This window comes from Eumetopias jubatus, unplaced genomic scaffold (genome assembly GCF_037043125.1).
Source record: "Eumetopias jubatus isolate StellerSeaLion01/CBP00866 unplaced genomic scaffold, mEumJub1_p1.0 scaffold_8, whole genome shotgun sequence".
NCBI classification, from domain to species: Eukaryota; Metazoa; Chordata; class Mammalia; order Carnivora; family Otariidae; genus Eumetopias; species Eumetopias jubatus.
This window is the reverse complement of record NW_028274814.1, coordinates 38,676,906-38,891,119: the sequence shown is the minus strand read 5'-3', so window position 1 is coordinate 38,891,119 and position 214,214 is coordinate 38,676,906. Positions and strand designations below refer to the sequence as shown.

Genomic DNA, 214,214 nt, shown 5'->3' with positions numbered 1-214,214 from the left:
TGTTTTTACCTGAAAGCACTTCTATTAATTAAAATGTACAAAATTACTAGGTGGATCTAGTGGTTAATTTATCCCTGGTACTGAAGAAGGAGGATCTGACAGCAGTTTTGAGTTCTTGGTCATTTAAGAAAAGAGATTTAAAGATTCTAACAATCTTGTCATTTATTAAATGGCTTTGGTTTTAACTTTGTTCATCCGAGATCAGTGATGGCTCTTTAGCTTGAGTGAGGTTGCCACCTGCTGTCCGTTAATGGTTCTGTTAAGAAGACTACTTGTTCGGATCTCCGAAGCTCACAAGAATCTTCCCGTTCACCCAGGTGAGGAGCAAGGTTAGTTTATCAGAAAGGTTAGTTTACTCCTTCTATTGGTTCTAAAAGTGATTTCCCAATTTTACAGTCTCCTCCTGGCCATCCAGAGACATGGGGATGAAGTAGACAAAACAAGGCCAGGAGCTGCCCTGCACTTCCTAATCTTGGATTTTAAATGACATAGCCAAGATAGTTGATAAATTTGCCTGAAAATGCTCTCCGTGGGTGGGCAGGGAAGACAGGCCTTTCAAAAGACAGGGTTGCTGTCCTAGACAGAAAGACTAGCACTGTGTCTGGGAGTTGGTAGAGGTCAGATGCTATTGGAGCCCAGAACATTTATTGATGCCAAACCAAGGCAGAGGGGTGGCCGTGGGCCCTGGGTGCTGTTGTTGGTGGAGGTGTTCATGCTGCCATGCCTGTCACGGTAAGGTGTTCTTGACAGGATGGTGGGGAAGCTCCGAGCTGTGGCATCTGAGGGGGCTGGAGAAAGGGTTCCCTGCTGCATTCTCACCCACCTGTGCCAGATGGACACCTGTGATCTTTGCCTGTTGTTCTTGGCATCCACATTGTCATTTCTTGGTCCACTCTCCCCTTCCCCCCAAACGAGGTAATAGACTAATAGTAGGTAACGTGTAATTTGTGCTTAACTATATGCCGGGCACACCGCATGAGTATCACATTCGAACTTCACAGAGCTCTTTCAATAATTTGCAGCCAATTTTCAAGTCTATGCTTCAGTTTCCTGGTCTATAATATGGGACTAATAACAGTACCTACTTCAGAGGATTGTTGCGAGATTAAATGAGTTAATACCTGTTACCATGCTAGCCATTCCTAGCATTATTTTGCCATGTAAACTGGCTGAGCAAGTGAGCTTGAGTCACTCTCTTCTCTGAGGCTCCACTTCTTCAGCTATAAATGGGGCTGTTAATGCCTACCTCACAGACTTGTTGTGAGACTAAATGGTGAAAGTGACGTCATATAATCAGTAATGTAAGGCATTTTACAAATACTGCAATGAATGCATTATTCAAACTTGGCCCACTCTACAGGGAAATGGGACCATTTGTTGGTGGGAAGCTTGTACTCTGAATTGTGGAGGGCTGGGAAGAAGGGTCTCCCGAGGCCCTGGACGCTGTCCATGCTTATCTTGGGGCTTGGCTGGACCTCCTCATTGGAGGTTAGTTGAATTTAAAGTCCTGAGGCCACCTCAGAATGTCTACATGGTTCTGCCTTTTAGTGTTGCTCTCACAGTGGGAGCTGCTATCTCTCAGGAGCCAGGTCTGCGGGGGAGGGAGGAGGAAGCTTCAGGGCCTTGAGACCCTGGGGGAGGTGTGCATGTGGAGAGTAAGTTCCCAGATAGAGCTCCCCTCCTGGTGGACTCTGCTGTGGGTGGTGGAATGTTCCTCGAAATGCCAACGCCAGGGATAGAGTCAGGTAGTCTTTTTATTTTTTAAAGATTTTATTTTATTTATTCATTTGAGAGAGACAGAGCACAAGCAGGGGGAAAGGCAGAGGCAGAGGGAGAGGGAGAAGCAGGCTCCCCGCTGAGCTGGGAACCTGACATGGGGCTCCATCCCAGGACATGGAGATCAAGGTAGTCTCTTTTATAAAGATAAGTGGCTAGAAAAAGACCACTATGGGATGTGGACCTCCTGGGGAGGCTGGAGCTAGCCTTCAGGAGACCCCTCACCATGCCACTGTGAAGGACTGTGCTTTTTCCTGCAACTTCTGCTTGGCTGCGACTATGCCTCCACCTCCTGTGTTCTTCTCTCACCTTTCAGGGCAGCAACTGCATATTTTACCCTCTTGGCTTTTTCTTAGATGCAAAAGTTTCTGTGCATTAGCATTTGGTAAAGACATTTTTTTTTAAGTTTTTAATAGCCATAGTTTGTAGACAAGCCACAGTAATATGAAAGGATTTAATACCTGTTCCTGTTCTGGGTTTTTCCCACTACTAGTTACTTCATTGCCCCCTCCCAACCAGTCCCCATACACACACACACACACACACGCCCGTGAGCGCACACACACACATTTTTTTGAGGGGCAGCTAGGAAATTGACCTACCCCCACCATGCATCTCATTTTGAGAAAGTTCTATTTCAGGTGGGGGCATGTTCTTCATCTCATTTCTGCTGTTGGCCTCATTCTGCCCCTCTTTCTCAGTAGCTTTAAGTTCTTGGATTCTACTGAAGACCAACCAGGTTCATTAGAAACAGCTGACCCTTGGCTGGGTCTGGACTTCTGGAGAATAGATGCAATTAAATTCTTTTGTTTTGGTCCAAGATGAGCTCACGCAGGACTCCTGAAGAGGAGGTAAGAAGGATGGTACTAGGCACCCCGCAAGGTCTTTGAGAAGTGGTTTCAGGTTCCATCCGGCAATCTCAGGAGGCAGGGACCATTAGCCCAAGATTAAGATGAACAACCCAGGTGTAGTGAGGTGGATCCCACGGCAGGTGCTGACTTTAGAATGTCTCTGGAAGGATTATCTTGTCAAAACAAAGGTGAGAGTGGGTGGGTGTCACCCCAGCAGCTGGGGTGGTAGCACCCAGGCGCACAGAGGCAGCAGGAGCATGGGGAGCAGGGCTGAGGTGTCCGAGGTGCCACCACACTCCTGGGCATTTTCCTGTGAACCCAGAACAGAGATGAAAGGGTAGCATTCAAGATGAGGCAAGGAATAGGGAGGAGGGTCTCTGGGACTAATAGCCAAAAACCTGGAAAGAGGGAAATCCAGAAAATGGAAGAGACACTGCCACTGCCATCTTTTTTAGACTGCCTATTTTGTAGGGGAAAGTAGAGGCTATGCACTCAGTCCAGAACCAGGCTCAAGCCTCTGCTTGTCCCTAGTCTTACAGTGGCCGTGGAGCCATCCTCTTAGAATGACTTTGGGGAAGCCATCAACTCTAGAAGCTCCTTTGATGTGGATTATTTGTGACAGTCATATCCAGCAAAGACAATACCATGTATAAGGCACCCAGCTTGAGGCCTTAAGCTAAAAGCACCCTACATAGTGGGTACTCAATTTATGTCGGTCACCATTAGAATTTTGCATACAACGATTTCCTCCTATTTGCTCAGATCATTCGGAGCTAAGTACAGTAGTAATGAAGGCAATATGGGGAAGCTGTGTCTTAAATCACTGAGGGTCCAAACCCTAGGAAATTTGGCCCTCAGCTCCTGGTTGACTCGGTATGTAACTGCCCCGGGGGCCTAAATGTCAATGCACACGCATGAATGTATTCCACGGAGGTGCACAAGCACAAGTGTGTTCCTAAGTGTCCGCTCAGACCAGCAAGTGCACCGGCACCGCCCCGGAGCTCGGGGTTTGAGAATGAAGTTCAAGCCCTCCCTTCCCCCACCTCCAGCCCTCACCTCTGAATGGAAGGCATGGCAGGAACCTGGTCTCCGGCGAAGCTTCTGGGAGCGCATCCTGTCACACTTGACAGAGGCATTATGTGCAGAATTCACTGTTAAGGCGAACACCTCATGACAGGAGTGGATTCTGGAGATTCTAGAGACTAAGTTTGGGAAGAACCTACCTTTGGTGGGACCAGCTGTCTTGCAGAAGATGGCACCCAGGGGTGGGGGAGGGAAGGGTTGGGGAATAAATCACAATGCCCTGGGGGCAAGGGTGGGATGCTGGTGGTGGGGGAGGCTGGCCTCGCCTCTCGGCATCTGAGCCCCTCAAGGACATCTACACCACCATCCCTCCCTCAGCCCACATATCCTGGAGGTTGGAAGGATATATTTGACTTCTGTAGCCTCCTGCAGGACTAGTGGGAAGATGCTACAGTCACAAGTGGGGTCTGTCACCAGGAGGAGAAGGTTACTACTGGGAATCTGTTGCATCACAAATATCCTGTGGCAAAGAGACAAGCGGGTCGCGGAACTTCTCTATGGCAGGCCGACTTGGAGCTTCTAGGGAATTTCTGGAGACTTATAGTGTGGAGTTGGGGTGGCAGGGGAAGGAACAGAACCATGAGGCCGGTCAGATTAGGAGCAGCTGCAGGGACAGTCCTAGGCAATGAACTCAGGCCTCTGGGCTTATTTTACCCATAAACCTTTGCAGTTGTACTGCTTCCTAGCCGATTGGAGGTGAGGACGTCCAAACTGGGATAATTCTTGAGAGGGAAAGGACTTACATAAATCAAGACTGTCCCAAGCAGATAGGGATGTGTGGCTGTCCTGGCTTTGGGGGACTGTGGCGGGGGCCCGCCGTGCGGGAAGATGCAGTGCTCGGGCTTGGCCACAAGGTGGCACAGCGCGCCCGCACACGGCCCTGGAGGCCGGGCAGAGGGAGCGAGGAAAGGGTTAGGGAAAGCCTGTTCCGCCCAGTACGTTACATAAGAGCGGCTGCCACTTCCTGAGCATTTCCTATGGGGTGGAAGATTTCTCTCTCTCACACACACACGTAACCTTCGCCACTCCGAAGGAGGTTGTATTGTTCATGTTTCGCAGAGGAGAACACAGAGGCTAGAAGAGGTGAGGTAACTTGCCCAAGGTTACAGGGCTAGGAAGCAGCAGAACCAGTTTCTGAATCTGTCTACTCTCAAGTCTGTGCCTCACACCAGACCATTTACTTTATCCTCACGACAAGGCTTTGAGATAAACGAGTCACAGTAGTTCCCAGAAAACCACTCTGGTGAGGTTAACATCCACCCGACATCACGTACTAGTATGACAGTCCCATGCCCCAGTCTGAGGCCTTACACTAGAAAATAATTCCCTTGAGGTCTGGGGAGCCTCAGGGACATCCTGAGAAGCCCCTGGTGAATGGCAAAGCTGGCTGAGTGGACACCCTAGAGGAGGCCCCAGGACAGAGTTTCACAAGTTGGTAGGTCCCCGAGGTCGGGGTGGGAGTCAGCAGGAGAGAAGTTTCTGTCAGGTGTCCCTGCCCTCCCGGGCCAGGGCCTGGCAGAACCAGTCGGATCTAGCTCGGATGTAGCTCAGCTCGAGCAGCCTGCACACAGGAGAAGGCCTGAGTCTAGGCGGGGCCCGCACGTGGGCTCCAGGCCTGGGAGTGGAGAGGCCAAGTGTGATCTGACAGCGCTAGAAGCCTCCTCCAGCCCCCCGCACTTCTGAGAAGGTCCTCAGGCTTGCCCATTTCTCTGCACAGACAGGTTTCGGGGGGAGAGCCGACTGGTTTCTTTCCTCAAAGCTACCCTCGCCTACCCATGCCTTCCCAGGGCTTGCACATGCTGCTGAGCTTGCATGGCCTTGACACTGAACTGCTGTGGGCTAAGCAGGTGTGTGTGAGACCCACACCGAAAGGGTCACCGAGAGAGGCTGTGCGAGCCTTTCTTCTGGGCGGGATGGCTTTGGAGCCTGAGGTGGGGTGGGTGGGTCTAGATCTGGCCTCGGGACCACCTTTCCCCAGTTCCCTTAAGATAGCATACCAAACTGTCCAGCGCCCGCAGCCGGCCTACCCTCTGCCTCAGCCTGGGCTTCCCTCACTGAGGAAAAGGAGAAGCAAAGACCCTGGGAGGCCAGCCGGGGACAGGCAGAGCTGCCCTGGGGCCTTACTTCTGGCAGGCTCCACACTCAATGATCCCGTTGGTCTCCCGGATGGCTGTCTGGTGCACAAACACAGGGTACTCCGTGTCGCAGGGCTGCAGCACGTCCTGTTTCTTGTGCTTGTGGGCTGCAGGCAGACAGAGTCACAGAGGGGAAAAGAGCAAATGAGGAGGGCCTGAGGAAGCCATGCCTGTGGGTGTCTCGGCGGCAGCACTGCCGAGGCAGGTGCCGGCACCATGCAACAGAACAGCCCTTTGTCCGCGTGCATGCGGAGGGCTCCCTTGTTGACGAGCTCTCGGGGCTTGTTGGGGAGAGGTGGGGTGGAAGGAAGACAGGGAAGGAAAAGGAATGGAGTGAAGAAGTGGACGGTAGCACGGTGGAAAGGGCAGCAGACAGGGCCCGGGGCCTTGGCTCTCGGTTGTGCGTGATTAGCACACTAGACCCGTGACCTTGGGAAAGCCACCTCCTCTCTTTGGAAGGCTGATCCTCAATGTAAGCTGGCTGGTTGGGAGAGGGGTGGACGTGGACCTCTTGAAAGCTCCAGTCAGCACTGATATCCAGGGTGTGAGAGGAGAGCAGAGGCAGGAGGAGTGCCAAGGGGCGGTTTGGGGAGACTTTGGTCCCTTAATCCTATGACACCTCCCCCCTTCATTGTATACAGGTGACATTCCTGAGGTCTAGCTACAGTGCTCTGCACATGCAGCTCCCGGACAAGCCCTAGCTGCTCCCTAAGCCCCGCGGCCAGTGATGAGCAGAGCAGGAAGGGCTGAGTGCTTGACTGCCAGGGTCTGGGAGACACAGCTCCCAGCCTTTCCGGCTCCTCAGTGGTGCCCCGAGTCCACTCAGGGTCAAAGGATGGAGTGAACAGGACTCGGCAAAAGGAAAAGCTGAGGCTCTCGCAGCCCTGTCCTGGAGGACGCACATTTGTGCCTGAGGTGAGCAAAAAGCAAACCAGGGCTGGTTCAGGGGCTGAACGACATTATTTTTGTTCAAAATAGCAGCACTGTTTTGTTAACACAGCACTTCTGTTTCTTCCAGGCACTTCTCATGCATTTCCTGTGCTCTCGGGGCCTATCTGCAGAATAGGGAGGGTGGGTAGAATCACTCCCATTTCATAGACCCCCATCTCAGGGTCACGTAGGGCTTAGTAGGAGAGCTCCCAGACCCAGAAACTTCCCACTAGACCTTGAAGGCAAGAGGGGAGGCCAGTCTGCGGGCAGAGAAGTGCTGACTGAGAGGAAGAACCGGTGTTCAGTCGGGGGCTCTGCACACTTGGTCAGGTACCACCAGACCTTCCAGGGCTGCTGCTGGGCACTTGGCTGTCTAGGCCCCTCGGAATCTGGGAGTGGGCACTCTGGCTAAAGACTGCAGAAGCCTGGGGGCTGGCTTCGCTCCTTCCCGGGCCCCGTTACACTGGCCTCGTCCCCAGTGGGGGCTGGCTCAGGGCTGGGCCTGTCACCTGGGCCTGTCACACTTTGTGTGGGTAGGTTATCTCCGTGACAGCAATAGTAACAATGCCAACAATGACAGGGTGGAGTAGGCTTCCACACAGCTGGGAAAGGGCCTCGGGGCCTCCCTCAGTCCATGTCCTTGGACTCCAAGTCCAGCGCTGTGCACTGAGGACAGGGATGGGTGGCTGGACCAGGCCTCCCAGGCAGGAGGGAGGAGCTCCTGGGGCAGCTGCCCTGAAGGTGAGAGATTCTGAACAAGCAGATTGAGGGAGATCATGCTCAGTGTTTGCAAAATGCAGCTGCTAGCAGAGAGAGAACACGACAAGGAGGGGAGCCATGTCCCCCCAGCCTGTGTTCCCATGCAAAAGGGAGGCGGGGCCTATTTCTAAATGGGCTGTGACACGTGGTTCCTGGTTCCTGTCACAGACACCATCAGGAAGCCAAACTCTTAACAAAAGTGGGGTGGGGAGTATAGCCCAAGCAGTGGAGATGTTCCAGAACCCCATGGCAAAGGCTCTATTGACACGGAGGGGTTGAAAGGAACTGGTTAAAGGGAGACAGTCTGTGTGGTAGGGAGCTCCCAGCTACCCAGAGAGTGGAAGTCACTGACTTCCTTTTGCATTTAAAGATCAAGTGGCCTCACTCTCCCGGGGTGCAGTCTGGAGTCAGGGCTGGCTGAGAGTGAGGACATTTCTTTGGTTTGTGGTCAGGCCTGTGTAAGGCACTGTCCTCAGACATAAGGTCACAGGAGATAAATTATCCCCAGAGTGCCCCAGTCACCAGACCAAGGCCTTCACCTGCCCACTCCCCCAAGCCCTGAGCACTGCTGAGGGCTTGGAGGACATGTGAGCTGGAGGCACCCTTGTTTCCTGCTCCATGAGGAGACCTGGCAGCTGCTTACCTGCTCGTGGTCACCGCCACTGGGCCACATCACTCTCTTTCCCCTTGGGAATCATAAGTGATCTTACCCAAGGAGATGGCTAGAGGGTTTTGTTTGCCCTGGGGGAGGACTGTACTTGTGTGGGATGAGATCTGGGCAACATCCCCACCCCTTAAGGAATGGGGCTTTCAGTTGGGAGAGGCCCTCTGAGTTAGGGGTGTCCCCGGATGAAGAGAGCTCAGCCTCCCTTGGATGCCCGCCTAGGATGGAGAGCCGAGGACAGGCCCCTTTTGCAGTCCCTCCCCACACCCCCTGAATCCTCAGTGAAGGCTACTCACAGTGATGGAAGACAGCTTTGGCTATCCAGGACATGAGTGAGGCCCAGCACAGGGTGGGCATGATGTCAAACGAAGGGCAGGATGGCACGGGGTGGCGATGTCGCATGGGATGATGAATGATGACACATGGAACAGTGGTGTCCCGAGATGGTGGAGTGATGTGACACAGAGAGGTGAGGGGAGCCAGGAGTGAGGGGGGAGGCCATAAGAGAGGGCCCAGCAGGGGAAGATGGGAGCCATGGGCTCTTAGGAGTCCCCATCCCGCCTGTCATCCGCCCAGAGGTGACAGGTTCCTACTGAAATGGCTCTGCTAGGAAACACTCCCTTTTGCAGTCCTGTGTACTCACCCTCAGCCCCTTGGTCTGCACGCTGGGAGCCCCAGGCGCTCCACTCCAGCAGCAGCCTGTCAGACGCAGAGCTGAATCTCCGAAGACCGGCATGCCCTCCCCACCTGGGCCAAGGCGGCTGGAGCACCGGCGCTCCCTGATGGCCCCTGGTCCGGCCCTGCTCCTCCAGGCCACCCTCTCCCCTACTTGGGGCTCCTGGGTGAGCAGAGTGTGTAGGGGGGCAGGCGCCAGACACCCGGGGTTCCGGGGACCTCTTGCAGCTCGTGCTCAAAGGGCTCCCTCATGCGGCACACCTGCATCAGGTCCCCCCCAGCCCCACCCCCATCCCAGACACAGACCCCACTCACAGCAAGAGTTCATTCACCAGCAACCGGGTAGCAGTCAGGAGGGCAGAGATGGGCTGGGAAGGAGGGGGGACACACAGTTAAGCCCAAGCCCGGGGCAGGGATGCTCCCCTGGGCACCGCCGTTGAAGACCACACCTGGGGGTGGGGGGAGGGGCTGCCGCCACCACCCATCCCTTCCCAGCAGAGGGGGCCTTTACGACCGAGTTATCTGATAAAGTCCTACTGTACGGGGGCGGGGCACTGTATGCCCATCAAGAAGACTAGTCGAGTTCTCTTCCTGAGGAGCCACTTGGGGATGTTTCTGGGATCCTTTACGATGTGTGTGAAAGCCCGAGCAAGTGAGGGTAGGAACAAAGCAACGCAGGGACTATGGTCTGCTCTCTCTGCCAGAGGCCCATTAGCTCAGGCCTGGGGTGGGGGCAGGCTGAGGGCAGGGAGCAGGGGTGCGGAGGAGGCGGGGAGGAGGTGCGACAGGACTTTCTGGTCTGAGTCCAAAGTGGGGTCCTGGGGCTAGCGGGTGGGAAGAAAAGTCTGGGGTGACACTCACGCTGATCAGGGGCCGGGCGGCACTGGGGTGGTGACTCAGGGGTCTGCACATGGCCTGGTAGTCATACATGGTCACTCTGAAAATTAGAAACAGGATCTGGGGAGTCAGACCTTCCCCCATCCTTTCCCACCCAGGGGGGTTTGTGGCAGGGTTCCCATTCACGGGGTTCCTGAGGGTGCGGGAGTGAGGATGGGCCAATCAGACAATTTCATCTCTGCACTTTGACTGCTTTAAAGACATCGAACAGCAAATTCGGTTTTCCCTCTAAGGGCTCATATGACCTTATACCCCTCTCCACCTCATGTCTAGTCTCCGGCTTCAGAAATGTTGCTTTGGGAGCTCTTTGGGGCTTTCACCATGGGTTTTTGAGGTCAGGATCCTGATATCTGTCGGGACCAGTTAGCATCAGCTCTTGCCTTTTCTGTGTGTATTCAGTCCGGGCAGAAGCATGTCCCACTTACTGGCTGAACACCCTCATGCTGAGCAGCTGGGTCATGAGAGCGCCATCCACCTCCCCCAGGAATCTTCCCATCTGTGAGGGAGAGAGAGAGAGAGAGACAGAGAGAGAGAGAGATGGATAGGGAGGGAGGGATGGGGAGGGAGTGTGGGAGAGACAGGAGGGAGAGAGGGGGAGGGGGAAAGGGGGGCACAGAGGAGGAGGGGGAGGAAGAAAGAGAGGGGGGAGGGAAAGGGGGAGGAGGGGGGAAAGAGGGGGAGGGAGGGGGAGGGAGAGAGATGGAACGGCCAGGGCTCACGGCTGAGCTCCTGACTTCAGGGGTGGGTTGGGTCTCCCCTATAGATACCTTTCAACAGAATCAGAACTGTACCCATTCACTGGCTCCCTCCCCCTTTAACAAGCTCCCCTGCCGTATTCTCTATCATAGTGCTTTTCACTTAGTTGGCCATGAAATCAATCTAGGGGTTACAGTTGGATCTTTTCTTTCTTTTTTTTTTTTTTAGAAGGCACAGAATTCCTTTGAACAGTTTGGTGTGAATTGTGTGTAGTCAGGTTAAACAGGGTTTTGTGAAATTTGATTTGTATGGTGTGTGTCTATGTCCTGGATCAGATGTAACATGTATCTCTTTCTGTGAGTCATGGTCAAAGAAGGTTCAAAAGCAGCCCTCTGCTCTGTCACACTGGCATCCTTATCACCCAGCCAAATACATTTTGAGAGTTCTGGAGCTGCCTTTGATTTCCCTCCCCCCCCCCCCCCCCAGTTAATCAATGTGCCCTGCGCGTTTGTCATTCACCTTCGGACTCCTGGACAGTGACTTAACCCAGACCTTTGTCCTCCCAGCCACCCACTCCACCCTCCTAACGGGGCTCTCTCCCAGTCCCCAGCCCTGCTGCCAACACAGTTGGGATTTGGTTTCTCTCTCTCTCTTTTTTGTTCCCTAAAGAACAAAAGAGGATCCTCCTTCCCCCTCGTCCCTCCTTCATGACCCAACCAACCAGCACTGGTGAGCACCCACCACTCTGTGCCAGGCCAGGCCTATCCTCCAAGCCCACAAAGTCCCCCAAGTCGGTTGACCCTCAAGCCTGCTGCTATGCTCTGGCTTCAGGCTGCCCTCCAGCCTCAGCCCTACGCTGACCTCCCTGCCTGCCCTGGCCTCTCACTTCTGCTGGTTTCTCAGCATGGCAGAGTGGAAAGAGCCTGGACTTTGGTATCGGATTTTGATTCAGATCCTGGCTCTAGCACTGCCCACTGCGTGGCCATGGCTTGGGTAGGGGATAGCGTGTGCCAAGCATCTGGAACCCAGCGAGTGCTCCGTATGTGGTGGCCATGTGATAAAGAGCTGCTCTGGGCCTTGGCTCTTCTCTCTCCTTTGAGAACCCTTCCCCAGTCCTCACTCCAAGGAGCTTTCCTTGTTGTCCTCCTTCAAGAAGTCTTTCTTTTTTCACCTTTCCAGCTGGACTTAATTAAGGCTGCTCTCCTCTGCACTCGGAAACTGAGAGGCTAAAGACAAAGTCAGGAGGGGGTAGCCCAGAGAGAGCTGAATAGGATGTGCAGGCTTCTCTGAGCTTTGTGTGCTCTTTGGCCAGAAGGCCCCTCTGTTCTGAGGCCCGAGAGGCTTCTTGGAGCAGGGCAATGGACAGAGCAGAGGATAGCACGGAGGAGTCGAGGGCATTTAAGGGAAAGAATAGCAAGTGGAAAGGTGTGAGGGATCCAGCCCTGCTGTTCTCCAAAGTGCAGCCCTGAAGCCACGTGAAGTTCATTCAGCTCAAGTGATCACTCTCCATCAGCTGCTTTTTGCTGTTCCAGTGACCAGGTATGTGTGCGTTCCTGCCTTACCAGACAGCGAGATCCTACAGGGCAGACATCTACCTCCCTGCTTCCCACACACCACACGGTGTCTTGTTCGTGGTTACCATTCAGTGCATCTTTGCTGAAGGAATGTGTGAGTGAATGGACAGGGGAATGAATGAGTGATCTGAGTATTCTCCCTGGGAAAGTGCAGTGGGGTGGAAATGAGGCTCCTGATGAGGCTGGCCCAAATTTCCACAAGGCTGTCCCCTTCTCTTTCCAAACTCTAGGCTTATTTACCAACAACCCTGTGTTTCAGACACTCGATTCTGAGAAGACAAGCTCCTGTACACTGGAAAAAAATGTACCCTCCTCTGTACATAGACAACGTGACTCTCTAGGATATGTCACCCTGATAGAGCATATCCATCCTCCCCTTCTTCAGGTAAGGCAGTCCTGACTTGAATTATGGAAGCCGTGTGTTTGTCTAAAAGACTACATTTCCCAGACTCCCCTGTGGCTACGGCTGGCCAATGAAATGTGAGCAAACTTGCCCGGTGGGACATCCGGGAATCTGTTTAAAGGGAGAAGACTCTGTAGGAGGAGCACCTCATTCATGGCTGTTGTCCTCCCCTTCTTGTCTGGAAAATGGACAAGAAGACAGGAACTCCTATAGCCATGTTGTGAGCTTGAGGATGGGGATGCCTGGCAACCAGGCCGTAGCAGGCCTGGTCTACCTTCATGTACTCTTTTATGTGAAAGAATAAACTTTTAATTTGGTTAAAACTCTATTGTGGGGGCTCTGTTCCTGACAGCAGAACACTATTCCTAGCTGCTGGTTTCATTTGAACTTCATCAGAATGAATCAGTGCCTCAAATAGGTAGACTGACTTAGTTCCTGACTCTGCAAAGCCAAAGTCCAAACACTCAAACTGGAGTACCCTTGTCAGTTTAGGGTGCCCAGACTGACTGGGGGGGTCTGTAGCCTCTTTCCAGCCACAGCGCTATACAAGGGCTCTGGAAGCTCCAGGTTCCTGCGCCCCAAAGTGCTACCTGCCTTTTAGGTTTGCTCACAGCGGGGCAGGGCTCCAATCCACCAATAAGCAATGGTCCTTTGGATCTGCCTGAGCTCTGGGGCTACACCAAAAGGGCCTGGGGCTGCCTGTGTTTCCTGTCTGTAATGAGGCAGGAGTGTGTGCGGGGAGCAGATGGGGCAGGTGGCGGCAGAGAATGCAGAACTGATGAGTACTCCTGCTGGCTGGGCAGCAGCCCTGGGCATAGGCTAATCTGCATGCCCGTGTGAAGCTACGGTCCCCAGGGGAAAAGGGGACCGGAGGGTGGGTGGGAGGGCCCTTGACTCTCGGATGGAGCAGATGTCTCACAGCCTCTTACCCAGGGACAGCCTCAGTTTCTTCTCTAAAAACTTAAGGGGTGTGAAGATTAAATGAGTTACCAGAGTGGCTCCTTGGGAGGACCAATTTCCTTTTGTCCCTTTCTCATGTATCGCCCCCCCGCCCCCCCCCCCCAGCCAGCTCCCCTGAGCTGCTCAGTCTCTTGACAAGTGCCTTTGGCCCCACAGAGGGGGGCTGGGCATTTAGGACCGTGCTCCAGACAGAGCCGCCCAGGGGGCTTCTGCCATGATGGGCCGGCTCTGGGCAGGTGGCCAGCTGCATTTTTCTTGGGAGGCACCCAGCCTGAGCTGCCCTGTCCCCAGGAAGGCTCTGCTACCAGGGCCTGGGGGAGCCAGCAGATGTGCTGAGGCAGGCCATGAGGAGGTGGGGGGCTGGAGGGGCATGGGAGAATGGGGAGCTGAGGAAAACAGGAACTGAGGCTCAAGACACACACATCAGAGGCCCTGTGAGGGCAGAAAGGGTCGCCCTGGTTTGAAGACAAGGTCAGCATTTTGGGCTGGGGGCAGGGAGGGAGAGGGTGCTGTGCCCTCTGAGAGATTCAACTCCTCAGGGAAAGACACCATGATGGGGCATCTGATTTTCTAGCTTTGCTGCCCCTGTGAGGTCCATTCTGAAGCTCTCCTGTGTAGGTGCTATCCACAGGCAAGTGATAGCACTTGGGGTCCCCAAATCCGGGGTGACAGATCCACTGTAAACATTACAAAGATCCACAGAGCTGTTGTCACTCTCTTGGCCCCAGCTGTCTGCTTCTCTTTCTAGGCCCCAGTAGAGGGCTGTAACCCTGTCATCTGTAGTTCTTTATTATAAGAATGAGCCCTGAGCTGGAAGAGAGGCCCAGGGGGACAAAATGTCTAATCAGTAGGCCTGGAACACCACCAGGGCCAGGAGAGATCCAAGCCGGCCCTCCCTCTGGCAGACCGCAGATGGTGCCCTGGGGCTTCTGCACTCACCCTGTTTGCTGGGCAGGAGGGCCTCAGTGAGGAAGGACTGGGGAGGACTTGGGGAAGAATCTCTGCATCTGGAACAGGGACAGTCTTCTCCCCCCAGGCCCCTGGACGGACCTCGGCAAGGACAAAGAGTAGCCTGGACTTTCTGGCACACTAGCCCAGCTGGGAAAGTGCATCCAGATCAAGAGCAGCGGACACGAAAGCCTCGAGTTCGTCACACACCAGAATCATCAGAGGGCTTGTCACAGCGCAGTTGGCGGGCCCCATCCCAGAGTTTCCGATCCCCTCAGTCTGGGTAGGGCCCAAGAACTCTCATTTCTATCAAGCTCCCAGCTGTTACTGCTGTTGCCAGGCCCCCCCCACCCCCACTTTGAGGCTAAGGGATGAGAGGGAGGCAGGGAGCAATGCATGAGTTGGAGGGGGGCCAGCACTCGGGTGTGTTTGGGGAGGAGGAGGGGCTTTTGGTAGGGTGATTCTGAAACGACTCACAATGGCCCCAGCCTCTGGGTAGGCTGGACCTAGTAACTCGCTTCTCGTGAGTAAAATACAGTAAAAGTGATGGGATGTCACGTCTGAAATTAGGTTCCAAAAGATGGTGACTTCCATCTTGTTGTCACTCTCTGTCTCTGGCTCTTCTTGGCTTACTCACTCTGATGAAGCAAGCTGCCACGTTGTGAGCTGCCCTACGGAGAGGCCCACGTGGGAACCGACCATGCCAGTGAGCTTGGACGCTGACCCTTCTCTAATCAAGCCTTGGCATGACTGCAGCCCTGGCTGACACCTCACTTTCAGCCTTAGGACAGACCCTGAGCCAGAATCAGCCCGCGAAGCCATACCCGGGAACTGTGGACAGTCAGGCAGGTGGCTTTAAGCCACTACAGGTTGGGATAGATTGTTACACAGCAAATAGATAACTGTTACAGAGTTGCTGAATGAATGAGTTAAAGCAAAAAGCCAAACTGGATGAACAGACTGATGATCTATAGCATCAGCCCCTGGCTTTCCACCATGGGACTTCCACTCGCCTTCCAGTCCGGCCCCTGCCACTGCCAGACACAGCCTCTAAGTGTCGCTGAGTACCGGGCATCGTCCAGGTGCTGCTGCACCACTGGCGTCTCTGGCCTGGGTATCACTCCCTTGGTGCCCTCTCAGACACAGCTCAGGTGGCCGGGTCAGACTTGTCCAGGGTGAGGAAAGAGGGACCCTGTCAAGATACTGCTCCCAGAGCCCTGGCACCAGCCTTGGAGTTTCATCCAGGGGTCGGGATGCCGGGTCTTGGCGTTCAGGGTCCTAAAGGCATCGTTCCTCATTCCAGAAGATGCAGCCAAGTGCAGCAAAGTGAATGAACTCTGCCCCAGCAGTAAGAGAGTGGCCTGGGGGAGGGGCTGGGCAGGAGAGTGACTACCCAGGAGACTGGGACTTGCAGCCTGCCTCACCCTCAAGAGAAGGCCATTCTCCCTGCCCCACAAATTCTCCAATTCCATCAAAACCTATGCTCCCCTAGCTTGGTTTCCCTCACCACGAGTCTTTTCTACAACCTTTGTCCCCTCACCATCAATGCTTTTCACTTGTATTTCTAAGCTCAAAGTCTGGCTTTTCTGTAGCTGTTAGTTTTCAGGTTACTAACCTCACCTTGCCGCTCAATTTTAACTCCAGGATAAAATGAGATGATGGTGGTGGTTGTGTGTTGGGGGGTGTCCTTCCTGGGGCCTCGAAGTGGTGGGGGAGGAGGGGAAGCAATGTGGTGTCAGAAGCCAGGGTAACCAAGCACAGTGGGAGCTTGGGGCTCTGGGGGAGCTTCTGGAAAGTCCCAACTCTATTAAGAAGATTAAATTTCATTTCGTTTATACCCTGCTTCATTCTACAAAGGATGGCTTTTAAAACTACACACAATGTTATAATAGCTGAGAAAATAGGGGTAAATAAGCTAAGTAAACATATACTTTATAAAATAGAAGTCTCTAAAATAACCGTTACCAAAGTTGTACCCAGTGATATTATGATTTGTGAAGACGTGAGCAAACGTGATCTGGGTAGAACAGGACCCAAGGGGCCCAATGGGTTATGCAAAGAGCCCCTTGGGGGTTGTCTGTCATTAAGATGGCCCTGCCCGCTTTTCCTGTGCTGGGTTGGTTTCTTTCCTGGCCTCCCTCCCTGCAAGGACGTCTTGGCTGCCTCTTGAGCAGGGTCAGCAAATGATGGTCGATGGGCCAAATCTGGCTCACTACCTCTTTATGTCAGCCCTTGAGCTAAGAATGTTTTTGTATTTTCAAATGGTTGGACAAAAAAAATAAAAAAAATTAATATTTTATGACATGTAGAAATGATATAAAATTCCAATTTCAGCGTCCATAATTAAGTTTTACGGGGATAAAGCCACGCCCATCGTTCACATGCGGTCTATAGCTGCTTCTGCACTACCGTAGCAGAGCAGGGGGTTGTGAGGCCTAAATCCCCACTCTCTGGCCCTTTCCAGGAAACGTCTGCTGGCGCTGGCCCTGGAGCACGGGAGCCCGGCGTGGCTGTCTCCTCTGCAGCTGCCAGCCTTCCACACTCTCTCTGAAACTCTGGCCCAGGAAAGCCAACAGCCCAGGCTCCTGAAGACAGGGCGGTCTCGGCTCCCCAGGGCAGCAGGGGTCAGCCCAGGCATGATGGGCAGCATCAGATCGTCCGGCGGCCTTATCCCAGCCGCTGGTGGCGCTGGCCTTTGTCATCACCCATATCCCCCCCAAGCAATGGCCACATGCCGAAATGCACTGGTGCTCTGTCCAGGGGAGAGTGGCACGGCCAAAGGTGGCATGAGAGGGACAGAGAGGAAAGGCAGAGCCATCCAGGGACTGCAGTGAATGATGAGCAGTGCAGAGACGACAGGATGGCCAGCCCACCCCCGACTCCCCGGGTGAAACCACCTTTCTCTTCCCGAGCGCTGCCGAGTAAGGCTCTCCTCAGGGAATCAGATTCCGTCACCCACTCGTGTCTCTTCCTCAGTTGCTCTTTTTCCCACATCTCCTTCCTGGTTCCTGCCCCAGTTCCTGCCATATCCCCCTGGCTTCTTTGGACCCTAAGCCCTGCTCTGGAGAGGCCAGAGTGCCGGCTGTGGCCAGTGTGGAGACATGACCTCGTCCTGTGGCTCTGCCAACGCCCCAGCCCTGGGAATCTCGGGTCGAGGAGGAGCTGAGAAATCATGTAGTGCAGTCCCCTTATTTCAGAGAGGAGGAAACTGAGGCACAGACCGTGGAGCTCCTCCAACAAATACATATCCAATTAGTTCAAGGCTCGCACTGGGGCAGATACCATATCCCTTCCCTTGAGGCTCAGGCTGGAGGCCATTTTAGTGCTTCTGGCTTGTTTCAAGGAAGTACTTTAGGGGAATATATTGGAGTTCGGTTCAGGTTTGAACAGCCTTCTTTTTTAGTTTGAGTCTTGGCTAAATAAGGCATTAATTTGGGGGCCCAGTTTGGGGCTGAGCAAATACAAAATTAGGATTATACTTTCTCTTCTGCCTTTCTGAGCACGTGCGGAGCCAGGGAGACACCCAGGTGCCCGGGGCAAGTCTCTGTGTGCAGCCAGGCTAACAGACGGAAGAGGATTGCCTCCATTCCTTTGTGTCCCCCCAACAAACTGAGGGTCAGGCTCCATGGGTTAGAATAGAATTTTCCTCAAGGGAGGTCTAGAGAGGAAGGGAGCTCAAAGTGGGAAGGGCTTGGCGCTTCTGGGCCCCATGAAGATAGAAGGGGAGGCTGCTATGGTCTGAATGTGTCCCCCCAAATTCACATGTTGAAACCTAACCCCAAGGTGAAGGTAGAAGGCGGGGTCTTTGCGAGGTGATAAGATCACGAGGGCGAGGCCCTTAGGGACCGGATCAGTGTCCGTATCATCGAGACCCCCGAGAGCTCCCTTGCCTCTTGCACCACATGAGGACGCAACGAGGAGTCTGTGGCCCGGAAGAGGGCCCTCACCCAACCACACTGGCACCCTGCTCTGTGGATGAGCCACCCAGTGGGCGGCCCGAATGGACTAAGGAGGCGGGAATGTGATGGGGGGGTGGTGTGGGACGATGAGTCTGAGGGTGTTTGTGCTCTGGGAGGAGGCTTCCTATGGCCAGGCCGGTCAGCGGCATGTCTAGAGCACAGACCCCGCGGGGCCCTGCGGTGTAGCCTGGCTGAGCCTCTCCTCGTCATGTGGACAGTTTCCCTACCAACCGTGGGATGAGGTCGGATTAGGTAGAGACAAAATAAAGAAGTAACATTTTCTCTGACCATCTGAGTGGAAAATGTCTGCAGTTTGTGATCTCCCTACACTGACTTGGTTTCAAGAAGACTCTGCTTCTTCAGACTGTTCACTCTAATCTGTCCTAAGCCACCATTACTTCCTGGTGCCCTAAGCTGCCATTAGTAACCACCATTAGCCCTTTTCTTGACTGGCCTGGCTGCGGGATGACCTGACTCCCCTCTCCTTCCGCTTCCCGACACCTTACCTCCTGGGACCTCTCCGAGATCAGGATGAACCCGTTGTTGTCGATGACGAAGCAGTCCAGCTCCTGGGGAGAAACCAGGAAGGAGGTCATGGCCAGGCTCTGACTGCTGGTCCTGGCCTGGCGTGTGGGGAGCCCTCCATGTCTAGTGCGAAGGCACCTTCTGTGGCCCAGCACGGCAGGGGAAGTAGGGGAGCTGGCCCGTTAGGAGGATGTGGTTGAGGGGCCCATGATTCCCACTCCCCCGCCCTTCCCCCTGGGGGAGAACTTACACTGTCCTGGCAGCTCTCCGGGCAGGGTCCGTCCACAGTGCTGCACTGGAAGAAAGAGAAACTGTGCATGGTGTGTGCCTCTGCATACATGTGTGTTGACGCGGGGGACATGCAGTGTGTGAGCATGCCTGTGTTGTGTGTGTGTTACATTCGTGTGGTGTGGGGAATGGTGGATGTGTGTTTATGGCATACTGACGTGTGTGCGTGCGCGTACACTGTGTGTGCTGGGTGTATGGTACGTGTGGTGTGAGTGTGATGTGTGTCGTACGTGCTGGGTGTATGGTACATGTGGTGTGAGTGTGGTGTGTGTCGTATGTGCTGGGTGTATGGTACGTGTGTGTGAGTGTGGTGTGTGTCATACGTGCTGGGTGTATGGTACGTGTGGTGTGAGTGCGGTGTGTATGGTACGTGTGGTGTGAGTGCGGTGTGTGTCTTATGTGCTGGGTGTATGTGTGCTTGGTGTATGTGCGTGTGTACGGTACAGACGTGTGCTGTGTATGCATGTGTGAAGCTGTGTGTCTGTGGCTCAGGGTGCCGAGAAGCAGGCCCCCCGGTTGTCAGCAGCCCCCGTACAGGGGTTTGGCCATACCCGAGGGAGCCGCGGCCCCAGCAGCCCATGTGTGAGGGTTGGCGGTCAGCCGCATGGCACCTGAAGCCTTCTGGGGTGGCTTCAGAGGCTCCCGTACTTTGTGATCCTATATGGTGGGGAGGGTGACCCTAGGTTAAGGGGCCGGTGCCCCTTCCCAGCCCATCCCCTCCATCTTTATGCTGTGGTTTCCCAAACCTGCTCAAAGTGAGGAGGCAGCAAAAAGCAGATGGGGCCATGGACCAGAGGGGCAGATTCTGGTGGAGGAGCTTGAGGGGGACAGCGAAGAGACCCGGGGAGCGCAGAGGGCTCTGGGGAGCGGAGAGCAGAGGCGGGGAAGGAACGGGTTGGGTGGGAAGCCCTGTGGATGGACAGCAGTCCAGGCTTGGGTCCTGGCTAGAGGGACCCAGGGCCCACTCTCCTACTCTGCCCGGTGGGGCAGGGCGGGTGGGAATACCAAGTCCTGCCCGTTCCCGGGGCTGAGCGGAGGAGAGCCCCTGGTGAGGCAGGCCAGGAGCAGAGATGAGGCCACAGGCAGAGGTATGGGGAGCTGAGATAGGCAGAGAAGGAAGGGATCCGGGAGAGCTGAGCTAGGGCCCCGAAGGGGGCCGAGAGGCAGTGGGGCAGCCGGAGGAGACAGCCCTCCTCACTGCGGACCTGTCAGACCGGTCCCCTGACCCTGATCTGGCACCATCACACCCACCTGCCGGGTCGCTGCCCAGAATGTGCGTTGCAGGAACTCCAGCCTCATTTGGACGCCCACCGCTACAAGGAAGTGGGAAGAGGGTGGCCAAGACCATGGGTGTGTTTTTGGGGAGGGGGTGGTGGAAAGGAAGAGACAACGAGAGAAGAAAGTAGATTGAGGTTAGAGAGAAGAGGTGCATCAGCAGGAACCGAGGGGAGAGGTAGCACCGGTCAGCTGGGTCAGATGGCAGCCTGTGAGAGCCGAGCCGAGGCTCCTGGGGGAGTGGGGGAGGGGGAGAAATGCAGACAGACTGGTGGCTTCTGTCTCTTCACAGCAGATAATACTAGAAAATACCTCCAGAGAAAGATGAGGCCCAGGTTCTAGAGAACAATAAGATGGCACTCATCCTCTGATCTTTGGAAACTCAAGGCAGGTGGACTGGGCACGTCATTGTCCTTTTTCCCAAGGATGGAAAGACAGAGGTAGAGAGACTGAGCCATCTGTTAAGGTCTCGGGACCAAAAGTGGCGGGCTGAGACTGGAATTCAGGGCCCCTCACAGGGCTTTCTAGATCTCAAGCCTGACACAACAGCCTCTCTTGTACCTAATCCCTGCTCGGGGTCTCCCCCACTTGGTAAGAAGTCTCTTTCCTTGCTGAAAGTTGTGATCAGCTTTACCCAGGTTTGCAGGTAGGTTCCAGAAAACCAGAGATGCTACCAATTGGCAAAAACTACCCTTTGGTGACGCCACTTACAAGGGGCTATCCATGCCTCTTTGGTTCCCAAATAGGCTTGGAGGACGCAAGCTGGAGCTCACGTGCTAAGAGAACTCTGAGCTCAGAGAACACAAAGCAAAGGCAGGTTATATTGAAAAAAAGAATAGAAAAACTAGGTCGACTTCCTACTGTCTGGTATAATAACATCGAAAATTTTGAGTACCAGGCACCTTCACATCCATGGGCTTATTTCATCCACACAGCAGAGCAGTTCTATTCTTATTGGGGCTTCACAGAGGAGGAAATGGAGGCTTGCAGAGATTACCGGCTTGCCTCAGTCACCCGGCCCCGAAAGATGGAACCAGGACGCAGCCGGAGTCTGTCTCTAAGGCTCTTAACCTCTCTGTTCTGCAGGCCTGACTTGGGTTGCAGCGGCCAGGAAGGAGCTGGTGGATAAGAGTGAGCAGTCTCCCATCTGGGCCGCGGCTCCCTCGTCCATACAGTGGGAGTGGAGCTGGGTTCCCCACTGCTCTGCCACATTCACAACACATTCTAATCATCCCGGTGGCCACTCAGTGGAGAGATTTTCCATCACGATCATTCTCACTTCCCAAAACTCAGCAGCTGGCTCTTCTAAATGGACTGGAGTTCCGGCACAGAGATATAGAATTGTAGCCTTTTGTTTTTTTTCAATGATCTAGGAATGATCCTAGACAAGTTTGATGAAAAAAAATGAGACCAAGGAAGGGTCAAGGGGCCAGAGTTCTGGCCCTGGGTTAGACAGAGCTGTGATCTTTGAATTTGTTTCTTTGGTTATAAAATGAGTCATGATTATACTTGCCCCAGGAAGGCTGAATGGGTAAAAGATTGTGGAGGCTCAAATGGACAGTGGGAGAGAATATTATTCTACACTAGAGCTTTGGTTCTCAAACTTGGCATGTGTTAGAATCATCTGGAATGGGGCGCCTGGGTGGCTCAGTTGGTTAAGTGTCTGCCTTCGGCTCAGGTCATGATCCCAGGGTCCTGGGATTGAGCCCCGCATCAGGCTCCCTGCTCAGAGGGAAGCCTGCTTCTCCCTTTCCCTCTGCCCCTTCCCGTTGCTTGTGCGCTCTCTCTCTCTCCAATAAATAAATAAAATCTTAAAAAAAAAAAAGAATTATCTGGAAGGTTTGTCCCCATCCCCAGAGTCTCTTATTTAGCATGTCTGGGGTGGGGCCTGAGAATTCGCATTTCTAAAGTACTCCCAAATGGTGTTGATGCTACTGGTCCAGGAACCATAGTTTGGGAACCACTATTGTAAAGCAATGCTGTCTGATTGAACTTTCCGAAACGATGGGGCTGTTCTAGCTCTGCACTGTCTCATACAGTAGCCACTAGTCACGTGTGGCTATTGAGCCCTTGAAATGTGGCTGTTATGACTGAGGACCTGAATTTTAGAATTTTATTTAATTTTAATTAATTTTAAATTTAAACAGCTACATGTGGCTGGTGGTCACCATGTTGGATAATGCAATTCTAGAACTCATGCAGTTACAGATGATAGAACCGGGGCCCTGAGAGGCCCCTTCTCCCCCCCACCCAGGGAGTCTCATGACAGTTCTGTGGCTGAAAGTATGGCTAGCTTTCTTGAGCAGGTCTTATAATGTGGGAACATTTGAGTTCCCTGCGCACTCCTTTGTTGCTTCAAGGTCTGCAGGCTGAAAGGAGTGGGTGGGAAGGGCACAGGTACATGGACTTCTTGGTCATGACAGAAACAAAAGACACACAGACAGCACATAATCCACACACAAGGCTTGTGCTGGAGGGCGCAGTGCTGGTTGTCACATATCCTCCACCCGCTCACGGTTCCCTCCATCCCTGCAGGGGACTCCTCAGTCTCTCCCTCTTATTCTTCCTTTTAAGACCACCCTTGATATTCATTTGAGACAATTTCTTTCACCTGTAGAAAAAGGCTGAGTGAAAGAAGAGGAACCTTCTAAAAATTGTCAGAGAGCCATCACACTAATGCTTAGAATGATCAAATCTTTGGGATTTAGGAAAGCTTATTTACCCCTGTCCTTGGCTTCCTTGGTCAAAGAGCTTTCAGCCTATTCCTAGAGGGAGACTCTGCCTCTCTACCTGCTTGCTCAGAGCCAAGGTGCATAGAATCATGACATTCCCGAGCTAGAAGAAATTCTATGATTCTATCACAGAGTCTTGAGAGAGTGGGGGCTTGTTTTCCCCTAAGGAAACAGGTTTTTGAAAAAAAAAAAAAGAAAGGAAACAGGTTTTTGAGACTCTTGTGTAGAAATGGGAGGGGAACAAAGCAGACTGTCTCCCCCTAGGTTCGGTCCCACAGCTGGTGCATAAGCTCCTCTAAGACAAGCTCTGGGTCCTTCGTATCTGGGATCCTTCGCAGAACTGAGGACATTCCAACTGCTTACTACATCTCCATATCTGAGTCACCAAGAGCATTTCAAACTTCACATGTTCAAAACCGAGCCTGGGCTTTTCCTCCCCAAAATGTGACCCTCATTGAGACTTCCCCATTTGGGGCATATTCCACTTAATTGTAATCATTTTCCCTTATCCCGTCCAAGTTCTGCAGACCTTATTCCAAAACACAGTAAGTCTGTCTGCTCCACCCTGGGCCAAACCAGCATCTCTCACTTGGATTAATGTGCTGGATCTTCTGTGATGTGCAGCCCCTCTGTGATCCGTTCTCCAAGAGCCATGACAGTGATCTTTCTGAAGATCAAATCACATCACTCCCTCACTTAAAACCTTCCAATGCCTTTCCACTGCTCTTGGAGCAAAATCTAAACTCCTCTGTAATATAGCCTCAAAACCCCATAAGGAGCCGGCCCTGCCGTTCTCTCTGATTTCAACCTGAATCATCTTCTCCCTCAAACATGCTAGTCTCATTCCCACCTAGGGCTTTTGCATCAGCTGTCCTTCCGCCCTGGGATGCTCCTCCCTTAGAATTTTACATGGCTGGCTCCTTCTCATCATCGGATCTCAGCCCAAACATCACCTCCTACGGAGGATTTTTCCCTGACCTCTCCAGATAGAGCAGCCCACCTCTTCACCTTTCATTCTCATTTCATCACTTTTTAATTTCTCAGGAACATGATTTATTTATTTTGTCCTCACTTATTGCCTGTCTCACCTTAGTGGCATGGGGGCTAATAGTAGGCAAGGGGGAGTGAGTTCTGATCCCCAGCACCTAGCATCGTATCTAACATATTGTGCAGCTCCAAAAATATTTTTTGAATGAAATAAGTAAATATTTGTGAATTCCACAGAGCCAGCCACTTGATGGGGAAATGAATTCTATAAGATCTCTCAGTCTCATCCCTTACCTTTAGGGTTCAGCACTGTGCTGAACTCCTTCCTCCCGTCTGGAGCCTCGCCCTCTTACAGATTCAGACTTGGGACCCTAGAGATGGAGCTGTGCTCTGATTCCTTTGAAGGCCTAGGAGGGAACCCGCTAAGGGATGGGGACTTCAGGTGAGACAAAGAGAACTTCCTCAGGGCAGGAAGCACTAGATCCTGACGGTGGTTGTGGTGGGAGGGGGGTGGGGAGGACAGAATGGGGGAGGGAGGGAGGGGCATGGGAGCCTGCTCAGCAACTAACTGTCTGTTCTACCTAATGGCTTTCATCATTTCAAGTCCTGTTCAACTCCTGCCTTACAACCCAAACTGCGTTTTTCCACCCCAGACACTGAGGGAGCCCAGCCTTCTTCTCTCCTGGGAGACCTGCCAGGGTGACCGTTGGGTCCTGTTCTGCTTGCTCAGGTGGTCAGCCATTGTCAGAACCTCATTGGTCCCCCATGTCAGGGGAGCACCAGGCTGGCCAGCCTCCCTCGCAGTACCTCCTATCAGCCTGCTGTGTGCAGGAGACAATACCTCATGGTACTGTGTTTGCAGACAGGCTCAGACCTCTTGGTGCAGAGAAATCCAAGCAAAGGGGTGGAGGGAATCTGAGGCACCTGGCCTTTCTGGGCTGCTCCCCCTGTGGGTTATTAAAAGACCTCCCCCTCTCATCTGGGCATGATTGGTCCTTGTTTCAGAGCCTGACCTTTGTCCCCCAGGTCCTACTACAATTTGATAGAGGTGGAAAAATGACATCCCCTTCCTCCTGCCCGTAGCCGGGCCTGTCCTTCTTCCTCCCCTGGGCTTCCTCTTGCCCTTCTCGCTCCCCTGCCTCTGCACAAAGATCTCTGCCTCTGCACAATGATCTCTGCCTCTGCACAATGATCTCTGCCTCTGCACAAAGATCTCTGCCTCTGCACAAAGATCTCTGACTCTGCACAATGATCTCTGCCTCTCCACAATGATCTCTGCCTCTGCACAAAGATCTCTGCCTCTGCACAATGATCTCTGCCTCTGCACAAAGATCTCTGCCTCTCCACAATGATCGCGTGCTTTCCTCCAAAGCAGCTTTTCTTTACGATCTTCTTGGCCGTCAGACAACCTAACAAAGAGCCTCAATAAGGCCACAGGCAGCAGACGGCTTATCAAGATGTACCTCTTTTGCTCTGAGTCCTGGCTGTCACCTCAGTGCTGCTTTGTCATCACAGACGGCAAAGCAAAACGGCTGTGCGCGCGCACACACACACACACACACACACACACACACAGAGGGAAGTGATCCCTGTCAGGAGCCGTGCTCCCAGGGGTCAGCACCTCCACATTTTACCCCCTCGCTCTCATATCTCCTTTGTCCTTCCCCTTTCTCAGCCCAGAGACTGTTTAACTGATCAAGAGCTGTGAGGCTAGGAGTGGCCCATTTTTTATACCTACAGGCCGGGTTGCCAGCAAATGCTCAAGGTCATGGAGTGCCAGTAACAGAAGGGAGACTGAAGATCTCAATCATTCTAACTCCTCATTCTACAGAGCAGGAAACCACGGCCCAGGGCTGTCAGGTTCATTAACTAACTAATAGCTAGTTAATGAGCAACAGAGTCTAGACTCTGGGTCCTCTGATACCTAGGCTTGGGCTCTTCCCTTGTATCCCTTGTTCAGCTGACAAGAAGGCACTGGGGCGTGGGAGAGGCACAGTCCGTCTTCCGGAACAGCTCATAGTATATGAAAGAAGATAAACCACATCACAGAAAGCTACTATACATTTTCTGCTGTAAGAATCACAAGGATGACCCAAAGAAAGGCTATAGATTGGAGGTCAAGTCTGTGGGCTAGCCCAGGGAAACTTCATAAAGGAGGTGACTTTCTGGTTGGGTTTTTAAGACAGGGGAGGCTACCCATGGGGAAGGAGAGTGTTCCAGACTCAGGGAAGGAGCTGGAGAAGCAGAGTCTGTTCAGAGGCAAGTGGGTGCAGTTAGCTTGAAGGTAGGATGCACGTGACAGCTGGGTAGGTGAGAGGCAGGGAATTCCCAGGAGGTCGAAGATGCTCTCTCTCTCCTCCTGGGACAGCAGTCTGAGCCCTCGCTGCTGTGTTGTACAGCAGAGCAGACAGAAAGGAGGTGCAGGACCATCTGCCAGAGGCATCCTGAGTCAAGGGAGTTTCTTGACCCGCTTCCCGCCCCCACCCATGGTGAACCCCCCCCGCCCCTCCTCGAGGAACGAGGAACACAGGTGAAACGGAAGAGGGACGCTGGGATATCCCTGACATATTGGCTACACACCGTGCCACATTCTGGTGAGGCAGATTTTTAAGAGATTCAAAGAAGGGTCACTTCAGGGTCTGTGCTCCCGTCTGTGCTCTTCCTTTGGCTTAGTCCCTGGCTTCCTTTGCCTTTGGATCAGACGCTTGCCATCTCCTGGAATATCAATTTCCCCAACTTCTTTGTCCTGATTGGTTAGTAACGAGGCTTCTGAATTCTTGAATACCAGCTTTTTTCCCTTCCATGCCTACCCCATCTAGATAAGAGCAAGGAGCCTAGAAAACCCAAGCATGGTGGGGCGGGGCTGCATTTACCCGGGGTTCCTCCGGAGGCCCCCCCCCCCCGGGCCCTACCGACAACCTGTCAGCCAGCTGCAGCAGGCCCCTGAGCGGCAGCCTGCCTGCTCCAGTACTGGGCATTGTACTCCCCTAAGTAGCCCTGGGCTGGGGTCACTGAGGCTCAGTGACCTGTGTGTGACCATGTGACACCAGCTATGTGTGGCTCAGGGCCCTCTCTGGAGGACTGCCAGGCAGATGGGCTGCCCTGTGCACCCCTCCAGTTACCCTCTCTGGAAAAAATCACCTTTTGACTGGGAAGAGGGTTCAGTTTTTCCTTCTCCACAAGCAGGATGGAAGACACTGCCCCGCATGGCTCTGAACGGGAGACCGAGGCTGCTTCCTAGGGGCCTCCTGCCGCCTGGGTCCTGCCCCTCTTCACCAAAGGGAACGGGGCGGGGGGTGGGGGAGAGGGGAGAGACCCAGAGGGGGGCGGGTCAGGGCAGGGAGAGCTTGGAGGAGCATGGGGAAGAAAGATGGAGGTCCGCGGGAAAACAGCTTTCAACAGCTTTCCTCCTCTCCAGTGGGAAGCGATTAATCCGTAGGTGCCTTTTTTCTCACATTTCAAGGGTGAGCGCTGCCCTCTGGCCGTGAGCTCCTCTGGTGAGTGTGTGCGTGCGCCTTCGCCTGTGTGTGCTGCTGTCGCTGTCATCACAGATGCACCCCAGCTGTCACTCCATTGCTCCGTCTCCTTGCTTGCACACGCGCGCTCCTCTCTTTTCTTCCCCGCTATCTGTCTCCCTCCGTCCCTCCCTCTTCCCTTCTCAGTTTGTTGTTGACCCAGCAGCCCCGTCCCCTTGGCAGCGGCGGCAGCAGGCATTCCTTCTCCCTGGAGCTGTGTGCTGCGCGCCAGGTCCCCGCTCCTGGTGGACTGGGGACTCAGTGCCCACTGCGCTCTGCTTGGCAGTGCTGTCTGGATTTCTCCAGGAATCCCGGGAGGGTCTCACTGGACGGTTTAGAGCTACTTGATTTAAGGAGCCTGCGGTCAGGGTGAAGAAAGGTGAGTGTTGTATGCTGGAGGGAAGGCATGACGGGCCGGTGGGGGTGCAGGGGGGCTGGGACACAAGGAATGGGGCCCATCTTTGCTGGGTCTCCTGGGCTTGCACAGACAGCCGCTGTTACCTCCTGCCTGGGAGCAGTTGCCGGGGTTGGGGAAGTGCTCCGGACTGGACATCGGGGCAGCCCAGAGACACAGGGCACAGGGCTACTCTGACCTCAAGGTGTTGGGGAGGTGAGCTGGGGTTCTGCTGGGGAGGGGGCAGCGGGGGCAGGGGAGGGGAGAGGAGAGCAGTGCTAATGCCAGATGACAGGCCCGGGTGGCATAGAAACCAGTCCCCGCAGCACGGGGAGTGCCAGCCAAGAGCCCTGTGCCGTCTGCCTGACCGGCTCAGCATTCACAGCCTGACGAGCTTGGGTGCTATGGGAAAGGGGATGCTGGTGACAGGGCTGGTACAGAGGGCGGCTGGGTGGGGGGGTGGTGGCAGGCTGGAGGACTGAGCTGTCTGAGGTATGCGGATAGACATCGGGGCCCAGCCTCTTTGCAGGATGCCCTCAGCGTGGGGTTGCTGGCCTCCAGGCAGCTGTCCTTGGACAAGGGTGCAAAGGAGTCCTTCCCGGGCTGGACATGGCCCCACGCAGCTGTGGGGGAAGCCTCTCTGGTGGGGGCGTGGCTGGGAGTGGACAAGGGAGAAAAGCCTTGCAGCTCTTCCTTGGCAAAGCCCGAGGCCCTGCTCCCAGCCCTCCAGGGGCCCAGGTACAGGGGGTGGAAACAGGCTTGTGAGAACACACTCCGGGTGTTCCCCAGCTACACATCGGGTCCTCTACCTATAAATGGGTTGAGAAGCCTTGTGCCTCCTTGGTAGGAGTTGTGGACTCATCCACAGGGGAGTGGGTGGTGTGCAGCTTGGCCATGCCTGCCTGGCATCCTGACCCACTAGGGCATGGACATCCTGAGCTGGAGTAGGAAAGTGGCTCTCAGCAGCCCCAGGCCCATTTTGACAATGCAGAGAGGGAGGTCTGACTGGGGGTCCCAACCACTCAGCTCGGTTCCAGGGGCTACTTTTGTCTTTTCCCTGAGCTAAGCTGTCCGAGTGGGTGGGGGAGATGGTGCGAGTGGCACCTGGCTTTCAGGGTGCATCGGGCATTGCTTTGGCATGACTCAGATTGACGCCCGGCAGCTTAGATAACTACATTGGCGGGGGGTGGGGGTGGGGGAGGGAGGCTGAGCACGTGGAGGGGGCGGGGAAGTCCAGCAGGAGGGAAACCCGAAGCAGCTTCCTGCTCTTCCCACCCCACCTCCCCACTGCCACAGTCTCCAGCACTGCCAAAAGAGGGAGCCCAGGAAAGCCAGCCTGGGGGTGGCAGGAGAGGGAGGGACGTTTCTTAAGCAACCGATCTGGTTTCTTTGGGGTTTGGCTGGAAGCTCTGTCTGGGGCCTGGATGAGCAAACCTTGTTCTCATTTCCTAGGCACCAAAGCCAGGGAGGGGCCGGGTGGAGCTGCTTTGGGCAGGATGGGTAGCATGGGATGGAGGCAGGGGAGGGCCTTTATGTACTGTTGGGGTGTCTGGGGATGAAGGAGTTGGGGCTCAGGCAGTCTCTCTTTTCTCGGGGTCTCCTTCCTTCTACCCCAGATCAGGCGTCTTCTGCCCCCTGCCCAAGGCCATGGCCTGCACCCATAGGCATGGCCTCAGTGAGCAAGCTTAGTTTGTTCACAATGGAGAGGGGCTCCAGTGAGGAATGACTCAGGGGGCTTTTCTGTTCTGATTCCCAGAAGATCTGTTTGGGACTAGGAATATTCAACAAGGAAACCAGGATGCAGGAAGCTTGGGGTGAGAATGGGGTATGCATTTTAAAATGAACCGGGAAGGTCGGCCAGTTCCAAGTACAGAGAGATTTTTAAAAAACCTGCTTCCGCGCTGCCTGGGCAGTGTGTGTTATGGGGGTGACAGGCAGGAAGAGACTGAGCATGTTTCCTAGAAGGGCCCAGATGGCCAGATTGGAGGCAGCGGGTGGAGAGGCCAGCCCTGCATGGTCCCCAACAAACAGGGCTCAGCTCAGGCCACCCTGCAGTCCAGGTTCCCCTACACCCTCTTGGTGCCTCTCACCTGCCTACGACCTTCACCCGTCTGCAGAGTGAAGTGGGTGTGCAGGTGACTGCGAAGGCCCTTTCTGCTTCTCAGTTCTGTGAGTCTTGGATGCTGAGGGCACGCAGAAGCCTTGTCCTCAACTAGGGACGCTTGACCAAAGGGAGATTCCGGTGGAGGCAAATGGCAGGGCCATCATGATGTCCTAGGAGTCAGGGACCCCCAGGCTGAGGTTCAATGGGCTTTAAGCGCTTGTGTGGTTTGGACACTGGACTTGGGGAGACGGACATGACAGAAGCATCAGAGGAAGGTGTGGACACCGGGCTGGTGGTGGGTGTGTTGGAGGTTTCTAGCCGAGGTCTGAGCCAGCTCTGCTTGGAAGATTAACCTCTGTCTGTAGAAGAAATTGAAGGGGCGGGAGCACAGAGAGGCCCCTGCACCACACCATCCAACCTGAGCACTCTGTGGGTTTGGGGGCTCCAGCAGGCTGCTCCTCGCCCATGGGCTGAGGAGAGGTGCTCCACCGGGGAAGCAGCTCCCACCCCCAGGCCCCAGGGGATGCTGCTGCGCCCACTCAGCTCGGCAGGAGCACGTGGAGCTTTCTGCTCTTACTGCTGCCTCCCGTTCTATCACTGCCCTCCACCCCTGGCTTCCCTCCTCACCTCGGCGCCCAGCCCTCCACTGGAAGGGGTTCTAGAAAGCCCCGTCCAGGTCCTTTCCTAAGATCTTGGCCACCTGGCGCTTTTCTGCACTGCATTGGTGATGTTACTGGAAGGAGGGGCCTGGGAGGGGGCACTGGGCTGCTGTCTCCGTCCGGTTCAGCTCAGCGGGTTTCTTCACCAGCCGGAGGGGCAGCAGAATGCCTGCCTCGGGTCCAGTGAGATCAGGGATGAGGACACGACGCATAAACTGTGAAGCACTGTACAAATGAAATGTTGCCTCTCCCGTTTTCGCCTTTCCTTCCTATACCTGGAACCTCCGAGTGTGAGCAGATCAGACGGACCCAGAAGCCTACAAAGGCAGCTGAGTTGGTAGCTTTGCCACCAGACTGCTCATGCCCAAAGCTGTATTCATTCTTCTGTGGCCTAACCTGAGGCAAGTTACTTTATTTCCTTTGCCTCAGTTTTCCCCGTCTGTAAAACCTCAGAGAGTTGTTCTGAGGACTAAGAACACTATATACAGGTGTTTGTGGCTATGGTCGTCCCTCCTCCCCGTACAGAGGCTTTTTGAAGGAGGTTAAGGTCGGTATCCTCCCCCCTGTGCCCAGGTCACGGCCATTGCCAAGATGGGGCCTGGGAGACAGACCCGCACGGCCTCCCGGGAGGTGCCAGGGCCTGCTGGGAGAGAAGCCATTTGTCTTGTGCTTCTCAAGCTTGAGTACGGGATCTTGTTAAAATTCATATTCTAGTTGGGTGGGCCTGGGGTGGAGCCTGAGAGTCTGCATCTAAGAAATTCCTAGGTAAAGCCCATGGACCACACTGAGTAGCAAAGGATTCTCAGGGGTTCTGCATTTGATTGCTTGTAGCTCTGCGGCCACACCCTTCATCCCAGCAAAGGAGGCCCAGTGCCCTGCTGGGGCCTGGCCCTTCTCTCTGGTGTCTCTGTCCCTGGGGACTGAGACAATGAGCCACGTGAGGACTGGGAGCAAGTCCAGCATCCACGAGGCTGTGGGACCTGGAGATCTTTCTGGTGGGTTTGGGGGCTCCGGCAAACCGTGCTCTTTTCTGTCCCCCATTCTCCATCCTGGGTGGGGACTTCCTTCTCAGACAGTGTACATCTATTCCAGCAGCCGGTCAGCGCCTGCTGCAGCAGCTGCATTCCGAATGTAGGTCACCCCCTTTCCTAATGAGGCTGGATACTTCTGGGGGTGTGGGAAGGGGTCTTTGGGTCGGAGGTGTGCTTGTGGACAAAGGGCCAAGCAGCCAGGAAGTGCTGGGTTCTAGCCCCGTATCTCCCTAAAGGTCACTTCCATGGTGCCCAAGGAGTCGGTTCCGTAGGGAGCACAGGTACCACTGCCCCTCCCCTACCATGGACCTGGGGGACTTTGTTTTCATCACATTTCTCCAGAGATGCTGGGGTCAACAGTGTCCTGTCACCTCGGAAGATGACACTTGGGGGTCTGCATTGTGGCAACTTGCTTGACTGCATTTGTACAGCTGACATCATCCAAGGCTGGGGATGGGGCATCAGGGACCTGCTTAAGGCCACTGTCTCCATTGACTGGTGCTTGCTGGTCAACTGCTGGGCTCACTATTGGGGTGACACTGAGGTCTGGGATCTGTGGGTGGGGTGGAAAAAGAGAGCCTGCTTGAAACAGAGGGGAGCAGGCTCAGGTGGAAGCAGGGCCTGGGCTTGGGTGAGAGGGATTCTCTGCCACCTTGTCTCCTTGCAAAAAGCTCGAAAGGGCAGGAGCAGAAGCCTGGCTTGGGTCTTGATCACCCCTCTGAGTCTGGGTAGAGAAAATGTTCTGGGGTAGGGGCTGCCCTGTGGGGTTTTCGTTAGACCTTATTCCAACGTTGGAAGTGTCCCTGTACATCTGTCTGCTGGGGGCTTTTGCTGGCTGAGTGTTGGCATCTGAGGGGGAGTGCTGGAGGGCTGCCAGCCGGGCATGCGTGTGTGCACATGTGTGTGCGTGTGTGTGTGTGTGTGTGCCCTCTGTGGGTGTGTTTGCACCATGTGCTCTGTTGGGAGCTCCAAGCATGTGTCTGGGAGCCTATGTGCACCCTGCTCTGTGCACACATAAGTATCTCCCCATAAGGGCCATTGCTGGGTGACAGTCACCGGGGAGTGGATGAGCAGTCAGACTCTGAAGCCGGTGACCTACCTCTGATCTAGTATGTGACCTTGGGCAAGTTGGTCATCACCTCCATGCCTTGGATGGCCTCCAATCTGCCTAATATTGTGTAGGTGCTGTGAGCTCTGGATGTGAGGCTTCCTGCTGGAGTCCGAGATTGTTCCGAGGGTCAGGCCCTGAGGGACACCGAGAGGGTGGGCACCGCTGCCTGGGACGGAGGTCCAGGAAAGCTGTGCGTGTGAGCGTGCCCCGCCATGAGCATCCTGCCATGGGCCATCTGCTCAGGAATAGAGAAGTAGACCCAGGTGTGAGGCTGGTGGGACCAGGAAGGAGGTGTCACCTAGAACTGCCGCAAGGAGGAAGGGAACTGGGGCTTCCTCACAGCTACCACGGGCTCAAGTCCAGGCTGGGTGCGTTCGCCTGAATGATCTTCTAAGGTAGTGTGTCTTAAATATAGTAAATGTTAACTCTCCTCCCTTAATTAAATTGATCTGCCCCGAGATTCCCCCCATGAAGTCTTACTGTCCCCACTTTGAGTGATAAGATAACTGAGGCTCAGAGAGTTTACACAGTTTGTTTAAGGTTGCCCAGCTAGGGAGTGGCGGGGCCGGCAGCGAGCCAGAGGCCTGCCCGCCTGGGCTGGAGAGAGAGCCGCTGAAGAAGACGCCAGAGCTCCTCCCATCTCCTTCACGCCTCAGCCCAGGGCCTGGGGATCCATCCAAGAGGCAGTGTGGGGACCTGGGCTGCTCCCCACACCCCACGGCAGGGCCCCGGTGTCACAACACCTGGGAGGCCCGCACAACCTGGAGCCTACCCACCCCCCACCCCAGGGGAGGAGGGGGAAAGCCAAGGCTGCCCTTGCTGAGAGCACGGCTGAAGGGCCTGCGGGGGTTGCTGGGTTTTAAGTGGGTTTTGCGACTGGAGGCAGCTCCAGAGCGGGGGCTGGCGAGGCACTCAGGAGCTGCAGCAGGACCCGAAATGCCTGAGGGAAACCCGCTTCACCGGAGGCAGAGATTTCAGAGCTGAACGAGTTAGCTTCCCAGCAGTCCCTCCACCTCCTCAGCTGCCTGCTTAACTCTGCCCCTGGCTCCTCCGGATTGGGGGGCGGGGTGCGGGGAGATGGCTGGGTGGGGTGAGTGAGAGGACAGGCTGTGACCGGGGATCACAGAGGGATGAGCAGGCAACAAAGGAGCCAGCCAGGAGCGGTGGGCTGATGGGACGGTGCCCTTTGGGGGCCGAAGGGGCTGGGCTGCAGGCAGAGTCTTCCCTCTCCGTGCCCACCCCCCTCCCCACCTTGTCTCTGCCTGCTGCAGTGGCACCACAGTCCCCTTTCCCATCCCTCTGAGGGTGCTGGGAGAGTGGAGGCTCTGGTCTCTGTCTGAGGGCCTTAGCCATACCTGGAAGGAAATGGGGACCACAGGAGGGCCCGTGTCCCTCTTCCTATTCTCAGGATTGGGGCAGGGCAGGTCCTGAGAACCTAGACAGGGTGACTACCCCTCTTTTGTCATCTGCAAGAGACAACTGCTTTCTTGCCTCCCCGGGCCTGCTCCCAGCCCTCCTTCGGCTCCGAAATCTCATCCTTGCCTCCCTGTCCCTGTCTCCTGCATGAACAGCTGCTGCAGCATGAACTCCCTGAGCTGATGAGTCTTATTATAGACCAGCGGGCGGAAGACAGAGCGCCGCACCTCACCTCTCAGGCGAAGGTGGAGGGGAAGCGGGAGGCCAGCCGGTGGCAGGAGCAGGGCCTGGGCCTCACGCCTGACACAACAGCAGACTCTGCCCCCTCGGGGGCCATGGTGAGAGCAGCGCTGGGCCCGGGAACGGTGTTACTATGGCCTCACTCTGCTTACCTAGTAGATATGTCCCTCAGTGTCCCCACCTGTGATATGGGAGAAAGCTCACAAAGGAGGCCATGTGGCCCCCAAAGCATTTTGGAGACCAACATGCCAGAGAGGCAACAGGAGAGGCGGGGGAGGAACACTAGGGAGGCCACCGCTGGTGACTTCTGCGTCCCGAAGGCAGAGCTCAGCCCTGGGCCACAGGCCGGAGCCTGCCCTCCTTGCCACCCTAGTCACCCCGGGAGAGGGAAGGTCTCCTGGCCTCTCTGCCCCTCGTTCTTCTCCTTCCCCCACCCAGGGAATCATAGCTGAGAAGAACAGGAGAGGGAATGACAAGGAGTGTAAAGAGACACCGGGCCCTCTCGCTAACCCCTGGGCTGGAACGGGGCCTCGAGTGCTGCTCAGCTCTCTCTCTCTCTCTCTCTCTCCCCTCTCTCTCAGGACTGACAGGCAGCACACACCGAGGGGCTCCTCTCTCCCCAGAGGTGCAGGGCCGTAAGAGCTGTGGCATTCACCATGCTGGCCCGGGGCAGTGGCCCCGAGCAGAGGACCAGGCTTGCCCTGCAGTGGAGGCAGATCTCCTGTGAGTACAGTGGGGCAGGGGCTGGTGGCAGGGGCTAGCCTGGCACGCAGAGATGCACTCCAGGCTGCAGGAAGCTCTGATCTTTCTGGGATGCCCAAGGCCCGGGAAGCCAGGGGTTACCCTCTACAGTCTTGCCTGGGGTACTGGCATCTGTGGCAGCCAAAGAAAGAGTTGCCGTTGAGAGCTTTAGTGGTTAAATCAGGAGCTGGAGGCCATGACGGGTGGTTCTGTGTCTCCAGGTGGGTCTGTTCCTGTGCCCAGGAAGTCCACCCCCACCCCCACCCCCAGCGGTCTGGCTTGTGGGAGTCCTGCTGCTCTAACGGCAAGTCTCCCTCTTGTCTTTCATTGGCTGGGTGAAACTGGAGACTTCTGTCTCAGTCTTCCTAGCTCTGAAATGGAGGGAACTAGAGAGCTCTTGGATTGCAGGGTTGGAAGGACCATAGGGGTTGGGTCCCAGCCTTCCTCTTGCATATGGGGGAAATAGAGGTCTCCATTTCCCATAAGAAAGCCTTGTAAGTTGTCAGGCTGAAAGAAGCCATGAGAATTCTCTTCAGTAGAGGGAAAGGGCCCAGGTCAGTGAGGACTGGCTTGCCCAAGGCTACATGGTAATAGGTAAGAAATGGTCCTAAGGGACATTATTCTGCCTGACTTCTCCCCTCGTACACTTGGCCCGGTGATACAGCTGCAGGACATGAGCAGCCTGAATTATTCACCATGTGAGAGTGGCTGATCCCTGAGCCACTCAGATCCCGTTTCAAACTCATTCTAGAATCACTCAACACCTCACAATATAGGATTATGTTTTCTTGCCACCAGAGCTTTTATGTCACCCCGAATTTTCAAGGGTGGGGAGAATAATGGCTTCTGGTTATGATCCTTTTGTGAGGGAAGCTGGATGGATTGACTTCTTTTCTGGGGAAAGTGAGGTCTGAAGAATGTTGATTTTCAAATGGCATGGTGCGGGGTACGGTAGGGCAGGCTGACCTGGCAGCAGAAGGGTTCAGAGGGATAAGAGGGTGAGAGGTGGCAGCAGGTGACCCCATGTGGCCAGGAAGGGTCACTGGTTGGCTTCCATGGCCATGACTGTGCTCATTCCTCTTGAGAATGAGGAGGCTCAGGTGTCAGCCTTGCAGTCCACCTCTCAGCTGTCACTGACCCCACAAGTGTAGGGGGAGAACAGTCCCACACTGTTCCTTCAAGTTCTGTTCTTGGGGACACCAGACAACCAGACATCTGCCAGACACAGACTCAAGACCATCCCATTCAGGTGCTCAAGTCGGGGTGGCTGCCTTTCTGAGTGCGGTCACCTGGGCCGTGAACTGGGTCTGATTCTCCATCACGTCCCTGGCTAGGGTCTTTCCTCTGTGCCTCTCTTTCCAAAAGAAAATGGCCACACTGCTGCCTCCTTCCCCTCTGCACCCCTACCCCCAACTTGGAGCTATACTAGGCTAAGACATGCCACATGTGGAAGAGACAGAGCACAAAAGGGCACTCCCACCCTGCCCTTACAACCTCCCCTGTGCTGTCAGATCTGCAGGAATCCCACATCCAAGATGGAGCCAGTAATTTGCCAGACTGGGTGCTGACTTGGTGAAGTTGAACTATTTTGAGCTTACCCATTTTCTCTTCCACAGTGAGCAAACATCTATGAGACTCAGGAAGACACTTGAGGGGAGTTTGGCAGTCCCTCTGAGAAAGGGCTGCTAAACAGTGGAATGAGCTGCTCTGTTGTAATTATTCTCTGAGAACAGCCCCCCCAGCCATTCCCCAGGCTAGACTCTGAGGCGGCTTACTCAGAGGGGTCCTGGGCAAAACATGGGACCACAAAAGGAATGCTGTTAATGGGTCCATCCTGCAGAAATGCTACCCCACAGCCCTTAGAAATAGGAGCCCAACCTAAGCTCATGGTTCGTTTTAGAGTGAGAATAAATATGAAACTTCTCCTAGAACCTATGCTTTGCAGTGGCTTGTGCCCAAGTGTTCTTCAGCATGGAGTTAGATTTGTGCATCTTATCCTTATCATGTCTACTGTGGTCTCTGGAGTGGGACCCTAGATGGGCTCCTGGTCTTCATGCTAAGTTACTGGCCCCCTTCTTGGATCTGACAGCACAGGGGAGGTTGTAGGGGGTAGGGGTGGGAGCACCCCTTTGTGCTCTCCCTCTTCCATGGTGTGTCTTAGCCTAGGGCAGCTCCAAGTTGGGGGTGGGGGTGCGGAGGGGAAGGAAGCGGCAATGTGGCTATTTCCTTTTGGAAAGAGAATCTTTCTCTGCGACACTGGGAGAGGAACAAGGGAGCAGGTTTCTTTGACATCCTTACATCCTTTGTCAACATCTATGGTAGCAGTGGGGCCCAAGCTCCCAAGGAGATCAACCAGGGGAGCCCCCTGAGCTGGGGCCTCTTTGTGGATCAGCACTGCTCATCCTCTGCACTCAGGCCTTCCATTCTCCAGGATCATACTCCACTAAAGGGGTCTCTTTGCCATATGTGCTGTGAGGCAAGAGCCCTGCGGACACCATGTGATGTCCAGTAATATAGACGTGCTTCGGGTTGGTTAATTATCTTTTTATGTGGTCAGTAAAGGTTTGTGCATTGATTGTGGCTTAGGCCAAAGCAGATAAAGTCAAGAGGCCATTATATTACAAATTAGAAATGTGGGAATCGAAGCAGGAGGTGGTAACCTTCCCGCCTGTGGCTTTTTTTCCGCCTGTCTGTCCCCCTCACCTCCAGGGATCACCTGCTGGATCACGCTGTATGCTGTGGAGGCCCTCCCCGCCTGCCCCTTCTCCTGTAAGTGTGACAGCCGCAGCCTGGAGGTGGATTGTAGTGGCCTAGGCCTCACCATGGTGCCCCCTGACTTGCCCGCTGCCACCCGAACCCTTTTACTCTTGAACAATAAGCTGAGTGCCCTGCCAAGCTGGGCATTCGCCAATCTGTCCAGCCTGCAGCGGCTGGACCTATCCAACAACTTCCTGGACCAGCTGCCCCGGTCCATTTTCGGGGACCTGACGAATCTTACGGAGCTGCAGCTGCGCAATAACAGCATCAGGACCCTGGACAGGGACCTGCTGCAGCACTCGCCCCTGCTCCGCCACCTGGACCTGTCCATCAACGGGCTGGCCCAGCTGCCCCCTGGCCTTTTTGATGGACTCCCAGCGCTGCGCTCCCTGTCACTTCGCTCCAACCGTCTGCAGAACCTGGACCGGCTGACGTTCGAACCCCTCGCAAGCCTGCAGCTGCTGCAGGTTGGGGACAACCCCTGGGAGTGTGACTGTAACCTGCGTGATTTCAAGCACTGGATGGAGTGGTTTTCCTACCGAGGTGAGAACAGCTAGTCCTGCCTGGGTGTAAGGAATTGGGACAATCATCCCTGGCCCAACACATTTCCTGGAGGCTGGGCACTGACTCAGGGCCGAGGTCCAGGGAGAAGGGGGTGGCCCTACCTCTCCACTAGCTCTGGGCTAGAAGAGTCTCAGCCTGGGCTCCAAACCATCGGCAGGGCAGAGAGGCTGGTGCTGCTTCCCCCCCCCCCACCTGCCCACTGCTCCACGTTCTTCTCTGTGTGCCCCTCCCAGCTCCAAGCCTCCTTCCTCTTCTTTTTCTTTCAGACTGACTCACTGTAACTTGATCTCACTTCTGTAGGTATTGTGAGGCAACTTAATAATTTTTCTCTACATCCCACCAGGTATGCCTCTGGGCTTCCCTGGCATGGTAGGAGGAAGAAAAACCACCCTTGCTCTTCTGAATAATACAGCAATTTCTTAAATATCCACAGTTTCAGGAGGGTGGAATATAATTTAAATCCACAGATAAAACCAAATTTTCATTTTGATGATGATCTCAACTCTCCCAAGAAGTTTTATATTCAAAGCTTTTAATAAGAAGCCAAATGGCTTTAGTTTTACTCTTTCCCTCCCTCTTTTGGGGAAAGTTCTAGAATGATCTATAAGAGGATTAAATGTAATGAAAAGGAGGGCAAAGAAGTGAGTGTAGGAGTTAAAAGTGCCAGATCCGGGTTTGATTTGTGGCTCTGTCACTTACTAGCTGTGTGATCCTGAGAAACCTCTCTGTGACAGTGTCCTCATCTGTAAAATGGGTCAAATAACAGCTATCTGATAGAATCATTGTGAGGACTAAATAGTAATGCATGTAAAGTGTCTTTTTAAAAAAGATTTTATTTTTTTTTGTCAGAGAGAGAGAGAACACAAGCAGGGGGAGCAGCAGGTAGAGGGAGAAGCAGGCTCCCTGCTGAGCAAGGAGCCCGATTCGTGACTTGATCCCAGGACCCCGGGATCATGACCTGAGCTGAAGGCAAGAGACTTACCGACTGAGCGCCAGCATGTAAAGTGTCTTAAAAAGTACTTAGCATAAAGCAAGTCCTTCATAAAACCTATTCATTCATTTGTTCATTTGCTACTAGTAGTCATAATATTAAACAGACTTAATAAGACAGAATTTGGTGCCCAGCACAAAGTAGATGCTCCATGAGTACTTGCTGAACGAGTGAATCAATGTGAAAATAATGCCAATCCTTTTCATCAGTCTTGCTCTTTTTGTTTCATATCCAGCCACAATCTCAATTATTTGCATGATATTCTCCTGTGTTAATTAAACAATTTTACAGGGGAGCCTGGGTGGCTCAGTCGGTTAAGTGTCTGCTTTTGGTTCATGTCATGATCCCGGGGTCCTGGCATTGAGCCCTGCTTCCGGCTCCCCACTCGGCAGGAAGCCTGCTTCTCCCTCTGCCGGCCACTCCCCGTGCTTGTGCTCATTCTTGCTCTCTCTTTCTCAAATAAATAAATAAAATCTTTAAAAAAATTAAAATTTTTTTTACAAACTGTAAAGTGCCATAACATGTTAGTCGCTATGATAATTTCTCCCATTCTTGTGAGTCAGGAAATAACAATTAATACTTATATAGTTTCCAGTTTATAAATATCTTTTCATGTACATTATCTATTTTAATCCTTACAGCAGTTAATCAAGTCAGCCATTCTTATTTTATGGCCAAGAAAACCACAACTCCCTATGCAATTAAATAAATTAAAGAATTTGCATGAGATGACATGGCCAGGATTCAACCTCAGGTCTTTGAGCAGGAAGATGAGGTTGCCACCATCTCAACACCGGCTCCTGCCTGTACAAAGGTGGCCCTTGGACACAGTGCGCTGGATGTAAGACTTGCCGCAGGGCCCCCAGGCAGTCAGCGGCACGGGGGAACTAGAGGCCAAGGGTCTCAGCCCCATGTGTTATCCCTGGGCAACATCCTTGTCCTTTCACAGAGTTATCAGGAACTAAATTCTCAGCACAAAAGGGCATGGACTGGGAATATCTATTTTTGGAACTTTTCAATAGTACAGTTGTTTTCAACCTTGCACTTCTTAAAAAAACATTCCTGGGATGTTTTAATCAGCATCCCGGGCAAAGCGTATCTCTTGTATGAGGAGACGTGCAGCAGCTGCTCTGGGAGAGGGGACTGGCAGTGAGGGGATGGCAGGAGCCCGTTCGGCAGGAGCCATTTGGGAAGGGATCTCTTGCCCGCATCCGGATCTCACTGGAAGCTGATAGAGGGACAAAGTCTGACTCTGACCTCCTAGGGGATTCTCCCGAGCTACCTTCTCTCTCACCCCACCCGTGTTCTGCATCTATATCCTCTCTATGGCCTCACCATGGTCCAGCCTCACCATCGTCACGATGAGCCTGTGCACCTGTTGCCGCCCACACCCCCTCGTTAGCCCTGGCCCCCTCTTGTTGGCCCTCACGGGTCTCAGGATTCCCTCCCAAGATGCCACTGCACTCAGCAATGCCGTGGTCAGGGTGCTGGTGGGCTGCTGGATTGCTCTTAAAGAAGAAAAGGCAAAAGTTCTCACCCGACCTTTTTTCTCCCCACTCCAAAGAGGTAATCTTGGACAACCAAAAGTTTCCATATGGAAGAGTGGTGGCAGTGGCTTTTGACTTGTCCTTTCTGTGAGAGGGAGGAACTCTGGAGGGATAAGATACAGTGGGGAAGTGTCTTGGGTTTACAGACGGGCAGGGAGCAGGCAGATTCAGGGCCAAGGAGAGGAGCAGAGCTGTGGCCCGTGCAAGACTCTGTTTGCATTGCTGAGTCTCCCCTGAGCACCAGCACGTTAGCAGTGCCGAACTGCGGCGAGTCAGTTTGACTCTGGACAGAGCAGGCTTGACTGAAATGGTTGTGTGCTTCTCTAAAATGGGAGTAATGGCAATATCCATTTTATATGGCTTCTGTGCAGGTGAAATGACATGATACATGCACCTCACCTATCATGGTCCTTGGCTTCATAAATCCTAGTTGTTCACCTCCCTTCCTCTCCTATTGATGTGAATCCAGGACCGACTGCATTCCTGGGCCTTCCATTTTGGGGACTTGGGGATGGGGAGAAGGAGTCCAGGTTCTGGATGCCTGGTCAGCCCCTGCTTTCTTTCTCCCCTGGATGCAGGCGGGCGCCTGGACCAGCTGGCCTGCACCCTACCCAAGGAGCTGAGGGGGAAGGACATGCGTGTGGTCCCCATGGAGATGTTCAACTACTGCTCCCAGTTGGAGGACGAGAATAGCTCAGCTGGGCTGGATATTCCTGGGCCACCCTGCACAAAGGCCAGCCCTGAACCCGCTAAGCCCAAGCCAGGGGCCGAGCCCGAGCCAGAGCCCAGCACAGCCTGCCCCCAGAAGCAGAGGTATCGGCCGGTGAGCGTGAGGCGGGCCATCGGCACAGTGATCATCGCGGGGGTTGTCTGTGGCATTGTCTGCATCATGATGGTGGTGGCAGCTGCCTACGGCTGCATCTATGCCTCCCTCATGGCCAAGTACCACCGGGAGCTCAAGAAGCGGCAGCCCCTCATGGGGGACCCGGAGGGTGAGCACGAAGACCAGAAGCAGATCTCTTCTGTGGCCTGAGAGCCCAGCCCCACTTGGCCTAGGTAGGAAGGGCTGGGAGAGCACGCAGGGGAAGGCTTCAGTAAGGGCTGGCCCTTCCCTCCAGTGCAGTCCCCTCTTGCACTCGCGCCCCCAGCCCTCCAGCAAATAAGCCCCAGTGCGGCTGTCTCCATGAACTTCCAAGTCTCTGTGGAAGCCGCCCTTGTGCTAGAGGCTCCTGCTCATGCCCCTTTCGGGGCCACCAAGTCTCTGGGACAGCTGGGGGGTCTCCCAAAGCTTCTGGCCATGGGGAAGGAAGGATATGTGTGCAAGTGCAGGCTTCTGGACTCAGTGTTCCCCTACTGTCCTTCCTGCCCTGGGTGACTCTCCCTACCTCCTGCTCATAGCACCTCATCTGCACGTAGGTGTGGGGAGGAGGGATATGGGGGCCAGGGGCCAGTTTCCGTGACCCCCTTCCAAGCCAAGAAGATACTCTCAGCTGCCCTTCGGGGTCCAAGTTGGGTCCAGCTTTGAGCCGCTAGCACTACAATCACAGCAACCGTGGCATCTGGACCCAGCACTTAGAAACACAGGACACACTCCCCCTGCTGAAGCCACCATGTCCCTCTGTCTGCTACAGGCCACACACCAGCCACACTGCTCCCGGCTTCACCCATTCCTCTCACACACACTCAGCATCACCAGCACAATTACATCGCCTGGAAATCTCTGTCTGTCCGTCTGTCTGTCTCTCACGCACAGAGAATCACATGGAGACAGAGGTCATGAGAACTCAGGGAGTGGAGACCTGTCCCCCCCCCCCCCCCCCCCGCCCCGCCGTGGGTCTCTGGTCCTCAGGCCACAGACCCTTTTGCTTGCTTACTGCAACCTTCTCAAGTCAACAGGGGGGAGAAGCCCACACCGACAACACAAGGATTCCTTTGAGATCCTCTGAAGTGGGCCAGAGTGGTGCTGCTGGATGAGACTGCCTGTCACCATGGTAACCCTCTCACACCTCTCCTGCTGGGTTTTCCAGGGACACCGGCCCAGAGGCCTTGAAGCTGCAGCATGTGTGGATGGCAGCCTCCTGAGAGCCCAGGCACATACCACTGGGCATTTCTTCAGCGCCGTCTAAGGACATCATCACTGCCAGGCCCCGTGGGGACCCCCACCAATTCCACTCCTATAGCCTGCAGCCCAAGAACCATTGCTCTGTACCCCTCACCCGTCCATCTTCCGCAGCTCCAGGCCTGGGACCTCGGGGTGGGGACTGGGTCACGATTGGCGGCATCTTGGGAACACAGACGGCCCTCGCAGAAGCTCACTGCCTGAGCAGACCCCAAGCAGGCCCCTGGGGCGGGGAGAGGGCTGCACGGTCTGCCCAGAGGCTTCAGGGCTGGGCTTCCTTCCCAGGGTTTTGTGTGCTCGGTCTGGCTTCCCGGAGTGTTTAATTGCACCTGGACTGGGCTCCAAACCAGAGCGTGGGCCAGGGGTCCTGTTTGTTACCTGCAGCCTACATCGAAGGGGCGGCAGGTGAGGAGACAGCTGTGCGGGGGTTTGGGGGTCACGAGTCCCCTTTTGTAGGTCGGCCCCCTCCCCGTGAGTCTGATCTCAGATGAGTACTAGGTCTCCCTCTGCTGGACACCCGTTTTCCCATGGCTTACGGAGAGTCAGCAGGTATCAGTCTGGTTTCTGGCTCTAAGACGGGGTCTTGCTGGTGGCCTTGGGAAGAGGTTTCCAGAACACGGAGGCCAAGGCTCTGAGGAGGGACAGGGCAGGACAGGGCAGGCCCATCTTGCCTTGCACCCCTCGATCCTTCCACCTCGTAGAGGACTGTGGTAGGTAAGGGGGGGCTGGGGGGCAGGGAATGCCTTTGAACAGCGAGGGCCTCAGGGCAGGCTGCTTGGTGGACTGCGGAACATGCCTCCCCGGGGATGGGGCATAGTCTTCCTTCTTTTGGCTTTCCAGCTGATACCAGATCTAGGAATTTGCTAAAGGAAAAGGAGGGGAGGGGTGGGTATTGTCAGTGGTGGTATCTTCAGCCTGAGACAGAAGATTTTTAAAGGCAAAATTATATTTCTGGTTTGTTGTTTCAGAAGAACAATAAAGACTGTATTTTCCTATGTACCTCTTGGTTTCCTTGGGTGGGGAGGGCATGTGGATGCTGGGAGAGGGGTTTCCTGCCCCCTTACCTGCCCAGGCAGCTACCAAAAGTGCTGCAGGACCTCACCCCAATGTCCAGAGCTCCATCAGAGAGATGGGACACTCCTGCCTGAGGCCTCGCCTGGGGGCAGCGCCGGGACAGGTGTCGAGGGCTGATGTGGATCAGAATGGGGTCTGTAGCTGAGTGCAGCAGGTTACCCGGGGGCTGGGCTGACGGTATGAATTCGTGAGCCTCAGGCTGGCTTCACTGTGCAGCACTGGGGACTGAAGGTGAGCGGGAGACCATCACTGCTCAGTGCCCGTTGTGTGCACATCTGCCCTGGCTTGCGCCAGTCCACCCTGGCAGTCAAGGGCAGAGGAGCCAATGTGGTAGGAAGGCCTGCATTTGCCCAGAGGACCCCGCTGTGAAAGGGGAGGTGGTAGGAGGGCTCCCTAGGAGCTGCTCATTATGTTTCATCAGCCTTGGTGAGATTGGGGGTGTTGCTAACATGAAGGAGGAACTCTGTTTAACTTATATTCCTCTTGCACCCTCAAGACTGACTTTAGGGACAGGCAGATGACCCTCTGCACTTACAAATATGATCCCTTCAGGGCTCAGCAGGTGGGGACTCAGAATTATGAACTGGAGGGCTGGGGCTGGGGAGACCAGGAGAGGAGATGAGCCAGAGAACAAGGTCTTGGGGGTTGTTCGTCCACCTCAAGCCGGAGTGACTCACCTCCAGGACTGCACTGGCCTCTGGCTGACTGGGCCTGGCCTCTATGGTTCATTAGTCTTCAGAGACCAGGACAGAATTTTCTCCTTCCTAGGAGCTTTCCTTTGGCTGATATCCCAGTGAGGCCGGAGCAAGCCCTAGGGAGAAGTGAGCCCTCCAGGTCCCTTTCCTGGAGTTCAGTGGACTCCCAAAAGAGCTGGGCTGCTTGCCTTTTAGAGGTGGTGATAAATGTGGGGTGCTGCTTTAATAGGCAGAGCAGACCTGAGAGACAGTCTTTCCCAAGCCCCGCTGCAGAAGCAGAGGCCAAGGTCCCTCAGCAGCCTGGCACAGGCCTGGGTAATGCATAAGTGTGTCGTACGTGCCACTGTTTGGCGTGTGTACGTACAGACCCATCCGCACGGAGGCAGGGCCCTGAGGAGAGGAGCGCTTGCGGCTCCAGACGGCAGGCTCACCGCCAAAGGCCTCTGGATGGGGGCACAGGGGTATTGCATAGCATGTGCTAGAGGAACACGCTTGCAGATTATGGTGCCACCATCATTATGCTGGGCAATACTCCCCAACTAGGTCTGGAGGGCATGGGGTGTCGAAAGTGGATCCTGATCAAAAAGTTAGATTCCTAGAAATTCTGCATCAACTCTTGGTAAATCACCTGCTTAGAGATTAAAATGATCCCTCCCATTCAGCTGCCCTTCCGTAGGAACCCGTGGCACGATACACACATCTGGCACGTAGCTGGCCCCAGTAGTTGGGCCTAGTGCCCTTCTTCTACCTTCCCTCCTTGCTCAGGGCACAACATCACCCATGCAGCTCACCCGTCAGCCACCAATGCTCGCCCAGTTCGGGAGCCCCTGTGCATACAGTGCCACCGGTTTCCAAGGGATGAAACTGTCGGGACAGCACACCAGTCGCCTCCCCTGCTTTGAGCCCCTCTGGCCCAGGGTCAAGGAGGCTGAGCCATAGTCCAGGGAGGGGAAATTACAAAAGGAGACACCCCCCCGCCAAAGAACTTGAAGCATAAGGTCTCTAGGGCCTCACTCTTTTCCTATCATATCCACACACCTCGGAGCCTCAGAGCCATTGTCTGCAGTGAGTTAACCAGAGGCACCAGGACACGGTTTCTATGGCAACGCCTGGAGGCTCTAATTCAGCTCTGAGTTAAAAATGATATCAAATAATTGGAGAGTGCAGGAGAGCGCATCCAGCAGCCTGACCCGGTGTCTCCTCTGTTCCTAGACTCTCGGCTATGCAGGGGCTGAGAGGGTCCACACCGCGGAGGGAGCCGGACAGGAACACACACAGCTGGGACCGCCGAACAGGCCCGAGGGAAACAAGTTTGGGTCCAGTTGTGGCCTAGCAACGGGTCTGGGGTTAGCACACTGCGGCCCAAGTTTAAAAGCGCTGCTGAGATGGCGCGAGTCCCTTCCAAATGCTGGAGCGGTGCATCCTGAAGGCCACTGGTGGGGCGCGTGTTTCCTTTGGTGGGAAGTCAGGGTCGGACGGTCTCAGCCAGACCCCAGCCTGCTCCTCCCGCCTCCTTTGCCCTGAACCCAGCCTGGGGGGACAAAGCTCACCCACCCCTGCCTGCACCCCGCCCCGCCCCTCTGGCTGCAGAGTCCTTTCTCTGGGGACCCTGGGGAAGCAGGACGGGACCCGTGAGGGCTGATGCTTGAGCACCCACTGGACTGCAAAGCTGTGCAGAACCCAGCTGGGGCTGAGACACGGGAACTGAAGGCAGGATAAGGAGGGCTTCACCACACAGGCCTGACCACACTCAGGTAAGGAGGCCCAGGTGCAAAGGACTCTTTTAGGTACCGAGAAACCACCATGTCCGGGCAGCTGGGGAGGGTCACTGGGTGCTCTCATCACCTTTGAGGTCAATGGCAACACAGGGTAGGAAGCTGGGTCTTAACTTGTCTGAGCTTCATTTGACTTCATAAATTCTTTTGGATCTCAGGTTTCATAAATAAAATGGCTTGGGAAGACTCCTTTTTCCCTCAGTCCCTCCGTTCAGCTGGGAAAACCTCTGGCCAGAGGACTGCGGCCCTCGAGGACCACAGGCAGGGTCCTCCTGCTATTACTGTGTGCCTTGTTCCTGACCTCGACTCACAACGCCCCGACCACCATGGTGCAGAGGGCAGCTCCTACCTGCAGCAATGGCTGTCTTCTTGTCCACGGTCACGGCCACAGCTGTGCTGGCTGTCACTACCATGGGCTGGCCTGGACTTTCTGGGGAAACAAAAATTGCCAAGTCACTTTCTCAGCACCTGGGGAAGAGCCAGTGGTTGGGTGGTGGCTGGGGAGGCTGAGAGTGCACTATGAATCCCAGGAGAGGGCAATCCTTGAATAAGTGAGGTGGGGGGGGGGGTGTTGGGGAAAGCCGTGGTGGCTCTGTCACTTTCACCCATTGGTTTTTGCAGAGCGCCTCCCACATGTCGGGGACTGCCACCTCCCCACGCAGATCTGACCCTGTCAGATAAATACACCAGGGCCCCCGGTGGCCTGGACAATGCAGTGTTGTCTACGTCACTAGGACACTGCGAGTTTGCGCTGTCTCAGGGCAGCAACTGTCTGCTGGCTGTTGCCTCCCTCGAGCTCAGGGACCCTGCTGTGACCTGTCCTCTCAGCGTGGGTTCCACCCAGAAGACTTGAGTTGCGTCAAATGATTCTTTCTAGCAGAAGGACAGGCTGCATTCCAGGACTCGTGGTGGCTGATCCTGGGCTGTCCTTCATCAGTCACATGAGTCAGGGTGACACAGACAGCCCCTCTGGAGGCCGGTGAGGGCTGCGCCAGGCACAGAAGGCTGGCGGGTGCCTGGAACATCCAAGGCACCCCATAAATCCTGGCCATTGGTGGCCAGCCTGCCGCCACCACCCCGTTATCAAGCCACCCTTTCACTGGTTTACAGACAGTGACTGCACTTCTGGGACATTCTGCCAGGCTCTTGAAGGGCAAGGGGCTTGCTTTGAGCTGCTCTGCCTCCCTCTTTTAGGATAATCAGGTCACCATGGGTGCAGAACTTAGGTGGCCATGGCGGCTCGACATGAAAACAGAGCTTTCTGGCTTGGTGGTGGTATGGGCTAGTGCCTGACCCTGGGCTTTTTAATCTTCGTCAGTCCAGGGACATGGCTTAGCTTTTTGAAGCATTCTTTTTTTAAAGATTTTATCTTTACTTATTTATTCAAGAGAGCAAGGGGGGCGCAAGTGGGGGAGTAAGAGAGGGAGAGGGAGAAGCAGGCTCCCCGCGGAGCAGGGAGCTGACATGGGGCTAGATCCCAGGATCCTGGGATCATGACCTGAGCCGAAGGCAGACACTCAACCAACTGAGCCACCCGGGTGCCCCTTTTCAAAGCATTCTTGTCTACAGGCCAAGTTCCATCACTAAAATTCCCAAGAAAGGGGCAAAATTTTTATCAGGTGCTGTCTTGTGAGAAGGTCTTTGTATCAAATGTCGCTTGAAACAAATAGGTCATGAGAAGCTTAGGTGGAGATCATCTGTTGTCATGGAACTTAAATTATGCTTTCTCGTATCTATTTTGCGAAGATCATCCATCACACCTTGCTATAATCCAATATCTCACAGAAATCCAAAATTACTCCGATTCTAGAAACTTAAAATATATAGTATTGTCCTTGCTTCTAGGAATTTGCCATGATAAAACCACAATAAACACAGAAGTCAGCTTCCTCCCCCCGCTTCTAGAAACGTCTGGAAGCAGGAGGAACAGGCCTGAGGCACCTGGGCATTGGTGAGACTCTGCTCTGTGCTGGCGGATTTCTCAGGCACTGAATGCAAAAGACAGTTCCGCGTGGGCAGAACTCAGCCCGCCAGGCCCCAGGCAAAGGGCAACAGAGTCAGCCCAGAGGGGCAGAGGGAAACCTCCATTCACCCTGGAGGCAGCTCCTCGGCCTCTTCGGGGTACCCGTCCCCCATGAAAACGAAGCTGTTGTTGTTTTCTTCCTTGGGAGAGAATAAGAGTGTGCAGAGGTGCCCACGTGTCTCCAGGCACAGGCAGGAGCTAAAGCAGCAGGCGAGGGTGTGAAAAGAGCGCAAGCTCCTACCTCCCCACTCAACCGTCCCCCCTTTTGGGTTGCCAGCTTCCCTCTCTTCTCCTTGAGGCTTAGTTCCCCACCCACCGCCCTCCTACCTCACCGCCACAAAAAGCAACCCCGGCAGCCTTCAGGCAGGGGCCCAGTGACAATGCGGGTAGGAGGGAGCCCTCCTCCTGGGCTGGGGGCAGGGGCCAGGGCTTCACCCCAGAGAACCTCCCCAGGACCCTGTGGGTGGGACCCCCTCCTGGGGGAGCCCTTGCTGCTGCTCTAGAAGGTGACACGAAGAAAGAGCTGCCTCTTTCTGGCTCTGGGGGGCAATGTGGGGAGGAGACCTTCACCTTGGCTTTGTGAGCCTCCCTGGTGGGCTTTCACTGGGAATAACAGCACTCACTTCCTCTTCCCCTTCCTGCCCTGCACTTAAGGTGTAAGGCTTCTGTGGGCAGAACTTGGGTTTGGCCTGGCTCTGTGGCTCCCTAGCTGTGTGATCCTGGGCAAGTCACAGAACCTCTCAGAGCCTCAGATTTTTCCTGGGTAAGAAGAGAAGTAATAACAACACGTACAGGGCTGTGCAGATTAAATGAGTTATAGGCTCTGGAATGTTTTGTAAAGCATATCAGCCATGCATTCAGTGGGGGGGGGGGGGGACAGGCATAGGATGGAGAGGTGGGCTTAGGCACAGGGTGAGGAAGGTGTCAAGAGGGCACAGAGGGGACCTCCTCCTTGCTGCCTGCAGCCCCAGGAGAAGCCCCTGGGAGCCTGGATCTCCCCAGCTGTCAGCTCAGGGCCCCCTCCCCATCAGGAAGCTGGAGGAGGGTTTTGGTGGGAGTGGAGGCTGGAGGGTTTTGGTGGAAGGGCATCTCGAAGGGGAAATAGAACTCTCCATTCCAGGTAGACTCCCAGCTCGGGTTCTCCATTTGCCCCACTCCCCTCCGTCTCCTCCTTCTCTCTTCCCCCCACTTCCTTCTCCTCCTCTCCTTCCTCCCCCATCTCTGCTCACTCTGACCTGGACACAAATATTCCTAGGCCCTCTTGCTCCACTGTGCTGGGGTCAGTTTCCCCCAGTGGTGACCTTGTGGAGGGCCTGCTCTGCTGCAAACTCTTGGGGCCCTGGATGTGTCCCTCAACCTCTCTGGGTCGTAGTCTCTTCACGTGTAAATTAAGAGGGTGAAGCTATGCAACCTCCAAAGTCCCTTTCTGTTCTAAACATTTTACAATTTTCCTGGTGCTCTATTAAAAGTCACTAAATTTTTCTTTTTGGGGGCTATTTTTCAGAGTGGGGGCTGGGGGTTGGGAGTTGGGTGCCGGCAGCTCTGAAACCCTTCCTGGGCCTTGGACTAGTAGGGATTTGGTGGCTTGGTCCCCCATAGGGCCAATCTTGGCTGCCCTGCTTCCTTACTCCTCGAGCCCCCGCCCCGTGGCCTGACAGCCAGGAGGTGCCCCGTTATTACTGGGAGTTCCTGAGGAGCATATGGGGAGCTCAATGTTGCAGTTCCTGGGAGACCCTAAGGGAGTGGAGACCAAGCCGCTTTCTTTGGGAAGAAGTGCGGTGGGGCAGTGAACCTGATAAGTACAGTAGTCCCCCGATGGAATAAAGTCTGTTACTTTCATCTGGGGGAGTTTAAGAAATTTTCAAAGACACTCAGATGTTTAGAAACAGAAGAATCTTAAAGATCAACTCTTCCAATATGCTCCTATTTGGAATTTAGGCTAGAATCCAGCTCTTCTTGACTTCTGGGTCAAATCTCTTTCCTTTGTGCCATGCTGGATTTTTAACTTTGGCTGCTGGCTAGGGGATAAAATGATCTGTCCTATATTCAGGGTAGAGAACACTAGCGTGGAAAGGCTGAGGGAGCTTTCTCAAGGTGCTAATATGTGTCAGGAGGGAAGGTTGGAAGGGAACCCAGAGGCGTGGACATTCTGTTCCGTACCTGCTCCTGCTTTCCACCAAGAGCTGCAGGAGGAGGCAGCCCTGGCCCCAGCTCGGCCCGAGGAGCACAGGGGTATGGATTACCTGGTCCCTCTGCTGATCGGAGATTGAAGACAAAGCTGCCAGCAGGCTGCTCGGCGGCCTGGCGGTACCACAGAGGGAAGCGGTCCATGGTGAACACACTGGCCTCATCCTCAGGAGTCAGGAACTTTCTGCAAAGAGAAAGATTTGGTACCTCCCCCCAGATCTGGGAACATGTTTACCCCTTTCTCTTTTTTTCACACAAGGTCATCTTGGCTGGACCAAGAAGAGAGATTCATCTCTGCTTTGGTAGCGTTGCAGGTAGAAAATATTAGCCCCTAGACTGATTTTACCTCAGACAATGTTCCCCAGAAATTCCTGCCTTTTCCAGAATCAAATGCTGTTGCATCTGATGACACATTACGAGCTAGAAGAGGTAGAGAGCCTGTATTGTGAAAGGAGACTTTTGTTGTTGTTGTTGTTAAATGAAAACTCCTTTGCCTGCAGGGTTTATTTCTTTTGGATAAACCCTAATTTTTTTTTGTCTGGCTAACTGGCATGTCTGGATGGGGAAATTTCATAGTGAATTCTATCACTGCACTAATAGAAGGGCATAAATTCCCTCAAAATGGTTACTTCAAAAGTCATTGCCTCTAGGGTTTAAAATGCATTATGAGTTATCTTTTTCTTGAGCAGCTTTACCTTGCTAATTATGGTTTTGCATTCCCTGAACACACAGCAGCCAGCAGAAGGGAGTGTTGGTCCAGAAGCAGAGTGGGAGGCAGGGAGAATCTGGTTTGTGGATTAAAAAAAGACACTGTGGATAACCCACAAGGTGGATAATTGAAGTTTGATTTTAAGAGTGGTTGGTTGGCTTATATATCCAAAAGCTACCTGCCTTGTTGCACAGTTCCTGAGCTCTACAGTCATGTCATGGTCTAGGTGAAGGGAGCCCTCTGGAGTTGTGCGGCGCCTGTGCAGCCATTCATGGTGGCTGCCTTCGTAACCCAGGAGGGTCTCTCTGTATTGAGATTTCCCTCTTCCATTCTTAGAAGCCTTTCAGAGAGGATGCAGGGGACTGCCGAGGATGATTTATCCCGTTCATACTGCCAGGTGTGGTTCACCCTGTCCAACTTTGGCCAGACAATGACATGGGTATGCGATTTTCTGAGTGGGGGTGGAAGTTTAAGGGGATGAGGAGGTATGAGTGGGGGGCCAGCCGGAGGGGTTATGAGTGTGGGGAGATCAGTTCCCAGCACTGTTCAAGGCCTTTAGGTGAATCTACAGTTTACCCACCAGATTTGGTCCATTGAGTCATTTGCTATGTCTCTAATTGGACCATGGAAAGGGTTAGCAAGGTGGAGGGCTCTCTGTTCACCTTTCTGGGAGTGAGGGGAGGTGGGGAGAGAGAAAAGCAACTTGATTTGTTCTAGAAAGCCTCAGCTTTCCAGCAAGTGTGGATCTGTCATAGTCCTGGAAGAAGCTCATAGATGGCTGAGTGTGCTTGGATTCAGTGAGAGAAGCAGTGAGCAGGTGGGAGGCAAGGACTGTGGGGTGCCCCCTCGGCCATTCTCCTCCAAGTGCCTGCTGGCCTCTGCCTATTTGGGTCTCCTGATTTGTGAGCTGCAGGTGGCTCTGCTCTACCAACCCCACGCAGCCCCCTTCTCTGGCTCCCATCCTTCCTTTGCTGCAGTACTCAGTGGGGAGGATACCCTGGCTAGCCAGAATATAGGCTTTGCTGGGAGCAGGGTCCCTCAGCTTCAGCACTATTGACATTTTGGGCCAGGCAATGTTTGTGAGGGTGTTTAATACCATCCCTGGCCTCTGCTCACTAGATGCCAGTAGCAAGCCCCCATCCCCTAGCGGTGACAACTAAAAATGTCTGCACATATTGACAAATGTCCCTGGGGTGGGGACAACCCCAGTTGAGAATTGCTGGCTTAGGGGATGTGTAAGTTGTCAACAAAGGAGGGGACACAGTCAAATGATTTAGTTTGTCACATACAGACTGGTCCCAAGGGGGAAAACAACTTCTGGGTTTCCTTTTGTGGAAGTGATTAACCCTTCCAACGTTAGTGTCCCAGCCACTCTCTTGCCTGACTGGGCCATTGTCCCTCCTCTCCCGGGGACACCTCCAGGATGCATCTAAACCTGGTGGAAGGGTTACTTTTCTGACTCTCCCAGTCTGTAAACCACAACCCTTCCACCCTCCGTGCACTCCTGGCCTCTGAGATTCTGCCCATCCACATGCCACGGGAACGCCATGCAGGGAGCCCTCTCCCAGGGGGCCCAACATGACTCACTTGTCTGAGACCTTCTCGGAGCCCACAAACAAGGTGCTTCTAAGGAGGCCGGCCCGGGTGCCCAGGAAGGCCATGTCCACCACTTGCTCGGACTCACTGTGAGGCAGACAGAGCAGGTGTCATTACCAGGCACTGCAGTGATAGGTCTAGGAAGGGGGCACTGGGAGCCCGGGGAAGACCTGCAGGCCTCTCCTAGTGCCCAGCCTGATCTTCCTGGGGTGGGGGTCGGGGAAAAGGCAGACTGGTTGCTCAGGGGGTTGCACACACACGCACTGGCCATCCACTGTGAACATCATGTTTGTTACATCTGGTAGACCCGGCTCCCCTGGGCAGCACCTTCCCTTGTTAATGGGGTCCCCTGGGCCTCTGCCTTTCTGCCTTTTTTTTGGCTTCTAATTTGTCCATGCAGGTTTTGGGGGAATTGGCTTTGGAAGACACAGGAATTCAGGAAAAGAGATGTTGTTTTGGGACCTCAGGAACGGGAACTTCTTATGACCGACACTTACAGGACACTTCGCAGTTTTAAAACCCTTTTCACATGTTTACCTTATTATTGAAATGGGAAAGGAGGAGAAGCAGACACAGTCTGCATACACCTATGCGAACCCAGTGGACCTTGCCAACAAGATTGGAGAAAGAAAATCCATTAGCTAGGTGGAGTGTAACTGATATTATTCCTGGTCTCAAAGCCATATTTCCACGATGATGGCACCAGTGTGGGAGTCATTGCTTCTTTTTTTAACATTTCAGCTTTTTTGAGATAAAAATGTAAGATTTTTAAGTGTTCATCATGGTTATTTGATATATGTATACATTGTGAAAGGGTTCCTCCCATCTAGTTAAATAGCACATCCATCATACCAGATATTTATCTTTTTTTTGCGGGGGGCGGTGAGAATATTTAAGTTCTACTCTCAGCTAATTTTGATTATACAATACAGTGTTATCAATTACAGTCCCCACGTTTTATTAGACCCTCAGGCCTTCTTCCTCTTGTGGCTGGAAGAATGTGCTGACCTCTCTTCCCCCAGCAGCCCACAACAATCACTTTCCTTCTCTGTTTCTGTGAATTTGACTTAATTTTATTTTATTCTTTTATAGATTCTACATATAAGTGATGCCATGTAGTATTTGTCTTTGTCTGTCCAGCTTGTCTCTCTTAGCATAATGCCCTCCAGGTTCATCTAGGTGGTCACAAATGGCAGGATTTCCTTTCTCATAGCTGAATAACATTTCATTGTGCGCACACACACACACACACACACAACCCCACATCGTCTTTGTCCATTCATGCATCGACAACATGTTGTTTCCATATCTTGGCTATTATAAATCATGTTGCAATGAAGATGGGGGTGTAGCTATCTCTTGAAGATAATGGTTTCATTTCCTTTGGATAAATAGTCAGAAGTGAGGTCATTGGACCATATGAAAGTTCTATTTTGAACTTTTTGGGGAACTCAAAACTGTTGTTCATAGTGGCTGCACTAATTCACATTCCCACCAAGAGTGCACAGGCTTCCCTTTTCTCCACATCCTCACCAACACTTGTTGTCTCTTGTCTTTTGGGTAACATTCTAACACGTGAGGCGATGCCTCACTGTGTTTTTGATCTGTGTTTCTCTGATGATTACTGATGTTGAGAACTTTTTCATGCATCTGTTGGCCATTTGTAGGTTTCCTCTGGAAAAATGTCTATTCAGTTCCTCTGCCCTTTTAAAAAAATCAGATTATTTTGTTCCTATTGAGTTGTGAGTTTGTTTGTTTGCTTTTTTACATATTTTGGACATTAGCTTCTTATCAGATATGATTTGCAAATATTTTCTTCCATTTTGTAGGTCACCTTTTCATTTTGTTCTTTTTCTTGCTTAATTGCTATGGCTTGGACTTCCACTACTATGTGGAGTAACAGTGGTGAGAGCAGACATCCTTACTTTGTTCCTGATCTTAGAGGAAAAGCTTTCAGCTTTTCATTGTTTTCACCATTGAATATGACATCAGGTGTGGGCTTGTTACATATGGCTTTTATTTAATTACTTCTAACTTTATTAATATTCATGCCCCTAGCCCAATTTGCTACAGGTTATTACCCAATTTCTCTCAGTACCTAGATCAGTGGTTTTAGTGATATTATGGATAGTGATATTATGGATAATAAGGTAGGGAAGACCCAAAGTATTGCCAAGGGGAAGTATTTTTTTTTTTTAAATCAAGGCTCAGCTGTGTGGGTATTGGGGTTTCTCCAATGGGATTCTGTGAAGAAGGCTGTACTATGCGACATTCAACTGATAGCACCTGGAGCTGGATTATAGCACTTGATCTACAATCTGGAAAACTACTGAGGAAAGGGTCTGGAAATGTGGACAGGGTCTGCCTGCCCCCTCTGATGTTGTAGAAACAAGAATTTCTGGGTTTGGGGCCTAAGTGACTGTTTCTTTAAAAAGCTTCCTGATGCAATTTTTTAAAGATCTATTTATTTATCTGAGAGAGAGAGAGAATGAGAATGAGCAGGAGAGAGAGTCTTAAGCAAACTCTGAACTGAGCACAGAGCCAGACGCAGGGCTCAATCTCACGACACTGAGATCACGACCTGAGCTGAAACCAAAAGTTGGACACCTAACCAACTGCACCACCCAGGCACCTCTGATGCAGTTCTTTATTCAAAAGTAGTAGAGAAGATGACTAAAAAGGTTTTTTTCCTCCTCAGTATCATTACGAACACAAGATTTAAACACATTATATTTTAATCCATTGTAGTTGTCATTACTTTTGCTGCTCTAATTGTCCCACCTTTAACCAGTGAGACCACTTCAGGTAGGTTCTGGGGTCCCCCTGGCACAATGTCATGATAGTCTTTAGTAAATTCTTCCTTCTTGTTATGACAAGATGCTCCTGGCTCATTTTGTACACTTCCTGCCCCTGTCCTGAAATCAGACATTTCTCCAAGGGTTGCTGGTTCATTTTAATGAGGATGTCTTAATATGCACACTGAAAGTCCACAATCCTGCTCTGGAGTGTTCATTGAGGTTGGTCATTTCCGTGGACAGGGCCAGGATATCTTTATTGTTTCTTTCAGAGAAAACACATCACAAGTTCATTGATATTTCCAATTCATATTCAGCAGTACATCTTCTTTGATTTGAAAAATTTGCATCTCTTTTCTCATTTGCTGAAAATCTTGGTTCCTAATGATATTAACATAATACTATTTGCTCTATCCATCTATATAGTTTGAGAATAACAGTGCCAATATTGTTTCTAGCAATGTGGTTATGGAACACAGTTTTTTGATTTATTTATTGTTTATGGTTCTGTGTTTTCAAGTCCCTTGAAAGAATTCACCTACGTTGTTATGTCATGAACTTGATACACAACTATGTTTACTTGTTTCATTTGCTTTCAAATTTTTAGAGCTTACTTTTAAAAATCTAATCGTTTCATAATGATATAAAGCATTTACATGGTTCCAAAGTAAAATATGCAAAATAAAGCATATTCATAAGCCTGTCTGTTTCCATCCCTGTTCTTTCACTCTGCCTAAAGTAATCTTTTTTGTTTTCTTGTTTATTGTTCCATTAAAAAATATATGTGCACATATGTATATACATACATGCATCTATGTTTATATATGTGTAAGTACCTATGAAAATATATTTGCATCTCCTCTTTTTAAATAAATAGTGGGGTATTATATACACTTTTCTTCGTTGGTGAGACCATTCCTTTGCAGTATATAGATTTCTCATTTTTTGTAGTTACATAGTATTCCATTATGTGGATCTACCATGGTTTATTTAACTAGGCTCCTACTGATGGATTTAGGTTATTTTCTGTCTTTCACTATTATAAATGGAGCTGTAACAAAAAAACTCATGTATGTATCTTTTCTTATTTTTACTGGTATATCTCTGGGATACATTCCTAGAAGTGGTATTGCTGAGTCAGAGGTAAATGCATATGTAATTTGTTAGATATTATCAAATTCTCCTCCACAGCCTTTGAAACATTTTGTATACCCACTAATATACACAAGCCTGATTCCCCACAGCCTTGCCAGCCATGCATGGCAATAAACTTAGATGGTTATCAATCTGATGAGTGACATATATAATCTTGGTAGGGTTTTAATTTGCATTCCTTTTATTATGAGCTAGACTGATCATTTTTTCATATACATAAGGACTAGTTGTATGTGTTCTCTGAATTGCCCATATTTCTTGGTCCTTCTTCCTATAAAGTGGTTGGGTTTTTACTTCTCTATTTTTGAAGTTCTTCATTTATCATGGATATATAATGTAGGAATAGTAAGCTTTTATTTGTTATATAAGTTGCAAACATTTTTCTGGTTTGTCATTTCTCTTTTCACTTTCCTCATGTTTTTATTTTTGCCAAATAAACATTTTTATGCTGTTAAATTTGTCAGTTATTCTCTTATTGCTTCTGAATTTTGAGTCATCATTGGGAAAGGTTTCCTAATTTCTAGATTTTAGAGCAATTGGCTCATGGGTTTTTTTTTAGTACTTATATGGTTTTATTTTTCTACATTTAAATCTCTGAGTCATTTGGACTTTATCCAGATGTATGGTGTGAGGAAATAATACAATTTTATCATTCTCCATATGGCTCTCAAACCAGTTATTAAAAAGTCCATTTTCCCCTGGTCTGACTTGATGTCTTTCCACGTGCATTTAGATGAATTTCTGGATTTTCTATTCTGTCCTCTTGGTCTGCCTTTCTATTCATGTGTCGATGCAACACTTTATAAATTATAGAGATTTTGTCATATGTTTTAATATGTTGGTAGGACCACACTTCCTTTGTTGCTTTTCTTTTTCAGGGATTTCTTGACTATTCTTCCAAATAAACTTTATAATCCATTTATCTGGATCCAGAGAAATACTGATGATATTTTTATTGGGATTACATTAAACTTATAAATGAACTTAGAGAGGATTAATGTCTTTGTGATGTTGGTTCTTCCTATCCCAAAACACTGAATATCTCCCCATTTGTTCAAGTCAACTCTTGTGTCTTCCAAGAGTATTTTATAATTCTTCTTAATTAAGTTTTAGGACATATCTTGTCTTATACCTAGGTGTTTCATTACATTTTATTTTTTGTCCTCTTGAATATTTTTACATGATATTTTTAATCTAGTTTTTGTTTGCATAGATAAAGGATGTTAATTTTTGAATATTCATAGTATATCCTGCTACTTCACTAAATTCTCTTATTGTTTATAGTAGTTTTCCTATAAATTCTTTCAGGGCTTCCAGATATACAATCTTATCACCTTCTTAAACAGAGATAATTTGCTTCACCCTTTCCGCTTCTCATTGCTTCTAGGTGCATTCTCTTGTCTGGCTGCACTGATTGATACCTTCCAACCTTGTTTAAGAGTAGTAGGGATATGGGGGGGCGGAACAAGATGGCGGAGGAGTAGGAGACCTAGATTTCGTCTGGTCTCAGGAATTCAGCTGGATAGGGATCAAACCATTCTGAACACCTACGAACTCAACAGGAGATCACAGAGGAGAGTAGCAACAACTCTCTGAACAGAGAAGCTACCACTTACTGGAAGGTAGGACGTGCGAAGTGAATCCGAGGCGATATTCGGGAGGATAGACGGCGGGGGAGGGGCCTCCGCCGGCCGCTTCTGGCAAGTGATAGAGCCGCGGAGCACAAAATCGGACCTTTTAGAAGTCGGCTCCGCTGAGGGACGTCGCTGCAGTGGCTAAGCAGGGGTGGAATCCTCCCGGGACAGTGTGGTCTCAGGACCCTTGGGGTCACAGAAAGACCGGGGGAGCCTGAGTGCGCCAGAGCTCCCAGGTATCGGAGCGGGGAAGCCGGCTGCAGAGACGGAGCCAAGGCGCGGGCTCTCAGCTTGGGGTTGCCATAAACTGTGATCCGCGGCCCAGTCGGGCCACTGCTCCTCCAGCAGGGACCCAACAAGCGGCAGATCCGGGGAGACTCCCCTTCCTTCCCGGGGAGGAGTGGCGCGGGAACGCACCGCAGGGATCTGCTGGGTTTGGAGACTCCACACGGGGTCGGGTGCCAGAGATAGCAACGCTCGGTCACAGGCCGGGTGAGCACGGAGAGCGGCCGGAGACCAGGGGACAAGGGAGTGACTGCTTTTCTCTGGGGGCGCACTGAGGAGCAGGGCCCCGAGTTCTCAGCTCCTCCGGGTGGAGATTGGGAGGCCACCATTTTTGCCCTGGTCCTCCAAGGCTGTACGGAGAGCTTGCAGGGAACAAAAGCTCCTGAGATCAAACCCGAGCAGCTTGCTTAGCCTGGACCGACAAGGGCGGGGCAATTCAGCCTCCGGCAAAGACATTTGGAAACCACAGCAACAGGCCCCTCCCCCAGAAAATCAGCCGAACAGCCAGCAGGCCAAGACCAAGTTTACCTATCAAGGAGAACGGGAGAACTCCAGCGCTAGGGGAATACGGCACATAGAATTCATGGCTTTTTTTTTTACCATGATTCATTAGTTCATCAAAGTTAATTTTTGTTAACTGTTTCTTTTTTCTTTTTCCCTTTTTCAACCAACATCTTATCACTTTTTTAAAAAAAAAAACATTTTTTATTTTTCATTTTTAGAGTCATATTTTATCTCTTCATAGTAGTTACCCTTATTTTTGGCATATATATATAAGTTGTTCTCTCTTTAAAATTTTGAGATACAGTTTCTTCTAACAGATCAAAATATACCCTAAATCACTAGTGTATGGTTCTGTTCTAGTCTCCTGCCTGATCACATTCTCTTCCTTCTTTCTTTTTTTTTTAAATCTTCTTTCTTTTTTCAAACAACTTCTTATCTTATCAAGTCCTTTTATAAAATCTTTTATAATTTTCATCTTTACAGTCATCTTCTATCCCTTCATTGTATCAACCCTTATTTTGTACATATATGTCTTTCTTCCTTTAAAATTTTAGGAGGCACTTTTTTCTAACAGACCAAAATATGCCTAAATCTAGTGTGTGGCACTGATCTATGCGCTAGCCTGATCATATTTGATCACATTCTGCTTTTTTTGTATTGTTCTGTTTTTGTTTTTATCTTTTCTTCTTTTTTTTTTTTTCTCTTTCTTTTTTCTTTCTTTCCCTTTCTTTTCCCCTGGTTTCAGGTCTTTTCTGATTTGTATACAGGATATTTGCTGGGGACGTTGTAAACCTGTTAGCATTTTGTTCTCTCATTCATCTATTCTCCTCTGGACAAAATGACAAGAAGAAAAAAATCACCTCAGCAAAAAGAACAAGAGGTAGTACCGTCAGCCAGGGACCTACTCAATACGGACATTAGTACGATGTCGGACCTAGAGTTCAGAATCATGACTTTAAAGATACTAGCTGGGCTTGAAAAAAGCGTGGAAGTTATTAGAGAAACCCTTTCTGGAGAAATAAAAGAACTAAAATCTAACCAAGTCGAAATCAAAAAGGCTATTGATGAGGTGCAATCAAAAATGGGGGCACTAACTGCTAGGATAAATGAGGCAGAAGAGAGAATCAGTGATATAGAAGACCAAATGATGGAAAATAAAGAGGCTGAGAAAAAGAGGGAGAAACAACTACAGGATCACGAGGGCAGAATTCGAGAGATAAGTGATACAATAAGACAAAACAACATTAGAATAATTGGGATCCCAGAAGAAGAAGAAAGAGAGAGAGGGGCAGAAGGTATATTGGAGCAAATAATAGCAGAGAACTTCCCTAATGTGAGGAAGGAAACAGGCATCAAAATCCAGGAGGCACAGAGAACCCCTCTCAAAATCAATAAAAATAGGTCAACACCCCGGCATCTAATAGTAAAACTTACGAGTCTCAGAGACAAAGAGAAAATCCCGAAAGCAGCTCGGGAGAAGAGATATGTAACCTACAATGGTAAAAATATTAGATTGGCAACAGACCTATCCACAGAGACCTGGCAGGCCAGAAAGGACTGGCAAGATATCTTCAGAGCACTAAACGAGAAAAATATGCAGCCAAGAATACTATATCCAGCTAGGCTGTCATTGAAAATAGGAGAGATAAAAAGCTTCCAGAACAAACAAAAACTAAAGGAATTTGCAAACACGAAACCAGCCCTCCAAGAAATATTGAAAGGGGTCCTCTAAGCAAAGAGAGAGCCTAAAAGCAGCAAAGATCAGAAAGGAACACAGACAACATACAGTAACAGTCACCTTACAGGCAATCCAATGGCACTAAATTCATACCTTCAATAGTGACCCTGAATGTAAATGGGCTAAATGCCCCAATCAAAAGACACAGGCTATCAGATTGGATTAAAAAACAAGACCCATCCATATGCTGTCTGCAAGAGACTCATTTTAGACCCAAAGACACCCCCAGATTGAAAGTGAGGGGGTGGAAAACCATTTACCATGCTAATGGACACCAAAAGAAACCTGGGGTGGCAATCCTTATATCAGACAAACTAGATTTTAAAACAAAGACTGTAATAAGAGATGAGGAAGGACACTATATCCTACTTAAAGGGTCTATCCAACAAGAAGATCTAACAATTGTAAATATCTATGCCCCGAACATGGGAGCAGCCAATTATATGAGGCAATTAATAACAAAAGCAAAGAAACACATTGACAACAATACAGTAATAGTGGGGGACTTTAACACCCCCCTGACTGAAATGGACAGATCATCTAAGCAAAAGATCAACAAGGAAATAAAGACTTTAAATGACACACTGGACCAAATGGACTTCACAGACATATTCAGAACATTCCATCCCAAAGCAACGGAATACACATTCTTCTCTAGTGCCCATGGAACATTCTCCAGAATTGATCACATCCTAGGTCACAAATCAGGTCTCAACCGGTACCAAAAGATTGGGATCATTCCCTGCATATTTTCAGACCACAATGCTTTGAAACTAGAACTCAATCACAAGAGGAAAGTCGGAAAGAACTCAAATACATGGAGGCTAAAGAGCATCCTACTAAAGAATGAATGGGTCAACCAGGAAATTAAAGAAGAATTAAAAAAATTCATGGAAACCAATGAAAATGAAAACACAACTGTTCAAAATCTTTGGGATACAGCAAAGGCAGTCCTGAGAGGAAAGTATATAGCAACACAAGCCTTTGTCAAGAAACAAGAAAGGTCTCAAATACACAACCTAACCCTACACCTAAAGGAGCTAGAGAAAGAACAGCAAATAAAGCCTAAACCCAGCAGGAGAAGAGAAATCATAAAGATCAGAGCAGAAATCAATGAAATAGAAACCAAAAGAACAGTAGAACAGATCAACGAAACTAGGAGCTGGTTCTTTGAAAGAATTAACAAGATTGATAAACCCCTGGCCAGACTGATCAAAAAGAAAAGAGAAATGACCCAAATCAACAAAATCATGAATGAAAGAGGAGAGATCACAACCAACACCAAGAAATACAAACAATTATAAGAACATATTATGAGCAACTCTATGCCAGCAAATTAGATAACCTGGAAGAAATGGGTGCATTCCTAGAGATGTATCAACTACCAAAACTGAACCAGGAAGAAATAGAAAACCTGAACAGACCTATAACCACTAAGGAAATTGAAGCAGTCATCAAAAATCTCCCAAGAAACAAAAGCCCAGGGCCAGATGGCTTCCCAGGGGAATTCTATCAGACATTTCAAGAAGAATTAATACCTATTCTCCTGAAACTGTTCCAAAAAATAGAAATGGAAGGAAAACTTCCAAATTCATTTTATGAGGCCACCATTACCTTGATCCCAAAACCAGACAAAGACCCCATCAAAAAGGAGAATTACAGACCAATATCCTTGATGAACATGGATGCAAAAATTCTCACCAAAATACTAGCCAAAAGGATCCAACAGTACATTAAAAGGATTATTCACCACGACCAAGTGGGATTTATCCCTGGGCTGCAAGGCTGGTTCAACATCCGCAAATCAATCAACGTGATACAATACATTAACAAAAGAAAGAACAAGAATCATATGATCCTCTCAATAGATGCAGAAAAAGCATTTGACAAAGTACAGCATCCTTTCTTGATCAAAATTCTTCAGAGTATAGGGATAGAGGGTCCATACCTCAATATCATAAAAGCCATCTACGAAAAACCTACAGCGAATATCATTCTCAATGGGGAAAAGCTGAGAGCTTTTCCCCTAAGGTCAGGAATGCGGCAGGGATGTCCACTCTCACCACTGCTATTCAACATAGTATGAGAAGTCCTAGCCACAGCAGTCAGACAACAAAAAGAAATCAAAGGCATCCAAATCGGCAAAGAGGAAGTCAAACTCTCACTCTTTGCAGTTGATATGATACTTTATGTGGAAAACCCGAAAGACTCCACCCCAAAACTACTAGAACTCATACAGGAATTCAGTCAAGTAGCAGGCTATAAAATCAATGCACAGAAATCAGTGGCATTCCTATACACCAACAACAAGACAGAAGAGAGACAAATCAAGGAGTCGATCCCATTCACAATTGCACCCAAAACCATTAGATACCTAGGAATAAATTTAACCAAAGAGGCAAAGGATCTGTACTCAGAAAACTATAAAATACTCAGGAAAGAAATTGAAGAAGACACAAAGAAATGGAAAAACGTTCCATGCTCATGGATTGGGAGAACCAACATTGTGAAGATGTCAATGCTACCTAGAGCAATCTACACATTCAATGCAATCCCCATCAAAATACCATCCACTTTTTTCAAAGAAATGGAACAAATAATCCTAAAATTTGTATGGAACCAGAAGAGACCCCGAATAGCCAGAGGAATGTTGAAAAAGAAAAGCAAAGATGGCGGCATCACAATTCCGGACTTCCAGCTCTATTACAAAGCTGTCATCATCAAGACAGTATGGTACTGGCACAAAAACAGACACATAGATCAATGGAACAGAATCGAGAGCCCAGAAATGGACCCTCAACTCTATGGTCAACTTATCTTTGACAAAGCAGGAAAGAATGTCCAGTGGAAAAAAGACAGTCTCTTCAACAAATGGTGTTGGGAAAATTGGACAGCCACATGCAGAAGAATGAAACTGGACCATTTCCTTACACCACACACAAAAATAGACTCCAAATGGTTGAAAGACCTAAACGTGAGACAGGAGTCCATCAACATCCTAAAGGAGAACACAGGTAGCAACCTCTTCGACCTCAGCTGCAGCAACTTCTTCCTAGAAACATCACCAAAGGCACGGGAAGCCAGGGCAAAAATGAACTATTGGGATTTCATCAAGATAAAAAGCTTTTGCACAGCAAAAGAAACAGTCCACAAAACCAAAAGACAACCGACAGAATGGGAGAAAATATTTGCAAATGACATATCAGATAAAGGGCTAGTATCCAAAATCTATAAAGAACTTATCCAACTCAACACCCAAAGAACAAATGATCCAATCAAGAAATGGGCAGAAGACATGAACAGACATTTTTCCAAAGAAGACATCCAAATGGCCAACAGGCACATGAAAAAGTGCTCAACATCGCTCGGCATCAGGGAAATCCAAATCAAAACCTCCATGAGATACCACCTCACACCCGTCAGAATGGCTAAAGTTAACAAGTCAGGGAACGACAGATGTTGGCGGGGATGTGGAGAAAGGGGAACCCTCCTACACTGTTGGTGGGAATGGAAGCTGGTGCAACCACTCTGGAAAACAGTATGGAGGTTCCTCAAACAGTGGAAATTAGAGCTACCATTCGATCCAGCAATTGCACTACTGGGTATTTACTCGAAAGATACAAATGTAGGGACCCGAAGGGGTACGTGCACTCCAATGTTTATAGCAGCAATGTCCACAATAGCAAAACTGTGGAAAGAGCCAAGATGTCCATAGACAGATGAATGGATAAAGAAGATGTGGTATATATACACAATGGAATATTATGCAGCCATCAAAAGGAATGAGATCTTGCCATTTGCAACGACGTGGATGGAACTGGAGGGTGTTATGCTGAGTGAAATAAGTCAATCAGAGAAAGACATGTATCATATGACCTCACTGATATGAGGAATTCTTAATCTCAGGAACAAACTGAGGGTTGCTGGAGTGGTCGGGGGTGGGAGGGATGGGGGTGGCTGGGTGATAGACATTGGGGAAGATATGTGCTACGGTGAGTGCTGTGAATTGTGTAAGATTGTTGAATCACAGATCTGTACTTCTGAAACAAATAACGCAACATATTTTAAGAAAAAAGAAAAAGAAGAAGATAGCAGGAGAGGAAGAATGAAGGGGAGTAAGTCAGAGGGGGAGACGAACCAGGAGAGATGATGGACTCTGAAAAACAAACTGAGGTTTCTAGAGGGGAGGAGGGTAGGGGGATGGGTTAGCCTGGTGATGGGTATTAAAGAGGGCACATTCTGCATGGAGCACTGGGTGTTATGAACAAACAATGAATCATGGAACACTACACCAAAACAAATGATGTAATATATGGCGATTAACATAACAATAAAAAATTAAAAAAAAAAAGAGTAGTAGGGATATGGGAATGCCTGTCTTAGTCCTGTCTTTAGTTGAGAGAACCTCTAGCCCCATTCAGATGTTGACTTTCAGGCTTAGGTCAATTTTTTTTTTGAAGATCTTTATTTTTAAGTAATCTCTACACCCAATGTGAGGCTCGAACTTACAACCCTGAGATCAAGACTGGCATGCTATACCAACTGAGCCAGTGAGGCACCGCTGGTCAATTTTAATTGTATTCATTAGTTTTTAAAAATATGCATGGATATTAATATTTGTTGAAATGTCTTTTCTGCATCCATGGGCATGATTGTATTATTTTCCCACTTAGCTTTATTAATATGCCATTTTATATTAATTCTCCAGGTCTTCTTTTCTATTATACACCTTGGTTAAGAATATTTGTTCTTCAGTGTTTCTCAACATTAAAAATGTCTCTGGCTAATCTCTGAACTTGGAAAGATGACGATCATGCCCCTTCTCTTCAAACCAGTGATCCAATTCCCTAGACCCCAGACCCAGGCTGCCTAGTTTTGATTCCAGCTTTGCCTCTTGGGAGGCATATGACTTTGGGCAAGTTGCTTATCTCACTCTGCCTTGGTTTCATCATCTGTAAAATGCAGATAACAATAGTACCTATATTGTAAGGTGGTTATGAGGCTCACTAGGTTAATGTATACCAAGTATTCAGAACAGTGGTTGGCCTGCTGTATTCTTTTTTTGCTCTCTAGTTTTATTTAATTTTGTAGAGGTAATACATTCACATGGTTCAAAATTGTACCAAAAATTTATACAGTGAAAAGTGTCCTTCCATCCCTGTTTCAGTTACTCATTTTTCTAATGAGAAGCAACCAATGAGAACTCTTTCTTATTTGGCCTTTCATAGATGTTTTATATATACACACGTACAGATATGCCATGGTTTGCCACCATTTTATAGAAATAGTATCACACTGTGCACAGTGTTCCACATCTTGCTTTTTTAAATAGGTGATTGTTTCATATAAAATTCTATTGTTTTCATTAGGATAGCATTAATTAACTTGAGTGTCTAGGGGAGGTCTGACATCTTCATGATGCTAATGTTGAATCTTCCTATTCAGGAACAAGATGTAGTCAGCTGTATTCTTGACCTCATTAGTTTCTAGCACCACCCCCCCAATACACCTGTGTGCTCACACACACACGCCATTCATTTCTTCTTTCTACCTGTCCACTAAACATGATAGCACTAGGTAAATACAGTTGTCTTGTCTTGACCTTACTTGCTGGAAACCAGGTCCTGATCTACTTGGACTACTTTTACCAGGGCTCTTAGTGAAGGGGCTCACACAGCTCCAGCCCAGCCTCAGAGAGGTGTTCTTGGAATGGGGCTGCTGCAGTATGGGTGGGGGATCTGGACTCCTGCCCCAGAGACCTGCACTTGGTGTTTTTCCAGGGGGGAGAGCAACAGCGTGTGTGGGGTGTGGAAGCTGTACCAAGTACCTGCTTGACCGGGGCCGTGTGAGGGTAGTTCTCACTTCCCCAACGGCTTCCCACCGTCATCATGTTCATCTCGGACCCGGTTATCTCCTGAGCTGCCAGCCAGGAAGTGGGAGGGACCCTGACTCAGCCAAGAGAATCCTGGGGCGGGAGCTCCCTCCCCTCTCAGGACCCTCAGCCCTGCCCCGGACATACGTACGCGGAGGCGTTGAGAGCCAGTGCTGTCCAGTAGGCCTCCATGGGGGCTGTCACCACCGCGTCAAGCAGTACCTGCCGCACAAGCTCCTCGTCGCCTGGGGGCAAAATAAAAGACCAAACCACTTATTTCCTCCATGATGTTGAACACAGCTCATCTGCCCTTGTGAGGAACCCTGAACTTAGGGAATGGGCTGTGTCTCATAAACACGGGTCTGGGACTCGTAAAACCATCTATGTGAGCTTGAGGAAGTCGTGTTGCTTCTCTCAGCCTTCACATCTTCAATCCCAAACAATATGTGAGTAGGTCTAAGTGATTTCTACGGCTCTTCCCAGTTCCGGTATTCTGTGAGATTAGAACCCCTCAGTGACATCAGCCCTTGCCCTGAGCCCCGGCCACCTCTCCTCTCTGCTGCCATCTGTCTGCAACTTGATCATCACCCTCCCAACACATTGGTCTTTTGCCGGGTCTGTGAATTTGAATTTGCCTCAGAGCCTCTGTGCTCTGGATGCTTCCCCCTTACTCTTTGCATGGGCGGCTCCTGGTCTGGACGCTTCCCCTCTACTCGTTTCATGGGTGGCTCTTGGTCTGGATGCTTCCCCCCTACTCTTTGCATGGGTAGCTCTTTTCCCTCTCTCTTTTTTAAAAAAAGTATTTACTTTTACTGAGGTGAGATCTATGTAACAAAATCAACCAATTTAAAGTGTATTTAAATATCAGGGGCGCCTGAGTGGCTCAGTCATTAAATGTCTGCCTTTGGCTCAGGTTGTGATCCCAGGGTCCTGGGATCCAGCCCCACATCGGGCTCCCTGCTCAGTGAGAAGCCTGCTTCTCCCTCTCCCATGCCCTCTGCTTGTGTTCCTGCTTTCACTATCTCTCTCTCTGTCAAATAAATAAATAATATCTTTAAAAAAATAAAGTATACAAATCAGTGGCACTGAGTACATTCCCAATGATGTGCAGTCATCACCTCTGTCCAGGTCCACATTTCCATCACCCCCAAAGCAGATCCTGTACCTATGAAAGCACTCGGGTGGCTCTTTTTCAACATCAGCATAAGTAACATGGTCTGACAGAGTTAGGCACTATAAAGGATCCCATACAGCATCCTGTTCATGGCACTCACCACAGTTTGGAATACCCTACATCTACACACACATGCTTGCGTCTTTATTGTGTGGTTTCCCCACTAGATTACGAGCTCCCTGAGAGTAAGGGTCTCGTCTGTTTGGGCCATCTCTGTAGCTTCAGTGCCTATCTCAGGCCTGGCACAGAGTATGTGCTCAGTACAGATTTACTGATAGAATGAATGAATGAATGAATGCACAAATGAGTGCCCTGTTGGGCCAGCATGGGAGGCAAAGTCTTACTTGGCGGTGACACTTATGTGTCAGCATGACCTGTTTCTCTTCTGAAGAGGAAGAAGAGGGACCCTGCTGAGGGTGTGGCCCTGTGATTTCACCACCTGCATCTGTGTTGGGAAATTTAAGGTTAGCCTGAGAACCAGGCACTGGAAAACACTCACAGACCACAGGCTACAAGATAGCACCTGGTGGAATGCTCTCCTTTGCTGAGATGAGGACTGTGGGGTACAGAGCATCAGCTACTGGCTTGGGGCCCACTGCTAGGTGGTGGTAGGGACAGATCTATGGGCAGATCTGTGTGTCTCTTTGGAGCCCTATCGGTGCTCAGGTGAAAGACACTCAAAGTGATCCCAGTCCCTGACATGGGGATATACTCATGCTGCCACAGTGCCAGGAACATAGGCAACTTCTTGGCCCCAGAGTGAGGCTGGCTCTGCCTTTTTCTTTGAAAATCTCCCTAAGCCGTGGGTGAGTTTGAGGGATAAGGCTACTTGGCAGTAAGTTCCCCAGTGGCTCAGCCATCGAAGAAGAGTGAAATCTTGCCATTTGCAACAACATGGCTGGATCTAGAGAGTATTATGCTGAGTGAAATAAGTCAGTCAAAGAAAGACAAACACCATATGATTTCACTCATATGTGGAATTTAAGAAACAAAACGAACAAAGAGAAAAGAGACAGATGAAAAACAGACTCTTAACTACAGAGAACAAACTGATGGTTACCAGAGGGGAGGTGGGTGGGGGGATGGGGGAAACAGGTGATGGGGATTAAGAGTACACTTATTGTGATGAGCACCGAGTAATGGATAGAATTGCCAAATCACTATACTGTACACTTGAACTAATAGAACACTGTATATTAATTATGCTTGAATAAAAAAGGTTGATAATGATAATAATAATAAAATGTCAGTAATTCAGCACTTAAAACACATCGAGACCTTACCCATCAAGGTTAGTGTACTTTTTTCTGATTTCACTTTAAATCTGTTTATACAATTTTTGATGTGTCATACTAAAACTCGTATCTAGTTAAATTTTGAAAAAAAAGGAAAGGAAAGGAGAAAAGAGAAAAGAAAACAAGGAAAAAGAAAAGAAAAGAAAGTCCTCCATGAGCGGGGCCGGCACTTACACTCTAGATCTGGGTCCTCCCCGGTCAGGAAGCGGACCATGGCTTCCAGCTGGCTGAGCTTCCGGTGGTCGGGGTCAATATCTGTGATGCAGTAGATCCTGGAGCCCAGGAGAGTCAATGTCACCTCAAGAAAATTCCATCTTTCTCCCTCCCATTCTCTACTCTTCGTGTACAGCAAATTTCCCACTTACCAATCACTGGCCAGGGTCAGATCTGGGTGAAGCAAGTCATGCAGGCCTGAAACCAAAGCTCACACTCAGTACGATGCTCAGTCCCTGTGAGGATATGCACCTGAAATGCTTACAAACAACTGCCAGGAAGCTTCTCCAGGGAAGGGCTGTTTTATTCTTCCTTATTCTCAGCTCAGAGTAGGGACTCAACCGATAGGCTGGTGCTGGGTTTGTACAAACTATGCCTTTGTCCATGTTGCTCCTGCTTCCTGAAATGCTTTTTCTTCCCATTGCTTCATGTCCAAATCCCACCTATTAGGATCTCTCTGAAAGGAGCTAATACTTTGAAACCAGTGATTTTGGGTTCATTGGCTTCATTGTACCCAACTGAGCTAAATGGCCCGTCAAAAGAAAAACCCAGAGATAGGCCAGGTACGTTTTGTGTAATCTCTGTAGCCTTATGCTACATCTACACTAACCGTGTGCTCACTGCATGTATGTGGATTGAATGAGTGAAGGAACAAATGCCCTACTGAGCTCCTACTCAGTCCTCAAGAAAGCACGAGGGAGACCCAGGGTGTTTGGTCATTTTGGGGACAGTGGAAGACAGAGAAGGAGAGAGGTCCAACATCATGATGCGTGTTCTGAAAGGGCGAATGCAGGGGTTACATGGGAGCATGTGGCTGGGCACAGGGGGTCTGCCAGGGCCAGCTCCCAGAAAAGTGATATCTACATCAGGACATGAAGAGTGGGTCCAAGTTAGCTGGGATGGGCGGGTGGGCCCTGGAGAGGAGAGCATTTCAGGGGAGAGCACAGCACATGGGAAGACTCTGAAGCTTAGTGCATGGAGAAATGACCAAAAAAAAAAAAAAAATCCAGAAGGCCACTGAAGGTCCTTTAGCAGTGACACAATCTGATCTGGTATTTCTAGATAGGTTCCTTTGGCAGAGATTTACAGGAAGGGAGAGGTGGGGAGACCAGCTGTGATTGTTCAGGAGAGAAGTGACAATGACTAGGGTGGTGGCAGAGAGATGGACACATGAGATGCACTCAAGAGATGATAAAGGAAGAAAGGACAGAATGTGGCCATTAGACAGAACTGTGGCCACACCGTCCCAAGACTTCCTGAGACATCCCTGAGCCCTGGATATTGGTTTTGTGCTCTCAAGGTGCTCAGGCAGCCAGAAGTCAAGAACAGGCTGGGTTAGGGAGGGTGGGGCCCTTCTCTCACACTCTTCCCCCGGTTTCTCACAGCCCCTCTCAGTTCATGTCCCATAAACTCCCTGCTATGGGTTGAGTTGTGTCCCCCAAAAAGATATGTTGAAGTATGAACCCCAGACCTTGTGAATGTGACCCTATTTGGAAATAGGGTCTTGGCAGATGTAGTCAAGTGAAGATGAAGCCGTTAGGGTGGGCCCCAACCCAGTATGCCTGGTGTCCTTCTGCAAGGTTAAATTTGAGACCCACAGGGGGAGAAACCCTGTGATGAGGACAGAGGTTGCAAGTCAAGGAATGCCTGGGGCTACCAGGAGTTGGTGAGGCCAAGAAGGATCCTGCCCTGGAGGCTTCGGAGGGAGCACGGCCCCCAGAACTGCAAGAGAACACGTTTCTGGTGTTTAAGCCCACCAGTCTGGGGTGCTTTGCTGTGGCAGTCCTAGCCAGCTCCTGCAGATTTGCTCGTTTGCTCTTCCCCACCTCCTCTGTCATGCCTTCTGACAGGTGAAGTTCACCTTTGTGCAGAGAAACACATCCCCTAGAGCCCACCTCCTCTGGTCCAGCAAAGCTTTCCACGATGGCAAGTCCTAGGCTTTGCCGGCTTTGACGACTGACTGGCAGATCCTGCAGACCACACAGACCCCTCCTTGCCAGGCAGCCCCGCTCTGAGAGTCTGCTCTCAAATCTGGGATCTGGGAGGCTCTGGTTCTAACCCCGGGTTGGCCCTGCTCGGTGTCCCAGGAGAATCTATGTTTCCCTCTATGCTGCCCTTCAATACTTGGCACAGACCCACCGTCTTCCACAGATGTGTTCCCCAGGAGGATGTATTCTCCATGGCCCCGGGACAGCACCACTCCCAGGCTGTGGGAAGAACAGAGAACGCACATGCTCAGTAAGAGCAAGGGCCAAGCAGTGCCTAGCCCATCTCCTTCCCTACAGTGACTTGAAGTTTGTGAGCTTTCTGCACCGACAAGTGGCCTGAATGCCAAGGCCCCCGTTTTTGCCCCTGGCCTTGCAGGTTGTTCCCTCTAAAACTGTTCTATTCTTTTCATCTGCCTTTCTTCCTGAGAAGGACTCTACGTTCTATAGGCCAGGAGCCCCCTCGGCTCCCATTTTAGTCAAGATTCATCCCAAACCTCTCAGGGACCTCCTGAATTGCGGAGAGGTTTCTATGTCTCATGGGGTCGCACAAATAGGAGAGCCTTTTCCTGCCTGGTGAACCCCATGATACCTTCCTCTCTCTCCTGATAGAATACTGCTTTTAATATTCGCTGAATATCTGAATTACTTGGGGAGCTCTAAAAGATACTAGTGCTGGGGCCTCATCCCAGAAATTCTGAGTCTACTGGTCTGGGGCATTGGCAGTTTTGCAAAATTCCTCAGGTATTCTAATGAGCTATCTAGGCTGAGCACCACACTTTATTGAGAAATGAGGTAATTCAGAGATAAAGGCTATTTGTTTCCTAATCTGTATAATGCCTCGAATTGAATACAGTTGGAAGGAACCCAAGACATTTTCAAATTCGTTCTTTCATCTTGCCATTGCTTACATTGCATTGCTTTAAGATCTTTAAGTAGATTAAGTCCTTTATCCTCACCAACCATAAAGAAAAACTACTATTTTTAGCCTCCTTTTACAAGCAAGAATCAAAGGCAAAGCGCAGTTGAGTAACTTGACTAAGGTCACACAGCCTGCTAGAGGTGGGGATGGGACCCAACCCAGGCAGTCCGGCTCCACACCTGCACATTAGGATTCACTGGCAAGGCAGGTCTAGACCTCGAGTTTCTTGAAGGCAAACCTGGGTTTTTTTCTGTTACCACAAAAATTGCCAATGAGTAAATTCATTCCCCAGACCTGAAAGTTCTGCCCTGAGTTGTTGATATTTGTGTTCCAACCACCCTCCCCCTTCCACACAAAACATGGGCCCCTCACCTGAAAGGTGTGTCACTAATGCCTGTGAAGAAGTAATCATTGGTCAGGAAAAGAACTCTCTTCTAAAAGAAAGAAAGAAAAGGGTGTTTGCTGGAGAGAGGAGCGCCTGACCGTCAGGCCACCTACCTCCTCACCCAATGCCTTGCGGTTTCGTCGCCTCTGGGCCTCTTCCCTCACCTCCGACCCCTCACCTTCAACCGCCACAGACATGCCTCACCTATGGTGGACTCCATAGGCAGGACCACCACCAGGCCCAGCAAGCCGCGGCCGTGGGGGCTGCCTGAAGAAGGGACCAACGTCTCCCCCTGTTCTGCCCCAGAAACTGACTGCTAGCCCCATGTGGCTATCACTTGAAATGAGTGACTGCGGAACTGAAGCTTTACGTTTTAGTTAATTGAGTTACTATACATTGAAATTTAGATAGCCAACGTGGCTTGGGGCTACTGTATTGGGCCGTGCAGGACGGCGTGGACTCCCGAGAGGAGACCGCCAGCTGGTGTGCGACTCACCTACAACCTCCCCCTTTCTGGAATACAGCTGGTGGCGGGCCCACCGGTCCCTCCATGAAACCCCTCCCAGTGCCACATCACACCTTCTTTTTCCTTGCAAAGCTGCCATGTTTGGGGCTTCTGTTGAGTCTGTGTAAATGAGGGCATCGGGGAGGGCACAGCGGGGCCTGGGCACCAGGCAGACGTGGATTCAAGGCCAGCTTGCCTCTTACAGGCTGTGTGCTCTTGGCTGAGCTGCTTTGCTTCTCGGAGCACTGGAGCACTCGTTTGTAAGGCAGGACTAACAGCAGCACCCGTGCGGTGCCTAAGGTGGCTTTGAGGCTTGTGAGAGTGTTTCCCATGGATGGGGGTGGGTCCAGGGAAGAGCAGGATTTGCTCTGGGCTCTGAGGCTCTGTGGGTCGTCCTGTCTGTGTATGCCTTTGGGAAAGCCACGGGTTGTTTTTATTCCCTTCACTTCTTCTGGCTTCTGGCTTCTCTTTCATTTGGAAATGAGAGGAACATGTCAGAAGGGGACACAGCACGAGTGGGGTGGCACAAAAGGGTTTGTTTCTATAGGAAACCGGTCTTAGACCAAGCCCGAATGAACCGTTCTCCAGCGCTGGCCTCATCCCGCAGTCTGCCTTCCTGCCTCCCGTGCCCTGGTCAGGTCCTCTCTGCAGTGTCCCTCCCTCCCAGTGTCCCCGGGCAGTCAGGAGCCAGCGGGGCTGTCAGGACTTTGGGAGCCCTGTGTTCCAACGTGGGGCCGGCTTGAGTGTCTGAACTGGAGATCATTTTTTAAATTTTTCCTTTTTTTACTTATTAAAGAAAAAAGGCAAAATGCACAGATCTTCAGTGTATTCTTCCAGTAGTTTTGGTAAATGTATATAGCCATGTAGTTACCTCCCCAATCAAGATATGGAGTGTTTGCTTCCTCTAAAATCTCTTTGCCTCCTTCCAGTCCATCCCCACCCCTCCTCCAAGGGTGAGCTCTGTTCTGAATTCTACCACCTTAGATTAGGTTTGCCTGTTCTCACGGTGTGTGCTCCTTTGGGTCTGGCTTCTTTTGTACAACATAATGTCTTTAAGATCCGTCTGTGTTGTTGCGTGTGTCGGCAGTGTGTTTCCTTCTTTTGCCGAGTAGAACTCCGAAGTGTGGGACACGAGCTTGCCTTTACACTCATTGGTCAGTCCCTTAAATTTTAGCAGAGGGTTTGGAATGGAATCTGATTGCAGTTTGAGTTTGCATTTCCTCGATGATTGACGAAGCATGTTTTCATGTGCTTATTGGTCACGTGTATATCTTCATTTGTGAATGCTCAAGTATTTTGCCCATTTTTTAAAAATCGGGTTGTTAGCCTTCTTGTTAATAATCTGTAGGGCCTCTTTATGTATTCTGCACACAGTCTGGGCCTTACTTTTTCATTTTCTTAATGGTGTCTTTTAATGAGCAGAACTTACTGCTTTTGATGAAGTCCAGGGTATCAAATTTTATTTTATGTTTGGTGCTCTTGGTGTTTTGTCTAAGAAATCTTCGGATAACTTCAGGTTGTAAAGATTTTCTCCTATGTTTTCTTGTAGAAGACTTACAGTTTTAGCTTACCTTGAAGACTATGATCCATCTCTAACTTTTCTACGTGGTGTGAGATATGGCTCACTGTTTTTTATTCTTTATACATTTATTCAGTAGTTCTAGCACCACTTGTTTTTTTTTATTTATTTTTTATTTTCTTAGAGGCAACTCTTTAATGAGTCTTATTTGGGGACAGAAAGGGGAGGTTGGCCAGCCCTCTTCATGTGGTTTTAGGCAGTTAAGTCCTTCAAAGGACGAAGAGTGAAATCAAGTCATTTCTCCTCCTGAATTTTTCCTTCTTATTTTTCTTTGTTGTAAGGTTATATATAAATGTATGAGTATAGGGACATTATAAAAGAGAAGGGATATCCTGTGAGGGTGGAAATCAGACAATAAATCCAAAAACACTATGGAAATTACAAATCCGAACTTGGGGGAGGGAGGGAGGCAACACGCTCTTTCACAGAGCCCTTCCTTACATGCCATGCAACTGTCCTCCAAAGCGGGAATGGAACAGACCAGACACTCAGCTGCAGGATGGAGCCGGGGTTTGGGCTTTAGAGCTGTTCATGTCTTTGGGATTGGGCTGGGCATCAAGCGCCTTTTCTGGAATAGGCCAGAGAAGATAAGTCCAGTTTAGTTTTTAAGGCTTTAGTCAGCTCCGTGGCCAGCAGCTCATGGAGGGACATGCCGTCATGCATGTACAACCCGTTCTTCCCTGTCCAGTTGTAGCGCTTGGGCCCACTGGAGGGTGAAGATAACCAGATCTGCTTGTTTGGGGTCTGCTTGTTGATCACGTAGGTTCCTAGATCTCCACCCAGTTAAACTGTTAAAACCACTCCCAAACGAGACATCATAGTCTTTGAATGCGTAAGGTTTGTCTACGAGGTCTTCGAAAAACTCTGCTAAGGAGTCCAGTGTCTTCTCTGCCAGTCTTTCGTAGGTGGTCTCATCCAGAGAGCCAGGGTCGCCCCAAGTTCCCACTGTCCTCATATTCATCAAACAGACGCTCTGCTTTTTGACATTCACGATCTGATCGAGGCGGTGGAGGCTCAGACTGGTGTGGCTGGGTACGCGGGTCGCTCGGGTCCTGATGCGCAGGCCCCAGCGGCCATAGAGCAGGGCGTTCCTCGTCGGGCCCCGCGCTCCGGTGCCTGCCGGGGCTGAGCCCGGGGGCGCCTTGCGGGGCAATCTAGCCCCACTTGTTAGAAAGACTTTCCTTTCTTCATTGATTTGACAAGCTGTCTTTGTTGAAAATCAGTTGCTAACATGAGAGTTTATTTCCAGATTCTCTAGTCCTTTGTCTATTCTTGTGTCAATAACCCTGCTTGGCTACTGAGCTTTATAGTCGGTTTTGAAATCATGTAGTACAAATCATCCACATTTGTTCTCATTTTTCAAGGTTGTTTGGGTATTTTATGTCCTCATAGAAATTTTAGAATCACCCTCTCCTGCAGTCCGTTCAAATTTTGATTGGGATTATGCTGGATTCACAGATCAGTTTGGGGAGAATGGATGGTATGGCAATATTGATAACAACTTGTAAACATGGTTATATCTTTTTATTCATTTAATTTTTTTGACATTCTTTCTGTAGCATTATGTAGTTTTCAGTGTAGAGGCCATTTACAACTTCATTAAATTTATTCCTAGGTATTTTATGTTGTTCGATGCTATTGAAATTGGAACTTGAAAATAAGTTACTTCCAATTGTTTGCTGACAGTTGGAAATAAATAAATACATAATACAATTGATTTTTATAGTATTGGACAATTGGAAATAAATATATATGTATATATATGTGTGTGTATATATATATATATATATATATAATACAGTTGATTTTTATAGTATTGACCTTGTGTTCTAACAACCTGCTAAATTTACCTGTTAGTTCTAGTAGTTGCTTTGCAGATTCTTAGAATTTTCTATGTAAACAATCATCTTGTCTGTGAATCCAGACAGTTTTACCTCTTCCCTTCTAATTTTTGTGCCTTTTATTTTGTTTCCTTGCCTTACGGCAAGGACAGATCCTGGCAGGGTCCGGTGCAGTGTTGAACAGAGGTGGTGAAAGCAAATATCCTTCCCTTGTTCACACTTTAAGGGAAGAAGTGTTTAATATTCCATCATTTAAAGTTAGCCTTTTCATAAATGCCTTTTATCAGATTGAAGAAGTTTCCTTTTGTTTCCAGTTAAATTTTGTCAAATGCTTTTTCAGCATCTATTAAGATGACCATATGGCGTTTCTCTCTTATTCTGTTAATGTAATGAATTACCCTGATTGACTTTTTTGAATGTCAGATTAGCCTTACATTCTTGGGATAACCCCATCATGTGCTATCATTGCCATGTATCTTCCACTTGTGTATGTTATGTGCCCTACAATACAAGGTCAAAATTTTTGCCTAACATAGTTGGTTTTTTGAGCAGTTAAAAAAAAAGTCATATTAATGTGCACATTTACCATTTCCAGAGCTGTTTGTTTCCTCATATAGACCTGAGTTTCCATCTGTGTCATTTTTCTTCAGCGTAAAGAACTTCCTTAAACATTTGTTATAGTGCAGGTCTGACAGTGATCAACTCTGTTCTATTTTTTATAAGAAAATATCTAAATACACATCATTTTGGAAAGATATTTTCCCCATACATAGACTTTTGGGTTGACAGTTTTTTTTCTTTTGGCATTAAAAAATTTTATTTTATTGTTTTTGATGAGAAGTCAGCCATCGTGGGCGCCTGGGTGGCTCAGTTGGTTAAGCGACTGCCTTCGGCTCAGGTCATGATCCTGGAGTCCCGGGATCGAGTCCCACATCGGGCTTCCTGCTCAGCAGGGAGTCTGCTTCTCCCTCTGACCCTCTTCCCTCTCGTGCTTTCTATCTCTCATTCTCTCTCTCTCTCAAATAAATAAATAAAATCTTTAAAAAAAAAAAAAAGAAGTCAGCCATCGTTCTATTAATGCTTTCCTCTAGCTTCTTTTAAGATTTTCCCATATCTTTGATTTTCAGCAGGTGTATTTTTTTTCCTTTAAATTTTTTATTGTTATGTTAATCACCATACATTACATCATTAGTTTTTGATGTAGTGTTCTATGATTCATTGTGCATAACACCCAGTGCTCCACACAGAACGTGCCCTCTTTAATACCCATCACTGGGCTAACCCATCCTCCACCCCCCCCAGAACCCTCAGTTTGTTTTTCAGAGTCCATTGTCCCTCATGGTTCATCTCCCCCTCCGATTTCCCCCCCTTCATTCTTCCCCTCCTGCTATCTTCTTCTTTTTTTTTTCTTAACATATATTGCATTATTTGTTTCAGAGGTATAGATCTGTGATTCAACAGTCTTGCACAATTCACAGCGCTCACCATAGCACATACTCTCCCCAATGTCTATCACCCAGCCACCCCATCCTTCCCACCCCACCCCCACTCCAGCAACCCTCAGTTTGTTTCCTGAGATTAAAAATTCCTCATATCAGTGAGGTCATATGATACATGTCTTTCTCTGATTGACTTATTTCACTCAGCATAACACCCTCCAGTTCCATCCACGTCGTTGCACATGGCAAGATCTCATTCCTTTTGATGGCTGCATAATATTCCACTGTATATATACACCACATCTTCTTTATCCATTCATCTGTCGATGGACATCTTGGCTCTTTCCACAGTTTGGCTATTGTGGACATTCCTGCTATAAACATTGGGGTGCACATACCCCTTCGGACCCCTACATTTGTATCTTTGGGGTAAATACCCAGTAGTGCAATTGCTGGATCGTATGGTAGCTCTATTTTCAACTGTTTGAGGAACCTCCATACTGTTTTCCAGAGGGGTTGCACCAGCTTGCATTCCCACCAACAGTGTAGGAGGGTTCCCCTTTCTCCTCCAGCAGGTGTATTATGGTGAGCCTAGGTGTGGCTTCTTTTTCTTGTTATCCTGCTTGGAGTTTGCTGAAATTTTTATATCTGTTGGGTGATGTCTTTCACAATGCTCAAGATATTTGGGCATTCTTTTTTCAAATACTTTCTGCTTCATTCCTTCTCCCTTCTTATGGGATTCCAAGGACATATGTCAGACCATAGATAACTGAGGGATAATTTTTTTCAAAAATTTTTTCAAAATTTTCTTTGATCTTTAGAATGGATAATTTCTATTTATCTGTCTTCAAATTCACTGTCCCTTTTTTTCTCCAATATGCTGATAAGCCCATCCAGTAAAAATTTCATTTCAGCTATTGTACTTGTCAGTTTTAGACTTTCTTCTTGGTTCTTGTGGTAGTTTTATACTGTGTCAAATTAACTAAGCTGGAACTACACTTCCAGACTCACTTCCCTATATGGTCCCAAGTTCGGGTTGGCCAAAAGAGAAGTTTTCATGAGGTTTATAAGGCAGAAGGGAAACAGCAACCCTTTTACATGCTAACGGTCAGTACAGCATATCCAGCACTTGCAGCTTGCTCTGAGCTGTTGGCTTACCTTCTTGGCATGGGGCAGCAACCAGAATCAAAACTTCCCCAGCTGCCCCTGGACTTCCTCCTTCATTTTCCCTGAGATCTGAGCCTGGTGATTATCTAGCTCCATGTGAAGGGCACTCGCTCTTTCTTGCAGATCACCCATACCATTGTGATTGGAGGTAGTAAGAGACAGATGTGGGTTTTAGTTTTCCTCATGGTTCCTATTTTTCCTCATGGGTTTCCGTTTGTTCTTGTTTTCCCTTGTGTTTCATTCAGCTTTCCTTCCAAACTGCTGGCCCTACTGACCTCTGATGACTTCAAGCTCACCACTAGATGCAGGGACAGCAGTCTCACAGACTTCTCTACCAGAAATGACAGTCTCATAATGTTGAACTCCTGGAATAAAACCCTATATTCATATCACTTGTAGTGGACTTACTTCTTTGATCAAACCCCAACCATTTCTCTGCTGAAATTCTCCATCGATTCACTCATTCTGTCCATCTTTTCTTTTAATTCCTTGTGCATATTTATCATACCTGCTTTTAAGTCCTTCTAATTCCAACAGCCAGTTATCCCTGGGTCAGTTTCTAAGACTGCTTTTTCTCTTAACTATGTGTTACATTTTCCAGTTTCTTCAAGTGTCTGATAATTTTTATTGTACACCGGTTATCGTGAAGAATAGGCTATACTTTGTCTTCCTCTGGAGAATGTTGATTTCTATTTTAATCAGCAGATAAATAATTGGCTGATCACTTTGAGCATGTGGAGGCTTGGATTTACATTTTTGTTAGGGTGGGTCTATTTCAACTTTGTCTTTAGGTCTGGAGTGAATCTCCTGGTCTTGGGACATAGTCTTTACTCCTAAAGTGTAGCTCTTCTGTGCTTTCAAAGAAAATCCTGAGGTGTTTACCAAACCTCTTCACCTTGATGTGACTCAGACTCCAAACTACCCTCACTACCATAGGTAGCAGTTGGAATCCTTGTTTTGATTTTCAGCTCTTCAACTGTTGCTTTCCAATGGGTACTTAGGTTCTCCCCTGTATATATGTAGTTTAAAATCAGTCAAGAATTTGAGAGAAGTTTGTTTACATATGTTAGGGCCAGCCCACCTATGGATCCCTCATTTCTAGGATATCTTCCTTCACGTTCAGACACTCTGAGAGCCCAAATTCTATTCTCTGATACTTCAAGATGGTAACTATAGCTTTCTGTTTGAATTATAGCTGTTTCATTTAAACAGACTAGGGCATGACCTTCAGAAAAAAAAAAAACCCACATAAATGTGTATTTCACCCAGTGTAGTTCTCTTGATTCAAGGGGTGAAGCCCCTTCAACCCTTGTTTCTGCCTGCTTTTGGTCACTTTCATATGCCCTTAAATGTTAGTTTTCTATATTTTGTCCAAATGTATGGTTGTTATGTGCTGGAGGATTAATCTATTGCAAGCTACTCCCTCATAACTGGAATCATAACTTTGAGATAATCTTTTAAGGTTGAGGCAAAAGGAAGAGAGAAGGAGCGGGGGTTTCCTTGAATCCCCATTAAACAGAGAGAGCTGGAGATGTTTGGAAGATGAGAGTAAAAAGGTGTCAGAACAGTCTCCCCCTTTAATAGATTGCCTCCCCTTGCTGTAAAAAAAAGTGTGCAAGTGAGTGAGTGTGTGACTAAGAGAGAGAGAATGAAGAAGTGCCACATAGCACTCTAATCCTGCCCCCCTGAATCCAGTGGAGAAACATGGGGCAAAGCTGCCCTAACTGCCTGTGCCAGTTGCTGGTGTGTGTGTGTGTGTGTGTGTGTGTGTGTGTGTGTGTGTGTGTGTGTGTGTACACCATATGCCCATCAGCAGGGCTAACTTGGAAGAACCTGAAGGCTAGTAAAGAACACTGTCTGTCTCGCTCCCTCCCCCCACTGCCAATTATTTGTTCTAAACTATCAAACAACATGAAAATGATCTTTAAAAGCCCAGGATAAGATGCTCCAGGATACTTTGATTGTCTGTTTTTTCTTTTAAATATGTCTCAGGATATCTGACCAGGATATTACTGATGGGTTAGAAATTATGACACTAATTACTGGTCCACATTTTGGGAAAAACAGCCTGTATCAAAATGGCAAATAGGAGGCCTGCAGGCCAAAGCTGGACTCCTTACAAGTTTGAGAGCCTAGCTTTTGGCCCATATTGTGTTTTTAATATTTTTGGAATTAAAGGCATAACATTTAAAACTATGGATTATTAGCTGTGTCCTTTAGATGGTACATGAACCGTTCAGTTCCCAGCACCCCCAATACCGAGGCTCGTCTGTTTCTCTTACATTTCTTGAACACGGCCTATCTGGCCCCATAGGTTTTTGACTTTGTGAGTCCTGCTCTAGATCTTGCTGGGTTGCCATTACTGTCTTGGGAATGCCAACATAGTTGCCTGTCTGGTATTTAGGGGAGATGGAAAAAGGTCTGAATTGATCTATGGGAAGTAAGGATTCATGTAAAATCCCTTAAATAAAACAACAAAACAGGTCACCACCTTCCAGGATGATATCAAATACTCCCACAATGCTTTAAGAAAGCTTCCCTTGGCTTAGACCTGAAGAGTATTTCTACTGAGGCACAAGCTTGTGAGGTGAGACACACCACTGAGCTGAGAGGGCTGGGGTAGACTGGCAGGAAAGAACACAACAGGACAGTCTGCAAGACTCTTAAAAGAGAAGACATGTAGGGCAGACAGAGCAATCGGTAATGAACAAAATGTGGCAACATCGGGGAGAGGGGCATCATAATAGATCAGAGCAGTGAGAGGCTGGATACCACTGCAGTGGCCTTATAGCAAAATGTCCCTCACACACAGTGCAGGTGCAGCAGCTTCTGAGCATGGAAGTAAAGAGATGAAAGATTAAAGAGTTGAGTTATGATATAATGAGGTAGAGGGAGAAGAGAAGACAATGAATTTTAAAGATGGAAACAGAATTCTAAAGAGACTCTTGGGAAATCTTTAAGCTGGAGATTGAGTGGAGGATTTAGGGCCACTCCTACAGAAAAGCCTTATACATTAGTGATTAAGAGTACATGTGGGGTTTGCAATTAATCATCTAGGTGACTGGGCAAGTTTTTAGCTTCTCTGAATTTCCTCATCTATAAAATGGGGGTAGGATAGTACATACTTCATAGGGTTGTGAATGTTGAGTGAATACTTACAAAGTGCTGAGTCCAGTTTCTAATAAACCTTAGCTACCATTATTATTATTGACAGTAATAGTAGCAGCAGTACTATGAACACCCATGTGGTATGAAAGGTACATCTCCATCATGACCATGATTAGCATCACCCAAGTTCTTTATGTTAAAGCACTCACATGTCAGGAAGCTTTTGTTAAATTGCAGTTTAACCTGGGTGGTTTATTAGTAGCAATGAACACATTTCAAAGGGACGGGCAGACTGGATCTGGTTAGGACTCTCCCTTGGTGGCTCTGAGAAGCATGAAGGCAACATGAGAACACTGGGCACTGGGAAGAAAGGATGGAAGACACACGGTACCAACTTCATAAGTTGGTCTGAATTAGATATAGTATAGCCATACTCCAATCTGTCTGGAAGTTGCTGTCTGCCATGTGCATGTTAAAATTTTCATTATAGCTACCTTAAATGCTTTGGCAGGGCTGGGTTAGGGAAGAGGTCCCTTGTGCATATAAGCAGAAGTCTGTTGAGATAAAAGTGGAGGTGCATGGAAGAAACCTCTACTTTTTTGGGATCAGGAGAAGGAGCCGCTATCACTCGTGGCCTGACATCACTGATATTGCTCAGTTTGCCTAACAGAGGCCCTTCTCAGTCCAGAGCTTATAAAAAGCAGGCAGATGTCACGCAGATCAGATACTGGTCCCAGTGAAATTCAGCCCATGTGTCTAAAGGGAATGCAATGAATTGCTTTCCCTTTCCAGTGCTTTCTTGTTTGGCTTCCATGGAGGTTTGTGTTTGTGGAAGAACTTGGGTCTAATTGTTGCAGACAGATGCCTGTGTTCTTTTAGCTGAGGCAGATGGACAACAAGAGGAGGAGGTGGGGGTGGTTGTGAGGGAGGAGGTGACATTTGTAAATATGTCAAGGGACAATGCAAATTCAGCATAAATGCAGTTGAACCTTTTAAATGAGAAGATGAAATGATCTTTTATAAATGATGCATGGATCTGGGAAGACAGCAATGGCATCAGTGAGGGTATTGATTCTTGACCTTCTGTAGTTACAGTGGATTATTTTTAACCTCTTCCCATATAACATGATTAACAAGAGTTGTTAGCGATTTGCAAAATTAACTATCACTTTCCCTCTTTCCATTATAAACAACAAAAGGGACAAGTAGCAGGCAGCATTAGGAAGAAAGAAGAGTTGTAAATGCCTTGAGCTAACCTACTGCTTTGCTCAGTAGTCTCCAAAGAACCAATCATTTCTTGGTCAGATGTTTCTCTGGGGTTGATGCACACTTTGATATACCTTCTACAAATAGCACTCAAGTCTTGAGCTCTAATTCGGCTGGGTTCAAATCCCTTATCGCTACCCCAAACCTCAATCAACTGGGATGCTGCCTTCCTGGGACCAGACCCTGGTTCTTTCCTTTGAGCTCCTTACCCCTTTGTCCAGTGGAACCTTCACGTCCATAGAGAGAGAACCTGTTTCCCCATTGATCATGGCTGTTCTGAGCTTCAAGAGGAAAGATAATGGTATTAGTCCCCTGGCTCACACTGGAGGGTGGAAGGCATTGAGTTTATTGACCAGATTGCAGGTGATCCCTAGGAATACTTTCAGTTCTTCCCTTTTTCCTTTAAGCAGAATACCAGGAGGGAGTACAGACCTGATTCTAGGTTCCATTTAGCTTATAATTCCAGGTCTTCACCAAAATAATGCTCCCAAGTACATTGAGGTATGAGAGAACATGGTGCCATATTACTGAGACATAATTTCCTCTAGAATGAGCTACAGACCCCCCCACTCTCCAAATCAGACTGAAACACCACTGGAACTCAACCTCTGTGGCTTATAGACATGGTTCACACCACTTCAGCACTCCCTGAGATTCAGGAAGATACTATTATGTTGTTATAGTTGTTGGCAGAATTGCCCATTACAGAAATTGCTTCTGGTTTGGGCTTGGAAAGCCTCCACTGAGAGGAACAGAGCGGCCCCAGAGCTCACAGCCCCACAGCTAGCCTGGGTACTGGCTGTGGAGCTACACTCGCTCCTCTTTCTCCTGCTCTCCCTACTCACGGTTTCGGCTCGGTCTTCCCACTCCACTTCGGAGAGATCCACGCTGTTGTAGTTAGGTTTGGGTTTCAGTTTCTTCCCCTCTCTGTACTGGAGTGGGCAGGTTTGGAAGAAAGATGTGAGGTTAAACACGAGGCCCTGCTCAAGTTTCATCTCTTCTCCAAAGTCTTACAGATATTTTCATAAAATCAAAGAATCTCAGTGATTCCTTAAGGTTATCCGGGCCAACCTTCCACCTGATGCAGCATTTCCCTTCCCAGCATTTATGACAGATCGTCTCACGGTCTCTGAGTGAATATTTCCCATGGTGAGGAGCTCCCTAATTTGTGAGTCAGCTTGTCGTAGTTTGGACAGCTCTAATCGTTAGAAAGCTCTTTTTTTTTTTAAAGATTTTATTTATTTACTCATGAGAGACGGAGAGAGAGAGGGAGAGAGAGAGAGAGAGAGAGAGAAGCAGAGGGAGAAGCAGGCTCCCAAGGAGCAGGGAGCCCGAAGCGGGACTCGATCCCAGGACCCTGGGATCATGACCTGAGCCGAAGGCAGACGCTTAACCATCTGAGCCACCCAGGCGCCCTAGAAAGCTCTTATACAGAGCTGAAATCTGGTCCCCCGTTACTTTTACCCATTGTTCTTATTCTTTCCCTGGAGGTATACAGGACGTTTTCCACCTGACAACTGTTGAGGTTTTTGAAGGTGCTCGTTACTCCTGACTACACCTCTCCAAACTAAACGTTCCCAGGTTGCAGATGCCTCAACTCCCTCTGAATATGCTCTACGTTGTCAATGTCACCCCCAGAATGGAGTGCCCAGAACGAACGTCAGTATTTCAGATGGGGTTCTGACCAGTGTAGTGTGTGTGTGTGACCTGCGTGGACCACAATATCATATGGCTTTGCCTGCTGCCTCTGATTTGGCTGGATTTCCAGGACAGCTACACTGCCCAGACAGCCCAAATCGAGTTTTCAGTCATTTAAGTGCCCTTGGCCTTCCTTGCGTGGCACACTGTTAAATTACACCTTTTCAATATTATGCTTGAGCATTGAATATTTTGCAGAACTTTCCATGCATCCTAATATATTCATCTTGTTAGTTTCAGCCCATTGTTTAGATGAATACTTTCTGAATACAAATTTTCTCCCTTAATGTATTATCCATACCTTCCAGACTTGGTGTCATCTAGTTTCTGTGTTTTCATCTTGTTGATAGAATTCTTGAATGGGACAAAGCCAAGGACAGACAGATTCTGCAGCGCCTAATAAAGACCTCCCTCCAGCACAACATAGAGCCATCAATCAAGTCTTTGACTGTTATTATTTTCTGGCCCTGCCTTCCCTCCCTCCCTCCCTCTCTGATACCAAGACAGATTATCGTCAAGTTATCTGCCACTAGGTCGGCAGCACTTCCCAGCTTTAGTTTAATAATAGATCAAAAAAGGAAAGGGATGGTTTATTGTCAGGGTAAATTAAGAATTAATCAGAGGGTTTACTTTTAGCGGAATGAGGCCCCTGAAGATGCTTGAAAGGTTGAAGTCCCCTATCACTGTGTATCAGGCTTCTGCCAGTTTTTTCTTTTTTCCAGAAATTATCACCCTTATTTCTTGCCTATCTGGGTGGTCTGCAATATAACTGCCACAACAGTATTGTTTTTGCATTCTTCTTTTTCTCCTCACCCATGCTTGGATGACGTTCCCATTCCTGGTCTTGCTGATGCCCGTGCTCTTGACAAACAGCCCTGTCCTGCCATCTTTTACATCGAATCTCTTTCTTTTGAGTAAGGTGCAATATTCCTCATCATTGCTTATTGTCTAATTCTGGTGATACCTGAAAGATCATCTCTAGCTCCTCTTGTTAAAACCATAATTCCACTTTGTATAATTACTCATACTTTGAGCTCTGACAGAAAGATTTCAGGCCAACAGTATGGCTCTTGACCCTCTTTCAGTTTGTTACTAGGCAGATCCTCTATTACTTTTCTTTTTTAAACTTAACTATTGTTCTCCTTAATACCTATCACAAATTGATAGTGCTTTCCTTAGGAATCTCATTGTGTTGGCTTTACATAGTAATGTTTGTCATGTAATAATGCTCTACACAGTATTTTTCTCTAATTGTTTCATTGGTGTAAGTCTATTGTGTATACTTTATTTCCTTAATTAGACTATTACCTTTTGTTTATAGCATTCTCAGAGTGTTATAACATCAGTCACCCAGTAGATCCACGATATTAATTGATTGGTTGAAGTCTTATATTCATCTAGATTACAGAGATGGTGACAGATGAGTTTCTGATCAGTGCCCTTTAATTTTACAAGTCAGCTCCATGATTGACATTTTTTTTCCTGCTGAGTCATTTTGTTGCCCCTGGGGCTGCCTCCTACAGAACCCACTGGTACAAGTCGGTGGCCCATTGTGGATTCAGATGCTTGCCCAATAGAGTCTGAATTGGGAAGACAACATGGCTTCCAGTGTGCCCTGATCTCTCTACTATGAATCTCTATAGTTTGTCTTAAATAGCTCAGTCGCTTTATGAACACTCAGTATCTATCTATCTATCTGAACCAAACTGGAATGACATGTGCTTTGGGTGGTTTCTCCAAATGGCCCCTGGGGCAGATGAGCCCCTTAATAAGTTCTCACAAAGGTGCTCTGCTAGCTATTGTCTTCAGCAGCCATCTCAATTCAGTGTGAGACTGGAAGGGGAAAGGGCTAAGGTTTCTGTAGGACCTAACTACCCTCCCCCTGCTGCTCCCAACACTCACACTAAGAGGTGTGGCCATTGTTGTCAACAATAGTGGCCAAGTGCCACAACCAGAGGCAGCAGGGAGCCCCTAGCCTTGGAGGTAGACGTTTTATTTTTTAATTTTTTTTTTCTCATTAAACTTTTGTTTTAATGGGTCTCAAAATTCTGTGACAGATTTTTGGTCAAGTTGTTTCCATTAAAAAGTACTGATTTTAAAAACTAATTACTTAAAACTGCCACACACACACACAAAAAACAAATGATTCACAAAGCATTCTCCTTTCCTTCTGAAGGTTTTACTATGCATTATCATTAACCAGTCTTTTACTATTAAACTTAAATGGCCAATTGACACAAACAGTTCTGAGACCGTTCTTCCACCACTGATTAAGACTGGGGTGACAGGTATTAGGGATAATATTCATTTAGCCTTCTGAGCTTCCTGGGCAGACTTGGTGACCTTGTCTGCTCCTGCCGCCTTCTTGTCCACTGCTTTGATGACACCCACAGCAACCATCTGTCTCATATCACGAACAGCAAAACAGCCCAGAGGAGGAGAGTCAGAGAAGCTCTCAACACACACAGGCTTGCCAGGAACCATATCAACAATGGTAGCATCACCAGATTTCAAGAACTTGGGACCATCTTCCAGCTCTTTCCCAGAACAACAATCTAGCTTCTCTTTCAGCTCAGCAAACTTGCAAGAAATGTGAGCTGTGTGACAATCCAGCATAGGTGCATATCTAGCACTGATTTGGCCTGATGGTTCAGGATAATCACCTGAGCTGTGAAGCCAGCTGCTTCCATTGGTGGGTCATTTTTGCTGTCACCAGTCACATTGCCATGACAAACATCTTTGACAGATACGTTCTTGACATTGAAGCCCACATTGTCCCCAGGACGAGCCTCACTCAAAGCTTCATGGTTCATTTCAACAGACTTTACTTCAGTTTTAACATTGACTTGAGCAAAGGTGACCACCATGCCAGGTTTAAGAACACCAGTCTCCACTCGGCCCACAGGGACAGTACCAATACCACCAATTTTGTAGACGTCCTGGAGAGGCAGACGCAAGGGCTTGTTGGTTGGACGAGTTGGTGGCAGGATGCGATCCAGAGCTTCAAGCAGTGTGGTTCCACTGGCATTCCCATCTTTACGGGTGACTTTCCATCCCTTGAACCAAGGCATGTTAGCACTTGGCTCCCGCATGTTGTCACCATTCCAACCAGAAATTGGCACAAATGCTACTGTGTCAGGGTTGTAGCCAATTTTCTTAATATAGGTGCTGACTTCCTTAATGAATTCCTCGTATTTCTTCTGGCTGTAGGGTAGCTCAGTGGAATCCATCTTGTTAACACCAACAATTAGTTGTTTTACACCGAGTAAATAAGCCAGAAGGGCATGCTCACGGGTCTGCCCATTCTTGGAGACACCGGCTTCAAATTCACCAACACCAGCAGCAATAATCAGGACAGCACAGTCAGCCTGAAATGTGCCTGTAATCATGTTTTTTGATAAAGTCTCTGTGTCCTGGGGCATCAGTTATGGTCACATAATACTTGCTGGTCTCGAATTTCCACAGGGAGATATCAATGGTGATACCACGTTCACATTCAGCTTTCAGTTTATCCAAGACCCAGACATACTTGAAGGAGCCCTTTCCCATCTCAGCAGCCTCCTCAAATTTTTTGATAGTTCTTTTGTTGATCCCACCACGTTTGTAGATCAGATGACCTGTGGTGGTAGACTTGCCCGAATCTATGTGTCCAATGATGACGATGTTGATGTGAGTCTTTTCCTTTCCTGTTTTGGTTTAGGTTGAGCGGTGACTTTCACGACACCTGTGTTCTGGTGGCAAACCCATTGCGAAAAAGGAGGTAGACGTTTTAGATGAAATGATGCAACTTTCTTTTTTGGCTATTAGTTGTTCAGTTGGATGCATGTGAAAATGCCCCCAAGCCTCTGTATCAGGATGGAGGGAGCCAGGAAGGAGGCAGGAGCACTCAGGAACACATCCCAAGACAAACTCGGGGGAGCCACAGCTCTGCTGCCCCACCTCTCATGTGACTTTCCTTGCCATTTTTGTTGTTAACTCAATGTTCACACTCCCTGGGGTGGACACTCGAGGTCTGATGGTACTGCTGTCAGGCTCCAAAAGGAGCGTGGAGTGACTGAGGTAGTGACAGGAACATAAGTGGCTTGTCCTTCAGGGAAAACTGCACATTTCATTACATGCTCTCTGGACTATTCATCAATCAGTTCACGCATTTTTGCCTTGTCTTTCCTGCTAGATTACAAACAATTTGAAGACAGGGACCATGACTTAAATTTTTTTCGTATATTACCCATTCGGTTCTTAAATGGAGCCCAATGTGTGTGTTCATTATTTTAACTGTTTTTATGAACTATCTCCAAATCCCATATAGTTAAGATCCCAATGCAAATAAGATCTGTACCTACCAGGGGTCGGAGGTCAGGATGTGAGAGAATGTAGCCATTGTTAGTGTTCAAAAAGGCATATCCATGCACTCCGAGCTGCCAAAACACCAGGGATTGAGGGGCGTCAGACCTGTTGTTTGGGTTGGAGAACTGGAGCTAGGAAAGGGTTGGGCTGCAGGGTGGTTAAAAATGGCAGCTCACAGCTATGAGTTTTTCAAATAGGAATATAACTGGGCCAACGCCATGCTTCTAGCCATTAATTTTGAATTCCTTTCTAAATTCTACTGTTTATAGCAGCCACAATAATGCACACCATTACTTGGCCTCTTTCCCACCACATATTCTAGGTGCTTTGATGATGTAATCTCACATGTTCTCCAAACAGGACTGCATGGCATGGAGGAGTAGATTGAAAAACTGAGGCACCAGGAAGGGAGAGAACTTGCTGAAGGCCACAGGGCAAGTCAGAGCTGGTGGTGACAAAGGGTCCCAGAAATCCAAACCATTGCTCCCTGCTCAGTGCCTGCACTTCTCTGGGGGTGGGATGGCAGGGCCCCATCCAGCTCTGGGCTTGGCTACATTGCCTGCAAAGGGGCTCTTGAGCTTGGCAGGACAGCTCCTAGAAAGCCTGTGATTCCCCACTCAGGCATCTGATCCAGGCTCACCTTGTACCGGGGTGCCAGTTTCATCAGCTCCCTCAGGGCCACATCAGAGCCCACCACACCCAGAAGAATGCCGTGGGATCGCTGGAAAGAAAAACACCAAGGTCAGGGGGGCACCTGGCTTCCTTGTGCACAGGGCCAGACTGGACCCTCGGCTCTCCCAGAGCCTGGAAGAGGAAGCAAGCATCTTGGGCCTTATATGACCCTTCCTCTGCAGTTGGATTTTAGGCTGAGCTCTTTGGAATAAAAATCTATAACCTACAAGAAGAGGCCACAGGAGTAATCTCAGCTGCTGGGAAGATTAATTTCCAGTATAATATTTAAATTGTAATATTTAAAATAAATACAAAGTTGAATGAAATATTAATTTTCATTTCATTTCATAGAATGAAATATTAATTTTCATAACTTTCATAGCTGAAGTATCAAAATCCAAGGAACCATAACCTATGGATGCTCTGAAACGCACAAAGCATAAGGAAACATTTTCTGACCAGACGGAGGTTGGAAGATTCTAGAAATTCCCTCACCAGAGGCCTTTACAAACAAATTAGAGGCTGCCCAAACCGGTAGGTTAAGTGTTGTTTTGCCAGAAGGTTGGCAAGGGGATCTTTCTAGTCTTATATCCTAGGACAGTGGTTACAATTTCAGAGCACTAGGACAATTCCAAACTGGCTGAACAGAATCATTGGGTGAGCTTTGGGAAATATGGACCCCAAGCCACCTCCCATCCTCACGCCTTCCCAACCAAGAGATTCTGATATAGCTGGTTGGGCATAGGGCATGGAATCTGAATGTGAAAGGTGGCTCTGATGTGCAGCCAAGTCAAGAACCATTGGTTTAAAGAGGCCAGCCAGTGGCCCCAAGTTCTAATCCCTGTTGCAGCTTCTCAAAGAGTGGCCACTCACAGTTTCATTCTTTTTGCTGAAGACTGGCATGGCCACAGTGGTGAGGAGCATCATGTTCTGGGCCTGTGAAGTGAATAGCTGTCAAGGAGGAAAGAGCAAAGGACAGAGAGCTCAGAGTCCACAGAGTGGAGGACCCACAGTCACCAATGTCAACTACCACTGACGTGTCACCCTCCAACAGGAGGAAGAAGCCACATGTGAGGTTCCCCTTCTCTGCAAAGGGAGAGCTAGCAGAAATGCTGGAGGAGAGAGGTGGGATGGAGAGGGGACCAGGGCAATGTCACTTAGCAACAACAGTCCTAAGCCAGGGCAAGCATCAGAACCCCAGAACCCACAACACAACTCCCAAACATGCTCATGAAGTCCTCTGTCTTGGCCATGCCAAGGATGAGCATGAGCTCAGGGAACAACCCATCCTGCACACACCCAGAAATCTCTGCCATGGACCCAAGGTTGGCACACACAACAGTCCAGGACAGTTAAGAGGGAGAAGGACATTGACACTGAGCCACCTGCAAACACAAGTGCACGCATGGGGAAGAACCGCTCAAGGGGAAGCCATGGTGTAGTTATAATAGCTGATCGTGGGGTCACTCCTAACACAGACCCACAACCTCTTCCTCACTGAGAACGCCAGAGCCACATCATTCCCCACCTCTGAGATGGCCCTCCTCCCCGACTACCTCATCTTACTGTGCGGGCTCCTTCAGCCTCCTTGAAAGGGGCTCCACACAATCGCCCCACTTTATCATGAAGACAGGCCCTCACAGGTGGTGTGTGCAGGTATGTTTGATATGTGTGATCTTCATCAGGATCAATCAAATGTTGTGCTGAGCCCATGGAGGTCTATAGTATTCTTTCTTGGAGAATGAAGAACTTTTTAAAAATTGGATATATTTGACATATAACCTCATGTTAACTTGAGGTGCTGCTTAAGTGTTGTTTGATACATTTATGTTGTCATATGATTGACATTGTAGTGATGTCTTTTACATTATGTAATTATAGTAAAATATTGTATTTGTTATACTGTACATAGATCACTAAACATCAAATCTCTTCCCCTTCCTCATCTGATTTTTTGGCTGACACTTTGGAAGTAAGGTTTTCTGAAAGCGAGTGATTTCAGTTGACTAATGTTTTACCAGCTACTGGAACCAGGAGGACCCTAGAGTTGGCTACGGGGATAGCAGGAAACAGTCTGGGTCTCTGGTGAGCAGGAAGCTCCTCACCAGCTCCGGGCTGGCCACCTCTAAAGTTCTCTTAGATGAGGGAGAATTACACTTCTCTCTTATCTAAGCCACTGTGTTCAGATCTCTCTTCATCCCAGGCTGATACATCATCACTGAAGCAGGTGGCTACATGTGGGAGATGATATGAGAAGTGCCAGGAAGGTCCCTCTTGCTACCAAACATCTCATCTGACATTCTGCTTTGGTTATCTATTCCTTTGTGTAGGTCACTGCAACTCACAGACAGTTTCTGAAAGTACAGGGGCCCAGGAAGGGGAGCACCTGATGAAGCCATAGTATCTTGAATTACTGGTCAGACTCCTCTCTTCCTGAAACAGGTAGGAGAGAAGACAATGGGGGGCGGTGAGGACAATGGGAAGCAGGAAGGAACAAGTTTGGAGCAGAGGGGCTCTGCCATGGAGGGGAGCCTTGGACAGGTCTGTTCACCGGGTTTCTGGGTCTCTGGGGGCAGCATACATGCAAGGGTCTTCTAGTGGGCTGAGTATGTCCACCCCTTCACACCATCTCCTGCTCACCTCTCTCCTGACCCAGGAAGTTACCTCTTATTCCCTGGGGCCCCTAACTTTGGAGCCGGGTCAGGCCCCCACCTTGCTGTCCATGTAGGCTTCCGTCCAGGTGATGTCATGGTCATGGTTGATGACCATGGGGCGGCTGAGGACGTGCAGGTACTCCATCACGTTCTCCTGCGCATCTGCCAGTGTGGAGATCTGCGTGTAGTAGCCTGACAGAGGAAAGGGTCTTGTGGTTGTGAAAAGCTGGGGTCGCCCTTGGAATTGCTCTCCAGGACCCACACACTCTCCCACGGCTGCTCTCAGCTTATAGGTGGGCTCTTCACTGGGAGCTGCCCTGGGTCAGAGGGGACTACTTCCCCCCAAGGTTATGCTCTTTCCTGGGGACAGCTGGAGGCTGGTGGTGCTATCTCAACCTAGGAGAATTCTGGTGGGCCTTCCCAATCCAGAGATGCCACAGGAGCAGCAGGGCCTCAGCAGCAAGGACTGTGTGGGTTGGCTTCCCTCTCATGATGGTGCCCTCCTTACTTCCTTACAGGGTTATCTTCCAAGAGCACCCTCTCCTGCATGCAGGTTTGTCTTGGGATCCATTTTCAGGGAGTACAGTCCAAGACAGTGGCTCAGGGCCCCCTAACCCCCTTTCTCTGACCACTGTCCTTCCTCGGTTACAGGGAGGGTTGCTATAGCCTCATTGTTGTAGCCAAGGTGATATTTAAAAGAGCAAATGGCTTACAAGGCTATGAATGACTTAGTACATGTTTACCTCTCTGGTCTCATTGCTTATCACCTCCCACAAAACATTCGTTCCACCCTCCAGAAAGTGAAACTGCTTTTCATTCCCAGATGCCTCTTGTCTCAGACCTTCTGTCTGGAACACTCTTCCATGCTCTCTCTGTCTGGCTGATTCCTACCATTCTTTATGTCTCAGCATAGAGACCTCTTCCTTTAAGAAGTTCTCCCTGCTGCCTCCAAATGGAGGAAGTACCTCTCCCGTCACGCCACTCTCCCAACCCCTGTATAGTCTGTGCCCCTCTGCCCTAATAGCACATTTCAGATAACATCACCACTGATGGTTCACTTGTATGTCTCCTCTGCTGGACAGTAGCAAGGACAAGACTGAGTCCATCCTGACCACTTTGCCAGGCACCACAGTACATGCTCAATTAACTTTGGTTGAATCAAGGGCCCAAGTTGGCATTGTGAAGCCCAAGTCTTGGGTTCTGGCCAGAGACAAATGACAACCACATCCAAAATATTATTCTAAAGAAAATGACGACCCTCTGCTTTTTGTCTGGAAGCAGCACCACAGTAAATGGGCTTAATTTGCAACAAGAGGAATGGAGGCTAGACATAAGAGAGAACTTACATTTAAACTGTGGGTCTTACCCCTGCCTCACTCTGTCTGTATTGTGGTTCATATAGGCTTTATTTGAAGAGAGAATTTTCTCTTCTGTAAACCCTGGATAGATACCTCTCAGTTTCATTTCAGGTGACTTTATGACTTAGGGTCCCTGCAGGGGTAATCATGCATTTACTCAAGGTTTCATGGGGGCAATCTACATTTTGTTTAGCTTTTCCCAAATAAGAAGGAAGAGCAGATACTGTCATCTCGACACAGTACTGCTCCTCTGCAAGGCCCCCATGCAGGAACCATGGCTCAGCATCTCTGATGACTGGGCGCAGGCTGCAAGGAGCTCTGCTCACACACCACCTACCTTTGTTGTTGCATGCAATCCACTTCATGCGGTCAGCAAAAGTCACTTCTCTTCCAATAAGATAAGTGAAAACTCGAACCTAATCCACAAGACACAGATGTACTCAGCAGCCATGATTCCTGGCTGTAAGTAGTGCTAATATTATTTATGTGAGTCTTGGATGTCAGGTCAAACACTTTGCTGACTTTGGATTCTCTACTCTCATCCTGTTGACCAGAAAGGATCGTGAGGCCCAGGCAGCGATGGGACTTGCCAGGGCCATGGTGACATGGGCCAGGTACAGGGCAGAGGGTCACAGCCTGGCAGTTTTCCTCTCAACACCACATCTGATCTCTCATCCTGAACTCTTTCTTGCATGAGACCTCTGTGCCTAGGGTCAACATAATTTTGGAACACCAGTCTGGGACATACTATCTGAATATACTAACAGGTCTAAGGGGGCAGAACATTTGAACTCAGGGCGGGCCTGGTTTTTCTGGGCACTATTGGTTATCCCATGCAGGTAGTAGGAGAACACTTCCTTTGGTCCCTTCCCCTGCCCTCTTGACTTCCACCAGAAGAGTAACCTTGCGGTCCGGCCAGTTGTACTTCTCAAACACTGGCTCATAGTCCTCCACGGCCCCATCGGTGATCAGCATGATGGCCTGGTTGCAGAGGCTTCCTTGCCGGGCCTCTTGGAACTGTGTGGGGAAAGGGCAGGCACCGTAACTGCAGGCCATCTACTACCCTCCCCACACCTCCACCCTGTCTCCTAACCCTTCACTCTCCCCCAGCTTCACCATGTGTGGGTACCTGCTTCAGGATCTGGAAGGCTTCAATCAAGGCTTGATTCACGACCCCCACACCCCTGACCATCAGCTCATCTACCAGCTGTTTGAAATGCTGTCATGGGTAAGAAATTAGAGGAGGGTCAGTGGATCGACAGCCCGGGAACTTTCATCTTTGGTCTTTTTTTTTTTTTTTTAAAGATTTTATTATTTATTTGACGGAGAGAGACACAGCGGGAGAGGGAACACAAGCAGGGGGAGTGGGAGAGGGAGAAGAAGATTTCCTGCTGAGCAGGGAGTCTGATGCGGGGCTCGATCCCAGCACCCTGGGATCATGACCTGAGCCGAAGGCAGACGCTTAACGACTGAGCCACCCAGGCACCCCTCATCTTTGGTCTTAATTTCAGAGGCTGTTTAGAGCTATTTTCCCAGAGCATGATTGCAGGATCCATCTCTTCACGATCCATCTAATTTCATGGCTGGATCCCTACAATAGATGTTTCTCAAATGCCCCCAAGATAAACTGAGAGAGTGTAAGTGGCTGGGTGCAAATACATCCCTGCTACTAGAAGGAAATGCCAAGTGTAAGCCTATCCAGAGCAGGGAGACAGTCCAGGCAGACTACTGGGAGCCACTGTCCAGGCTCCCAGGTCTCCAGCACCTTCTGTACCCAGCCCAGTGTAACCAACAATGAACATTTCACAGGAGAAACCATGGAGGCCACCAGGGGCTCCAGGGTCCAACCTGAGGCCCGGATTCAAGAAGCAGCCAAACTCAAATTCCCCAGTCACAGGAAGAAGGATCGGTCACATGAAAACTTTTCCTTTTAAAAAAAGTTGCCCCTCCTCCTTGGGCTTTGAGAAGGACTCAATCTAATGGTTTTGAACCTCTCTTCCTTTTGGGGAAGCTCCTTGTGACTGGTATAATGGAAAGGCCCATGGAAGAGGCAAAGAGGGAAACTGAGTCTTGGATAATCCATAGAGTGAAAAAGCAGTCCTGAATAAGTGAGATTTCCCTTGGATAGAAGATCTGTGCTCACTATTGCTCTGATAGGCAGGAAGCATATTTATGAAGCAATTTCTTGGGTGTATTTACATGGGTAACTTCGTTGTCCTTTTTCCAAGTGCCATGGGAATAAGTAAAGGGGGCCATCAGGCAGTCTGTATAGGTGACTGCCCACCATCCTAATCAGAGCAGGGACTCGGGAGAATCAGGCACTCACCTGATGGTGGACACTCACCTCACGATTGTCTCGATCCGCCTGGACAAGGATTCCTTTAAAACAGGGCTCGATGTAATGGATGTAGTCACTGTACTGCAGTTGCAAAGGGCAGAGGGGACAGGAGAATAGACTGGGTCAGTTTGGAAGGTCAGGACCCAGTGAAAAAGCTCAGGCAACTCACAGGTTACCTAGGCACATGTATAATATTATCTTGGGGTACCCTATGCTTCTGGCAGTTCTCCTAAGTAGAGAGAAGGCACTACAGAGAACAGTGAGGCATTAACTCCAAAAATTCTCCCTCAAATCCTGGTCTTGGACCATTTTTTCAGGTGGCTGGCTGAGTGATGTCCATCTCCCAGAACACAGAGAACCTGAAGGTACCGAGAGAATCCCTTTGGTCCTCACCCCTAGGACTAGACAAAGTGCCTTCCATGAGAATCCCAGAGCCTTCCATGTGCAGACCCCTCCCCAGGGCCTGGGTCTGGGGATTAGGAACTGTGTTCTTTCACCTTTTGCCTTGCACTTATGATGAAGATCTTCTAGCTATCAACAAGGAATGGGAAGGGCAAAAGATGAATTATTGCTGCCCTCTTTTTCTTAATCACTCCACTTCCTTATAGTTAAAATTCAAATCTTCATTATGTCTTTAATCTACTTCTGTTTAAATAGGAAAGGGAGGGGCGCCTGGGTGGCTCAGTCGGTTGAGCAGCCGACTCTTGATTTCAGCTCAGGTCATGGTCTGAGGGCCGTGCTTTCAAGCCCACATCAGGCTCTGCCCTCAGCAGGGAGTCTGCTTGTCTCTAGCACTCTCTCAAATAAAATCTTAAAAAAAAAAATGAGAGGGAGAGAAAGGGAGATGATGGTGATACGGTGGTAGGAGTGCATGCAAGTTCTAGGGCAAATGCTGGCGTGTTCTGGGGGAACATTGGGAGCAAATGCTTCCTCTACCTCTCCTCCCCAAACAGCAGGAGAAGGGTTGGGAGAGAGGTGGGGCAGGCTTTGCGGGAGGAGCAGGAGCTCGCCCCACTCTCCCGGAGGTGTCAGACCTGATCTCGTAGCTGTCCTGTCACGGCTGCAGATCATGACCAGGGATGGAAAGGTGGTGGAGATGGGGAGGGTGGGGTCCAGGAGTGGTGCAAGTGGGTAAATGATGCAGGCCTCAGGGGAGCAATTCAGGGATGAGGGGGGCCCTTCTCATACCCTGGGATGAACATTTTGAAGTTAAATCATTTTGTGTTGGTATCCCTTTACTATATACATAAATCCCACTGAAGGCAAGCATTTTCAGCACTGTGACAAGCTGGTGGGGGAAAGTTTTGGATCAGGTGACCTTCAAAATGATGCCTCCAAGGTGGCAGTCAACTCTGCCTCCTTGGAGGACAGAGCTTGCCTGCTCTTTCATTGCATTCCTGACTTGTATCTTCCCATTTCTTTCTGCTTCATCCCTCTCCTTCATTACTTTTCTAGGGCAGGCAGAGCTATCCTCAGGAAGATTTGTGGTGAAAGCAGGACGAGGGTTTGCTGGTCCCTTTCTAGGCCCCCACTACCTATGCACCTATGTTCCCCTTCTCCTGATGCATCTGGATTTGGGTGGGATGAAAGAAGTGGAAGGGCTGAAAATGTAAAAAGCAAGAGCCCAGGGTTCACTCATCCTAACCATAATGGAGAGGCTGTTCCAGAGATGGGTACCAGTCAAGGGCACATGGATGGGGTAAGTTAGGTATTTGCTCAGGGCCAGTGCCTCTTAATTATTATTCTCAGACTCATCTGAGAAATTGATGAAATCTATGGAATCAGAAAAAATGGATGCACACATTTTACACATAATTTCAGAAACTCTGTGGACCTCTTGAAGGCCATCCTTGGTCTGACCTTAGCTTAGAAGCCCCGGCTTTAGAGGAGAGAATCATTATACCATATGAAGCATCAAGTGATTATAAGTATAGGTCATTCCAGTGCAGGCAGAGGAAAGGTTTTTTTCCTAGGGAGAGCTATTCTAGAGCAGGAAGGCGCATTTACCGCGATGATGTTAACAAAGTCATTCTCCCCCAGTGTGTCCAGGATGGTGGAGATGGTGTGCTTGGCGATAGTCATCCGCAGCCCCTTCATGCTACCACTCGTATCCACCACAATCACTATGTCCTTGGGAGAAGTAGCAGCTTGTATGTACCTTAGCAGAAAGAAAGCACAGGCCAACGATGGGAAAACCAAAGCCACAACAGCCACCCAACTGAGTCTCTAATTATTTCTATTCAGATTCTGGCTCAAGTGTGCCCAAGATTCAGGTTAGTGATCCATCAAAGCTAGGTTTTATACACTCAGCATAGTTCTAAAGCCATTTTGGGGTCAACAGCTGGGAACGTGCACATCTAATAGGCCTGTCAGGTGGGAAAAAGGTTAAGTCCCGGTGGTAACCCTTATCCTCTTTGTTTTGGACCAGTCGGTGTCCTGGAGGGGCAGGCAGCAGGGAGGGAGACAGCTGGATTCCACCCTCAGATTTTGTTACAAATCCGCCAGAGGAAGTGTGTGGAGGGAGAGGAGAGTTTGGTAGAACGCTGGTTTAGAGACAGCTCAATGTCCTGTGAGGAGGTTTGGGGTGGGAAAGACAGACGTGATGAGTCCTGGAGCAAGGGCAGCTGCAGAGACAAGGAGAAATGCAGCTGGCAACTCTTCCTGCTCTCGTGTGGGGTTAAGGTTCTACACACCTGAGGCCCTTGGCCGGTGGTGGGGGTGGGGCAGAGACCACAGGAGAACTAGGCAGAACCCAGAGGTTATAGGAGAGATGCCAGCACCAGAAACCTTTCCCCTGGAGCTCTTACCAGCCACGATTTCTGCAGTCAAAGGCGATGACTCCATTCTCATCAGGTGTCCATTTGATACCTGGGGAAATAAAGGCTGGCTTTTTTACCAGCTCAATAAAGCTGCTTCAGAGCACTGGTTGGGTGATGATGTCCAGTTTGTCCATCCCCAGTGCAGGGCCAGCAGTGGACCTGGGCAGCAGGGTGTGGGACCACTAGATCACACCCTGCAAATTGAAACAGCAGGCAAGGAGGAAGGCCAGCTTATGGAGGGACACCTAACACCCACACTGCCCAGACTCAGAGTTGGGGTTACTTTCACAGGTAGGACCCCCAAATGTGATGCCTGAGACTCTTGTGACTGAACCTTATATCAAGTTGTAGAAGGGGAAGCTTGAAGGAGGTGTGACTTTTAACATCCATTACCATCAGCAAAGCAGGGACAGAGTGGTAAACAGCCAGGTGCTCAGATCTCTAGCCCACCTGCTTCTATTCAGCTTAATTAAGCTCACTGGGAAAAGTGATGTGGTAATAAGACTGTAAGCTCCTTGAAGTCAGGGATTCCCCAGTACCTAGCACAGTGTCTGACACAGCACCTAGCAGAGTTCATGCTCAATAAATGTTACATGAATGAAAAATGAATAAATGAGTATGAAAGATCTTGCCTTGAGCACTAGCGGAGTGCTGGGATAGACTTTGTCTTATTCATCTGTTCAGAAACTTGGATAAATGCACACAAAGCACAGATAACACTGACATGATCCATGATAGAATCTCTGTTGAAAGATTTTAATGATTGGGAATAGTGGGTTCAAAATAAGGAGATGAAAAATAAATGGTGAAATTGTTGTAGGTTACGTTTGGGCTAGAAAAAAAAATAGTGGCAGTATCATGAATGTCTAGGAGCTCCAAGAGATCATCCTGTTCCATAGCAGTTAGACTTCAGATGAGATGCACCCTTTGAGGCATTGCTGGTCTCCCAAAGGTAGGAGATGTTTTCAGGGATCATGGCCCCAAACCAGACAAATAAAAGCAGAGTTCTAAGAGTGAGGGGCAGAGGCCAAGGCAGATAGCCCTGGAAGGAAGAAACAGGACCAGATCATGGTGGAAGCCTGAGTAATAATGGCTCTGATGTAGACCTGCAGGCAGCTGGGAGAACTAGGGTCTTCCAAAGGCCACATTCCTATAGCAGCACGACTGTGGGCAATCTAATCCTTACAACAGTAATGAGGAGGGGGAAGTGTGTCTGAGGTTCTTGGCTCTGAACCAAAACCTTAGAAGAGGGTTTTAGTGGTCCTGGTAGGGGTATCTTCAACTCCCAAGAAGAGACAGAAGTGGTCCTCTGGAGGGGAAGCTTGCCTCTTGAAGTGGCATGGCCTCACAGGCAAAGATTTCTCACAGGCAAAGATTACCAAATACATGAGAAACAGGCAGTGTGAGTGAGAGGCAGCTGAAGCAAGAACCATCAGATGTAGCTGCCCAAGAATTACAGGTGTCTGAATTACCAAATACAAGGTATAGGATAGCTATGTTGGAGAAATCACCAGGAAGAATATATAACAGTAAGTGATTAGGAATAAAGAAACAGCCTTAAGAATATGGACTATTTGGAAATGAAAAAAAAATATTTAAGTTGAAAAAATGCATAATGGATTGCTCACAGGTAAAGAGAAAATGCACACATTTGAAGGATTCATCCAGAGGCTAGAGTGAGAAGGTCTAATGTATGTCTGGCTGGAGGTGTAGAATAAGAAAAAGGAGAGCATGAGGAAGGACAATGGTCACACAGCTGGTGTCAGCATGCTCTAGGACTGAGAAATAGTCCCAACCCACAGAATTAGGAAACACAGTGTATCCCAAGCAGGAAAAATAAGATACCCACATGTAGAGATGCAGTAGTGAAACTGCACAACTCTGAAGGCAAATAAATGGTGAAATTGTCATAGGTTATGGTAAATAAATAAATAACTACCTTGAAAACAGCCAGAAAAGCTATAATACTTACAAAGGAACGGCAGTTATACTGATAGAAGATTTTTGCAACATCAATGGAAGCCAGAAGACAGTGGAAACACAGTTTTAAGGTGTTGAGAGAAAATAATTGCTAATTTAGAAATGCATTCCCAGAGGGGCGGAGCAAGATGGCGGAGGAGTAGGAGACCTAGATTTCGTCTGGTCTCAGGAATTCAGCTGAATAGGGATCAAACCATTCTGAACACCTACGAACTCAATAGGAGATCAAAGAGGAGAGTAGCAACAACTCTCTGAACAGAGAAGCGACCACTTACTGGAAGGTAGGACGTGCAGAGAAGTGAATCCGAGGCGATATTCGGTGAGGATAGACGGCGGGGGAGGGGCCTCCGCCGGCCGCTTCTGGCACGTGATAGAGCCACAGAGCACAAAATTGGACCTTTTAGAAGTCGGCTCCGCTGAGGGACGTCGCTCCAGTGGCTAAGCGGGGGGTGGAACCCTCGCGGGACAGTGTGGTCTCAGGACCCTCAGGGTCACAGAAAGACCGGGGGTGCCTGAGTGCGCCAGAGCTCCCAGGTATCAGAGCGGGGAAGCCGGCTGCAGAGACAGAGCTGAGGCGCGGGCTCTCAGCTTGGGGTTGCCATAAACTGTGATCCGCGGCCCAGTCGGGCCACTGCTCCTGCAGCAGGGACCCAACAGGCGGCAGATCCGGGGAGACTCCCCTTCCTTCCCGGGGAGGAGCGGCGCGGGAACGCACCGTAGGGATCTGCTGGGTTTGGAGACTCCACACGGGGTCAGGTGCCAGAGATACAAACGCTCGGTCACAGGCCGGGTGAGCACGGAGAGCGGCCGGAGACCAGGGACAAGGGAGTGACTGTTTTTCTCTGGGGGCGCACTGAGGAGCGGGGCCCCGAGTTCTCAGCTCCTCCGGGTGGAGATTGGGAGGCCACCATTTTTGCCCTGGTCCTCCAAGGCTGTACGGACAGCTTGCAGGGAACAAAAGCTCCTGAGAGCAAACCCGAGCAGCTTGCTTAGCCCGGACCAACAAGGGCGGGGCAATTCAGCCTCCGGCAAAGACGTTTGGAAACCACAGCAATAGGCCCCTCCCCCAGAATATCAGCACGAACAGCCAGTAAGCCAAGACCAAGTTTACCGATCAAGGAGAATGGGAGAACTCCAGCGCTAGGGGAATACTGCACATAGAATTCACGGCTTTTTTTTTTTTACCATGATTCATTAGTTCATCAAAGTTAATTTTTGTTAACTGTTTTCTTTTTCTTTTTCTTTTCCCCTTTTTCAACCAACATCTTATCAATCTCTTTTTTAAAAAAAAAACAAAACATTTTTTATTTTTCATTTTTAGAGTCATATTTTATCCCTTCATAGTAGTTACCCTTATTTTTGGCATATATATATAAGTTGTTCTCTCTTTAAAATTTTGAGATACAGTTTCTTCTAACAGATAAAAATATACCCTAACTCACTAGTGTATGGTTCTGTTCTAGTCTCCTGCCTGATCACATTCTCTCCCTTTTTTCTTTTTTTTTTTTAAATCTTCTTTCTTTTTTCAAACAACTTCTTATCTTATGAAGTCCTTTTATAAAATCTTATAATTTTCATCTTTACAGTCATCTTCTATCCCTTCATTGTATCAACCCTTATTTTGTACATATGTTTTTCTTCCTTTAAAATTTTAGGAGGCACTTTTTTCTAACAGACCAAAATACACCCAAAATCTAGTGTGTGGCACTGATCTATGCACTAGCCTGATCATATTTGGTCACATTCTGCCTTTTTTGTATTGTTCTGTTTTTGTTTTTATCTTTTTTTTTCTTTTTTTTTTTTCCTCTTTCTTTTTTCTTTCTTTCCCTTTCTTTTCCCTGGTTTCAGGTCTTTTCTGATTTGTATACAGTATATTTGCTGGGGACGTTGTAAACCTGTTAGCATTTTGTTCTCTCATTCATCTATTCTCCTCTGGACAAAATGACAAGAAGAAAAAAATCACCTCAGCAAAAAGAACAAGAGGTAGTACCGTCAGCCAGGGACCTACTCAATACGGACATTAGTGCGATGTCAGACCTAGAGTTCAGAATCATGACTTTAAAGATACTAGCTGGGCTTGAAAAAAGCGTGGAAGTTATTAGAGAAACCCTTTCTGGAGAAATAAAAGAACTAAAATCTAACCAAGTCGAAATCAAAAAGGCTATTGATGAGGTGCAATCAAAAATGGGGGCACTAACTGCTAGGATAAATGAGGCAGAAGAGAGAATCAGTGATATAGAAGACCAAATGATGGAAAATAAAGAGGCTGAGAAAAAGAGGGAGAAACAACTACAGGATCACGAGGGCAGAATTCGAGAGATAAGTGATTCGATAAGACGAAACAACATTAGAATAATTGGGATCCCAGAAGAAGAAGAAAGAGAGAGAGGGGCAGAAGGTATATTGGAGCAAATAATAGCAGAGAACTTCCCTAATGTGAGGAAGGAAACAGGCATCAAAATCCAGGAGGCACGGAGAACCCCTCTCAAAATCAATAAAAATAGGTCAACACCCCGACATCTAATAGTAAAACTTACGAGTCTCAGAGACAAAGAGAAAATCCTGAAAGCAGCTCGGGAGAAGAGATATGTAACCTACAATGGTAAAAATATTAGATTGGCAACAGACCTATCCACAGAGACCTGGCAGGCCAGAAAGGACTGGCAAGATATCTTCAGAGCACTAAACGAGAAAAATATGCAGCCAAGAATACTATATCCAGCTAGGCTGTCATTGAAAATAGAAGGAGAGATAAAAAGCTTCCAGAACAAACAAAAACTAAAGGAATTTGCAAACACGAAACCAGCCCTCCAAGAAATATTGAAAGGGGTCCTCTAAGCAAAGAGAGAGCCTAAAAGCAGCAAAGATCAGAAAGGAACACAGACAACAGACAGTTAACAGTCACCTTACAGGCAATACAATGGCACTAAATTCATACCTTTCAATAGTGACCCTGAATGTAAATGGGCTCAATGCCCCAATCAAAAGACACAGGCTATCAGATTGGATTAAAAAACAAGACCCATCAATATGCTGTCTGCAAGAGACTCATTTTAGACCCAAAGACACCCCCAGATTGAAAGTGAGGGGGTGGAAAACCATTTACCATGCTAATGGACACCAAAAGAAAGCTGGGGTGGCAATCCTTATATCAGACAAACTAGATTTTAAAACAAAGACTGTAATAAGAGATGAGGAAGGACACTATATCCTACTTAAAGGGTCTATCCAACAAGAAGATCTAACAATTGTAAATATCTATGCCCCGAACATGGGAGCAGCCAATTATATGAGGCAATTAATAACAAAAGCAAAGAAACACATTGACAACAATACAATAATAGTGGGGGACTTTAACACCCCCCTGACTGAAATGGACAGATCATCTAAGCAAAAGATCAACAAGGAAATAAAGACTTCAAATGACACACTGGACCAAATGGACTTCACAGACATATTCAGAACATTCCATCCCAAAGCAACGGAATACACATTCTTCTCTAGTGCCCATGGAACATTCTCCAGAATTGATCACATCCTAGGTCACAAATCAGGTCTCAACCGGTACCAAAAGATTGGGATCATTCCCTGCATATTTTCAGACCACAATGCTTTGAAACTAGAACTCAATCACAAGAGGAAAGTCGGAAAGAACTCAAATACATGGAGGCTAAAGAGCATCCTACTAAAGAATGAATGGGTCAACCAGGAAATTAAAGAAGAATTAAAAAAATTCATGGAAACCAATGAAAATGAAAACACAACTGTTCAAAATCTTTGGGATACAGCAAAGGCAGTCCTGAGAGGAAAGTATATAGCAATACAAGCCTTTCTCAAGAAACAAGAAAGGTCTCAAATACACAACCTAACCCTACAGCTAAAGGAGCTGGAGAAAGAACAGCAAATAAAGCCTAAACCCAGCAGGAGAAGAGAAATCATAAAGATCAGAGCAGAAATCAATGAAATAGAAACCAAAAGAACAGTAGAACAGATCAACGAAACTAGGAGCTGGTTCTTTGAAAGAATTAACAAGATTGATAAACCCCTGGCCAGACTGATCAAAAAGAGAAATGACCCAAATCAACAAAATCATGAATGAAAGAGGAGAGATTACAACCGACACCAAAGAAATACAAACAATTATAAGAACATATTATGAGCAACTCTATGCCAGCAAATTAGATAACCTGGAAGAAATGGGTGCATTCCTAGAGATGTATCAACTACCAAAATTGAAGCAGGAAGAAATAGAAAACCTGAACAGACCTATAACCACTAAGGAAATTGAAGCAGTCATCAAAAATCTCCCAAGAAACAAAAGCCCAGGGCCAGATGGCTTCCCAGGGGAATTCTATCAGACATTTAAAGAAGAATTAATACCTATTCTCCTGAAACTGTTCCAAAATATAGAAATGGAAGGAAAACTTCCAAATTCATTTTATGAGGCCACCATTACCTTGATCCCAAAACCAGACAAAGACCCCATCAAAAAGGAGAATTACAGACCAATATCCTTGATGAACATGGATGCAAAAATTCTCACCAAAATACTAGCCAAAAGGATCCAACAGTACATTAAAAGGATTATTCACCACGACCAAGTGGGATTTATCCCTGGGCTGCAAGGCTGGTTCAACATCCGCAAATCAATCAACGTGATACAATACATTAACAAAAGAAAGAACAAGAATCATATGATCCTCTCAATAGATGCAGAAAAAGCATTTGACAAAGTACAGCATCCTTTCTTGAGCAAAACTCTTCAGAGTATAGGGATAGAGGGTACATACCTCAATATCATAAAAGCCATCTATGAAAAACCTACAGCGAATATCATTCTCAATGGGGAAAAGCTGAGAGCTTTTCCCCTAAGGTCAGGAACGCGGCAGGGATGTCCACTCTCACCACTGCTATTCAACATAGTATGAGAAGTCCTAGCCACAGCAATCAGACAACAAAAAGAAATCAAAGGCATCCAAATCGGCAAAGAGGAAGTCAAACTCTCACTCTTTGCAGATGATATGATACTTTATGTGGAAAACCCAAAAGACTCCACCCCAAAACTGCTAGAACTCATACAGGAATTCAGTCAAGTAGCAGGCTATAAAATCAATGCACAGAAGTCAGTGGCATTCCTATACACCAACAACAAGACAGAAGAGAGACAAATCAAGGAGTCGATCCCATTCACAATTGCACCCAAAACCATAAGATACCTAGGAATAAATTTAACCAAAGAGGCAAAGGATCTGTACTCAGAAAACTATAAAATACTCAGGAAAGAAATTGAAGAAGACACAAAGAAATGGAAAAACGTTCCATGCTCATGGATTGGGAGAACCAACATTGTGAAGATGTCAATGCTACCTAGAGCAATCTACACATTCAATGCAATCCCCATCAAAATACCATCCACTTTTTTCAAAGAAATGGAACAAATAATCCTAAAATTTGTATGGAACCAGAAGAGACCCCGAATAGCCAGAGGAATGTTGAAAAAGAAAAGCAAAGATGGCGGCATCACAATTCCGGACTTCCAGCTCTATTACAAAGCTGTCATCATCAAGACAGTATGGTACTGGCACAAAAACAGACACATAGATCAATGGAACAGAATCGAGAGCCCAGAAATGGACCCTCAACTCTATGGTCAACTTATCTTTGACAAAGCAGGAAAGAATGTCCAGTGGAAAAAAGACAGTCTCTTCAACAAATGGTGTTGGGAAAATTGGACAGCCACATGCAGAAGAATGAAACTGGACCATTTCCTTACACCACACACAAAAATAGACTCCAAATGGTTGAAAGACCTAAACGTGAGACAGGAGTCCATCCAAATCCTAAAGAAGAACACAGGTATCAACCTCTTCGACCTCAGCCGCAGCAACTTCTTCCTAGAGACATCACCAAAGGCACAGGAAGCCAGGGCAAAAATGAACTATTGGGATTTCATCAAGATAAAAAGCTTTTGCACAGCAAAAGAAACAGTCCACAAAACCAAAAGACAACCGACAGAATGGGAGAAAATATTTTCAAATGACATATCAGATAAAGGGCTAGTATCCAAAATCTATAAAGAACTTATCCAACTCAACACCCAAAGAACAAATAATCCAATCAAGAAATGGGCAGAAGACATGAACAGACATTTTTCCAAAGAAGACATCCAAATGGCCAACAGGTACATGAAAAAGTGCTCAACATCGCTCGGCATCAGGGAAATCCAAATCAAAACCTCCATGAGATACCACCTCACACCCGTCAGAATGGCTAAAATTAACAAATCAGGGAACGACAGATGTTGGCGGGGATGTGGAGAAAGGGGAACCCTCCTACACTGTTGGTGGGAATGGAAGCTGGTGCAACCCCTCTGGAAAACAGTATGGAGGTTCCTCAAACAGTTGAAATTAGAGCTACCATTCGATCTGGCAATTGCACTACTGGGTATTTACCCCAAAGATACAAATGTAGGGACCCGAAGGGGTACGTGCACCCCAATGTTTATAGCAGCAATGTCCACAATAGCGAAACTGTGGAAAGAGCCAAGATGTCCATCGACAGATGAATGGATAAAGAAGATGTGGTATATATACACAATGGAATATTATGCAGCCATCAAAAGGAATGAGATCTTGCCATTTGCAACGACGTGGATGGAACTGGAGGGTGTTATGCTGAGTGAAATAAGTCAATCAGAGAAAGACATGTATCATATGACCTCACTGATATGAGGAATTCTTAATCTCAGGAACAAACTGAGGGTTGCTGGAGTGGTCGAGGGTGGGAGGGATGGGGTGGCTGGGTGATAGACATTGGGGAAGATATGTGCTATGGTGAGTGCTGTGAATTGTGTAAGACTGTTGAATCACAGATCTGTACTTCTGAAACAAATAACACAACATATTTTAAGAAAAAAGAAAAAGAAGAAGATAGCAGGAGAGGAAGAATGAAGGGGAGTAAGTCAGAGGGAGAGACGAACCATGAGAGACGATGGACTCTGAGAAACAAACTGAGGTTTCTAGAGGGGAGGAGGGTAGGGGGATGGGTTAGCCTGGTGATGGGTATTAAAGAGGGCACATTCTGCATGGAGCACTGGGTATTATGAACAAACAATGAATCATGGAACACTACACCAAAACAAATTATGTAATATATGGTGATTAACATAACAATAAAAAAATTAAAAATTAAAAAAAAAAAAGAAATGCATTCCCAGCAAAAACAATCATTAAAGAATACAACAGTGTTGATAGAGAACAACAGTGTTTGCTGAAATCAGCTTGGGGGTTTCTAGTTCCTCTGTGCTGTTATTTTTTGCAAACCATTTCTCAGGGGTGTGTCATTAAATTCAGGCTTAGTCACTCCTCTCCAAAACGAAAGGACTTTGCCTTTTCTGTTTAAAGAAGATAACAACAGGAAATGATTTGTGTAACTCATAAGAAAAGATGAATTTAAAAACAAAACAAAACAAAAAAAAGAGGATAAAATAAAATGTTTGTAGATAAACAAAGCTGGAGCAGTTTACCACCCAGAGACCTACTGGAAAGGAACTTCTGGAGGATTTACTTCAAGAAGGAAAAGCATCTTGGAAAGACAGCTTGAGATGCATGAAGGAATGGCTGGCAAATAAAATAGTAAACAAAGCGTTAATTCCAAATAGGCAATGTTTGTCTCAGGTAACAGTAACAGTATCTAATTTGTGGGAATAAGAAAAGGGAAATGTTAGATAAGAATAGAATGGAAGTCAAGGTGGGAGGAGATGTAAGTGCAAGAGTCCTAAAGCCCTTTTGTGACTGGAAGGAGAGTAAAGATATTATTTAATTTTAACATCTTGTGTTAGTATGCCTGATAAAATTGCAGGGGTAATTACTAAAAATAAAACCAGAAGGATAAATTCCAAACTGATAGAAAAATAGAGAAGTAATGAGGGAAGGGGATATTTATCAAAATTTAATCATTGAAAAAGACAAACAAGGAGAAAGAGGAAACATAAAAATAGAAGAACAAGTAAAAATTTTAAAAATCATACAATAGCATGTTCAAATATATCAATACAATAAATGTAAATGTATTTAACTTGCCAGCCAGTAAAAGAGATTGTCAGTTTGGATAAAAACTGAAAAGCTATAAGCTATTTTCAAGAGATAGGACCAAAACAAAACAACACAGAAGGTTGGAAGTAAAAGGAGGCAAAAAATATATATTACCCAAATACTAACCAAGAACTCGTATCACTCTATGGATATCAGACAAAATTGACTTACAACAGAAAGTGTCGTGGGGCTAATGAAGGTCAAATAGCAAAGATAGAGAAATCAGCAAAAATATAGAAAATTTAAACAATACAATTAACAAGCCTGGCCTAACAACATATGCAGAAATTTTCATCCAACAATTAGAGCACATGTATTCTTTTCAAGCACACATGGAATATTTATAAAACTTGATGACATACTTGACAGCATCTCATCTGATTTCACATAATCAGTACCACACATGCCAGTTTCTCTGACTGCAAATAAACTGAATTAGAAATTTATAATGAGAGGCTGGTGGGCTGGGCGGGCAGTGGTCTGCCGGGAGCGCGCGGCAGACTCGGCAGCAGTGAGTAGTTAGTTACTTGTTAGTGTCAGTTGCTCAGTGGTGGTGGCTGCGGTCACCAGGAAGGGGATGGGCCAGCCGGCGATGGTGGTCACCACAGTGGCATGTGCGCCTTCCAGGTATCTGCCTGCACTGGTACTTATGCTGTAAACATTTCTTTGTGGATTCATCTAAAAACCTGAGGTCTCTTCTGATTTTTTTAGTGTATATTTTTCTGGGGTCGTTCCCCATTAGCATTTTGTTCTCTCATTCACCTATTCTCCTCTGGACAAAATGACAAGATGGAAAAAAATCACCTCAAAAAAAAACAAGAGGCAGTGTCGACTGACAGGGACCTAATCAATATGGACATTAGTAAGATGTCAGAACTAGAGTTCAGAGTGAGAATTTTAAAGATACTAGGTGGGCTTGAAAAAAGCATGGAAGATATTAGAGAAACCCTTTCTGGAGAAATAAAAGAACTAAAATCTAACCAAGTAGAAATTAAAAAGGCTATTAATGAGGTGCAGTCAAAAATGGAGGCTCTAACCGCTAGGAAATGAGGCAGAAGGGAGAATTAGTGATACAGAAGACCAAATGATGGAAAATAAAGAAGGGGAGAAAAAGAGATAAACAACTACTGGATCACGAGGGCAGAATTGAGAGATAAGTGATACCATAAGACGAAACAATATTAGAATAATTGGGATCCCAGAAGAAGAAGAAAGAGAGAGAGGGGCAGAAGGTAAATTGGAGCAAATTATAGCAGAGAACTTCCCTAATTTGGGGAAGGAAGCAGGCATCAAAATCCAGGAGGCACAGAGAATCCCCCTCAAAATCAATAAAAATAGGTCAACACCCCGACATCATATAGTAAAACTTATGAGTCGTAGGGACAAAGAGAAAGTCCTGAAAGCAGCTCGGGAGAAGAGATCTGTAACCTACAATGGTAGAAACATTAGATTGACAACAGACCTATCCACAGGGACCTGGCAGGCCAGAAAGGACTGGCATGATATCTTCAGAGCACTAAATGAGAAAAATATGCAGCCAAGAATACTATATCCAGCTAGGCTGTCATTGAAAATAGAAGGAGAGATAAAAAGATTCCAGGACAAACAAAAACTAAAGGAATTTGCAAACACAAAACCAGCCCTACAAGAAATATTGAAAGGGGTCCTCTAAGCAAAGAGAGAGCCTAAAAGTAACATAGACCAGAAAGGAACACAGACAATATGCAGTAACAGTCACCTTACAGGCAATACAATGGCAATAAGTTCATATCTTTCAATAGTTACTCTGAATGTAAATGGGCTAAATGCCCCAATCAAAAGACACAGGCTATCAGATTGGATAAAAAAACAAGACCCATCGATATGCTGTCTGCAAGAGACTCATTTTAGATGCAAAGACACCTCCAGATTGAAAGTGAGGGGGTGGAAAACCATTTACCATGCTAATGGACATCAAAAGAAAGCTGGGGTGGCAATCCTTATATCAGACAAATTAGATTTTATTTTATTTTATTTTTTATTTTATTTTATTTTTAAAGATTTTATTTATTTATTTGTCAGAGAGAGAGAGAGACAGAAAGAGCCAAAGCAGGGGGAGTGGCAGGCAGAGGGAGAAGCAGGCTCCCCGCTGAGCAGGGAGCCCGATGTGGGACTCGATCCCAGGAACCTGGGATCATGACCTGAGCCGAAGGCAGACGCTTAACTGACTGAGCCACCCAGGCGTCCCAACAAATTAGGTTTTAAACCAAAGACTATAGTAAGAGATGAGGAAGGACACTATATCATACTTAAAGGGTCTATCCAACAAGAAGATTTAACAATTGTAAATATCTATGCCCCTAACATGGGAGCAGCCAATTATATAAGCCAATTAATAACAAAAGCAAAGAAACACATCAACAACAATACAATAATAGGACTTTAACACCCCCCTCCCTGAAATGGACAGATCATCTAAGCAAAAGATCAACAAGGAAATAAAGACTTCAAATGACACACTGGACCAAATGGACGTCACAGATATATTCAGAACATTCCATCCCAAAGCAACAGGATACACATTCTTCTCTAGTGCCCATGGAACATTCTCCAGGATAGATCACATCCTGGGTCACAAATCAGGTCTCAACCGGTACCAAAAGATTGGGATCAATCCCTGCATATTTTCAGACCACAATGCTTTGAAACTAGAACTCAATCACAAGAGGAAAGTCGGAAAGAACTCAAATACATGGAGGCTAAAGAGCATCCTACTAAAGAATGAATGGGTCAACCAGGAAATTAAAGAAGAATTTAAAAAATTCATGGAACCAACGAAAATGAAAACACAACTGTTCAAAATCTTTGGGATACAGCAAAGGCAGTCCTGAGAGGAAAGTATATAGCAATACAAGCCTTTCTCAAGAAACAAGAAAGGTCTCCAATACACAACCTAACCCTACACCTAAAGGAGCTGGAGAAAGAACAGCAAATAAAACCTAAACCCAGCAGGAGAAGAGAAATAATAAAGATCAGAACAGAAATCAATGAAATAGAAACCAAAACAACAGTAGAACAGATCAACAAAACTAGAAGCTGTTTCTTTTAATGAATTAACAAGATTGATAAACCCCTGCCCAGACTTAGCAAAAAGAAAAGAGAAATGACCCAAATCAACAAAATCATGAATGAAAGAGGAGAGATCACAACCAACACCAAAGAAATACAAACAATTATAAAAACATATTATGAGCAACTATATGCCAGCAAATTAGGTAATCTGGAAGAGATGGATGCATTCCTAGAGATGTATCAACTACCAAAACTGAACCAGGAAGAAATAGAAAACCTGAACAGACCTATAACCACTAAGGAAATTGAAGCAGTCATCAAAACTCTCCCAACAAACAAAAGCCCAGGGCCAGATGGCTTCCCAGGGGAATTCTACCAAACATTTAAAGAAGAATTAATACCTATTCTTCTGAAACTGTTCCAAAAAATAGAAATGGAAAGAAAACTTCCAAACTCATTTTATGAGACCACCATTACCTTGATCCCAAAACCAAAGACCCCATCAAAAAGGAGAATTACAGACCAATATCCTTGATGAACATGGATGCAAAATTTCTCACCAAAATACTAGCCAATAGGATCCAACAGTACCTTAAAAGGATTATTCACCACCACCAAGTGGGATTTATCCCTGGACTGCCAGGTTGGTTCAACATCCACAAATCAATCAATGTGATACAATACATTAATAAAAGAAAGAACAAGAACCATATGATCCTCTCAATAGATGCAGAAAAAGCATTTGACAAAGCATAGCATCCTTTCTTGATCAAAACTCTTCAGAGTTTGGGGATACAGGGTATATACCTCAATATCATAAAAGCCATCTATGAAAAATCTAGAGCAAATATCATTCTCAATGGGGAAACACTGAGAGCTTTCCCCCTAAGGTCAGGAACACAGCAGGGATGTCCACTATCACCACTGCTATTCAACATAGTATGAGAAGTCCTAGCCACAGCAATCAGACAACAAAAAGAAATAAAAGGCATCCGAATTGGCAAAGAAGAAGTGAAACTCTCACTCTTTGCAGATGATATGATACTTTATGTGGAAAACCCAAAAGACTCCACCCCAAAACTGCTGGAACCTATACAGGAATTCAGTAAAGTGGCAGGATATAAAGTCAATGCACAGAAATCAGTGGCATTCCTATACACCAACAACAAGACAGAAGAAAGAGAGATTAAGGAGTTGATCCCATTTACAGTTGCACCCAAAACCATAAGATAGCTAGGAATAAATCTAACCAAAGAGGCAAAGAATCTGGACTCAGAAAACTAGAAAATACTCATGAAAGAAATTGAGGAAGACACAAAGAAATGGAAACACGTTCCATGCTCATGGATTGGAAGAACAAATATTGTGAAGATGTCAATGCCACCTAGAGCAATCTACACATTCAAAACAATCCCTATCAAAATACCATCCACTTTTTCCAAAGAAATGGAACAAATAATCCTAAAATTTGTATGGAACCAGAAAAGACCCCGAATAGCCAGAGGAATGTTGAAAAAGAAAAGCAAAGCTGATGGCATCACAATTCCGGACTTCAAGCTCTATTACAAAGCTGTCAGCATCAAGACAGTATGGTACTGGCACAAAAACAGACACATAGATCAATGGAACAGAATAGAGAGCCCAGAAATGGACCCTCAACTCTATGGTCAACTCATCTTTGACAAAGCAGGAAAGAATGTCCAGTGGAAAAAAGACAGTCTCTTCAACAAATGGTGTTAGGAAAATTGGACATCCATATGCAGAAGAATGAAACGGGACCACTTTCTTACACCACACACAAAAATAGACTCAAAATGGTTGAAAGACCTAAATGTGAGACAGGAGTCCATCAAAATCCTACAGGAGAACAGAGGCAGCAACCTCTTCGACCTCAGCCGCAGCAACTTCTTCCTAGAAACATCGCCAAAGGCAAGGGAAGCAAGGGCAAAAATGAATTTTGGGACTTCATCAAGATAAAAAGCTTTTGTACAGCAAAAGAAAGTCAAGAAAACCAAAAGACAGCCGACAGAATGGGAGAAGATATTTGCAAATGACATATCAGATAAAGGGTTAGTACCCAAAATCTATAAAGAACTTATCAAACTCAACACCCAAAGAACAAATGATCCAATCAAGAAATGGGCAGAAGACATGAACAGACATTTTTCCAGAGAAGACATCCAAATGGCCAACAGACACACGAAAAAGCGCTCAACATCGCTCGGCATCAGGGAAATCCAAATCAAAACCTCAATGAGATACCACCTCACACCAGTCAGAATGGCTAAAATTAACAAGTCAGGAAACGACAGATGTTGGCGGGGATGCAGAGAAAGGGGAACCCTCCTACACTGTTGGTGCGAATGTGAGCTGGTGCAGCCACTCTGGAAAACAGTATGGAGCTTCCTCAAAAAGTTGAAAATAGAACTACCCTACGACCCAGCAATTGCACAACTGGGTATTTACCCCAAAGATACAAATGTAGGGATCTGAAGGGGTATGTTCACCCCGATGTTTATAGCAGCAATGTCCACAATAGCCAAACTGTGGAAAAAGCCAAGATGTCCATTGACAGATGATTGGATAAAGAAGATGTGGTGTATATATATACAATGGAATATTATGCAACTATCAAAAGGAATGAAATCTTGCCATTTGCAATGACATGGCTGGAACTGGAGGGTGTTATGCTGAGCAAATTAAGTCAGTCAGAGAAAGACATGTATCATATGACCTCACTGATATGAGGAATTCTTAATCTCAGGAAACAAACTGAGGGTTGCTGGAGTTGGGGGGGGTGGGAGGGATGGGGTGGCTGGGTGATAGACATTGGGGAGGGTGTGTGCTATGGTGAGCGCTGTGAGTTGTGTAAGACTGTTGAATCAAAGACCTGTACCTCTGAAACAAATAATACATTATATGTTTAAAAGAGAAAAAAAGAATAAGATAGCAGGAAGGGAAAAATTAAGGGGGGAAATTGGATGGGGAGATGAACCATGAGAGACGATGGACACTGAGAAACAAACTGAGGGTTCTAGAGGGGAGGGGAGTCGGGGGATGGGTTAGCCTGGTGATGGGTATTAAAGAGGGCATATACTGCATGGAGCACTGGGTGTTATATGCAAACAATGAATCATGGAACACTACATCGAAAACGAATGATGTAATGTATGGTGATTAACATAACAATGAAAAAAGCGGAAAAAAACGAAATTTATAACGAAAAGATAACTATAATCGGGTATATTTGGAAATTTTAAAACACTTTTAAACAACTAAAAGATCAAAAAAGAAATCACAGGGAAATTAAAAAATGTATAGAAGCAAATGATAATTTAAACACTACCATGACACCAAAAACTCAGGCAATAACTTCTGTGTATCAGAGGACACAATCAATAGAGTGAAAAGAGAACCATAGAATGGGAGAAAATATTTGCAAATTATTTATTTGATAAGAGGTTAATATCCACAAAACATAAAGAACTACAATTCAAGAACAACAAAAGGAAACAATCGAATTCAAAAATAGGCAAAGGACTTGAATAGATGTTTCTCAAATAAGATATATAAATGGCCAATAAGTACAAGAGAAAATGCTCAACATCCTAGTCATTAGAAAAATGCAAATCAAAAACCATGATGAGATACCACTCACATCCATTGAGATGTGAGTAAAAAATTTTTACATAACAAGGATGGGGAGGAATTGGAACCCTTGTGCACTTGATGGAAATATAAAATGATATAGTTACTATGTAAAACAGTGTGGCAGTTCCTCCAAAAATTAAAAATAGAATTACTATATGACCCAGGAATTCCACGTCTCAGGACATATCCAAAATAAGTGAAAGCAGGGTCTCAAGGAAATATTTGCACATCCCTGTTCATAGTAGCATTATTCACAATAGCTAAAATGTAGAAGCAGCTCAAGTGTCCATCCACAGATGAATGAATAAACAAAATGTGGTCTACCATACAATGAAATATTACTCAGTCTTATAAAGGATGGAAATTCTGACACAGGCTGCAACATGGATGCATCTGGAGGACATTACAAAGTTAAATAGCCACTCATAAAAAGACAAATATTGTAGGATTCCACTTATACAAGATACTTAGAGTAGTCAAATTCATGGAGATAAAAAGTAGATGGTGGTTGCCAGAGGCTGGAAGGAAAAAGGGAATGGTGAGTTATTGTTTAAATTGGTACAGAGTTCCAATTTTGCAAGATGAAGAGAGTTCTGGAGCTGGATGGTGGTGATAGTTGCACAACAACATTAATGTACTTAATGCCACTGAATCAAACACTTAAAGGTCGTTAGGAGTTAGGATGGACAAGAACAAATAATACTAAAATTTGTATGGAACCGCAAAAGATCCCCAAATAGCCAAAGCAATCTTGAGAAAGAACAGAGCTAGAGGAAACACATTCTCTGCTTTCAAATTATACTATAAAGCTGTAGTAATCAAATCAGTATGGTACCGGTACAAAACAGACACACAGATCAATGGAACAAATCAGAAACAAATCCATAATTATATGGTCAATTCATCTACAAAAAAGGAAGCAAGAACATTAACAATGGGAAAGACAGTCTCGTGCTGGGAAAACTGGACAGCTACATGCAAAAGAATGAAATTAGACTCCTTTCTTACACCATATAAAAAATAAACTCAAAATAAATCAAATACCTAAATGTAAGACCTGAAACCATAAAATTTCTAGAAGAAAACATAGTCAATAAGCTCTTTGACATCGGTCTTAACAACATGTTTTTGGATAGGTCTCCTCAGGCAAGGCAACAAAAGCAAAAATAACATGGGACTACATCAAACTAAAAACATTTTGCAGTGAAGGAATCCATCAACAAAGTAAAAGGCAACCTACTGAATGGAGGAAGATATTTGCAAATGATACATACAAGAAGGAGTTGATATTCAAAATATATATAAAAAAACTCATACAACTCAACAACAAAAAAGCAAACAACTTGATTAAAAAATGGGCAGAGGAACCGAACAGACATTTTTCTAAAGAAGATGTACAGATGGCCAACCGACACATGAAAAAATGCTCAGCGTCACTCATCATCAGAGACATGCAAATCAAGCCACAGTGAGACACCACCTCACACCTATCAGAATGGCTAGTATCAAAAAGATAAGAAATAACAAGTGCTGGCAAGCATGAGGAGAAGAGGGAACCCTTGTGCACTGTTGATGGAAATGTAAATTGGTGCAGTCCCTACGGAAAACAGTATGGTGGTTCCTAAAAAAATTAAAAATAAAACTGCCACACAATCCAGCAATTCCACTTCTGGATATTTATTTGAAGAAAATAAAATCACTAATCTGAAAAGATATATGCAGCCCTATGATTCCTGCAGCGCTAACCCAATAGCCGAGACATGGAAGTGACGTAAGTATTCACTGATAGATGAATGGATAAAGAAGATGTGGTATATATACACAATGGAATATTGCTCAGCCATAAAAAGAATGAAATCTTGCCATTTGCAATGACATGGATGGAGCTAGAGAGTATTATGCTAAGTGAAATAAGTCAGACAAAAACAAATACTTTATGTGTGGAATCTAAAAAGCAAATGAACAGACAAAACAAAACAGAGACTCACAGATACAGAGAACAAATTGGTGGTTGACAGAGGTGAGGGGGTTAGGAAATGGGCAAAGGAGGTGAAAGGGATTAAGAGATACAAACTTCTAGTTATAAAATAAATAAGTCACAAGGATGTAATGTACAACATAGGGAATATAGTCAATAATATTGTAATAACTATAGTCACAGAGGGTAATGAGCTTTCAAGGTGATCCTTCCATAATGTATAAAAAAAAACTGAATCACTATGTTGTATGTCTGAAATTAATATAATATGTATATCAATTATAATTTCATTTTAAAAGGTAGGGTGATAAGTTTTATGTTATATGTATTTTACCATAATTAAAAAAATTTAAAACCCACTACTAATCACACCCTGTAAGATGCAGCAAAATTGGAGCTTCTAGGGCCAAGGTCTCGCCATAAACGCTTACTTTAGAAACAAAGGAAGGCCAAAAATTAAAGCTAAGTGTCCAATTTAATAAGTTAGAAAGAAGAACAGCAGAGAGATCCAAGGAAAGGGAGAAGAGGAGATAAGATCGGAACTGAAACAGATTACATGGAGGCAAGAGACGGTACCTGAGGAGGACTAACAAAACAGAGAACCCAGTGGTAGAATGATAAAGAAAAAAATGAGTAATACTATAGATAAAAAGGGGAAATAATTATAGATAAAGCAGAGATTAAAAAGGTAACAGAATAAATAGCTTCCTGGAAATAATTTTGAAAACTCAGACAAAATGGATGGAATCTCAGAAAAAGTATTTTACCAAATTAAGAAGGAATAGAAAGGCTTATTAGTCCTGCAAGTATCAAATATATTGAAGTGCTAGTTTGAAATCTTTCCATAAAAAAAAATCAGGCCTATATGGTTTTATAGATGAATCCTAACAAGCTTTCAAGGAAAACATCACTCTAATTTATTTAAATACTTCCAAAAACCAGAAAAAGAGGGAATATTTCCCAGTTTATTCTATGAAGCTAGTATAATTTTGAAAACCAGACAAAGACAGTACCAGAAAAAGAAATTACAAGACCATTTCACTCATGGGTGCAAAAAATCTAAACAAGATACTAGTAAACTAAATCCAGCAATGCATAAAAGACCAGTTTGCTATAGTCAAGTTAGGTTTTCATAATAACGTAAAGACGTGTTAACATTAGGAAAGGCAATGGCAGACGGAAGACATAATAGGCATTTCACAGAAGAAGAAAAACATACAACAAATGACATATGAAGAAAGAGATGCTCAGCTTCACAAGTGATGGAGGAAATGCAATGCCAGACCACAGTGAAATACTATTTTGTACTAAAGTGTTATTAACAAAAATGGTTAATGTTTCACAATACCCAGGGTTTGAGAAAATGTGGATCAACAGAATTTCTTATTCATGGCTGGTGGGAATTTAATTAGTGCAAGCATTTTGGAAAACAATTTTGCACTTTCTTGTCATAGTTGAACGGTCACGTATCTTAAGACCTAGCAATTCTATCCCTAGGTACATGCCCAAGAGAAGCTCTTATAATATGTCTTGGGACACATGCATAGGAAATGTTCATAGCAACCCTGTTCTTAAAAGTAAAAAAACAAAACAAAACAAAACAGAGAAGAAAAATAAAAAAACTGCAAACAACCCAGACAGGATCAGGAGGATGAATAAACTGATACATTGGCCCCCAAGAATATGATGCAGGAACAAAAATGACAAGGTACAGATATATGTGACAACCCAGATGAATGTTGCTAATATAATACTGAATGAAAAAGCAAGCTCTGAAAGCCTATACATAAAACCAGTTTAATAATTTCCAAAAATGAGCAAAACAAAACACATATTTTTAAGCAGATGTGTGTGTGTGTGTGTGTGTGTTTGTAAATATGAGATAAGACTAAATAACTAAGCAGACAGCCAAAAAATTTAAAATGGAGGGGTAAGTTCGAAGCGCAGGATAGCTGTTACCTGGTCAGTTGGGGAGGGTGGGACTGGGGGGAAGTTGGGGGACCAAGGGCAGATCAGAGGAGGAGCATATTAAGTAGTTAGAGGTTTGGTAACATTCTAGTTTTTGCATCAGTGATGTATATACAAGCATTCGTTATATTATAGACAAAAATAAAAATAAAATAAAATAAATAGAAATAGGCCTGCATGGACTCACGGGAACAGTGGTACCATGCATCACGCATACAGACAATATATATCCAGATATTGGAGTGCATGGTTGATTCACTTGGTTTTTGATGTAAATGGTCTAGATTATTGCTTCAGTTCCCCACTCTGTCAAGCGTGTGTGGGCATGACCCGATCGGAGCCAGAGACAGGCAGCTAGAGATATCAGACAGATAGTCAACCCAATACTGTCCTCCCGAGGGCTGACATGTATCTGTAAATGTGGTGTGGGTGTGAGAAATTGCCCCTTTCTTTGCCAACTGATGGGCCATAACTGGACTGTGTTTTTTGCACACAAGTTGATGTTTCTGGAAGCCCTGATGTGGCAGAAATATTTGCAGGAATTCTACCCTGGAGAAGACCTGAGGGACATGTGAGTTGACTTCAAGCAAGGGCATGCGAACAACAGGAACCCTGTGGATTCTAAGATCCCTGTGTAGTCCCATAGAGGAACTGACTTTTCCAGCCTGGGGACACAGAGGGGTCCTTTAGGATTTTTCTGCTTTCCTGTCTCAGAAAAACAGGACAACTTCAAGACTTTATAGACAGTGTGCTAAGATATAAAAATGGGTTGCAGTAAAATGCAAACTTCATGGTAGATGTTTCTGTTTTCTATTTTTATTGATGGACAAGGGATCTTTCTCCATGCCACCCATTTAGTTGACCACTAGTCACATACTAACCTATGACACTTTCTACATTGCTGTTGAGCACTTCAAATGAGTATCCTCCATGTCTCCAATTAGGATGTAAATTTCTTAAGATCAAGACTTGTTTTATCCTATTTTTGCATTTTCCATAGTGCTTTTCATGGGACAAGAGTTTAATGTGGGCATTTTGGGGCTGGTTACCATGGTGTTTGATGGTTTCATTCATTCATTCATTCATTCATTCATTCATTTGACAGCTATTTCTTGTAAATGTGCTTATCATGTTGTGAAGAATGTCAAAATGTGGGTTGGAGATACTTTTGGATAGGAGGGGGGGCCCATTCACTGGGGGCCTGAGTGCCCCTGAGTGTCTTCAATGTCTCTATTGCCCTATTCCCAGAAAAAGCCGGAAGGCCACGGAGATGCCTCCTGATGTCCCTACCTGGATAGATCCTGAAGAATCCAGTGGAGCTGCCAAAATATTGCCAGGTCAGTGTTGGGTCTCTCTGGAAGTTCTCCACAAAAACAGGGTTCAAGGCTTCAGACATGTAGACTCCATTTAAAATGTCTGGGTCTAAAGGGTGAGATTATAGAAGGAATTGCTGGGTAAACAAAGTCAGAAGCAATAGTGACCAGTTCTTCATCTGCTGACCACACACACACAGCCTGCAGTGATGCTGTTCACAACTGCCTGCTACCTCACACTCGGAGAGCCACACGAACACCCTCTAATCCAGGAACACTGAGCTTTCTCTCAGCCCAGACTTGTGTAGAATCCTTTTTCATGTTCTCTTCAGTCAAGGAGGTTGGAGACTCAGTTTACACTCTGCAGGGCTTCTCAGGAAAATAGAGGCACAGCATTAAAACTCACAGTACAAGCTGATCAGAGAGGGCCAGGTGGTGGTGGGGCAGGGAGTTACCTTTGTTGTACACGTTGGTGGGCAGCTGCACGCTGCTGATGGAGGTGTTCACCATCAGGTTGCTGAAGTGTGCGTTGGACTCAAGGATAAACTCAGCCCCCAGCTCCACGTAATTGCCGTTTTCGTCCCTCTCGTTGATCAGGACAGAGTTGTAATAGTCAAACTAGGGTGGAAGGGAATGAGCAGGACAGACAGTATGGACACAAGAGGCCCACAGGGTGAGAGAGAGAAAAAGAAATGGCACAGTTGAGAGGACTCAGATGTGAGAGATGGGGTCAGACAGACTGATAGCATCCATACCAGCAACACCCATGGACAATGCAGGCAGTAATCTGCATCACGCATACAGACAATACATATCCAGATACTGGAGTGCATGGTTGATTCACTTGGTTTTTGATGTAAATGGTCTAGCTTATTGCTTCAGTTCCCCACTCTGTCAAGCGTGTGTGGGCATGACCCGATTGGAGCCAGAGACAGGCAGCTAGAGATCCAGGGTGAGGTAAAGAGACAGAGGCAGCCTCATGGGTTTCACCATTTTTTTTTCCAGTGTGGGGAGCTCCTAGAGACCCAGAATGGTGGTGAGGCTTCTCTCTTTAAGAAACAGCCTGTGACCCCGATGCTCCTCTGAGGAGTCAGCAGTGTACTCTTTGGCTCTAACAGGCAATGTTGGGGGGATTTCTATCTGTCCACAGTCACTTTCTACTTCTCCATCCGTTTGACATACAGAGCTGACCATTCACAATTTCCTCACTCTTGTGTTTTCCAATTTCAGTGTCTTTTCTTTTCCCTCAGCTTCTCCATGCCCTTTCTGCTCAAATCTCCCTCAGCCTGAGGCTGGCCCTACTGCCACCCTATCTGCAGGAGTGTCCGAGCCTCTGCCCCTTCCCTTCTGTATTCTTTTAACTCTGTTTACCAACTCTCATGGGCTCGTTACATGCCATATGCTAAAGTTATTTGGTCTACGAGTTTCCTGACTTTCTAATCTTTGCAGAGGCTAGCACATTGCAGTCGGCAGTAAATGTTTATGGAATGGGTGGATTACCACTCTGTCCCCTGCTCCCCAAGTCTTGAGAGTTCTCTCTCCTACCTGGTCCACAAATCTCTTCTCAAAAGACCAGAGACCATTTCAGAATCAAACTATTGTAGGTTCATACAGATCCTGTGCACATTAAAAGACAGTGTGGGACCTCCCACCTCCCCCCCACCCCCACTCCGTATCTTGTACTCAGGTGACCCTGGCCCTTGGTGGGGGTTGGGCCATCGGTCATTATACTGTCCCTGCAGCAGGTCTGGGAGCAGGAGGACTCACCACCAGAGACTCATTGAATTCATGGTTCAGGTCAGCCTCCTCAGCAGCCTCTACCAGATTCTGCAGGACAGGGACACAGAAGGGAGAATGAATGGGCAAAACGAGGTCAGCAGGTCTTTAATAATTGCTCCTGCTAAGAATACACCCAAGAAAACCGAAAAGAGGTACTCAAACACTAACTTGTGCACAATGGTTTAGAGCAGCACTACTCACAATGGCCAAAAGGTAAATGCATATTACTCAGTGAAAGCAGCCAGTCTGAAAATGCTATATCCTGCACTCCAACTACATGACATTCTGGAAAAGGCAAAACTGTGGAAACAGGAAAAAGATCAGTGGTAGCCAGAGGTTTGTGGGGAGGGAGGAATGAATAGGCAGAAAACAGAGGATTTTTTAGGGCAGTGAAACTACTCCATATGATCTATAACGGTGGATACATGTGTCAAAACGCATAGAACGTACCACACCAAGAGTGAGCCCTCATGTAAACCATGGACTTTGGCTGATAATGATGTGATAATGTAGGTTCATCAATTGTAACAAATGTACCTCTCCAGTGGGAAGTGCTGAGAGCTGGGGAGACTGTATTTGTGGGGGCAGGGGTATATGGGAACTCTGTACTTTCTTCAAAATTTTGCAGTGATCCTAAAACTGCTTTAAAAATAAAGTCTAGGGGCACCTGGTGGCTCAGTCGGTTAAGCGTCTGCCTTCAGCCCAGATCATGATCCCAGAGTCCTGGGATCAAGTCCTGCATCGGGGTCCCTGCTCCACGGGGAGTCTGCTTCTCCATCTGCCACCCCCCCATGCTTGTGCGTGTGCTCTCTCTCTCTGAAATAAATAAATAAAATCTTAAAAAATAAACATAAAAAATAAGTCTATTAAATGTGTGTATGTGTATATACATATATTCACATATGTATCTACTGTACACACATACATACAAATATATGTATTCAGTAGTCGAAAGATAGAAACAATCCAAATGTTCATCAACTGATGAACATCCCAACAAAATGTGGGATACTCATAAATGGAAACTTTTTCAGCCATAAAAATAAATGAGTTCTGATACATGTTAAGACATGGATGAAACTTAAAAGCATGAAGTGAAAGACTCCAGATATAAAAAGGTTACATATTGTATAATTCCACTTTTGTGAAATATCCAGAATGGAATATCTATGGACAGAAAGCAGAATAATGATTGCCAGGAGCCAGGGGGGTGAGGGAATGGGAGTGACTGCTTAATGGGTTACAGGGTTTCTGTTTGGGAGTGATGAAAAGTTCTGGAATTAGATAGTGATGATAGTTTCATGGAGTGTATCTCATGCCACTGAACTGTACACTTTAAAAATGGTTAAAATAGTAACTTTTATATTTATTTTATTTTCTTTTTAGAGAGAGAGAGCATGTGAGAGTGTGAGCAGGGGAGGAAGGGCAGAGGGAGAGGGAGAGAGATTCTTAAGCAGGCTCCATGTCCAGTACTGAGCCCAGTGCCAGGCTTTATCTCATGACTCTGAGATCATGACCTGAGCCTAAACCAAGAGTCAGATGCTTAACTGACTGAGCCAACCAGGCACCCCACTGGTAAATTTTATATTATGTGTATTTACCACAATTAAAAAAAAAAAAAAGAACTCCAGCATTGCAGAGCATCATGGGAAGTAAGGAAATTAAAGGAGACACAGATCACAGGAAGATCCTTTTTCATGAATTGGAAGAATTAATATTGTTAAAATGACCATACTACCCATCAGCTACAGCAACTTCTTTCATGACACATCTCCAAAGGCAAGGGAAACAAAAGCAAAAATGAACTTTTGGGACTTCATCAAGATAGAAAACTTCTGCACAGCAAAGGAAACAGTCAACAAAACTAAGAGGCAACCCAAGGAATGGGAGAAGATATTTGCAAATGACATATCAGATAAAGGGCTGGTATCCAAGATTTATAAGGTACTTCTCAAACTCAACACCCAAAAAACAAATAATCAAGTCAAAAAATGGGCAGAAGACATGGACAGACACTTCCCAAAAGAAAATATACAAATGGATAACAGATGCATGAAAAAATGTTCAACATCATTAGCCATCAGGGAAATACAAATCAAAACCACACTGAGATACCACCTTATACCAGTTAGAATGGCAAAAATTAACGAGGCAGGAAACAACAAATGTTGGAGAGGTTGTGGAGAAAGGGGAACCCTTTTACACTGTTGGTGGGAATGCAAGTTGGTACAGCCACTTTGGAAAACAGTATGGAGGTTCCTCAAAAAGTTAAAAATAGAGCTACCCTAGGACCCAGCAATTGCACTACTGGGTATTTACCCCAAAGATACAGATGTAGTGAAAAGAAGGGACACATGCACCCCAATGTTCATAGCAGCAATGTCCGCAATAGCCAAAGTGTGTAAGGAGCTGAGATGCCCTTCAGCAGATGAATGGATAAAGAAGATGTGGTCCATATATACAATGGAATATTACTCAGCCATCAGAAAGGATGAATACCCAACTTTTACATCAACATGGATGAGACTGGAGGAGATTATACTAAGTGAAATAAATCAAGCAGAGAAAGACAATTATCATATGGCTTTACTCATATGTGGAACATAAGGAATAGCACAGAGGACATTAGGGGAAGGGAAAACTGAAGGGGTGGGAATCAGAGGGGGAGACAAACCATGAGAGACTATGGACTCCAGGAAACAATCTGAGGGTTTCAGAGGGGAGGGGGTCGGGGGATGGGGTAGCCTCGTGATGGGTATTAAGGAGGGCACGTGTTGTGATGACCACTGGGTGTTATACGCAAATAATGAATCATGGAACACTACATCAAAAACTAATGACATACTGTAAGGTGACTAACATAACATAATAAAAAAAGTGGGACTAATAATACCAAAAAAAATGTCCATACTACCCAAAGTGATCTATAAACTCAATGCAATCTCTATCAAAGTCCCAAAGTCATTCTTTACAGAAATAGAAATAACTACTGTAAAATTCATATGGAACCATAGATGACCTTGACTAGCCAAAACCATCTTGGGCAAGAATAACAAATCTGATTTCACATCACACTTTCCTGATTTCAAAGTATATTACAAAGCTACAATAATCAAAGCAGTTGATATTGGCACAAAATCAGACATATAGACAAATAGAACAGAACAGAGCCCAGAAATAAATCCATACAGTTACAATCAACTGATCTTTAAGGTGCTAAGTACACACAATGGCAAAAAAATAGTCTCTTCAATAAATGGTGTGGGGAAAAGTATCTACATGCAGAAGAATTAAATTGGACCCTTATCACACACCAAATATGAAAATCAACTCAAAATAAATTAAAGACCTAAGTGTAAGAGTTGAAATTATGAAATTACTAGAAGAAAGCATAGAGAAAAAGCTTCTTGACACTGGTCTTTCTTTGGGGGGGGGCATATGATATCAAAAACACAGAGAACAAAAGTGAAAATAGAAATGGGATTGCATCACCCATACCTACTTTTGCTTTTGTTGTCTGCATCAAACCAGAAAGCTTCTGCACACCAAAGGAAATAATCAACAGAATGAAACTACGGTTGGGAAAATTGGAGAGCTACATGCAGAAGAATGAAACTGGACCACTTTCTTACACTGTCCAGGAAAATAAACTCAAAATGGATTAAAGACCTAAATGTGAGACCTGAAACTATAAAATTCCTAGAAGAAAACACAAGGAGTAATTTCTTTGACATTGACCATAGAAACATTTTTCTAGATATGTCTCCTCTGGCAAGGGAAACAAAAACAAAATTAAACTTTTGGGACTATAGCAAAATAAAAGGCTTTTGTACATGAAAGAAACCATCAACAAGATAAAAAGGCAACCTACTGAATGAGAAAAGATATCTGCAAATGATATATCTGATAAGGCATTAATATCCAAAATATACAAAGAATTTATACAATGCCACAGAAAAAAACCCCAGAATAATCCAGTTAAAATGGGCAGAAGAACTGAATAGACATTTTTCCGAAGAAGACATCCAGATGGCCAACAGACACATGAAAAGATGCTCAACATCACTAATCATCGGGGAAATGCAGACTAAAACCACAATGAGATACCTCTTTACAGCTGTGAGAATGGCTAAACTCAAAAACACAAGAAATAACGAGTGTTGGTGAGGATATGAAGAAAAAAGAACCCTTGTGCCCTGCTGGTGGGAATGCAAATTGGTGCAGCCGCTGTGGAAAAGAGTATGGAGGTTCCTCAAAAAGTTAAAAGTAGAAGTACCAGATGATCCAGTAATTCCACTACTGGGTATTTACCCAAAGAAAATAAAAACACTAATTCAAAAAGATATTTGCTTCCCTATGTTTATTGTAGCATTACTTACAATAGCCAAGGTATAGAAATAACTCATTTGCTCATTGATAGATGAATGGATAAAGATGTGGTAAAAAATAAAATAGAATATTACTCAGTGATAAAAAAGAACGAAATCTTGCCATTTGCAACAACATGGACGGACTTAGGGGCTGTATTGCCGAGTGAAATAAGAAAACTAATGTAGAAAACTGATGCACAGCAATGTGACTTTAGTTGACAGTATTGTATTGTGTTCTTGCAATTTGCTAAGAGGGTAGATCTTGGGTGTTCTCATTACACATACAAGAATAAATAAAGGACAGAAGGAGGGAGGGAAGGATGGAAAGAAGGAGGGAAGGAAAAAGTAACTGTGTGAGGAGATGGATGTTGATTGGCTTGGTTGAGAAGAGTATTTCACAATGTATATGTATATTTTTGGGTCATCAGTTTGCACACCTTAAATATACACAATTTTTTTTAATTGTCAATTATACCTCAATAAGTCTGGGGGAGGGGCGGGGTAGAAAGGACCTGAGCTCCTATTCTGGCTTTGTCAGGGTGCAAGCCACTAAGCCTCTCAGAGTCTCTATCCATACAACTGTATATTAGGTAAAATAATCCAACCCCCAAACCCTAGGATGTGAGGAAGAAATTCCACAGGGCAAAGATAATTTTAGTGCTGCTTTGCAGGAAATTTCCCCATGGATGCCCCTGTAGAAGGGCCTGTGACTGAGGCCCCAATGTAACCCCCAGGCGGGAGAGGGTCTGGTGCTTGGAGATCTGCAGAGCAAGCACTCTTTTGGTTGGTTTTCCTCAATTGAAGCCGTGGGAAAGACAGTGCAACCGGAGCCCCAGAGAGCCCAGGGCCCTGGCCTCTGGGAGTGCACCAGGATTACTTTTGCTCTAGCACCACAAGGACCAGCACCCGAAGTGGTGCATTCTTGCATCCCGATGTCTTTGCCCAGAGAGGTGTTTTAAACAGCACTGCAGATAGAAGGAGGCAGACATTACTGCCCGTGTTGGTTGTATGTGAGATCAATGTCCTCCTGCTGTAGCCTGGGATGAGCTCTCCAGTCCCCAAGTTATCTTCTCTGATGCTACGATCCCTCTCCCCTAAGCTGTAGAAAAGAGGCTGCAAATTGTAACTTGTGGGAAAGAAGGCCCCAGCGACTCTGACACTGATGCTTCACAGAATATGGGTTTTGATGGGGAGGTGGGGAGCCAGGCAGGCACACTGGTCAGGCTGCAGCTTGCTCTCTCCCCAACCCCTGCCCTCTGTCTCCCCTGCACAATCTACCATCCTAGCTCCGTCTCCTCTCGCCTTGTTTTCCTGGTTCCCCCAAGAGAGGCCTTTTGGGGATAAGACTGGTCTTGGATGGCCAGATTTCTGGCTGGGTGGAGCAGGGACTGTGTCTCTCCAGCCAGCCAGGTCTCTGCAGACATTGGGTAGGTGGATGTGCAGTGTGGGAATCACCTGAGCACGAGCCCAGCACTCTAAGTACCTCTGCTGGCTGGGTGGCCTTCAGAGCACGTGGGTGCCGTGAAGGGTGGGTTGATATGCAGAAGAGGAGAGCATGGAGGGAGGAGTAGGGGAAGGAGAAAAGGGGAGCAGAGAAAAGGGAGAGGAGATGAGGGAGCTTGCTTTTCGAGCTCTCCATCCAGCTATATTCCCTTCCAGCCATCAGCTATCCATCCATGCCCCTGTTCATTCAGCTGGTGACCCCCAAAACTCTTACTCTGTACCTGCTCTATGCCCGTCTCTGAATATGAGGTTGTGACGCAGAACCCCTCTTAACACTGTAGGTTGACCCTATTGTATTGGACACGGTTCCCTCAGGCAGAGCTCAAATTCCAGCCCCCACCTCTCTTCCCTTTATTCCCAACATTTTCTCCTTTACAAGGATCTTTTGGCTCATGAAGATACAAGGCAGACACTCATAAGGTAGGAAGAGGGGATAAAGGGGCACAACATTGAGGGTCATTTTGGTGTCATGGGTGCTGGGGTGGAACCCCCCACAAATCATAGAACTTAGAGTACCTTGACAGCCTCTACTTTCCTGCGGAGCATGGCTTCCATGTCCTCTGAGAACTTCCTCACCAGCTCTAAGCCATCCACCTCCAAGATACTCAGACTGGGCTCCACATCCTTGTATTTCTGTGCAGGAGAAGTGGGAGAGATGGGCACCTGTAGTCCTGTAGATGATTATGTGTGGCCTCCATCTTCTCAAGTAGTGCATTCACACCTGTGAAGTCTTGTTGACTCAACAAGAGGCAAGGACAGCCTCTCCCCTTCTGGTATAATCTCCCCCACTAACATTAATAGCTGACTTTTATCAAAGTTCTCTCTGTTCCAGGAACTCTGGACATTAACGTTGTGGTTAATATCCTTAAAAGGGAGTAGACTGAGGCTCAGAAAGTCAACAAACTTGACCAAGGTCACACAGCCAGTGAATGGAGGACCTGGGATGGCCCAGGTCTCCCAGATTTCTTTATGCAAGCATGCTGCCTCCCTGGGGCTGCTCACAGGGACTATGAGACATCAGTTCATCTTTCCCTGATGTCCCGTGGTATCAGCGTGCCCCTGCTCGCAACCATGTGAACTATAATTCTCACTGCCTGGGCAGAGCTCAGCAGCAGCTGTAAGTATTCATTCTGCTGAAGGAACTGGAGAACCTAGGAGAGTTAAGAGAGCTGGGTTCAAGTCTACTCTCTGGGCCCGCAAGGAGATAATCTCTCACCTACTGTTTATGTCACTAATGTCTAATGACCCCATTTGGCAACCTAGTGGCCATGTGACCTCAGGCGAGTTACTCAGTTTCCTCATCTATAAGATGTGACATCTGCATGGCTTTAGAGCACGCTCACAGAATGCTTTTACCCAAAACGGCCACGTCATTATTGCCATATCTGCCTCACCCGGGGTTGGAGGGCACAAATGAGAAAATCAAATGGACCTGGTGCTTTGCTGGGTGGAAGCTCCACATGAGCGGAAGTGGGTCTGAGCTGTCATTGCTAGAGTGGCCTGTCGTGGGCTTGGGAGAGGGAGCCACCCGCCTGGCCCTGCCCACTCCCTCCAGGCCCGACCAGCAGCCGGAGGAAGGGGCTGCAGTATGGCCACGCGCAGGCATAAAACCTGAGATTTGCTCTTAGCAACATTTAGAAAATGGTGAAGATCGTAGTCACTTCATGAAGTTGTGGTGAGAATTAAATCGTGAATATAAAGCTCTTAGCAAAAGGTAATAATAGAGAATGGCAGGCTGTTATTAAATCCGGTCTGGGAGTTATAAATATCAGAGAAAATGATGTTTATAATCCAGTAAGAGCACAGACTCGGTATCAATCTGCAATAAAGCAATTAATAAAGGCGAGGGGGAGCTGGTGCACCGTCCTGCCCATCAGGCCCTGCTTCCTGCCCGGGTGCCAGACGTGGGCTAGACCTCAGCGAGGGCCCCATGTGGGCGCTCTGCAGTGCCGGGCATGGCTGGAGGTCCTGAGAGCTGGAGGTCAGGGAAGCTCTCCCCGCAGAGGGCCACAGTCCTGCTCATCTACTTCTCCTGCCCAAGCAGCCCCTGCAGGCATTGCGCCCTTTCTCTGGCCTCCCCATCCCTTGCTCACAGGTGTCACGGCTACATCCCACTCTGCTCACACCTGCTCCCTCTCCCTTTTATTCTTCACAGAACCCCCCCAAATAAATCTCTTGCCCATCTGATTTCATCCCTTGCTGATTTGATTCCATCCAGCCTCTGGGGGATCTGAGCTGACCCTCTGCTCTTGGCCACTCCACCCTACTGTCCCCACTGACTTGCTCTGTGACTTGGGCAAATCATTCCCTTCCTGGGCCTCAGTTTGCCCATCTGAAAATGAGGAGAAAGGATTAGATGATCTCTAAGACCCCTTACGGCATGGACATTTGAGGATTAGAGGACTCTGCTTCTCCACCAGGAGAAGTCCCCGGCTGACTGCCCTCTGACCACCCTGCACGCTCCCCGGGTGGGAGTTACTGACCTTCTGCAGCAAGAGTGAGCCGGAGTACTTGGTCACGGTGTTATACAGGTCCCGGCCGAAGGTGTCTGCCCACAGCTTCACTCTGCCGGGCAACAGAAGTGCGCTCAGCAGCTGCCCTGAGGTGGCAGGGCGGACAGGCTGGGAAACATAGCCTGACACCAAGCCCCCAAGGGTTCTGATTTGTGAGTGAAGAATAGAGAGGATAGAAGGGGAAGAGGCTGTGGACGGGCCCAGGCCAGGGTGGGGAGGACCCTGAGGACAGAAACAGGAACTGCTTGGCACCACAACTTCTCAATGGACCATGCCCTTCAGTGTGCCCTGCTCAAGGTCACTACCGGCCACCAAATCCTCTCTTGAAACTTCAGAGGGGACATGAGGCTGGGGGCAGAGGAAGAGGCTCTGAGCTTCTTCTGCGGAGGCGAGAGCAGGCCAGGCAGGGAGGGTGTGAGAAGGCCACCCTTCACCCGGGGTGCAGGCAGCTTCGTGGAGAAGCCCTGACCTCTCATCCATCCCTGGAAATGCACTAAGATCCCGCCACCTGGGCAGGCTGGTGGCATCCTGCGGTGAGTACACAGGACCTCATCTGAGCATCTCCGGATGGAGCAAAATGAGCTTGTCCACATGATCCTGTCAAGGTTGCATTCATGCAGTAACCAACCAATAATTATTGAGGTCCTACTATGTGCCAGCCATTGCACACAGTGCTGGAGCCACATCGTGGTCCTTACCTTTGTAAAACCCTCAGTGAGAGGGACACCCCTCCACATACAGATAGCATAATACATGTGTGAAGCTGAAGGGTGCCAACAAAGCTTGGGGAGGGGTAGTGGTGGTGCCAGGAGGCTTCTTGGGACAAGTGGGATCTGAGTTCAGTGTTAGAAGTTTGGGAGAGTTGAACTTGCCAAAGAGATTTGGAAGAGATTTCCAGGTAGAGAGTATAGAAGAGCTTGGAGGAGTCAAAATTGACTTCAGGTTTCTAGCTTGGGTGGTTGAGCTGATGATGGTGTTATTGAATAAAATTAAGAATATCAGGAAGATCGGAGGGGGGTGGTACAAGTTGGGGAGGGTGGAAGGTGATGAGGGTCCCTTGTGATATGTAGAATGTGAACATCCTTCCTGTTTCAGGGCTACTGAGTGCCATAGGGCAGGTTGTGCACTGCACAACTCCAGAAGGCACCAATTGCATTATATCTTGAAAGACACACACTTGAATTTAAAACCTCACATGATCTTCAGGAAGAGCTGTCCATAGGCAATGCGTATGCGAGTCTAACAAGTACAGGCAGGGCTGAGAGAGTCATTAGCACACAAGTGGGAGTTGAAATCCTGAAGGTAGAGGGATTCTCTCAAGGAGATGTGTAGCATGAGAAGAGCTGTGAGTGGAAGACACACCCTGGGGGACACCAACAATCTCAGGGGCAGGCAGAGGGAAAGGATTGCTTGAGGAGGACAGAAGTTTCATTCAGGTGCCTGAGGAGACCCAGGAGAGCTCATTGATTGTCAGGGAAGTTGAGTCATCGAGATTCAAGGAAAAGGGAATCCAGGGAGAGGAGGCCAGGAATGTCTAGTGGATTGGGCAGGGAGGAAATCTTTGGGGATCTTGGTGGGAACAGATTTGGGAGGGCAGTCGGAGCCTGGCAGGGGGTGGAGGCTGAGGGCTGAGTGGGAAGGGAGGGCATGGCTGGACGTGAGGAGATGTGGTGTCATTGGGGTGCACAAGACTGAGAGGGGGATTCAGCAGGGGAGAGAGGAGGGCTGGTGTCAAGGGCCTGGCAGAGGTCCGGCTCCCGGGGAGAGCGTGGGGGCAGATGCAGGCAGGTTTGAAGGCCAATAACCTCGGCCAACTGTCGAGGTTTCTATGTCGATGGTCCAGTCTGCAGTTCTCTGCAACCAAGGCCTGGATTCCAGCCACCTTTACTCAGCACTCAGCCTATCCCCAATGTCTCCTTCTGCTATTAGTTGGTGTGTGTTCTGGGGATAGAAAATTATTCTCAACATCTCCCTCAGCAACAGACAGTCATATGGCCCAGCAGTGGGGGAAGCGTGGGTCAAGCTGACCTGAGTTTAAATTCTGACACTTCCGTTTACTGCCTATGTGAACGTGGGGAGGTCGCCTAACCTCTCTGAGCTTGTTTCCTCAACTGCACAGCACCATGCCAGGCTTTGAAACTACTAGTAGAGGCTCTGCAACCCAGCGTGAACAGTGCTGCTGAAATCCACCGCCCACAACACGCATTGTTCGGCCTCCCGGTCCCCAGGGCTGTTCAGACGTGAGACTGGCAGCTGGCTCTGGCAGCCTGACCATCATGCTGGACTTGAGTGGCCGGACCCGGGTATGGACTGAGCGAGCTGCCCCTGCCGTCTAAAGTGCTCTGCTCCCCACGTATCTCAGCCATGTCTTTTTTTAATAGGCCCGCCAGAGCAAAGGACTGAAAAACAGACAGTCTCAGCAATTCAGCTTTATACCAAAGTGCACATGACTGATAGCAGATTCCTTCCTGGAGCTGGCCTGAGCGACAGGATGCAGAAGGGGGTCTGGAAGGAGGCAGGAAGGGAAGACGACGACCAAAGTCCAATTTCCCTCAGCTCCTGGCTGCATGAGGCATTTGGTCTGTTCAGAGCTGCTCTACTCTTTCAGAGTGTCAAAACCCCAATTTCCTCACAAATCCTTAGGGAGCTGTGGTGATCGTTTTGAGTCAGCACAGCCCTTACTCCCAGTGGCCTAATTGCAGAGATTATCCCGGAAGGAGCCTCCCTCTGGCCCGCAGGTGCTCCAGCGCTGCTTGCCTTCCTGAGGCGTGAGGCCCTTGAGATCACTTCTGCCTGAAACCAGCCGGCGTCCGCACAATGGCAGGCGGGGCTCCAGAATGGGAGTCCGGTGGGAAGAGGGGAGGGAAAGGGACAGTGGGCAGTGCAAGCCCCAGGGGAGAGCTCGAAGGAGGCCAGAGGTCAGGGGTAGGAGGGTGGGCAGAGGCTTGAGCTCTCCAGGGGGAAGAAAGGAAGACCAGAGCCAGAGGATTCTATGGAGTGGGGGCTGACGCTTACGTTTCCAGAGGAATCTTGGTCTGCCCGCGTGTGGGGGACAGGAACGTGCTGGAGAGCAGCAGGAACAGCATGACCGCGGTCTTCGGCAGGGAGGCCTGGGCCACCGGCCATGGGCAGCAGGGCCTCCTGAGGTGGGGGGCGCTGGTGTCTAGGTGGAACCTGGGGAGTCCTGGCATGGTGTCTCTGTGGGGCTCAGGGTGAAGGGAGGGAGAGAAGAGAGTGGCCTCCGACCACCAGCTCTGTCCGCCTGTCATCCAGATCCTTGGGACGTCCCCAGGCCTTCTGCCTGCTGAGTCCTGGCAAGCCGGGGTTCCCCCAGCTTCCAGTCTTGTCTTGCTACAACGCTTGGCAAGGGCAGGGGCTTCTCTCTGTCCTGCAGAGGAGCAGTGCACAGAGAAGCCGCCCCACCTGACCAGCAGGCTCCAGGAGGGGGCTGATGATCTGGGCCGGGGGCGGCGGTTATGACAAAATGAACCCGTTAATCTGCTGGCCTCTCCTCTAATCCCCTGCCTGACAGCAGGGAGGAGGAGGTGGCAGAAATGACCTCAGCAGGATTACCCTGATTCCAGAAGACAGGGCTAGGTTCGTTCCATTAGGGCTCAGAGCACAACCTTGTACTTTAAAGAGGCAGAGCTCTTCCTGTAGACTTCTGGACCCAAGGGGAGGAAGATGCTGGGACACTGGTCCGAGAACGACAGGGGACGTTTGTCCAGTGCTCTGACTTACCAAGACATGTCACAAATTGACGTTTTAAACCCGAGAGCCATCCTGGGAGGTCAGTGTCATCATCCCTGTTTTCAGGGGGCCTCTGAGGCACAGGGAGTCTCAGGGACCGAGTTGGGACTCCTGTCTCCAAGCCTGCTGCCTTTTGACGAGGCCGTCGATGATGTCAGCAGCCTATGGCCCCCACGCCCCCCCCACCGTGTGCTCCTGGCTTGAGGCTAGGGGACTCATTGGCTGGGAAGCTGAGGAAGCCTCAGGGCTCCTCCCCGAAGGGGCAGCACGTTCCTATGTCCAAATGTTTCGGTTCTATTTGCAAAAGTAAGATAGTCCAACTACCAGTGGTTAATAGCTCCGTCTCTTGCCATTCCCACTTCTCTGTCTGATTTCCTGTTAGGTGGGTGATGTCTGAGTGCCTGTGGGCATTTGGGAGATCCGGCTAAGAGGAAGTTGAATCGGGGTAACATTTAATTTGGGCTTGGAGGGATATATTTCTGTAGCTCAGCGCCACTTCCTTGTAGAGACGAGTTATTTGCAAGCAGCGGGTGTAGAACTGGCTTCCAGGAACACTCATTCCCGCCCGTGTTCAGTATCACTGTGCATCAAGAAGGGCAGGTGCAGCCCAAGTTTGTCACCATGTGAGTGTCCCACAGCACCCGCCGTTGGAAGTACGTGGGAGCGCAGGGAAAAATAAGGTTTGAGATGCACTGAGCCAGAAGCTAGGCTGGCAGATTCTTCCGAAGATCAAACAAGTACAATTGTCAACCAGTTCTCTCGTGTGAGGGAAGTTGTCCGTGTTGAATGTCTGTAATTATAAACAGGCCTTACATCGTCTTCTCTTCAGACTGGGATGACGCAAAACAGAATTTGATTACAATGCTTGTGTCTGTGGGTCCGATCGCATGATGGCGCCACCTGAGCAGCGCAGGTGAAGTCCCAGGGTACACGGAACACGTCTCCGCCCGCCTTTTAGTGTATCTGAGGCATCCTGTCCCAACGAAATCTGCTGGTTCCAGCAAAATGGCACACAGCATTGCCGCCAACGCAGAGAAATGCCTGAAGAAGCAAGTGTTCTAGTGACAAAACTCCTACACGTAGTCATCAATAAGTCAATGTTGTGCTATCAGAGTAATCTGGTTGCATAATTATTTGGTTCAGTATAAGGTGGCAGCAAATTTTATATGCATTTGAATTGTTCCTGTGAATGCCTAATTTCAGAGGAGTTTTGCATATTTTTCGGATTACAAATCATTACAAATTTAGAAAAAGTACTACACAGGCATATGGGGCAATTAATAAATAAGGAGAATGTGTAATTTTTCTAGGTTTTATGATTTTTGTGGTATTCATCACCTTCTTAAAATGTCTAATTTTGAGTGATTTTTTTCATTCTAAATATTCGCTTTTATATCTATTTTTGTACTTATAATTTGTATCCCTTTTCTACTGTAGATAACCGGCCCCAAATTCTGCAAGCTTCCGACCCCACAGAACCTGGCCCCTCCCCCACTTTCAGGCACCTGCTCACTGAAGGCACTGACTTCCTCCAGTGTGCTAAGCAAGGAAGCTGCTTAGAAAGCTGTATCCATGTTCATCTTGCTCATTCACAGACGCGGCAGTGGCCCAGGTCCCTCCCAGCCCTTTAGATTTCCTTTGGAAGACCTCAAAGTACTTATGAAGGAAAACGCTGATGTTACAATGGTGAGTAGTGTGATGTCTTCTGAAAGACCTGCTAAGGTAGTTCACCCTACAAGTGCCTAACCAGCTGTGCAGAGACAAACACTTTTTAAATAACACTGAAATATATTGCTTTGTATGTATTGTTGACTCTGGCCCATTTTGCTCGTTAGGACCGTGGCTCAGAGGTACACGGTGGCATCTTGGGAAATACTAGGGATTGTGGTGGGGGCGGGGGATGTGGGGGAGGGCAGAGGACTCGAGAGCCTGGTAACTTCAGAGAGGGGATTTCTTAGCAGGAGTAAAATGAGGCGTGGGAGCAGAGCATAGAGCCAAGGGAATGATCGGGCCTTAGGATAGATCTTTGAAACTCAGAACCTTCAGGGGCTCATCCCTTAGCTGCAGGTCAGGATGGAGCTTCCCTACCTTCCCTCCTGCCAGCTAGGAGGGAACGGATGCTGTGGCTTTATTTTTTAAGGGCCCTGAGGGAAAGAGTATTCCAACTTTCTCTTGGTCAGTCTTTCATCTCAAACCCCTCACGATTTAATCCAACCTAACTCATTTTTCCTAGGACATCTTCTCGGTGTCGGCCCCTCACCAGGCCCTGGAGATGTGATACACAGAGCTGGCATGAAGGCTGGGACATGGTGCTTGAGATAGACACTTGGAGTCTATACAGGAAGACTGATCTCAAACAAATGCTCAGCGAAAGCGAGCTAAGTTCTGTGGTGCCAAAGTGAGGTATTTGAGAAACATAGTAGAGGGAACATTATTTTTTCCTTTTGGGAGGTACAAGGAGGAGGGAAATTTTAGGGAAGCCGACACAGTGAAAGAGGCATTTGAACTGGGCTTTAACTGATGACTAGGAGTTCACCAATGGAGACTCCTCAATGGATGGTTATAAGGAACTGACAGTATATAAGAAACAGAAGGAACAAAAGAAGGAAACCATGGGCATGTTATGTTGTATATACTTGCTGGAAAATAGTGAGAATATCAGTTATCCATATACTAAGTTATACTTAGTGGCTTAACATAAAAGCAATATTTTCTTTAGTTAATGAGTGAGTTTGCGGGCAGGGCCCAGCAGGGAAGGTTATCTGCGCAGTGTCAGTGGGAACAGCTTAATGGGGCTGGAGGATCCACTTCTGGGTTGCTTTACTTGCATATCTGGCAAGTTGGTGCTGGCTGTTGGCTAGGAACTCGGCTGGGGCTAAGGGCCAGGGGACTCAGTTTTCCTCCACATGGCCTGCTCCGATTTCCTCTTCGCGGGCTGCTTGGGATTTCTCCCAGCATGGTGGCTGAGCTCCAGGAGTTAGAATCCCGAAAGAATAGTGGCTATTGTATGCCCTTTATGGTCTGCTGTGGAAGTCCCAGAGCGTCACCTCAATTCTATTCTACTGGTTAGTTAGTCTCTGAGTTTGACCCAGGCTCAATGGGAAGAGACACAGACCCTACCTCTCAGTGACAAGAGGGTCAAAAATTTGCAGACATGTTTTAAAACTGCCATAGTGAGGGTCGTAGGGTTGAGGATAAGGGAGGATGGAGAGGGTGGTAGGGTCGGGGATTTATGAGTGTGGCAGTACAGGGGAACAGGGGGATGGGAAGGAAAAAGAACAGGGAAGTAAAAGATAGAAAAGAATCTAGTAGCTAAGCTAAGCTCCTTTGTGCACACACGACAAAGGTACAACTTTGCTCATTGCTCAGTGAGTGCTGGTCAGTGAGAATGTTCCCAGGCTCTCCCCTTTAGGGTGAAACTTGGTGAGAAGTGTGTGCACCCTGCCCTCTTCTTCCCTTGCCCCCCTTCCCCTCTGCCCCACTCCTGCTCTCCCCCTCTTTGCACATACCCCTCGCTTTACATTACTTGGTGACCATCCACATGTCCTTGGTCACTCGCTCCTCAAGAGCTAGGCTTAAGCCGGAGCTCATTCATCTCTGAGTCCTCCCTGCCTGAACAATGGAAGGGCAGCAAATGGAACGAATCAGGTCTCCAGGCTTAATTCTACAAAGGAGTATGACAAGTCAGTATTTCTCACCATTTCATGTCAGTTTTTCCTTCATTCATTCTGTGACTATGAATGAACACAGCTGTATACAAGGCACCATGCCAGGCTCTCTCTCTCTCTCTCTCTCTCTCTCTCTCTCTCTCTCTATATATATATATATATATATACACACACATATAGCGAGAGAAAGATTTATTATAAAGAATTGGCTCGCACAATTAAGGAGGCTGACAGACCTCAAGCTCTATAGTTGGCGAGCTGGAGACCCAAGAGAGTGGACGGGATAGTTTCAGTCTGAGTCTGAAGGCTTGAGAACCAGAAGAGCCGATGATGTCATTTCAGCCCAAAGGCCAGCAGGCTTGAGACCCAGAGGGAGCTGTGATGTTTCTCAAGTCTGAAGGAAGGAAAACCCTCCAATATCCCAGCTTGAAGGCTGTCAGGCAGGAATTCTTACTCATGGAAGGGGTCAGCCTTTGTTCTATTCAAGCCCTCAGCTGATTGGACAAGGCCCACCACATTAGGAAGGGCAATCTACTTTACTCAAGTCTGTCAACTTAAAATTAATCTCATCTAGAAACACTCACAGACACACCCAGAATAATGTTTGACCAGATGTCCAGGCACTCCGTGGCCCAGTGAAGCCGACACAAAATGGACCACCACGCTCACTTTAGGCTCCAGTCGTAGCTGCTTCCTTTCCATGACTTGGAAAGTGTGAACAGCTCAGCTGCTCCTAAGCTGTGGGTTCCTCTTGTATTTCCTCTATATCCACACCTTTGTAAAGAAACTTTCCTCCAATTATCCCATTATGAGTGTCCCACATGCTTCCTGCTGAGCCTCTGTCTGCCAGCTGGGCTCCCTCCCTCCGCCTTCCGCCCTCCCCCCTTCAGTCTATTCTTAGTGCAGTGACTGAGGGCTCCTTTTGTAAGTCAGACCATGTCACTCTTCTGCTCAGAGGCCTCAGTGGCTACCCGTCTTACTTAGGGTAAAAGCCAAAGTTCCTGCCACAGCCCACAAGGCCCTCCACGGGCTGCCCTGGCGTCCTCCCTGGCCTGTCTCTGCTGTCTGCCCTCACTCACAGGCCCCCTCCACAGTGGCGTCTTGTTCTTTGAGCAAGTCCGGCCCACTCCCACCTCAGGGCCTTTGGACAGTCCCTGCTGTGGCTCTGCTGCCCCGCTGCCCCTGGGTGGCTGGCTCTCTCACTGCCATCAGGGCTCTGTCAGGCAGGGTCCCTGGCAGGAAGAGATGGCATACTTGAATTGAGTGGCTTGAGAGGAGGGTATGAAGGGGGCTATTTACAGAGGTATGGACTGGGCACTGCTGTGTCCCAGGCTGCAGACAGTGGGCACCCAATCCCTGGGCCCCAAGGGATGAGGGGAAGGGAGTGAGCTCTGTGGAGATGACATCCCACAGGGATGGTGGCCTCGGGATGCAGCCACCTGTGTGGACCCCACCCAGAGGGGACGTGAGGAGTAAGTCTTCCTCCTCTCATCTCCTGTAGGTGCTCCCAGCTGCTAAAGCCACCTGGAGGCTCCAAAGAAGGAGCCCGTTGATGTGGCCCCCCCACCCCCACTTCCGCCTCCCGGGCCAGGAGAGGCAGAGAGCATGGAGGGAGGAGCAGATGGAAGATAAGCAGCATAGGATATTTCTCAAAAATCACCTCATACAATGACGTTGTTCTGGAATTAGATATAGTGGGGGTGGTGTACAACTGTGTGGATATACTGAAAACCACTTTCCCGTGGTGACTTTTACGGTGGGTGAATTACATTTCTATTTTTTTTTTTAAAGCTTTTTCAGTAAGTAAATCCTTCTGTGGCTGCAGGATCTAAAATTTTGCCTGTCTTCAACATTTCCTATCTCTCTTCCCAGCATCGTCTTGCTTTGGGCTTTCCCTGCATTTTTTTGCTTAGGGGTTGCCATCAAACATACCACACACAGTATTTTCTTATGACTTGCGTTCGTCTGTTGTCCACTCCACTGGAGTGTAGCCTCTGTGAAGACAGGGACCGTGGTCTGATTTTCTCTCTGCTGCATTCCCACCACCTCCTAAACCAGTGCTCAGTGCAAGTAGGTGAATACGTGTGGCATGGACGAATGGTTGCAAGTGGAGGTGCTCTGGTAGGAGGAGGTAGTTGGCGGGGAGTCAGTCCAGGTCCAGCCCGCTCTTCCCCATCCTCCCCTCCCAGGGCCCTGCACGCAATCTGGAAACCACCACATAACCATGCAAAGACATTCACTGCCCTTTCCTTCTGCAAATGAGTCTTGGGTGGCTCATTTCATCTTCAAATGACACAGAGGACGTCACAAAGGACACCTACAATATTTGTACACCTATATTCGTAGCAACGTTATTCACAATAACCAAAAGCTGGAAGCAACTCACCTGTTCATTGATGGATGAATGGATAAGCAAAACGTGGTATATCCACACAATAGAACACAGAGGAAGGACATTCTGACACAGGCTACAACTTGGATGAACCTTGAGGACACCGTGCTAAGTGAAATAAGCCAGACACAAAAGACCAGAGAGGTATGATTCCACTTATGTGAGGTACATAGAGTAGTCAGATTCAATAGGATGGTGGCTGCCAGGAGCTGGGGGAGGAGGCTGGGGAGTTTAGTGTTTAATGGGTCTGGAGGTTCAGATTTGCAAGATGAAAAGAATTCTGGCAGCCGGTCTTGCAATGTGAACGTACTTCACACTACCGCACTGTACACTCAGAAACAGTTAGGATGGTAAATTTTGTGGGATTTTTTTAGCCACAATTTTTTTAAGTGGAAGAAAAGGGGAAGCATCTACTGCTGCCCTGAGCAGAGCCAGGAGTTTGGACACCCCGCTCCATCTCCCTGAGGCTGCTTCCCATTTTTAACACTTCCATTGCTAAAAACTACTAGCCCTGCTCGACTCTAGAGCTTTAAAAAGGAAAATAAATGTTCAGACTCCCAGTGCCTTTAATCATGGCTCAGCCACTTCTTACTCCTAACATGAAGGGAGGGAGGAACAAGGCCACTGAACAAAGTGCCACGGTCTCCCTCAAACGCGCCTCCCCCAGCCCAGCCACATGCCCAACCTGCCCACCGACCACAAAGAAGCATGGCATGAATGCAGGGGACAGCTGGCTGTCAGCCTGACTGCAGCCTGGATTGGCTGGGGCAGTTGCCTGTGGGACATCAGGCCAGTGACTCATCACTTCTGTCTGGAGAGTCTGAGGCACATCAAAGCATCAGGGCGAGGGCACCAGGCTAATTAGAGGCTGGCCAGGCAGGCAACTGGAGAGGGTCACTGCGGGGCCTGCAGGGTCTCTAAATACCTGGGCAGGTGGCTTGTTAGAGGAAGTGTGCATGCGTGTGTATGTGTGTGTTCAGGCAGGAAGGGGGGTGGGAGACTGAGGCAGAAAGCAACCCCAGGAGGAGGGCCCTGAGGGAAGGCGGGGCGGGGGGGGACTTGGTGGTAAAGGATCTGGTGAAAGTCCACAGTTCCCTGCGTCTCCCTCCTGCTCGCAGCCCTGGGGGGACTGTGGGAGTTCTCAAGGGGCAATTCAGTCTGCAAGGGACAGGCTTGGAGAAGAAGGACCAGAGGCAATGCTTGCTGAGACGCACCAGCCACAGGCCAGTAATTCCCTCATTTTACCAACAAGTGAGAGCTTGCGATGAGCCAGGGGTGTGTGCTCCCAGTTCTGGTTCTGGGGGAATCAGGAGCCCCACGTGCAGATAGTGTGGCAGTGTGACACTGTCCATGGGGACGGCAGCCTCATTGTGGAGACACAGGCTGGGAAGCAAGGTCTCTCTCCTCAAACCTGGTCCACCCATTGACCGAGTGGGCTCAGAGTCACAGTTGCGGATCTTGGTTTACTGCTTCTCGATGCCCCCAGAGGCCCATATGCTCTTTCTTTCTGCCCTTTCCTCCTTTGCTTGCTGCCTTCATCCTTATGCTTGTTATTGTCACAAGAGGGCTACTGCCGTTCCAAACATCACACCTGAGTTCAAGGTAAGGTGAAAGCAAAGCACCATGCCAGATGCTTCTGTTCATTTTTTAACACAAGGCAAAAAATTTCTCCAGAATCTCACTCATCCCCTCTGCCAGCAGACCTAGGGTTCTGACCCAATGGCCAGAAGTGGCTCAAATAATCACAATCACAGGTTGGAAATATGGGAACAGGATTGTTCCACCTGGTTTAATAAATCCTGATGTCTTTCCTGGGGCGGGGCATTGTCACCACGGAAGAACAGGAGAATGGGTATGATGTGGGCAACACGTCCCCCTTGATCCCCAAGTAGTAAATGAGATTCAGCATGTGAAGCAGAATCAGCACCTGGCCCTCAAAAACATTCTCTATCATCATTTACATATAAATTCTCTTCCTGTACAAGGATTGACAGGCAGACCCTACCTCCCAGGACACTTTAAGGGGAACTGGTAAAGGGCAGGCCGCCTCTTTTTCAGGGGAGAAGACAAGCTATGCACGGAAGGGCAGAGATGGAGAGGACTCAGTTGCAGGGCGGGAGGACCCATGGTGTCTGGGAGCCTTTCCTTGGCCTTCATAGTTTGAAGCCCTGGAAAGGCCTGCATCTGCCTAGGGGTCAGGACATCTAGTTTCTAATTCCTGCCCTACTGCTAGTCACCTGCATGATTTGGAACCTCTTAACGTTGTCATCTATATACAATGATGTGGATGATTCTTGTAAGAGGGGATCATGTAAGATGGTGGATGCGAGAATATGATGTTCTGTGCAAATGTAAGATGTTGAATTCTTGGGGGAAGAAGCAAGGTGCCAACCTCAGGGACTACCTCAGGGCCTTAGTGGTTTGGGAGGCTAGTAAGCACACACACGTGCACCTGTGCATGTGCGCGCACGCATACACACACACACACACACACACGGTGTGAGGTTCCCATTCAAGCACATGTATGCAGCACATACAGATGAAGGGAAATTTCATACACATTAAAACATATGTTAAAAAAACCATATGTAAAGTGTCTGTCAGATGTGTCCAGGTAGCAAAATTTAACAAGTGGGACTGCATCAAACAAAAAAGCTTCCACGTGAAAGCAAGCTGGTGCAACCACTCTGGAAAACAGTAGGGAGGTTCCTCAAAAAGTTGAAAATAGAGCTACCATACGGTCCAGCAATTGCACTACTGGGTATTTACCCCAAAGATACAAATGTAGGGATTCGAAGGGGTACATGCACCCTGATGTTTATAGCAGCAATGTCCACAATAGCCAAGCTATGGAAAGAGCCAAGATGTCCATCGACAGATGAATGGATAAAGAAGATGTGGTATATATATATATATATATATAATGGAATATTATGCAGCCATCAAAAGGAATGCAATCTTGCCATTTGCAACGACGTGGATGGAACTGGAGGGTGTTATGCTGAGTGAAATAAGTCAATCAGAGAAAGACATGTATCATATGACCTCACTGATATGAGGAATTCTTAATCTCAGGAAACAAACTGAGGGTTGCTGGAGTGGTGGGGGGTGTGAGGGATTGGGTGGCTGGGTGATAGACATTGGGGAGGGTATGTGCTATGGTGAGTGCTGTGAATTGTGCAAGACTGTTGAATCACAGATATGTACCTCTAAAACAAATAATGCAATATATGTTAAGAAAAAAAAAGAAGATAGCAGGAGGGGAAGAATGAAGGGGGGGAAATCGGAGGGGGAGACGAACCATAAGAGATGATGGACTCTGAGAAACCAACTGAGGGTTCTAGAGGGGAAGGGGGTGGGGGGATGTGTTAGCCTGGTGATGGGTATTAAAGAGGGCATGTTCTGCGTGGAGCACTGGGTGTTATACACAAACAATGAATCATAGAACACTACATCCAAAACTAATGATGTAATGTATGGTGATTAACATAACAATAAAAAATTTAAAGAAAAAAAAAGCTTCCACGCAGCGAAGGGAACCATAAACAAAATGAAAAAGCAACCCCCAGAATGGGAGAAAATATTTGTAAATCATATATCTGATAAAGTGTTACTATCCAAAATACTTAAAAAAACTCATGCAACTCAGTAGCAATAAAACAAAACAAACACCCCCCAAAACCAAAACCCAAAACACCCCCTCCCAAAGCACACCACAATTCTAATGAAAAATGTGCAGAGAATCTGAATAGACATTTTTCCAAAGACGACATACAGATGGCCAATAGGTACATGAAAAGATGCTCAACGTCACTCATCATCAGCAAAATGCAAATCAAATCAAAACCACAATATCACCTCACACCTGTTAGAGTGGTTATTATCCAAGACAAAAAGAAGGGGGAACCCTCATACGGTGTTGGTGGGAAGGTAAATTGGTGCAGCCACTATGGACAACAGTGTGGGGGCTCCTCACTATCTCAAAAAGATATGTGCACCCCGTATCCATTGCAGCATTATTTACAATAGCCAAGACATAGAAAAAACCCAAGTGTCCGTCGATGGATGAATGGATAAAGAATATGTGGTGTATACAGTTGATCCTTGAACAAAGTGGGAGTTGGGGTACCCTGAACAGTCAAAAATCCACACATAACTTTCGACTCCCCAGAAACTTAACTGCTAATAGCCTATTGTTGACCAGAAGCCTTGCCAATAACATGAATAATCCATTAACACATATTTTGTATGTTATATGTATTATATACTGTATTCTTACAAAAAAGAAGCTAGAGAAAAGAAAATGTTATTAAGAGAATCATAAGGGGGGGCACCTGGGTGGCTCAGTCGTTAAGCGTCTGCCTTCGGCTCAGGTCATGATCCCAGGGTCCTGGGATTGAGCTGCGCATCGGGCTCTCTGCTCCTCGAGAAGTCTGCTTCTCCCTCTCCCACCCGGCCCTGCCCCACTTGTGTTCCCTCTCTCCCTGTGTCTTTCTCTATCAAATAAATAAAATCTTAAAAAAAAAAGAAAATCATAAGGAAGAGAAAATACATTTATAGTACTGTACATGTGTTTATTGAAAAATCTGCATATAGCCAGGCTGGGGTCCCAGGATGGAGCTATTCCTTGGCCTTGTGGCCGTGGCTCTGCAGTGGCAGCCACTGGGCAGGCCGTGGGCAGCCACAGTGGCCTGAAGTTACAGCTGCCTAGAGGTGCACCTGTAGCCCGTGGCCTTGGGCAGCTGTGGCCACACATGGAGGCACCAGCCTCGGGAAGTCACAGGGCCAAGGCACCACTGAGGGCAGGGGTTCTTATGTGGCCTGAGAGTGGCCAGAGGTTAATGGCTCCCCTGAGCTGCCCCAGAGACTGGCATTAGGCAGACTCCGGGAAGGAAGGTGCTGGAGTGCTCTGCACGGCAACACCCCTGCTGTCTGGGCGCACTCTTCTGCTCAGCTCAGCCTCCTGCCTGCTAGCCCTGGGCGCTGGATCTGACCACCCTGTGGGCACATGAGGTGACCTGCAGGCCTGCCCAGTCCTGCCCGGGGGCTGCCAATGGCCTCTGTGGCCTCCCTGGCCACTCAGAGGGCAGCAGGTGCAACCTCTGTGCCAGTCACCTTTGATTTGGTTCTGTGGAGAATGGGGTAGGCAGTCGTGAATAAATGCCTTGTGGCTTTTGCCGTCCATTCTTTAAAAACATCCACATATAAGTGGGTCTTGCACAGTTCAAACCCATGTTGTTCAAGGGCCAACAGAATATTTTATATATAAGATGGAATATTACTCAGCCATAAAGAAGAAGGAAATTCTGCCATTTGTGACGACATGGATGGAACTTGAGGTCATTATACTGAGTGAAATAAGTCAGACAAAGACAAATACTGTATGATGTCACATATATGTGGAATATAAAAACTGAACTCACAGATACAGAGAACAGATGGTGGTTGCTGGAGGCAGGGGGTCAGAGGTGGGTGAAAAGGATGAAGGGATCAAAAGGTACAAACTTTCAGCTAGAAAATAAATAAACCCTGGGATGTCGTGTACAGCTGGGTGGTTATAGTTAACAATACCGTGGTGCATGTTTGAGAGTTGCTAAGGGAGTAGATCTTAAAAGTCTTCATCACAGGGCTCCTGGGTGGCTCAGTCGGTTGAGCATCCGACCCTTGGTTTCAGCTCAGTTCATGATCTCGGGGGCGTGAGAACAAGCCCCGCACTGGGATCCATGCTCAGCGGGGAGTCTGCTGGAGATTCTCTCTCTCTCTCTCCCTCTGCCACTGCCCCTCCCGACGAAAAATAAATAAGTCTTTAAAAAAAAAGTTTTCATCACAAAAAGATTGTTCACTAGACCTGCTGTGGAGATCTTTTCACAGTCTGACAACTATCAAATCATTATATTGTACCCCTGAAACTAATATACTGTTATATGTCAACTACATTAAAAAAGAAGAGGAAGATGGGTCAGGAGATACACACTGTAAAGGGTTTGTCAAAGTAGGGGCAAGGATGGAGCGCAGGTTGGGGCTGAGGTCAGCGGGCCCCAGTGAAGGGGTCCTGGCCATTCTCATCATGTCAGGCCAACAGGCAGTGTCCAGGAGTCTCTCCATGGAGGAAAGTGGAAACCATGTGGCTCCCCTTGGAAACTACCTCATTGTCCTCTGCAGGAGACTCTCCCGCTAGGATCACGTCACTTAGAAAGACCTCTGAGTCACTGCTGTTTGTATTGTTTCTACTCCTTCCAGAACAGGCAGGAGACTGGCCCCGAGCAGTGAGACGAGGCTGAAGAGAAAAGGGGGTGGGGATCAGAGGGGACCCGGGCAGCACCCCAGGGAGAGACCTCCAGGTGCCTCCTCCTGGAGGGGGCAGGAATCCTGGCAGAGTCCCTTAGAAGTCCGCTGTCTACCTCACCTGCAGAGGTGGGGGCAGGCTGCAGCCTGCCTGGGTCATGTCCACCCCAGCAATGTCAGAATGAGCACCTGGCCTGGCAGCCAAGATGGGGGTGGAAATAAGTCCCACTTATTTCCAAAAAATTATAGAAGCTTAAATTTAGAATTGTTTGGCCGTATTCCAGCAATGCAAGTCTCAGAACCTGGCCCTTTCATTAAAAATACCGGGGCCTGCGCCAGCTAGAGCAAGATTCTGGAAGCAGGTGCCGAAACATAGCAGTGTTCAGCTAGGAGCCCCGATGTTAAGTCCTAGGGGGGCCGCAGGCTGGGGGAGAGGGGGAAAGCAGTGAGGGTGGGTGGTGAGCGCGGCTCCTGGCAGGGAGTGCAGTGTTTCCTCAGAGAGCCAGACTGGGTGCTGTGACAAACACCTGGTCCAGGCTGGAAGTTTGCTCAGAAATTGCAGCTTGGAGCTTCCCAGGGACAGCATTCCAGAAAGGGCAGACAGGGTCTGTCAGGGCCCACTGGTGGCCAACACCTGAGGTCGGCGATCTCCATGGCAAAGCAAAGCGAGGAGACCCTGCAGGAGCCAGGCCTGCTGTCCAGGGCTTTCTTGAAGCAATCTGCAAGGAAAGTATTGCCTCACCAATGGCACTGCTGTGGGATTGAAATGAACCCCATTGACCTTAGGCAGTTCTCATCTACTTCATTCTGAGTGGGGAGAACTCATGAGTCAGGCAAAGCTTTGTCAATTTACTCCAGTCTAGAAACTGAATGAAGTGCCAATGCTCAGTGAAGAGTAACTTGCCCTCATTAATGGGTTCTCGCTCCACTGGCCAGCCATCCTCCTGAGGGACAGTCCCGTGCCTTGCCTTGTAGAGCTAATGTTCCAATTCACAGCACCCTTGGGAATACCTCACAGGATCGGGGAAGGGGCTTCTGCCTCTACATTGGGGAAACAAAGTGACAGAAGGTCAAGCGGCAAATGAAAGTTGGAACTGCTCTCATTTGGGGGGAGGGGGAGCCCTAGATTTCCTCCTCAGTAGAATGAAAGGTAGTGATACTTGCCCTGCAGGTGTCAGGAGGATGTGAGATGATGCGCTGCCTGGCAAGCGCTCTCTGAGTCTTGTGGCCATCACGGTGCTCCATGTCATTGTCACAATCCCAGTACCCCTGGCCACAGTCCATGCTCAGTCACCCATGATGCAGGTAGGTGGTCTCACGGGAAGCCTGCAGCACATCCCTGGAGGTGGGGGTGGGTGACATCTGTGCAGTCTTTCCTCTGCTGGCGTCAGCAACTATTCTGGAGCGGCAGAATGAGTGCTGGGGGCGAGGAAACAAAAGGCAGTTATTGGTTCTGATGAATCCCCAAAGCATTTCTGGGGACCTTAGCTAGAGCTACGCACAGCTAGAGGTTCATCCCTATAAGCATCAGCCATGTGCTCATTTCTGAGAGAGAGAGAGAGAGAGAGAGAGAGAGAGAGGAGGTGCAGTGGGAGGAAGGGAGGCAGATGGGAGGGAGGGAGGAGAGGGACCAGATGGGCTTACTGATAATTAGGTGTGTGCTCAGGCTCACTTGTCCATGACCACTGGCCTCTGGGTCCCTTGGGTCTCCATCCTTCAGTTTCACAGTCTTGCTTTCTTCCTTCATGGTCCCCATGAAGAAGCCACGCTACACACACTGTTCTCCGCAAATGGTCCTCTGGGACACCACTCCTCACTTTCTCCTACTTCCCTAACCCTCCTCACTTTCCCCTCTTTGCCTCCCCATTCTGTTTCTCCTCTTTTCCTGTTTCTCAATGGCTCTTCGTGTCTTGCCAACACTCAGCAAACCTTTCCTGAGCACCTAGTATGCACCTGGCACTATGCAGGGCCCTGAGGACTCAGAGCCACGAGGATGATGGTAATTTCTTGCTCCAGAGGAAGCTCACAGGCTGCTGAGGAGGCAGACACAAAAAATTCCAACCCAATAGGGGAGTGTGGGGACCCAGAACTGGAGAAGCTAACTCTCCCTGGATCTTTGCTCTTTCTTCCACACAATCCACTTTATACTGTTGTGATGGCAGATGAAGTCTAAGAGTAAGCGCACATGTATCCCCAAATCCCAAACAGCGGGTGGTCTACTAGGCCCTAAGAGTGGAGAGTAGACTTTGCCTAGCTCCTACCTTCAAGGAGCCATTGGAAGGGTGTCCTAAATATGCTCGGGGTATGGGAATGGGGTGGATATCAGTTAGTGCTTTTGGCCAAAAGTAACAGAAAACCCCTATGCAACTGGCATAAATGATGACAATTTAATATCTTACAAAAGAACTCTAGATGGTTCCAGAGTTGGTTAATGCAGCGGCTCAATGATGTCACCAAAGATCCAAGTTCTTTCCATCTTTCTTCCCTGTCATCCTGTCTTTTGGAATGTCCTCAATCTAAGCTCCCTTCATGGTCACAAGATGGCAGCCATTGTTCAAGGATGTCGCTCAGACATGATAACATCTTGAAGGAGATGAAGGACTGGTTTTACCTGGCATCTCTTACCTGCGAGGCACATTTGCTGCAGAAATCATCCAGCAGACTTTTATTTTTCAACAGCCAGACTGCATTCCAGGCTCAGGCCCTGAAGGAGTAATGGGCAAGGGAACGGGGACTGCCACAACTAGCTTAAAACGATCTTGGCTCCCTTCCTGGCTGGGGCTGGGACCCACCTGCCCAGAGGAATGTGGCCACCCGAAGGACACGCAAAACACTGAGGTCTGATAGGATGCGGGAAGGGAGTGGTGGACAGGTATTGCGTGATCAACCAGCGAGGTGTGGGTGCTGAGCGTGGGTGGCGGGGCCTGCCTTCAGCTGGCGGGAGGGCTCCGCACAGGTTTGAGGGCTACTGGTCTGGCAAGGCGCGCTCCGGGTGGAGCCAGCGGCGAGAGGCCGAGAAGAGTTAACAAGTAAGGGAGCAGCAGCTGTGTCCTCGCCTGGCTGCTCTTCACCTGGAGTCCCCCGGGGCTCACTCCTGAGGCTCCTTCAGGTCCTTTGTTCAATGCTTGGTTCTCACTAAGACCCTCCTGCAAGCCTGTCAAGACTGCGATCCTCGTTCGGGAACTGCTATTCTCCTCCTCTGCTTAATTTTCCTCCTTGGTGTGTCTCTCCTCTCAATATTCTGTGGATTTTACTTGTCTCTCTTGCTTTTAATCCATCTTCTCCTTGAGGGGGGGAACATTTGTTTGTTTTGTTCACTGCTTTATTCCCAGCACCTAGATCAGTACCTGGCATTAGTAAATGCTCAATAAATATGTCTTGAGTAAATGAAACCTGGTTGTATATAGAACCATCTAGGGAGTTTGTGGGAAATGCAGGCTCCTAGGCTCTGAATCCAAATCTCTGAGGTGGGAGGACCCGAGTCTCCTTAGGGGGCCCCAGTGCACTGTCTGGAGTTTGGGAGCCATTCCCCCTGGCTTTCCTGCATTAATACAAGAGAGCTCAGCTTCGGGACAGAAATACTTAAGCACAGGGGTGCCTGGGTGGCTCAGTCGTTAAGCGTCTGCCTTTGGCTCAGGTCATGATCCCGGGGTCCTGGGGTCGAGCCCCGCATCGGGCTCCCTGCTCAGCGGGAAGCCTGCTTCTCCCTCTCCCACGCCCCCTGCTTGTGTTCCCTCTCTCGCTGCGTCTCTCTGTCAAATAAATAAAGACAATCTTAAAAAAAAAAAAAGGAAATATTTAAGCACAAAGGAGTAAAGGTTAACACATCCTAGCATCAGTGGGGTGTGGAGAGACAGAGATTCTGTACGACGATTTGCATGTTATCAAGTGTGAGAACACAAGTGTCCTGGATTGAGTGTCTTCCAGCCCCCGCAGTGCAGTCATAGGACACAGGAAGGAATGCACAGAGCAGTGGGGGTCTGTGTGAACAAAGTGTGGGAGCACATAAGTGACTTATATGAGAATATACAAAGAACAAAGACAAATCAATATGGAAATGCAAAAAGGCCAATTAAAAAATGGGCAAGAAACCTGATCAGGCACTTCACAGAAGAACATATATGACTAGCCAATAACCACATGTATGGCATATGTACCTAATCCCCTTCACTATTGAGAAATGCAGATGAAAACCACAATGTGACACAACACACACCCACCGTGTCACAGAGGGGACAGCCTATTATCCTATGGCCTTTTTGTTTGTATGTGTCCTTACAAAATGTGTAGTTTTGTATGCATGCATTTATTTTTTATTGAAGTATGACAAATACACATTAAATAATGTAAACTCTTAGGAGTACAACTTAGTGAGTTTTATAAATAACTGTTTAAGTGTGTCTGGATCCCCCACCCAGACTAAGATATAAAAACATCAGCATGGGTCTCTCATGGCACTCAGAAAGACCGTCATTCTGACTCCCACCGTCACAGATCCCTTTTTTGAACTTCACATAAATGGAGTTATGCAGTAAGCAGTCTTCACAAATGTTTTTATCTGTCTTCTTCCATTCATCATTATGTTCATTGTTTAAAATCTCCGTAATGGCATTCAGTCATGTGAACTTTTGAGTTGTTGGACCTATTGATAGACCTTCAAGTGTTTCCAGTTTTTTGACTCTTCTGAATGAAGCTACCATGCACATTCTTGTGCATGTCTTTTGATTTCTTTCTTTCTGGTATACACCCAAGAGTGGGTCATAGGATAGTAGACACGGTCCCCTACATGTCATTTGACACTTCCTCTGGCAGCATATGCAAGTTCTAATGGATACCCACCCTTGCCAACTCAAGATATTGTCAGCCTTTTATGTTCAGCCACTTTGGTGGGTGTGTGTGGTGTCACACTGCGGCTTTAGTCTGCATTTCCCTGATAATTAAAGGTGTTGAGTCCACATGGACTCAAGAGGATGGTTGTGGGGGCCCGTTAGGAAGGAAGGGACTGGAGTGTGGTTTGGACATAGAGGGAAAGAAATGAATAAAACAAGAAAGAGTTCTTGTCCAAACCAATAATGAAGGTTTATAGAAACTGAAGAGTATGATTAATTCAATTTTTCTGTGTGCCCAAGGTAGAAAGAGACAGAAATGGACAGAAAAGGTGGAAACAAGAGAGGAACAGTAGCCGTGTAGTGGAGGTAGGTGAGCTTTAGAAACTGAACCCAAGTGGGCCCTGGGAGTCTCTGCAGTCAGCAGGCAGTGGGCCTCTGCGGTCACCGTCTCTGTCTGGGCTCATTGCCAAGAGCAGGCCACCTGGTCTGATCAACGTCAAGAATGGAATCCAAGAGAGTGACAGGTGCAAGCAAGGCAGAGTCCCTGTCTCTGGTCACTCAGGGCAAAGCTTCCCACGTCCAATGTCCTCTCTGGCAATTAAACCAGACCAACCCTGAGCTGTGTGTTTAGCAATGAGTACATATACACCAAGGCCAATTTAGAAGAAACTCATATAAAGCTATATTGCGTTCTCCAGGTAAGGAGCCTCAGCCACTCATCACTGGGTCATAAGCTCCGTGTCTGAACAGGAATATTTCTCATGCGAGTCACTCAGGCCGCCAGTGATAGACACGAATTAGCCTAGGAGGTCCCCTGGTTTCAGTGCTATGGTTGTTTTGGGTTGAACTGTGTGTTCCTCAAATTTGTATGTTGAAGTCTTAGTACCTAGTTCCTCAGAATGGGACCTTATTTGTAAATAGAGTCATTGTAGATAATTAGTTAAGACAGGGGATGCTAGAGGAGGGTAGGAGGCCCTAATTCAATGTGACTGGTGTCCTTATGAAAAGTGGACCCTCGGAGGCAGACATGCACACAGGGAGGAGAACATCACGTGAAGATGAAGGCAGAGCTCAGGGCACCAAAGAATGACAAAGACCTCCAGCCAACCACCAGAAGGGAAGCCGGGGGCCTGGAACGGATCCTCCCTCAAGCCCTCAGGCTGGAAGGAACCAACCCTGCTGACACCTGGATCTCAGCCCTCTCTCCTCCAGACTGTGGTGAATACCTTTCTGTTGTTACGGCCCGCAGGCTGTGGTACTTTGGAAGCTGATACAGTGGCCCATACTGGAATGCCTTCCTTCTTGGTCCTGGACTTCCTCTCCAAACCCCTCCCATTAAAAGGATTATTTCTGCACAGCGTGGGAGAGGGGCTGAAGTGTGCGGAATGTTTAGGAGTGGATTTTGGGAAGAGTAGGGGTGTGGGATGAGGGTCCTGTGGGGTGAAGGGACTCTCTGACCATGGGTACCGCTGGTTGGGGGAGACCACAGGGGAAGAGGCTCAGGGAAGCAACAGAGATGCAATCAGGGATGGAGTTAGCAGAGGCTTGCAGTGGAGGATGCTAGAAAGCTTCTGGCAGTGGGCCAGCTGTATGTATGTGTGAGGATGCACGTGTGTGCATGTATGTGTGTTTATACGAGCGCACACACGTGTGTGTATCTGCATGTGTGCGTGTGTGTGTGTGTGTGTGTGTACTGAGGAGAGTGAGAAGTAAACAAAAAACAGAGAGGCACCCAGCAGGAGAAACTGGTTCTTTAAAGAATCCCCCACAAACCCTTCCTTCCCTCCTGGGCTTGCTGTGAACCTTCCTTAATTAATGCCTGTAAAATGCTCTCAGATGCTGGAAGGAGAGCGCAGCTTTATAAATAAACACAGACTTCTAAAGGTTCACGAGGGCCTGAGTCCTTAGGGGGAGGAGAGAGCCGTGCTGTGCTGGGGGCAGAGGCAAGTGCAGACGAGGGGACAGCCCCAGCAGAGCGGCCAACATTGTGGTCCTGCTTTGGCCATCCTTGGGCGGGGCAGAACGCGTCTCTAGGCCCCGTCTTCATCAGTAAAATGAGCGCGTCGGATTATGATCTTACGAGATCCTTTCTCATGCTCACATTTGTAACCAGTGAGTGCCCTTGGCCAAGGTCACGGAGTGCATTTGAGAGAAGCAAGCAGGACCACCCCCAGGGTTCTTGAAGGGACGCTCAGAAAAAGTACGTAACTAGCCCAGTGCCTCAGATCTAGTCAATGGCAGAGACAAAAATGGGACGGCAAAGCCATCCGTCCACACTTCAGAGCATCCCCGCCCTGGGCATGGAGGGGACCTGTCTCCGGGTGGTAGTGGAGGAGGGAAGTGGTGGCCATTCTACCCTCAGGACCACTGGCCACGTTGGCCAGTGACCTCCCCTGAATTTCCATCTTTACCAAAAAGGAAGGACCCAAAAGGAGCAAGGGAGCCAGCTGCTGAAGCTGGAGGAAACCACGTTTAGTTCAAACCCTTCGTTTGACAGAGGCAGCTGACATCACCTGGCTTAGTGCCACACAGCAAATTAATGACAGGGCCAGGCCCAGAACTCAGCCTCCTGACTTCAGGGCTGCTTGTCTGCAGTCTGATTTCTTTGAGGTTTAGTCTAAGGCTGGTGCTAATGGCGTGGCCGAACCAGGGGATCTCTGGTGATACACATGGGGATCAGTTGTCCCCAGGATGGTGCAGTTCCTGCCTATGGCTTGGTGTGATTATTAATAGTTCCTTGACCACTGGGTTACACTAAAGAAGAGAAAGGACTTGAATCTGTGGAATCCTTGGCCTTTAGGCCAGAGAGGACCTCTGTTCACCACAAAATCCCTCCAAGAGGTTCTGTAGGCTTCAGCAGGAGTGGGGCTGTTATGGAGATCCATTCTTGACTTTCTCCCACTGCAGCGGAGTGTGATGGAATAAAAGAAGGTACCCCAGCATCTGAGTAACCCCCCAAAACAGAGGCAGTCCCCACTGGCTTACCAGTTGCCCAAAGTCCTCAGGCACGGAACGGCCACAGAAATACGGGGTCGCTGAGTCTGGAACTGCAAAGAGCTCCTCAAATGCGAGGCATTATTTTTTAATCATGTCTAATCACCTTACTTTATAAATAAGAGAAACTGACACCCAGAGAGTGTGGGTGTCATGGAGCTTTCCAGAGTGTGGAAAGAGTCATGGAGCAAGTTCATAGCAAAGCACGAACTAGAGCCCAGGTCTCCTGGGCCTCGCTCTCTCTTCTGCATGCCCTGGCTGTTGGCGTTCACGCAGGGCAGCCAGGCCTGGGCAGTGGTGGGGAGAGGGGAGTAGTCCCCTCAGCATCCCATTTCAGCCCATTAAACCAGGTGAGTAGCTTCAGGTGCCAGTGCAGAGTGGCTGTTGCCTCCCCCAGGTTCTCCAGGGGGGAGTGATGGCTGGAGTGGGAGGACGAGAGCCTCCCTGGGCTCCTGAAAGGCCCACCTGGGAACCACTGGCAGAGACACAGCCCCCTCTGCCCAGGGAGGTGGGAAGCTGTCGGGGTAGACTTTGCTGAGAGCCACAGACCACAGGGAGGCTGTGGGGCCCTTTGCTAATGCCCTGGGACAGAATTCGGGGTCAGCCCCTGGGAGATGGTCAGTCTGGGCCCAGGGGACCCAGATGCCCTCATTCCTGTGACCAGCCCTCCCTGCTCTGCAGCCATCAGCTCCAGGAGGGAATCTGGTTTGGGGACGTACATGCCATGGCTTCTCCTTTCCCCGAACCTGGGCTAGGCTGCCCACACGACTGTCCTGCCTCCCGCCTCCCATGGCCGTGTTCGGCTTGGACCAGTGGAGAAGCGCGGTTCTGCCTCTAAATGGATTCAGTAAAATGATCCGAGTAAGAAGAAATAAACTTCTTTGAATTTCAGTTTCCTTAGCCATAAAATCGGGGATACTTTGCAGGATTCAGTGCGGGACAAATAAAATAATGTACTAAGTGCTGAGAAAAGTGCTTGGCACAGATGAAGAACTTAATAGGTACTATCTGCTAGTATTAGTATTATTACTGCTACTACTATTATTATTAACTCTAGCCAGCATTTTCTCGTCCAGGCTCATTATCATCCATCTAGTCAACCAAGCTGGAAACCTGATTTCTTCTCCTCTACTCTCTACAGCTGAGTTATTAATCATCTTAGTTATTACTAAGTCTTACTGATTTTGTTTCCTAAATATTTCTTATAACTGTCCCTACTTTTAAAAAAAATCTCGACTCCCCCTGCCTCGGATCAGGTCATCATCCTTTCCCACCTGGACCATGGCCACGGCTCCCAGGACCATCCCCATTGCTCATCCTATCTTTCCTGCACAACCCACGCCCCTCAGCTGCCAGGGATGCGTGGAAAATGAAGATCTGACCATGGCCCTTTCCTGCCCGAATCATCGAGACTCCCTATTGTCCACAAAGTCCAGCTTGGGCTTTCTCTAGCCACACCTCTCTAGCTCTTCACTCAAGTTCCAGCAACACCAAGTGGCTTGTATTCTACCTCCCTCCTTCCCATCCAGCTACACACCATTGCTGCTTCTGGCCTTTATATCTTACACCCTCTTTTTTTGCCCTGAACACCTGCCTCCCCCCATTTTGTCAACCCTTACCAGTCCTTTGTGAGCCAGCTCAGGCTGGAAGCCTTCTCTACACCTCCCGTTTGCTTTAGGTGTGCTGGAATATCCCATGCTGTCAATGAGTACCCTGACCACGTCTCGTAATTAGTCTCCCCCAACGTGCACTGTGAGATCCCTGGGGGCAGGACTAGATCTTACTCGCTTTTGTGTCTCCCCACACAGAGAGCTCAGTCCAAGTTTACTGAGTGAATGAATGCAAGCGTGCATGAATGAAGTGGCCCCAAAGTTGGCATGTGGAAAAGAGTTTGGGGAAGAGCAGCTCATCTCCAAAGGATAGGAAAGATGGACATGCTTTCTGGATATATGAAGCTGGATGAGGCACATTCCTCGGACATCTCCCAGGGAAAGAAGGCTAAGAGGGAAGGGAAAGCGCTGGGGAGGATGACATTTTTCAGGAATCCGAAATTAGGTGTAGCTGTCTTTTTAGCTGCTGTTACTGTGTTTGGCCTGGGAACGACAGAGGCATCTGACGGGTGACGGATGTTCACACATAGGCTGGGCATTTCACCACAGAACAGAGCCCCTCACCTTATCAGGGTCTGAGATTTATGGATTTTCTGTCAAGCCACAGTTTCTCAGCCTCTGGGCGTGCTGGGTGAGCTACTATGCACACAGCAAGGGACTAAAACTTGAGGAACTCATAGCCCTGGGGAAGTGCTATGGGCAGGAAATATGAAAGCATCAAAAAGAATTCTGGACAGATCTATGATGGAGCCATAAATGGCGAAAAAGAGAAGCTGGGATACACCTAACCTTTGAGGCTGATGGGAGTGAAGAGGAAGCTCCTCCCTTGGCACATTCCCTGGGCCTGCCGTCCAACAGAAAATGACACTGTGGAGGATGGGTGGCAATGACCCAAAGTGACAACTTCTATATTCCCACGATAAACACACAGAACATGAATTTTTCCCCCTGTCACTCTCTTGGTTGAGGAAAGAGACAGGAGGTGTTGGGATTCAAATCCAGAACTATTTGGTTCCAACTACATGTTCTTTGCACTTTGCCATATGGGATAAGATGCTCATGGCAGCCTAAATGTTGGGAGTGCCATGTCAGTCTTTTGAGCCCTTAAGTTGATTGTGCAGGCTCTAGCTGTGCTGAGAAAAGACATGGTTGGCATTACCTATCAGCCTGGTGGCAGGAAGTGACAACAAATCTCTCGAAGGAGCTGTAGCTTCTTTCACTGGGTGTGTCTTCCATAGAATCATGCTTGGACACAGCTGGATGGGACCCGCAGCTTCCATCATGGGGCCACGGACAATACGCAGTCTTCTAGACCAGTGGTCTTATTGTTGCTCAGCATCACTAAGCTGGGAACACCCATCACCTCTCTCGAGCGTCTGTTTCAGCTCCTGCCAGGCTCCGGGTGATGTTCTTTCTACCTTGACTTTCACCTAGGTACTTAGTGCCTTCTGTCTTGGTCCTTAGACTTGCAGAGAAATTCTCAGATTTTGGCTTATAACAGTTGGGTCTCCCGCCCTTTCTCTTGCCTCTTTACTTCCTTCCTGATGTGCCCTTAGTTAACTTGTCCTTACCCGGCTGCATGGTTTGGGCTGTGCTAGCTGGCTCAGAGCCACGGTGCCTGTCTGCACTGCCCAGCCCCTGTGGAACATTACCAACAGTGCTCTGCCTGCCACCTCCCCACTGAGGTTTTAAGACCACAGTCTGCACACGCAGTTTTTATTTGTGTACTTTTCTCAAGGCTCTAAGTTGTTGGAAGGCATTACTCATAACTCAATTTGGGGAATATCTATCTAGATGCTCAAGGTTGAGTTAAATATACCAAGTATTTGTAACTGCCTCTCTCACTATCCTAATTATAAGAGGGAGGGGGATGCCAAGCCTTTGAAACCTGAAATCAAGTATTCAGCAAAATGCTGGGGAGACCCACCAATCTGTGCAGCCAGGCAACTTTACATGTTGAAGTGTTGCTACAACCTGCTGGCTGCAAATGATAAATTTAGCCTGAAAGATGGCTCAACGTTCCAAAGCCTAGGAAGCAAGCTGACTGCTTTGCACAGGGAGAAGGAGGCACACGTCTGAATAGAGCAGGAGCTAGGAGGAGTGAGCTGCCAATCTGTCCACAGTCTGGAGACATCACTCCTAACCCTGCACCCTCTGCCTCCACCCCACCCCAGCGCTGCCCCACCCTGCCCCGCCCTGCCCTGCCCAGCAGCACAAAGAACTGTCTTCACAGTTCAATTCAGTTGAACCCAAGTGAAGCCTGGTATTTAGAGGTCTTTGATGTGACACCTCCTATGTTTAGTTTTACACACCCAGGGGCGTAGGCGCTAACCTGTGTCAACTGTTGGTTTTAACACCCGGGAGAGAATTGAAGAGGGCTAATGCTCTCCAATAGTTGGGGACAGTCTTTAGGAGGACAGGCACCTTCTTCTTTGATTAGCACACTTCTCATTCAAAAGGAAGCAATTAGAGTCCTGTCATCCAGGACATAAGAAACGTTTGTGGGCTAACAGTGTTTGAGGGAAGGATGAACTTACCAGAGGCAAACAACATGTGCCTTTATGGGAGAGCCTTCAGCCTAGGAATTTTTTGCCTTGGGCCTACCTTTTGAAAGGTTTGGAAGAAGCCAGTTGTGGGTATCAGCTGGATTGGGTACGGAGACTAGGAAATTCTTAAAGATGCTGACGAAGTTTTCTCTCACTCTGCGGTTACCTCCATGCCTGGCTTTCTAAATGGGGAAACTGAGCAATGTGTGTCTTTTCATAAGTCCAGGGACTACAAATTCTATTAACAGCACTGTCTTCTCCGGCTTTACAATTAAAATGTCGCTTTACCCATAAATGCAGGGGCAGGAACACTACTATCGTGGGTTACACTGACATCTTTGTCTTAGAGAGCTCATGACACTTCCTTTGGAAGGAAGGGGCAAGTGTTACTGTTTTCATTTTATTGATAAAAGGTGAGGAGGTGAGAAGAGAGTAAAGTGACCACAGATACATAAACGGCAATGTAAGACTCAATACTTAGGTCAGAGTGGACGACAAATGATGGCAGATGAACTTCCCTCCAGCAGCTGCAGGTCTCATCCCGACGGCCGGGGGACTGAGAGCAAATGACACGGAGGGGGCAGGAAAGAACTCATTACTTCTAGAGTGTGTGGCACAGAGGAACTATCTTCCATAAATTGCTTCCATCTAAGGACCCTGTGGGATGGGTATTCCTTTCATTTTACAAATGAAAACATTGCATCTCGGAGATGTTCACTTGTGCAGCAATCAAAGGCAAGTCTGTCTGACAAAGGCTATGTGTTCTGTCCCCTACACCAGGCAGAACTGACTTCCATAACTTCTTCAAGGTTGAGATCCACTGCATCAGATGACACTGGCTTAGGAAAATTATCTCAGGGTTCCATCTGAAATTCAATTAGCTTAAAACTGCTACTTGGGACCCAGTGACCCCTAGGAGTGGCATCCGTGATGGTCTCAGAATTCAGGGTGTAGAGTGGGAAGAAGAAAAGTGAACTTATCTATGAAATCTAATTCGGGGTGCTTAGATAACCCTTTTTATCTCTTTCTTGGCCTCTCTAGAGAAAGCTCTTTGTACAAAGAAGCTCTCCTTTGCTTTGCCACATAGAAGGAATAAGCACTCAATCACCAAGTGTCCTTTCAAAGGGTGACTTAGTCTTTGGTTAAAATGAATTGGGCCTGTCACTTTTAAAGTGATTCATTCCAGTAAAGGATGGAGAATTTATTACTTTTCAAAACAGATCACTGTGGTGTTGACCTAAAAAGGCCCGAGTGAAGCCTGCCGTGCGGGTCTGACCATGCTGGGCTCAGGCTCTTCCTTCTGTCACACAGCGTGGCACGCCTTTGCACAGGGGTACTGCAGCTGAGGTCTCTATTCTAGTTATTCAATGCTGAGGTTCAAAAATAAGTATTTCAGAAATTAGCCATTTTCTACCCCCAGATATATTAGCAACATTGAAGATGGAATTCATTTCTCCCTAGTTCGAGAAGCTACTCTAAACATGTCATTAGGAGCAAAGAAAGGTTTTTAAAGAAAAGGTTGGCGAGCAGTTAAGCATACCATTGATTTGGCTCCAGTTTTAGTACCTGTGTTGCAGAAGTGAGCACCGTCACTGATGTCGGGATAACAGATCCACGTGTGTGTCTCTCCTTGGCCCATTCTCCTTATAAGAATGTGGAGATATTACATGTGCAATTATTAACGTCAAGTATTTTGTTAGAGCATCACATGGGTTTATATCTGTGTGAGACGATGGAGGAGATGCCAAAAAAAAAAAAAAAAAAATGAAAGAAATCGTCCCTTCCTGAACGTAGGAGGCTAACAGTAGACTCCTCAGCCTAGTGGATGGCACATCACGAAGGGTCAGTAAGAGTCCAATCCTTTCCCGCCCACCTTTTCTCCTTAGAGGAAAAAGCACGCTCCTGCGGGAGGTGTGGGAGGTGGTATTCTGAGGAACACCGCTGATGGCGCGCCTGCACGGAGGGCCAAAGCTTAAAGCCCAAGTCAGAAGCTGCGAGGAAACCTACTTTTCCCATGCCTCCTGGATGACCTATAAAATGAGAATAAAACCTGTCTTCTGTGCAGTAAGCTACAGATTTTTTTATGATCTAGGAATAAAAAGAGCTATAGAAACGCAAAGCTTTATTTATCACTAATACTCAGCAGGGAGTAATTCCCGTATGGACACTTTGAGGCCTTAACAACTTGGCAAGGGCTCTTCTGTCTCCCTCCAAGGTTACGCTCCTCATCTCTGGGAACGTAAAAACCAATCTGCTATGTAGCCTGAAGAGTCCTTACCCATCAGGCCCCTGAACAGTCTACTACCTCTCTTCAGAGGCTAAGAAAAAGCTTTAAAATCTTCTGTGACCTTCCTCTCAGCATGTTTGACTGAAAATGACAAAATATTCATTTGGAAGCACAGGCAGGCGTATTCTGCTGGTCGGGTCCAAAAGAAATAACAGGAGCTGGGATAAATGAAGTGTTACCGGAAATCTGGGCCACCTGTGGACTCCTAGAACAACTATCCTCTAGAAACTAGCTATAAATACCTTTAGAAATAATTTCCCTTGAAAGGCCCAGGGAAAACATGCCAACTGGATTTCTACAAATGAAGGGTTTACTTTGGTCAAAGAAAACCTTGACTTCCAAAGGCTTCGATGGCTTGAGGGCTCGGGCAGGGCTGGGTAGGTTAGTCTGTGGGGTGACACTGCCACCTGGTGGCTGGCATGCACTATGGCACGAGGGGCTCAGCAACCCGGAAAACACTCCCGCGCTCAAAGAATAACCAGAGTTATTAATAAAAAAGAAACCAAGTTTCCAGAACAGCCCTTCCTACTGAGAGGCTAATTCTTGTAGAAGTGGCCCCATACATGCAAGGAAAAAATAATTTAAGCTTGGGATTTACTGTGTGATATGAGCAAAAGACTTTTTCTATCCCCTGGATTCTTAGTACCAAGTGTACTAAAGGATAGGATTAAAAAAAAACCATCTTAGAAAAAGAAGAAAATAGCAGGAGGGGAAGAATGAGGGGGAGTAAGTCAGAGGGGGAGACGAACCATGAGAGACGATGGACTCTGAAAAACAAACTGAGGGTTCTAGAGGGGAGGGGGGTGGGGGATGGGTTAGCCTGGTGATGGGTATTAAAGAGGGCACGTTCTGCGTGGAGCACTGGGTGTTATGCACAAACAATGAATCATGGAACACTACATCAAAAACTAATGATGTAATATATGGTGATTAACATAACAATAAAAAATAAAAAAACCCATCTTGACTGAAGAAAATTCTGAAACATTTTACTTCATATTATATATACTTTTTTTTTTTTAAAAGGCAGAAACATTTAGAGTAACGCCATTGACGTGAAAGAACCTTGAGCCACAGGACCTTGAAAATCAGTCTTAAAATGTTTTGCTTTACATCGTCTTTTTCATGGCTGCTTGTGTCATGCTGAAGAGATAAGCTTCGTAGATGATATTTAAGAAGTTGTCATCGTTCTGGAAAACAAAATCAAAAGACCCAAGGGAATGTGATTTAGTTGGCAGAAACCAAAGGAGCTGAACGGGCGTGCTGACCCTGGACACTCATCTCTACCTGTCTGCTCCAATGGCTGGTAGTTCTTCACTGCATATGTGAATTTTTTTTTAAAAGATTTTATTTATTCATTTGAGAGAGAGAAAGAATGAGTGGAGGACAGCAGCAGAGGGAGAAGTAGACTCCCCGCCGAGCCGGGAGTCTGCCGCGGCGCTCCATCCCAGGACCCTGGGATCATGAGCTGAAGGCAGACGCTTAACCATCTGAGCCACCCAGGTGCCCTGCATGTGTGAATGTTAAGTGGGACTGGAGGCAAGTGCCAGAGTCAGCCGCTGGTTTCCAACAGTCAACAGAAGCAGCAAGTGCTCATTACATACAGTCCAGATGGGTGGCCCAACCACATGGCAGAATGGAATGAGGTTCACTCAAGAAAAGCCTGGGTCTGTTGTGTGAAAAGACACAGATCCTAACAGAAGGCTGGATTGGGAGGCAATGATCCAGATCAGGGGTTTTCGAAGTTTGGTTAGGAGATTGCTGGTGCTTCTTAAGGGTCCGCTGAAGTCTCCCACAATGTGTATACTCTGCTTTTGGCATGAGTTAAGATTTATTTGCAATATGCTGCATTTATATCATCAAAACCAGCATAATTCTCCCATTAGTTACAGAAAGTTTTTGGCCTTGGCAAGTGGGCAGCTGTGAGACTGGTAGTCTCTGGGCTCCTCTGCCTGGCTAAGGGCTGAGGGAGAATCACGGGTCTAAACAGTGGTGCTCTTGGTTTTTAATTCTAGAGACTTCTCCCTCCCACTCAAATCCTTTAAAGCTTTAGCAATTCACCCACATTTCACATTCCCCCTTCATTCCCTCTTGGCACCCCACGCGCAGAGCTAGCATTATTCTCATGCAATGAAAGACAGCGATGTTATCCCAGATTTTCCTTATCCCACAAAGTCCCCGTGCGTGAGATTGTGTCCTACCAACGGGCGAAGGCTAAAAGCAGATTGCGTGAGTGACTTCCAAGAGTTCACCAGGAAGATGATGTCTACAACATTGGGAAAAGTAAAGTGTATGCAGAGAGTGGAGGGAACATAAATGTAATTTTCTACCTAGCAATAGACAGGGCCTGCTCTAGACTTTCAGAGTCTTGGTTCCTATACAAAGACCTATGGAACCATGTTTTTTAAATGGAATGAACCAGAGGATTTTTTCTTTATTGTTCATAAAAAAATGAAGCTTAAGATGTCCTAAGTCCTCACAAACTTATCACGAATGGGTTGACAAGGTGGGAAATACTTTTATCCTAATATTTGTTCATGAATGAGTATGGCCCACCCATTTGTGGTTGATCTTTACTCAACTGCTAATCTGCTTTCACACTCAGATGCTCGTTTCCAGCCCCCTCTCCTTCCCTTCTCTCTAAAATACGTGACCTTTAAAAAGTGTTTTTAATAATAGAGACCACTGTCTTTTCAACCAGGATGAGACAACTGCAAAGTGCTAGCCAGCACTCTGAAAGTCTGCTAAAGCTTAAGCAAAGTACTACAAAAATTTTCTTAAAGATTGTATCAAAAAGACACCTAGCTCTGTTCACTGAGGTGCCTGAAGGCTGTCTGGTTGGAAGTGCCCCACTTTTCAAGGCCTCGCATCTATTTTCCAGGTGTGCTTCGCTAGGTGGACGGCCAACCAGCCTCCCGGGGCCCGGCCCTCCCACTCCCATCACCACTGTGGCCCCCAGTCCGGTGCAGGGGAAGGAGCATTCTGCAGCCAGACTGGGGTTGAAGCCTAGCTCTGCTATTTACTAGCTGGGACCTCAGGCGCGTCACTTAGCCTCAGCTTCTCTGTCTCTAAAACAGGAAAAAAAAAATTGGATTGTTGTATAAGGATAAAATGAATTAATGTAGGTAAAGCATTTAAAACAGCGCCTGGCTCAAAGGTCTCTGCAAGTGTCAGTTGTTATGTTTTGATCACCTCCCAGAGCCGAGTGAGACACACGGCTGACAGAGAAGTCCCGTCAGTCCATCCTGTCCTAATTAGCAGGTTTCAGAATTATTTGTAAAATGTGCCCTTCGCAGTCACGGCCATGACTCCCTCCCTACCTGTTCCCTCCTCCTTCAGCAGTCTGCCAGAGCTGTCCCCGAAACGCCGCCGCTTGCTCAATGTGGCTCTGACCTCTATTGCCCAACGGTGAGCTGTCTGGGGGTACAGTGCATGCTTCTTTCTTTTCGGGCAGGTGACAGCCTGGAGGACTCAGGCAGTCTTCCAGTTACAAAATCCTTCATGTCGTGACACGCCCAAAGCCACAGCTAGTCTTCCGAATCTCCTCCAGTTAACCGAGCACAGAAACCATGGTCGAACTGTTTAGGTCGAACTGTTACGGGGTTTCCTTATTCTCGGGGAGTACTAAGCAGGTGTTAGCTAACTGACACTTCCTGTCCTACAGCCCACAGGTCGGCAGAGCTGATAAGGGCAAGAAGGGAGACGACGCGGCCCTCCTACCTGAATGAGGTACAGCAGTGCTTCCTGAAGTTGTAGCTTGGTAAGTGGGCTGCTGGTGGTCACGGGGGGCTCCGGGGTCCGCAGAGGCAGGAGGAGGCTGGCGGAAGTGGCAGCTGGTTCTTGGCTTCCCAGGGGCAAGAGCCCAGCATCCCTCTCCTTTGGTGGGGCACAGGTGGGTTGGGTGAACACCATGGGCGACATGAGCAGAGAAGGAGCCCGGGTGGCAGGGACACGCGGAGGCGAGGTGGCCTGCTCATGGCAAACACACACAGAGGGCAGTGGTAAGTAGCGGCTCCCTGAACACCGAGGGAGAGGGAGAGAGACGCCCGTTGCTTGCAAGCATGGAGAGAAGTGAGGCTCAATAGGAACTGTTGCCAGTTCTCTCGGTGGGCAAATCCTGTGGGAGCCTGATTCCTGTTTGCTTCTCCACTTGCACCTGCTGGGGGTACACACACATTTCCTCCACATGGAGGAAGCTTCCCAGCCTCTCTCCGCCTGCTCACTGACTTCTCACTGGGATGGAGGCAAGCTTATCGGGCTCACCCCTCTTGGGTCCCCCTTCCTGAGAGGATCTGCCTGCTTGCGGACAGCATACACTCCTGGCATCTGCAGCTCAAGTTTGGGGTGCAGGGAGGCTGGTTGTGCTCAGCACTGCCAGTGACTTATCTGTCCTCACAAGTATGTCTACCTCACGTGGCTACACCTAAAACCAAGTTTTCCAATAGCCTTTCCAGTTATGCAAGTGACATTCTGATCTTCGTCTGACTGACTCCTACGGCTAGCTCTCATTTGTTTCTAATGCAGGCGAGAAAAAAGAATGTTACTTATCAGCCTTCTAATGCCCCAAAAGGAGTCACGAGAAGGGGGACATAAGGCCCGTGGTCTAGAAGCTGCTGTGATTTCACTCCCTCAGTATCTTTCTGAGAAGAAGGAAGCTTGGAGGAAGGTAGGTTGCTTGTTTCCTTTAACTGTCCCTATCTGCCGTTTGGAGCCGAGGAGCTAGAACGGATGCCACCCTAGTGGGGGTCCCAGCACCCGCTGTGAGGAAGAGCGCATGGTCCACACCTGTGGGTGCTCAAGAGAAATGAGAATTGTGTCCGCAGAGGCCGATGTCGAACTACTAACCCCGGTTCCCCAGTGTCCCACCTAGTGTCCTAGTTTCCCTAGTGTCCCATCCTGCCAAGAGAAAAAAAGCAGGTATGAAAGAGAGGGGACAACACGCACTGAAATGGGGATGCGGGTGGTTAACAACCGTTCCTCTGTGACTGTAATAAATAATGAACAAGAACACTTGGACTCAGGCTCTCACATACACAAAGACTTATGCTACATGCCCAACATCTTTGTTTTCAAAAAAGTGAAGGCTTGTTGAGGACCTGTTGTAAGCTACTTGCCAAAACATGACAAAAGGACCAATGATGACATCTGTAATAAACAGGGAGAATGTCCTAATTATTAAACCCAATGCCTTTTCAATGAATTTGTACCAATCCAAATGGGAAAAAAAAAAATCAGTCAGATCTCCAGATGTTCCTCACAGGCCATGAAATAGCTGTGGTTTCATCGCTGTTCCAAGTTACTGATACATAGAGAGTCCCCTTCCTTGAGGGACAGAGTGTTTCTAAAAGTCACAGTATTTTTCCCTGACTGGTACTCTGTGTGTGTGTGTGTGGTGGGGGGTGGGGGCGGGGAGTCAGATGGCATACTTACTTACCCCTCTCTCGATCTTCATTAAGTGACAGTGGTGATAGAAATAAAAACAGCCTGTACCTTTGAGGAGTTGATGTGTTTTTCCTGTTGACTTCAAGCACCCCTGGGACCATGGGCCCTGCAGAGGTGGTAAGTATGTGAGCCTCTTCATGAACAATGAGGTATGTAACCTCAAGTAGCACAACGCCTGGCATGTAGTAAGTGCTCAGAAATATGTACTGAATAAATAAACAGTAATGATTTTAAAATAATAAGAAGAGGTCAGATGTCTGGTATCTCAAATGATTTCAATGTGGACAGAAGTGTTCTTGGTCAAAGATTTGGGGGCTTTCCTCACGTCTCTGTTGTTTCCCGCGTCCATGTGCTTGTCTTAGATCTTATAACACCATGAAGATTTAACTCGACAAATGAAGTACCTCTAAAAGGAGGGAAGCCCCCAGATGGCTAAGCAAAGAAAGGCTTGTCTCTCCAGGCGGAAAGTTATGGGGATAATAAGACGCACAGATGTGGCTTGTGGCGCCCCGTTCTACACAGAAGTGTCCCTAGAGCACCAAAGCTGATTCTAAGTCTCACCGAGTACTCACAAAGTACTAGAGCAATACGACTCCCCCCACCCCCCGCCCCACCCCCGAAGATATCTACCTGAAAAAGAGGAGTCTGCTTTTCTGCGCTGGCTGTCTTGTGCATCCAGGACTCCAGCACTTTCCCCGTCCCGGAGCTCGGAGTTACTGCAGGGAACTTGGCTGCCAAGGCTGGTCGGTTAGATGCGTGCAGCTGCTGTTCCTGCTGTACAATCTGCAGCTTCCTCAGTAACTCCTGAGGGGAGATCACTCCAGAACTACTAGTCTGACTGCCAGAGAGGGGGAGCGTGGGTCTCGGGTGTGTGGACTGCTCTTCGCCGTGAGCCTGATGTCCTAGTGGCTGAGCTGGAAGGGAGCCACTGAAATACCCCGCTTGTGCCTGAGCCAGCCCCTTTACTGGGGCGCCAGGGGTGGCAGTGGGGAGAGCGGTGCTGAGGGTTGGGGCCGCTGAGCTGGCAGGTGCTGGTGTGTTAGGGTCATACTTATTTGCTGGCCTCGGGGCACTCTGAAGCTTCTCCAGCAGGCTCTGAGTTCTGGAAGCACTCTGTACATGCTGAGAAGTCCCAAAGCTCTGGGGAGACCCTGGCTGCACAGGTCCCAGCAAAACTTCCCCAGCAGAATGGGTACTGCTGTTTCTGCAGGGCCGGTTTTCAGGCAGCTCTGACAAGGGGTGGAGGTCTGCACTCCGGACCATGAGTTTCTGAATGGCTGGACAGAGCTGCTTCTCGATGGGGGGTGAGTGTCTTCTGGGTTCCTCATAGGAGAGGGAGCGTACGACCCCCTGCCTAATTGGAAGTGGCTCCTGGTGCTGTTGCTGGTGGATGGTCTGTGGGGACCCCACAGCTTCCTGACATGTAGATTTGTCCTGCTTCCCAAAGAGAGCTGTCAAGGACAGGTGTTGGGGTTCGGGGTCTAAGGTCTGGAAAAAAATAAAAATGTCTGAAAATGGGTATGCATACAATTTGGTTATATGGAGGGCTATGAAACATTCCTAACCTAACTGATGATTTCTTTATTTACATAGGATCAATTATAGAGGATGAAAAACCTATAATTCTAATCAATTTTACAAATTTAAGACCATTTCCAGGTAAAAAATTTTCACAGCATTCTTCACTCCCACCCCCAAGACAGCAGTTACATTTTAGCATCTGCAGATTGATGAAATAGCCCTTGATGGGCCTGGGGTTCACAGAGTGGGGACCACTGTGGTGCAAAGTTCTAGATACTGAAAGGGAATGATCTCTTCAACAGGAAGTCCGCCTGCCCCTGCAGAGTGTAAGAAGATGTTGAGAACACACAGGAACATGAGGGTTGTAGATTTTCGTAGAATTAGAGAAATTTAGGATAAGTCATTTAAACTAACTTGATCCTTTCAACTATATACCAGCAGCTTTTAAAAAATCATCATATGCATACATACAACCTTCCCTGGCCTGGTCAGTCACAAAGCTACCTCCTTCCTGCCTTATAGCCTCTCCTGCTCCTTCTGGGGCTTTCCATGTTGTTGGGCTAAGAAAACATGAGCTTCCTTCTAACACCAACATATTCCAGTTTCTTTATTAAAATAAAAAATTTCCATGGAAGGCAAAGAATAAAAGCAAGCTAAAAGATAATTAGAAAAGACTTATTTTTTTCAAAAATTCAATACAAGACTTTCATTAGCTAGTCTTTATGTCTTTTGGCTCTATGTTCATTTCCAAAATTGATTTAAATGAATTCCTTTAAAAAAACCCAAACCCTTAGTGAGGAATAACCATAGGAAGTGGAAATAGCTATACTACATTGACAGTCAATAATGGGCCTTGCAGATGAACAATTTTGTTAATGCTGCACTATTCTGGAAAATACATATACTCATACCAAAAAATGCTATCATTTTCATATATTTAGATGCAAATACAATGATAACCCAGCAGGTCTACGGGGGAATTTTATACCACTCCTTAGAACAGGAATCCTGTTCTATACACACCGTGCATAGCACTGTACCTGGGACGGAGGAAGTGCTCAGAAACGTTTAATTGAGTGTGGCCTTGGCTGTCCTTCTCCCAGGCCTTGGGAAACCAGCCACCTACCGCAGAAGAATGCAGGCCTGCAGGTAATATTCCTGTCAGCTCTGACAATGTTATGAGTTTGCTGTTTTTAAAAAATACGTTATCCTCTAAGAAGTTCAAGTCCACAAGAGATGAACACAGAATACGGTAAATGCCAAAATTAAAAATTTCAACCCCCTTCTAGGAAGAATACATTATTAAAATGAAAACAGTCTTGAAGTTGAAATCTTTCTTTCTTGGATTTACCCTGAAGCATCCTTGAACAGCACCAGGCTCTCCCTTGACTGTACTCTGGGTAAGAGTTCTTTAACAATCCTATAGAGACATTGCAAATGGAAAGCAGAAGACTTCATACCTGGCTGGGCCGAGGTATGCGCTGTTGCTGGTTTTCACTGGGCTTCACTGGAATTGGTTTGATGAGATTGGGGTTGTCATAGATGGCAGATGAACTCGTTATCTGTTTTGGCTCAGAACAGGTTTTACACTGAAATGGAAAAAAGAATCTCATTTTTAGTGTAAAAGAAGCTTTAATCTTTTTAAAAGAATGTAACTTCTCGCTCTTTATTTTATCTAATTGGTAGCTATTTTTTGATAGACTTTCATGAAAAAAGGAAAATTACTTAATCTCCTCTGATATGAGCCATATTTGAGTATAAATCAAATTCCAATTTAATTTTTCTTAGTTGCACAATTTTGGTGCCCTAAAATATTACCAAAAGCATCAGCCTGTAAGACCCAGAGGCTCTGAGATACTTGGATATTTGAAAGACTACAGATATGCTTAAGAAGCAATTGTTTTAAAAATATGGAGTGTAATGCTTTTCAGTGATAAACAGTGATAGAAACAATTCTTTAAATGCCATGTCTGGATTACAGTATGGTTCTATTCACCCATTAGCAGTTGACTTAAAATTAGAGAGCTGCATCACCAAAGCAACTGACCCTTTTCGGTCCACAAACCAAAAAGTAAAGCTGACTCAAACCATTGACTTAAAAATTACTAACATCATCTTTATTTAATAAATGACTGTTAACATAAACAGGATAATTCAAATCTGAGTGTTCTGAGCCACTCACTACAAATTAGAACCTCACAGAGAAAGAGATGAGACAAGACTCATCATTTCAAATACTGAATCATTATCATACATTAATCTAACCAACCATACAATTGCTAACACAGTAGGATTCATAACACAAAGAACACAGCAATGATGGCAGTATCTATCTTGTTAAAACACCAAATAAAACTGAATATAAAATGACTACTTCTATTCTATACTCTCTATAGCATTGCTAGTTTCAACTGTCAAGGCCTCAGGTAGGAAAATATTTCACACTGTCCCTGACATGGAATGAGCTATAAGCACAATCTCGTCCCCCAGGAACCCAAGGCTTCCAATGTGTTTTACAGTTATGGGGTTGTATTTTCTAATTCGAGGATGTAGGAGTATGGGGTCAATCACCACCATGTTCAGTTGGGTTTGTAAAGTTAATTGTACAAAAGACTAATCATTTCGACCGAGAATTCTATCAGTAATTTGGATATCTGGCACTAGATTAAGTGGGATGTGAAATCCCTTTATGAGTCATAAAATGCTATTTCTAATGCTTAGGTGAATGCTGGTGGTTAATGGTATGGAGGCATGGACCAACTGGCCTGGCTTTCCAAGGCCATAACCAACACAAGACGAGAAGACAGTCTAAGATAGTCACTTACAAAATTTTAGCATGAATTTCTGCTTGCTATGTAAAAGAAAGTGGATGCTCAGATTACATTCACTGAATGACCCTGTCTGTACTTTTTCTTTTTAAAGATTTTATTTATTCATTGAAAGAGAGAGAGTGCAAGTGTCAGAGGGGGAGAAGCAAAGGGAGAGGGACAAGTGGGGGAGAGGAGCAGAGGAAGAGGGACAAGCAGACTCCATGCTGAGTGTGGAGCCTGATGCGGGGCTGGATCTCATGACTCTGAGATCCCAACCCTGAGATCACGACCTGAGCGGAAATCAGGAGTTGGATGCCCACCCGAAGGAGCCACCCAGGCACACCCCTACTTTTTCACTCTCTATGTTCAGAGACCTTAAATTTCAAACAAAGAAAAACAGATTCCCCCCCAGATTCGCTATACACATATGCACCTGGGCTGAGAGGCTGCTCTGTCTCTTGCTATGCATAAGCCCTAGATAGGCTTTCTAAGTGAAATTGCTAGAAGCTGTTTTCTGTGTCACTATCTATCACTGAAACCTTGCTTTCATGTAAAAATTGCTCTCCATCAAATTGCTCAGAATTAAATATCATCTACCTCAATAGTTTGTAGCTCATTTTCCAGCTGTTTAATTTTCTTTAAAAAATTTTTTTTAAAAGATTTTATTTTTTGACAGAGTGAGAGAGGGAACACAAGCAGGGGGGTGGAGAGGGAGAAGCAGGCTTCCCGCGGAGCAGGGAGCCCGATGCGGGGCTCGATCCCAGGACCCTGGGATCATGACCTGAGCCAAAGGCAGACGCGTAACGACTGAGCCACCCAGGTGTCCGCAGCTGTTTAAGTTTCTATGCTTCTCCTGACCCAAATAACTTTAAGATACTTGGAAAAAAACACAGAGTTGGAAAAAGTGTATAATGGATTCTCCATAGAGATCCCGAGGCACTTCTTTAAAGCCTTAAAAATTATGTCACATGATCTCATTTTCTCACACACAAACACACAAACATATGTACTCATGCCAAGAGAAAAGTCTGGAAGAAAATACACTGAAAGTATTAAAAGTAGACATCTTTGGGTTACAGGATTATGGACATTTTTTATTTCCCTTTTCTACTTTTTTGAATTTTCTCACTAAGCATCAAAAGACACTTAGTAATTTCTTTAATTTTATAAATAAATCACAGTATATTAAAAGAGAACTATTAATTCTTGCCTTAAGCCACAAAACACAAAATAGTCCACCTCTGCATATTCAGAACTCAACTATGCAGCCAAAGACCCTTTCTGGCCCTGGTTCTTTCTCCTACTGAGAGTTGGTGGTCTTATTGTTCATTTGCATCTCAACCATGAGTCCAATAGGGAGGAGGTAAAAAGAGGTGAAGTTCAAATTAACATCATGCTACTTTATAGCAGATTCACAGAAAGTTGTTTCTTAGGGGAAAAAACATAAAATATTGGCCCAAATAAGGTTTTCAGATTGTTTTATTAACTTCATGTAAATAGTTGCATCTGATGTCACTAGGCTTCACTTTACCAACATCATGTCACCATATGTCACCCCTAGCTGAAAAGTTTTCCTCCTCTTACTTTTTGGGATTTTCATAAACTGAAGCATTTTAAAGTTGGGAAAATCTCAGAAGTCACTGAGTTTAGTCCCTACCAAGAGAAGGGAGATTTTTTTCCCAATGCCCCAGTATGTCCTCATGTAGTCTCTTCCTGAATACTCCCAGTGATGGGGCAGCCACTTCCTCTCAAAAATTCCCAGGGAAATCTTGTCTTCTTCTCTTTTGCTTCTGTCTGTGTTCCCCCTTTCCCGTACCTCAGAGCCATTTTCCTCATGATCTCCACATCTTCTGAAATGTCTGTGTGTGGGAGAAGAGGTAACACAAACACAGGCAAATATAAAGCAGGTTTGCACAATGCAGTGGAAGTTCACAGGGAAGCATATACATCTGGTTCTGTAGATCAGAAATTATAGGATGGACAAAGAACATTTGAAATGGGCCCTGAATGACTGATCATACGTCGACAGGTAAAGAAGGAGAGGGGACAGCAAGGGAAGTCCATGAAGGCCCTTTGAGGAAGCAACACTGTTACTCCGTTTGGTAGGAGTTTCAAATATTTGTAAAGGGAAGTGTGGGGAGAAGGTAGACACGTTAAGAGAATAAACTGGGGCTACGTTATATAATCCTTGAAGAGTCTGAAAGTTCATATGCTAGGCAATGAGAAACCAAGAAGAATTTAGACCAGAGAAGTAATAGGATCACACAAGTGCTCCTAGAAGGTTACATCCTCTGGCTGTTAATAACAGAAGGGATAATTTCTTCTGTTGTTTATCACACAGTTGGAGCAATTAACATTATGCATTTAACATGTATTTGATTATATAGAAAAGCAAGTCTATATACCAATGAAACATCTGTACTTCATGTCAACATTGTAACAACCAATCTGGGGGGCGGTGTAATGATGAACAGAACATTGTTTTGACCTCAACAAGTTTATAGTGGGAGAAGTTGACCTAACTGTAATAAATGAGGAAGAGCAAAATAAATTCCAAATAGTAACAGACTGGTGAGTTCAGTGGGAAGAATAATTAATCTGAATGAAGAGATCTGGGAAAACTCCATGTAAAAAGTGGAATTTTAACTGGGCTTGAAGAATATGTAGATTCTGAAGGGCAAATAAAGTGAGGGGGAAACACTGCAAGTTGTGGGTACAGTATAAAGTGATGGCTTAATTAAGTCTCCGAAACCACATATGAGTGTTTCTAAGTGTGTGCGTGTGTGTGGGTGTGCACATGTGTGTGTGCGTGTGTGTATTCCGTGTTCTTTTATGAGACAGGTGCAGCTAGAGGGGAGACACTGGAGGGGCTCAGGAAACAAATATACTCATAGGTCCTATAGTAACAGGAGGCCAGATGGGGAAGCCTCAGGATGCGCAGGAGACAGAAAGCAGGAGCTAGGGGAAAGCCAAGGCTAGAACTTCTATCGGGGTTTCTGCACTTTAGGATTGGCTAGTTTGGATAATTTCCAGTAGGCTTTAAACTACATGGTGGTCCCTAGTCCCCGACCTGAGATGATTAAGGCAGAGGAGTATTGCCTCCTGGGGTGCTGGGGGCCAGATGGAGAAGGCATGGCTCTGGATGGCTAGTTTGCATGGCAAGGGCAGCCTCTGGCTGGGACCTTGGCTAGCTCTAAGAATTAACTAGCCCAGGGGAACCTGTATGACTCTGTTGGTTAAGCACTCAGTTTTTGATCTCAGCTTGGGTCTTGATCTCAGGGTCATGAGTTCAGGCCCTGTGTTGGGCTCCATGCTGGGCAGAGCCTATTTATTAAAAAAAAAAAAATTGGCTAGCCCAGGGAGGAAGATTCTGGCCCCAACCAGAAGACTTTTAAGATGTCAAAACATCATAAAATAAAAATAATACAATATGTTTGTATGCTGAGAGGAGGGGGGGAGAAGAAAGAAAATAATTTTTGTTCAGTATTTGCATTTATTATTTATTGGTCATTGTTATGCTGTCCTCACAGAACCTAAGTTCCTGGAGAGCAAAAATGTCACCATTTAAGATTGACCTTTAGGGCACCTAATTAGGTAAAGTATAATTAATTGATAGTTGCCGAGTCATTAGGATATCTTTTAACAGCTGCTGAAGAATTAAGCAAAATGGAAAACTAATACAGAAATCATTACTGACAGCATCTGGGATTAAAGCGTCTCTGTCCAGGCCCTCTGACTGAAGGACAATGAAACTGTGATTAATTCATATTCATATGCATTGAGTCAATCAACAACCATTTATTTAGCACACATATGCGGGGAACATTGGAGACTAGGCTTATGAAGATGAATACAGGGTGTTCTCTGTGCTCAAGGAGCTCACAGTCTATCAATCAAGGGTAAGCCAACTATCAAGTCAAAGGCATGTTGGAGAAACTTGGCCAGTTGTCTTTTAGCATGTCCCACTTCATTCAGGACTTTTCTGATTGCTTCCTTGTGGTGCCACTTAATTTGTTTTCTGCCTGCCCTTCTCCCATCTTCTCTTTCATTTTCTGTAAACTAGTAAGTTTAAGAAAGCTCACAATGGGGATGGAACTAGAGGGTATTATGCTAAGTGAAATAAGTCAGTTAGAGAAAGACAAATACCATATGATCTCAGACACATGTGGAATTTAAGAAACAAAACAGATGAACATAGGGAAAGGGAAGGAAAAACAAAATAAGATGAAAACAGAGAGGGAGGCAAACCATAAGACTCTTAACTCTAGGAAACAAACTGAGGGTTGCTGGAAGGTTGGTGGGTGGGGGGGATGGGGTAATTGGGTGATGGGTATTAAGGAGGGCACTTGATGTAATGAGCACTTAACTAAATTGAATTTAGATAAAAAAATTTAAAAAAGATTCAGGATCAACAATATAGATTTCAAGGTGGGACTACATAGTTCACATTATATCACATTAGGAGACACATGATGTCTGATTATCCAACTTTTAATGGTGCTGGTCAGTAAGCTCATGTGGTGGTAGACTGACTTCCATGGTCAAGTTTCCATCAACCTTTCTCATAATATTTACATTACTAATGATCATTGCTTGAATATTATTTGACTAGTGTGGCTTTAAGTTCTATCATTTCATCTATATTTAATAGCTGGAATTCTTCCGTAGAGAAGAACTTTCCCCCATCAACCAGGATTATGTGGTTATTCTGAAAAATTGTCTCTACTGGTCAGGCAGGATAAATGCTTAATTCCTTCCCATTAACTACTAATTTTCAGAGGAAGGAGTTGGTGTCTTAGCACCTCCAAGAATAGCCAATAATTACTTTTTTGTTCTGTTTTATATTTTTGGTCTGCTTGCTCACTCATCACCATGAACTCACATATTACATATGCTTAGTGTGTTTCAATCCATTGTAGTCTTTCTTGTTGATGTCAGAATTTGATGTTTTAGTCAGTGGTCCCTTAAAATTGACTACTGTGCCCCGTTCAAATGACCCTGTTTGTTTGATTTTCCTATCCTGGACATGGAATTGGGAATTTCTTTAAAGAGCCCTGATACTGGGCAAAGAAGAAGTCAAACTCTCACTCTTTGCAGGTGATATGATACTTTATGTGGAAAACCCAAAAGACTCCACCCCAACACTGCTAGAACTCATACAGGAATTCAGTAAAGTGTCAGGATATAAAGTCAATGCACAGAAATCAGTGGCATTCCTATACACCAACAACAAGACAGAAGAAAGAGAGATTAAGGAGTTGATCCCATTTACAATTGCACCCCAAACCATAAGATACCTAGGAATAAATCTAACCAAAGAGGCAAAGAATCTGTACTCAGAAAACTAGAAAATACTCATGAAAGAAATTGAGGAAGACACAAAGAAATGGAAACGCGTTCCATGCTCACGGATTGGAAGAACAAATACTGTGAAGATGTCAATGCTACCCAGAGCAATCTACACATTTAATGCAATCCCTATCCAAATACCATCCACTTTTTTCAAAGAAATGGAACAAATAATCCTAAAATTTGTATGGAACCAGAAAAGACCCCGAATAGCCAGAGGAATGTTGAAAAAGAAAAGCAAAGCTGGTGGCATCACAATTCCGGACTTCAAGCTCTATTACAAAGCTGTCAGCATCAAGACAGTGGTACTGGCACAAAAACAGACACATAGATCAATGGAACAGAATAGAGAGCCCAGAAATGGACCCTCAACTCTATGGTCAACTCATCTTCGACAAAGCAGGAAAGAATGTCCAGTGGAAAAAAGACAGTCTCTTCAACAAATTGTGTTGGGAAAACTGGACAGCCACATGCAGAGAATGAAACTAAACCATTTCCTTGCACCACACACAAAAATAGACTCAAAATGGTTGAAAAACCTAAATATGAGACAGGAGTCCGTCAAAATCCTAGAGGAGAACAGAGGCAGCAACCTCTTCGACCTCAGCCGCAGCAACTTCTTCCTAGAAACATCGCCAAAGGCATGGAAAGCAAGGGCAAAAATGAACTATTGGGACTTCATCAAGATAAAAAGCTTTTGCACAGCAAAAGAAACAGTCAACAAAACCAAAAGACAGCCAACAGAATGGGAGAAGATATTTGCAAATGACATATCAGATAAAGGGCTAGTACCCAAAATCTATAAAGAACTTATCAAACTCAACACCCAAAGAACAAATGATCCAATCAAGAAATGGGCAGAAGACATGAACAGACATTTTTCCAAAGAAGACATCCGAATGGCCAACAGACACACAAAAAAGTGCTCAACATCGCTCGGCATCAGGGAAATCCAAATCAAAACCTCAATGAGATACCACCTCACACCCGTCAGAATGGCTAAAATTAACAAGTCAGGAAACAACAGATGTTGGTGGGGATGCGGAGAAAGGGGAACCCTCTTACACTGTTGGTGGGAATGCAAGCTGGTGCAGCCACTCTGGAAAACAGTATGGAGGTTCCTCAAAAAGTTGAAAATAGAACTACCCTACGACCCAGCAATTGCACTACTGGGTATTTACCCCAAAGGTACAAATGTAGGGATCCGAAGGGGTACGTGCACCCTGATGTTTATAGCAGCAATGTCCACAGTAGCCAAACTATGGAAAGAGCCAAGATGTCCATCAACAGATGAATGGATAAAGAAGATGTGGTATATATGCACAATGGAATATTATGTAGCCATCAAAAGGAATGAAATCTTGCGATTTGCAACAATGTGGCTGGAACTGGAGGGTATTATGCTGAGCAAAATAAGTCAATCAGAGAAAGACATGTATCATATGATCTCACTGATAGGAGGAATTCTTAATCGCTGGAAACAAACTGAGGGTTGCTGGAGTGGTGGGGGGTGGGAGGGATGAGGTGGTTGGGTGACAGACACTGGGAGAATGCTGTGAATTGTGTAAGACTGTTGAATCACAGATCTGTACCTCTGAAACAAATAATACATTATATGTTAAAAAAAAAAAAGAAGATAGCAGGAAGGGAAAAGTGAAGGGGGGGAATCAGAGGGGGAGATGAACCATGAGAGACTATGGACTCTAAGAAACAAACTGAGGGTTCTAGAGGGGAGGGGGGTGGGGGGATGGGTTAGCCTGGTGATGGGTATTAAAAAGGGCATGTACTGAATGGAGCACTGGGTATCATACGCAAACAATGAATCATGGAACACTACATCAAAAACTAATGATGTAATTTTGGTGATTAACATAACATAAAAAAAAAAGAGCGCTGATACCTTTTGCGGGGCGGATAATAATAATCTGGGAGCCAGAAGTGCCTGTTGCTGCTGAATTGTCACTTATTTCTAGGTCTCTTCAGGGAAAAAGTCAGTAACTACATATTTAAGAAACAAAATTTGAACTAACTCTTACATTTCCACTTAAAATTTAACATTAAATAGCTTTAACTTAATATTTTTCTCTTATACTGAAGGTTTTGTTCTGACCGCATAAACATACTCATTTATTATATCCACGACAGCTGAAAACTTAAAATGCCAACATTACCATTAACAATGAAACCACGGAATGACGTTTACAATTTCTTTGCAGTTCTTTTTCTCTAAGGGTGCTCAGTCCAAACATGGGGTTCTGAAGTCACTCCCCAATTTCTTTTCTAAGTAATTATGTTATAATATGATATTCAGTTATCTACACTTATTTCAGCTAGTTTACAAATTCTAGGTTTTAATTGTCTTTTTTTCCTTAATTTTCTTTTTTCCCGTATTTCTAGAGAGTGTTAATCTTTTACTTCTCAATTCTTATAATAGCAGTTTATAAAATTGGGAAATTAACCCTCCTCCTATTACTGAGGTATAACTATTTCTCAGTTTTATATATCTTTTTGCTTTGCTTGTGTTTTTTTTGAACCAGGCAAAACGTTTATTTTTTGATTATTATGTAGTTGAATTAGTTGCTTTTGGGTTTTAAGGCAGAGTTTAGAAGATCTCCCCTTTCCAGAGTACAAAGAAATCCATATAAATTTTCTTCTTGTATTTGACTGGTTTTATTTTTAATATTTAAATTTTTAATACATTTGGAATTTATCCTGGTATAAGGTACAAATCCAATTTTCTATTTTTCCAAATGGCTATCACTTGTCCCAATATCATTTATTTAAATATCCACTCAAATAGCTGATTTGAGATTTTCATCTTTCTCACATCCTAAATTTCATATACACTGGGGTGTCATTTGGACCTTCCCACCTGCCCTATTGGTCTATCTGGCTGTTTATGCATTGATACCATTAAAGCCATCCTGTTTTAAGTGCTTAGGCTTTAGCTCCTTAATACCAGATAGGTAGAGCTTGCTCCCCCTTCTCTCCCTTCCAATATTGCTCTTGTTCATCAAGGTTTTCCCCGCTGTTCTTTCTTGTATATTTCTCCATATGAACCTTATAATCAACTTGTGTGGCTCCAGGAAAGAAGAAACCAGTCTGTATTTGTTTAGGAATCATCTTAAATTTGCAGATTAAACAGAAGTGAGAGCTTTAAGTTCTATCTTCTTATCTAAGATCCGGACATTTGTTCATATCTATTTTTATGCCTGTCAGGAGTGTTTGTAAGTTTTCTTCATACAGGCTTTGTTCATTTCTTGCTATTTTATTCCAAAGAATGTTATATTAATAGTTGCTACTGTAAATGGGGTCTTGTACTTAACCTTCTGATTGGATACTATTTGTATATAGGAAGGCTGCTGATTTCTTAGGCTACGTTTTAATCCACTTAAAACAAGTGGTCTTCATTAGCCTACTAAAAGCAAATAGAGATTTAATTTTTCATTTGATTTTGTTTGGTGGAAGGAATAGCACTCACCCCTTTTTCCACAAGCATATTACCACTGTAGGATTTAAGTATGTTTCACAAAGGAAGACAAAAACTCACCTTGGTGTATTCATCTTTGGCCTTGGTGAGCATTCGTAAGATATCTACTTCCTTGCCCTCTCCTGAATTGAGGATCATTGGGGAGTTTCCTGCTCCACCTCCCTGATGGGCTTTCAACTGTTCATATTGAGTTAGGCTAGAAAAATAGAGGGGAAAATCCACACAAGGAAAACGAACTCAACACAAATGGCTTTTAAAACCATCTAATTCCCACCCACTTGATTTTATCTTTTTTTTTTAAGATTTTATTTGTCAGAGAAACAGAGAGAGGGAGAGAGAGAGTGGCAGGCAGAGGGAGAGGGAGAAGCAGGCTCCCCGCTGAGCAAGGAGCCCAATGATGTGGGGCTCAATCCCAGAACCCTGGGATCATGACCTGAGCTGAAGGCAGATGTTTAACTGTCTGAGCCACCAGGCGTCCCCACTTGTTTTTATCTTGTTATAGTCATGGTAGAAGTAAAACTGCTTAGGAAGTGAAAGAAGAAAAACAAGAGTTGAGGTCCTGAGTATAGTGAGTACAGGTATGAACCCAGAAGAGGGGTGGCCAAACTATGTTCTGCAGGCCAAATCCGACACACCATGTGTTTTTGTAAAGAAAGTTACAAACAGCCACACTCACTGGTTTATGTATTATTTACATTTAAGGCCGGCTTTCACACCATGACTGCAGAGCGGAGTAGTTGTGACACAGACCTATGGCCTCGAAAGGCCTGAAATACTATGTTTTTTTTTTTTTCCAGAAAAAGTTTGCCAACTCCTCATTTAGAGCATTTGAAAGGACTCATTAATTGCTAAGGAAACCCAATTTAGAGTTCTCAAACACCGAGTAAATCTTATGGCAAATTGAAATTCCCCCCTTCCTTGTTTCAACGTGCCTTGTAGTCAAAGCAAAATTGATCTCAGCAACTCAAATCCTATAGTCCTCTGGCAATTTATAAACAATGAAGATTCCATTCTAGAAGAGGAGGCATTAAAACAAACAAACAAACAAACAAAAAACCAAAAAACGGAGCAATGAAGAGTGTCTTCTGTTTTCCTGAAAACAATACAGGAGGGAGACCAGATGGCTCCTATATGGTGCCTGGGGACGTTAAGAAAAATACCTTTTCCTTTTGTGTGCTTTGACTTTCAGCTGAAATTTTTATAACAGCCATGTCATTTATGGTAAAAGACATCTGAGAACTTACTGGGAGATTTAATTCTAACTGAGGAAGGGCTCGGAATCCACACATATCAGCTGCTTATTGCTAGTCAACAATCAATTTCCTGCCCCAGCTGTTAAGTAATTACTGCAGAATGCTAACAATTTGAACACAGTCTCTTGGCTGAGCCACAGGGTATTTTTTCATCTATATGAAATCCTGCTATTATTATCCGTTGTACAGTTTACAATAACATGAATGTGTTAGGAACTAGTTGTTATTGGGGTAAATACCAGTTTGAACACACTTAATCACCATCTGCAACGTGAGCTGGTTACCTACAATTAGCTATCGCAAGCTAGATTCTCAGAAATCTATTTATAAAAAAGTGTCCCACACATTTCATTTTTGGGGGTCACTTTTTAGTTATTTCATTGCCCCAGGATTTAAAATTGGAAAACAGTCCTTTCACAGATGGAGACGTGTTGTCAGATCTGCGTGGGCAGAAGCCATACTGTGTGTCTGGCGGAGCCCAGTCACCGGCCGGGATACGGCATGTGTAGGAAACGTATTTCATTCTGAGGCTCTAAACCGTCCCCATAAAGCAGAGAAATACTGCGTGACAGGGAGCAGCTTCGGGGCTCAAGAACTGATCAAGGATTTGACCAGTCACAGAGGAAACAGCACGCTTAACTGGGCCTCCCTTTCAATGCAGTCAGGGGGCCAAGAAGGACAGTCAGACCCTGACTTAAGTTTCCCAAAACACAGGTGAGACAAACCACAAGGTATCAAGAGATTAAAAGAAAAAGAGACTAGCAGCAAAAAAAAAAAAAAAAAAAAAAAAAGAAAGAAAGGGACTGCCTACCGATCACTAAACTAATATTAACTCCGATATTTCCAATAAGATTGTAAGTAACGTCTATCCTAAGTACTCACAGCATTTGAAATGTGAGGAAACTCTGAGGTTCCACAACCATGGAAATGCAGTTAAAGGAAAGGGTTTAGGGTGGGAAGGAAATGAAAGATTTTAGAGAATGTGTAGCAGCCTTTAAAATGTTCTGAATGTTCTTTTTACTGAAAGCTATACTGATGACTTTTCAGAGAAAAAAAAAAGCCCTGCTAATTTACAAATGAGGAAAATATTGAAGAAAACTGCCATCTGGAACAATTCATATTATAGATATTTCACCCATGCAGAACAAAAATGAGGTGAACTATTCTACATGATAAACCTTACCTAGTGAAAATGTAAAAAGTTGTGACTATGTTTATTTTTCATTTAAGTAATAGTAAATGTTTTCCTAGCCATGGAGGAAAGGGCTGCTGTAAGAGATACAGTCTGCTAAAAATACAGTGGAGTTACACTTGAGAAACACAAACAAATGCATCATGTCCAGAAAAATACTTAGCCTTTCAGCACCTACTTTTTCATAAGCTCTGCAATTCTTTGGCATTCTTCCTTATCGTAAAACCAAATCCCATAAATGGACACTGCAAAAAACACATCAAACAAATTATGAGCACCTTTAAAACTACAAAATGGAAAGAAATTCCCTTTCCAACTTGAAGAAAATACATACTTATGGATAAACAAATCCAATCACTGGAGTTTAAGCTTGAAAACCTAGTGTTGGAATTGTCTAAGCCCACAGAGAACTCTGGAGTGGTCTTATACATATGTGGGGACACATACTCCTCCCCAATAATCTGTGCTATCCTTAACAATACAGCACCTGAACGTAACAGGCACTTGGCAAATGCTTCTTAAATGAATGAATACAGATTGACGTGAAATCAGAATTTCTAAACTCCTGGCTTTGAAGCATCACTGTGTCCAGGGCGCCTGGGTGGCTCAGTCATTAAGCTTCTGCCTTTCGCTCAGGTCATGATCCCAGGGTCCTGGGACTGAGCCCCGCATCAGGCTCCCTGCTCTGTGGGAAGCCTGCTTCTCCCTCTCCCCCTCCCCCTGCTTGTGTTCCCTCTCTTGCTGTGTCTCTCTCTGTCAGATAAATAAATAAAATCTTAAAAAAAAGAAAAGTCACTGTGTCCAGACTCCAGTTGCACATTTATACACATATTTCATCTTTATTTGAAGTATCCAGAAACCTGATGCATGAAATTAGGCCTAGAAACCTCTCTCCCCACTCTTCTTCCTCCCAGGAATATGTTCACTGAAAAACTGGCTTTGTAAGCTGTAAGTTAGGACACAGTGCAGGAAAAAATAAAATTCAATAACAAATCTCTGACTTCAAAACGCCTGTATGGAAAATTTATAACTGCTGAAAGATGAGATGTGACCATGACTTAATCATTTAGTAATGAAAAAAATGTGGTATAATGGAGCTATGGATTCATTTAACAAGTTTCAAAATAAATTGTATACTTTAGTATGTACCGATCTACATCATTTTTATAGCAAAGGCTAGACACTTCCAAAATACATTTATAATGATCGAGTTGAGGATCTGGTGGCAGTAATCATATAAATAATGCACTAGCTACAGATACATTTTCAAACGCTTCACTGAAACCAGCAGCAATGTTATGATAGGGCAATGAAAACCAACAAAACATATTTTTTAAAGGAAACACTTTTTAAAATTTGAACATTCAAAATATTTAATTCTCTGAATATTATGTGGTCATTAAAACAGCTATGATGCTTTGACAACGTCTTTCTCCGCCCACCTGACCAATGCCTCAGTGTGGGATTTCTGCTTCTTGTCAATAGTGATTGAGATAACAAAAGCTTCAGGAAATGTCTTCTCAGTGCTATTTTAGGCAGATATTTTTAAAAGGAATCCCATAAATCTGAATTACTGACTTGCCAAAAGGTGGCAACGGGGTTTTAAACTTTGTGTATGATTAGTGTGCCAGGATATTTTACCAACCTACATGTGAAGAGGGGGAAAGAAATGGAAACAACCCTCCAGCATTTTTTTGAATAGGACCATCTTATCCTCTTAGAAATACATACACATATTCCTCTTTAATACATTGATAATCTTTTGAAAAAAGATTCTGAACCTATGTGCTGAGAGAGCCTTACTATCAAAAAGAAATTCTTTCATCTCAAGATCATTAAATGTGTATCTTAAAACTTTTCATTCAAGGCTAAAATTAACAAGTCAGGAAATGACAGATGTTGGTGGGGATGTGGAGAAAGGGGAACCCTCCTACACTGTTGGTGGGAATGCAAGCTGGTGCAACCCCTCTGGAAAACAGTATGGAGGTTCCTCAAAAAGTTGAAAATAGAGCTACCGTTCGATCCAGCAATTGCACTACTGGGTATTTACCACAAAGATACAAATGTAGGGATCTGAAGGGGTACATGCACCCCGATGTTTATAGCAGCAATGTCCACAATAGCCAAACTGTGGAAAGAGCCAAGATGTCCATCGACAGATGAATGGAATGGATAAAGAAGATGTGGTATATATACACAATGGAATATTATGCAGCCATCAAAAGGAATGAGATCTTGCCATGTGCAACGACGTGGATGGAACTGGAGAGTGTTATGCTGAGTGAAATAAGTCAATCAGAGAAAGACATGTATCACATGACCTCACTGATATGAGGAATTCTTAATCTCTGGAAACAAACTGAGGGTTGCTGGAGTGGTGGGGGGTGGGAGGGATGGGGTGGCTGGGTGATAGACATGGGGGAGGGTATGTGCTATGGTGAGCGCTGTGAATTGTGCAAGACTGTTGAATCACGGATCTGTACCTCTGAAACAAATAATGCAATATGTTAAGAAAAAAAAAGAAGAAGAAGATAGCAGGAGGGGAAGAATGAAGGGGGGGAAATTGGAGGGGGAGATGAACCATGAGAGATGATGGACTCTGAAAAACAAACTGAGGGTTCTAGAGGGGAGGAGGGTAGGGGGATGGGTTAGCCTGGTGATGGGTATTAAAGAGGGCACGTTCTGCGTGGAGCACTGGGTATTATGCACAAACAATGAATCATGGAACACTACATTAAAAGCCAATGATGTAATGTATGGTGATTAACATAACAATAAAAAACAAATAAATAAATAAAAAAAACACTTTTCATTCAAGATTATTAGCAGCCCGTCCACACTAACGTCCTACTCTGACTGCCTACACACACCGTGACACACTAACCCACCTCAGCTCATGTCCTTGGAAGCACAAGTACACTGGATCACCGACATTCAAAGACAATAAATCTGAATACGGTTGTGTCTGACAGGGGTTTTAATCTTAGTTATAAAACTAACAGCTCAGTCTGCTTTTTTGGTTACAGTGATAACTTCCTTTCCTGGGAGACTGGGTTTTCCAAAACTATCAGAAAAGAAAGGTGGTAGGTAGCAGGGGGAAAAAATCCAGCATGACTAGAAACTTGCAGGCCCAGTCGCAGAGGGGAACCAGCCATTTGTGCCTCATCTGTAGGATATATTAGTAGAAATGCTCTGAGTGTCATTTTGTTTGTTTGTTTGATGTTACACATTTGCGGCATTTGACATAAGGAATTCGGTTTTCAGAAGAGCGGGATGCCAAAAAAACTGTTGATACAAACAGAAAAGCAGTTTGACAATGTCATTACCATGAGATAACTGAAACGTAGATTTAGGGAGGAAAAATGCTATGAAAACATCTTTCAGATGTCAGCGCAGAATGAAGGGAAGACCAGGTTTGTCATGACTACTTGAGACATTGTAGAGATTTTTTTTAGGACCTGACCATTTATCATTAAAACAACATGACTTCAAGAGTAAAACGGGCTCATTTTGAAATAACATTTTTCATCCCAGTTAATACTCGGTTTGAACGTAAAATGTAACTTGTCAGTGGAGAAAAAAACAGATTTACCAACAGTCCTGGCTACTGAAGGGTAGCACCAAGATAAAATGTTGAACTGGGCCTAAGTTTTTTCTCCTTAAAATAGTTTTGTGGCTTGCATTACATTCCAGTGGGAGAGGGGCCGCGGTTCCATGAACGTGCACATTCCAACCGAAGTTTTCTGCCTCTTAGGCCCAAGGTCTCCTAACCCCTGGACAAACCTATCACTTCCCGCACAAGAGGGTATATCAAAGCAGCTCGTGGTGATATATAAAAACCAGAGATCATCGTGCCTCAGGGAGGTGATGAGCTGACAGGCTGACAGAAACCATTAACTTCACATTTCAATCCCAGTTATCCTGTAAAAGCCACTGGGTGAGGGAGGCAGTGAGTGCGGCAGGCAAGGAAGAAAAAACTCGGTTGAGAAGAACCCAAAAAGAAGGTGTGGTTTTTCGAATTCTAAGCCTGAAAAAGTAATCACTGTGACCTGAATTTGCAGCGATGGTGACGTGCCGTGTGGACCTGTGGAACGCTGAAACGTTATTGTGGGAATGACCTCTGGGCTTTAAGAAATTACAAGGAGGGAAGCTCGCGAGGAGGATATTTATTTACTTGAAAACAGTGACCTAATAGTGCACATCTGGAAGTTCACCATGCTTCGAGCCTTCGGCCAGCCCTCTGCGCCTGCATACCAGCCGCTTCCCAGTCACCCCACCGCTGAAGCAGAGGTGAAGTTTAAGGGCACTTTGGTGCATGAAGCTCAACTCAACTGCTTCTACATCCCTCCTGGAGGTAAGAAACCCCAAAATGAATAGGAAGAACAGGTTGAAATGTACTCCAAAATATTCTAATGACATCTAGAATGTGTGACATAAGGACTCATCTTTTTGGCAATCCTCTTTGTATTTAATACAGGACTTTTCAACAGCACAGTTGGGAAATTTTGCCTAAAATTGCACTGTCGTGGTCTATCTCATGCTTTGGAAATTCTCAATCAGAAACAAAACCAGTGTTTGGGGCAACAGGCATGGTAATATTGCCTTTACATAGCTATTGAAGCATCAATCTTCCCTTTTCCTTTTAAGTCTGCATAGATGATTAAGGAAAGCAAAATCTCCCTATTAGATTTCATGTCTGAATGTCGTAGGTACACACAGAGCAAGACAGACAGAGCAAGCTCATTGTATCTGATAATGGTATTTTCTTCTTTTTTAATTTCTTCAGCAGAAAAATCTAAAGCTGGTAAAATGTTAAGAGGCTAGTTAAGAAGTCATCAGAGGCAATATCAAAATGTCCTTCAATGCACAGTCATTTAGAACTCTTGGATTCTTTTTAGCATGGAGCTAAATTTTTAGTTCATTCTGGATGTTCTTTGGGGATTTACCTCATCTAGTTTATGTTCCTAACAAATATTTCTATACAATCTGTTCTTTTAAGACATTTATCATTTGTTCCATATTTTACCCAAAATATCTTTCAACTCCAAATCATGAATGGTAGCTTGCAATCTTTTAATAAGGATTCGTGCTAATATTTGTGCAATTTTAAAATATAAGGCATATTTCCATGCAGTTAGGAAGTAGATAACACATAATTACGTAGGTAAAGTTTAAACAGGCGTGAGAAGGATATTTGACTTGGCAACTGCTCTCCTTTCTCTCTCTCTCTTTAACAAGAATTTCACTAAAAAGCATAGGGATATATATTTCTTAGTCAGAATACAGCAAAGAAGGCATTTAAGTTCTCTTTCTTTTCACTAGGAAAACTATGGAAAGGTGGCAGTGTAAATTACACAAACCTCTTCTGTGCACTTAAGGATAAACCAAAATTTTAAAATTCCTTCAAACCCCATTCATCTCATCAAGTCTTTCCCAAATGAGTGGAATAATAATCCCAATGTAAGAAACAAGAACATCTAATCATACATTTGATGTAAACACTTGTTTTTGAGATTCACTCAAATATCATATGTCTTGATTTATGGTACCATTTATCGATTTCAAGTTTCTGTAAGATTGACCACACTGATGATGACTGGTTACTGGTATTTGGTGGTAAGCATGCACACACAGCTACTACCCCGAGAGATCACAGGGTAGCCAAGAAACTAGAACATTAGAACCGTGAAGTTTTAGAGCTGGAAGGCAGCTGAGACGTGAGTAGTTCAATAGCCTATTTCACTAATGAGGAAATGTGTGGTCTCACAAGGTGAAATGACTTAGCCAATGACATCTTGACTGGTTCCATCTGTTTGCTCTGAAATATGCTCCTCCCCCAGCCTTACAGATGAAATAAATAAGATGGAAACAAGTTTTATATTTGACTGAGTTGTAGGCTTGGTTATAAAAGACGGAATGAGCCTTTTTTAGAGCCGAGCTTCATATGGAATCTCAAGAGGAAAAAAGGTGAGAGGGAAGGGAGGGAGGAGATGAGTGTGGACGGAGAGGAGAGGGAGGAAAGAGAGGAATCCGAGATTTCTAGTATTGCCCCTACTTTGATGGCAGTGAGTGCTAGGACAGCAATCACACTGCCCATGTCCTGGCAGCCACAGATGGTAAACACAAGCTATGTCTGGCGGCTCCATGTTGACTCTGTACTTCTACCCCATTTGGAATGCTTTGCACTAAAAATGTTTTTCTTCCTCATGTTCTTTAATGCCTTTAAAGTAATGTTCTTTCATTCACCTTCTGCCTTAGCTCTACTGACCAAACACGGACACGATCTTGTAAAACAAAATCTTCACTGGCCACAGAGAGTCTACATAGCACTGTTATCTTTGGCCCCTGGTCTGGTTCTTTTCATATGACATAGTTTTACTGCACCTCACAAATCAGTGATCCCATGATCTCAAAATATTGGAAAGTTCACAGTAGATGAGAAGCAGTTTCTATTTTATGGGTGACTAATCCTCATGAAACATTTTGGGAGAAACAGTAGAAAACCTAAATAAATACTGTGAAGTATAACAACCTTTTTTCTAAATAAGTTAACTTCATTAGAAAGTTAATGCCATAGACAGCAACGACAAGCATTAAACTAATTTGGGTTAAATTAATATGTATCTCCAACTATAAACTAGCATTTATTATTTTGAAAGAAAAGGATGGATTTATCTTTTAAGAAGTTTTTATTTATAACAAATGCATGTTATGTCATTAGGCCTTCCTAATCTCCCCCGAGGTCATTATCCTCCCAAAATGAGACCCCAGAGATCTGCGGCTGGCCTCAAGTTCATGAAAGGCCAGGTGGAATCTTTTTCATGATACACTAACTTCCTAATTTTATTTATTTCAGAGGAAAGTTCCTTTAATCTAAGAGATTTAACAGAGTAAATAACCATTTTAAAAACATTAGGAAGAGAAAAAGTCTTCAGTAACAATAAATATAAATAGGAACAACTTATTCTGTTTTGTTGGTCATTTAAATTTATGTTTTCTTTTTGTTCATAACCCTGCCGATAAATTTCAAAATCTCCTAGACCACAAATAACAAACATGGGTTCCCCAAAGTGTCTTTCCCCCTCTCTGAGCTAATAGTCCTCCTGAAGACTCAGGTGTTCCCACTCCTGTAGGGATAAATAGCCTCAATTTTTCTGTTGTTCCTGTAGTTTTTTTGTATATCCTTGTGCCAAGAAAAAGAAAAGAAAAAAAATTGAGCACACATCATAATTAAGTATTTACAGAACTGTTTCCTCCACTAGACTATGAGCTCCAGCATAATGACAACAAGCACGTGGTAGATATTCAACACATATTTGCTGAGTTGAACTGAAATCAGACTTTAAGATCTTATAGTATCAGTATGCCTTGTAATGCTAATATTAATAGTTATCACTATTATTGGCTAATTACACATCACAGACTAGATGTCCTAGATCCTCTGTATTCAATGATCACAACCTCTACCAGGGATTACAGCATGGGGATTCTCCTCACAGTGCTCCTTTATTTCTCCTTCTAACTGGAGTTTATTTAGCTTTAAACATTTGGTAACCTTAGGCATCAGTAATGTTGATGGGATCTTGTCATTAAGGGATGAGCTCCCTAGGATTGTATATTTCTATTGATCCAGCACTATGCAAACATTAATGTATTCATTTTATGTGTATTTATTATTACAACAATTTTACCATATACCAGTCTTCCTGATTGAATACCTGTCAGGCCCTGGCAACTAAGAGCTCAAAGAATGCAATTAATCTGCAAAATCACATGCATTTATCTTCAGAGTATAACTAATAGTACTTTGATCTAGCAGAAAAAAAGAATTCAAATTCCAGTCATGTCTGATAATAGTAATCTGAAGCTTACATATACAAGTACCTAAATTATCTTAAAACATAAGATTTATATGCAATGTCAATTATTCCAGCAACACACTGAAAACATACTATCTTAAGTGAATCTCAATGTAGTAAAATAAGTCTTATCTCACACAATTGTAGTTTGCAAAAAATACATGTTTAACCTAAACATAAGAGTATTTCTACAAGTCAAAACTTGTTCCAATGAAAAGCAGACTTCTTCATATTTGAATTAGATTATTTAACCAACTGTTTAATAATTATAGTAATAGCTTTACTGAAAATAGCCTACCTAAAAAGTATATGATCAATGAAAAATTTCTAAGATTTTATATAGCCGTGGCCTACCAAGAGGAGCTGAATACTACTTCTTGATTGAAGGAAAGTGAGCCAGAGTTTCTGTACTTTTTCCAATTTGACCTTAATCTATAATTACGGATATAGGAGATACTACTTTTCCCAAAGCCCTTTACATTATACACAGTTGAATCATGTTTTGGTCCCACTTAAATTAAATTAGAGCTCTAAGGCTGTATATAGGATAATTCTAACATAAATTCTTGGCTAAAATTGTTTTCTTTTTCCAAAACCCATAAGAACATGAAGATTTGCAATTTTTCCTTGTGTGGGTTAAGAAGAAAATTAATCCAATAGTTTCAAATTGGTTTTTTGAAACTATTTTCTAAATGATTTTTGGACAAAAATCAGTAATATAAAAGATAGACTCTAAAAGAACAGATATGAACACTCAGTGTAGCCATAATGAGCACTTACTATATGCAAGGCACTGTGTTAGCGTAGGAAAACTGAAAGATGCTTCACACATTAAGCATTTCAGAAAGTGTTTTGGAATCCAGTTTTTGCTCTGCCAAGATTTAGACTTCTATCATGCCAAACTGGGCTCTCAGAAACAAAATATAAAATACAGTCTATCTCCAAGCTACAAATGTAGTGTATGAATCCAAATAGCATCACTATGCAGATGTTTCTTTGGTAGAAGTTGAGAATCTTAAAAGTTCTTAAAAATCTTATGGTTCATAGGGCGCCTGGGTGGCTTAGTCATTAAGCGTCTGCCTTTGGCTCAAGTCATGATCCCAGGGTCCTGGGATTGAGCCCCTCATCAAGCCCCGCATCGGGCTCCCTGCTCTGCGGGAAGCCTGCTTCTCCCTCCCCCACTCCCCCTGCTTGTGTTCCCTCTCTCACTGTGACTCTCTGTCAAATAAATAAATAAAAATCTTTTAAAAAAAAGTGTTTATGGTTCAGGATAAAATAAAACTTTAATTTCACTCTCACATAGTATCTGTGTATTACCTTTGCCACATGGGTTCTTCATCTAAGCACACCAGATTGCTAAGTCAATTAAGTTTAGATATGCTTATACAGTTTCCCATTAAATTCATGTGACGGTCCTATATCCAGTGAGTCCCCTAATAATAAATGATGAAAGTCTGGAGGCTGCGTAAATTGGGTGGTCAGGGTGAAGAGAAGTATTGTTTATCTACTTCGTGTGTGTGTTTCAAGGAGCTACCAGGTATCACAACACAACACAACACAGTAAAAAACAAAAACATGAAACCTAGATGTACCATGTGGCTCACGAGTGAAATTTTGCTTTACGTGAGGCTTTTCAGAGCCTTCTTTAATTGATAGGATGCCAGTTATTTAGATTAATAGTCTCCTTTAGAGTTTAGATCTTTTCCTTTCAGCATGAACTGAGCATTGACAGAACAAAAGAGTGATTCTGGGTTAAGGTCAGAGTGACAAGTTTCATCACTCAAGTCACAGTAGATGTATAAGCCTTAATCATATATTAAAACACATTAGCTTTCTGAGCAATGATGCATAATAAATAGATCAATTTTTCAGTTAGAATGGCAAAGGAGATTTATACAGACACAGAGTAAGATTCAGTGACCACATTATAATTTTTAAATTTTGGTGGTCTTTCTTTCTAAGAAGCTTCCAGCTGGTAGAAAGAATCCTTGGTTCTCTAGTGCAACCAACGGTGCTCTCATGTACAGTAGAAGACAAGACTGTATAGGTTACCTATTCTAATTGCATATGAAATGTCAAATTCCTTGTCTCCCATCCCATATTGCACATGATTTGAATGAAGTTAAGGATCTTATATCAGTGGACAGATCCTTAATAGAACATTCTCTTCTTATTCCTGCAAATACTAAGATTCTACCTAGCAAGAATGTCAAGTATTTTTGGTCATGTAATTACTTTAAAGATGTTTCTTGACTCTAGAGGGCTTCAGGAGTTCAGTAAAATCCCAGTTGTATGCATGCAAAATAATGTGTAAATATGCAAATAGACATATTTGGAGGTAGGGAAGTACAAAGCATAGACCCCCCCAGAACAATGCCTGGCACATAACAGGCAATTAAAAAATATTGCAGGGGCAGGCAGGAAGGAAATTCCTCAGATTCTCAAAGGGATTTGTGACCCAAAGAAGGTTAAGAACTACTATTTGAGGATCAATACACCACTAAATACCTTAGCATGGAAAAATAAACTCTCAATTATCTGTGGAGAGATAATGTGACTTTCATTTTCTTAGTAATAAATTTACACAGAGTTCACTTTTAACCTTTCAAATTGCTTTTGTTATAATTGCCTGAACTGATTCCAAGGTTAAGAAAATAGATGATAAAGTCTTGAGGTCTTAGAATTAGAATTTGTTAAGTTGTAAGAACTTTTATTCCTCCAAGTGGCCTAAAGTCGAGGAGAGGGCTTAAAAAGGAGACTTCACATCCTCAGCCACAGCAAGGGTGAACCACACAGTTCAGCTTCCACTACGGCTTTGCATTATTAGCTTGAGAGGTGGGATTTTCTTTCTTTCTTTCTTTCTTTTAAGTAGGCTCCATGCCCAGTGTGCCCAACCTGGGGCTTGAGCCCTGAGGTCAAGACCTGAGCTGAGATCAAGAGTCAGACACTTAACCTACTGAGCCACCCAGTAGGTGGGATTTTCAATCTCTACCATAAAATGGCCAACAGGGAGGAATTTCAGAAAGCTGAGCTACTTTTTGGCTCTTTCTCAATTACCCCAAGCATAACATCTTCAAAGCTGGACAAAAAATTAGACATATGTCCATAGAGGACAATTCTAGAATTAATATAAATGATTTGGGAACTACCTTAAGTACATTGTATGTGTCTATTTCTTATCTAGATCTGTTCATTTTTGGTGGTTATTTGGTACCACAGAACAAAATATTAAGATGTAGTCTCTGCCCTCTGTAATTTATTACTCATGCCACTGCTTTCTTGATAGCCTAAATAATCAATAATCAACCAATTAATGACAGTATAGTGAAAGAGAAAACATTTCACAACATGCATCAAAGTATAGTGAGCAATGTTGTTTCCAAATTATGACCTACCTCTGTTTGCAAATTTGGCTTTCTTATTGCTATTATTTATGATGGCTATGCCCAGGTACATTTCAACTGGAGCTTTGGAAAAAATTAAAGCCCACACCTCGTTATATGCTTTCTAATAGCCATCAAGAAAAACCTTATTAATTGCTTACCATATATTAATGGTTTACTATATATTAGCACTGCAGAAGAAATGCTAGGACTTCTCTCTGCCAGAAAATTGACTTTAAAAAAAAATGACTAAAAAAATATCTTCTTTGATAACAGGTTCAATTATTTCTACTTTTAAAAATGATAAAGTACACAGAACTTAAAGTGTTTTGTTTGAAGAATTTTGGCAATAATACACTCTCAAGTAATCAACCACCCAAAACAAGACCTAAAACACTGTCATCCCTCCTTTTCAGGCAACAACTGCAGCACTTCCACCACCAACCCAGCAGACACGATCGTTTTCTGCCTTCTGTCACCATAGACTGGTTTTGCCTGTTCTTAGACTTCATATAAATGGGATCATACAGTATATATTCTTTTATAAATGGCTTCTTTTGCTCAGGATATTTTTGAAATTCATCCATGTTGTTGAACCGATTGGTAGTTCATTCCTTTTTTATTACTAAGTAGTATTCCCTTATGTGGATACACTGAATTTGCTTGTCCATTCACTTATTGATGAATGGACATCTGGGTTATTTCCAGGGCTTTTGGGTTTTTGTTTGTCTTTTGTTTTGGCTATTATAAATAAAATTGTTATGAACATTTGAGTAAAAGTCTTTGTGTGGACATGCTTTCATTTCTTTTAAGTAAATACCTATAAGTGGAACCTGTTGGATTATATGATAATGATGTTTAAGTTTATAAGAAATTGCCAATCCATTCTCCAGTGGTTGACCATATTACCCTCCCAACATCAATGTATGACAGTTTCAGTTGTTCCACATTCACATTAACACTAGGATAATGTCAGTTTTTAAAATTTTGGCCACTCTACTAAGTTATGTGGTATCCTCATGCAAGTTTTAATTTGCATATCCATCCAATGTGTGATAAGCATATGACAAATTGCTCAACACAATTAGTTATGACAATATGCAGATTAAAACCACAATGAGGTATCACTTCAGAACTCCTAAAATAGCTCAAGTTAAAAGGAACAATGTCAAGTGTTGACAAGGATATGAAGCAATTGGAACTCTTATACATTATTGGAAAGAAAATAAATAGGCACACAACTTTAGAAAACTGTTCAGCAGGATCTATTAAAGCTAAATATTTTTATACTATATATAAAGTGGTTGGTAAAAACTCAAAACAAATAAGTGCATATATCTACCTAAAAACCATGGGCCAGAATCTTCATGGCAACCTTCTTCACAATAGTTCACAACTAGCAATAATTCAGATACCCACCAATAGGAGACTAAGTTAACAGATTGCACTATTCTGATGCTACTGTAATACTACACAGTGATAAAAAGGAATAAGCTATTGCTACAAACAATAACTTAGAAGTTCCTGATGATTATTGTTGAGCATCTCTTTATTTGCTATTCATATACCTTCTTTTGTAAAGTGTTAAATATTCTGCCAAAATTTTAAAAAGATTTATTTATTTATTTGAGAGAGAGACAAAGAGAATGCAAAGGGAGGGGCAGAGGGAGAGGGAGAGAAACAGACTCCACTGAGCACAGAGCCCGAAGTGGGCCTAGGTCTCAGGACCTTGAAATCATGACCTGAGCTGAAGTCAAGAGTCAGACACTTAACTGACTGAGCCAACCAAGCACCCCAAATATTTTGCCAATTTTTAAATTGGGTTGTCTGTCTTCCTATTATTGAGTTTTAAGAGTTACTTATATATTCTGGATCTAAGTACTATGTCAGATATATGTAGTGTGAATATTTTTTCGAAGTCTGTGGCTTGCCTTTTCATTTTCTAAAAGGTATCTTTAGAAGAAGACAAGTTTTTGATCTGATGAAATTTTTCCTGTTGATGGGGTACAACTTATCATTTTTTTCTGTTATGGTAAATGCTTATAAGATTCAATTTAAATCTAGTGTTTGGTAATACTACCTTTTTTTTTTTTACCATTTTTTGATAAAGTGTTACAGATTTGGTTGCTTCTACAAACATGGAAAAAAGGATTTCTTACTTAACTCTCAGATAAAATATCTACAGTATAAACCTTACTGTTTAAGCCATATGATCATGGTTTAATAGGGCCATTGGAAAATAGGAATATGACCTGTTTTCATGTATCATAATTAAAATGCCAACTTTGTCATAGTGAATAAACTTAAATATCAAATCAGAATGTCTCAATAAAACAATTTAAAGGAAACATTCTATAAAATGTTTTTTAAAACTTAAAGTTTCATAAAGAACTTTTACGTAAGATTAAATTAACATTTTCCCACATTATCTATCTCTTCTTAGAGTTATTAAATTTCTCAAGATGAGGATACATGAATTCTCACAACTTGCAATAATTTCTAGGAACTTTTAGATAAATGCTACTATTATCTATATAAAATCAACCTTGAGGAACAGAGGAATTCCTATGTAAGCTGCTGAAATTGTTTAGTATTTTCAGTTTCTATCTGGGAACCACCCAGAGCTTTAAGTTATGTTTACTGTCTGCTAGATAATGTCCCAAAAGAAAAAAAGATTGAAGAAACAGTTGTGAAATTGTTGGTTAAGCTTTATAGGTTGCCTTGAATAAAGAAATTTAATAAAAAACAGTTCAGAACTCATTGCAAATATTTAATGGTACATATTTAATGCAAAGAATTAAGTGTTGCAGGCGAGTAGGGTACCTTGCCTTGTAGGAGCTTACATTCTAATAGAGAAATTAAGGCATATATATAAGATAAAATATAAGTACTAGTAAGTGCCTGTTGTCTATTTCCAGCTCAGCATTTAGAGTATTTTGAATATTTATATTTATTTTTCTATCTTGTATGCTAGGATAGTAAACTCTAAGAGGGAAGGAATGTGTCTTATTCATTATTGAACCTCGAAACCCAGTACAGAATCAGTATCAATAGACAAGTACTCAATAAATACTAACAAAATCAAGGTAAGAGAGTATATGTTGTAGCAAGATATCACAGCTAAATAGAGGAATTATAAAAACATTAGGGAGATGTCCAGTTTCAGTTGGGTTTTGAAATATGAAAATTTATATGGTAGAGATTAGTCAGGGTGAAGGAGAGAATTCAAGGAGGAAAAATGAGAAGCATGTTTAAAAGCATGGAGATAAGAAATTAAAGAGTATTCTGGGAAAGCATATATTTCTGTCTGGTTAGAACAGAAGACAAGTGTGTAAAAGTAATGGTGGACTAGGCCAGATAGGTAAACTGGGACCTGACTATGGCAAGCTTTAAACACCTGGTGAAAATGTTTACTTGGTAGGCATTTAAGATTTTGAGCAGGAAAATGACTTGATCAGACTTATGCTTTAGGAAGATAATCTAATAGTGGTTTTGGATGGAGGGGATAAGCTGATTGCAAATTATAAGGCTAATGCTATATCATCCTTTTTATATATTTCTGGGCTCAATTTGCTAGTATTTTGTGTATGTGGTAAAATACAAACAACATGAAACTTACTATTTTAACCACATTTAAGTGTACAGTTCAGTGATTAAGTATATCCATGATGTTGTGCAACCGTAAGTACCATCCATCTCCAGAACTTTTTTGTCATCCCAAACTAAACTGCTGTATCCATTAAACACTAACTCTCCATTCCCTCCTCTCTCCAGCTCCTGGTAATCACTATTCTACTTTCTGTCACTATGAATTTAACTATTCTAGGTACTTCATGCAAGTGGAATCATACATTTGTCCTTTTGTGTCTGGTTTATTTCACTTAGCATAAAGTCTTCAAGGTTCATGTTATAGCATATAACAGAATTTCATTCTGCTTGAATAATATTCCAGTGTATGTATATACCACATATTGTTTATCCATTCAGCCACCACTGGACATTTGGGTTGTTTCCACATTTTGGTTATTGTGAATAATGTTGCTATAAACATTATTTTGTTGATGATTTCTTATATCTATATTTATGTGAGATATTGGTCTATAATTTTCTTTTCTTGTAATGTCTTTGTCTTGTTTTGGTATCAAGAATGTTGCTCATAAAATAAGTTGGGAAGTATTTCTTCTTTTTCTGGAAGAGATTGTGTAAAATTAGTATTATTTCTTTTTTGAATGTTTGGTAGTATTTACCAGTGAAACCATCTGGACCTGGAGTTTTCTTTGTTAGGTTTTAAAGTACAAAGTCCACTTATTTAATAGATATGGGATTATTTTGGGTTATTTACTTCTTGAGTACATTTTGGGGACTTGTGTTTTTCTAGGAATTAGTCCATTTCACTAACTTGTCAAATTGATGGACATGGAGATCACTGTATTTCCCTTATTATTCCTTCAATGTCTGTAGAGACCTACTCTTTCATTCTTGATACTGCTCATTTGAGTCTTCTCCCCCTGCCCCCCCCCCCATCAGTCTGGCTGGGGTTTTATCAGTTTTATTGACTCTTTTCAAAGAACCAGCTTTGTTTCATTGATTTTTTTCTATTGTTTTTGTTTTTTGTTTCACTGATTCCTGGACTTATTTTTATTCTTTCCTTCTTTCTGCTTCCTTTGGGTTTAATTTGCTCCTCTCTTCAAATTTCTTAAAGTGAAAGCATGAAGTATTCATTTGAGAGCTTTCTTCTTTTTAACCTAAGTATTTGATGCCATAAATTTCCCTCTAAGCCCAACCTCAGTTACATCTGATATATTATATTTTCATTTTTATTCAGCTCATATATTTTCTAATTTGTCTCCCTCTTTGACACACGAGTTATTTAGAAGTGTGTTGTTTAATTTTCAATCATTTGGGGGATGTTCCACATATCTTTCTGTTACTGATTTCTGAGTTCAAATGCTTTGTGGTCAGAGAGCATACTTTGTATGATTTCAATTTCTTCAAAAATTTTAAGGTTTGCTTTATGACACATGATGAAGTTTATCTTGGGGAATGTTCTATGTGCACTTGAGAAGAATGTGCATTCTGCTCTTGTTGGATGGAATGTTATATATATGTCAGTTACATCAAGTGAGTTGATAGTGTTGTTCGGGTTTCTATATCCTTGCTGTTTTCTATCCATTTGTTCTATCAATTATAGAAAGTAGAGTACCGAAGTCTCCAGGTATAATTGCAGATTTTATTTCTCCTTTTATTTCTATTACTTTTTGCTTCACATTTTTGGAAGCTCTGTTATTAGGTGCATTTTGGAAGCTCTGTTATTAGGTGCAAATGCATTGTTATGTATTTTGGATAAACTAACCTTTTTATCATTACATCATGTCTGTCTTTATCGCTGGCAGTTTTCTTTGTTCTAATGTTTGTCTGGTATTAATGTAGTCATTCCAGCTTTCTTTTAATTAGTAATTGCATGGTATATCTTTCTCCATCCTTTTACCTTTAACCTATCTATATCATTACATTTAAAGTGGGTTTTTAAATAAACAGCATAGGGCGCCTGGTTAGGCAACTGCCTTTGGCTTGGGTCATGATCCTAGAGTCCCAGGATCGAGTTCCGCATCGGGCTCCCTGCTCGGCAGGGAGTCTGCTTCTCCCTCTGACCCTCCCCCCTCTCATGTGCTCTCTCTCTCTCATTCTCTCTCTCGAATAAATAAATAAAATCTTTAAAAAAAATAAATAAACAGCATATTGTTGGGTCATGATTTTTTATCCAATCCGGCAATCTCTGTCTTAATTGGTATGTTTAGACCATTTACATTTAATATATCTAATATGGTTAGATTTAGATCTACTCTTTTATGTTTGTCTTTCCTATGTTTGGCTCTGCTGTTCCCTCATTTCTTGCCTACTTATATATTATTTGAAATGTTTTTAGTATTCTATTTTATCTATTGGTACCTATATCTCTTTGTATTTTCTTTTTTTAGTAGTTGCTCTAGGAATCACTATATACTATATGTAGTATATTATATATATGTTATATGTATTATATATATATAATTTAGGTATATATATATATTTTCAGAGTCTACTAGTTTTCATTTTACTACTTCAAGTAAATGTAAAGGCTTTACACCTATATAGGTCCCCTTACCCTCCCCCCTTTTATTATAGTTGTCACACATATCACATCTACATACATTAACTCACCTCCTAACAACATTACAACTTTTGCTTTCAATAATCCTGTGTATTTTAAAGATATTGAGAGGAGGAAAAATAACTATTTTATTTACCTATATATTTAGTATTTATGTTGCTCTTCCTAAGGCATCCTGCAGTTCCAATTTCCCCTTTGGTATCACTTCCTTTCAGTCTGAAGAAGAAGCTAAAAGAACTTCTTTTAGCACGGATTTTAGAGCAGGTCAGTTGACAAAAGAATTCTTTTTAATTTTTCTTTCTCTGAGGATGTCTTTAATTTCACCTTCATTCTTGAGAGATATTTTCACTGAAGATAGAATTCTAAGTTGGCAGTTCTTTTATTTCAGCACTTTGAAATGTTGCCCCACTGTCTTCCAGGCTTTATGGTTTCTGAAGAGAAATCTGTGGTCATTCAAAACATTGTTCCTCCATATGTATCATTTTCCTCTGGCTGCTTTCATAATTTTTTTTTAAATTTGTTTTTTGGCAGTTTGATCATGATGTTTAAAAAGGCATGGTTTTCTTTGGGTTTATCCTGTTTGGGGTTCATGGAGTTTCTTGACTCCATATATTTGTGTCTCACCAAGTTTGGAAAGTTTTCAGCCATTATTTCTTCAAAATATTTTCTAAACAAGTCTTTTTCTCCTTTTGTTGCACTCCAGTGACACAGATTCAGACCTTTTGATATTGTCCTACAGGTTTCTGAGGCCCTGTTTTTGTTTGTTTGTTCTGTTTTGTTTTGATCTGTTTCCTCTATATTCTGCAGGTTGGATAATTTCTACTGCTCTGTCTTTGAATTTGCTGACTCTTCATTCCTCTGTCATCTCTATTCTGCTATTAAATAGGCTATCCAGTGAATATTGTATTATTCAGTTCCAAAGTATTCATTTGGTTCTTTTCATACCTATTTCTCTACTGAGAATTTCTCTTTCCATTAATTTTAAGAGTATTCAGTTTTATCTCATGGAGCATAGTTATAATAACTGTTTTAAAGCCACTGTCTTATAATGCCAACACCTACATCATCTCAGGGTAGCCAATATTGACTGGCTTTTCCCTTGAGAGTTGATCAGATTTTCCTGGTTCTTTGCATAATTAGCAATTTTGGATTGTACCAAATGTCCAACATTTTGGTTACGTTGTGAGAGTCCAAGTACTCTTAAAACTTCCCAGAGAATGTTTATTTTGTTTGAGAAGGTGTCCAATTCATTTAGATTTAGATAGGAAATTCTCTCTTGCCTTTCACGGGAAATGGTTCCCATGTCAGTTCCATTTCAAAGCTGTGTCTGCCCTACATATATACCACTTAGGATGGTGGTTTATTTTGTAGGTGAGTTCTCAAAGCCTTTGTTATGTTTGTCTTTGTTACATGTATGTGAACCTCACAGGTGAGACCAGGACTTGTGTCAGTTCATAATCAGAATTAGGAGATCTTATTCAGCTTTCTCCTCTACAATCTCCCCAACTCTCCAGCTCTCAGGGGCCCTTTTCCCCAGACCTCTGGTTATAAAGTCAGCATGTCTTTGAGTTTTGGCTTATCAGAGTCAGGCAGTCTGCATAGTTTGGGCTGCTCACAGGGTGAAACAAAGGAAAGATAAGATATATAATGGGAACCCCTTGCTGTCCCTGCAAGTCTTTAGACCACAGGGGCCCTGGTTTCCAGTTACTGTGGCAGAGACAAGCTGTTTCTTGGGATCTTTAGGTGACTGTGCCACCACCATCATCGCCACAGTGGCAATTGAGCTTTGCACTGCAACTGGCTTCAGGGTAGGGCTAGGAGAGAAAAAAGGGGGAAAGGGGGAGATTCTTTTCATACTTTGTGGTTCACAGGAGTCCATTTCTCCAATTCCCAAACTAAAAAGAGGGGTTTCTCTTAGTTTTTGTTGTTCTTGTCTATGGTTCTGCAACTTGGCCCACTCTTGAGTCACCATCAGCAGATAAGAAAATAAAATGCAGAAATTCACCACCATACTGGTTGTTCTTCAGGTTCTGATTTCCCTTCCCATATGCCTTTTGTTTACCTTCAGAATCTTCACTTAGTTGCTTTTTGTATTTAGAACTTTTAGTTCTAAACAGCGAGAGAGATGTCTGATAGTGAACTTACTGTATTTTGGCTGGTGCTGGAAGCTTAATCTCTTTTTGTTATAAGGAGAGAGCAGCAGAACCACTACTGAACTAGGACTTAGCAACTGTCTGAGAAAACTTCAGTTAACTTTACTATTACCAAACATGCTAAAATAAAATTTATATGAATATTTAGCCTTACAAATAATCTGTTACTACAAATGAGCACTACAAGGCCTCTGCCCTGCAGCTAAGGAAGTTATACTTTTGGGGATATACATAAGTTTCACTCTTGAGTGAATTTTCCTACAAAAATAATGCTATACATGCTAGTGCTGTATTTCATACGTGCATCATTATGATGTTACTGTGTGACTCTTCAGTATGTGCACAATGAGCTAAAAGACTCTCGTGAGTTGACTCAGAAACCTAACCACCAGCTAAAATATTGTTTCTATGAATGTATTCTGCTATCCAATTTTTAAATTTTTAATTATCAAAATAATACATGTACATAAGTCATATGCTATTTATATAATTATTATAATCTGCAGAGCCATATAGTGTACTATAATTGTATTTCCTTTCTTTTACAATATTTTGTTTTCCCAGGAATTAAGAATTGCCTCCTTTTGTTGTACTTTTCCATACCTCTCTCAGTTTTCAATGTTTCTATAGCATCACCAAACTTTCTTAACAAGAAACTATAAATGTCCCAATAGACTCAAGGTATTAGTTGTAAAGTTTTTCTTGGACACCCTTCCTGAAGCCCTTTATCCTTATACTTTAGACTGACTGATCTTCCGTTGCACAGGGGTCATCATGGGATTCCTCTTGACCACTGTTCTCAGAATTCCTTTACCTCAATCCAGTATTTGGATCCCATTTTTCCTGGATGGCTATGTATCTATCATAACAGGCCCAATTATGCTTCAGTAACAGATGACCCCCAAAATCTCAATGGCTTTCAGTGATAAAGATTTATTTCTTGTACACATTACATGTCCATCATAGGTCACTTTTACCTCTGTGCCATATTATCTTCATTCCAGGACCCAGGCTGACAGCAGCCTCTGCCTAGAACACTGCTGGTCATCATAGCAGAAGGAAAAGAGAATGGTGAATCATGAACTAGTTCTTAAAGTATTTGCTCAGAAATGACACAAAACACTTCTATCCACATTTTACTGGCCAAAGCAATTCACACAGCCATACTTGAGTTCAACAGGGTCACTACATATCCTCCTGGAGGGTGGATCGTGGGAGGAGGAACCAATTCATGTAGTCAAGTCTGATATCAACAGAATAGAGATACATAATCTTCTGCAGGGAGGCAAAGTTAATACATTATGAATAATAAAGCTATCATAGCATGCCTTCCTCTTTCTTGTTTATTCCATCATTTTCATGAAATGCATCCTCCACCCTTGTAGGTTTATGTCTCTTTTTGTTCCTTTATTGTCATTTCAACAGTTTTAGGAGAACCACAGGAATGTATCCAATATGCCATGTTTAACCAAAGTCCACCAATTACTTTAAAAAGGAACTGCTAGGACATGGCCTATTTGAAAGAGGAGGGCTGTCTGTAATTATCATTTTCATTTAGTGTCCCATATTCCATTATTTATAGCAGTTTTTCCCAAATCCTACAAATGTCAATAAAGGATTTAAACTGTATTTTTTTCTGAATACAAAACTATCCAATATGGTAAATTCACTTTAAAACTGAGGCAGAGTTTCTAAAACAACTTTGATCTTAAATATCTTGATTTTGCCTTTTATCATTTTCTCTAAGCTCCAGGTTTATGTCTTCAATGAAATCAAGCAGCTTAAAAGAATTTCATTCTACTCCTGTAGCCACAGACAATGGTATATTCAACATGTTGGTCTAACTCTGAAACCTACCTGCCTCTGCTGTCTGTAACTTATCTTAAATCTTGTATTTGGGAAAATACAATCTTATTTAGTTATGAAATGGAAAATACAGAAAATGGTTGCTAAAGGGCTCTAATAGAAAAGAAATGGTCAAATTCAGCTTTTTATTACATTAGTTTTTATTTGATATTCTAATAACTGAGATATAAGAGAAGAAAAACTTGCTTTTTAAATTTTGGAGTGTGCAGTAAAAAGATTAAGTATTTCTTAAAAGGTAAACCTTGCTCAAATGCATCATTCATATGTGTTAGTACTATCACTGCTTGGGCCTGGGCTTCTAAAGTTAGGCTTTCTCAGGGCGCCTGGGTGGCTCAGTCAGTTAAGTGTCTGCCTTCAGCTCAGGTCACGATCTCAGGGTCCTGGGATGGAGCCCAGCACTGGGCTCCCTGCTCAGTGGGGAGTCTGCTTTTCCCTCTCCCTTTGCCGCTCCCCCTGCTCTTGCATGCTCTCTCAAATAAATAAATAAAATCTTAAAATAAATAAAGTTAGGCTTTCCCAGTTCAAATGCTATTTCCACCTCAAAATTGTCATGGATCCTGGTAAATGACTTAAATCTCTTTAATCTCAGTTCCTCATTTATAAAACAAGAATAATAGCATTTCCAAGAAAAAGTTAAGAAAGTTAAATCACCCATATAAAGCTTTGACATAGTGCCTGGCGGACAGTAAATGCTCAGTAAATGTTGAATAAATGAATTTCTGTCCTTAATTAACAGCTATCTTTTATTTAAAGTTTATATAAGCCAAGTCCAATTATAACCAAGCTTAAAAACTATGCCTTTAATGTAATAAAACCATATATTTTGTGTTTGGTCAAGTTCAAAGTTACTTATTTATTAAAATCTTTTTTTCTTTAATTAAATGAAGAAATTTTAAGATTTTTACTCCTTGATTTTGTTTTTCTAAATTCATCCAATCCAAGACTGGGATAATTGACTCCCTAGGTACTAATCTTTTTTTTTTAACTTAGTAAATCTAAAACACTCCATGAGAAAACTCACCACAAACCTAAATCAACTCTACCTGTTGACATGTCCAAATATGGCCTATGACATACCTAGGCCAAAGTGAAATGCCAACACTATACAGAGAGGTTTTTAATTATACAGGTCTTGAGGGGTACAGAGTCTTAAAAGCCATTCTTGAATAAAGCTGGCTTCATTGTTCAAAGGACAATCTATATGTTATTAGAGAATATGTAAACCATACAGGATTATTAAAGTATTTGAATTCTTTATAAACATCTGAGAAGTATCTGAGACTCTGAAAGCAACCTGGGGTAAACTCTCCTGTGAACCTTTGATGACAGAGACCGAAAAGGCCTTTACAAATAAACTAAAACCAAAGACTATGGCTGCAAAGGCAATTAGTACCAGATATTAAGGAGAAAATAAAAAGCAAATAAACCCAGAAAGGTAAATAGATCCATTCCTTTCCACTCTTTGCTGTTCAACTGATTTCATTTCTTTCTTATGGAAATTCATTAGAAATATTTTGTTATGCATCCAAAAGGCTGCCTTCAATTTGCATTCATGTTTAATAGTGCAGAGAATAGTACAGATGATGTAGAAAAAGCAAAAAAAAAAAAAAAGCAGAATTTACAGGTTTCTGTCAGGTCTGTCATCTCATTGAGCCTACTTTTCTCATCTGCAAAATGACAGTGAAAATGTCTGCCCTACAAAGTTGTGATTATGAAACATGGTAAAATAAATGAAAATGCCTAGAACAGTGCTGTTCAATGGAAATATAAGGTGAACCACAAATGTGACCACACATGTAATTTTAAATAAAAAAATTAAAAGAAGCAGGTGAAATTAATTTTAATAATATATTTTATTTAACTCAATAGATTCAAGATATTATCATTTCAACAGATAAATCAATATAAAATTATTAATGAGACTTTTTTTTACATTCTTTTTTGGTACTAGGTCTTTGCAAATCAGTATGTATTTTACACTCACAGCAGAGATCAATTCAGACTGGCCACACGTCCAGCACTCCATGGCCACTTGCAGCTAGGGGCTACCAGATTAGACAGTAGAGGCCTGGAGCCAAGGCGAGGCTTGATATGTTTACTATACCCAAACACTATTTCCTACCAGATAAACCCTGTGGGGCGTAGAAGCTATTTTTTAAAATCAACCACATTAAGGAAGTTTGTATTTTTATATCTTTGATATAGTATGTGATATGATATATAATATGTAATATTGTGATAAGAATTTAAAATAAAATACTATCTATACTGACTAGACCAAGTATTTAACCAAAATAAGAACAACCAAAAATGACTGTTATAAGTCACTAATATTCATTTATTTTATATTTATTTTTGTGATATTATTAGGATCTGAATTATATATTAATTTGACATAGACTCTAATAATCTAAAAAAATAAATAAACCTGACATAACTATAAGCACACAAATAATTCAAATAACTAACAATTGATTTAACTACACTCTTAGCAAAGTAATAGGAGAAAAGAACAAAATATTTCCCTATATTACTAAATTTTTATTTCACAGGACTTAGCACTGGTAAGTCATGTTACAGTTTTAATGGCTTTTTTCTCATAAAAACTTAACTGTATTCTCTAAATAACAGATGACCACCTATCGTGACAACTTGATTATATGTGACTATAAGTTAAATGCTATATTTATTTCAAAACAAAACAATTCACTGGAGTTAAAACATTAAATATTATTTGTATTACATTCATTATTAAAATTACACTGAATAGTATACAGTTGGCAAATTCTTGTATCTTGATCTCAAAAGCAGGGTGGAAAATGTATGGAAAACACTTCTTAACTGCCAGGTCTTTCTGAAAGTTATGCACAAAGCACAGATCACGTGCACACACATACAACTTATATTTAAGTATGCTCTCGTTTTCTGTGTATGAAGATGCTCCTGCAGTTCATATATTTTTCATCAATTTTTCTCTGCGCTGCCCAGTAGTCCAACACAAGTGGTCAGATAATCACAAGAGTAAAATGGAGACAGAATATTGGATAGACGACTGCTACACCTCGTTTCAAATCAGACAAGGACTATTTAGTTACCTAATATAACTTCAACATCACAAAGTTTACAAAATTCTAAATGACCAAAACTCTTTGGACTTTGGTTTTTCATTTACTATGTGTTCAAAAGATGGCAATCTAGAATATAGGCCCTCTTCCTCCAATTTCCTATCAGGATGCTCAGTCTGAAGTGATGCATAGGGAAAAAGTACCACTAGCTAAATCATTCATTCTGTATCTGTAGCACTGCCTATGTGTCTGTCCCTCTGCAGTCTCCTGAACAAGAATTTGCCTCACCTCACCCTACTCAGGTTTAAAAATCTACGATGGGTTCACACAAACAGGTCTAGCAGTGGAAAACAGGGTTCAAATACTTACATTATCATACTGACGTCATTTTCATTGAAACTTTCACGAGGAAGAAGTGATTCCCTCAACTGGACATGCATATTTCCCAAGTTAACTGACGCTGCCCCTAAGAGTCACTGATACTGAACACAGACACAAAGACATCTACTATACAATTTTAAACACTTGGCCAAACTGCAGAAATAAAACTATCCAATGCATTAAGAAAGACTCACATCTGGCATTTCTGTAGAGAAGGAAAGGATCCTGGAGCTGGAAATCCAGGTCTTTAGTAATGGGTTCTGTCCTGTTTTCCATGCTCAACCTATTCATAATGGTGAACCCATGCTTTGGGGAAGCAGACCTAAAAATCACAAGGGGTGGGGAGGATATCAAAAGACAAATTATTCCACAGAAGTACACTTTAGTAGAACTACTATTCGAATGTGTCTCTCAACCTTTTTGTATGTATATAGAGCTTTGTGCAAGCAGACTGTACACATATAAAGCAATGATTCTTTACTATTGGCTAACAGTACTAATGTACTAATGCATGTACTACTTCCTATGTAATACATCCAGCATGACTGCCCTTGCTGTCCGTTTGGCACAAGTCCTACCTATTTAGCTATGTGTATATAGATATCTTGCTTCCCTATCTAGGTTGTAAATTCCTTTAAGGCAGAAATATTAACCACTTTAAAAAAATTACTAACAGATACTTTTAAAGAATCTTGATAGTTAATATAGAGTGCACATCAAAATCATACAAAGAAGTTTTTCATAGAAAATATTAGTGTTGGTTTGAAATTGAAGTTGTAAAATTTCTTAGAGAAATGATGCCCCTCTGGTCAAAGAACCTGTGATGAGATACAGTATAATTAAAAGATCATAGAATTTAATTCAAGAAGCAGCTATTTATGGGGTGCCTGAGTGGCTCAGTTAAGCGTCTGCCTTCGGCACAAGTCATGATCCCAGAGTACTGGGATCGAGCCCCATATTGGGCTCCCTGCTCCGTGGGAGGCCTGCTTCTCCCTCTCCCACTCCCCTTGCTTGTGTTCCTTCTCTCACTGTGTCTCTCTCCGTCAAATAAATAAATAAAATCTTAAAAAAAAAAAAAGCAGCAGCTGTTTTGTTTTCCTCATAAAGGAAACAACTTCATAGATAAACTACTATAAAAGTTTTTCTCCATAAAAATGTGTCATTTAGTGACTTTTTATTTTTCATTTCATTGAATAAACCTTCAGTGCCTACTCTCTGTCAGGCAGAAAGAGCCCAAATTACACAGAGTGTAACTCTAACAACCACGTGTGCATTTGTCTACTCTTGGGTGACAGCCATATAGTAATCCAACTGTGCAACTTCTGGTGACAAATGAAACACCAAATGCTTCTACGCTGAAACTGAAGCAAGCAGAATTCATTTATTTACTTTAAACTAGGGCAGCAGGGTAACCAACCCACAGAAGTGTTCTGAGCGATAGGAAGAAAAGGTGTTTGTTTTAGTTTTATTTCACATTAACCCTTTGATGCTACTAAAGAAGTAAAATACAGCTACAGTACTACTTATGGAATTTTCTTTTGAGACCTCCAATTTTAAACTTGATGGAAGGCAATCCTTGCCTAACTTATTTTATGAAAAGGTAAAGCAGTGGTGGGCATATAATCAATACTAGAAAGCATTATGATAATCATTTCAACTTAAATTCTGAGGAAGAATGAAAAAGAGTTCCCAAGATCTCTAACAGAGGGTCCTCTGGAAGTGTCAAGTTCAAAAATCACCAGTGGGTGTCTCTATGAACTCTCTATTAAGAAAGCAAGCCATGGGAGGAAATAAAGAAAAGAAATAATTTTTTAAATGGGATTAGGTGTTTTTATAGAGAATCAGAATTTGATTCTTCAAGTATTTCATTATCACAACAGGACCTTACCTCTCTAATAGTATGGTTACTATACCATCTCATAATTTACAAAATAGGCTCAGGGGATGAATGTGCCAGTTCCTCTAAAGCAATATCTGTAACAGAAGTCAAAATATTATCACCAGCAGCTCCATTACCTGTACTAAAAACTCCCTTCTGACTTTTATGAGCTTTCTGTCATTCTCTACTGAGGAAAGACCTCAACATGCTAGAATCTGGCATCTATCTGACTGGGGGGGGCGCTGGCCTATGCCCGTGGAAGGGTCGGGGGTGGGGGTGGGGGGGAGATGGGAAAAGCCCCTATTCTTGAGGAGTTAGATTTGGGGAAGAGATTAAGGAACAGGGAAAAGAGTTTAATGTTGAACTGACAATTCCATTTGGAACTCAGAGTATATTAAGAAATACATGAAAATGTAAACCTACATTTGGTTTGGGCACAAAAGAGAAAATACTTGTATAATTTGTTAATCTTCTGCAGTCAAAAAAAAAAAAAAAGAGAGGGCCTACTAAAAATCCCTAAAACAAATCATTAGTATATATTAATACATCTTTTCACTTCTCAGAAGAGTAATACTTGTACAAAATGAATGAGCAATGCACTCTTTGTGTGTGCTTGGAATAAGTCAGAGTTCATCTGTTTGGTTTTCTTTTCACACTTCAGAATTCTCAAGAGGAGTCTATACTCACTTGGCAGTATGTTCTGGTGCTTTTGGAATGTTTTTGAACATAATGTAAACTAAAGTAGCCAATGGCTCTTAGGCACTCCCACCACTTTTCTAATAAACCAATCTCCTCTACCTACTCTGATGGCCTTGCTCATCCATTCCTTTCTTTCCACTCCCACTGTAGCTTCAGCCTCCACCTACACACTCTTCCGCCATGCTTGCACTGGGTCTGCAACTAGGTTCTCGTTTTGCTTGTTATCTGTATGGCTGACTCTTCTCTGTATCTCTGGGTCCCAAAAACTCAACCACTAGCCCTCATCACTTTCTTCTCCTTCAGAGAACACTTGTACTCTCATGGCTTCAATGACCAGTTTAAGGCAGATGGCTCCAAGCTCAGTATCTCCATCCCTAACCTGTCCTGAGGGACCTGACACCTTATTTGAATGCCCTATTACTCCAAAATCATTATTTCAAAATAAAATTATCTTCAAACCAGATTCTCCACCTCCTATCTTTCCATCCTGCTCACGATTCTGTCATTCTTTGTCTTCTATTTAAATATCTTAATTTTTTTTTAAATATTAACATTTCCTCTATATGTACAATCTTTCAAGAAATTTTTTCAATCTCAACTTCTACCATTCTAGTCCCATACTCCCATCATCTCATATCTACTACCCTGCAATAATCTTCTCATTGTCCTAAGCCCAACTTCTTCTAGAACCAGTGCATCCTCATAAGGCTAATACACTGACTTTCCCCACACGTTTTGCTATAACTCTATTACTTCCCTGTTTATAAACCTTCAGTGACTCCCTACTGCTAAGAAAATAAATTTCAAAATCCTTGGTCTGACATTCCAAGCCAGCAAAATTTCTTTACCCTTACTGTCTTCTAACTGATACAAACCAGTATAAACTCTCTGCAGCCAAAAGTCATTTTCCTTACTGTCCCTTCACCACACTAGGTCCTATGCCTCAGCTTCTGCCATTCTTCCTGTTGAGACAGCCCTTCCCTCTCCTCTATGCAAGTTAGCACTACCTTATTCCTGAGGCCTACTCTGGATGCACCAATTCTATACAGCCTTCCATAATCACAGCAGCCCATTCATTGCTTATAACTTTTCAACTGGCCCTGAGGATAAGCTATCTATTGGGATTTATCTTTATTTTTTAAATTTTTATTTATTTTGGGGGGTTTATCTTTAAATGTGAATGTCTAAAAAAAAATGCGTGTGTGTGCGTGTGCATTTTCTGTCTCCCCAATGAAGCTGTTAGCTCTAGAAGGGTTTGTACTAGGCCTTTGTATTTTATCTTTGTCCTCCCACTGACAATGATGGACAGTTTATGTGAATAAAATGCTTAAGTATTAAGACAATATACATACTATGTGATATTAACAATTTCTGATACAAATGACAAAAACATGAATTTATTAAATTTATCTGGAAATATATTCTATATTAGCTATATAATGGAGGACTCAAAAGATATCTTTAGTTTTGGAGCACACTTCTTTAAAGAGTCAAAGGCAGGTGAGTGGGGAGGTGACCAATAAAACCTTTTTCCAAATAGTGATTAAAAAAATCTAACATTCTTAATAGTGTACTTCTAGCTTCTTGCCAATGCATTATATTCAAGGACTCTGTACCATTCATTTGAATTAAAGGATAAATATTTAATACTGTTTTAAAAAGAACACAGAGATTTAAGCTCACCAATACTGGAGTTTAAATTACATTCTGAAATTAGTATTCCTCATACTATACCAGGTGACATTATTCAGTATTCCCTTCCTTATATCACTAATAACTTCAAACTAAGATTCAGGATTTTTCACTTCTCTTTGAAATAAAACTACATTTGAAGAAGAGTGACACAACTGAGTTAAAATATTCTTTCAAAGACTGTCCAGTTTCTTCATAAACGTAAAATACTCTTACCTTGTGTAAACAAATAAGGTTCCTTCCACATCAGTCTTTTCCTAAAAAACAAAAAAAAAAACAAAAAAACCAGCAAAATCTGTATATTCTCTTCATTAATAGTAACTTGCACAGAGGTTAGAGAACATTCAGTTTCAAGTAAGGCCAATCCATATAACAGGAGGGATTATTCTTAGGGAAAGGAAAAAAGCAGTTTCTTAGCCAGGTTGTGGCTCTGCTGATTAGGCAGCAGGAAGCAGCCATTCTCCTTTTGTCATTCACGAAATAAACCATCATTATTTCTCTTTACCAAAGACAGAGACAGCAACACACCTCTGGCTAAAGTAATACAAAAATAAATACACTCCATGGATTTCCCTTGAAAGAGGAGATAAGTGTGCTGCCTTCTCCTCTACCCTGTGACCTGGGTACATGACTGCGGAAGTCACTGGTGTTCACATTTCATTATCCCTCTCTTTATTGTCTGGGTTCATTTTCTCTTGCCATATCCTGTCACCTAGGAGAGCAGATGATCTGTCAATAATCCTACTTTGACTACAACACAGAAGAGAGCAACAATGCTGTAGTTTTCAGACAAATTAATCACCAACGTGGTGTGGAATATTTAAGAGTCTATTTTGGATCTCTGAAATCAAGTTAGAAACATTGCCAAGCTTGGACTCAAGAAATCTGCCTGAGAGAAACTGGTTAAATGGTAAAGTGAAAGTGATAAACTATCATTTCAGTTCATTTGGAAAGGCTCTCTTCCATCTCTCTGAAGACAGGAGCCCAGGCCCTGATGAAAATGTTTGTCAGTACAATGCATACTAAAAAAAAAAAAAATGCTTTAACTAGTAATCATATTATTATAATTCGGAATCTCAAAGGTACTTTTGCTACTTACATGCTTTAGTTTCACCATTCTATCCAACCTCCTAATATTTTATTATTAATCTCTATTACCAAAATCATTCAAAATTTAAGTAGTCTATAGTTTTGGGGAAAAATACACTCTTTAAGAACAAGGGTATAATATTAAATGTTAATTTCTTTAAAGGCACATAAAACATTGGAAGCATGATCCTCTCACATGCTCAAGTAATTTCAGCAATTCTCTTGGTCACCTTACTTCAGTGGGTCTTAAGGTATGGTCCCCAACTC

General features: G+C 45.7%; 4 protein-coding genes and 1 pseudogene across 6 annotated transcripts in view; 2 read left to right on the top strand and 3 right to left on the bottom strand.

Moving 5' to 3' along the window:
* Positions 1-1,791: 1,791 nt before the first annotated feature.
* CACNA2D4 (calcium voltage-gated channel auxiliary subunit alpha2delta 4) lies at positions 1,792-135,503 on the bottom strand. The gene is made up of 38 exons (XM_028121034.2): positions 135,328-135,503; positions 132,283-132,364; positions 130,316-130,432; positions 123,915-123,974; positions 122,603-122,765; positions 122,125-122,256; positions 100,102-100,162; positions 99,302-99,452; positions 97,301-97,375; positions 96,086-96,175; positions 95,860-95,973; positions 95,294-95,372; positions 93,657-93,790; positions 91,818-91,895; positions 90,913-90,993; positions 90,269-90,343; positions 85,073-85,159; positions 84,437-84,508; positions 73,310-73,371; positions 72,170-72,237; positions 70,183-70,228; positions 69,992-70,089; positions 67,500-67,593; positions 53,357-53,452; positions 51,117-51,244; positions 47,200-47,280; positions 20,375-20,436; positions 19,086-19,130; positions 18,817-18,879; positions 10,196-10,266; positions 9,735-9,810; positions 9,189-9,241; positions 8,842-8,897; positions 8,495-8,515; positions 5,835-5,952; positions 4,058-4,170; positions 3,684-3,766; positions 1,792-2,937 (listed from the first exon to the last, which is right to left on the bottom strand). The coding sequence occupies exons 1-38, from the start codon at positions 135,501-135,503 to the stop codon at positions 2,833-2,835; spliced, it is 3,366 nt and encodes a 1,121-aa protein (XP_027976835.2). The 3' UTR covers positions 1,792-2,832.
* Positions 35,244-42,220, top strand: LRTM2 (leucine rich repeat transmembrane protein 2). Its single transcript, XM_028121127.1, has 3 exons — positions 35,244-35,310; positions 38,038-38,628; positions 41,766-42,220. Exons 1-3 carry the CDS (start codon positions 35,244-35,246, stop codon positions 42,218-42,220), a joined length of 1,113 nt encoding a protein of 370 aa, XP_027976928.1.
* On the bottom strand, positions 75,926-79,855 carry LOC148163678 (frataxin, mitochondrial pseudogene; annotated as a pseudogene).
* A 28,133-nt stretch (positions 135,504-163,636) lies between the features above and the next one.
* Positions 163,637-214,214, bottom strand: part of DCP1B (decapping mRNA 1B) — a 55,660-nt gene continuing 5,082 nt past the window's right edge. Inside the window, exons 2-10 of one of the 2 annotated variants that reach the window (XM_028121168.2) lie at positions 213,075-213,115; positions 210,477-210,562; positions 208,783-208,910; positions 183,909-183,975; positions 181,346-181,481; positions 171,097-171,225; positions 168,746-169,603; positions 166,394-166,642; positions 163,637-163,863 (exon numbers count right to left, since the gene is read on the bottom strand). In XM_028121168.2, coding sequence (XP_027976969.2) covers positions 163,783-163,863; positions 166,394-166,642; positions 168,746-169,603; positions 171,097-171,225; positions 181,346-181,481; positions 183,909-183,975; positions 208,783-208,879 — 1,617 coding nt within the window. In that variant the 5' untranslated portion in view covers positions 208,880-208,910; positions 210,477-210,562; positions 213,075-213,115 and the 3' untranslated portion in view covers positions 163,637-163,782. The remainder of the gene's footprint in view (positions 163,864-166,393; positions 166,643-168,745; positions 169,604-171,096; positions 171,226-181,345; positions 181,482-183,908; positions 183,976-208,782; positions 208,911-210,476; positions 210,563-213,074; positions 213,116-214,214) is intronic. The other variant, XM_028121167.2, reaches the window with a different exon arrangement.
* The window catches only part of CACNA1C (calcium voltage-gated channel subunit alpha1 C), a 720,546-nt gene continuing 694,277 nt past the window's right edge, over positions 187,946-214,214 (top strand). For both annotated transcript variants that reach the window (XM_088025853.1, XM_088025852.1), the window contains exon 1: positions 187,946-188,084. In XM_088025853.1, the coding sequence (XP_087881979.1) occupies positions 187,946-188,084 (139 nt within the window). The remainder of the gene's footprint in view (positions 188,085-214,214) is intronic.

Excerpts from the sequence above, each read along its gene's own strand:
- LRTM2 (XM_028121127.1), top strand. The coding sequence starts at position 35,244 with ATGCTGGCCCGGGGCAGTGGCCCCGAGCAGAGGACCAGGCTTGCCCTG. Across the intron at positions 35,311-38,037 it reads GCAGTGGAGGCAGATCTCCT|GGATCACCTGCTGGATCACG; the intron begins GTGAGTACAGTG and ends CCTCACCTCCAG. Across the intron at positions 38,629-41,765 it reads GGAGTGGTTTTCCTACCGAG|GCGGGCGCCTGGACCAGCTG; the intron begins GTGAGAACAGCT and ends CCCTGGATGCAG.
- CACNA2D4 (XM_028121034.2), bottom strand. The coding sequence starts at position 135,503 with ATGCCAGGACTCCCCAGGTTCCACCTAGACACCAGCGCCCCCCACCTC. Across the intron at positions 100,163-122,124 it reads ATTCTTCAGGATCTATCCAG|GTATCAAATGGACACCTGAT; the intron begins GTAGGGACATCA and ends TTATTTCCCCAG. Across the intron at positions 19,131-20,374 it reads TCTGGGCAGCGACCCGGCAG|TGCAGCACTGTGGACGGACC; the intron begins GTGGGTGTGATG and ends TCTTTCTTCCAG.